The sequence below is a fragment of the Nothobranchius furzeri genome, chromosome 6, assembly GCF_043380555.1.
Source record: "Nothobranchius furzeri strain GRZ-AD chromosome 6, NfurGRZ-RIMD1, whole genome shotgun sequence".
NCBI lineage: Eukaryota > Metazoa > Chordata > Actinopteri > Cyprinodontiformes > Nothobranchiidae > Nothobranchius > Nothobranchius furzeri.
In genome coordinates this window covers 65,088,949-65,316,551 of record NC_091746.1, presented here as the reverse complement: position 1 = coordinate 65,316,551, position 227,603 = coordinate 65,088,949, and the positions used below count along the sequence as shown (strand labels likewise).

Below are 227,603 nucleotides of genomic sequence, written 5' to 3'. Positions count from 1 at the left end.
CAAAACAATGTTAAAGAAATGTCTATGTTGTGTTATTGCCACCTGCTGGCAGAGCTGAGTATTGCGCTTTGGGCAGACGATCTTTTAAAGCACACAGACAAAAAAACTCAAGCTGGAAAACAAACCAAAGGCAAAATAAAAAGTGAATAAAGCAATAAATGGGCATTATGAACTGCACTTACTCTTGAATGTTTGGTAGAAATGAACACACCATGTGCTTGTGTTTATTCTGAGTATTAAAAGGGAAATAATTTAAAGAGCAAGTCACCCCAAATCAACTTTTTTTGCTGATATATATAAATGAGCGTCTAATCGTGCTGTTGACACGTGTAGTCAATAATTTGGCGCTTTAGTGCGTCTTTGTTGAAATTTCCAATCCAATTTTATTTATAAAGCGCATTCACAAGGCATTACAACCAAACAAGGCGCTGTACACTAAAAATGTTGGTAAATTAAACCGGCGTTATACAAACATGTCGAACACAGATAAAAGATAAAAAGGAAATACAACAAAATTCCCAAAAATAACAGCTAAAAATCAATAAGACACAGGGTGAATAAAATAGGAAAAAACATTTTACAAAGAACCTCAATAATACGGAAGTCGATAATTGTGGAGTCCATTTTTAAACAGTGCAGATGTCAGTGAGGTCCATAATTATGTTGTATAAGCTAGGTTGAAGTAGTGAGTTTTCAGGCGTGATTTAAAAATGCTAGCTGTTGGTGCTTGCCTCACTAGCAGTGGTAACGCGTTCCACAGCTTCGGTGCACAGACAGAGAAAGCCCTCTCTCCACGGCTTTTTGGAACATTTAGGAGGAGCTTATCTTCAGACCTGAGAGCACGCGGCAGGTTGTAGTAATGGACAAGTTCACACAGATATGGAGGAGCTTGATGGTTCAAGGATTTGTAAGTGAGAAGCATAATTTTGAAGTTTATCCTGAACTGCACGGGCAACCAGTGGAGAGATTTCAGAATTGGAGAAATGTGTTGTCTTCTGTCAGCTCCAGTCAGCAACCTAGCTGCTGAATTCTGGACCAGCTGAAGTCTAGAAAGAGCTGCTTTACTGATGCCGTATAAGCAGGAGTTTGAGTAATCCAGCCTTGAGGTGATAAAAGTGTGGACCACCGATTTACCACCAGGATTTACCACCAGGATTGGATTGGATTGGATCTTTGTTGAAATTTAAATATTCTGCCTATATCTGTCTGTTGCACCCTCTGTAGGTAAAAACTACGCTACCCGGCCTGGGCCGACCCGGTACAGATGGGAATGGCCCATAAGATGTATACTATGACATCAGCTAGTACCATATGATGTCACAATGTTGTGAGCCTGTGTGTACTTGTTAGCGGTTCTGCCTTCTCGGTCTGCCAGCCAACTGCATTTGTTGCATTTTTCAAACAGGAAGTTGGAGTGGAGTAAGACTCTGGTAAGGGGTTACTTGCTCTTTAGATGGTTGTTTCTGAGTTGTAGTCGTTTTTGAACTGGTAAGTAGAAGATACGTATGCACATCGCCCCTTCAAGAATTTGTTTCACCATTTGCACTGGTACTGGATAATAAAAACTGGTCAATGAGTTAACTTTTATTATTATTATTATTATTGCCAGAGAAATTACAGTTCACATTAGAGAAATGTGACAAAGTCAAGTCATGCAAAGGGTTTAATTCCTTGCAATAAAATGTACTTACAGCAGGGGGCGCTCTAAGGTAACATTGGGCCAAATGTTGCAGGCAAAAAGTGTTTATATGTAAATGAGAACTTTAAATATCTTTCTACTGCTCAATTTGTTGAGCTGCTGTTTTAATTCTGCATAGAGACGCGTTTTAAAGGGTAACCTCCGTTCCGGGCGGCCGTGGACAGTCGGGGCCAATCGCTGACGCCGTCTGGGAGAGAGAGCGAAGCATCGTCGAGGGGCTCTGAGCGATGGTGGGAGAGCGACTTTCTGATGAGCTGCCTTTTGCGTGTAGAGGTCGCAGAGAAGAAATCTCCCCTTCTGAGCTCCTCCAGCCTCCGTGTAGCTCACTTCCACCACAGCTGCGCCTTTTTTTGTCACTGATTAAACACGGAAAGAAACATGACTGAAAACATCTGGGCGCGACAGACTTCAGAGGAAAGGCTTTCCCTCGTTCCGAGGTCGTTTTTGCCTTTTGTATTTCCTTGATAAATTCTCGTGGACATTTTGGATCTTCTTTAATGTTCCGTGATATTGTTCGGATCGGATACGGAGGATTTTTGCTCCGATTTTTTGGCTGTCCCGAGTCACTGGGAAGCTAAGACTTTGAAGTGTTTGGAAACAGCTGGAGACGTTAAGGAACTTGAGGGCTTGCGGGGGAGAAATGTGCGCACTGGGCCACCTTCGAGCAGCTCTTTAAGTGGGCAGCCTTAGCTAACGGCTAACCTAGCCAAACTCCCATTTTAACCAACAAACCGACTCTGTGATGATAGCAAATGCTTTCGTCCTGAAAACATTATTTGTATAACTTCACATTTTTCTCCACTAACTGGACATCAGTTCATGCCCCACGGAGTCGACGTGAATTGAGGTAAGTGTCTTTGTTTGCGCAAGTTCTCGCAAAATGCTAACGTTGGTGCTAGCTGCGCCGAAGCGTTCTGGTCCAACGCCGATGCTGTCCGACTTGAGTTTGACTTCTTATTTTAATCATTTTAAACTACAAAACTGTTCCGTTAAGTTCTCATAAAAATGCTGATGTTTGGTGATAATTTAGAGCTCATTTGTAGCTTAATGACACTGGGTTATGGCTTATGTATCAGCTTTTGGCTGTGTTTTTATCAGATCCACATCTGTGCTCGGCTGCTGCTTTGCTTTGTAGCTGTTTGCTGTCAGTCAGCCATCCATCCATCAGTTTCAACGCTGTGTTGAAAGCTGTCACCATGTTTAATGTCACCCACACCAACAGTCATTATTCCAATAGCTTGTAGCGAAAGTGTTTGTGGAGGGGGATTACAGTCGTCGTGCTGTACGTGTTTTTACTTTCATCACGTTACTAATCAGATTACTTAGAAAAATAGAGATTAATCGATTTTTTTATCTTGATTTTAAATGGGTCAGGCTTTCTGAGGTAAATGTTCCCCTCTTTTTGTTTCAGTCTGATGCTTTCAGATGTAAACGCTGAGAGTGTGTAGCAGATTGTGACCCACATTTGTGTGTTTTAAAAATAAAAATACCACACACCTGACTGCTGTTGAGAAGGGACGTGTAGTCAGAAGATGCAGGACCTGTCTGCGTGTGAATCAGATGATTCTTACAGACAACTTTAAACTGAAGCTTTTCATTTGATGCCTAGCTTATCAGCTTGTTAACAGATTTGGCTTCACAGACCATCCTTACTCTAATGTAAACAAAGACATGGAGCTATCAGCTGCAACTTGTTAAGGGATAAAATCTTTGACCTGATGAGTCAAACTCAGATAAAGTAGTAAGTTCCAGTGGGAAAATTAAATGTATCAAAACAGTAAATAAATTGGCAGTATTTACTCCAGATCACATTGCATGTTACTGAAGTCAATAACATTGATTGTGTTCTGTCCAGCATAATTAGATGGATTAATGTTTAGATTAGAACATTGATTTAGAAATGTTTGTACAGGCCCTTCTCAAAAAATTAGCATATTGTGATGAAGTTTGTTATTTTCTGTAATGTACTGATAAACATTAGACTTTCATATGTATTAGATTCATTACACACAACTGAAGTAGTTGAAGCCTTTTATTGTTTCTAAAATTGATGATTTTGGCATACAGCTCATGAAAACCCAAAATTCCTATCTAAAAAAAATTAGCATATCATGAAAAGGTTCTCTAAACGAGCTATTAACCTAATCATCTGAATCAACTAATTAACTCTAACACCTGCAAAAGATTCCCGAGGCTTTTAAAAACTCCCAGCCTGGTTCATTACTCAAAACCACAATCATGGGTAAGACTGCCGACCTGACTGCTGTCCAGAAGGCCATCATTGACACCCTCAAGCAAGAGGGTAAGACACAGAAAGAAATTTCTGAACGAATAGGCTGTTCCCAGAGTGCAGTATCAAGGCACCTCATTGGGAAGTCTCTGGGAAGGAAAAAGTGTGGCAGAAAATGCTGCACAACAAGAAGAGGTGACCGGACCCTGAGGAAGATTGTGGAGAAGGACCGATTTCAGATCTTGGGGGACCTGCGGAAGCAGTGGACTGAGTCTGGAGTAGAAACATCCAGAGCCACCGTGTACAGGCATGTGCAGGAAATGGAATACAGGTGCCGCATTCCCCAGGTCAAGCCACTTTTGAACCAGAAACAGCGGCAGAAGCGCCTGACCTGGGCTACAGAGAAGCAGCACTGGTCTGTTGCTCAGTGGTCCAAAGTACTATTTTCGGATGAAAGCAAATGTTACATGTCATTCGGAAATCAAGGTGCCAGAGTCTGGAGGAAGACTGGGCAGAGGGAAATGCCAAAATGCCTGAAGTCCAGTGTCAAGTTCCCACAATCAGTGATGGTCTGGGGTGTAATGTCAGCTGCTGGTGTTGGTCCACTGTGTTTTATCAAGGGCAGGGTCAATGCAGCTAGCTACTTCATGCTTCCATCTGCTGAAAAGCTTTAAGGAGATGAAGATTTCATTTTTCAGCACCACCTGGCACCTGCTCACAGTGCCAACACCACTGGTAAATGGTTTACTGACCATGGTACTACTGTGCTCAATTGGCCTGCCAACTCTCCTGACCTGAACCCCATAGAGAATCTGCGGGATATTGTGAAGAGGAAGTTGAGAGACGCAAGACCCAACACTCTGGATGAGCTTAATGCCGCTATCGAAGCATCCTGGGCCTCCAGAACACCTCAGCAGTGCCACAGGCTGATTGCCTCCATGCCACGCCGCACTGAAGCAGTCATTTCTGCAAAAGGATTCCCGACCAAGTAGTGAGTGCATAACTGAACATAATTATGTCAAGGTTGACTTTTTTTTGTATTAAAAACACTTTTCTTTTATTGGTCGGATGAAATATGCTAATTTTTTGAGATAGGAATTTTGGGTTTTCATGAGCTGTATGCCAAAATCATCAATATTAGAAACAATAAAAGGCTTGAACTACTTCAGTTGTGTGTAATGAATCTAATATATATGAAAGTCTAATGTTTATCAGTACATTACAGAAAATAATGAACTTCATCACGATATGCTAATTTTTTGAGAAGGACCTGTAAAGGGGTTCGCAACTTGGCGTCTGTGACCCTCCAAGGAGATTTCCACAATTTAGTCTGTGCCTAGGTTGTGAGGTAACTAAGATTATATTTGTAAAAATAACATTTATAAAATATCAATCATAAGTCTGTAACAGTTTTATAACATTGTGTTTCTGTATAAAGATTGTAAAGGGTCTGGAACCACTGATTAACCGGATTTGTCTCAGTCTTAAGATCTCCACTGATCAGAACTTGTTGAGAAAATAGACTCAATCCTTTTGCAAAACAGAAACTTGGTGCATGTCCATTGAGGTACTGAAATCCAGTGTTTGTATTCATACTTCTGTTTAAGATCATCGTGTGATCATTTACAATACTCTCCTGACTAAAGAGAAGATCCACAGTAATGAAATTCCTTCTACCACACCCTTTTCTCACAGCCGTGTGTTGTGTGATCTGGAAATGGAAACAAACACTTGACAAAAGAAGCTGAGTTCATAAAAATGTGTGTGTTTACATGCAGCCAGTAACCCTTTTAAAACCCGAATATTCACAATAACCCGGTTCCGCAGGTCCGTGTAAACACCGCCAAAAACCCGGATATGCTCATAACCGGGTTTTTAAAAACCCGGTTACTACACCCGGGGTAACCCTTTTCTAACCCGAATGTTTGGTCGTGTAAACGCATATCGGGATATCCCCATCAAAGCGTGTGTTCTGTGCATGCTCTGTTCGCAAGGAATCTTGGTCTTTTGAGTAGCGAGACGTCTTGTATGTGCCAGATCACCGGAAGTAAACAAGTTGGGAGCAACATGGCGAGTCGCGGCACAGCACCACACTTTTGGAGTGACGAGGAAACCTCTGTCTTCATCGGTCTGGTGAAAAGTCTTTTGTTGACGGCCGAAAGTACAGAAACAGCGAAATATGACGCATATTGCGTCAGGACGTAGTCCACACGTCCTGACGCTACCCCAACGTCCGCATTTAAATTGGGTTATGCAAGTTAGGGGTAACTCTTTCTATTTATGCTTGTAAACAGGTTATTCTGATCAACTCAGAAACCCGAATACCGACCTTAACCCGATCATAACCGGGATATTGGCTGCATGTAAACGTAGTGAATGTTACCTGGGCCATTAAGGCTTCCCTCAAAGTAATCTTTTCTCTCTGTGTTTTCTCCCAGTGCCATACTTAAAGTTGAACTAATAAAGTGGAGCGTAATAGCTCAGCTCTGTTTTATTTTACGCTCTTCTTTGGATTTATGTGTTGGCCTTACATTTTAATACCCTTCTGAAATAGCATCTTTACTACCAGTGTGTTTCTGCTGAAGCAGAGACGTTAAAGCGGTGGGATATCAGACGTGTGGAATTTCTGGACTTTATGTTCTGCTTTGTTGTTTCAACCACTACAAGTCAAGATATGTTAGTCATGGGATATTTTCAACTTTTTGTTTTGTTTTGTTTTATTATACACCTGTCTGTGGGTAACCACTCATGTTCTCTTTAGCAAGTAAATCCAGGAACTGACCCTTGCTAGTCCAAAGAGCACACGCTCCGTGACTAAATCCTCGTGCAATATTGGTGATGATTTTAGGGTGGGGAGTGGAAAGGTCATTTATGCTGCACAGTCTAAGATAAGTCATCTAGAATGTCCCATAAAAGTGTGATAATCCATATCCTGTAATAAAACACCATCTCTTTTTATTGTTTTTAGTTTTCAGGCTTTTCCTCTGGGATGTATGAAGTTGCTGTTGAATAAAAGTTCAGTTCTATTATCTTTTAAAACAGTAAAAAGTCCAACCAACTGGTAATAATGAGAAAAGATTGACTTCCCTCATTTTAGAAGCATTAAAAGTCCTGTAAACACTGTTTTAATGTAAAAATAGCATCTTCATCAGTATCTGTTCATCGTCATCACTGGTTTCCATGCGATTAGAATCTTTTTGCACAAACATTTTCAGTGAAATGCTCTTTAGTCCAGTTGCAACTCTAAATAAGGGAGTGCAGTATGGAAAAGTGTTCTATCACTATATTATTTTTCATATCAGTCAATATTGAAATATTTAGCAACATTAAACAATTAGCTTTTTTGTCAATCTTTGCAGTCACTCTTGTCGGGGATTGTAACGTTTGATATTATGCTGCTCCAGCAGGGGGTGCTGGTTCAGGTGGTCAAAGTGACTGGCAGTATTCCCTGACTTTGTTGGACCACACGCTCAAAATGATTGGTGTTGCAGCTGCTTTGATTTTTTGTCCGACTTTAAATCGCTAAAATCTACACAGGACTGAACTGTTCCTCAGTCAGTGATTGCATTTGCTGCGTCATCCATCTTCACTTCTTTTGGAGCAAACAGTTTGTCTTTTTTTCCGGTTCCTACTTGTTACCTGAAGTAAGAGCCATACAAACATTAGCGTGTCTGGCTGCTACTGTGCTGTCTGTGTGGCTCTTGGCTAGCCACATGATTGGTTCTGGGTGGCTTTCCTTCTGTTTGGTTCTTCTGTTTTGGTAAATTGAAGGCCGACCCGTTCTCAAACGTCCTACAAGTATGTCACACTAGTTTAAGCTAACTGTTAGCATTAGCAACTTCACCACACGGCAGAAGGTCCTCCAGGCTTGTGGTAATTGTGCAGATAAAACCAATACAAGCCACCACTTAACCTTCAGTAAACTGATCAGTGCCTACTTGCGATTCCCAGTGGAGATCAACTGGTTGACATGGTTTTTATTCTACCGATGCTGAAATAAAGAGGTCATGGTGAGCAGATCTGTGCTGCTGTTTTATTGGGGGGCTGGTTTCCATGACCATTTAGACATTTCCCCCTCATGTTGGATGCTAATAACGGTGAATGCAAAACCTGTCCAAACCCATTTGGTTTTTAAAAGCTGAACCCTAATTCTTTTCACTGCTCAGAAATAAAATCAAATAATTAAACAAAGATAATCAAACAATTTATATCCGTTATAACTGTCTTCTAATACTCTGAATCAAGGGCTGACCGAGCTTTTTCTACCATGTCTCAAAAACTTTTGAATGATTTATTAAGGATCAGAAGGATACCCTCACCTTTTGATGATTTAAATTTGCTGCAAAATGCATAACTAAAAGCTGTTTTTTTACTATTTACCGTAATCACTCGTATTCTAATAACCTAACATTTTTTATTTTAGCAATTTGTCTTCTTTTTTGTGCTATTTACTTATGTTTAAACATGCTTGAGCAGTACACAGCACTGTGGTCATCTTTGTGATTGTTAAAAGTGCTTTATAAATAAAGTTTGATATTTTAGGCATATGTGGCTTTATTTTACTCTTATTAACATTGATCCTTTCAGTGGATTTAACAGAATCTCCTTGAAATCCCCACAGAAAGTCCCGAAAGAGAGAAATGTTAAGCTGTCAGGAAGCGTTTGCCCTTCTCATAAAACAAGGTGAAAACCTGCAGCAGTGGGGGGGAACCAAGATGGATGATTTGATTGCAGGCAGTGAGAGTGTTGCAAGATTACCAGATTAGTCAGTCAGCAACACACAGATGACCATTTATCATATCTAGCCATGTTCACTTGGAATTAAAGAAGAACTGAAAACATACGGGAAAGGTCGGATATTTCTGCCATCTTTTTTTTTTTGACAAAAATAATCTCCCAACTTCCTCTAGAGATTATTTATAAATGTGCACATGTGTGCTGATGATTACTTGGGGTTAGCTGACGAATACCGTAGCACAGTAGTGGCATGCTAATCAATCAGTAAGGCAGGCTGCGCAGTGAGCAGCAGCACTGGATCTGCAGCAGACTCTTCAGAGCAGGGGTTTTCTGAGCTGATATTTATTATTTATAGCAGTTCTTGAATCCAGCTGACCCAACTCTTCCCAATCCCAACACCCCTTCGGTCAGGATTAGAAATCTCCTGGAATGAGCTGATTTTAAATACACCAGTAGTTTTATAATCTTGTTTTCTTATACATCAGAATAAATTCAGATCTGTAGTTTTCCTGTTGGGCGTACTAGAAATTACAAAAAATTATTTCCGTAATAACTGGCTTAACAAACAGCATCTAATACACAATGATGGATATATATGCATATATATTGAAGAAGAGGTAGATGGAAAGGGGCCTTAAAGTGACAGTGTGTGTTTTTCCTGGTGATAGGGGACAGTAGATACCTAAATCGTTGCAAGCAAGCAGTATTATTGTGTTGGAGTAAGACCTTACCGACGGATGCCCATTAGGGTCAAAAAGCTCTGAGGAGTGCAAACTTCAGTTAAATACCAAACGCACCAGACTCCCTTTCATCACTGGCAACAAGTGAAGAGGTAAATGTGTAAAACACATGGTGTTTATGGTGGTGGTGATGTTTTAAAGTCACTGAGAAACTGCATGCATGCAGTTTGTTGTTTTGCTGCTAATACAGCAGCAGGTGCAGCTGCATATTTTTGCAATAAAAATGTTATGTTGTAATGGAATTCATGCATTAGTTTTTGTTTGCTTTGAACCCAGAGCAGACGTCACACGCTAGACGACATCAACACTGCATACTTTATTTGTTCATTTATCGTGAGTAATATCGATATCGCAATATTAAGCACTGTTATCGAATATCGCAGGTTTTCCTAATATCGTGCAGCCCTAGTTACGAAGCTGCCAATATTTTTCAATAACTGAATAATTTTATTCATTTTCAACATTTTAATGGTTATTTCCAGAAATTAAAGGTAAAAATTACACATTGTCTCTTTAAAGGTTTTGTTCACTGACAAAATGTTTACTACTTGTTCATTTTGAAATACGGTGGTCACCAAGTTGGAAAGGCATGCTGAACTTAAAATGTCCTTCAACCCTCATCGCCCGCATTAGTTGCAGAAAGGAAATAAACCAGACAATGATTGGGTCAGAAAAGCCGGACTCTTCTACGTCACAAGGAAAATTTGCATTAATGTCCTCACCCACCTTGGCCTGTGACCACAGAAAGCTTTATTGATTTTGCTTCCAGGGAACAGCAGAGCGTGGCTAGTAAAGGCTAACCATTAGCATTAGCAACTCCACAACATGGAAGAACACGTTCGGGCTTTTGATATTTATGGTGATTAAACATTTTTACTTTTATTTTACCCAACAAAGAAGAGTGAACGGAGGCGATGGAAGAGTCATGTTGCTGTTAGCCAATCAGAGGTGATACATTTGTACATCATGAACCTAAAACAACAGCTCCAGAGCATTTTTTCCTTTAAAGAGCAACTCATAAGACATTCATTCATGCTAGAGCTCAGCTAACTTCTAGAAAAAGAGTGAATGAGACATTTAAACTGGTTTTGAGTGTGAATCGGCTTATAATAAGTGTAAATCTAATCTTCACATCGTTTGACAAGCTGGTCTGTTGGGTTGAAGAACATGTTGTGCATCCAGCTTCCCCCTAATGAATGCTCCGTTCATGTGACCCACTTAGCAGAGCATCTGTCTGTGCCTCATTCAGTCTCATCAGCACTTCTGTTCATAAAGTCAGACGTGGTCTTAAATGAAGCTCAGGACATGCGCTTACACATTGTGTGAGAAAATACATGCTAGACTGATTTGTGAGATTGTTTTTTTCTTTTTTAGGAGATTATGTAATGGACGTGTGTTGGGGTTAGGGTTAGAGTTCCAGTTTTATTATATGGGGAGGGAAAAAAATTCTCAAATAAGTCCTGCAAGACATGTTCTGATGTAAATACCACTGCAGCTAAACCATCAGTCCTCTTGTAGATGCTCAGTTGTGTTTGAGAGCAGATGAGACTTTACAACAACCTCATGTGATTAATATTTTAGTTTTAAAACTGACATTAATGAATTGATGCTGCAAATTCCAGTGTGTTCTCCCTGTGGTGTGTTCTTCTAACTGAAAGCTACGGCGTCAGAATTGGGTTGTTCGCAGGACAGCTTGATTACATGTGTCTAGACTTTCAGTATTTAAAAGAAAAATCAGATTTTTGTGGAAAACTCATTATTTTGGCAGAAAAAAGTCTTCAAACATATTTGTCTTGGAAATGTTTTTGTCGTTTCTCAGAAATCTGTCTGACTTTTAATTTATTGATTAAATGCTGCTAATACATTTTAAAGGTGTCTTGGGTCATTATTCCATTAAAATGTTGAAACGTTCTGTCAAATGCACGATGGAATGGAATGGCCTTCCTGCAATGAAAATAACATCATTAAAGAGCAAGTCACCCCCTACCAGATTCTTACTCAACTCCCACTTCCGGTTTGAAAAATGCAACAAATGCTGTTGCCTAGCAGACCGAGAAGGCGGAGCTGCTAACAAATACACACACACACAGGCTCACAACAGCATTGTGACATCATAATGTACCAGTTTACATCATAGCATACCTCTTAGCCAATAGCGATGGCAGATTGAAATGAAAATACAGTGCAGAGTTTTTACCCGACAACGGCACAACACTGCCAGTTTTAGGCAGAAAATTAAAATTTTAACTAAGATGCACTGAAGTGCCAAATTATTGACGACACGTGTCTGCAGCACGATTAGACACTCGTTTATTTAGTTTATCAGCAAAAAAAAGTTTATTTGAGGGTGACTTGCTCTTTAAGAACTCTTTTCTGATTTTCATTAAACGGATGCACCTGAAGAACAGACCTGGTATTTCCTCACATTTTCCTCATTTGTTTAGCAGCTCAAAGGAACAGATTGACCGAATAATTAGCAGAGAAAACTGAATTATCCCAGTAATTAAAAATAATGATGACATTGTCACCATAGCAAACCAAATAAACAAGCGTCGTCCCTTCTTGGCTCCACTGGCGGTTCTGTTTGAGTGTAATGGAAAAGCTGCTGACGCTGATCACCAATAAATTTGAATCATTGCAACAGAGCACAAGAAATCACAACGCGTTTCTTCTGTCACCACACAAATGTTGATCTAGACTTTTCTCAGTCTTATTATTCACAATATAAAGCAGACATCTTCATCTGCAGAGCTTGTGGTAATCACTCAGATCACCTCTTCTCTCCTCCACGTTGTGTCTCAGCAGCGATGGCTGCAAATCAGAATCAAGTAGCTGCAGAGAGCGGGGAAACAAGGCAGCGCTGCTCCCAACCCCCCAATCTGAACTTGAAGCTTTTCTTGCTTTAATGCAGAGTGTGGGGGGTGGGGGTGTTTGTGAAGACTCAATATCCCAAATAGACGGGATGAGGATAAAAGACCAGACTGGAAGTGGGGCAGAAAATGAGTGTCAGTGCCGCCAAGCTGATTGGAAGCTGCTATGAATAAGTCAGAATTTCCCCCCACTTTCTCTCACTCACTCACTCACTCACTCACTCACTCACACACGCTCCATTTCTGTATTGTGCTTACTGAGGAGAGAGATGAGGGGTCCAGCCTTTTTTTATGTAGCTGGTTTGGTTTCTTTCTCTTTTTTTCTTGGATCAGCTGGGAAGACTAATGCTTCTCCTGACGAGCTCAGACAAATGATCCAGAAGAAAGCTCACACCGCGCAGCTTCTTGTTAAGGGTTTTGTTTTTAGACTAACTGGTTCACGCTCTCGGATTAATAATATCGTCTTTACTTAGGAGTATTTTTAGATCTTGTGGACCACAGAGGTTGTTTTACAGTCCCAGTCAAATATTTGCGCTAAAGGTTGACTCAGAACTGCTTTAAAGAAAAATAATTAAATGTATTTATTCAGAGTAGAAATGGAGGTATTTCATATTAGTGCATGCCATAATGGAGATTTTGGTCATGTTGAAGTGTTTTTTCTACATGAAATCCATGATTATGATTGTAGATCAGCCTCTGTTGAGAGAAATAGTTTACACCCTTCAGGATTGATGAGCTAACCGTTAGTTCAAGTGCGACCGGTGTTTGGCTGCCACAATTGTCAACATTTCAGAGGGGTTATTGATTCATGAAATGCTGTTTTATAAAGCCATCACATTCGCATCACAACATTTTTATGTGGAATTTTATGGTTTGTGAAAACTTTACACCATAATCAGTTATACATCAATTTATTATTTCTAAGACTAAATATCACCAGCAGCAGAAACGCGTAGAACTTTTATTGCATCAAGGATTAAAGTCCATCCATCCATCAATTCTCATCCGCTTATCCGGAGTCGGGTTGCGGGGTCAGTAGCCTAAGGCGAGAGGCCCAGACTTCCCTCTCCCCAGCCACTTGGGCCAGCTCCTCCGGGGTAATCCCAAGGCATTCCCTGGCCAGGTGAGAGACATAGTCCCTCCACCGTGTCCTGGGTCTACCTTTAGGTCTCCTCTCGGCTGAACATGCCTGGGAAACCTCACCAGGGAGGCGTCCAGGAGGCATCCTGACCAGATGCCCAAGCCACGTCAACTGGCTCCTCTTGATGTGGAGGAGCAGCAGATCTACTCCGAGCCCCTCCCGGATGACCAAGCTTCTCACCCTATCTCTAAGGGAGAGCCCAGCCACTCTTCGGAGAAAACTCATTTCGGCCGCTTGTATCCGCAAACTCGTTCTTTCGGTCACTACCCAAAGCTCATGATCATAGGTGATGGTAGAAACGTAGATCGACCGATAAATTGAGAGCTTCACCTTCTGACTCAGCTCTCTCTTCACCACGACAGACCGGTACAACGCCCGCATCACTGCAGATGCAGCACCAATCCGCCTATCGATCTCACGCTCCAGTTTTCCCTCACTCGTGAACAAGACCCAGAGATACTTAAACTCCTCCACTTGGGGCAGGACCTCATCCCTGACCTGGAGGAGTCCTAAATAAAATAGATTGGGATACTTTTTTTTTTTTGTTAAATTGAATTTCCTGTTTTGTTCAGCAGCTTGCCAGTGATTCCGTCTCTTTAGTTGAACGTTAGATGCCACACTTTGAGTTGATCCCTAACAAGCCCGAAGCTTAACTGTGTTTATTTGACCTAAATTTGACTAATTGGCATGCATCAGGAAACACGTTCTCTTTTTAACAGGATTAAACAGTTTTAGATTTTACAAGTTTTAAAATTAAGAAGGAGTAATAGATTTAGAAGATAAGATTCATATTTTATATTGTTTTTTAATGTAGTATTTTGAAGGTGATCATTAAAGTTTGTACCGTTTTTTCATAGTTGTGGATCCTATTCTGTATAAAAATGTTGTCAGCTTTTAAATGATCTTTAAACATGTTTTAATGTTTGTTTATTCATTTAGCGGACGCTTTTTTCCCAAAGTGGCGTACAATTGTTAACCCACAGAGCATGTTGTGATCTGTGGGGGAAACCGGAGTACCCGGAGGAGACCCACGCTGCATGGGGAGAACACGCAACTCCACGCAGAGAGGCTGCAGCTGGGTTTCGAACCTGCAACCTTCTTGCTGCGAGGCAACAGTGCTAACAACTGCGCCCCCATGCAGCCCATGCAGTTCTGGCTAAAATCTTTTCTGGGATTCTTACATCGAGTTATGTTTCTCATCTTTGCAGTCAAGATCCCTCATCCTCCAGCCACTGCACAGTTTAAACGTTATCACAAATCTAAATCTGCTCTGCAGTTTAAACAAACGTTACTTTGTTTTGCAACTTTGCGGTAATAAATGATTTGCAACCGGGCATCCACAGCTAACGGTTTGTTCTGTTGTGGAGATGTTCCAGTTTTCGCTGTAAACGTGTGACCCGATTTACCATAAAGGAAGTGACGTGTGCAAGTCCGAGTGAAGCGTCAAGAGTCCATGGGAGACTATCTGCAGACCACATGTCTTTATATTCGGCTTTCCTCTGGGCCAGTCGTTAAGCTCTTTCTGAGGCTTTTGGGTTCTCCGGTTACTCTGATTTCCTTCCTCAGACCAAAATCATGCATGTTAGCTAGGTAACTGTGGGCACTTGTAAGTTGCTCTGAAAAAAAAATCTAATAAATGAAGAAACATTTTCATACTCTGACAAAACATCATAACCCTGGATGCAGGGTGGTAGCCTTCTCTGCAAGACTTGTTGTTCCCTACAAAAGACTCAATTGCTTTATTACTTAAAGTGGTTTGTGTTGATGGTTGTAGAAATTGAAACCAAATCTTTCTTGTTAGGCTCTCCACTGTCAGCTTTGATCATGTCGAAAGAATCTATGTATCATTTGTAATTTTCCATTTTCAACAGAAACAATGTGATAATTTTTGGGGTGTTTGTTGTAGATTTAGATTCAAAAACACAAAAAAAAACCATTTTTTCTTTTCAGTTTTGGTCTCGGTTCACAATTATAACATGGAAAGAATTGCCTCTAAACCAAATTTAATATTTAATTGGTCGAGTTTACATCTACTATTGAATCAATACAATTGATGGTTTTTATCTGTGGGGGAGTTCAGCATCATTCACTTGTGAGCACTTGCACAATTATGATTATGGTTTTAGGGTTTTCCCGTTATGGTGATGGATGATGCATTACAAAGTAGGTAAAAAGTCCAGAAACGAGTGCAAATTGAGTATTACGTTAACCACAAGTGTGGGTTTAGACATCCGTCCCCCTACTGACTAAATCTGACTTATATGTAGAAAACGTCTAATCGTCATAAGTACTTTTGAACAAATCAAGAGTTCATATGCATAGACGGGGAAACTCCAACTTTCTACATTTTTCAAAAATGCATCTTTTTTTGCATCATGTGACCTCAGTCAAGATGGTTTGGTGATTTTAATCAAAACTGTTTTTATAAATCTTCAGAGCTTTTATTAAGTCATTGTACTGACACACACACACACACACACACACACACACACACACACACACACACACACACACACACAAACACAGTTGTCACTTTCCTGTTACATCACTGTCACACATGCTGTGATGATAAATGGCTTACTCTACTCAGAAGACAGTTGCAGTAGAAAAGGGAGCAGAGATGGTCGATGCTCCATTACATTCTACCATACAAGTTAAGGGAAGAAAGCTGATGTTGGTAGGCTGGCAAGCCATCCTAAATATGTGAATATATGGTCTGGCCAACCCATAGACAGAACGTAGTAAAGGGGCGGAATCTACAGTTGTCTTTCAAAGCGCTAAGACCCATCAGAGCAATGAGCAACGTGATGTATTCATCGCTACAGAAATCAGTCAGTGGGACAGTCCACCATGTACTGTTGAAGGAGAAGCAGTTAGTTTATAATTTTTCTACATAAATGACTAAAGTACCTCAATATGCTCATTTCTTAAAGAAAAGCCCCAAAATTCTACTAAGTTGATGCCAAAGCCGATTTAAACGAGTGCCATTCCTGAGCTGCTGCCATCTTTGTAGTTTTGTTCCCTCACATCTCTGATGCCAAGTCTGGACCGAAAATTGTATGAGCCAATAGTAGACTTGCTGAGGCTATAATGGAGCATTGCTTGACCAACCAAATCTTTTGCTACTGCTACAGTTTGTCTATTTCAAGGCTAGACGTTTGGCCCAGTTCCTGTCAAAGTAAAAAACAAAAAACAAATGGACCTACATGTATTATCAGTTTAATTCAAACCAATGTACAAGTCCCACACAGACATGTTTTTGTCCACTTGTTTGTGGTGTTTTGTGTGACCAACAGGATGTAATGACAGCAGGGGCATAGTTTTGACTAGAAACTCTAAGAACAGGTTTGTCTTGAGCGCTGAAACACATTGTCTTTAGTCTATTATTTATTTGTTGTACTATTACTTCATGGCCTTTTTGTTTACAGAGCTTTCATAGTTAAAAAATAACGTTTTTAACAACATTCACAAGTGAATGTTCACTGGTTTGCTGGCTTGTGTCTTAAGTTTCCCACAAGAATGTATGGGTCAGAAAACCAGTGATGCATGGATAGAAGTGTAACGGCATGCCTGAGTCTTGGTGCGGTTGTGCGCAGGTATGAGGCTAAAGGTTCAGTCTAGGTTTGGTACAACAGAAACAAGCTTTTTTAAAATGGACAATAACTCTTTTATAAACGGGGTCAGAAGATCAACCCACCCTTTCTAGGGATCAACGGCAAGGCCGGCTCAATCTGCTCACTTCTTTACTACAAAATAATTCACATTATTCTGACTTCTCGTCCAATCTGAACTGTGGACAGTGTCGAGTTGGATTTTTATTGAAAGTTCATGCAAAACAAAAACATGGACCTGAATAATCTGCCTCTTTGAGAAAATCAATCAATCAATACTTTATTAATCCCAGAGGGAAATTACAAAATAAGTCAAATTTAAGCCTTTCACCAAACTTTACTCTTACATGAGTTTCACATTTTAAACTTTACATTATGAGACAGAACTGATCACCATATAGGAAGTGTGTTTCTCCCTACTTCAGGTAACTTTGGTCAGATCTTTAACCTTCAGTGGGTTGTTCTGAAGTAGCCATTCACTCTGGTGTTTGGCGCATTCATGAGGGTCTTCCCCTGCTTCTTTTGTCATAAGCAAAATGCAGGTAAACAAAATGTGTACTTGCTTCTAGATGAAAGCAACGATCAGCTGTGACTAATGTATTCATCGTGTTTATCATGTACCAGCACCAACTGTCTGTCCTGAACTGTTGGGGTCAATAAATGCGCCGTTACCTCACTAATGGCTGCATAATGGTGGACGAGCTGTAACTTTGAGCTAACGTTCTTTCACTTGTTGGCAGTCATGTGTTTTTTCTGCTTTCAGCACATTGGTGACGTCTCCTCTATTAATCGTTTTCTCTGTGACCTCAGTTCCATCAGCTGACTGTATTTTAATGATCTTTTTACACCTAGACATCATTAAATAGTTGTATGATGATTTATTCTCAACATAGACTCTTTTAACATTTTGTGAATTGTAGCAAAGCCCTAAGTTTTACCTGTTTATGTTGACTATCGGCTTCCTCTTTCATCTGCTTTGCTTGTAGAATCACCCAAAGCCCTTGAAGTGGTGATTCTTCAGAATTATGAAATGTGTTCCTCCAGCTTACGTTTTTGACACATTAAAGAAAAGATCATCGGTAAGAGGAATCTAAACTGCTGCTTTGAGGTGAATTTTTCTGACACAAATACACCCTTTATGGACGTATTGCGATTGTTTCAGCTGATCAGTGCCAAAAGGCGTTCCAGCCATAGACGAACATTAATACAATTAAAGATGCTTTGTACTGTCTTTTACACAGTTAAGATTTATTTATTGAACCTTTATTTAACCACATAAGTCGATTGACAACTCATTCTCGTTTACAACTCTCTGGGTCAAAAGGCAGCAGCGACAGACACATAATTAGCTTTACACCAAAGAACAACAGACATGTTAACTCATTCGCTGCCAGCCGTTTTCTGATCGGTAAAGCCCTTCGCTGCCAGCGTTTCTTGACGTTTTTACTGTTTTTTTAAGAGTCACAGAACGTTGCGCGCTAGAATGATGTCAACGCCAAAACAACCAAAACAAAGCGGCGACTCCCCTCTTACATCAGGAAGAATCCGCGTGTTTCGAGCGTTATTTGTTCTTTCATAATCCGTTGTCGAATTGTGAGCGACAGAAGCTTTTCCGGTTCGCGCCTCACTTTTTTTAGAGCAGTGGCCCAAAACGATCTCCTAACACATGGATTTTCTGCTTCCTGATCACGTGATGTGTGACGTATGCGGATGAAGATCGGCTTTAGAGCTGAGATGTTTGTTCTCACGGTGCGGGGGCTCGTTCCGACGCCCACGCAGTAAAAAAATGCAAATGACGACTTTAATCGTCATTGGCAGTGAATGAATTTAAAACAAACAAGATATAAATAAGATTAAAACTGTTAGGACTTAAGACAAAAAAAGGCTGTTCGCCTTATGCGAGAACGCATTACGTGACTTAAAAAGTGGCATACAGTGATCAAAAGAAACAGATTTTTCACTGCGCTCCAAAGGACACCACAAAGCAGCATGTGTTATGGCATTGAGGGATTTCCATCCCATTTTTTGGCATTGGGAATTTAGAAACGGAACCACCTTCACTTCTGCTAGTTTTCTTTTTCTTCCGTTTTGCTTCACGGGCAGCGTGGCTACGTCTGCTGATATCATTTCTCCCTAAGATGCAACCAGTCAGCATGTGGTAACCATTGTGGCAGTCCAGTTCTGATGGTGGAAATGGGTCTGTTGTGATGCATTACATGAATGCGTGTGGTTCTTTGGGCTTAAAATATAACTGTATTGTGACAAAAGAATATAATATAATTGCAGAGTACTAGGTATAAAGTGCATCTGGAAATCATTCACAACACGTGACTTTTTCCACAATTTATTTCATCCTTATTCTGAAATGGATTTTCCTCAAATTCTACACACAACACCCACAGTGACAATAATTTTAGATTTTACAAGTATTATTTAAAATAATGAAATTGTGAAATCACATGAAACAACCTTTTTGCACGTTATTTTGTTTTTAGAAGAAATCCTATTTATTTTTATATAGAAAATCTTGTCTGTTTGCAAGCCACACTAAAACAGCAGCTGAATTTGATCTCGGATGACATCATTGGGGGAAGATGTCATCTATTTCACTTTTCTGCAGGATGGAGAGAGAGGAAAACGTGGTTGTTGTGTACATGAATGCACGGCGCTGACCTGAATATGTCTAACCTGGTTATTGAGTCTTGGCAAATTGCATCATATTCCTTTAGTTTTCCCTTGCCCACATTAACGAGCACAAACAGCTGTAGCAGACATCTGGCTCTTTTTAAATAAGTAAATACCATCATGCAGTAGGGCTGCAACAAACGATTATTTGGATAATCGATTAATCGGATGGGGTCTCGACACGATTAATCGATTAATCGGATTACATGGGGACATTTTTAAAAACTGCTAGGGAAACGTTATTTCTCTCCTTCCTTCACTTTATTTAACACAACATTATTAGAAAACAGTTCAATAGCAGAAAAACAACATGCCATCACCTAAATTGTCTTATAAGGTGTATAGACAGAGACCCTAAGCTACATCTATCTGTGACCTAAAATGCTTGGTCCAAGTTAAACAGCTTAAGGGCAATTCTCATCTGTTTTGTTTGATCTCATCTGTTGACATTTATTTTAAATGTAATTAAACATAGGCTGTGAATTAATCAAAATTGATCACTATTTCCAAAAATGACTGAAAAAATACCAAATAAAACAAAAGTAAATGAATGCCATCCTCCTTGCGATGATGCCCTGGGCAACTGCCATAAAGTCACATCAAGAAATGCTGCTGACCATTCCAATGATCCCAAATAGACTCACATTATGCCACATGAAAGCAACTGAACCCAAAAACATATTAACCAGTATATAACTGCACTCTCACACAACACGCCTGCAGCAACAGTTAGGACTCCTCCCTCCCTTTTAAAAGCGTTTTTGCTTCTGAGGACATTGTGGTTGTAAAACCACATGCTAGTAGTCTGGCCCCGGTGTGATCAACCAGTTTCTGCGGGAATGTGACGGCGGAACCAGGGCCAGATTAACACTTTGTTGTACCCTGGGCAACAATATTCAAGGGCTCCATCATCACGACCCGAGGATCACCATAATGTGGTCACATACAGAATATTTTACTGTAATATGCAGTAAATATACTCAATACTTGAATGCCTGACAACACGTAACCCGCCCAGAGTAACCTTTGACCCACCTCGTGTGGACTGACCAATGAGGAGAGGGTCTTAACTTGAGGCCCTCTCTTCATTGGTCAGTCTGCATGAGACTGACTCTCAACTGACGTTCAGTTGTAGACAGCGAAGCGTCTCTGTGCAGCGCAAAAGCCCGGGTGGACAGTTTGTTTAATATAGGGTGACCATATTTCCGTTTCCAAACAAGAGGACAGGGGATCTGTGCCTATGACGTCACACTATGGCAACGCCACACAAACCATGTTGGGACCCATTTTTTGTAAGAACTAAATTAATATCAGATTCTGCCAATTAAAGGGCTCTAAAACAATTCATATGTAAATATTTTGCACATTTAATGCAAAATCTCATTTTTATGCTTTAGTGCTGCAACAAGGTTTTATTAATAATAAATTATTTTACCTTTTGTTTTACTACAGCATCGGTAAGCTTCCTGTGCACAGATTATTAAGGATGTTTATTTCAGCTGTGAGATTCGACGATAGGATCAATGAAAAAATAAGTTGTCACACACTCCATGGAAACTTTCAGAGAATCCACAAATAGTGGCTTTCAAATGGTTTTGTTACTTTTTGCAAGTTTAGAAAAGAAGCAGATGAGACAGCATGTCTGATAATTTAGTTTTTAATCTGATAATATTAGAACATGTCAGTAATGTCTGAGGGGCTTTTATAAACACCGTATAACTAACACTCCTGGAAAGGGTATGGATTACACAGAGGCTTCTGGGGAGCCCAGTTATTGGGGGGGGGGGGGGGGGGGCATTTTGCCTTGGCCCCCAAAATGTTTTGAAACGGCCCTGGGTGTGTGACTGAGTTTTGAAGGTGATCTGAATTGTATCAGATGTATAAATATGACATGTGTATAACTTATTGTTTTATACAGGTAAAAACGTGTAGTGGAGATAAATCTGCCTACTTTTTACTTTTCAACACTGCGTCATCATGGAGTTCAGAGAAATCACATCTTTCTACTATAGTGTGCTTTTATGTGAACAAATTAGCTGAATGTAAGGCTAAAGCTAGCAGGCTCTCTGTCCTGATGGGACTCGCTGAATTTTGGGTCATCACATATTTCTTGCCATTCTGATTGATCGTTTGCCAATGAAACTTCTTGAAAAGTTGCTCTCCGGTTTCATAAACAGTTTATTTATGTCTGCTATAAACTTTGTGCTTAGTGTTGGTGTGTAGTTTGCCTGCAGCAGACCTCTTTTCCTTGGTACTCAGTAAACCACTAATGCCCCCATCACCACCACCACATGTTACATCACACTCTGAAGGGAGCCGCTTCAGTGACCAAAATAGGATCGTCTTCACTATGGACTCACATGCAATAAGAAATGAAGAAAATCCCAGACCAGTTTGAAATTTCAGTTTTAATGTCAAATTCTGCATTCCCGCCCACGTTTTCCTTATTCCATACACAGTGTTGGGGAGAATACTTTGTAAATGTATTTAGTTACAGAATACTGAATACTTGCTTTAAAATGTATTCTGTAATATATTCCACTACGTTGTTTAATCTTGGTACTGTATGAAGAATACACTTTCCCATAAAAGCAGAATTTAGGTCTTTTAAATTTCATAATATGTGTTGATAGCTACTCCCGCAGGAAAGCAGGGCATATTAATGCTAAATGTCATGTACCGACTGGGAAAAAAAAAAAATCAATTAAATTATTTTTGTTACTTTATTTATCAAACAGTCAATTGAAAATATATTTCCTTTTCTGTGAGAAAGTGCTTGAACGTTGCACAGCATTACTGTCTGCAAGAAAATGTAATCTAGACAAAACCCTTCTAAATTATTGGGACTGGCCAATCACAGCGCACTTATTTAGAAAAAAACGATGTATTTTTTTTATGTATTTTGTAGTTTTTCCATAATGGAATGGCGGACTGCCTCATTGACAGACATTCAAAGCAGTCCAATCACAGCGCTCTATATGTTTGATGGGCCAATCATAGCACTCTGTCAGCCAAATGGGGGGGACGTACCTGCAAGTTAGCAAACTAAGATGGCCGCTGCTCCCTTGTGGTTCAATCACAACGTTGTTTTGGTTTGGTGGGCCAGTCACAGCACTCTGTTGGTGGACGGGATATTACTGATATAAAGATAGCGGTGGATAGTTTGAAACGGCCTTGGCATCATTTTTAGACTATTTTTGACTTAGGGTTTTCTTTGAGTCAAGGGGAGATGGATGGAGGTACTTAAGTTTATTTTGAAAAGGATGTATTTTCATCTTTTTTGACTGAGTAAGGCGGACCGCATCGTTGACTTGACATCCGTAGCGGTGAGTACGTCTGGTTGTTTGGTATCCAATAGCATGCGGGGAAAGACCGTAGATCCCACCCCGCACTTAGAGCAGAGACTAGAAAGAGAGCCGTAGACACTGTCTGACAATTTCCTTATTTATTTATTGAATTTCTTTATTCATCTTTTGGGTGAGAAGTGAAAAACACACATATTCCAAGTATTCTCCAATGATATTACAAAAGTAACTGTATTCTAAATACCACGTTTAAAAATAGTAACTGTACCGGAATACAGTTACTCTTAATTAGTATTCTAAATACGTAACGACTGTACTAGTATTCCGGTACTCCACAACACTGTGCATACGACAGTGAGTAGGTAGGTCACAGAAACATTTTTTATTATTGTTTTGATTGAAGAGGTGCAGAAGGAAGTTTTATCACCCACACGATTCAAATTAGCTGGGCAACATCGAAGGTGCAGCATTATGCAAATATTTAGGCAAGCCAGGCCATCTGGGGACCTGTTCATCCTGTTCCTGCTCTTTGCTTTTCTGCTTGTTTTTAGGAGAGGTGACTTTAAACATGGAAATGTGCCATGAAGTGGATGCAGAAGGTCAGATGATGAAGGGAAAATGCTTTTTAGTTAAAAACTGACAGCTCTGTTGTTATTATACAACAACAGGGCTCTTTCAAGGCGCTGATTCTGATTTATACATAAAATATATATATAAAAAATAAAAAATACATAAGTTGAATAATTTAAAGCACAGTTTTACACTGCTGTCTTTTCTGCATGTAAAGTTTATTTGTTAATCATTATGTTTAAATATTTATGTTTTTAATTCAAAGTATAACTTCCCAGATGAGATAACCAATAAAAATACCACATCAACACCTCTCCCAATGTTGCACATATTTGGTTTGCTTGTCTTCTCTTTCTCATGCATCAACCATGCTTATCAAAATAATACTTGCACCAACTAGTTTCACTTTTCTTCAGAGTTGACTAATTTCTTTGGACACCACTAATACAAAAATGCACAGATTTGCAATGTTGTCTTGCTAATCCAAATTTTGTGCTTTGACGGCTGAATGTGATAACTTCTTTTTGGCTTTCTCTGCTCCAATGTCAAAACAAAGGTGTCATTTGACAGCTGTGTTGATCACCTCACAGGATACTCTCTAGTTGCACATCCAAGCAGAAAGGCTTTCAGTCTTGGTGTATCCAGGAAGTGGCTTTTAGAAAACTCAAAGGCGATGGTTGAATTTTGCATAATTCCTATTGTAGCAATGACTTATAATGTGGAAGTTACTCACCTTAATGGATATTTCCCTTTTAGTGATTGTTGACCAGTTTTTCATGTATGTTGAGGTTTTGTTCTTAACCCTTCACAGGAAAGCAAACTCTGAAAACACATTTGTTCTTTATGAAAATATCTGCCAAAATCTGAATGCCATTTTCACCCTTTCATTCATTAAAAAAAATAAATCCTGGTTTATTTCACTTCAAAACATATAAACATACTTAAAACCTGTAGAGCAAACTATTTAAATATAAGACCGATTATGTAAACATCACTCACTAGACATAAGAGAGCAGTTTCCTTCTGAATTTAATCCTTTAAGATAAAACTTCAAATCAAAGTTGTTCTCTAGGAGGTCTGTGGTATTTTTTTTACCTCAGAGTCAAGCCTGAACAAATTAGGATGATTAATTAATCAGGTTATTAATTATGATGCTCATCTCAAAGGGATTCAGAGTATTTATCTTTGGTACTCTACAATAGGCTGTTGAGTCAGAGTTGATAAAGAAATAAAATGTATCACAATGCAGCTGATTTTGGATTATATATGTTGCATCAATTCATAACAAATCTCATTTCAGGACACTTTAGAGAAAATCAAACTAGTCTAATTCAGATCCAGATCTATACGGACCTTTTTTTTTTGCAATCTAGTCCAATTACAACTCGATACAATACATTTAGATTGGAATTCAAATTGACAACCAAATATGATTTTCGAAAGCCAGCACTTTGCATCAAATCATTTCAATTTCATACCAACAAAAGCACCATGTATCGTCATATACACTGGTATTGACTGACTGAATTATTTTTTTAACATTCCTGTATCAGTTCTATTAGTAAAACATCTGCCAATGTGTGTACAAGTTGTTGTAGTGTAGGGAAATGTATATAATACTGGTAAATACAGGTTTTTGTAATAGCAACATTAATATTGTGAATTGATATAGGGCCAAAATCATCCCTAAAAATATTCTATAAAGAACTCTATTAAATTCTATAATTTTATAGAGCACATTTGTTGTTAAAGAGCAAACTGCAGGTTAAACTGTATTTTAATTTCATATAAAATTCTGAGAGGGGGAGTTATAAGCTAGTCCTGCCTGATGATCAGTGTGGCCAGTAGGTAGTTTTCAGGTAGAGAGGCTGTGTTATAGTCTGTGTGTGTTCAATAGTTTTGGATTGTGTTCATTTTGCTTAAGATATGGCGAACTCATGTGTTTGTGAAGGAGTACAAACTCCCGCGGGTTTGGACTTCGAGTCCACAGGTTTCCAAATAAGAAAATGAAAGGCACTATCTTCCATTCCTGTTGCGTTTTGTGCAGCTGAAAGCACGGTCTTCTGTGGTGTGCACTTCAGAGCGTAAGATTACAATCCCAGTGATGTGATGGGACTTCAACATGCATCCTGTCCTCCAGAGCCCCGTAGTGGAGTTTAGAAAAATACTTAGAATTTCATAGAAGCAGAAGGGGAACTTTTAAAAATTTCTAGCAGGCTGAGGAAGCTGGTTTCTTGGTCGGAACCGGCTCTGAGCCGGCGCCCCCAACATCCAAAAGAGAATGCGGAGCTTTTAAAATAAATTTAAAAAACCAATAAAGTTCTTTAAATAAACTAATAAACTAAAGATATCTTTTTAAAAGTACAATATACTAATTCAAGGTCACTTAAGTTGTGTTTTACTGTCAGCAAATGGTAGAAAAGGAAAAAAAAACATTATCCGTTTACCAACTGCTACAAGTTGAGTGTCCTAAGTTTCAGTTCCACACAATGCGAAAATCCTCATGCAGTGTTTTGTGATGCTGCTTCGAACGTGCAGTGAGGCTGGATGTGTTAAACTTTACTCTCTGTTATGAACTAAATACTGCCGCATGGTTGACATCATGGACGTAATTTTCACTTTAGAAGTGGGGGGGACATGGGGGGGGGGATCTTTACAGTATGTTCTATTGGGAAACAGGCTTCAAGACAAACGGTTGTTTTCTGCTTGGTGCTAGAGCTCAACCAGTGTCAATTTAATATAGCATAATATTGTTTTTAGATGGTAAAAAGTGCAGGCGTCAAAACTTGACTTTGGAAAAAGTGGGGGGGGGACATGCCCCCCCCCCCCTCCCCCAAAAATTACGTCCATGGCTGACATTGCTTCTTGCTACTTTGCTAGCACGCACTGTTCTTATCAAGTGGGATTTGCATGCCGGATCTGGGCACTGCTGCATAAAACTTCTGAAATGAAATTTAAATTAGAACAGAATGCTTTTATCGGAGATTTTTGATGCAGTCCAATATGATCCGATACAGTGTTTTTGGGCCGTTATTGAACTACTTCTGATATCTATATCGGAACGGGACATCCCTAGTTGTGGTCCACCATAAGTATAATTATAAACATTAAAAGTGTGTCAGCATTAAAATCCATATTTTCCTCTGATCAAGTCAACAGGACTCCCTCTGCCTGCCTGTCTGGTTTGGCTGAAACACAAATTTTTTACTTACAAAAGTGAATCCCAAAGCCCACTAGAGGGAGGTTAAGATCATATTGGACTGCATCAAAAATCTCTGATATAAGCATTCTGTTCCGATTTAAATTTAATTTCAGCAATTCTATCTAGCAGTGCCCAGATCCAGCATGTAAATCCCACTTGATCAGAACAGTGCGTGCTAGCAAAGTAGCAAGGAGCAATGTCAACCATGCGGCAGTATTTTAGTTCAGTCATTTATTAATTTATTTATTAATCAGAATCACTAACCTCTGTCTATGGTTTATTGGGTGAGATCACAGGACTGTAAGTGCTTTCAAAACATGAAACTGGCTTCACGAAGCCAAAAGTAAACCTACGACGGTGGCACAGGAGTTAAGTGCTTGCCCCGTAATTGGAAGGTTGCAGGTTCGAGCCCCGCTCAGTCTGTCGCTGTGTCCTTCGGCAAGACACTGAACCCGCGTTGCCTGCTGGTGGTGGTCGGAGGGACCGGTGGCGCCAGTGCTCCCAGCCTCGCCTCTGTCAGTGTGCCCCAGGTTAGCTGTGGCTACATCGTAGCTCATCTCCACCAGGGTGTGAATGTGTGTGTGAATGGGTGAATGACTGATTGTGTTGTAAATCACCTTGGGGGGTTCCAGGACTCTAGAAGGCACTATATCAAATACAGGCCATTTACCTTTTACCATTTTAACTCAGCAGCACTGACCTGAGCGCTTTGCCCCATGATGATCGGATGATCGCATGGTATGCCAGGCGTGCAGATCTTGGATTAAAAGTGTGACTGATTAGCCATGTTTCTATAAATTATTCACAGGATGTTTTAATCATGTCAATGTCTGCTGTTGTAAATGGAGAAACGAGCTTAACTCCTCAGAAGTGGAATCCCACTACAATTCTTCAAATAGCATTGTAACGACGGCTAATTCCACGACTCTTGAATTAGCATAGCCAAATGTAGATGTCTACTATATCCAAAACGAGAGTTGACCTAGGGACCTTTGGCCGTGTTGTCTGACCTCTTTATTCAGCCTAGCAATAACACAGCAGCAGTATTTATGAAGCCCCAAAACTGGTTCCAGAGATAAAAATCTTAAACCTTGCCAAAGTGTAACCTTTTGAAAATGATGTCATAGACCCAACTCTAACCCAACATATCACCCTTCTTTATCTTGTACTTGTACTTATTTTTGTTATTATTGTTCTTCTCCTTTTTCTTTTTTCCCTTTCTCATTCGTCTGTCTTTTTCATCCCCTTCATCTCGCCTTTTTCTCCTCCTACTTTTCTTGCCCCTTGTTCCTTTTCTTCATTCGGAGGGTTTTTGGTGTATTTTCATGGCCATTATTCAATTCAAGTTTAATTATATAGCGCCAAATCACAACAAGAGTCATCTCAAGACACTTCACATGGTAAACATTCAAGTACAGGTCAGTTCATTAAGCCAATCAGAAAAAAGTTTCCTATATAAGGAACCCAGCAAATTGCAAATTACAGCAATCCTCATACTAAGCAAGCATGTAGCGACAGTGGAGAGGAAAACTCCCTTTTAACAGGAAGAAACCTCCAGAGGATCCTGGCTCAGTATAAGCAGCTATCCACCACAACTCACTGGGGATCGAGCAGAAAGAGCGAGCACACGCGCGCACACACACACACACACACACACACACACACACACACACACACACACACACACACACACACACACACACACACACACACACACACACACACCAAGTAATGTTTCTGTGGTTACATTGTGATTTCTTAGTAAATATTCTATTTGGTGAGAGATAAACTTTATTGTATTTATCCTAGTGAATCTATAATTAAACGGGTAAACTAGTAGTAGCACATTCAATGTCAAGGAAAGGTTATGGCACCACACACACACCTGGTATAGCAGTGCTTTGTTTTTGTGTGTTTTCTGCAAATAAAGACATACCCAGACATATGTTTAGAATTGTTTTAATGTTTCAGTCAGATGTTTACAGTAGTCAATGTAAATTGTGTTTTTTATGATTGTGCTAAAAGAAAAACTGTTTTGTACCGTTTATAAAGACACTTTACAGGACTGGGTCTGTGGGGCAGAATATATCTGCTCCCTGTGGGTAAACTCATTCAGAACTGGTCTGTTCAGAGTACAAGATCAGGAAGATGCTGTAAAAAGTTCTTTGTCTGAGATCAGATTACTTACCCTCATTTCACTGCATGTTCAAAGAAAACAATCATGGTTTTGTTTCCTGCAGTCACACAAGACTACTGAGACCAGTGCTCACTGGTGAGTATGAAAGCCCGGAGAACAAAACTGGAACTTCAGGTTCCCCTTTTGCTGTATTCCCTGCTAGTGATACTGAAAACAAGTTTTGTCTTTCCACCAGTTTCAGCTGCATTTCCTTTACTTTTTGAATTCACAAATTTCCTCTTAGTTCTACCCAAGCACGTGGACAAGAATGCAATGGTTTGACTGCTAGCTGTTAAAGAAAACTAATAGGTCAGGATAAAGTAGAAGTAGTAGTTTGGGATGTATGGAATAAATAAACACAGCTTTGTGTGTTCTAGCTGGCAGACTGTTGTCTTAACCTAATATCCCGCTGCATTATTAAGGAGTTGTGTGCCTACTAATGAGCCAGCTGTAGTTCCGTGTAATGCACAGAGCAATAACTAGTTACTGTCTGACTCCTTTTGTGGAGAGACTTTCCTTCTTTGAGTTTCTTTTACATTTCATTTATTTTAACATTAACGAAAAAATAACATGTGATCCAGTCTGTTTGGGTTGGCAACATATTTTTATTTATTTATTTATTTATTTTAGATATTCAGTTGGTACAGCTCTTAAAATGCATTTTCAGTTATTGTATTACAAATTAGGGATCTTTGTTTTCAGTAGTGATGCACCAATATGAAATGTTTGGGCCAATACCGATATCCAATACTAAGATCACTTTAGTGACTGATAATCGATATTTGTCGATGCCGATAAACTGGCATTAATGATTCTAAAATCAGCAATTTTGTATAAAATGAAAATTATTCAAGCGTAATCTACATAATTATGTACACACACCACACACATATACGGTTCTGAGATGATTACATCCACCATTAACATGACTAAACAAATACACATCACCTCCCTCACCCTCTGAAACAGGCAAACAAGTGGAAACAAGATGGAAAAAATATTGTTTGTTAATATCAGCCCTATTTTATTCATCGGACCGATACCAATATGTTAAAAAATGACTAGCATCAGCCGATACCGATATTGATGCTGATATATTGTCCATCTCTAGTTTTCAGTATTAGGTTGTACCAGCTTAGTTTATTTTAATGTGTTTGAGATGACGTTGGTGATTGGATGGTGACAGTGGCACAGAAGATAAGTGCTCACCCCGTAATCGGAAGGTTGCAGGTTTGAGCCTCGCTCAGTCTGTTGCTGTTGTTGTGTCCTTGGGCAAGACACTTTACCCACCTTGCCTGCTGGTGGTTGTCGGCGGGACCAGTGGCGCCTGTGTAGGGCAGACTCACCTGTCTGTGTGCCCCGAGGCAGCTGTGGCTACAGTGTAGCTCATCGTCACCAGAGTGTGAATGTGTGTGTGAAATGGTGAATGACTGACTGTGTTGTAGTGCGCCTTGGGGGGTTCCAGGACTCTAGATGGCGCTATATCTAAAACAGACCATTTACCATTTGGATGACCTTTCTGTTTGTCAGACCCACAAAATGTCTAAAGCTTGGGCCACACTGCATTTTCAACCATCCAAGACAAATCTCTTGTCGTGAACAGAATCGTGATGAAAAACTGAACATGAGGGTCCCGTTTGACCATCCCAGTGAAAGCTTATTGAACACTTTCACAACCAAGTCCAGCCTCCAACACTCAAAACGCAGAAAGCCTACAACTCAGTCAATGAAAATACACTTAGGGAGTGACGCAAAACACAAGTGACAAGTTTTTTTGAGGACCAACAAATATCTTTTGGAAAGCCTTTATACATTGCCTCATTTTGAAATCGAATAGTTAATTTATTTTATTTTATTTATTTATTTATTTTGTCGTATTTTTTCTGGGAATGCCTAATATTGAGGGCTTATGTGCTTGGATGTTTGAATTAATCCTGAAAGATATAAAAATCTCCTGTGAAAATTTCTCACACCTCTAATCTCTTCTAAGCTTTCCGTCTGCCTGAAGTTCTGTTTGGGTGCAGGTGTCTAATAAATCAGTGCAGCCTAGCATATGCACTCAGTGAAACTCTGTCTTGTTTCACCTCAGCTTCACACATTCTGAGGAGAAACAGCTGAACTCGCCCACGCTGTGGGATGTCGGCCAGCAGGGAAAATTTAAGCATTTTGTGCCAAACCTTTCAGTACAAAGTCGCTGAAAAGCACCTAATGTGATCAAATGGCACAACTGCTGAGTAAGACAGTTTTCTTATTGGCTGGTGTTTCAAAAAGTGGTGGCACAAGCTTTTGTTTCGGAGCCTGAAGTTTCCTAAAATCTGAGCTTCTGCTGCCTTACTCATATGATGAGCCCAAACTGAAGACTTCTCATAAATTCTGATTAGTTGCCTCCTAAACTTGGAGCGTGCCAAACACAAGTTGATGTGTCCTATAGGCTGAACTGGGGAACAGCATCCATATGCAAATGAATTCAGTGTTACTATAATCTGTTTTAATGGGATTATTTAATCTGAAAATACTTTTTCTCTGCAGACTTGAAGCCACAGTAATGCCATATCTTAATCCAGTGTTTATGTGGAAATGTACTTGAATTATGGTAGATTGTGCAAACCAAAGGTTGTGTAATTTGATTTTGTATTAATGATGGTGATGATGATGTGGCATAAAAAAATCAAACAAGAAGTTTGTTTAAAGGGAAAATTAAAGCTGCAGACGGAGTTAGAGGAAAACACTCGCCGGTGCTTTGCCTCTGATTAAGGAAGTGGCTTTTTGTCTCTTCCGTCAGACGCAGGCTGTACCAAACACCCTAGAGGCTGCTGTCTTTTCTTTTATTTAGTCCTCCTCTGCTTTGTTTTTGTTGCCATAATCTCGAATGTAAATTTGCAGCCGTAGCTCAGCAATCCCATAACAGTTTGCTACAATCTGGATGAAAAGCTGTTCTGGTAAAGCTAGAGCTAGCTCGTACTAATCACATTCTGCCATATCGACCAGACTAGTCCTATAAATAACACAAGCTGCTTGACACCATCAGATGCTGCACTCGTTTCCGTTTAACCCTGACACGCTGAAAAAAAAAACTCTCATATATGCAGTTACTCTGGAAACTGCTTTGAATGTTGAGTTTGCCCAAATAGTCTTGAACTTTATTTTTCACAATAATTTAAATGACTCAGCAAGGTTTAGGGACTCTAAGATGTTGGTTAGCGAGTAATAAGTTAATAAGTGAGTTCAGCTGTGTTGTAGATGACTCTGGGGGTCTGAGAGCCAATTTCACCCTTGACTGTAGTTTCTATAGCAACAGCATTGACCCAGAAGGCTCTTGGGTTACAGGCTTGTAGAGAGGAAGTGGTTTCCTGGCTGTGTATATAAAGTGGGAATCTAACCGGCATGCCCGCTGGACTATATCATTCACTGTTGCGCTGAGGAAGCCACAAAGTTCATTGCTGGGCTGCGCAATCACATGCCCAGAACTCACATTCCCACACATTTCTGACATTTCTGAATAAATAAAGCCACCGTTGTTTTAGCTCGTACTCCATTTCTTGAGCTTCTCTGGTTTTCCCGCGGTCGGGTTAAGCACAGACTTGCCAGCATGGAGATGTTTTTTTTTTGCCTAAAGAAGTAGGCTAAGAAGGAAAATCTTTGCAGAGCTTAACGTATCTGGATTCTGTCTTGAATTTTCTTAGCTCAGAAAATCAAAGCTCCTGATGGAGCTGGGCGAGCGGAGCCAGACATCGTTCCACTAACATGTAGGTCAGTGGATAAGCCTATCTGTGTTGTAGGATGTGCAGTTCTCATTAGTGTTCCGCCTTCCACATTACCTTTGGGGTGCTGCTTCACACAGCCGGCCTCATATTTTCAGGTATCCACTTCATTTCTGTAAAAGGCTCTCATATGGAAATCTTTATTGTGGCTGAGAGTTGAAAATAACTTGGAGTTCATAAACCGTGAACAATGCGGTGGTCAGGGTTTATATTTCCATGGAAATCTGGGGTTACATGTTTTGTAACAGTTATTTTAAAACGACGAATCCTATTTTTTAAGCTCTTCATTTAAAATATTTTCCGTTCAGTATCATGAAGCATAAGAAATGAGGCTGAATGCATTTTTGTTATTGTGACGGAGTATCTAGAATAAGGCTGCACGATATTAGGAAAATCTGCAATATTCGATAACGGTGATTAATATTGCGATGACAATATTACTTGCGATAAAATAAAAACTTAACTCAGGAACAAAAATAATCAAAAACAATTAAATAAAATAATCATAAAAATGAGAAAAGCTAAAGATGTGAGGAAAGGGGAAAAGAAAATGAAGAAGAAAAGGCAATCAATGGATTCCGGGAAAAGCAGAACTAAGCTAACTCAGGTGTTTGCTAACCATCAAAATTAAGTGCCGTCCGCCTCGGGGGCGGGCATCTAACCTAAGAGAACCTATGAGAACTCACCCATTTGGCCAAATGAGTGAAGAGATCTATTTGATTTATTTAAAAAAAAATCATGCTTCTGTTTGGTTGACAGAATGCATTATGTGTACCAAACATTTGAGCTGACCATTAATTGCGATATTTATCTGTTCTTTGCAATATGCATATTGTGCATGCTGATATCGCGATAACGATATATTTACGATATATTGTACAGCCCTAATCTAGAATGACCTCTGGCTCTTGTGCCATACAGTCTAAGAATAAATGGAGGATCATCTGGTGACGAGGGGGTTGATTCCCTCACGTGCTGTGGACGTAGCTTACCAAATATGGTTAATTGAGGGCGTTTCTGTATGTGAATGACTTGAGAACGGACATGAGCACCTGGGTACACACAGGTGGAATTTATCAGATTGTTGCAAAGGAACATTGATATGAGAGGCCACCGCATGTTTCATAAACCAGGTTTTTGACTGTTCGTACTAGGGCTGAACGATTTTGGAAAACAATCTAATTGCAATTTTTTTTCTTCAATATTGCAATTGCAATTTAATTCACGATTATTTTCTCAAGGGGCTTTTTTCATTTTTCAACTAACGGAAGCAAAAAAAAAATATGTAACTTGTTCTGAATATAAACAAGTTTATGTATCTACATATTTATCTACATATCATATCAACAAGTTTATTTGTCTACATAAACACTCACAGGTAAAAACAAAATTTTGTATTTTAAGGTGCACTGCTTTGCAGCCAGGAGCACATCCATTGAAGGACCATAGGTATTGGCATCAATTGTGAAAATTGTTTTGCAGTAAAGAAGTGTGTCCCATTTATTAAAGTATTTTGGTTTTAGAGTTTTTGATGTTTTGTCCATGCAGTAGTTCAATTTCATTCATAGCTGCTAGCCAGTGGAGTTAAAGTCTCTTACAGTTTTCTAGCTTTACTAAAATATCTTTCTGTGCTTATTTGATTAATAACAGTTTTAACTTTTTATTAGACTCCAAATGTAATAATTTGGCACATTCCTAATTTGTTATTTGTAAGAATGTAATCGGCTATATTAGCATTAGCATCCCTATGGGTTTTTCAATGTATATTAGCATTGTGCTAACCACTCACTGCCAGTCAAATTGCAGCCTTTGCGATAAGAAAATCTCCTTTTGTCACATCACATTTTAATTGCATATGCAATTAATCGTTCAGCCCTAGTTCGTACACACAATCTAAATTTCATTTGTAGGAAGGAATATAGGACATTTTCTGCGAACGTTTGATAAAGGAGGGCCCAGGATTGTCGGCCCTTGTCTTACGATGATGAGGATCCATCATCTTTGGTTCTCAGCTCCCAGCCTTAACATCCACAGAAATCCTGTGAAGGCGATGAGGGAAAAGATCTGATCATCTTTAAAATGTCCTGGCACATAAAACTGAGATTAAGAGAGAGAGAGGCTCTATGCCATGAATGTAAAGCCTTCCCCTCTCTCGCTGCACACGTGACACCGTGCAGCACAAGCGGTAAAAGAGAAAAAAGTCACTTATTTGGGTTTCTGACATTCTCATCATTGGCGTCACTACAAGCATATGTATGTCAGATGTTTGTAGTCCAACTGTTCTCTGGATTCGTTTTTCCTTTTTTATTTAATCAAAAGCTCTGTTGTTGAATGACAAAGTGAAAAGGATTCCCAAAGCAAACGGCCAAAACGGCAAAATAGAAAAGCAGATGTTCTGTTTCTGTACTCAGGGAAACGGAGAAGTGATGAAAATATGATTTATTATTTAGACAGTCATTTAGAACCCATCCTCCACATTTGAACAGATTCTTCTGCAAGTTTAAACATGCTCTTATCATCTTTCATGTGCCCTTACCACTTTCCTCTTAGCCCTTTAAGCTACACCCATTTCTCATGACGGCTTCTGGTTTTCGTCTGCGATTGCTTTTCTTTTCATACCTCATGATAACCCACAACTACACCCTTTCTCTGTCGAGCCATGTTGCTCTTTCCTCTTTTCCAGTCCTCCCACTCTGCGTAACCTGCGTCATCTATTTTTTATTTATTTTTTTGTCTGGGTTAATGGAGCCAAGCTCTCTGGTGATGGACCAGATTACTCAGAGTATTTATACATGAGATGTCTGCTTTTGTGGTAATGATTGTGTGGGAGGCTGGCAGCCCCTTGGTTGTACATACCTCTCTAGTGTGGAATGTACATAAATGCATGGAGACGGAGGAACTGCTGATCGTTCCTCATTGTAGATAACTTTAGGCAGATTTTACAGGGTCTTTCTGGAAAACTGTGAAATCACATAATCAGAATAACTTGCTGCCGCGTCCCAAACACCTATATAGGGTAATTAATCACGTGTGATGTTATGATGAGTAGATTTGAGACCGACAACGAAACAGCTGGTGGAACACAATTCAACTTAGCTTCCTAGGAGTTATTGTGTAACTCAAGCAGAATTTAGGTGAAGGCCATCACAACTTCTCCAAGAATGGCTGTGAATGAAGTGATGTGCTGTGGCAGCACTCAGATTAAGTTGAGGGGGAGGAAAAGTCACATTCTCCACACACTCCAGTGAACAAAGCCTCTGTTGACCACAACTCATTCCCCACTGTGCGCTGAACTTTGTGGAAAGCTCTGTCTCAACCCCAAAGTATAACATTCATGTTTACACACATGCATGTGTGGCATGTTTACTGTAGGGAAGAAGGCTCTTGCAACTCCACCACACACCAGAACTCCTTCAGGAAATCAATGTTGTAGAGAAAACGGAGTCAGTGGTAGATTTGCGTTGCTGTTAGCCAATCAAAGGCGAGATGTCCAAATATCAGGAAATAAGACTCGGTCTTGCCGTGCGCTGCCACTTTCTCCATAGGCTAACTTCTACGTCCTCAAACAGGAGTATCTGGGCTTTTCCCCACAGTAGCACTAGCAAGGCATTCATTCCTACTAGAGACCACTCCAAATGAAATAAAAATACCGTAAGTAAAGTTGATCTTAAAGGTTGGATGATATGTCGAATAAGGATAGTCTGAACCCTTTACCCATCAGTTTCTCATGAGCAATATTTTTTATTCCTATGAAACCATCTCTCACATCAGACATCAGTTCCACATCAAATCGGCGTCTTTTTGCAACACACTTTCTATATACATCCACATATTATACGTTAGAAAACTAGGATCCCTATGATTCCAATACAACTGTAACAGTAGACACAGTAAATGCCTGGTCAAACTCTAAAATACATTATAATGTTCAACTCACTGTTCAATAACTCATACCATTGCCTGAATAGAGCCATCTTGAACAGACTGTTTTTACACCCACAAGGATCCGATTAATGTCCTCCTATAAAACAGTTGGTCTACAACAATCCTCATGTTGTAGACACTCCAACACATATTATCGCTGAAAACCTTCAAAATTTCAGGTTTATGAGTCTTAGTTATTAATATTCATGATATGTTAACACCTTCTCCCTGATTGGCTAACCACAACGTGACTCTTCTGCTGCCTTCATTCGCTCGTGTTTCTCGGGTAAAAAAGGCAACATTAATGTTTTACCTCCACAAATAAAACACGCCCATATGTGTTTTGCCATATTGTGGAGTTGCTATTGCTAATGATTAGCTTGTACTAGCAAATAGGCACTCTGCTCACTCAACACAACTTTCTGTGGTCACAAACTAAGGTGGGCGGGGCCATGAATGCTAATTTTCCTTGTGACCTAGAAGAGAATGGCTTTTCCTGACTCACTCGTTTGCCAGGCCGTTTTTTTTTTTTTTTTTTTTTTTTTTGCAGCTAAGGCAGTTGATATAGGCTGAAGAGAATGTTCATGTTCTGTGTGCATATGCAACTCAAAATGACCGATCACATTTAAAAAAGAACAAGTATTATGTAGTTTTAATAACACTTTTTGTTTGGAGTAATTTTTATGAGGTTTGGGTTAAATCTGGCAAATTTTATATGTAACTTTCTGCCCTGCTGCAGGAAAATGTGTAAAACGCATCCATGAGATTTTGCACCTGAAGTTGCACATCGGTTGGGAGTATGCTGTTAAGAAGAGCAGAAGTGAGAAGCAAATTACATATATTCACTCAGTGTTTCCTGACTTTTTGTTAAAATGAACAAGGAAACGCATACGTCTGTGGAGATGTGGGGGAAATACATAAAACCACAAATTAAAAACGCCAACTTTACAGGAAAAGTTTGACGAGAATAAGATGTGGTTCCAGCAAATAATAGAAAAAAAATCTCATAATTCAGATTTTAAACACTTATTGTAAAAATATCACCAATAAATCAGCACTTTGTGTTCTTCGATTTGCTTTGGTGCCTAATTTTTCCCGGGAACGCTTCGTTTCTGAACCTGTCACAAAGCACATCCGCCTGCAGCATTTCAGACAGAAAGAACTGGCCTGCAGAAGACATTTCAGAACATCCAACCAGGTTCAAAAGGAGCTGCTTTTACAAATGTTTGTTTATGTGGAAAAAACAGTCAGTCAGTGTTTGACTCTCACCTTTACTCTTACAGTTGTTACCAAAGCACCACATGTAACTCAACAAATTCTGTGTTTCTGAGTAACCGCATTGCAGTGAACACTCCCCACCCCCAAAAGTTTTACTCTGAGACACTCACTTCTCTAAACCTTGTATTGTTACAGGACCTATTTTCTAACGTTTCTGCCTTCAGAGTCAACAGCGGTATTAAGGGTCAAATATTGAGTTTTATTGATCTCATTAGTCTGATTCATCCGTTCACTCGTTGACGTTCTGCGGGTGACGTAACGGTACGGACTGAAACACCTCACACCTGCTTCGAGAAAAGCCCGATAAGCTCTCTGTTATAAATAGGACACAGCTGGAGGTTTTAGTGCTGTTTAGGCAGGACGCTGATGGAATATTTGTTCAGTATTTAATCAGTTGAAATAAAAGCTGAAGAGCAGCAGGCCTACTGTATTATCCTTGAACGTTGTAATGAAACGACTGTTTACAGTTGGGACGTGTGGTGAGCAGCGACAGCAGTGTTGACTGGGATAAGAGTGGTTCGCCTCATACTGCTTTACAGGAAACGTATGTTTATCAGATATCAGCCTCTCGTGAACCACGAGTCCCAGAAACCTCTCGCCCTAGGCATCCCTAAAGAAAACGAGAGTTCAAACATTCAAAAATGTGAAATGATTATTTTTTCGTCACAGCTGAGGCAAATCCATTACCGTCTTTGCTGTTAACCGTTCTCTGCTGACTGAATGCTCATACATTTGAAAGTGTCCTTTTATATTGGAACTAGACTCTTTTTGGACACTACAGATGAAGAATAACCTTGTTTTTTTTAGTAGTTATGGATCAGAAGTAAAGATGAGAATGGTGGGGGTGAGATCTGAATTAGAAGAGTATTTTATGGTTTTTGGACTCATACTTCTTGTTGCTCATCCTCCACTCCTCTTGGTGTTCCCTGTAGTCCCTGAGGATGTCAAAGCGGAGCTTGTTTGTGCGGCTAGTGCCGTGTCGCTGCCTGCGGGGTGAGGAGGAGGCGGTGACATCGCTGGACTACTCCCACTGCAGCCTGGAGACTGTTCCTAAGGAGATCTTTAGCTTTGAGAAGACCCTGCAGGAACTTTACCTCGATGCCAACCAGATCGAGGAGCTGCCTAAAGTAAGACATGCAGATGTTTCATGTCATGCTGGTTTCCCTTTTAGTTTTCATACGTGTATCCATTAATACTGTCAGTAGAAAACGTTTCTACCCTTGGGAATGATTCCCCTTGAAGGCATTTAGTAAAACGGCTACCGTCAGACCGCTGCTGGAGCTTCTGAGCATAGTTTTTGTTTATTTACTCACACTGACCTTTGCACACTTGATCACTTATTGTAAATGATAAGTCAACCTTAATAATTATAGATGAACTTGTTTGTTTCCTCCTCTTCCAGCAACTGTTTAACTGCCAGTTACTCAACCGGCTGAGCATGCCAGATAATGACCTAACGGTGTTGCCAGCAGCGATCGCCAACCTCGTCAACCTCAGAGAGCTTGATGTCAGCAAAAACAGTAAGCAAATTAATGGATCATTTATACTGTGCACCTCTATTTCCTTTGGAATAATGGCTGATGTTGAACGTTGCAGTTTATTTTGAGCAACAGGTTAAATCAGTCTCAGAACCAGGTGAACTCGGCACCAGCTACGCTTCAGTGACCTGTGTGAAAACAGGTCTTGGCTTCCTGAAACTGTGTCTGACATTTATTGATAAGAGGAACAAATTTTCCAAGAAAAGATTTACCCAACACTTGTGTTTGGGTTACATCACGGAGGTTATTGGATAAAAATCCAAAGCAGGTTTAGCAAATCTCACGTCACAACTCTTTGTGAGTCAGAGCCGCTGATAGTAGCTGCACAAGTCCAGACGAGCAGTTTCAGAGACTTTCTCTCAACGATGCAGCAATTAAATATCAGCGGGTTCCACTCCGATTCAGAGGTTTCCACTTAAAGCTGAAGCTCCCTGCCTTTCTGATCATCTTTCTGAATAAAACATTGGTTGAACGTTGTTTATGCTTTACGTGTCATGCTTATTCTGAGTGCACAGCTCCTTGTGCTAAGAGCTGTGGACTCCGAAGCAAAACAAAAATAAAACTCGAGACCTAATCAAGTTTGTTTCCTTGTATTTGAAACTTCAGGAAGATTTAGTTAGGTCTGCGTGCCGGAACAATTGGTAGCAATGTTTCCTCACAATGGTAAGGTTGCAAGTTTGAATCCTGGCTGCAGCCTTAATGTGTGGAGTTGGCCTATTCTCCTTATGCATGCATGAGTTTCCCCTACAGACCTAAAACATGCTTGTTGGATTAACTTGAGGCTCTAAATTGTCCCTGGGTAGCATTGGGTACAGAATTCGATACTGTTTAAGGTACCGACCGAATTCCATAGTACCGACTGAGCACCGATTCACGTCATTTGAAACGATGCCTTGTTTCGGTACCCGTCCTTCATAACGAGAACTTGCCTAGACAGCTGCGCATGAGCAAGAGCGTTATGTTGTCGGTCGCTGCGAGCCAGTTGTAAACAGAGCAGCATGGTAGAAAGAACGCACGCTAACTGGGTGATGATGAAACCAGTGACAACGATCTAAGTGAGACATCCTCATCTTAATCTGCTCCGGTAGGTAAATAAAATGTTTAAGATAACGTTAGCTTGATATGTTCGCTTCCGTTCCGCTAATGGTGCGTTCGGTTTCTCCTTGGAACTCCGAATTTCCGCCTAGAAGAACATGAACGCGCTCTAAAGTTTGGCTTCACTTTACTAAATGCGACGGGTGATTGGGTCAAGATGAAACCAGCGACAACGATCTAAGTGTGATGCATCATCGTTTTAATCTGCTCCAGCAGTTAAATAAACTGTTTAAGATAACGTTAGCTTGATATGTTAGCTTCCATTGCCACCATTGTTATCAGCTAATGGTGTATTCGCTTTCTCCTCGGAAATTCTAACTTCCCAGTAGGAAAAATCAAAGAAAAAAGACGGCAAAAGGAATGAAGATACACAGTAAATTTAGTTCACAGTAAAGATGTTTGCTTCCGTTTAATTATCAGCTTATAAAACTACAAGGACGATGTTAAAATACAGTTGTATGTTATTAATCGTGATATTTATCAAATATGGTTATATATTGAGAAAATATATATATTTAATTATAAAAGATAATTAAAATATGAAACACTCAAAAGTACCTAAAATTGGTACCGTTAAGTACCGATATCGATTCCTAGGTACCGGGAATTAGTACCGAATCGATTCAAATGTCAAAGGTACCCATCCCTATCTCTGGGTGTGAGTGGGTTTCCCTGTGATGGACTGGAGACCTGTCCAGGCCAGGGTGTCCCCCTGCCTTTTGCCTGATGACGTCTGGATTTGTTTTTTCTCCTTTTAGTCCCGGGGAGAGTTTCTCCCTGTGAGGTATAAAATGGTACTTTTGGTTTCTAAGTGGCTGATGGGACCTTTGCTGTTCTCCCAGGTATCCAGGAGTTTCCAGAAAACATCAAGAACTGCAAAGTCCTGACTGTTGTGGAAGCCAGCGTGAATCCCATATCCAAGTGAGTGCGCCGCTCCCTCTTACACGAGGGCTTCTGAGCACATTTTAATTAAAAGTCACACATGGAATCTTACTTTGCCAAGTTTCGAATTTTGGATCAGTTTTTAAGAGGCTTTGTGTGATCGAATGCTCATCTTCTGTGTTTTAGACTCCCAGAGGGCTTCACACAGCTCTTAAATCTGACGCAGCTCTACGTGAACGATGCCTTCCTGGAGTTCTTACCAGCCACCTTCGGCAGGTCAGTTTTTTCTCTGACGGTTGTTTACTGGATGTAGCGGAACATGCTTTGTTTGACTGGACATCAGTGATTTTCTAATTAGATTGTAGTAGTTATCCGTAAAGAACTAAAAATGAACACAAAACCTTTGTTTGCTTTCGGCGTTTCCCATCAGAGGTCGCCTCAACGAATCGCCCTGCTCCGTCTAACCCTATCCTCTACGAGGGTCTGCATCCAAGCCTGTTTTTCCCCTCAGCCCACTGGACCAAACTTTGTTTAGAGCTACAGCTGTCAAACCTTTTGAAAATGTGTATAGAACAGCAACCAGCCCCTAAGCAGCAGAGGAGTAGAGCAAATAAAGAAACTGGAGTTGTTTCTCGATTTTACTCACTAATAAAAAGATCTTGGCTTAGATACTCATGTACCTGTGAATCATCACTGCTGTAAAGTGCTGGAAAATCTTCAAAAATCGCATTGAAACTACAGATGGGCGATATAGCCTAAAATCTATATTGCGATATAATTTGAAAAATGCGCGGTAACTGTATATATTAGAGGTGTGAATCTTCACTTGTCTCCCGATTCGATTACGATTATTGGGTCAACGATTCAATTCGATTCGATATCCCGATGCATCCCGATTATTTTATATTGATTTGTTTTCATCGATAAATAGAAGGTGTCAGATAATTGCTTTTTTATTTTTTTTTATCAAAAACCGTAAGTGACACAACCTGCCATCCCTCAAAAGCTCTCCATTCCCAACAGGTTAGGACAAAACATTTTAAACATTTAAGATTTAACAAAGTAAAACAATCTTTTTCCTCGTTCAACAACCACGCCTCAGGCTGAGAAAAACACGCTTTGCAAAAACTCACAAAATCTAAAAAAGTACTGAAAACCTTCAGGACACATAATGTAATAATAAAATACATAATGGGTTCATATATGAGTGTTTAATGTCTCTGAGCAGCTCTACAGTCCAATATTTATGCCGCAGTTGAAGGGTGTCAGAAATAACACCAAATGAAATGTTTGACTTAATTTCATTTGAACCCAGTGGTTCATTTCTGAAATGTTGGAGAATGAATCAAGTTCTGTTTGATGCAGAAAACAATAAAACATAAAACGAATTCTAAACTTCCAATAATATTTAAGATGTGTGTTTTATTCTTTCTGATAATAACACCAGCAGAAGGCTGTGGGCTGGATTAGGATTAAATTACCCAGCTGATGGATCTCCTTCACTAACCAGCTAACTACAAACCTTTCCACCAACCTGTCCTGTGGGACCCTCACCATGTAACCCTCATGTCCATGCTGTCTCTGGAGGAGCAGATAGGAGACAAGTCTCCTGTAACCTAAAATGGACCAAAGCTTCCTCCCAGTTTCTCTTTAAGCTGAATTTAACATCAGTTTATCATCATGAAACAAAAGAATAAAATGGAACAAGAACTTCTATCTTCTATTTCTCTCTCCTTTTAATTTCTCCGTGTCCCTAAATAAGAGCCAGATGATTACGCTGCAGCCACCGTCATTGACCCCGCCCCCTCCCCAAGACCGGATCTCCCTACATTACAACAAGCAGTCTGACTGAGCGCTTCCAGGAGAAATAATAATTAAATTATGAAAAAAACGCGTGTTTGGAGCATCGGTTTGGAGGAGCGTCCTCCGATCGTCTCTCTTGTGTGAGCAGACAGTCTCTCTCTCTCTCTCTCTCTCTCTCTCTCTCAGTCGCTGATCGAGCGAGTGGAGCGCGCCGCACGACAACCCGCTCAATTAACATAATTCACGGCCCAAATCCAACAGAACCGGTCGGGCTGATTCGGTTCCGGTTCAGTCTCAGGTTACAACTCTAGGCTCAGCCCTGCAGTACCACATTAAGGCGGAACCACTTAGTAAATGTGGAGGACGCTCACTCTGATAGATTTGGATGCAGCGCTGGTACTGCCGTTAAAAACAAAACTACATATATAATTGATTATGCCGTACTCTCCTACGATGCAGAATCGTTTATGTCCGCATCCCGATGCATCGATTATTTGATTATTTTCCTCAGCTCTAGTATATATTGCGATGTATGACTTTCTTTTGTATATATGTCAACGACTGATTCTAAACATACTCACATACCAGATACATTGCAGCAGCAGAATAAACACACTTCAAACAGTATAAAATGCCATTTTAAGAAAATTTATTGTGCAAAAATCAAAAAGCTTTACGAGTAATATTTAAGATGTGGAACAGATCTTATTCCAAAAAAATGGAACACACCATTCTTTAATAAAAATAAAATTTTGAATATTGTAGTTAAAAATACAAGTAAAAGTTAGCAAAACACAAAAGTTTTTAAAATAAAGTGAAAACCTCGTAACGTGGATCGAGTGTCTTAATCATGTCCGGAAAGCCGCTTTTCTCCACTGTAAGAAACGGCACCATGTCCTTACACAGGTACGTGGTAATGGCATTTGTAATATCAATCCACCGTTGATTATTTCTCTCATACTGAGTGCCTTTAGCAAATGCTTGTAAAATATCTGTCTGCTGGTGTGTAAGACCACCTTTTTTCTTACCGCTCGACTGATTGGGCGTTTGTGGAGGACGCAGTTTTTGGCTTTCTTCGTATTCCACAACGTGCTTCGTTTTGAGGTGGTAAAACAAATTGGATGTATTCCCTCTATTCGCTAATACTTTCTTCCGGCATACTTTGCAGATTATATTGTTCTGCTCCGCATCCGACTCCTTAAAGCCAAACCAAGTCCAAATGACCGATGTTGCACCGGTCTTCTTTACAAGAACCTCCTCCTCCTCCACCACAGGCTCCATGCTTTCAGCCTCAACAAACGCCGCTTGATGATGTGATCAACATGCGCTACCGCGATAGGCCGATATAGTCAAAATCTCTACCGTTGGCCAAATTAATATCATTTCTACCGTATACCGTTCATACCGCCCACCCCTACTTGAAACTGCTTGATAAGTGCTTGAATTGGGATTGGACAAATACGGAGGGACCTTGACTCTTTAAAATAATTCTGTCCAATCTCAAACTGTATAGAGAGGTGTGCAAATCCTTGGATTTTGTTTATGAAGGACTATCAGAGAAGCTCTAAGTTGTGTCCATTTCAGTGTTTGTTAATTTTAAATGATAATGATAAATGAGCCGAACTTGTATAGTGCCTCTCAGAGTAAGGACTCCAAAGTGCTTTAAACTACAGTGCATCATTCATCCATTCACACACACATTCACACACTGATGGTGATGAGCTACAATGTAGCCACAGCTGTCCTGGGGCGCACTGACAGAGGGGAGGCTGCCGAGCACAGGTGCCACCGGTTCCTCTGACCACCACCAGCAGGCAAGGTGGGTTAAGTGTCTTGCCCAAGGACACAACAGCAGAATTCTCTGTCCGGAGCCGGGATCGAACCTGCAACCTTCTGATTACTGGACAACCCGCTCAACCTGTTAGGTGCTGCCCCAAGTTAGCTATGACAGCCAGCATTAAGTCCAAAAGTTATTTCTAGGGATTATTTTCAGACATTAAAATTCATACAGAGATTCAGTGTTTGCTTTTGCAAACACTAACGAATAATGAGCGCACACACTCAAACACACGCACGCACACGCACACACACACACACACACACACACACACACACACACACACACACACAGTGTCCTCATCCTGTCATAGGTCAGGACTGATGTTTATGAAAGCTGGTATGTAGTTTCAGCTGCTAAGTTGACTTGTTTTGATAAAACAGGTTGGCGGTTTATACGAAAACACCGTAACATCATTCTGACTCGTTATTTTCTTTCTTGCAGGTTGACAAAGCTACAGATTCTGGAGCTAAGGGAAAACCAGTTAAAGATGCTGCCAAAGTAGGTGGATTTTCTTACATTTTGAACGCAGAGAAAGTTAATTAGGCCCGAGCAGTGAAGCTGCGAAGGCCTATTGTATCTGCTCCGTTTATTATTAGGCCCGAGCAGTGAAGCTGCGAAGGCCTATTGTATCTGCTCCGTTTATTATTAGGCCCGAGCAGCGAAGCGCTGCGAAGGCCTATTGTATCTGCTCCGTTTATTATTATTACGCTTTCTTTTTTCTTCCGCGTCTTTGGGTGGCCTTTAGGGGGTCTTAGCATATCCAAAAAGTCACCAAATTCTGGCCCAATATAGAAAGTGCGTGAAATTTACGTATTTCACTGGCGATGTGAAAGTTGATAAAAAAGTGGCTCGACAGCGCCCCCTAAAGAGTGAAAAATACCCCTCTCCATAAAGCTTAGTTTATCGTACAGTTATGAAATTTGGTATACTGGTACTACTCAACAGTCCGCACAAAAAAGCCTCTTGCAACCATGGTCAATATAAAACAGGAAGTCGGCCATTTTGGGTTGAAATGGCGATTTTTAGCCGTTTTGGCCATTTCTAGGGTCTATATTTGGTTGAACAGTTTCGTCATTTTTCGTACCATAGTCTCAAAAATAGTGTGCCATCGAACAGAAGCGATGGACGCTTCAAATGAGAAAATAAAATTGACTTTTCGTAAATACTGAAGGGGCGGGGCCAGGCCTCAAAGTTCGAGCACTCGCCAAAAAAATTCAAATTGCTATAATTTCACAAATGAAAGAATTACAGTTAAAGTAACTTTCTATGGATAATCGTCATCGCCCCCCGAAGACAAATGAATGGTCGCTGGATGATGTCACACAAGCCCCGCCCCCTCAGGACTTAAAACGTCAAGTTTTACTGGGAAATTTTCCAAAATTCGCCCTGTCGAATAATCAGCCCGAATTTGTAGCAGGTAACTGAAGAGAAGTTGGCGTTGCTTGACGTCACTTTATGGGTGTTTTCTGCAGAAGGCGGGGCTGTGGCGACGCGGCGAAGTCAGGCGTACCGCCGTGACCATACATGTGCCTCCCATGTCGTCATTTCTATAGATACAGTCACGAAACGTCTTGTGAGTGATCCTAGTCCGGCCCCCCAAAAGATCTCATGTGAACATCAAATGGGCGTGGCCTATTTTCTGAAATAGCGCCCCCTAGGTCCATTAAAACTGTCAGCCCCAAGCCATGCTTTGACTGAGGAGTACGAAATTTGGTACACTAATGTGGGGTCTCAGGACCTACAAAAAAGTCTCTTTGAGCCAAGTGCAAAGTCGCACAGGAAGTCGGCCATTTTGGTCCAATTACTCGATTTAGTGGTTTTCACACACGTTATTAGGAGAATGATGTCTCGTCGTCCTTTCCACCTATCACCTTCAAACTCCTGCTATATAATCTTAAGACATAGAGGAAAAAATTCAACCGTCGGATTTTATACAAGTATAAAGGTGTGGGCGTGGCTAAGCCTCAAACTTTGACCTTTCGCCATTACATTACTTGACTTAACAACTCCCATGTGCATGATCAGATCTATATCAAACTCCGTCTGTGTGATCATTGACCACATCTCAAGACAATGACAATGTGGACAGCTGACATCACCTATGCCCCGCCCCCTGACTACAGGAAGTCTATTTTTTAATGGTGAAATGCCCATATTTGTCCCCTCTACTTTAGTCAACATGACACTAAGGTCATGCACTGTCTTCATGATGTTGTAATGACCATTCAGATCTGATAGCTTTTCAGAAAGGGAAGGGCTTTGATGCCACGGCGAATTCTGGCGTGACGCCGTGACCTTACGTTTGACTGTAACTTCCACTAACAACCTCCGATCTGCCCGAGACTGAACATGGCAATCAACAATCATGCCCTTTATTCAACGAGGCACACACCGTTGGTGGAAGTTGTGTAATGTCACCACAGCGCCCCCTACACACCATTAAAACTGTAATAACTCCTACAGACGAGGTCGTAACTGCACCAAACTTGCTATGTGTACTCACACAATGGCACCCACCACAGTCCTGTGGTAAGTTGTTGATATTGCTTTAGCTCCGCCCCCTGACAGATATTAGGCCCTTAATAACACATGCATGATGCAATTCACACCAAACTGCACACAAATGACTGTCATCAACCTACAAACTTCTTCATGGAATAATTCTTAAATTTGGGACAGCGCCCCCTAGATACAAAAAACCTTTGTAACTTCTGCAAAAAAGTTCCAAACTACATCAAACATTGTGGGAGTCATCACACATCTGCAATCAACACATGTATGTGATCACTTGTTCAATTCACTTTAACTCCACCCACTTACAGCTTTTTGTCTCTAGATGACCCATGCAACGTTTGATTGATTCCAAATTAACAGAAAACCATCTTTGATGACCAAAGATGACCTCTATGGCATTTACTTGTAAATGGTCACAACGCCCCCTAGATGGGTTCAAACTTTATTAACTTCTAAAGTCAAAGTCAGAATGGCATTATACTTGGCTTGTGACATCACGTGACTGCACCAAACACATTGATGTGGTTGTTGATTCAAATCCCTGTAGCTCCGCCCCTTTCAGCTCACTGGCTTTAGATAACACACACAACGTCCGTTTGATGCCAAAATAACAGAAAACTGTCCTTGTCAACCAAAGCTGACCTCAATGGGATTTTTCTGTAATTGATCACAGCGCCCCCTAGATAACTTTAACTTTCGAAAACTTTAATAAATATGGGCAAAAAAGCACTAAAGTTGGTCTGTGTCATCACACCAACAGTGTGCTAAAGATAAAGTATGCCCTAGTGGTGAGACATGTAATATAATGGTAGGCTCGGAGGGGATGCTGATTCAGGGTGAGGTGTGGATGAGGTGACTGTTAGCTTTTCTTGGTGTCAGGGTGGTGGACGTTTCAGTCCGTGGACGTGCCCTGGTGCCCCGTGCTGCCGGCCAGGACGGAGCGGCGGGGAGTTGGGTTTGGAGAGCATCGGGGATGGAGCGGAGGGGGTGCGGAAGGAGGGTGAGCATCTTCGCTGCGAGGGCCGAACGACGCTGCTTGCAGCTTTAATTAGGCCCGAGCAGCGAAGCGCTGCGAAGGCCTATTGTATCTGCTCCGTTTATTATTATTACGCTTTCTTTTTTCTTCCGCGTCTTTGGGTGGCCTTTAGGGGGTCTTAGCATATCCAAAAAGTCACCAAATTCTGGCCCAATATAGAAAGTGCGTGAAATTTACGTATTTCACTGGCGATGTGAAAGTTGATAAAAAAGTGGCTCGACAGCGCCCCCTAAAGAGTGAAAAATACCCCTCTCCATAAAGCTTAGTTTATCGTACAGTTATGAAATTTGGTATACTGGTACTACTCAACAGTCCGCACAAAAAAGCCTCTTGCAACCATGGTCAATATAAAACAGGAAGTCGGCCATTTTGGGTTGAAATGGCGATTTTTAGCCGTTTTGGCCATTTCTAGGGTCTATATTTGGTTGAACAGTTTCGTCATTTTTCGTACCATAGTCTCAAAAATAGTGTGCCATCGAACAGAAGCGATGGACGCTTCAAATGAGAAAATAAAATTGACTTTTCGTAAATACTGAAGGGGCGGGGCCAGGCCTCAAAGTTCGAGCACTCGCCAAAAAAATTCAAATTGCTATAATTTCACAAATGAAAGAATTACAGTTAAAGTAACTTTCTATGGATAATCGTCATCGCCCCCCGAAGACAAATGAATGGTCGCTGGATGATGTCACACAAGCCCCGCCCCCTCAGGACTTAAAACGTCAAGTTTTACTGGGAAATTTTCCAAAATTCGCCCTGTCGAATAATCAGCCCGAATTTGTAGCAGGTAACTGAAGAGAAGTTGGCGTTGCTTGACGTCACTTTATGGGTGTTTTCTGCAGAAGGCGGGGCTGTGGCGACGCGGCGAAGTCAGGCGTACCGCCGTGACCATACATGTGCCTCCCATGTCGTCATTTCTATAGATACAGTCACGAAACGTCTTGTGAGTGATCCTAGTCCGGCCCCCCAAAAGATCTCATGTGAACATCAAATGGGCGTGGCCTATTTTCTGAAATAGCGCCCCCTAGGTCCATTAAAACTGTCAGCCCCAAGCCATGCTTTGACTGAGGAGTACGAAATTTGGTACACTAATGTGGGGTCTCAGGACCTACAAAAAAGTCTCTTTGAGCCAAGTGCAAAGTCGCACAGGAAGTCGGCCATTTTGGTCCAATTACTCGATTTAGTGGTTTTCACACACGTTATTAGGAGAATGATGTCTCGTCGTCCTTTCCACCTATCACCTTCAAACTCCTGCTATATAATCTTAAGACATAGAGGAAAAAATTCAACCGTCGGATTTTATACAAGTATAAAGGTGTGGGCGTGGCTAAGCCTCAAACTTTGACCTTTCGCCATTACATTACTTGACTTAACAACTCCCATGTGCATGATCAGATCTATATCAAACTCCGTCTGTGTGATCATTGACCACATCTCAAGACAATGACAATGTGGACAGCTGACATCACCTATGCCCCGCCCCCTGACTACAGGAAGTCTATTTTTTAATGGTGAAATGCCCATATTTGTCCCCTCTACTTTAGTCAACATGACACTAAGGTCATGCACTGTCTTCATGATGTTGTAATGACCATTCAGATCTGATAGCTTTTCAGAAAGGGAAGGGCTTTGATGCCACGGCGAATTCTGGCGTGACGCCGTGACCTTACGTTTGACTGTAACTTCCACTAACAACCTCCGATCTGCCCGAGACTGAACATGGCAATCAACAATCATGCCCTTTATTCAACGAGGCACACACCGTTGGTGAAAGTTGTGTAATGTCACCACAGCGCCCCCTACACACCATTAAAACTGTAATAACTCCTACAGACGAGGTCGTAACTGCACCAAACTTGCTATGTGTACTCACACAATGGCACCCACCACAGTCCTGTGGTAAGTTGTTGATATTGCTTTAGCTCCGCCCCCTGACAGATATTAGGCCCTTAATAACACATGCATGATGCAATTCACACCAAACTGCACACAAATGACTGTCATCAACCTACAAACTTCTTCATGGAATAATTCTTAAATTTGGGACAGCGCCCCCTAGATACAAAAAACCTTTGTAACTTCTGCAAAAAAGTTCCAAACTACATCAAACATTGTGGGAGTCATCACACATCTGCAATCAACACATGTATGTGATCACTTGTTCAATTCACTTTAACTCCACCCACTTACAGCTTTTTGTCTCTAGATGACCCATGCAACGTTTGATTGATTCCAAATTAACAGAAAACCATCTTTGATGACCAAAGATGACCTCTATGGCATTTACTTGTAAATGGTCACAACGCCCCCTAGATGGGTTCAAACTTTATTAACTTCTAAAGTCAAAGTCAGAATGGCATTATACTTGGCTTGTGACATCACGTGACTGCACCAAACACATTGATGTGGTTGTTGATTCAAATCCCTGTAGCTCCGCCCCTTTCAGCTCACTGGCTTTAGATAACACACACAACGTCCGTTTGATGCCAAAATAACAGAAAACTGTCCTTGTCAACCAAAGCTGACCTCAATGGGATTTTTCTGTAATTGATCACAGCGCCCCCTAGATAACTTTAACTTTCGAAAACTTTAATAAATATGGGCAAAAAAGCACTAAAGTTGGTCTGTGTCATCACACCAACAGTGTGCTAAAGATAAAGTATGCCCTAGTGGTGAGACATGTAATATAATGGTAGGCTCGGAGGGGATGCTGATTCAGGGTGAGGTGTGGATGAGGTGACTGTTAGCTTTTCTTGGTGTCAGGGTGGTGGACGTTTCAGTCCGTGGACGTGCCCTGGTGCCCCGTGCTGCCGGCCAGGACGGAGCGGCGGGGAGTTGGGTTTGGAGAGCATCGGGGATGGAGCGGAGGGGGTGCGGAAGGAGGGTGAGCATCTTCGCTGCGAGGGCCGAACGACGCTGCTTGCAGCTTTAATTACGCTTTCTTTCTTTCTTTTTTCTTCCGCGTCTTTGACTGGCCTTTAGGGGGTCTTAGCATATCCAAAAAGTCACCAAATTCTGGCCCAATATTGAAAGTGCGTGAAATTTACGTATTTCACTGGCAATGTGAAAGTTCATAAAAGAATGGCTGAACAGCGCCCCCTAGAAAGTGAAAAATACCCCTCTCCATAAAGCTTAGTTTATCGTACAGTTATGAAATTTGGTACACTTGTAGAACTCAACAATACGCACAGAAAAGCCTCTTGCATCCATGGTCAATATCAAACAGGAAGTCGGCCATTTTGGACTAAAGTGGCCATTTTGACCCTGTTTCGGCCATTTCTTGGGTCTATATTTGGTTGAACAGTTTGGTCATTTTTCGCACGATCGTCTCAAAAATAGTGTGCGATCGAACAGAAGCGACGGACGATTAAAATGAGACAATAAAATTGACTTTTCGTAAATACTGAAGGGGCGGGACCAGGCCTCAAAGTTCGAGCACTCGCCAAAAAAATTCAAATTGCTATAATTTCATAAATGAAAGAATTACAGTTAAAGTAACTTTCTATGGACAATCATCATCGCCCCCCGAAGACAAATGAATGGTCAATTGATGATGTCACATAAGCCCCGCCCCTTCAGGACTTAAAAGGTCAAGTTTTACTGGGAAATTTTCCAAAATTTGCCCTTTCAAATAATCATCCCAAATTTGTATCAGGTAACTGAAGACAAGTTGGGGTTGCTTGGCGTCACTTTATGGGAGTTTTCTGCAGAAGGCGGGGCTGTGGCGGCGCGGCGAACTCAGGCGTACCACTTAGGCCTTACGTTTGCCTCCCATTTCGTCATTTCTAGAGATATCGCCACGAAACTTCTTGTGAGTGATGCTAGTCCGGCCCCCCAAAAAATCTGATGTGACATTCCGGTGGGCGTGGTCTATTTGTTGAAATAGCGCCCCCTAGGACCATTAAAACTGACAGCCCCAAGCCATGCTTTGACTGAGGATTACGAAATGTGGTACACTAATGTGGTGTCTCAGGACCTACAAAAAAGTCTCTTGGAGCCAAGTGCAAAGTCGCACAGGAAGTCGGCCATTTTGGTCCAAGTGCGTGATTTAGTGGTTTTCGCACACGTTGTTTGGAGAGTGATGCTCCGTCGCCCTTTTCACCAATCGCCTTCACACTTCTGCTATATACTCTTAAGACATAGATGAAAAAATTCAACCGTCGGAATTTAAATAAGTATAAAGGTGTGGGCGTGGCTAAGCCTCAAACTCTGACTTGTCGCCACGCCACTCTTTTTTTCACAGTTCCCTATTGGACTCCTTTTATCCAATCACCACCAAACAGTGGCAAATAGCAGCAGACAAGTTGAGGTCACTAGGTCTATAGTACTGGCAGGTTTCGAATAAAGGCGGGGCTTTGGGAGCATGGCGAAATTCGCCATCACGCCATGGAAATACGTTTGTCTCTCATTTCTTCAATCATTGTGACATTGCCACACAATTTCTGATGAGTGATCCTACTCTGACCCCTAATATAATTGGACAGCTGAAGTTTGTGGGCGTGGCCTATTTTCCAAAACAGTGCCCCCTAGGACCATTAAAACAGTCAGCCCCAAGCCATGCTTTGACTGAGGATCACAAAATTTGGCACACTAATGTAGTGTCTCAGGACCTACAAAAAAGTCTCTTGGAGCCAAGCGCAATGTCGCACAGGAGGTCGGCCATTTTGGTGCAATTACTCAATTAAGTGGTTTTCGCACACGTTATAAGGAGAATGATATCTCCTCGCCCTTTCCACCGATCACCTTCAAACTCCTGCTATATACTCTTAAGACATAGAGGAAAAAATTCAACCGTCGGATTTTAAATAAGTATAAAGGTATGGGCGTGGCTAAGCCTCAAACTTTGACCAGTCGCCATTACTTTATTTGACTTAATAACTCCCATGTGCATGATCAGATCAATTTCATACTTTGTCTGTGTGATCACTGACCACATCTGAAGACAGTGACAATGTGGACAGCTGACATCACCTAAGCCCCGCCCCCTGACTAAAGGAAGTCTATTGTTTTATGGTGAACTGCCCATATTTGTCCCCTCTAATTTAGTCAAGATGACACTAAGGTCATGCACTGTCTTCATGATGTTGTAATGACCATTCAGATCTGATAGCTTTTCAGAAAGTGAGGGGCTTTGATGCCATGGCGATTTCTGGCGTGACGCTGTGACCTTACGTTTGACTGTAACTTCCACAAACAGCCTCCGATTTGCCCGAGACTGAACATCACATCACCAGTGTGGTAAAGATAGAGTATCTCCTAGGGGTGAGACATGTAATGGTGGGCTCAGAAGGGATGCTGAGTCAGGGTGAGGTGTGGACGAGGAGGCCTTTCACGGTTTCCGGTGTTGGGGTGGCTGACTTTCTGTTCCGACAGGCATGCCCTGATGCCCTCGGCTGCCGGCCAGGATGGAGAAGCGCGGAGCCGGGTTTGGAGAGCGTCGGGGATGGAGCGGAGGGGGTGCTGAAGGAGGGCGAGCAGCTTCGCTGCGAGGGCCGAACGACGCTGCTTGCAGCTTTAATTTTTTTTCTTTCTTTCTTTCTTTCTTTCTTTTTTTTTCTTCCGCGTCTTTGGATGGCCTTTAGGGGGTCTTAGCATATCCAAAAAGTCACCAAATTCTGGCCCAATATAGAAAGTGCGTGAAATTTACGTATTTCACTGGCAACGTGAAAGTTGGTAAAAAAATGTTTCAACAGCGCCACCTGGAAAATTAAAAATACCCCTCCGCTTTGACCTTTTTTCATAGTAGAGTGATGAAATTTGGTACACTTGTAGAACTCAACAATACGCACAGAAAAGCCTCTTGCACCCATGGTCAATATCAAACAGGAAGTCGGCCATTTTGGACTAAAGTGGCCATTTTGACCCCGTTTTGGCCATTTCTAGGGTCTATATTTGGTTGAACAGTTTGGTCATTTTTCGCACGATCGTCTCAAAAATAGTGTGCGATCGAACAGAAGCGATGGACGATTAAAATGAGACAATAAAATTGACTTTTCGTAAATACTGAAGGGGCGGGACCAGGCCTCAAAGTTCGAGCACTCGCCAAAAAAATTCAAATTGCTATAGATTCATAAATGAAAGAATTACGGTTAAAGAAGTGTTCTATGGACAATCGTCGTCGCCCTCCGAAGACAAATGTATGGTCGATTGATGATGTCACATAAGCCCCGCCCCCTCAGGACTTAAAAGGTCAAGTTTTACTGGGAAATTTTCCAAAATTCGCCCTTTCCAATAATCACCCCAAATTTGTAGCGGGTAACTGAAGACTAGTTGGGGTTGCTTGGCGTCACCTTATGGGAGTTTTCTCCAGAAGGCGGGGCTGTGGCGGTGCGGCGAAGTCAGGCGTACCGCTTAGGCCTTACGTTTGCCTCCCATTTCGTCATTTCTAGAGATATCGCCACGAAACTTCTTGTGAGTGATCCTAGTCTGGCCCCCCAAAAGATCTGATGTGAAATTCTGGTAAGCATGGTCTATTTTCTGAAATAGCGCCCTCTAGGACCATTAAAACTGACAGCCCCAAGCCATGCTTTGACTGAGGTTCATAAAATTTGGCACACTAATGTAGTGTATCAGGACCTACAAAAAAGTCTCTGGGAGCCAAGCGCAATGTCGCACAGGAGGTCGGCCATTTTGGTCCAAGTACTCAATTTAGTGGTTTTCGCACACGTTATTAGGAGAATGATATCTCCTCGCCCTTTCCACCGATCACCTTCAAACTTCTGCTATATACTCTTAAGACATAGAGGAAAAAATTCAACCGTCAGATTTTAAATAAGTATAAAGGTGTGGGCGTGGCTAAGCCTCAAACTTTGACCTGTCGCCACGCCACACTTTTTCACAGCTCCCTATTGGACTCCTTTTAACCAATCACCAGCAATCACTGGCAAATAGCAGCGGACAAGTTGAGGTCACTTGGTTTATAGTACTGGCAGGTTTCGAATAAAGGCGGGTCTTTGGGAGCATGGCGAAATTCACCATCACGCCATGGAAATACGTTTGTCTCTCATTTCTTCAATCATTGTGACATCACCACACAATTTCTGATGAGTGATCTTACTCTGACCCCTAATAGAATTGGACAGCTGAAGTTTGTGGGCGTGGCCTATTTTCTGAAATAGCGCCCCCTAGGACCATTAAAACTATCAGCCCCAAGCCATGCTTTGACTGAGGATCACGAAATTTGGCACACTAATATAGTGTCTCAGGACCTACAAAAAAGTCTCTTGGAGCCAAGTACAATGTCGCACAGGAGGTCGGCCATTTTGGTCCAAGTACTCGATTTAGTGGTTTTCGCACACGTTATTAGGAGAATGATGTCTCGTCGTCCTTTCCACCGATCACCTTCAAACTCCTGCTATATACTCTTAACACATAGAGGAAAAAATTCAACCGTCGGATTTTAAATAAGTATAAAGGTGTGGGCGTGTCTAAGCCTCAAACTTTTACCAGTCGCCATTACATTACTTGACTTAATAACTCCCATGTGCATGATCAGATCAATTTCAAACTTTGTCTGTGTGATCACTGACCACATCTGAAGACAGTGACAATGTGGACAGCTGACATCACCTAAGCCCCGCCCCCTGACTACAGGAAGTCTACTGTTTTATGGTGAAATGCCCATATTTGTCCCCTCTAATTTAGTCAACATGACACTAAGGTCATGCACTGTCTTCATAATGTTGTAATGACCATTCAGATCTGATAGCTTTTCAGAAAGGGAGGGGCTTTGATGCCATGGCGATTTCTGGCGTGACGATGTGACCTTACGTTTGACTGTAACTTCCACAAACAGCCTCCGATTTGCCCGAGACTGAACATCACATCACCAGTGTGGTAAAGATAGAGTATCTCCTAGTGGTGAGACGTGTAATGGTGGGCTCAGAGGGGATGCTGAGTCAGGGTGAGGTGTGGACGAGGAGGCCATTCACGGTTTCTGGTGTCGGGGTGGTTGACTTTCTGTTCCGCCAGACTTGCCCTGGTGCCCCTGGCTGCCGGCCAGGACATAGAAGCGCGGAGCTGGGTTTGGAGAGCATCTGGGATGGAGAGGAGGGGGCGCGGACGGAGGACGAGCAGCTTCGCTGCGAGGGCCGAACGACGCTGCTTGCAGCTTTAATTTAAAATTGGGTTTATTGTTGAAACAAGACACAAGACGACTCAGTAATGTTTATATAAAAATCCAACCTCTAGAGAATGAATCTCTAGAGTTATGGACTCGACACGGGAGGCAACATCGCCTCTCCTCCATTCATTTTCGGTGAGTCATGTGCGACAAGGTGATAATCGCGATTCTCCCTCATGCTTAGCATCACGCAAAAAACGGGCATGTGAAATGTTGTGCTCGTGCAAGTTTCGTGCATAGGCGAGCCAGCGACGCAATCCCATAAAGTTGAGAAAAGTTCAAATTTTCATTGCTGGCACTCAGACAAGGACCAATCAATAATAATAATAATAATACATTTTATTTAAAAGCGCCTTTCAGGACACCCAAGGTCACTTTACAGAAAACACGTGATAAAATACAATAAAACAATAATAAAACCCAAACAAGAAAAAACAAAGAGAGAAACAGTTCAATAAAATCAGAGGTTGTAGGCAGATTTAAACATATGTGTTTTGAGTTTTGATTGGAAAAGGGTACAACTGTCGATGTTCCTGATGTCGGGGGGAAGTGAGTTCCAGAGACGGGGAGCAGAGCGGCTGAAAGCTCTGCTCCCCATGGTAGCGAGACGGGCAGAAGGAACCGCAAGATGGATGGAAGAAGATGATCTGAGTGAACGGGACGGGGTGTGAATACTTATAAGGTCTGAGATATATGGAGGAGAGAGGTTGTGGATTGCTTTGAAGGTATGGAGGAGAATTTTGAAGATGGACCTGAATTTAACTGGGAGCCAGTGAAGCTGCTGGAGAACCGGGGTGATGTGGTGAAAGGAAGGGGTTCTGGTGATAATACGGGCTGCTGAATTCTGGACCATTTGCAGTTTATGAAGGAGTTTGTTGGGGAGACCATAAAGAAGTGGATTGCAATAGTCGATACGGGAGGTGACGAGGCTGTGGACGAGAATGGCGGCAGTGTGATGGGTCAGTGAGGGACGGAGACGGTTTATGGAACGTAGATGGAAGTATGCTGACCGAATTATGTTATTAATGTGAGCTTGAAAAGAAAGTGAGCTGTCAAGAATGACACCTAGACTCTTGACGTGAGGGGAGGGGGAGACTATGGCGCTGTCAATTGTTAAAGAAAAGCTGTCAGATGTTGAGAGGGTGGAGTTAGTGCCAACTAGAAGAAGTTCAGTTTTATTGCCGTTGAGTTTGAGGAAATTAGAGGTGACACCAATCAGCGGAGGTTTCATTAACTGATCAATGAGCGGACAGAACGCTTCTCAGTACATCCCTGGGAAAAGACACTTATTGTTGCCAGAATTAATACATCAAGTAAGTTTATCTAGTGCATTAGCAAACCTGAATACAAGACATTCGTGTATTTAACTAAACTGCTTTAATCACCCAAAGTTCCCGCCAATCTGACGGCCAATCCAAACAACAGAAGACTTTATATTCGCCCAGGAATAGAGCGCGCCGCTGGCTTTTGCTGCTGCCGTGTGTCAGCTTATCAAAGCAAAAACAATTTTCGCTGATCGCGGTCGTTTGTCGCCTGCCATGTGGGTTGATGTTCTGCCCTAAAGGTTGCCCTCGGCTTGGAGGATGTTAGGTGTTTCAGCCAGTCATTTCACCATTATTAACTATTTTGTTTTTCCTGGTTGTGTGGAGAGACGGGTCAAACACCCCCACACAACCAGGTCTACATCTACGGGGGCCTGTAGTGGCCAAAACACCAAACCACCAACACCAAAATGTAAAATATAAGAAATAATTTATTAAATGATTAAAAATATATTTAAAATGAGCAAAAATAGACAATTGTGATTAAAAAATGTAAAGAAAGAGAGAGAGTGAATAGGAAATAGAGAAATCAGTGGATCCTGAGGAAGGTGGAAAAGGTGGGGAGAGCAGAACAAGGAGAGGGTAATGAACATCACACCAGAACCAGCCTGAACAAGTGAGTTTTCAGCTGCTTTTAAAGGAGACCACTGAGTCCACTGATCTCAGGCTCGGGGGGGAGAGAGTTCCAGAGTCTGGAGGCCACAGCAGCAAATGATCTGTCACCTTTGACCTTTAGCCTGGTGCCGCACAACCAGTAGGCTTTGGTCACTGGACCTTAGGGACCTGCTGGGGGTGTGGGGGCTGAGAAGATCACCAATGCATGATGGTGCTTGTCCATGTAAGGCCCTATAGACTGGAACACCATGTTTTCCTTACGCTGCGTGACCCACGTGAGCGTGATCCTCTGCCTCGTGGATTTGTTTACCTCATGTATTTTGGAAAGTTGACTGGAATCCTGGTGAATGACATCCTAGAGACCACCCCTAGTTTCCACCTATGGAATGTAGATTATTTTTCAGGAATTATAAAAGTATTATAAACAAACATATAGCTTTGACTCTTAACTGATTTTTTAAATAAAAACTTTATGGGAAGAATAATGTCGGGATACAAATTTTTCGGAATTTCAACTAAAATGTACGGAGATATAATTCTGGTGGACTGTGGCCAGCCCTACGGTGTTACTGTAGGAGTCGTCCTTGTGTTATGAACTTCCTGTTACCTTCCTCTCACACCCTTTGATGAATCGCTGCTTGTCCTCCTTCCTGCCTCCCTTTTTATTCCCACACCTCTGACTGGCGAATTGCGTATTAAATTCCCCTGTGTTACATAAAGACCTCCTGTCCTCGGCCGCTTGCTGTGACAGGTTTTATAATCCGCACAGCAGTGAGGATTATTTCACCTTTTTCGCAGGAAGACTGAAAAGGCTCCAGGTGTTTTTCACAGAAGTTGCTTCTCTCTTTTAGTTCTTTTTCTTTCTTTTCTATTTTCACGCTCCACTTGCCGTATCACTTCATGTCCTTCCCACTTTTCCTTGAGTGTTCCGTCCCCGTGACCGAGTTTCCTTTTGTCATCCCACCGTCACAGCGGTGCGTCTTCTCACCGTGTTTATGTGACTGAGGCCAGACCTGTTGAAAACTGGAGGCCTGATGATGAAAAGGACTGATGATCTGGACCGTTGCCAGAGCAACGCATAAGCATTTCACCGATGTAAACAAATGTGCCGCGCACAAAAGAGGCACCGCAGAATTCCTTTCAGGGCTTCCGTATAGAAATGTGTCCCCTTTCTCCGGCGGTTTCCCACTGCGTCCACACACACACACACACACACACACACACACACACACACACACACACACACTGGATTTGAAACAGTCCTGCCGTGCTCATCACAACTTGGGGTCACAAGTTTTTGTGTTTTATTTTTTTTCCCCACCCCTCCAGTGACCTCACTTTGTGTCTGAGCCATGCAGCTTATTCTGTCTCTGGTGTTCCTGCCAGCTTCGATGTAAGGACGTGATAAGCTGCTTAATGCTCCGTTTCGTAGTCATGAATCACTCCAAATAGGTTTAAATGACTTCTATAATTTGTGGATATATGTTTGACATTCTGCTTTATGAGACGCGTTAAAACAAAACACGATTCCACAGCGACGGGCCTCAGGAACGCTTTGACTCAACTATTTGTAGCTTGAAAGTTACGAGCTCAGAGCTGATTTGATTTTAAATTTGACATGAAAACAGTAAATAAGTAAATACTTTCCTCTGCTTCCTAGATCGACTGATTCACGTTTTTTCTTCTCGATTTGAGAAAAATTATTATTATTTTTTGTTCATAATTATCAAGAAAAGTATGCATTGGAACAGTCTTGATTTTATTATCAGCTTGGTTTTCAGCACAGCGGGGGGAATGCGAGGCTGTGACCTGAATGTGTAGAGAATATTCCGGAGCGAGGCTTGGGGGCTAGCTAGCATACATTTTCCATTATTTAAAGTGTAATTCTGTCATCACGCCTGAGCTTTTAAAGCTATTTTCTTTGTTAACCTAAAATTAGTCAGTGATGAGAGGAAAGAGAACCTGATGACTGTCTAAAAATTGGTTAAAATACCCATTAAAACGGACCGAAGTTTCTGTTGGCTTGTTTTTGGAAGCAGATGGTCCACGTCACTTTTATTTGTGTTGAATAACTAGAGCGTAAGTTGTCATTTTCTTCTGGTTTGAGAGATTTCCAAGAAGTCCTTAGAGGAATATTTTGTTATTTCTAATGTGGTAATGGATTGATGAGCTAACGGCTAGTTTGAGTGCAATCAGGACTAAAGTGAGTTGGTGCCGTTTAGGCTAGCATTGTTACGTAAACATTGATAACACCAGTTTTGCTTTATGCTGTTAGTGGAAAAACTGCTGCCAGTCGAACCCCTGGATGCCCTTTACTGCTGCTGATATTAATGTTTGTACATAAAGCTGAGCGATAAAACAATGGCGGTATATAACTCAAAATAAGTTTTGCTTGATAGACATATGACAACAGGTTGATGTAAACCTTCGATTTAAGGAATAGACGGCAAGCCAATCAAGTGTTGCTCCTCGCTGGACCGATCATGTGGCACAGTAGCAGCCTGATGTGCGAACGGCTAATGTCTGTGCAGCTGTAGTCTCTTTCTTCAGGTGACTGGTAGGAAAATTAGTTCCCCAAATGGGGAAAAAAGAAGATGTTGTGAACGTGTCCAGCCTGTCACACAGAGGGTATAAAGTACTGAAAGTATATTTTCTATGTGAGCACGGATAATCTTTATTGTTTAGATTTTTTTCTTTGAAAGCTGCTTAAATTTGCACTTAGGATATAAACCTTTGTTTTTATTTTTTATTGATTATCCTTTAAAAGGAACAATTTAAAATGAGCAGAGATTTTGAGAATTTATATATCCATACCTGTTTTTGTTTATTTTTGAATATTTCTATTTTCGTTCTGTTCTCTCAAAATACTTGAAGATTTTAGCATTTTGCATGTTCTGCTTTTGAAAACGTGTCTTTAAAATGAAAATAACTTTCTGATACCTTCAAATGTCACTTAGAAGTACCAGAGAACAATGAAGACGAACAAAAATGGTGATTTGTTTTGTGTTGTGATACATATCAATATCAACTGATATGAAAAATGTTAGTTTTGAACCTGAACCGTCATTTCCTGAAGGCTGTAAACTCTAAACCGCGCAGCCTTATAGGAAGCTAACAAGTATAAAAATAGATGAAAGTAGGAAGTTCTTAACAGAAATAAGCTTCAAAATGACCAAAATTAAAGTTTGCATTAAACACTGTTAGACGCGGCTGTAATTTCTACAGTAATTTACCACATATCTTACAGTACTAAACTGTAAAACAATTTCTACAGTTAGTAACTGTAATTTGCATTGCACCATGGGAGTTTGAAGTCACGTGGTAATTAGTTTACAGTTTGCTACTGTAGTTTATGAAAATACAGTAAGGTACTATAAACTGAAAGTTACTTCAATATTTTTACTGTAATTTATCAGTACGAAGCTGTAAAGTTATTTACGTCACCTGACAAGGAACGATTGCATCAGCCGAGTTACCAGATTTACAATTTAGTACTGTAAAATTACAGTTATTATAAAATTACAGTAAGTAGCTGTTATTAACGGTCATTTTTGCATTTAATGATTTAGTTTGTTAAATCCTTCAAGACGGAGAACCGCCACTTTTTCGAAAAGAGCAGTCATTGTAACCACAGTTCACCGGCACACGAGCAAGTGTGGGACATACACGGGGAAGACTACCGGCAGCGCTTATAATTTCTCCAGCGAAAAGACCAAGTTCCACCAAGTACCGACTATCCAAGGTAAACTTTTCATTTAAGCATTTCAATGTGCTATCTTTTTAGTGGAGTTTTGCTGCGGGTCAGTGTGTTAGCTTTTATTATTTCAGAGCTTTATTTCAAAGAGAACGGGACTTTGCGGATTTTTCTCATCGCTTTTTTTCTTAGTTTTTTCTTCACACGAAAGTAAAAGCTGACATTGTCTAAAACAATTTGGGGTCTTAACGTTTGACTCTGTGTAGCGTAGAAACAATTCGAAAAAAATAAAGAAATAACTCGGATGAGCTTGGGCACAACGCCACACTAACCGGAGTTTTTTTTTTCCTTCACATAACTGAAGTCTTATCTATATTTTTAGTAATTGTTTGAGGACTTCAACTATGTTTAGGTGTAAAGTTTGTAGCCATGGCAGTGAAAGTTACAAAAGCTTTTTTGTTCATGCAAAAAGTCACAGAAATCTGGCTAACCACCGGTTTTCATGTGGCATAGAAACATGTTCTGCCATTTTTAGAACATTTTCTGCATTAAAGTCACACACACACAGGAATCATACACCTACAGAGTCACAAAAAATCCAGAATTATCAGCCAGGTGGCATTCATGAATGTAGTGTTCAAGGATGTGATTTTGCAGCAGATAATATTTCCTTGCTGTGCATTCATTTAAGAGTACACATACGTAATGGCAAAAAAATCACTTGTCCATTTGAGGGTTGCTCAAAATATTTCAGAGTGAGGTCATCTTTTGCCACACACATCTCAAGAAAACACAGGCAACAATTTGTTCCAAAGCCAGAAGAACCAAAGAATGCAGATGTACAAACTTACGATGAACACACCCAGGTCCATCATGATGATATTTTGTCTCCTCTTGAAAGTCATGAAAACAACTCAGAGTCTAACCCTGACACATTTCTAAAGAACTTAGCACTATTTTACTTAAAACTACAAGCCAAACTTCTTTTACCAGCAACAACAGTACAGTGCATAGTTCAGGAATTTCAACAAATCCACTCCACCGGAATGAGCCACGTAATTAAAAAAGTGGAGGAGAAGCTGGAACAGAATAACTTAAATGAAACTGAAATACAGAATATTGTTAAAGAACTTGAACAAGAGGATCTATTGACAATTTACAATGATGGTATCTTGAGATCAGACAGAACTAGGAAAACATTTTTCAAAGAAAAGTTTGACTATGTTGCTCCAACCCAGTTATACTTGGGAACAGATTCTGGTGGAAAAGAACGTTTTTGCCAGTATGTACCAGTAAAAGAGACACTTGCTGCCTTGTTTAGGCAATCAACAGTAAAGGAGCAGTTTGCTCAATCTAACCAATTGGTACATGATGAAATGGTTTTAAATGATGTAAGTGATGGCCAAAACTTCAAACAAAATAGCATTTTACAAGGATTGTCACCATCTGTTTCAGTCATTCTGTACATGGATGCATTTGAAGTGACTAATCCCTTAGGTTCTGGCAAAAAAAAACACAAAATCATGGCCATGTACATGACACTAGGAGAAATACTACCACATAATCGATCCACCGTTGACCCTGCACAGCTCGTCTTACTTTGCAGAGAACAGGATTTTAAGGCTTTTGGACAAGAAAAAATATTTTCCCACCTCATAACAGACCTAAAAGACTTGGAGCTTTCAGGTTTTCAGGTGGAAGATGGAGCCAACGTCAAGGCATCATTGATTGCCATATGTGGTGATAATCTTGGTTCCCACTCTATTGGTGGATTCACTGAAAATTTTAGCAGTAGCACACACTTTTGTAGGTACTGCATGATTGACAGAGAAACATTTGTAAAATCACCACTTCTGTTTGGCCCACAAAGAACACCTGCAAACTACAATGATAGTGTTCGACAACTGAATTATGACAAACAAATAGTTAATGGAATCAAATTTGATTCCAGTTTCAACTCGCTAGCAACATTTCATGTCTGCTTGGGTCTTCCTCCATGTCTTGGGCATGACCTTTTTGAGGGAATAGTGGCAGATGATTTAGCTCTTTATATTAAGCATCTGATAAAATTTGAAAAACATTTCACTTATGACCAGATAAATCAGGCAATCGCACAGACAAAACTTTTTGGCAGTGACTCGCACAACAAACCATGTGAGATTAAGGAAAATGCTAAAAGGCTTAGTGGTTCAGCAGCACAGAACTGGTGTTTCTTACGGCTGTTACCAGTTTATGTGGGTAAGTCGATAAAAAATCCCCTTGGAAGTGAGGTTTGGCAATTGTGTCTAAAACTAAGGAGAATAGTTGAGTTTATCTGTGCTCCAAAAGTTCATCAGAACGAGATTGCATATCTAAAAGTTTTGCTAGAAGAATATATCTACTTACGTAGCACCATGTTTCCTGATCAGTCTCTCAAACCAAAGCATCATTATGTGTTGCATTATCCAAGTCTCATTCTCAAGTTTGGACCCTTGATACGGTTGTGGACACTGAGGTTTGAGAGTAAACACTCCTACTTCAAAGAGTGTGCCAGAAAAATGCACAACTTTTTACACTTAAGTAAAACACTAGCAGAGAGACATCAGCTCCTACAGTCTTATTTAGGTTGTGGGCAGTTATTCCCACCTCTCATTCAGATTGCCGGTGAGGCAAACGGCATTGATGAACACTCATACAACAAAGACATACAGATGATTTTAAAGGAAGCTGATATTGATAAAGGAAAAACCTCTGAAGTTTCAGCTGTGTTTTATAAAGGAACCAAATATACCAAAGGTCTTGTTGTTCCTCTTGATCACACAGGTGACACTCTAGTCTTTGGAAAAATATCCTTGATACTGACTGATGATAAACAGGTCCACTTTGTTGTTTTGGTACATCACTCAGTGCTATTAATAGATCTTGGAGTTTATCATTTATATAACCCAGACCATAAATATGCATACGTTAATGCAGATAGGCTACAAGACTTTTATCCAATGCCAGTTTATCATATCATGAACCTCCCTGTTGTTTCCTTGCATCACTCAGTGTGTTCTTTTCCCTAGATATGGAGGTCGAGTGCATTGATGAAATTCAGCGAGTGCTGCCTGAATTGGACCATGAAAGACTACTGGCCATTACTGAACACCTCTCTTCTGTGGTTGGAGTCACAAAGAAAGAGGATCTTGCCTTTCTTGAGAAGGCTGACTTTCAGGAATATTTGACACCAATCCAGTGCCGTAAATTACTTCAGGCCTTCAAACAAAGAGGTAAAAAAAAACATGTTCACCAAATCTTAACACAACATATTCATTTATTCTAAGATTAGTAGTCTCTATCATTTTAAACTACTGTCCTTGGTTACTCTACAATGATAAAAGTTTTATAAGTTGAATGAGCACTCTGAAATTGTTTGTGAAATCCTCCCTGTAACAATGCCATAAACACAGTGCCAGTATTTAAGTTATGTAAGGTTGTATGTAAAGTGTTAATACTGTAAATAATTTAGATGTGCAAAAAAAAACTTTTATTATGTTTATTATCTTCAAAGAACTGAAAGACAAAGTGGACACTGAAGTCAGCTCTGTGCCAAGTGGAAACGTGATTCCTACCTCATCTTTGGATATACAGAGAGAAAATGGACAGTCATGTTTCACACCTCTTCAGACACAATCATATAATCCTGGATCCACTCTTTTAAAAACACAAAATTCTTGGATCAGCCAGTTCCAAATTCCATGGGAAAAGATGCCTGCTTCACTGTCCCAGACCATGTTAAGAGGCCAAAGAGCCAGCCCAGCAGACAGGAGAGCAATGGTGCGGACTGTAGTGTCCACTATGCAGCAGCATTGTTCAAACCCCAACAGAGCTGCCTGCACTGAAATAGCAAAAACTATTGTTGCCAAATATCCTTTGACTTTTGCAGACATGAATGAAGAAGGTGAACAGATTGGAATAGGGTACTATTCTCTCATTAACCAGCTGAAGACAAGAGTTGAACATGTCAACCGGAACAATACGAGTGACAGAATACGAAGACCAAGGACAACACAGTCCAGCAATGCTGACGCTACAATCAAAACGTCTCGATGCAAACTGGACAGCTATGGCTGCGTGAACTGGCAACCAAGATGTCTCCCGGATGGAGAGACGGCAGATTCTTTGGAGGAGAGAAGAAAACAAATGGCTGCCACATTTCAGTCTGTTGGCCCTAGAGCTGCTGACTCACCAGATATAGACTTTTCAATGGATTTGACTTACATTTATCAACGCCACATGATTAATACTTGCCCTCCTCCAAGTGTCTGTGAGATTGAAGAGCAATGGCCATTTCTCTTTACAAAAAGAGGACTCTGCAACCACTTCAAAATCCTCACAGGGATTGACATTAGTGATCGCCTTGGAGAGGCTCTTCAGACCAAGGGGAAGAAAATCGTGCATTTTTTCCGGAGCCACAGTCACAATAAAGATACTCAGCACATTCTTCAGGATTTGGACAGAAACACAACAATGCAGCGAAGCTGTCATGGTATAGCAGCGATGCTACTTCTGATGAAATGCTTTGGCGAAAAGGAGGAGTCCATCTTCATTTTGGTTGATGTAAGTTGGCAAATAGTCAAAGGAACAATGTGACGCATGTTTGCTGTGTGTAATTATCATGTTTTATGTTTAACATGTTAGACAACTTCAACAAAGGCATCCATCGAGAGGGAGAGGGCATTACCTCCATCACCGAGACTGCTAATGCTTGGTAAGGGAAGATATAAAAATTAGAGGTCGAACAATATTGGTTTTTCTATTGCCAATACCAATGCCAACATGTAGGAGACACGGTCAACCGATGGCCAATTTGTACTGCCAATTTTTTTGGACCAATTTTCATGGCCGATATCCAGACATGTTCCACTTTATTTTCATGCTAAAATGTCACTAATAACAGCAGTTGATGCCCAGATATTCTTAAGCTGAATCAGTTTTTGAACTCTGAATGTAAAGGTAGAATATGTAACATTTTAATAAAAAGTTATATTTAAAAAAAATTTATATATATATATAGATACCACGGGGTGTTTAGAGGTGTGCAGAATGAATGTACAGTTTCTTTCCTTTGGAAGTTATATTTAAAAAAATAATAACCAAAATTTTATTTTGATGGGCACGACACATCTACCAGCTGCTAGAGGGCTCCGTTGCTGTAAAATATTTTTTTAAAGTGTTCGTTCGGCACAGCGAGGCTATGTTAAATGGTGAACTCGACAAGTCAAGCAGCTGATTCTTAGCCCAGAATCAGCTAGAAAATTTGTTCTATTGTTGCGATACCACTTGTAAACACTAGATGTTCCATATTCAACCTTTCAATAACTGTTAAATCACAACTTTGTGCACTGCTAGTGTTAAAGTCCAGCCAGACAGGAAGGAGCTGGCAGTGTTAAAAAAATTGTAATGTTTCATGATATTTAAATTCTTTTCAAACTATGATTATGGTTAGTGGAAGTGCACAAATATAGGCTATATATATCTAAATCTCACATACTTTACATCATTTTAACATATAAAAACAACAATAAATTCTGCAGGTCAGTCATCTTATTTTGCATTTAGCGAAACACTGTTGTTGCAAAGATTGGTATGTTCGATTTTGAAGTGTATATGTTTTGTCTCATAGGAACCACATACCTTGAGGCAACCAAGTGGATGGTGAGCATCGAGGGAAAGGTGGCCTACATTTTAGATGAGGACCTGGGTTTTGCAGATGCACTTTCTGTGTTGATGGCAAGCTTCTATGCTTTCAATGTGGAATACCAGGAGCCTGCATGTGCAACACTGGAGTTCATTCAACGGTAGGAATCTTTTTATTTTTTATTTTAAAGGCACTGAGAAATCACAAAAGCCAGTAATATATCATACATGCATATTGAGTGTGTGTGTGTGTGTGTTGGGGGGGGGGGGGGGGGGGTGTCTTCAGTCAGGTCTAAGTCGCTCTTTCTAAGAATAAATTTTCAGAGAAAGGAGGTGGATTAATCTTGTTCATAAACTATCTTTGTTGTAGCTTGTTACATCATCATTTGGATCACAGTCATGGAGACAGCATGCCCAAAAACTGTCAGGATGCTGCAGAACGCTGCTCACAGCACGTATAGCTGTTGTTTCAAGGTTGCAACTTAATGTTTGTCAAATCAAGCAAAATCACCACTGACCATGCTGAAAAAAACAGCATAAACCAGCATTGCTGGTTACCAGTATATGTTGCATGGTATGCTTGTCATGGAATGATAGACCAGCATCCCATCCTGGACCAGCATGCTAGACTAGCATATAATGCTGGTTCACCAGCTAAACCAGCACCAAAACAACATATGCTGGGAACATCTATGCTGGTCTGATTTTAGTTCTCAGATTTTTTACATCTTCTGAGTTCGCAGGGATGTAATATATTGTAATCCTTTAGCAAATTAACAGAAATAGTGGAATCATACCCCGATTTTGTTAAATCACTCTTCCAGACTGCATTTATCTTAACTAAAATTGCACTTAATATTTTTGTTGTTGTTTTTCTTTCTCATCTTTATGCAGATTCTTCTTGAGAATCAATCCTGAAGATGGGAGCAAATGCACAGCACGGACTGGAGTTAGTCGCAAGACCGGACAGTTGGTCAAAAGAAAATCAGCCACCATGAACCCCAGAGTGCTGTCCTTCCTTCGCCAGCTAACAGAGTTTGAGTGGAAGAACATGGAATAGGTGAGATACGTATTTTTAGGGTATGGTTGATATACATAAACAGTGTTGGGCAAGTTACTTCAAAACTGTAATGCATTATTTATTATTGTTACCCTCATTTTAAAGTAATTCATTACATTACAATATCACAGATTTTAAAATGTAAGGCATTACACTACTTTTGCATTACTTAGAACCGTTTCAGTTCGGTCCACTAGCGTATCGTTTTGGTCAATTTTTTCTGCTAAAATATTTTGTTTTTATTTGCGTTATTTGCAGCGGATAAAAATTCCTCAGTGAGTTTCTGCACAGACGCTGAATTGAGTGATGCATCAGGGTTTCCGCTATGTGTATTTTGTCTTGGCGCGCCGCCATGCCGTCAGAAGGATAAAAAAGAAATTAAAACAATGTACCATCAGAATACATTTTTTGGATATACATTAAAACAATGTAAATACGAGACATATACAGTCTGTATTTGTGCATGTGTACTAACTATAATCAGCTGTAAATCATTATCAATTTGTTCAATCAATTTCCCTCTGGGATTAATCAATTTCCCTCTGGGATTAATAAAGTATTTTTGAATTGAATTGAATTGAATCATCACTAATATAACAAATAAAGGCTGAAATATTTGGAATAAGTCTGTCTCATATATTAGTTTCCCCTTTGAATTGAAGAGTTTACACCAAATTCTAAGTTTTCAAGTTTCACCTGTACATTCTTTGTCCTTTTTAGGACCACTGGGGCATCAGACGAGGGGACAACATTCTGGCCAGGTTCTTCACCCATCAGAATCAGTAAAAAAAACAAGCATTATTTCATTCTGTTCTTGAAAACTACAGTTTTGCAGGTTTTGTATGTTTCCTGATGCAGCATATGCTCATAGATTGCACTATCCATTGCACTGTTATTACTTAGTTTATTAATTCATTTATTAATTTGTTATTGTAATATTTTTCAATGCAGATTTCTAACAGCAAATGTTGCACTGTTACATTGTAAACAAATGTTTTTGTATTGTGAAAAGCAATGTATTCTACTCTTTCAATTGCTGATCCATTGAAATTTTTTCTGTTAAATCAGTGAGGAAAAACATTTTGTAAACAGCCCAATTGCTCCCCTGTTCTGGTAGTATTTTGTTTTCTTTAGCTTACCATAAACAATGTAAGTGAATGTTAATGGCTAGCATTTAGTGTAATAAATATTAACAGCAAATTAAAATAATAACACAAAGGAATAATAGGAGCCTGTTTAGACCTCGTGCTACATCACAACACAGCATCGCTGTAAGTCGATGTTAAAAGGCACAGTAACATGTTGCAGTGACCATAAAGCTCCCAGTTTGCTGTCTTAAAGTTTACTCTTATAACATTAACAACATTTCACCCTGTGAATTATGAGAACAATGAGTTTTGGGCTGCAGTGTCATTATCTTATGCCTTTCTGCGCTAGCCGACAGCACAACTATAAATAGACTCCTGTAATCCCTTTGTGTTCTTTATTATTGTCAGTTGAAGTCATTATGATTATTGAGGTCTCCAAGAAAAATTAGGATTATTATCGAGTAATATGACTTTTTTCACAGTAAATGCTAGCTGTTAATATTCACTTACATTGTGTATGCTAAGCTAAAGCTAACACTGCCAGAAATGGATGACTGAGCTGGTTACAAAAGATTTTCCCCTACTGATCTAACTCTGGGGAATACAACAAAAGACTACAGTTCATTTATGGGTGGAATATCCTTTCAAAGAAACTTTGTTCGTGTACTGAACAATTACTCGTGTTACTGTTTACAAACTATAAACTAATCAATACACTATATGTCTTATAATAGTAATACTTCAAAGTTAATGAGTAAAAGTTAGTTTGCCTGTTTCTGATGTTCTATAAGCTGTAAAATGTTTTATTTTTTCCAGTAATGATTTGAGGTGAATTTCTAATATTTTGAATGAGATTTTTTTCTACATAAGATCACCTCTCATGTTTTTTACGTTTGAGGTGTTCGAAATAAAGAATCCTATGTTTTGTAAGAGAAGTTTGTTTTGATTTAATATAGTTGTTTAAGTCAATTTAGGAAAACTTTAAGATCATTCATTAAACTTTAAAATTATTTTATTACAATTTTAATTATAATTAAACAGTCTACAAGTATGAACAAAAAATGGTACAACACTGTACTGTAAGAAACATTTTTTTACAGTAGTGGTCCTACCTCATTTTAATTTATACAGTACCATAACTGTTATTTTACGGTTCTATTACTGTTATTTTACAGTATGGTCTCAGTTACTGTAAAACTAAAATACAGTACCAATACTGGTACTGTATTTTAGTTTTACAGTAACTGAGACCATACTGTAAAATAACAGTAATAGAACTGTAAAATACAAATGCAGTACCACTACTGTAATTTCAATTTACAGTACCTAACTGGCAACACTGTTTCCAGTAAGATACTGTAAATGGAAATTACAGTACCTTACTGGCAACAGTGTTGCCAGTAAGGTACTGTAAAAAACCCAATGAAATGTCTAACAGTGAACCTGCCTGATGTCACATGAGTGGTTTTTAGTCTGGACTTTCCTGTGTGTCAACAGCAGCATGCAGAAGCTCACACAGCTGGAGAGGCTGGACCTGGGGAGTAATGAGTTTGTTGAAGTGGTGAGTATCAGACGGGCGGTCGATGCCCAGAGCGCACCTCCTCTCCTCCTCTCTGAGAACTGTTGGAGCACACGTGCAGAAACCTGATGTTTATTATACATTTCTATCCTTGTATACCTCTGACTCATCATCACCTTTCTGCGCCTGCAGCCTGAGGTGTTGGAGCACCTGACTGGACTCAAGGAGTTGTGGATGGACGGGAACAAACTTTCGTTTCTGCCTGGGGTATGGTTTACTACCACGATCCATTTCCATCTAAATAAACGGCGGATGTTTAGTTTTAGAAAACACTGTTTCTACATAAATGGTGTGTGTGTGTGTATTTAGAATGTATTGTGTTTGGTTTCCTTTACTGAATTGGGCTCCCAGCTTGCTGTAACTGGGTCACAGCGTTGGCTCTCCTGGCAGCATTTCAACAGCATCAGCTGTAATCACAGACCGGCCTTTTATTAGCAGTGGAGCAAATAAACCCAAACCGTCTGCCGTAGCTCGTCTCCTTCATTTGGTTTTAAAATGCTACGTGGAAAAAAACATTTCTGATGGTGGTGTTTTGTGACTTTATGGTTGCTCGTGTCTGTCCAGATGCTGGGGACACTCAAACAGCTGGTCTACCTGGATGTGTCAAAGAACAACCTGGACATGATTGATGAAAAGATCTCCGACTGTGAGAATCTGCAGGACCTCCTGCTCTCAAACAACGCTCTGACTCAGCTGCCCGGCTCCATCGGTGAGCATCACACTTTTCACATTCGTCTTACCCCGGCTTTCCACAGGAGCCATCAGCAGCACGTTACTGCAGCAGCACGTCATAGCTGCTGATAGGAACCGCTGTGGTCAACAGAACCTTTTCCACTGGAGCCGTCAGCAGCGCGAGTCGGCCGCGTCTCAGGAGCAGCATGTCGCGGCCTTTAGGCGCCGGTTCTATTTTCTACGCGAGACGCCTCTGAAACGGGTCAAGTTCGACATTTTGGGGAAGGAAAGACAGGAAATCGGACGCGGAAATGGAGAGAAGCTCCCGAGATTTTCAGAATAAAGAAACGTACTGCCTTCCGGTTGCTTTACTTTTAAAAAAAGGTTACTAACTGTGCGGCCCCGTGAGAAGTTATCACCTAGCTAGCGGTCTCCTTTGTTTTTCAGGTCCGTATTGGCGATTATAAAACGGACAGAACATAAAACACAACCCTTTTGGAGCCGTGTTGTAATTTTCTCCTGCTTGTTGTTGCGTTTACTGACGAAGTCACTCGTGTGACTTCGTGCTCGGTCGGTGACAGCTGCTCCCCTGCTGCCTCGCGTCTCGTGGGAAGGGCCAAGCAGCAGCTTACGCGAAAAAGATGTGCTGCTGCAGTAACGTGCTGCTGACGGCTCCTGTGGAAAGCCGGGGTTACTGAGGAACATCTGTTACCAAACTCATCTGTGTTCGCTTCGAGCTGCTGTGTGTTTTCAGGTGGCTAATGTTCAAAACCTTCTCTTAAAGCCATTGCTGTTTTTTTTTTTTACTTGCTAATAAGTTTTTATTTCTAACTAATGAGTTTAAAATCTATCCGTATCGTTTTTCCCACGTCCAGAGAATCCAACACTGGTTTATATTTAGTCTTAAAAAGTGTTAAGTTATGTTTGACATAAATAAAATGGTCACTTTGATCTTGTAGTAGTCTGGTTTCCACTGATGAATCATCTCTAATCTGAGCAGATGTTCACCAGGTTTGTTCTGTAGAAGCCAAACATGATTAATCACGTGAGTGAAAAGCTGGCAGCTGATCAACTCTTTCCAACTTTCTTCATCATCTTTATTCTTCCATATTCGCAATGTGATGACAAACATGCCAGTGTGTAGATCTGTTGGTCAGCGATCTATCGCAGGGGTCCTCAAACGTTCAGGGGTAAACGTTTTCCACGGATCCCGTTATCTGTTGTAGCCTGGGTCACCTTTAGCAAACGGTTGAGACTTACACACATCAGAAAAATACTGAAGTGTTTTGTTGCTTTGTGATGTGAAGCCATTTAAACCTGATTAATCATTGCTCATTTTGCTGCATTTTAAGACACATGGCACATTTTGGGATTTCGTTGTCCTTCTAGGTAAAGTCAGACCTGTGAAAGCTGGTTTTGTATGATTTGATGATGTGAGTCAATGTGTGAATTTTACTTATTAGCCTAGCCCTAGGAGATGCATAAGCTGTGTCTTCAGGCCTCACCACGTGTGTTTCACAAATACATACAGTGGTGTGAAAAACTATTTGCCCCCTTCCTGATCTCTTATTTTGTTGCATGTTTGTCACACAAAATGTTTCTGATCATCAAACACATTTAACCGTTAGTCAAAGATAACACAAGTAAACACAAAATGCAGTTTGAAATGATGGTTTTTATTATTTAGGGAGAGAACAAAATCCAAACCTACATTGCCCTGTGTGAAAAAGGAATTGCCCCCTGAACCTAATAACTGGTTGGGCCTCCCTTAGCAGCAATAACTGCAATCAAGCGTTTGCGATAACTTGCTACGAGTCTTTTACAGCGCTCTGGAGGAATTTTGGCCCACTCATCTTTGCAGAATTGTTGTAATTCAGCTTTATTTGAGGGGTTTCTAGCATGAACCGCCTTTTTAAGGTCATGCCATAGCATCTCAATAGGATTCAGGTCAGGACTTTGACTAGGCCACTCCAAAGTCTTCATTTTGTTGTTCTTCAGCCATTCAGAGGTGGATTTGCTGGTGTGTTTTGGGTCATTGTCCTGCTGCAGCACCCAAGGTCGCTTCAGCTTTAGTTGACGAACAGATGGTCGGACATTCTCCTTCAGGATGTTTTGGTAGACAATAGAATTCATGGTTCCATTTATCACAGCAAGCCTTCCCGTTCCTGAAGCAGCAAAACAACCCCAGACCATCACACTACCACCACCATATTTTACTGTTGGTATGATGTACTTTGTCTGAAATGCTGTTACTTCTACGCCAGATGTAACGGGACGTTTGCCTTCCAAAAAGTTCAACTTTTGTCTCATCAGTCCACAAGATACTTTCCCACAAGTCTTGGCAATCATTGAGATGTTTCTTAGCTAAACTGAGTCGAGCCCTGATGTTCTTTTGGTTTGCGTCTTGGAAATCTGCCATGCAGGCCATTTTTGTCCAGTCTCTTTCTTATGGTGGAGTCGTGAACACTGACCTTAATTGAGGCAAGTGAGGCCTGCAGTTCTTTAGAAGTTGTCCTGGGGTCTTTTGTGACCTCTCGGATGAGTTGTCTCTGTGCTCTTGGGGTAATTTTGGTCGGCCTGCCACTCCTGGGAAGGTTCACCACTTTTCCATGTTGTTGCCATTTGTAGATAATGGCTCTCACTGTGGTTCGCTGGAGTCCCAAAGCTTTAGAAATGGCTTTATAACCTTTACCAGACTGATAGATCTCAGTTCTCATTTGTTCTTGAATTTCTTTGGATCTTGGCATGATGTCTAGCTTTTGAGGTGCTTTTGGTCTACTTCTCTGTGTCAGGCAGCTCATATTTAAGTGATTTCTTGACTTTTACCCATTTATGACTAGACTATTTAGTAAAATTTGTGCTGGAAATGTATCTTCAGCAATTGTTTTTCAACTTTATTTTGATTTCTGGAAATCATCTGGAGGCCCCCTTTGTCGCTCTGGGTGACCTTAAGTGGGGACCCCTCGACCCCAACTTTGGAAACCGCACATCGATGGGATGCACTGAATGTACCTGAAGAAAATCAGCTAAACAAAATAAATCTAGAAGGAGGATTTTAGAGTAAAATGTTAAACAATATTACATCATCATTACGTTAATACCAACCCATCATTTTTGGATTATCTCACATTGTATTAAAAGCCTGACTGCACCAAATGAATTAAAAAAAATGTAAAAAGGTCAGATTTTCATAGTTTTATTTTGTTTTTTTAGCTATGTGAACATCGGAGAAAAACGATTCAAGATTTATTTTATGTGCTTATTCAGAAGTTAAAACAAGGATAATAAAATCAGCTGAGTTGCCGCTCATTGTGGTCGATATGAGGACCGATTACTAGTCGGCGTTTTACTGTATCGATGTCGGTTCTAATGAACCTAATTAGCTGCTCTAGTGGACCCTTCTCTTTAGTGGTTAAACGGTAATAACTGATCAATACCAGCCTGGGCAGCTGTTGTTGTTGTCCTCTCTAATCCGGTCTCCTGGTTTTCCGGTTTCTAGGCTCCTTAAAGAAACTGAGCACGCTGAAAGTGGATGAAAACCAGCTGATGTATTTACCAGACTCCATTGGAGGGTGAGTGTTGGAGCTTCTAAACTCCTAAAAATCTGTGGATTGTCGTGCGTTTGTCATTACGCATCCGCTGGTCAAAGAAATAAAAGGTCTGTGGATTAATCCTGTGAGGTATGATGAGATGATTCCCAGATTCAGGACTGAGACTAAACCTTTTTCTCAGGCTGATCATGTGCACAGCAGGCAGGTAAATCCAGCTGCTTCAAGTCACAGATTACCATCCATCCATCCATCGTGATTTTTATTTCTGTTGTAATTTTCACCCATGAGAGAAAAAAACTGCAGAGTGGTGCTTTTGTTTCCAAACAGCATCAGTTATCACTTATGTCACAGCATACATCTCCTTCTGAACTTTGGCTTAGATTATGCGACAAAGCCTATGATTTAGCTTAATCCCATGCAATGATTTTAGCCGAAGTGAGCTCTTTTTTTCTCTTTTATTTTTAGCTGATTATTATTTTTATGTTTTATGTGGTTTGTGGGAGTTGAACCCTGTTCTCTGAAATCGCAGGACAAAGTAATTCTCCTGTAATTTATCTAGTTTATTCCCATTTTACCTGTTAGTCCCTCTCCAGCCGGGATTAAGACCCCGCTGAGCTCCTCACCACCGTTAAGATTTATGCTTGATTGCATCAAATGGTGAAAACCTCCTTCAGTGTGACGGGAATCATGATGCTGCTACACTTACAGTATTCCTTCTCATTTCTGCATCCCTAAAATAACTTTTTGTGACTTCACGATGATCTAGTCACCCATGACTGCTTGTGTGTATTAGTTTTTATTAGAGTGAGCATTATTAAAGGGATATTTTGCAACCTTTTCTTATTTTAAAATCCTTTTCTCGAGCCAGTACGTGCTAAAATATGATCCTTTACAGGGTTAATGGAAGGCCACCCAGCCACCCTGTGGCCTGAATATTCCACTTGCATCGTCAGACTACTGGTCCACTCTGTTGGGACTTTTAGCTGACATACCTGGCACTGCACTCTGGTTCCAGAACGTTTCCTGCATGTTTTAGATTGTGAACACAGCTGATTTGTTTAATTTAGTGATGAATCACACCTGTAGACACTAATGAAGGCTGGGAGATGCTTCAGCTGTTAGATTAAGGTGTATAAAAGACAAGCACACAGCAAGGAGATGGGTTTTGGCTTCGGTTCTACAAACGGACACTAGGGGATGCCATAAACAAGCAAAACATCCTAGTTTCTGTTTATTCATCGTGTTCGCTGTGTTTTTTAGTGTGTAATTGTAAAAAGAGAAGGTTGATTGTTTGACTCTTTCAGACTGACGTCAATCGAAGAGCTGGACTTCAGCTTCAATGAAATCGAAGCCTTGCCGTCCTCCATCGGTCAGTGCACCGGCATTCGTACTTTTGCTGCAGATCACAACTTCCTCACCCAGCTTCCCCCGGAGGTGAGCCTGTATATCAGCGTTTGTCAGTCTACTCGGCCGTTGCTGCATCTCGTGACTCAACAGTCCTCCGTGTGTTTCCCTCACAGCTGGGTAAGTGGAAGAATGCCACCGTGCTGTTTCTGCATTCCAACAAGCTGGAGACTCTGCCTGAGGAGATGGGAGACATGCAGAGGCTGAAAGTTATCAATCTGAGCAACAACAAGTGAGTCGGGCCTCACTGGGGTTAAAGGGCACCTTAGATACTAAAAAACAATTAATGCAAGGATGACGTTTAGAAAGTTTAAAGATATTTTCACTACATGACTAATCAGCAGATTGGATAACCTGAGATGTTTTACAGTAGCTGTTCTCAAAGCCCCTCTAGGAGCTTTGCCAGTGATGCTTGACTGTATAAACTATTAAAAGGGGTTAGTGAGCAGGTTGGAAGAATCTGAAGTTTAATTATAAAATCCAGATTAAAAGATTACATCCTGACAAGAAATGTAATATTTTGGTTTGAAAAGTCGAAGCCTGCTTTGCCAGCATCAGAAATGCCAGATGTGCTAAAGCATTTAGTCCACAGCAGCGAAGGGCTGAACGAGAAACCGAATACCCGATTTTGGGGTCAGAAATGGCAATTTCAATTCAATTCATGATTGTCTTCACAAAAAGCTTCAGTGGAATATTCACAATGTACAATAAAATTTATAGAGATGACAGGAAATGACATCATACCATTGCACCATTAACTCATTCACTGCCAGCCGTTTCCTGAGCAGAAAAGCCGTTCGCTGCCAGCGTTTTTCAGCGTTTGTTGTTTTTTTTAAGAGTGACAGAACGTTGCACGCTAGGATGATGTCAAAGCCAAAACTCACAAAACAAAGCAAAGACTCACCTCTTACATCAGGAAGAATCAGCACGTTTCGAGCTTTATCCGTTCTTTCATAATCCATTGTAGAATTGTGATCGGCAGAAGCTTTTCCGGTTCGCGCCTCACTTTTTTTACAGCAGCGACCCAAAACGATCTCCTAACACGTGGATTTTCTGCTTCCTGATCACGTGGCATGTGACGTACGCGGATGAAGATCGGCTTTAGAGCTGAGATGTTTGTTCTTACGGTGCGGGGGCTCGTTCCGATGCCCACACAGTAAACACCTGTCGTTGGCAGTGAATGAGTTAAAAGCTATTACTCTAATGCAAGGAGGAAGTCCAAAGCTACGATTTGGACATTTTTCTGGTTCTCCTGAATGTTTATTCCCACAAAAACACTCCCAACAACAAACACCTACACTTTTTACCAGTGGTTTGTTTTGAACGAGCAGAAGTTGTGCTGTCAAGTCTGATTAGTTATTACGATCAATTCCTTTCTGCTGTTAAAGCAAACGGGCGAATCAGCCTCTTGGTTCCTTCCTCTCACACACACAAGGTGGTGAGTGGAGCAGAGAGCAGCAAACATAAGTAATATCGGGCGTTGCAGCTCCACAAAAGCAAAACACCTAGAAAAACAACTAAAATGGCAAAACCAGTCGGCTGATGCTTCTTGCTGCTCCCACCGTAACGTTAACACCAGGGGAAAACCTGGAATGTTTAATATAGTTGATACCAGATCCTGGATCACTCGGCAGAGGTTTATTCTGACCAGGTTTTGCGAAATCCCAATTTCACTTATTTTTAGTAAAGAATAATTTACCTCTCACAATGAGAAAACATAATGGTGGTAATGGAATATTTTCTGTTGCAGGTTGAAGAATCTTCCTTACAGTTTCACCAAACTCAATGAGATGACTGCAATGTGGCTGTCTGAAAACCAGGTAAGACCTTAACCTGCTGCAGGAACAACTTCTGCAGTTATCTAAGAGGCTAAGCTACAAAGTTAAGCTGAGGCTAAAGTAGCTCACAGAGAAACATCTGGAATACACGGAAGCACTTCCAGGACATTTGATCGAAACGTGTCGAGCGGCCGTGCAGGTCAATGGTGGCGACGCCCAAAACTCTCCGTTTTAAAGGGACCCGAGTCATTGCCAAAAAATGAGATCATTATCTGCAACCTTTGAGGAACACCTTTAAACGTGTGTGTGTGTGTGTGTGTGTGTGTGTGTGTGTGTGTGTGTGTGTGTGTGTGTGTGTGTGTGTGTGTGTGTGTGTGTGTGTGTGTGTGTGTGTGTGTGTGTGTGTGTGTGTGTGTGTGTGTGTGTGTGTGTGTGTGTGTGTGTGTGTGTGTGTGTGTGTGTGTGTGTGTGTGTGTGTGTGTGTGTGCGCAATAAGCATGCAGCAGTTAGCTAAATAAAAATAAGAACAAACATCTTCCACTACTCTAGCTAAAGCGTCCGTCTATTATTGGAGAAGGTTGGTTTTGGTCAGCTCATTTTATAAAAGAACAAGTCAAATCTTGCAGAAGAGCTCAAACACGGATCTGATGATGTTGCAGGAAGCTGAAGGACTCGACTGAAGTCTTGGCTTTCTGTGACCCTATAAATATTTCCACATTACTGTCAGACTCTTACAACATCTTTGAATCGATTATTAAAGCTAATTCCTGTTCCAGCTTCACTTTTCCGTGACTCTGTTCAACTGTCTTGATGAATTGTCCCTGAGATGCTGCAGCTATTTCTAAATGCTGTGAAGAAAAAAAGTAGCATTTCTACTTACATTTATGAGACGTAAAGACACTTTTAGTTTAAATGTATAAATGATTAATTATGCTCATTATTTCCATGAATGTGCTGTGGTCCCGAGTGTGAATTAATGTCTTATGAGTCGTTCTCTGTGTGGAATAAAATCTCTCGCGCTCCTGTTTCAGGAAGCTCTTCGTTCGCTCATTCTTGGGTAAAAAAAATGCAACTTTTATGTTTTATCTCTACAAATAACACAAGCCTGAATGAGATGTGCCGTGTTGTGGAGTTGCTAATGCTAATGGTTAGCTTCTATTAGCCAAGAAGCACTCTGCTGTCTCTTGGCTGTTTAATCCACACCGTCTTTCGCCTGCCACAATCCATGGTGGATGACACAGACGGGTCTGTCTTTTTCTGACACGAGTGTTAAGCACATACTGGACAGCATTAGGACTAATCAGAGCGACCAATGATGTGACGCATTCATCGCTACGCAAATCGGTCAACGGGGAAGTTTGCCACTCACCGTCATAGAAGAAAAAGCAAGTTAAAATCCCATAGTCATCAACACACACTGGTGAAATGACATCTCTGCATTTCACCCATCCCTGTGGTGAGCTGTGGCTGTGCTCAGGAACCATTTGGCCATTTTTGTTTTAGCTTTTTTCTCTGCAGCTCTGATTCAAAGCCCGCCTAACATTTGTCTACAAACATTGAGCGCTGTGATTGGCTCATCTCTCAAATTGTTTGGTCCAATGGACCTGCTGAGGCCACAAAGGAGGATGGCTAGACCAACCTGGTCTAAGTTTGTCTGGCCTAGAGTGACGGCACATGATGCAATAGACCCTTTTACTACCTACGTCATCAAAAGTTGCGCGTGCAGCCTGGCAACGAGAGTGAAGGCTTCCTCATTCACACTCGATACTAAAACAGCGTTTTAAACCCTTTGTTTTGAAGTTCTGAGCACATAAAAATGTCGGGTTGTTGCGTGTATGGATGCCAGAATCGCTTCTCTTTAAGCAGTGGACTGAAACTTTACAGAATTCCGAAGGGAGCACATCCATTTCAACAAAATCGGAGGCGTCTGTGGCTGCAGGCCATCAAAAGGGTAACTGCAGCCTTTTCTGTTTTTCCCATCCTAACACAAAGCTCAACTTTGAATAAAATTGCTGCTGCGTGGCTGCAGCATGACCCAAGTCTGGAACATCAAAATGACAGAATTAAACAAATTTATACGCTTTATTTCATGCTTCAAATTAACATTTCATTCTAATTCATCTGTATTTTCCCACTGCATATTAGTGTAAACTGTATTTCTCTAAAATTAACACGATTGTACTCTGAGCACGCTAAAAAAAGAAACCTATGCTATACTCACCCTGCCATGCAGGTACAGTTGGCTGTGAAGACGTAGTTCTCTGGTTTGTTTACTATGACCCAAGCCTCGTACATAGCAGTCTTGTGTCCTTGTCTTTGGCTAGGAAGGACTTCTGCCTTCAAGATGCAAAACTCAGAGTCTATGTGGTGATATTTTACTTTCTGTACGTGGCCACAGACAACATAGTTGTATGCTTCTAACGATTTGTATGCCCCTAGCTTCTCACGTGTGTACTTACTGGGCCTCTCCACTAAAAACGTATATATATCGGGCCACTGGATATCTGGCCACGCACCTACATCTTCCACCCATTCCGTAATGCCACAGGGATCCGGGAGTCTGTTGCCATTCGTTAAAGTGACTTTAATAATATAACGTTCAAGATTTGCCGGTGATAACCCCGCAGCGTAGCTTGGTAAAGCCTGACACAACGCCATTCTCTGTTGCCAAGCTGCGCACGCATTCTCGCTGACGTCATATTGTTTACAAACAGTAAAAGGGTCTATAAACCGTTTGATGGAAGGCGTGGATATCTCATCTCTGGAAATGTGTTTACAAATTAGATCTGAGTGATTCCTGTGGGACTGAAGCTTCGTCGTTCATCTCTTCCCTCTCACCTCACCTACCTTAGTGATGGGGTGTTAAAACACCCCATCACTAAGTTCATAAATGAAGAACTGTTGCTTTTTCAGCAGCATCCTCTCGTGTCTCCCACAGTCCAAGCCGCTGATCCCACTCCAGAAAGAGGAGGATCCAGAGACTTCCAAGGTGGTTCTAACCAACTACATGTTCCCTCAGCAGACCAGGGCCGAGGACTGTGAGTTCACTACGAGACTTGTTTTCTCTTCTACATTTGTTCGTGTTTTGACTGATTAAGGATCACTTATGTTGAAGGCTGCAGCATCAGCATCACCGAGCGAATTAATTCAGGTTTCAGTTAAAAGGACTTGGTTTTGGTGTTTTAAAGCTTTTCCAGGACTGAAGTTACCACGTTTGTTAGCACAAGCTTATAGGTGACCTACAAGAATCCCTAACTGCATCTTTAATGAGAGACTTTGTCACCCGAAGCTGCAGAAGAAACCCAAGTCTCCATCTTGTTGTCAGGCTCCCAGCTGTTACTTTGCTTTGGGTTTCCATTACACCGGCCGGTTTGCACTGATCCTGTTGCACCTGAGCTCTGCAGTAATTAGGTTCAGGATCTGAATGTTTGAGCTCAAGAACGAGTCTGTCACACCACCACTGAAGCTATTATCTGTGAAGAAATCTGCTCAACTTCCTGTCAACAATGTCCTCTTATTATTATTCTTGTTTTTAACAATTGTAGCATTTATTTTTCATGCTGCATGGCTTTGGGTTTTTGTTTTCAAACTTGCTGCAATGAAGAGATGATCCCAATATCCTCCATAGGTTTGTTTTCTGGTAGCAAGAGCGAAGCTGAGATGAGAAATCGGATCTTGTGCAGAAGTGCGTAAATGTTGCTAAATGGAGGCTTTTAACACAGGAAACCACACGCTGTCTCTAAAGGATACGAGACACCTGAGAGAGCCTGTTTGTGCACGCCAGGGTCACACCATAACTGATGATTTTGGAAGCCCTTTCTTAATAACGGCGGCCTTGCAGCTTGGTTATTTTATTTATTAGCTTTGCTGTATTTTCTCCTCCAGGTTCTGTCAAGGCTTTTAAATTTTCTCTAACCTGTTTATCGCCACCTGGTGGCCAATGTGAGGCTGAAAGAAACTGAATGCCTAGTTTTTGGATGGTCTGGAACTGTAATGAGTTCAACAATGGGTTATATTATTGTCTGGTTTTAGTCATTCCTCGCTCCGACTCTGAAAGTTTCAATCCAGCTCTTTGGGAGGAGCAGCGGAAGCAGCGAGCTCAGGTGGCCTTCGATTGTGACGAGGACAAGGATGAGAGGGAAACGCCCCCAAAGGTCAGTGACGCACATGTTACCGTTTGTGTTGTATGTTAAATGTCGCCCTAATAATGAGGTCAAACAGAAGGAGAGAATTAAATTTAAGAAGATGGATTGGTTACAGAATGACAGAAGAAAGTCAAAATAATTGGCGTGATGTACAGATTATGTTCAATATTAAAATAAATGTAAAAATAGCTGAAACAAGGCAGATGAATGTATTTAGGTAAGAATACAAGCAGCAGCGCTAACAGACTACAAGCATTGAGTTTTAAATCCAGGAAGGTTTTTCTTTTATTAAACCGATAACTCAAACAAAAGGATTACCGGGGATGTGTTTTAGCTTCTCAAAAAGGAAGTGGGTGCAACGCTGATGGTGTACTCCCAGTCTGTCTCCAGAGTAACTCGTTGTTTAGTCACGGCTGAAAAGAAACAGAAAGTTGCTTCACAGGTTGAGCAGGTTGAAGGGTGTGTGGGGTAATGCCGGGGGGGGGTTGTTGATGGTCATACAAATGGGTCTTAAGTTACTAATTGTTTACCAGCACAAATGGAACTCCCTCCCTCCCCCATAATGCATTTGTAGCAAGATATCGTCACACCAGTTAGAGTGACTACAGCTCAGACCGGCTCAGCAGCAGCTCTTTCCTCTAAACAGTCCCAGTACCGCGGACGTCTGTTTCCCAGCTTTTAACCAACAAAATTACAATAGAAGAGACATCAAATATTAATGTTTTTACTATACAGATGTCGATTTAAAACTAGATAACTCAATTCTATATTTTTATGTCTATTATTTTACATAAAATAGAATAAAAACATTTTACTGGGAAGGACCCTAAATTTGGGCTATTAAAGTAGAAATCTGGAGTTTTTCCTCCAATGGTGGAAAGATGTATTACACCTTAAGCCGTTCAACCCCCTTCCATATTTAGAAACACCTCTTACATGAACACTTCTAGTTGGCCTTCTAAATATTTACACTTTGTATTGTGAGCCCAAGGACCGAAAACCCATAGATGACAAGCGAACTTGTGGTCTAGTCAGTGAGTTGCTGGTAGATGAACGGAGAGTGCGCGATGAGGTATAAGGTAGAAGAATGTTTGTTAGGTAGAGGGGTGCACGTTTATTTAGAGCTTTTAATGTTAAGAGAATTTTAAATTGGATATGAGAATCAACTGAGAGCCAATGCAACTCAGGGTGAACCGGTGCATTATGTTGAGAAAGCGGAGTCTTGGTGATAACAAGTCGCTGAGTTTTTCACCAGCTGTAGTTTATGCAGGAGTTTCTGAGAGATACCAGAAAGAGAGAGCTGCAGTAGTCAAGACGGGATGTGGCTAATGCATTAACTAAATTTTGGCATCGGTCTGAGTAAGAAATGGTCGTAGCCGACTGATAATGCGCAGTTGCTAAACAAACAACAGTTTTGACGTGAGCTGTGAAGTCAAATTACTATCCAAGATGACACCCAGACTTTTAACCTGTGAAGGAGATGGGATGTTATTGTCAAATAGAAAAGAGGGGAAAACTGAGTTAGTAATCTATAGATTTAGTTCCGACAAGAAGAATATCTGTCTTGTTGCTATTTAGTTTTAAAATATTATGAGAAAACCAGGTTTTTATCTCATTCAGATAGTTGGCCGGTGAAGTAATGGACAGACATTTGGGGAGGAAGATAGATATAGCTGGATGTCATCAGCATAACAGTGGAAAGTGATGTTATGTTATGATTCCTAAGAATATCCCCAAGAGGGAGAATGTAAATAATAAACAGAGGGCCCAGGACAGAGCCTTGTGGGACCCCGCTGGAGACAGATGTGGAGCGTGAGTTAGGCGACTTAATTTTAACAAAGTGCGAACGGTCCGATAAATATGAGGTGAACAAAGATGAAGCGACACCGCGGACTCCTATAAAAAGACGCTGTAGAAGAATTAAATGAGAAATGGTATGGAATGCAGCTCATAAATCAAGAAGAATTAATAAACTAATTATTATATTTTCACCATTCCAGTTTCAGCGCTATGATTTCTCTCCTGATTGCAGCTTTAAAAGGAAGCAGAAACTTCTCCAGTCAGAAGTAGAGATGTAGTTGTTGGCCCCAAATCAAGGTGATGTCACTGTAGTGTCTGTAAAATGTTTATATAATGAGTCAGACCTATTCATAAGAAAACTAAAGCTGTCGGTAAGGTGTTTGGGGAAAAGGCTGGAAGATCTAGTTGTGGCAGGTTTATGACCCAGATGGGGTCCTGACTTTGGCTCTGGACCGAATTCTGTTTGTTCAGTAAGGCCACAGGTTTGTACTCAGAAGCACATTTAACGGTGATGGAGGAAGCAGAAGTCTAGTCATCCAGGCAGCAGATTTCTGAGCGTTGTTCTTTTCCAGGAGGGAAACCTGAAACGTTACCCAACCCCTTACCCGGACGAGCTGAAGAACATGGTGAAGACGGCTCAGTCGGTGGCTAACAGGCTCAAGGACGATGAAACGAGCGACGAGTCAGGAAAAGAGTCCAAACCCGAGAGGAACCACATTGGAGTGCAGGATGTTGGACTTAAGGTCAGCTTTAGCTAAAGGAAATACAGATTCTTGTCTTTGTTTGCTTTTTTTAAGGTATGAAAATGAGCCGTCTTTTAAAACGGTCCTTGCTGCACACGGATGGAATCGGCTTCTGTATGACCTCAAAAGTGCCCCAACTCTAGTAGCTTTTAAATCCAAATTTAAATGTTTCAATCAGCCTTTGAATGAATGTTTCTTATTGCTCACCCTTTAGCTTTTTTTTTATTTTTAAATTGAATTTTCTGTCATGTTGGTTTTAATGTTCCAGCTTTTTTTTTTTTTTGCTTATGGAAAGCACATTGAGTTGTCTCTGTGTATGAAATGTGCTGTATAAGTAAAGCTGCCATGCCCTGGTCTGTTTTTGTTCAGGTGATAGAGGCTCCCTTTCCCAACGGCGTGCCGTCTGGCATCGAGCCTCCGGTGTCCTCCAACACAGGTGCCCAGACTCACTCTGTAGCTGCATCAAAAGACACCTCTGAGTCTTTCAGCTCTCAGAAAATTCCACTCAGATCTTCAGAAGCTTCCATGATGAACCACGAGGACACTCTAGAGGTTGTCAGAAGTGAACTTCTAATTTCTCATACAAGGAAAACCGATTTTTAATTCTAAGATTCTCTTAAGAATATCAACTTTTTAGCAAGAATACTGTCTGGTTTTCAGGACCCCGAGGAGCTCTCAGATGAAGAGGAGATGAAGATAGCAGAGATGAGGCCACCTCTTATTGAGATCTCTATCAATCAGCCTAAAGTAGTGACTTTAAGTAAGGATAAAAAAGGTAACGTTCCATCTTAAGGGATTGTCCTGAGAGATTTTATGTAAGAAACAAGTGGAAGTCTTGATTTTGTGAATTTAACCGGAATGTTTCTCACTGCCAGATGATGGGAAGGATGCTGACTCTTTGCTGGATGACACGGTTGCTAACAGCAACCAGAACAACAGTAACTGTTCATCACCGTCGCGCATGTCCGACTCTGTGTCTCTGACCACCGACAGCAGTCAGGACAACTCTTTGTGCACACCTGAGAGAGAGGCCAAGATTCCTTTCCTTCCCAAAAGCCGGTTAGTAGAATTCTTCTCAACATCAGAAGTGGAGCAGAAATCCATTGACTGGGTTTTAAAATGTCTCCTTGTTGTAAATCATCTGTTTCCAGGCAGGAGGACGAGAACATGAACCAGCCTAAAGACACCAGCCCCCTCCTCCATAATGGTAACGGCTCTGAAACGTCTCTCCAGGCCCTTTTGAAAAGCCAGCAGACGCCTCCGGACTACGACCTGTCCATGGAAGCCAAGCTGGCTTTCATCGAGAAAGGCCTGAACAACGGGATGGGGGACCCCTACACCAAGTGGGACCAGATCAACATGAATGTGACCAAGCTGCCCGCTTATAACGCAGTTCAGGTGGACGGCACTCGGGAGGGTTTAAACACCAAGCAGGGTCACGGCAACGACAACACTGATCACTTCCAGAATGGGAATCAGCAGGAAGGCGTGGGAGAAGAGCCGTCAGCTGTGTACGCTGCTTCGCCAGGCATGAGCGGCAGCAGCGACATGTCTCTGTCTCGCAGCACCGAGGAGCTGTCTCCAGAAAAAAGGTCTCATCCGTCACAGGTCACGAAAGCTCACAGCGTTGGCAACATGGAGACGGGGGGCATGAAGCTGTACTCGTTTGACGGGGATGATGATTCTTACGAAGCGGCGTCAAAGACTAGAATGACGGGGGCTGGACCGGGCCCAGGTGCTCAGGGTCAGATCATCGTTAGATGCAAGTCAGCAGGTCAGCTACTCAGTGAGCAGAACCTCCTGGTCTACCCGGGATCCTTTACCTCCTCCTCAGAGTTGCCGTCTTCCTCTAAGCCCGGTGCAGGCACAAGCAGATATCCAGCCTCCACCGGCGTGGGAGGACCCCCCCCTCAGTACAACATCCAGTACACAAGCGGCAGTGCCGTGCCTAAAGATGCCCTCTGGGCCCAGAGGACCGGCGCTCCACCAGAGCACCAAGGCTACCTCCTTCCTCATCCACACTCCCTCGCCAACACCAACTACTCCAACCGTAATCAGGCGCCTCCTTATCCTCTGCAGCCCCAGCCAAGGGCTGCTGCCATGCCTCCCAAAACGGACTGGGCCATGGAGAGACTTCATTCCACAGGCGGGCAAACAAGAAGTAGCACTCTGCAGCGGCAAAGCAGCAGCTCCTCCTCGGTGACCACGAGCGACACACGGCGCATCCAGTTACCTGAGGGGGAGTACATGACATACCGGGACATTCACACGCTTGCCAGGGGGCCGCTGGCGATGAGCCAGGCTGCACAGAGGCCCCTCTCTGCTCGCACTTACAGCATCGACGTGCCTGGAGCTTCCAGGCCTGTCGGAACCAGGCCACAGCCCCATGAGCTTCCAGAACGGACCATGTCTGTCAGTGATTTCAACTACCAGCACAGCAGCCCCGGCAAGCGGCCCAATGCAAGGTTCAAGTCTGAGCACTCTCTTCTGGACGGGCCAGGACCTGTACCGGGAGGGGGCGGGTCTGGGAGGGTGCCGGCTGACTGGAGAGACCAGGTGTTGCGGCACATCGAGGCCAAGAAAATGGAAAAGGTAAAAGATAAAAACATCAGTTTGATAAAAATGTTCTGATGTTTACCAGATGCTTTCTTAAACCCGAGTCAGGGTCGTTGTGCTGGCTTGTGTTACAACCTTTCAAAAGGGACTGTGGAAGTGTGGCCGTTTAAAACCCAACAAACCGGACTTCCAGCATCATTTGTCCAAAAATGAAAGTGTTTTTGAATCACACATAAAATAAAGCCTTTAATTTTTTTATATTGTCTCTAATCAAAAATATAAAAAACTTAATTTAATTTTAATATTTCATTCACGTGGACAGGTGATGGTTAACGGACTCGAGCTGCATTTTTGCCTCCTGCAGACAGAACGTTGGTTACATATTGTAACCCCAGATTCCATGAGTCTAGTCGCAGCCCTTAAGCTAGCTGCTATTGGAGGGATGATCTCAGCATCAGCCAATCATGAAGATCTTAAATGTACGCCCACCAATGGTGGGCACCCCTTGTGGGCGCTCCACTGTTCGCCTCCAATGGCTCTTGATCGTAACAGAACCAGTGGGGCCATTGGCATAAGGGCTGCGACTAGACTCATAGAATCTGGGGTTACAATACGTAACCAACGTTCTGTTTCGTCTAGTCTTAGCCCTTAAGCTAGCTGCTTTTGGAATAATGCGCAGCTGGATGGGTTTACCTCACACTGGTTAGCTCATCCAATGAACACACCCAACATGTCTCCTTTTAGCGAGGGTCGCTCAGCCTCAGCCCAGGGCTTAAAAGGCTGAGGCAGCCAGAGAGAAGAGTGGGGCCCCCACTAAAATATCATCCACAAGAGGATGATATTCATTCAAGTAGGGCTGATGTGGTGCCATAATGCTTTCACTCAGCCTGCTGAGGTTCAAGCACTGAACGAGTGATGGAACCTGAAGACACATCTCGTAAATAATAACGAGTAAAGGAACATGGGGAAGCCCATGAAGCAGCCTGACAAATGTCTTCCATCGACACACCACTGTGGAGCGCCATAGAAGAGGAAATCCCTCTGGCTGAGTGAGCCCTGAGTGTCTCAGGAGGATCCCGCCCTGATGATGTGTAAGCGAGTGAAATGGCGTCACATAGCCAGTGTGAAAGACGCTGGGTCGACAGCGCTTGCCCAAGGGAAGAGTCTTTGTAGTGCACAAACAGGCTTTGTGAGCGGCAAATCCCTGAAGTGCGTGATACATATCGTGCGAGCACGCGCACCGGGCAGAGAAGGTGGGAAGCCGCCTCCTCATCAGAATTATGGGGAGGAGGAAAAAGTCCAGCCAATGAAACTGACCTGGATTTGAAGGAAGTATTAACGTTTTTGGGCACAAAGGCCGGGTTGGGGCATAAAACAGCAGACTCGCCATCTTCCCGGATCCTGAGGCATGCGGGAGCCACTGAGAGGGCAGTTAGGTCGCTCGCTGTCTTGACTGATGCCAGCGCTAGCAGCATGGCAGTTTTGAGTGACAGGAACTTGCGTGAGACCTGGTCCAAGGGTTCAAATGGGGCTTCAGATAAGCCGCGCAGAACCACCGTTAGGTCCCACTGGGGAAATAGCGGGCGTGACACAGGTCTGTTCCTTCTGACACCTTTTAGAAAACGTTTTGTGAGGGGATGATTGAAAACAGATCTATCTCCAAAACCCTGATGACAGGATGAGATAGCTGCAGCATATGTCTTAATAGTGCTGAATGCGAGGCCCCTGTCCATCAGTATCTGCAGAAACGATAAGACATTCGCCAGCTGGAAGGAGAGCACTTGAACATTCCGCTCTGTGCACCATTTTTGGAAAGCTGCCCATTTAGCAGCATTAGATGCGACGGTAGAAGGCGCCCGCGCACTCTGAATCGTGGCGACCACATCATGCGGCAGCCCAGAAGCCTCTAAGCGTGACCGCTCAGCGGCCAGACCCACAGCCGTTGGCCTATTTCTGGAGGATGTTTGATTTTCCCATCCGCCTGGAGAAGGGCATCCGCCCTCCACAGGAGCCTCCACGGAGAGCCAGACACTAGCGCTTGCAGGTCCGGAAACCATGAGATGCGACGGTAGAAGGCGCCCGCGCACTCTGAATCGTGGCGACCGCATCATGCGGCAGCCCAGAAGCCTCTAAGCGTGACCGCTCAGCGGCCAGACCCACAGCCGTTGGCCTATTTCTGGAGGATGTTTGATTATCCCATCCGCCTGGAGAAGGGCGTCCGCCCTCCACAGGAGCCTCCACGGAGAGCCAGACACTAGCGCTTGCAGGTCCGGAAACCATGACGCGGACAAGCATCTGGGAGCTACCAGAATTACCGAGAGCTGTTCTGACCGAACTCGGTCCAGGAGACGGGGAATCAGTGGGACTGACGGAAACGCATACAGGAGCGTTTGAGGCCAGGGCTGGTGCGAGAAGGCGTCCGCTCCAAGCGGGGGATGGTCCCGGGGACTCAGGGAAAACCACAGGCGACACTGTGCGTTTTCGCGAGCTGCGAACAGATCCACAGAGGGTTCCCCGAACCTCATCCAGATCTGTGATATCAGTGCGGGATGCAGACGCCAGTCGGAGTCGCGGCGTCCCCCTCTCGACAGGATGTCCGCTGCTACATTCCGGACCCCCGAAATGTAGGTGGCTTTGATGGACAGCAGGTGGACTTGTTCCCAACACAGTAAATCTGTGGCTACACGCAATAGTGGGAGGGATCGAACTCCCCCTTGGCGATTTATGTAGGCTGCCGCCACCTGGTTGTCTGTGTGAACTTCGACATGACGGCTCTCGAGAAGGGCAGCGAAGTGTCTGATCACATTCCTCACTGTCATAAGCTCCAACACATTTATGTGCTCGTGCGTGTGGGAGGGCCAGCGATCTGCCACCGTATGGGACAAGCACGTGCCCCCCCCATCCCAACAGTGACGCATCCGTAAACACAGATACGTGTGACGTAGGATGTCCGATGGGGACCCCGTGTGAGAGGATGCAGGGATTCCCCCAGTGAGCGAGGTCCCCGCCCACTGAAGGGAGAAACCTCAACATACGTTTCTTCTGACTTATCGGGTGTACCCGGAGGCAGATGAACCAACGCTGCAGGCGCCTCGTGTGCAGTAAACCTAGCGGCACCACAGCATGAGCTGCAGCCATCATGCCCAGAAGTTTCATGACTAACAGGGCTCTCACGATCTTGCGGGGTTGCACTCGGGAGATCACCGTGGTGAGATCTGCCACTCTCGCCGGAGACAAACGTGCTCTCAGTAGAGAGGCGTTCAGCTCCACCCGAGAAACACAATCAACTGGGATGGAAGGATGGAGCTCTTCTCCCAGTTTATGGAAAACCCCAGGGTTGACAGATGCTCTATTAACTTCCTGGTTTGCTCTGACGCCTCGTCCTTGGACCGGGCGCATATGAGCAGATCGTCCAGGTAAAATAAAACCCTCATTCCCGCCGTGCGCAGTGGCTGCAGCGCGGTCTCCAGACATTTGGAGAAGGTGCGTGGGGCTAGCGAGTAGCCGAAAGGGAGACGATTGAACTGGTATTGAACTCCCTTGAATGAGAAGCACAGGAACTTCCGGTGCTTGGGAATTACTGGGATGTGGAAGTATGCGTCTTTCAGGTCTATTGACGTGAACCAGTCCCCGGAGTGCACGTATTCCAGGACTTGCCTCATTGTTAACATGCGGAAATGCATCACTGATATGGAGCAGTTGAACAGGGAAAGGGCGAGAATTGGCCTCATTCCTCCCGACTTCTTCGGTACTACGAAGTAGCGGGAGTAGAAGCCTGAGAGCTCTCGTCCGCGAGGGACTTGGGAAATTGTGTCCTTGGACAGAAGTTCCCGCAGCTCTAGCTCCAGGGCCTGAGATTGTACCTGTGACGTGAACGTCGTCTCCACGATCCCGTTGAAGGGAGGGGGAGCGGACTGAAGTGTGTGACCGTAATGAATGGTGTCCAATATCCATTTGATCATGAGGCGCCATTCTTGCGCGCGTTCCGACAGCGGACGCGTGTTCGAGGTCACGTGAACGACGTCTGAGGACTGGGTTCATGCCCTTACCGCCGTCGCTCGCACCAGAGAACTGGGAGTGACCCATGTAGGGCTGTGCTCGAAAGGGCGAGTGTGAACAGCTGGAAGAGGCTGATCCGCACCGCGGAGCGTGGAGTCCAAGGATGAAGGACGAGTGGGAGCCGGGCCCATGCACGTGGACGACAAAGTGCCAGCGGATGGAGCCGCGCACCGTGTCGCTGCGCATGGTCACGACAGCGCCATGACATCCCGTCACACCCAGTGTTGTGGGGGAAGCGGGATGAGTTGTGCCTGGCCGGAGGCTGGGGCCGGTGCGCAAATGGAGCGCACCTTTACAGCTGGCCGTGTAATATGGCGGACTGCGCGAACATGCAGATGTGTCGCAGTGCTTGGTGTGGGGAACATGTGTGAGGATTCGGCAGAGGGTTCTGCAGAGGACTGTAGGATTGTGCTCTCAATGTGACATTTTTTTGGGTTTTATTTCAAAACCCTAATCATTCACAGAGTTAACATTACAGTCATAAGCACATAAGCACACACATTCCTCCCAACGAGTCCTTTTCGTGGTTGTTTTTGGCGAGGTTCCTGCGCCTGTGACTGCCAAGACGGCGTCTGCTGGCTCTTTCGGAACCGTCGGCCGCCAACTCCCTGGTCCCGCTTCGGCTCCACCTCAGCGGGAGGCCGGCTCCACGGGGTGGGTGGTGCAGCTGGGCGCCTGAAGTTTCCGTGCCGTTCGTCCCATCCTCTGGAGGAACGGCCAGAGTGTGAGGCTGACCGAGGGTGGACCAGGTCTCGCACCGTGGCTGACAGTTCAGCTGCCTTCAGAGTCCTCTCGATGACGCTCGTAAGATGGGGACCAAACAGAACGTCAGAGGTGATGGGGCCTTCCAGCATCTCCTTGTGCAGGTGATCAGGAATGGAGGGCAGGGCCTTGAGCCGCAAGGCCCGCTGGATAAGGGTCTGCCAGGCAGCAATGCGAGCAGAACCGGTGAGTACAGCAGCGAACAGATTGAGAATGGCACCAGCAGTTTTGGTAATGATGGTTTTTGACTCGTCAGGAACATCAAGCTCTTCCACCATTTTGGACACGCCAAAGGCAAGAAGGGCGATGTTATTTCCTGCAGCGCCGGTCTGGAAGGCGCACTGGTGTGCATGATCGGTCAGCCGCGTCAGCAGATGGTCATGCTTAGAAGCGGGAACTGCTCGCGGGCCAGCGAGGTGGTTCTTGGCACCACACAGCGAGGCCAAGTTCGGCTCCAGTGGGGGAATGGATGGCCAGCCCAGGTCGGAGAAGCCTTCGACCGTGGTAATGGGCGTATATGTGGAAATTGGCGCCTTAAGCCTAGCAGGCTCGGAGAAGGCGGCGGTCCAGCAGCTCATGGCAGCGGGGAAACGCGGCCAGACGGGGTCTGGACAGCGCGTCTGTGTTGACCCGAAAATTCCTGCCAAATCATCTGCCTCAGGCGGAGCCGGTTCTGGAACGGCTAGCCCCTTGCGGACCGCGGCCGCGGAGATGATGGCGAGCAGCTCCTGGAGCAGTGCTCTAACTGCTGGCAGGGAGGAGCTAGAAGCCTCTGGGGCAGGAAGACCCGCTGAGCGAGGCTTGTCGACCTCCGTGTTGTACAGGAGGGAAAGAGGGCTATGGCAGCCAGCCTCGTCGTACTCCTCACGAGGCACGTCGACCTTTGTGTTGTACAGGAGGGAAAAAGGGCTATGGCAGCCAGCCTCATCGTACTCCTCACGAGGCCCGTCGACCTCCGTGTTGTACAGGAGGGAAAAAGGGCTATGGCAGCCAGCCTCGTCGTACTCCTCACTGTCGATGACATCGTCCAGTCGGTAGGAGCCAGCCGGCTCCTGGCTGACGTTGAAGAACTGTAAGACCTTGTCCAGCGAGTATGTGTTAGCCACCAGAAATTCCTCAACGGCGGCGGGGGTGATGTACTCGACCCGGCGGATCTTTTCAGCCACGGGCAGAGCAGCACAAAACAGGCACGAGGCCTGGGGGGTCAAGGCCAGGCCAGCGTGATGAGCCCCGAGACAGACCTCACATTTGACGTGCAGGTCGCCGCTGGAGATGGAGCCCGTCTGGCAGGCCAGGCAGGTCCTGGCGTCACTGGACATGGCTGGTGAGTTGAATGTTGTTTTTAGATAATTTGCTCTTTAAAGAAAGCTCTTAAGCTTGGCTTGAAGAGATAACGGAGGCAAACAGTGGAGTTGCTCCACTTATATACCCACAAGGGGTGCCCACCATTGGTGGGCGTACATTTAAGCTCGTCATGATTGGCTGATGCTGAGATCATCCTTCCAATAGCAGCTAGCTTAAGGGCTAAGACTAGACGAAATAGAACTTTGAGTAACAGAGTCATTTACTTGCACCAGGTTTATTGAGCCTTAAAGCTGTAACAACAAATCTGCCAAAACGCACACTTTTCCCCCCAGACATGAAAAAAATGTTTTAAGCTAACTTGCTGTTGCAGCTTTTTGAATGGAGTTAACACAGACCTGACAATCCTCTTGTTAGGGAAACACTCTCAGCTTTTGAAATGATCACATATGATACACGTGTGATGTTTTCACCCACAAGCAACGTCACTCATTAAGCTTTTCACTGAAGTAAAACCCAACTTTTGCTCTAATGAGCTGGAATGGAGACACGGGCGATTGGATCCGTGCATTCTGTCCGGTTTACACTTTCTGCTGGGGATGAACTGCACCAGCACCACCATGTTGTATTTCTGATCCTAGACTAACATAGAAAATGTGAAAAAGTAAGACCAATATAGTTTGATTTTGTTAATTTTTTCCCAATTCAGAAAAAGTCACTTTTAAAATTTTGGGTTTTTAATTGAAAATGGAAAGATTGAATAACACACATTTTTTACATCTACAAATACAAACATTTTAAAACCAGGACAATAAAGAACATCTACCTGCTAAAATGTCCTCTCCAGAAAGCGTATTTATACAGTGGGGCAAAAAAGTATTTAGTCAGCCACCGATTGTGCAAGTTATTCCACTTAAAATGATGACAGAGGTCAGTAATTTACATCATAGGTGCACTTCAACTGTGAGACAGAATGTGAAAAAAAAATCCATGAATTCACATGGCAGGATTTTTAAAGAAATTATTTGTAAATCAGGGTGGAAAATAAGTATTTGGTCAATAACAAAAAATCAACTCAATACTTTGTAACATAACCTTTGTTGGCAATAACAGAGGTCAAACGATTACTATAGGTCTTTACCAGGTTTGCACACACAGTAGCTGGTATTTTGGCCCATTCCTCCATGCAGATCTTCTCGAGAGCAGTGATGTTTTGGGGCTGTCGCCGAGCAACACGGACTTTCAACTCCCTCCACAGATTTTCTATGGGGTTGAGGTCTGGAGACTGGCTAGGCCACTCCCGGACTTTCAAATGCTTCTTACGGAGCCACTCCTTTGTTGCCCGGGCGGTGTGTTTGGGATCATTGTCGTGTTGGAAGACCCAGCCACGTTTCATCTTCAAAGCTCTCACTGATGGAAGGAGGTTTTGGCTCAGAATCTCACGATACATGGCCCCATTCATTCTGTCCTTAACACGGATCAGTCGTCCTGTCCCCTTAGCAGAAAAACAGCCCCAAAGCATGATGTTCCCACCCCCATGCTTCACAGTAGGTATGGTGTTCTTGGGATGCAACTCAGTATTCTTCCTCCTCCAAACACGACGAGTTGAGTTTATACCAAAAAGTTCTACTTTGGTTTCATCTGACCACATGACATTCTCCCAATCCTCTGCTGTATCATCCATGTGCTCTCTGGCAAACTTCAGACGGGCCTGGACATGCACTGGCTTCAGCAGCGAAACACATCTGGCACTGCAGGATTTGATTCCCTGCCGTTGTAGTGTGTTACTGATGGTGACCTTTGTTACTGTGGTCCCAGCTCTCTGCAGGTCCCCCCGTGTGGTTCTGGGATTCTTGCTCACCGTTCTCATGATCATTTTGACCCCACGGGATGAGATCTTGCGCGGAGCCCCAGATCGAGGGAGATTATCAGTGGTCTTGTATGTCTTCCATTTTCTGATAATTGCTCCCACAGTTTATTTTTTCACACCAAGCTGCTTGCCTATTGTAGATTCACTCTTCCCAGTCTGGTGCAGGTCTACAATTCTTTTCCTGGTGTCTTTCGAAAGCTCATTGGTCTTGGCCATTGTGGAGTTTGGAGTCTGACTGTTTGAGCCTGTGGACAGGTGTCTTTTATACAGATAATGAGTTCAAACAGGTGCCATTAATACAGGTAACGAGTGGAGGACAGAAAAGCTTCTTAAAGAAGACGTTACAGGTCTGTGAGAGCCAGAGATTTTCCTTGTTTGAAGTGACCAAATACTTATTTTCCACCCTGATTTACAAATAAATTCTTTAAAAATCCTGCCATGTGAATTCATGGATTTTTTTTTCACATTCTGGCTCTCACAGTTGAAGTGTACCTATGATGTAAATTACTGACCTCTGTCATCATTTTAAGTGGGAGAACTTGCACAATCGGTGGCTGACTAAATACTTTTTTGCCCCACTGTATTTGTGTGTAATGTAAAAATAAAGGGTTTTCTGATTGATTTGTTGAGCTGTCCCGTTACTAAATGTATTATTTTAGTCCACTAACCGTTGTGTGTATAGAGCTCCTCTGATTCACTGCATGTTGGGTCAGTATTTGCGCAAATGCTTTGTTTGTGTCTTTTTATGTCTGTCACTCATTTGGTGGGTTGCATGGCCACCTCTGACATGTCGGCCATGTCGTCAGAATGCGCTCTCTCGCTCCTATCATTTCAATACTTCCCCACTGGGCTGGTCCCACTACGGCAGCTGTAAGGATATGCATGCCAGCCAAGGGGCCCTGGGGTTTAGTGGCAGGGACGGACGGCCCTACGGAGCCCTGAGCTTCTGCGTGAGTACTGTGAAACCGTAGTTAGCTGCTGCAGCCCCTACTGAACCAGGGTTTCCTGACAGTTTCACATCACTTTGAAACTAAGAACAGATGTCTGTTTCCTTGTTTCTCCCCCGACACTGAGAAGTGATTAAACCCACAAGAGCTGTCTGTAACTTGTGCTTTTATAGAGAAATGAGTTTCTCAACACTTGATTTCCCATCACTAAAGAATGTTTTGTCCTTGATTTCAGTGTAAAACTACACTGAGATGTTTAGAAGGAGCTGTTTACCTTCAGTGGTTCAATCACAGAAAGAATCCAGCTGGAAACAAAGTTTTCTAAAACTTCTAACGCTTTTTTATTTTTTTTTTATTTTTTTTATTTTCTGTCCATTGGCAGAAGATCACGGGCCTCATTTATTAAACGTTGCGTGGAATCCTTACTAAAACTATTCAGGCTCAGCAAAACTTTACTTTCATAAAGTAATTTTCCGACCTATACAACACTGCTTACACACAGCAGCACACGATTCCTGCCTTATAAATCAAACCCATTCTAGAAATGTGCTCAGGTGTTTTTGGATGTCACCCCGCCTCCTGCCTACCCATTTCCTTCCATGGTCATGGCAAAGCACTTACTTTGCACAAAACCAAGCTGGTTGATGTCTAGAAAACACAATTTCACTTGGATTAAGACCAAGGTTATTTTGGGTGAAGTAGAGGCACAGAAAAGAAGACTTTTATTTTGGGGTAAAAATCAAATAAACAGAAGGCCGTGTGGTGGCACAGCATTGTTGCAGCAGTGGATGAGAGATCTGTGACTCATCTGTTGTGGAGCTGCACAAGTGTCACTGCAGCATTTATATGTCAGAGTCTAATAATACATGAATCTACAGCGATACATTGATCATATGGTCAACATAGATAGATCGATCATGTGACCAGCATCGATACATCAAATATATGGTCAACACTGATTAAATGGACAACATCAATTAGATCAGTGGTTCCTAACCTGGGGGTCCCGACCCCCACAAGGGGGCGTCAAAGCCTCTCAGTGGGTCGCCAGGACCTCTCCACTTTACGGGGTTAAAACTTCATTTATTACTTTTTATAGCCTACATTTTGCTCACAATTTTTTTCATGAGTGAAAAGTTTACTGGTATTAAGACAGGAAATAATTAGTACAGAAAAAGTAACACACTTTTAAGAACATTTTGCTCAGCTCACTGTTTTATTTTCAAGTGTCAAAAGTTCATTAAAGATAGGACTGGTTGATTAATCACAGCGTTTACAGTAAATAATCTAGTATAAACAGTAATATACACATTTAAGTACATTTTGCTCAGTGTATTTTTTATGTGTCAAACGTTTATTGAAAGGAATGATTGATTTATCAGTGTTTACAAGAAACAATGTGTTCAGAAAAGTAATACAAACTGGCAAGCACATTATGCTCTGTTTGGTTTTGTTAATGACTTTGTTCTGTACTGGAGCCTACTATTATTGTTATCTATTGAATCAAAGCATATTAAAATGTGCTTGAACAATTTTATCATTTCTTAATACTGTTTGTACTGGAAGAGAGAATGGGAGGGGGCCTTCAAAAATTTTACTGGTAAAAATGGGGTCCCTTGGGAAAAAGGTTGGGAAGCACTGAATTAGATAATCAGTTACCAGCTCAGTGGCCTAGTGGTGGTGTGTCCCCCAGGGACCGGGAGATCGGGTCATACCAGAGGCTTTAAAAATGGGACCCAGTGCCTTCCTGTTTGACACTCCTCTTTAAGGAGTTGGATTGGGGGGTTAATCCACCCAATAGTTCCTGAACACAGCCACTGCTTTAGCTTACCACTCACCACGGGGATGGGTCAAATGGGGAGATGATTTTCCCCAGTTTGTGGTGATTAAGGGGACTTTAACTTTATATTAGGGATTCACCGATATGAAGTTTTTGGGACGACATCGATATCCGATGTTAATATCACTGTTAAGGTCGATAACCGATATTTGCCGATAACAGTTAACGCTTCAGAAATCAGCTAATTTTGTAAAGACTGAAATTGTGCAAGTTGAATTTTTGAATGTTTTGCTATTTTTCTATAAAGTGGAATTTGCAATCTGTTATTTACACACACACATTTATGCTTCTGAGATGATTACCATCACTGTCACGGGACTAAACAATTACACATCATCACCCCCTTACCCTCTGAAACAGATATACAAACGGAAACAAGATGGAAAGAAATACTGGTTGTTAATATCGGCCCATTTTTTCGTATCGGACCGATACCAGTATGTTAAAAAATCACTAATATTGGCCGATATTGATACTGAAGCCGATATATCATGCATCCCTACTTTATATCGTCGACCATGGTTTGGTCAAATATACGATCATCAATCCAAAATACAAAAATCGGTAGAATAGCGTTATGAAACTAACTTTTATTTTGTGAACTGACTCATGCAGGAACAGGTGGAAAATGACAACAATCCAGTACTCTTCACATCACCAAACATGGTGAATGAGGAAGCTAGTGGCGTCATGGCGAGCTGTAAGAAACAATGAAGAAATCTTCTCTCCCATGGGACATTGTTGTTTTCAATATCTTAATATTGTTTTACATCTACTGGTGGATCATAAATCAAATCAAAACAATCAGAAATAGCGTGTGTGTGCAGCGGTCTACAAGTCTGAAAAGGTGGCTTAAATTCACCATCTTACTGGTGGCGCTGCCAAATTTCCTGTCTCCCAAAATGTGCGTGTGCCAAGTTCAGAGTTTGCATAAAGTTATGAACGTTTTCCCGTCAAGTTTTTTATAAGTCAGTGTGGATAAGCAAGCTTTATAAATGAGGCACCAGATCTAGAACCATGTGACCAAACAGCCCTTCTAAAGCTCTTAACCATCATAACCAATTTCCTCCTGTTCTTCACCATCTCACCCCTCTGTTCCTCCTGTGATTGTGATGGATCTCTGAAATATTCTGCTTCCTCTCTTAACTGCATGCTCAAAGCACATTTTGCTCGTTCATCATCGTCCGATCCCCTCAGACTTCCTCCATAACCTCTGAGTTTGTGTGTTGGTGAAAGGTAAGTTTTATGTGTGTGTCTGAATGATGTATACGTGGTTATTAGACACAAACCTGTCTGTGCTCTGTGTACCGTCCTCCTTGATTATTTTATTTCCAGCGAGTCATTTAGATTTACCTGCTGCTATGTGCCTCAGTGAAACCAAAGTGCTGCTTGTTTTTCCTCTAGAATCAGATATTCATCTCGTTTGTCCTCTGATGAACCAGTAATCTGTCCAGTATGTTGGTTGAACTGCTGATGGAGGACTATAATAACCTCAGTTTCCCTTTCAGGATGATGTTTTTGTTCCCCAAGGGCCACCCAGCTACACCATGGACCCCCACAGAAAAGTAATTAATGCAAATTTTTATTAGATTGAATTAAAATAAGAATAAAAAAACATTTTGTTGAATGTTTTGTTTTTTCTTCATTAGGTGCCTTTGATGAATGGTCAGATGGGTCCTTCTGTTCGTCCTCAGATGAGCCAGGCGTCTATGGCTCGCCACCCTTCCAGAGAGCAGCTCATCGACTATCTGATGCTCAAAGTCTCCCAGCAGCCCGTCGGGCCTCCTCGCCCTCCTCAGAAAGAGGTGAGGCATTGGGAGGTCTGGAGGGGAGAATCCACCCCAACGCAGGCTGCAGCTTCCTGTTTAATGTGCATGAGGCTCGGTCATCTCCGACGAACATCACAGCTGTATAAATGAATATCTGACATCCTTACCCTTTTTAGTTGGATTTTTAAAACCCCAGTTCCATGTTGATTTAACCATAATAATTTGTGGCTGTCTGTTTTAAAACTCTCGCATCAGCAGGGTTCAGCCTCCAATTAAGTGTTTTCATGCACTTTATTTATATAGCACGTTTAAAATACAGTGTGAGAGCTGACCAAAGTGCTGCACCGGCACGTTCATTCAAAACAAAATAAACCAATGAAAGTAAAACTATCGATGCAAAGATCACCTATGCAGCATGTTTCAATTCAATTCAAGTTTATTTGTATAGCGCCAAATTATGACAAGAGTTGTCTCAAGGCACTTAACATAATCATTCCGATACAGGTCAGTTCATTAAGCCAATCAGTAAAATGTTTCCTATATAAGGAACCCAGCAAATTGCATTGAGTCACTATTGTCAGAGTCTTTACAGCAATCCTCATACTAAGCAAGCATGCAGTGACAGTGGAGAGGAAAACGTTAAGTTATGCACACAATTATTGTTCCCTGAAGGAGAGGAACGAGGTACAACATATATAGTATGGGATATCACGCCCTTGCGTGGTCTGACTGAAGACACGTGTAATCACGTCTTTAGGCCACATGACGTAGGGGGCAGGGTCCATTCAATTCAAAGATACTTTATTAATCCCAGAGGGAAATTACAGAGTTTCAGTACACGCAATTCTGAGATCAGACATACATACAGGCATAGACACATGACAAGAATTGATGACTGTGGTCATTCGCAACCCGAGTCCCGCTACCTTAATAGAGATCAGAGGGGTTTACATGAGGATTGGGTCAGGTGGAGGGGGAAAAAAGCACTTCAGAGTTACCCTCCACAGGGAGGGCAGCTTTGCTATGCAAAAAACACCGCAGACAGAAATGCAACAGACTTAAGACATTATTCAACATAAGTGTCCACAAGGTGGGGAGGTAGGGTTTGGGGACTCTCCAAACATCAGTGCATGCAGCCGCGATAAGCAGCGCTCATCACTTCCGTTTGGACGGGGGGGGAGATCGTTGGGTTTAGAGAGCACAGTGACTTCTGGAACGATTCAACGGCCTTCACCGGTCGCAGTCCTGCCCAGGCTGGGATAGGGAAACAGAGTTGCCATGGCGACGGCAGCATTCCACATTTCTTCTGAGGGGGAGTAATTGCTTCAGCCTCACAGGCTCAAGGGCACCAGATTCAGATAAGAACTTGTTTTGGGGCCAGACAGATAATTTCTGCTCTGTCTTAAAGTTCCGTTGGTCCTCAACCCCTCTCAATCCAATAATGGCGTAGTTAATCAATCCCAATCCGTGCTGACCCGTCAACTCTCTCCTTGATCGAATCCACCTTCTGTGCCAGAGCCTGAATCTCAGCCAAAGTTCCAAGCTTACGACTCATCTCGACAATTATACGAGTCTGTGCGTTCACAGCGCGATGTAATGAGCTCCGGGAAAGAGCCAATATTCCTCGACAGCTCATAAATTTTCCGGTAAGCCAGATAACCACTCAGGCCAAAAAGCAGGAAACCTGACACCAACACAACGAATATCCAGACGTCTTCAGAATCCTCTACAGACAGTTGGGAGAGGCAGATCAGGTTCCACTGTTTCCAGAGTCCATGATATACCCAACTGGCTCTGTCCCATAGGGTCACCCGGGAGCCCCTTCTCCCATTCTCATCGCTGAAAAAATCTTGACAATCGCATTGAGAGACCAACTGACCAGGTCCATTTTTAATAATTTCCAGTTTCCAGGAAAAATGCAGAAGCGCCGTCTACCCAATGATAGACAAAGAGCCTTGGGATAAGATAGGGAGGAGAAGAGGCAAAAAGTGTCTGTACTCTCCAAGAGCCAGAAGAAGAACAAATATAAATTATAAATACCCCTACTCACACGTCATGCTCCAGTTCGATGACCGCTCTTCACTGAGCCCAGCTGCATGGCGGGGCAACAAAGATGTTGTACCTCGTTCCTCTCCTTCATGGAACAGCAGTTATATGCATAACCTAACGTTCCCTTTCAGTCGATTCACTCTGTACAACACATATAGTATGGGACATATATACACGCCCCGCAGAGCAGTCATCAGAAAATCAGGCCCAAAAGGCGATGCTTTAGTGTGAGCCTTGTGATCCAGCAGACAAAACGGAGTGAGCCAGCGACAGTGCAGTCACATCCAAACGGTAAAACTGAGTAAACGTGTGCGGTGAAGACCCAACTGGCAGCAGCTCAGATGTCGCCCACTGGGGCTCCTCTGAAAAGGGCCCAGGATGCAGCTGCACCTCTGGTCGAATGAGCTCTCACTCCCTGAGGTAAATGGAGACCCTTGCTGACATAAGCAAGAGAAATAGCCTCCACCACCCAATGGGAGAGTCTTTGTCTGGACAGAGCTTTACCTCTGGCTGGATTGGCTAAACACATAAGCTGCTGATCACATAACCGCATACTCTGAGTACGGTTAATGTAGATATGTAAAGCGCGCACTGGGCACACAAATTGAAGCCTACTTTGTTCCTCTGAAGCAAAAGGAGGCAGATGAAAACTAGCCAGCTCAATGATCATGGACCTGTAACTAGATGGAAGCACTTTTGGGAGATGAGAAGCATTAGATTTAGATTAGATTAGATTTCAGATTTATTGGCCAAGTAAAAGTACATTTACAAGGAATTTGTCTTCGGTAGATGTTCGCTTTCTAAAACAGACAACAACCACAATAAATGAGAATAAAAATACCTAAAAACACATAACATGTATACCCACACACATGTTCATTTACACACACACACATATATACATACCCACGCGCACACACACACACACACACACACACACACACACATATCCATAAGCATACTGAATAAGTATTAAAAACTATAATAAAAAGATGGTAAAAGAATCTACAGATTCAGGAGAGAAATGGCTGAAGGAAAGAAACTTCTTGTGTCTGGTAGTTTTTGTGTACAGTGATCTATAGCATCTGCCAGATGGGAGGAGATGGAAGAGAGTAGATGCAGGATGTGTGGCATCTTGGACAATATTCAGTGCCTTTTTCCTGGTCCTGCTGATGTACAGTTCCTGGACAGAGGGCAGCTGGGCACCAATAATTTTTCCTGCTGTTTTAATAATACGCTGTAGTCTGCATTTGTCCATTTTTGTGGCTGACCCAAACCAGACAGTGATGGATGAGCAAAGTATGGATTCGACTGCAGCAGTATAGAAGATGATCAGCAGCTCTTGTGATAGGCCGTACTTCCTTAGTTGCCGTAAGAAATACATCCTCTGCTGAGCCTTTTTGAGGATGGAGTTGATGTTTGTTTCCCACTTCAGATCCCTGGAAATGATAGTTCCCAAGAACTTGAATGAGTCCACCATTGACACTGGGCTGTTGGATATTGTGAGGGGGGGCAGCACCGTGGGAAGCTTCCTAAAATCCACGACCATCCCCACAGTCTTAAGGGTGTTAAGCTCAAGATTGTGCTGACTACACCAGACCACCAGCCTCTCAGCTTCTCGTTAAGCAGACTCATCACCATCCCGGATGAGCCCAATGACAGTGGTGTCATCTGCAAATTTCAGGATTTTAACAGCCGTGTCTTTAGAGGTGCATTAGGTCCTAATGTGACCTTAGAGCCCCCAGCAGAGAATTGCACACATGACAGGTGCACTGAAAGTGCATGCAGGTAGCCGACACGTTTGGCAGACGCCAGTGCAAGAAGCAGAGCCGTTGTGTGTAAGATTTTTATATCAACCGACTCAAGTGGTTCAAACGTTGCGTCACACAGAGCATCCAGCACAGCTCTTAGGTCTGCGGACCCCTTTCAGGAAACGAATCGCTAAGGGGTGTGCACCTGGTGTCACTCCATCAATGCCAACATGGCAAGCAGAAATGGCAGCCAAGTAAACCTTGGTTGTGGAGAAAGATAGACCCCCCTCCACCAGTCCCTGTAAGAACGTTAATACGTCTACGATGGGGCACTGGAATGGAGCAATATTCCTGTTCAGACACCGCTTCTCAAAAGCTCTCTTTTTTAAAATATATAAGCTTCTAGTAGATGGTGCCCTAGCGCACTGAATAGTCTCAACCACAGCCAAAGGGAGACCCCTGGCTAATAAGCTGGACCTCTCATCAGGTAGACATGCAACATCCACAACTCTGGGCATGGATGAAGTATCTCTCCCTGCGCCCGCGACAGGAGATCGGGACAGTGAGGGAGTTCCCGGGGCTCCTCCACCAGCAAGCTGATTATCTCTGCACACCATGACTTTGCAGGCCAGCGAGGGGCCACCAGAATTAAGGTCAGGCTGTGTTCGCGTACCCTCTCCAGTATTGGAGGAATCATCTCCACCGGAGGAAATGCATACAGAAGCACTTTGGGCCACTGGTGAGATGGCGCGTCCACCCCCAGTGGAGCATTCTGATCGTCTATTGAAAAGAACAGAGGGCAGTGGGTGTTGTCTTTAGATGCAATCGCACAATCCTGTTACCTCAGCAAAGCAAAAAGCAGCTTGAAGGACCCCCCACCCCCACCCTGGCCGTGCCTGGTTTCAGCTGTTACCATCAGGCAGGCACTTCTAGACTAGAGGACAGCTTTTGTCCAGCAGCCATAACTCTTAATACAAACCTGTAGCAAAAAACAGCTGCAGTTACCGATCTAGAAGCCAATGAATGCTTTCTGGCGGTAGTATTTATTACTAGAACTTTTCATTCTTGGAGAATTTCGATGTTGAACGTTTGTCGCCAATGAATGCATCCTTTATAGCAGTGTCGTAAAATTATTATTGAAACTTTGATTTTCTTAGATTTTTACATTTTAAATGTGTGATGATGACTAAACGCACCACGCGGGGGGAGCAGTGCTCCCAGTTTTGCTGTAAGCCGAGCTCCGCTCACAATTAAGACTTGTTTCATCTTTCTGTCACATCTGTGTCACTCAGCCCTTCACTTCATATTTTTACTCCTAATGTAGGGTGGTTATGTAATTAAGTGTGTGTGAGTGTGAAACTACGGCTAATTAAAGTGAGTGGGTGTGTTTCAGATCCATGTGACGGTAGAGAAGAATCCAGAGCTAGGTTTCAGCATATCGGGAGGAGTTGGGGGCCGGGGAAACCCCTTCCGCCCCGATGATAATGTAACATTGATTTAGTATTATTTTTCTTTTACGAACATTACCATTAAAGATCATTTAATGGAAACCACTGATTATATCGTCCTTTGTTGTGTGACTTGCAGGGTATATTTGTGACGAGGGTTCAGCAAGAAGGACCAGCATCCAAGATTCTTCAGCCTGGAGATAAAATAATTCAGGTCTGACGTGTTTGTGATCAGCATCTGCCTAATTTGCAACAGCTGCTTCGAGTTATTCATTTTTTATTTTCTGTTTGCAGGCAAACGGCTACAGCTTTGTGAATATTGATCATGCTTATGCAGTCTCTCTGCTGAAGACATTTCCAGCCACTGTGGATTTAATTATCATAAGAGAAGTGCAGGCGTAGGCTCTGCTGGACGAGTGAGCACATGAAAGGAGAACAAAGATGGATGTAAACCCATATTTTTGTACTGATCTGCAGACACCTTTTCGGACTATTTATAGCTTGGCTCTTCAGAGGTCTGCGTCACCTCGATGAAACGGGGAAACCACTGAATGTAGTGGATCTCATGTGAAGCAGCAGCAAACACGTGCAAGTACATGTCGTCAAAGGCCATCACTGTGGTATATATCTATTTTTATACGAAGAACCTAAAAATGTGCTTTGATGAGAATACTGTGGTCTCTGTAAAGACTTTTTAATTCTTTTCGTTTTCAACTGAACCACTGATCAACAGTAAGGTTTTTGCTAATGGACATAAAGGTGGCCACTAGGGGGCAGGGCGCCCTCACTTCCTCCTTTGTCATCCAGTTTGCTTCTTCATTTTGGGATTTTTTATTTAATTTTTTTATTATTCAAATAATTTTTTTCTCTGCTGCCGGGCAACTTTATCAGCCGAACTGCGGTACGTGTTTCTCATTGGGGAGGTGAATGTCGATCAGGGCGGTGTTTGGTTTGGTTTTTATCACGAGGAAATCATCTAGTGCTGCTTCCATCAACCTGTGAAGATCCACCGGCTCACAACGCCCAAGTCCAGCTGCAATGCAGTCGGGAAATGTATCACGGCTTCTCAGACGGCGACGAAATGCATTCGGCATGTTACAAGGCAGGAAAGTCGAACGGAAATTTGTATATTTCTGAAAAATGAGTCAGTTTTTTTACCAAGTAAAACTGAGAGCAATAAGCCAATAATTTTCAGCAGAACTCCAGATAAAAAAACGCTCATTTAAAAATAAAACCTTTTATCTGTTGTAAGAAGAAAAAAGTGGTGGTTGTGCTGTTGAACCAAAGTAAGCATTAAAAATCAAACCTGCGGCAAAAACAGAGAATCCAAGGAAAGTCGTTTGTATAATCCATCTGTGTGATTTTGAATGGTTGTCAGCATCTAGTGTTTTTAACAGAAAACCACTGGTTGCCTTTGTACGTTTAAGTTGTTTTCTTTGTTTATCCATCGCTGGTGCAGTCCGTTTTACTTTTCCCTTCAGTGCACAGAGAACAAAGGTGGGAGACACAAATTGTCAAGTGCCATAAGACCTTGAACTATTTGAACAGAGCGGGGGAGGACATTTGGACCCCAGAATCAGAGCAATACTCACATTCACCACCGTTTCAGTACATTTGCAGCGTTACGGCTTCAGAGCAATACTTAAAGCCTTTATTCTCAGTTACAGAACATCCTTTTTAAAACTGAATCCAGTCTTTTAGTACTTGATGATTTTACATGGTTTTATATTGAGAAACGAATCATTTTTTGTAATTAAATAGCACAGGAGTAAATATGTATGCTATGTATGTTTAAAAAAGCCACTCAGCATTGTGTAAAAGTGAATATTTTATTGCTTTGCGTGGGACGTTTTACTGTCTCTTGTGTAGAGTACTGGATCTGTCGCTGTTCATAGGTGTTCAGTCGTTTTATACTTGTGTGTGTGTGTGTGTGTGTGTGTGTGTGTGTGTGTGTGTGTGTGTGTGTGTGTGTGTGTGTGTGTGTGTGTGTGTGTGTGTGTGTGTGTGTGTGTGTGTGTGTGTGTGTGTGTGTGTGTGTGTGTGTGTGTGTGTGTGTGGGAGGGGGAGGGGGAGGGGGGCCCAGTGGAAGAGGCATTCTCCAGACATTTGAAGATTTTTATTTTACTCTGACTGCTGCAGCAATGGGACGTGTTTCCAGAATTAGTGGAAATGAAAGAAGTCACAAAAACATGGTTCCTGAAATTCCAGCTATTTGACCTTTTTTTTTTGCCGTAATTTTACAGTTTTATGGTTTTAACAAAAGGTGTTAATTCCACTTGTCGGCAGCCTATTCATTTCTGTTTAGAAGAAAATGACGCCCTGTGCTTTCCCTAAATCACGTGTTGTATTCTACGCAGATGAAATGATTGTTTTTACTTTTAAATGTGATTCATTTTGACTTAAAGAGGGAGATAAATTATGGGGATTATCGTCACTTTATAATCTTGGCAAAAGTATAGAAAATGTCAATCTAGGGAGATTAAAAAAGCTGTTTTCACAATTTCTTTTGTGTTTAAGTTCCCACAATGTTTATATTTATTAAGCAGACTTTTGAGGATTTCAGACCTAACTAATCAATTTGTAAATAGTTTTAAATGAAAACTTTGAGAAGAGGTAACAGCATTTGTGACTCACGATTGTAAAACCAGCAATAAATGAAAATACAGAGGCACCCGTTTAAATGTATAGTTACGTCTAAGGTTTCTCCGGAAACGGTCACAGTGCATCAATGGTTGACGAACATTGATCCAACATTCCAGATTTTGTACATAATCACCTGTTTCAGATGTCACCTGTGGGAAATAAACTCATGCTGTTTAACAGTGATCTCTTTTTGGTTTTTCTGTTCCTTAATTTGGATTTGAAGGATGTTTTTTTAACAATTGTTTAACAAAACTGATTTATCTGAATTACTTTGATATGCAAGAAAAGTTGAATCTTTGAAAAGCTGAGCAAGAGGCTGATGGGGACTCGAGTCTCATTTAAAAATCCCTCAGCAACTTGAGACTCGACTTTTACCTGCCCCTGATAGACTAGTCTCTTGAAAACCTGAAACTTGAGGTGGTGTTTAAAAACCATGTCAAGACCTGGTCTTTGCATTAGGGATGCAACGATACCACTTTTTTCCAAACCGATACGCTACCGATAATTGGATCTGAGTACTCGCCGATACCGATTACCAATACCGATACTTCCACCACACAACAAAATGCAATGATTTGGAATACAGATTTTATTTTCTTCTCTGTTTTCAACAGGAAAAGACTGAGGTAGATAAAAAGTAAAATATATGACTGGAAATCATCACAAAACTAAAATGTTAAGTGAACAGAGAAGACAAGTTACAGTGAAGCCATTTTCAAGCTACTGCATTGGTATCGGTTCCTGGTATCTAACTTTTACAGACACAGATACTGGTATTGGTATCAGTATCGGCACTGATACCAATAACAGTATCGTATCGGTGCATCCCTACTTTGCATAGAGAGACTTGACCTGGACTTAATGTGTCTCTTTAACACTCGATATTTGATTTCTGCTTAGAAAATATTGAGTCACATGACTTCAAAGGCTTGCCTCTCAGACACTTGGGACTTGAGACTTGGAGACTTGAAGCTCGACATAATCTTCAAAAATCCAAGATTTAGACTTGAGAATTTACATCATTTTTTTCTGTCAAAGACTTGAAAAGTTTGACTTGGAGTTGTGTTAAAAAAAAACCTTGAAGGCCCTCAAACATTTAAGACTGACTTTACATAGAAAGACTTGACTGGGACTTGTTCCTTAAAGGCTTTAAACTTGATTAGACCTGAGACTTGAGGGGTCAGGCTGGGTGGGGTGGGGGTGGGGGACAAACATTGCTGTTTAGTATTTTTCCTATTTGTGTCGAGCTTATTTTTTGATCATTTTAAGCCAACTTCTTATCTTTTAAATCATCTAAACGTAACGTACCAAAAGGGTCAATGTTCACCTCCATATTGACCAACATAACCTTTCATCTACAGAAATAAATCCACTTTCTATTTGGCCTTCAAATCCAGAAGGTTCTGCTTGGTGCTTGTTTACATACAATAAGAAAACATTTCAAACAAACACTCAGTCCCAAGGTCTGATGCAGGAACCTGGCTGCTGCATTCCTCACAATACATCCCAGAATGCAACACGTGTGATCCCAAGCCCTATAGGAGAACTTTGAAAAAGAAAAAGCCCACCACAACTCCATACATATTGTACCTGGTATATATGGTATTAAGGGCCCACACTTTTGTTTGCTCTAGGCCCCCAAACTCCTAAGTCTGTCACTGGTTATGCCCACTGTTTCGGATGACTTTGTCATTTTTATGTATTTGGCTTCCAAATAATTAATTCTACCCTAAAAATAATTAACCACTGATGTTTAATTTGTAGTTTTAATCTTTTTTTGTACCAGTAAAAGCGACGTAGTGTTAAATTGTACCTTTAGAGGCGCTAGAGTGCCTCCAACTGGTTATCGGACACTGCTTACAAACAAGAGAAAGAGTGAGTCCTACGGCTCCGCCCTCTGCCGAAAAGGATAACAGAAATACATTTAGCATAAATATAACATTTAGGAATTATCAACACAGGTATTGGATTCTAAAATGAGTGGAATACCAGGTACTGCCGTTGTACAGGTCACCAATTTGTCCTCGGCTGTGAGCAGCGAGCAGATGCGGACTCTGTTCGGCTTCCTGGGAGACATCGAGGAGCTTCGTCTCTACCCCCCGGAGTAAGAGCTGTATTCCCCGCTGAGGGTCCTTAAGAAACACCGTGGCTCTGCGGCCTTGTCGATAGTTTCCCGAACGTAAATATGAGAAAGTCTTGCCTCGAACAGATATTAAACCTACATTTTCTCTCCCTTTGTTTCCTCCCTCACAGCAACGCCTCTCTGTCTTTCTCGTCCAAAGTGTGTTACATAAAGTACCGAGACCCTTCAAGTGTTGGTGTGGCGCAGCATCTCACCAACACTGTTTTTGTTGACAGAGCTCTGATTGTAGTGCCATGTGCAGAAGGTGAGTGCAGTCCCTCTGGTCTAAAGATGTAAAAATGTACCAAATGACTTCCTGTGGACGGCTTACCTGGATGTTTTTGTTTGGGGGATTTTTGCACCTAAAATCGGTTAGCAGCTAGAGGTCGACGGGGTTTACACGGTTAGCAGACAGTTACTCAGATTTTTAAGCTTTTTTTTTTATTATATAACTGGCATCAGCTGGACTTGTTTTCTGCAGAAAAATCTTGATTCTAGATTTTTATGACCATCCATGTGTTTAAAAATAACCACAAACAATTTGGCTTTACTGTAAATTACACATTCGCTCGGTTTTTGGTTACAATTAAATGTTTCAGATGAGCAAAAACAACCTGAGAAAATGCTAAATCAAGTTTTTAAATAAGGATTTAATTTATTCAGGGAAATAAAAGTATTCATACATACCTGGTTCAGTTTGTGAAAAGGAGTTGCAATCATGTTAGTGAGAGTGCTACATCTTTGTGGAGGGATTTTCTCCCACTATTAACATTTATAGTAAGTAGTTATTACTTTTCAAATATAATAACTTACATGCTAATTCAACCATAGTAACATCACACAATTCATTTATTTGTTAGAAAAACAAGTAGGCAGAAGTAGAAACTTATTTAGCCCTACCTCTGAGATGCAACTTATCCAATTCTAATCAGAACAAACAAAACACAAACATTTATTTTGACTAAAAAAAGAGTTAAAATATATTCCTTACTAGGAAAAACTGGGTTTTTTTTTCTGTAAAAATGAAACTGAGAAAACCAGCAAAGTTTATTTCAGCTAAAACATAATAAATGTCCCTATTAGAAACTTTTTATTTTTCAATAACAAAAACAAAAAAGGAAAATGCCGCAGAACCAACAAAACACCATCATTTCTTCACACTAAAGGGGAAAAAATGCAAAATAATCCAATTTTGAAGTAAAGACTTTTTTGTTGCATAAACGGTTTGTTGAAGGTCAAAGGTCAGACTTGCTCCTTCGGGGTTTTCAGGTAGAGAGCAAACTTTATGGTTCCATTAATTACAGCAAGTGGTCTGGATCCTAAATCGGCCACCACCATGGTTGAGGTGCAGACTGAACAGAAAACGTCTTCCTAGAATGCTCACAGAGATGTTTTCTGAGGGAATATGCGACGGATCATCAGATTCTTTTTGGTCAACTGAGGTTTTCGAGGTTTTCTCATTGAAACACACTTATGACCTGAAATAAGCATTTTGTGTTCAGTCACTTAGGTTTTTGCTCATCTGTGACATTTATATGTGACAAAAAGCAAAAGAAGAAGAAATCTTTTCAACGTTGGCGGTCGACCTCTAACTTCAGCCGAGTAATTTTTTTTTTACACGTATTTAGCACAGGCGGTGGGGTTTTTAAGGTCAACCATGTTTTCAAAGCACCCAGCCATGGTTTCTGTTGGTGAGACAAGATGGATGTCATTGAGTTTAAATGTAGAAAGATGATTCTTGATGGAGCGCAGCCTCAATTATCACAGGACTGTCAGGGTGGAGTAGCTAGGAAGTCAAAGATGTTGTGACTTAAAAACAAACCCATTACTGTACAGTTCAGTCAGTCCTTTCTCTCTCTTTCTCATCCTCTCATTTATTGGTGCTCACCTTCTTCAAACCTCCCTCTCCTTGTGTACACTGGCATTGATATCACCTCTAACCTGATGCATTGTGTCCACGTGACTTGGTGCTGGATGGCTACTGAGTTTATTAATTTGGTTTTGTATGTTTTTTTTCTGTGTGATTATGTGTGCATATCAGATGGCTAGACTGGCCCAGCTGTTACACTACACTAGCCTGAGTCAGGCATTGTTTTCCAAGCCACTATCCGCGATCGGGTCATCGCAGCCTTCAAGGGGGAATGTGACCCGGAGAATAGCCCGCTGAACCTTCCAAGATGGACACCTTGTCTCTTTATTTGTTTATTTTCGTTTTATTTTACCTTTTGGTTTGTTTCCTCTCATACTATCCCATGTTGTCCACTTTCTACTGTCTCTATCTAGAACCTGCAGGTTTGCTTATCTCTAGCGTTGTGTTTTATATTTGTTATTTTTGTTTGTTATTTTGATTATTGTCCAACCCCTACCCCCCTCTCTCTTTCTTGCTACAGCTGCGGCTTGTGTGTGGTTGGGTTCTGTCCAGGTTGCTACGGCATACCGGTGGGATGTGTGTCACACAAGCGATGCTAGGAGGATCGCTAGCTGTTTCGTTCCCTTGTCTCCTGCACCGGTTGACGTAGTGAAGGGCTTGTCTAGGTGTTAAAATGACCCAAAATAATGATGCACATCATCTTTTGACACATCCAAGCACTTGTTTTTGACTTTTAAACTGTAGCCAAGGGCAACATTTAGGACTTTTACCTCACATTGCTTCAGTAACACGGATCGCACCATTTGCTCATCCTAACATATGCATTACTGATTTGCTTTCATAATGCTTTATTTTTGAAAGATGGTTCCTTGCGTCTTTTTTTTTTTGTGCTGAAGAAATGAAAATCCTGTGCTAAGTCCCTCCAGCTGTACTCAAATTTGTTGTTGTTTTGTCTTCTTCTGCAGAAAAGAAGAAGATTATAACCCGCAACGGAAATGAGCAAAAATCCTAATTGGTTGTTTTTATTATAGCTAAGTTTTTTTTTAGCTAACATTTCCAAAGTTCTTAAAATTGTTGTTCTTTTCTGTATCTGATGTTCTGTGTGCTATTAGTGATGCAGCCATTGGGGTTGTCTTGTGTTGCACACCTTTCCAACACTGCGAAAACGATCGCCCCACGGAAAAGCGCCCATGCTTGATATCGTATGGTTCATGCCCAATATGTTTCCAGTCCAGGTGACCCATAACATCAAAGTGTTGACTCATTCTCTGCATTGTGTCTTTCTTTTTAACCTATGAAAAGAAAACAACAGAAACATTTTTCTTTTGCTTCTTGAAAAAAAAAAGTTAAGATTCTTAGTAGTAATAAATATTTGAATGTGGAGAATAACTGAGTAAATCCATGTTAGGATGCCGTGAGTAGCCAGTAGATGACTAGTAGGCTGTATGGGGAGGTGTATGCTCTCTTTCTCTCTAGAATACAGTGGGCTAATTGTGCAGACAGAGAAGAGCGCCTCCTTTTCCTTCGCTGATATCCGTTTTGTCCTTCAGGGAAGATTCCAGAAGAAGCCAAGGCTCTGTCGCTGCTGGCCCCCGTCGCCCCAGTACCCAGTCTGATTCCTGGTGGAGGGCTGCTGCCAATCCCCACTCCGGCTTCGATACCAAGTGTGAGTTATCGTCTTGTCTTAATGGGTGTCTTTGTGCTGTTAATCCAACGCAGCCTCTGTGTGTCCTCTCCACCTACAGCTGAACCTCCCTTTAGTGAATCGGATCGCTGCCGGCTTTGATGCCTCGCCGTCGGTGCTCTCGCAGCCTCCCCTCGTCGGAAATGTTGATCCGTCAAAAATCAATGAGATCAGAAGGACGGTTTATGTCGGCAACTTGAACTCACAGGTAATCTAGTTTAAATTATTAGAGTGATTTTTGGTTTTTGTGACTTTTTACTGTCGTCAGCTTTATTTATATAGCGCTTTACAACAGCATGAAAGCTGACCAAAGTGCTTAACAAGCCAAAACAAATACAATAAAAACGAGCAATTTGCTAAAATGCTAGAATAAATTATGATAAAAGTCTCTGAATAAATGAAATAGGACTGCAACTAACGACTTTTAATAGTCGACTAGTCACAGACTATTGAAACGATTAATCGTCTAATCGGGTTATTATTAAAGGGGCATTATGGAAGTTTGACAGCCAAAACATGTATAGAAATAATAAATGTCTTCTTCATACATTCTCCTGCAATGCCGTGGTCCTGTAGAATGAGCCCTGGCACTTTTACTGTGATTGCCTGTTTTTCTGTAAAATCACAGAAATAGAGAGATGCTCGGATCGAGCGGGCTGCTTCATGCGCGTTCACGCTCAGGCATAGCCCGTAGCATTTGCTATCCGTAGCTTTAGCAGCAGAGAGATAGGTAAGTGCTACTTTGTCGCTGTTCCTAACACCTAGTGACAAACCTAGCTACATTTCTGAGGACCCTTAGCTACTTTCTGCAGAACTTTCTTCTAGATATTTCCTGCAAATTAGCAACAAAATAGCCATTTTCGCTCCGTTTCAGCTGTCATCAAGGATATAAAAGTTACAGAAACGAAGGACGTCACTGGCGCTTTAGCTCACCTAGTAAGATGTCGGACTTTCGTGCTGAAGACCCGGGTTCGATTCTGGATGTGAACATAGTTTATTTAGAGTTTCTTTTTACATTAATGGTATTTTTTTTACAGTAAGATGCCCAAATTTTTATTTGAGACTCGCCGAACGGCATTGAATTCACAGATAAAAAAGATGTGGGTTCAACTTTCATTTTGGAACAATTTTTCAAGCAAGGGAAGGGAATGATCTGAGCATGCAGGAGGACTGACCCATCTTAAACCTTTGTCGGCTGTGCTGAAGAGAAAGGTACAGAACCAAATTATTTCAGTTCAGTTCAGTTCACTTTATTTCAAACATATACATTCACCAACATTTCATAAAAATCATTCCACGCAATTGTTTGAAAAGGAGTAGGGAGAAGTGTATACTTATTTAGCCCTACCCCCTCAGGTTTACATCCTCATCATCAAAATGTAAACAACAAAACAGTTACATTTAATTATTTAATTAATTAGCTGCGTGCTCTCCCCTCCTGTGTCCTCCAGGCCACACACACACACACACAGGACTGTCTCAGCTGTTATTTTCGTTACGGAGTGTGCACGTACAGCATGCACGCCTCGTGCACGAGCCTACTATTGAAGCTGCCGTTACGTTTTTGGCCTGAGGGGGCAATCGCGAGCATAAAAATTCAAAACTCCGTAAGTCCCTTTAAATTTTTCTTAAATTTAGCATGAGATTGCTTTAATTGTGTGAAAAATGATAATAAACACAAAACGATGCATACTTCAATGGAAAACGCATATTTTATTGAACTTTGCTGCTGATAGGCCAATTCATACTAAAAGTAAATAAAAACGCTGTCTAACACCAATTAGGCACAGTGCTCAGTCAGTATAGACATAAATGCATAAATAAAATTAAAATACTTTTGTCAGGCACAGTCAGGCAAAACATTAAATCTCTTTTTTTAAAAGCGAAAATATGTTTAAAAAAATGTACAACATACATCCAAAACAAAACGTATTGGCTTTGGTGTTATTTAAATCTTACCGAGGTGAGTCAGACTTGTTTCATTCAACTGTCCGACGTGCTTTCTCGTTAAGTGTTCATGCATCAGCGACGTGCTGCCGTGATACGCGAGGACTGCTTTGCTAATAATGCAGGTCATCTTTTTATTCGCCGAATCCAGGCTAGAATGCTCCCAAACTGTAGATGTCTTGGTACGCGTGGCTGCTGTGTTGGACGCCGCCATTTCTGTTAGTTGGCGCTCAACAGAGAAGCTATTGCGCATGTGCGACTCTCGGCAGAGATTGTAATGAAGTGAGATGCCTCACTCGGTCGGAAAAAACACGTCTGGTGACAACGTCGACAATGAAGTTCATTTGTCGATATTTGTCGACAACATCGATCCCACGCCTCCGCTGGGGTCGGGCCGGACCCCATTAGACATCAGCATAGTGTTCTAAAGCAATGGTTTCCATTGGTGATGGAAACAGACCAGTTATGCTCCAAGAGCCGAAACACACACACCCTTATGTGTTTTGGTCTACATCGGATCTTCAGCGTCTCAAAGGTACTAGTGGGGCGATGTGTTTAGCGGGTTTCTTAAATACCAATCAGTTATTTAGAAAAGGAAATTTCCAGTCACATTTTTGTTTCATGAAATCCTCAAAGGAGTTTAAAAAAAGCAGCTAGCCATAATCATCTGAATAAAATCTGTGTGTGTATTCCGTGTTTAAAAGAAGAGCAGAACCAGAGGTTGGCTGGCTCTCCTTCCCTTTAATCCCTTCCTGCAGCTCGGATTATCTCGACACGTTGAAATTCTTTTCTTTTCTGTTACAGTAGGACGTTGTGTTAGCACGTTTGAAATGTTAGATTTGTCTTGTTTTAGACAAAATAAGGCGTCTAAAACGGAGGCTTCTGTGCCACGCTTGAGACTCAGATCTGACTACGTTGAAGCCAGAGATCATCGTCATACACGGCAGATCATTCAGATACACATACAACATCCTCATTCAGGTCGACGGAGAGAATCAAAGCCTCTCAATCTGGGCCTGAAGACCTTTTTAAACCATTTCCTTCCGTTTCCCCATCAGACGACCACAGCAGAGCAGCTGATGGAGTTCTTCAAGCAGGTGGGAGATGTGAAGTTTGTGCGAATGGCCGGAGACGAGAACCAACCCACTCGTTTCGCCTTCGTCGAGTTTGTTGAGCAGGAGTCCGTCGCCAGGGCCCTGACCCTGAATGGAGTCATGTTTGGAGACAGACCCCTGAAGTATGTCCCGGGACGGGTTTGACTCTTCAGTCTAGCAGCTGGTTTTTAAACATTTAAGTTAAATGTTGTTCTGGTTTCTTACACAGCGTGATGTTATTGGGTTGTATATTGAATGCAGGATTATAATACTGTTGGGTGTCTTTCAGGGTTAATCATTCCAATAATGCTATTGTAAAACCCCCCGAGCTGACGCCCCAGGCTGCTGCGAAGGAGCTAGAGAGTGTGATGAAGAGGGTGAGGGAAGCCCAGTGCACCATCGCTGCTGCTATAGAGCCAGGTAGGCCCTCTGGATCTGCTGCACCCACGGCTGGATGCTTATATCTCCATCTTTTAATAGTTGGAAGCAGGGGGGCTGCCAGAGATTTTGGGCCCCATGAAAAAATATCAAGTTGGGCCCCCTGGGGGCTCGTCCACAGCTGGAGCTGGGGTTCCACCATCCCAGACTCGAAGGGAGAAAAAAATATAATATATATAACTTATATTAGTGTTTCAGTTTAGCTTAATTATGTAGGTCTACATGCATTCTTACTTATTTACATATCATTTTCACCAGCTGTCTCTCATTAAACAGTGAATTTCCTTCAACAGAATTAGCAAAATCACTGCTGGAAAAAGGAAATGCACGTGCTGAAAGGTGTTAATCTCATTTTCCCTTAAAATGTGTTTATTTATTCTAAAATTTTATTTGATGATAAAATTCAAATGTGGATATCTAATTAAATTTCCATATTGTGTCAAAGCTTTACATAACTACAATCAAATTAATTAGTCAAAATAAAGCAGGGACCTCTGAATAAATATACATTTCATAAAGACTAAAAGATTGTTTAATGTCTTAAATTAGAAAAAAATACTGCAAAGTACTTGTGATTTTTAAACTCAATTTTTTTTATTCAACTTTGACACTTTTTTGGGCCCCTGACAGCTGTGGGCCCTTAGAGTCTTCCTAATCTTTCACCGCTTTACGGCGCCCCTGGTTGGAAGACTCCGACAAGACACATTTGGTGTTATTGCTTCCCTTAGAATGAAGGCAATAAAAACCGCTGCCACCTAGTGGTTGGCGTGTGAGTTGCACCACAATAATGTTTGCATGTAGATTTGCAACAAAACCTGATGCACAGATGTTAAATATTGATTTAGTGTACTCTTATTTTGTTATGTCACTATGAAGTACTACATATGATATGTATCTCAATAGTTTTCTTTTTGTGAAGTATTTACAAAATAGCTACGTGTCTCAAATGTCACAAAGTCACTTATATTTATAATATATTCATAATCTTAGTAAAATAGTTAAAATTCTTTATGCTACGTCTGGGGGTGGGCCCTGTCATACTAGTCATAATAATACAGTAAAACCTTCTTTTTACCGGGAAAAAGAAAATCCAGGTGAGCTAATTTCGTGAGGGATTACGCTCACGTGGGTCATGCAGCGTATATAATCTGAGATGACAAACACTGCGGGAATCTCACTGTATTCACTCTTAGTGAGTCAGGAAAGACTATTTTGGCCACTACTGGCCCCCGTACCGTGCGCCTGCCTCTCCACACAAACAGGAAAAACAAAAATCAGTCAGTTGTGGCTAAAAGGCTCGATGAAATTACCAAAAAAAGAAAAACCCAAAGGTAAATACACATTTTAGGGCAGGACTCTTAACATTTTTGATTACATAGAACAACTTTTCTGGACGTTTTGTCAGTTTCCTGGGCAAAAACATAACATTTCTTATAAATTGGAGATATTGTTTAGTTCTAGCAGTACCAATGGAGTTCTAATCACATGACTAGAAAAGATCCTATCCTGAGACGACTCTTGATGCTTTGACAGAAACAAAGAAGCGTTCCTCCAGTCGGTCTCGGAGGTCACGGCGGTCTCGCTCCCGTTCACACTCCAAACCCCGCAGGAAGAGGTCTCGTTCCAAGCACAGGTGCGTTCACAGGTGATTCTCTTTTTGTTGTGATGGCGTTGTTGTCCAGTCAGTCAGCTTCTTCGCTCCTTTTGAAGCAGATCGTCACAGCGTCTGTGGCCAGGGCTCGCCTCCCACAGCTCCAGAATTGGCCACAGAAGGAGATCTCGCTCCAAAGACAGAAGACACGCCCTGAGTCGCTCCAGGTGAGTTCACGGATTTCTCAGTGTTTGGCATCCGCTCCAGTTACTCGTTAAAAATAAAATAAAACCATGTGATCATCCCGTTGTTCCTGCGTCTGACACTAGGGGTCGCCAGGTTTCTCTGCTAGGAAGTGATAGTTTATTAAATCCAAAAACAAAACAATTTCAGATTGTTTAAAGTCATTTAAAATGTCTGCATAAAAAAGAGGATTTAAGTCAAGTTTTTCGTCATCAGGGGCCACAAGAGGAGGAGTCTGTCCCGAAGCCCCCGAAGGAAACCCAGGTCACCGTCTCCAAAACGGTCAGCTCTCCACATCAACTGTTTTCACGCTTGTCTTTTATGTTTTGAGCAACTGAACTCGTATTTTTAAAGCAAATATTTGTTGCTTGGTGTTGATTTGTTTCTTATGTCAACTTTTAGAGAAAGAAAAGAGAAAAGGAGAGAGCGGAGCCGGGACAGGAAGGAACGTTCCACGTCCAGGAAGAGGAGCCGCAGAGATGAAGACAAGATGAGCAAATCCAAGTCAGCAAAGGTAACAGAGCTCGTTCTTGTAGACTTAAAAAGGACGTAATCAGGTTCCGAATAGAGTCAAAGGTTAAGTAAATTTTAACGGTGAATGTGCATGTTGACCATGGGGTAAGGTAGCATCAATAAAACAGATGCTAACAGGTGCTTTTTTATGTCATCATGACAAATAATGGAAATTTTTCTGATAAAACACTGATGATTTCATCCGTTGATTGTTTGAAGAGGTGTGCATTGGGAATGTTTGCCTGGCATTTCCGCTGATGGACTTTCATCCAGACCTATCCACCTCTTGCCTAGGTCCCATGAGCCTTTGCGTAAAATATGTGACTGACCTCCGGTCTGGTGTTTGTTTACACGGAGACCATAGACAGATGATGCGATCTGTTCGCACTAATCCACTTTTTATGGTCTTTTTAGTAACATGAACTATGTGGGAACACCAGCTGTCACAGCTGAATCAGACAATCCCTCTGCCTACTGCAGTAGAGGGGTGAGGATGGCAAAAGCTAACGTACAGTGGTACTTTAGCTACTTTCTTAAAGGTAGTGGCCAGACTCAGCATTACAATTGTAGAAATGCAGTATAACTACACTTTACCATCTATATCACTTATGTCAGACTCAAGGCCCGCGGGCCAGATGCGGCCCGCGGAGCATTTTTATGTGGCCCGTGAGATAAATATCAAAAATATATTAAAACTGGCCTGCTGGCCGATTTTACCGCAAAGACTTCAACTCCCATGATGCTTTGCGGCGTCAGCGCGGAGCCGACGCGCCCCCTCCTTTGTGTTTTTTCCAGCGCCTGCTGCCGGTGTCTGCAGCTCCGCTGTCTCGGACAAACTACACTCCTCTCACTCGGCGCCGAGTTCACTCAGCTGTTTTCTGACGTTGAAGCCCAGAAATGGAGATTCTAGCCGCTCAGTAATGTGTTCACGACTTAAAGAGAACGTTTTCAAACTAACTTCCAGACAGAGCTGATATAACCCCAGCGAGCAGCGACACGCTCAAACCAGCACGACTCTGTGGCTGCTGCCGGTGTGTTTCCTCCCCGACACACACCAACGTGGTCAAGCTGCTCAGACATGTTCATCAGCACAAACCTATGTGAGCACCTGTTGTCATCTAATGTTGTCGTTATTATGATGAAGATGAACAAAACAACAGGAGTCTCCTCCTCAGCTCAGATCAACCCCATGATGCATGTATCTGGCTGGAACAGGTGAGCATCACAGTAAACCAGTGGAGCAAACTGAGCTTTAAATATGTTGGTTTTATGCTCTTTTTCTGCTCCAAAATATGAAAGTTAACAGGTGAGATGTTGCATTTTCATTTAAGATAAAATGATATTTTTATTTTGTTGTTGGCCCGTGAGAAAAGATTTAACCTACAGTAAACAGGAAGTGGAAAGGCTGCAGATAGATGAATAGAATAGAAAATCTCTTTATTGTTCCCAGTGGGGAAAGCTAGACGTCACAGCAGCGATGACACTTATTACAGGAGAAAACAAGGAGAATAAAAAATAAGAAAAATAAATAAACAAGAAAACATAAATCCTGAATAGATTTAAAAAAAAATGCTGATTATACCACAAGTAATGAATACCACTGATGCCTTTTATTTGTAACTGACTTGCTCGTGTGTAATTTGGTTATTCCACATTCAGTGTTAATGCAGAAATAAGTTTGTTTCCAAATTTAAAGGTTCAAAATTGCATATATGTTGATAAAGAAAATGTGCAAATTTGCCGTCACTTTTTCAAAAATATTAAGTTTGGCCCTCGACTCCGTCCCAGAGTTTCATTTCGGCCCCGTGTGAGTTTGAGTTTGACACCCCTGATCTATATGAAAATGAACTGGGTTCAGTTTTTCATTTTGTTAAGGAATTTAATCATAAATCATTACAGAAAATCTAAATTCTCTCCTCCAGGCAGTGAAGAACTGTGTTTACTCACACACGTCATACCAGGTAGCTGCTGTTGCTAGCATGGTAAATCACTGTATTTTGTTTACCATCGTGCTCCTAATTAAAACAGAAAATTGCGTTTACAGCTGCAGCTAAAGGTCTGAGCCATATGTCCGTGTCCTACATGTATTTTAACTAACACAGGTTTGATCTAAAATAATAACCTACATCTATAAATCCATCTAGAACCGCACCGGTACTTCTGGACTCCAGCAGGCGAGTCCCGTTAGCATGACTGCCGCAGCACTAACCGTGTAAGCTCCGGTAAAGAACAAGTAATTTGTGAAAGCTACGACACACACACACACACACACACACACACACACACACACACACACACACACACACACACACACACACACACACACACACACACACACACACACACACACACACACACATACACACACACACACACACACACACACACACAGATATAATCTAAAAGATGATCCCCATTTTTCAACAATAGATCCTCCAATAGGACCGGTAGAACCTCCGTGTCACCCTGGATTAGAAAACAACAATCCGAGCTAGCGAGTTAGCATCAGGAAGATTTATTCTGGTAAGCAATCGGTTAAATATTTTCTGATGTTATATCAATAAATACACACAGCGGTAGAGCTGGCAACACGTTATTATACTCATCTGTAGATTACTGAACTGTATTGGGACAATATGATGGAGCTAATCAGCTGAGAACTCAACTGAAAGCTACCGGTGGAGCACAGACATGAAATATTTAACAAACTGTACCAATTTTGGTTCCGAAGATGAACAGAATCCTCCCCGGTGTCCTAATCGGGCCGCGGGTTTTCGGAGTGAAACGGTCCAAAGCATGTCTGCACCTCCGGTTCTGATATCCAGCTGCAGGGCACGGAGTTCGGTTGAACTTCTCCGGTAATCCAGTATCCGTTCTCGTCGCCGTATCCCAGAGGAAAAACAAATCTGACCGACTAGCAGAGGCTTCAGAAGCTACATCTGACTGATGACACATTGTTCTCTGCTATAACGCTAACGCAGAAACACCGGAGTCAGGCGTTGTTTACTACAGCTGTTTCAGCAGAGCACCTTGCGAAACGTCACCAGCTGCCCAGGGCTTAGACCGGAAGTTAGTTTCTGTTTTTCCCGTGCCAGTAAAAAAACATCAGATTTTCTTCAAATTCCAGCTGCGAAAATCCAGAAATCTTACTCATCTGAGGTTTTAATACACATTTACACGTGCTGTTCAGAGGAATTTTGCCTCTGGCCAATATCTCTTAACTATGTCGCGTCCAGGGGGCAAAGGAATGGACGATGTTAAAAGCTCTGAGGCTCAGTAGTACCGTATCGTAACAAGGTTGGTCGTGTCTTGTTAAAAGCAGACGTAGAGCCGAGTCAAGGCCTTGAATCCCTCATCATCAAGCCTGGGTTTCAGCTTCTACATCAGGTCAAATACAAACAGCAGGTTTACGACGGGTTTAATGATCATTTTCAACGCATTGATCGTGTATAATGCAAAAAGTTGAGAATGCAGGTCCTCTTGCTCTTATGAACAGCCAAAGTAGAACACATGTTCCAAACATCGCTCTTGTAGCCACGAATGTAACTGTCTCTGGTTGATGGTGCAGCCACGAACAGCACAACCTGCTCCAAAGCTCGTGAGTACATTTTACGGGGATGTTCAAATAAACTTCTGCTAGCAACAGAACCTCACCATGCAAGCCAATGGCTATGCGCTACTTCTGGTATCTCACCGGATGATGCTCGCATCATAATTTCTTCATGAGCCGGCCCAGGAATAAGGTGGATGTGGTGTAACTGTAGATCTGTAGTAGATCTAAAGCAGCTGTAGGGGCAGATGTACTCAGGATGTTTTACTCAGGTAGATCCTTCTGGCACTGGTCCAACACTAACTGGCTACATCTGATACTCCAGGCTGTTATTGTTTACTTATCTTGTTTTAAGAAGTGTTCGTGTAAGTTAGCCGGTGTAACTTCATCAGATTGCCCTCTTCAAGGGCGGGGGGGTGGGGGGGTGGGGTGGGGTGGGGATCTACCTGACTTGCTGTTTGCCAATTTCACAGTTTTTGTTCTCTTAACCTCTTCAGCTAAGAAAAACGTTCTTTTTGTGGTAAATGTTTGCTTCAGCTCGTACATGGAACCACACACCCAACCTAGATTTGGTTTACTCGTGAGATCCACGCGGTTCAGAAAGAGCGCAGCTCCTTTCATCTTTATCACTCTCCATCTTTTGGATTGATATGAATCTAAACTTGTGTGACAAATGAACAAATGTCCTCAAAAAACACTCTGAATGTGCAAAGCTCTACTTGTCGATGTAGCTCTGGCAGCTTTGTCACGTAATTCACTTCACAGCTTTTTGATGTGTAAAAGTATTTTTTTTTCTTTTTAAGAAGCAGAAAGAAACATGTCAGATTTTATTATGCTCACAATCCTGTAGCACAATTAGCTACTTTTTCATTTAAAAGAATAATTTATTAACTCTTTTTTACTCAAATTTACATAAAAATGTTTAGATTAAATCAAAGCTGTCCTCACTTGTTCTCCATTACAGCTAAAGATTAAAAACACCAGATTTCCATCAGCACAACTCCTTTAACCACCGATATCGGTGCCATGACATAAACAGAGTTAACAAACCACAACTCCAGTTGTGATGGAAAGTTATTTAGATCGTGTTTTTGTGTCAGTCTTGTCGACATTTTTCTTCTCAACACCCAAAGTATCTTCCCAACACTTGGTGAAGCCTCGTAACATTTGACTTTTTAACACTTAGAAGGTTCCTCAATGCTTGGTGAAACTTCTCAACTCTTGAATCAGTGTTCTCTAAGAATGGATTGGCTCACAGACAATTACATTAAGAAACAATGCTGTGGTAGCTAACTTTAGCCTGTCTATGATGTTAGAACTGCTAATGTGTTACTAACATCAGAGACACCTTTTCAAAGCTGGTCTGATACTCCCCGCCCTTTTACTTCACATTATTCAGCTTGTTGTTTCACATTTTAAGATATGCTAAATATTAAATGGCCTGTATTTGATTTAACACCTTCTAGGATTCTACAACCCCCCAAGGTGCTTTACAACATAACCAGTCATTCACACACTAGGAGGAGGGTATCTTTATTGCCATTTGGACACACATACTTGGTCTGAGTATGTAGTAATTCTTCTGCAGAAGCATGGAAACATAAATCTGCCAATGCATAAAACCAATCAGTTGTTAGCTTGGCAGCCACCCGATATATAGTCTGGCCACGACCCATAGACGGAGCTCAGTTGTGGGGTGGGATCCACGGTTGTCTATCAAACTGTCTGCATACTATTAAGCTTAGTTTATGCTTGACGCATTCACTTTCCACTTGGTGATGCAGCTCGCGGATGGAATGCGCTTCACAACTCGCAGCGTTTATGATTCGTGCGGCTTGTCTCTGCGGTGAGCCAATATTCTCCCAAACTGTAGGGGGCAGCATGGAGCTCTACGGCATGCATCCAACACTACACCATAGTAGAAGTAGAAATTACTGTTTACAACATGGCATTTCAGCATTTTTAACAGCGTCCTCGTCTTTTCCGACAGTGCGAGCTATTTCTCTCCAAGAATTATTAACAACATGTTGATCACGATGATCTTTGAGAGTTGAATCATACAAATGTCTGTATTTACCAACCTCTGCCATACTAGTGCTTGCCGGTCCGCCATGTTTTTCCGCGTCCAACCGTCCGCGTGGTTAGAAATTTTCCTAGGTGCACGTTGCGGAAATTTTGGGCCGTGCGGAGACGCGGTGGAGGGGCGTGGTTGTTAAAATGACGCAATTTCGCCGCGCGGAGCCGTGCGGACCTCGCGGACGCGTCAAGCATAAACCAACCTTTAGACAACAAAAGTGACATACTCACCACTATGGATGTCAGTCATTGGGGCAGTTCGCCACACACTGCCAAAGAAGACGCAAACACATCCGTTTTCAAAATAAAGGACTAAAGTACCTCTATCTGCTCTTGACTCAAAGAAAATCCCAAGTCTAAATAGTCCAAAGTTGATGCCAAAGCTGTTTCAAATGAGCTGCTGCCATCTTTGTTGTTTTGCTCCACTGCAGCAACATCCCAACCCACAAACCAATAGGGCACTGCGATTGGCCGGACACAAAGCTGGTCGGGCCTGCTGAAGCTCCAGTGGATCGTGACTAGACCGACCTTCAGAGCAAATCATTTTGCTTCTACTACGGTCTGTCTAGGTTTCTAGGCTAATCAATAGTATGAACAGCAATAACATTCATGTTGGAATAATATGAAACTGTAGCATTTGTATCAGTATAGGACCCAAAAATTCCTGTCATCATGCCTACGCATTAACAAAATGCGGTTGGTAGAGCTCACATTTTTCTACACGTAGATGATTAAAAATAAGAAGATAAAAACCTTGAAGATCTAACAACAGTTGTCGGGGATCCTAGCATTTATAATTAACATGTATTCCAGGTGTAATGATGTAAGGTTGGTACTAGACGACGTGTAGATGCTACACTGCTCTTGAGTTGGCACGTATCACACTGGTAATGACGTAGATTCGGAGTTTATTACAGAAACTTATTGTGTTTCGGCACCACATAGCCATTTAAGTTGTTTCAAAGTTCAACTCACAGTTTATGGCATGAAACATTCTACTTCACAGGTACAAACATCTTCCATTAACTCTTACACTGTTTTTACTTTTTTGTTGCTATGGCAAAAGTATCCCGTCTGGTTCAAGCATGGTGGGTAGAACCTATAATCTGAACGCAAATGGGTTTTTAAGGTGGTTGGTAACGGTTGGGTTAACTGGTTGTATATTTTAGACGCGTTTAGGCGATTTTCTACCACCTTCATTAACGAGCACCTGAGCATTTTCATCCCCACTCGTCTCTTCTTTGTTTTCCAGCTCAACAACACCAAAGTAGAAAAGGTGGAGTATGAAAGCAACAGAGAAGGCTCGGTCACACCAAGTGAGGACATGATGTCATCAACGTGCACCCAGCATAACGGCAGCTACAAGAGTCACCGTGAGGAGGACGGACATTTGCAAGCGAATAGAAACAAGTGAGCCTTTAATGTCGCCATAGAAACGAACGCGGCTCCATCAAGGTGTCCCGGCACCCGGCCGTGTTCGTATTGATTCACAAACGCTCACAGCAAATCCTTTTTCACATCACAGCCTCATCAAACTCACTCAGATCTTTGTAACCGAGCTGGTTTTCCTGCCTGAAGAACCACGGTAGCGCCGTGTTTCAGGGAGCGTGTTTAATTCGAGCTCACAGAATCACCCCGATGCCAACGCTTGTTTCAAAGCCGTTGTATTAGCTTATAAAACACTGTCGAGAGCCTGCGGCAGCATCCTCCACCAGTTTGTTCTTGGCTTTGAGAATCAAATCCGTGTTTTGAAGCTGCTGAAACGTGGGAGCTTACAGTTCTGAGCCAACTGCAGAGTTTCCAGGACTCGTTCGTGTCTCAAACAAACGTCGGCCGGAATCTGGGATGGGGGAAAAAAAACTCTGTGAGTTTAAAGTTGGTTTTAACTGTGACTTTGTCTCTGACTGTAACCCTTTGTAGATAAAAGCATTTAATGCCTTTTAGACTGGCAGTGTTATCTTCCACCGCGTATGTCATTTCCTTCATATTAAAGCAGCAATCAGCCTTACGGTTGGTGGAAGACTGTCCTCTCCTTCATTTAGGTAAAGTATGATTCACAAATATTTAATCGGGGACACAAATGAATGCTGTTTGATGCACTTAGGATAGAACATTAGATTATCTAGTGTGGAAACGTTTATATTTACAATTACTAGAAACTGCGGCGGTTCTTCAGGAATACAGAGGTTTTATTTAGATGTTGTTTGGCTTCCATATTAGTCCCAAGTCTCCTCTTTTAGCATTTCATTTATGTTTGCAGCCCTAACCCTGTGCGTTTGTCAGTGTACCTTAAACTGCTTTAAGGAATAGTGTAAGCTAGATATCATTACTTTAGTTTGTCAGCCAGAGACCTGATGAAGAACATCAACGTTATTTAACCCCAGAAAGCTGGAAATTCCTTCTGTTTGTTGCCTTTTGAGGTGAAGCGGCTCGTCCTGTGAAGTAAAACGTTTTTGTTTTTAACAGTAAAAGTAAGATTCACACATGAGTCAACATTAGCAGAAAGATAAGAACGTGACAGCCGTTTGACGCAGGAGGAATTGTTTTTTTTAACTATCTGCATAAGTGTTGCAATAAAAAAGTTTTCTGATTGTTAGCTTTTCTCTCACCATCAGTGTGTTTTTAATACGTGTGAACTAATGGACATCAGCAGCAGTTAGAAGGCCCCGTTGTCGTGTTTACTGACATGTTTAACCCTCCTTTCAACCCTTCAGTTAATGATTACAGAGAAATACTGGGAAAAGATGAGATGCAAGCTCTCCTCTTAAGGTGTTTTACAGACCTGGAGGCGTTGATGCTCTACAATGTTTTTGTCCGTGTTCCAGATTTTCTCTTAAGCTTAATTCAAACGTTAGACAGCACACCGAAAGGTCGACACTGAAGGCAACGTTTTGGATCTCTTTGGCTTGAGAAGATTTCTGCAAAATGCTTATTTGGCCTTTGGGGGAAGTTTCCACTCTGTGTTTCACTGGAGCCAGAGCTGGCTTCTCCTGCTGACAGCTGGACCAGTTCAAAGAATTCCCAACAGACAGAATCAAGAAGTCGGAAAACCAACTATGTAACAACAGGTGGTTGAAACCGGACATTGGGTTTAGACTTTAAGATTGTTTTTGGGACTCGCACTTGGCCTGTCGAACCTAGTGACTTGACTCAACCTGGGCTAAACCTATGTGACTCGTACTTGCACTTGGATTCTCACACTAAGGACTCGAGAGATGGTTATTTAAAAAAAAAATACTTCCAATTCTTAGAGTAACATGATTCTGCTACAGCTTTTGTGGATTTTAATCATCAGTCAGATAATTAAAACAAACCAGAACTAGAGGTTGACCGATATTGGTTTTCTATTGCCGATACCGATATGTGGAGGTCACGGTCAGCTAAAGGCAGATATCTAGACATTTTTCACCTCATTTACCTGCTAAAATGTCACTAATAACATCAGCTAATGCACAAAAGTTCTGACGCCGACTCTGCTTTTCAACACTGAATTTAACTAACTGCCCAGTGTTAAAATCTGTATCTAACTAAAGTTAATCAAACAAATAAATTAACTGAGTTAACTATTAACTATTCAAATCTGGTAAAAGAAAAAATGGTTGAAAATAAATGTTTAGAGTACTTATTGTGTAGTTGTTATTCAGGAACGTAAATATGGACCGTTTCTCTAAACACGAGTAAGCTGTTGCGTTCTGTGTACTTGACAAGTATGTTCTTGGCAAGAACACCAGAAAGTTCGTTTTGCCGAGTATGGGAAGATGAGGACGGCATTTGGAACAACCGTATACATACACAGCAAATTTTATAGGTTACACACAATTATTTACAATAACTGACAGATTTATATTTCATTTTTTAGTCTTTCTGATATAAAACTACATCTGACGTTCAGAGTATAATGGTTTGTGACGCAATGCATTGTGGGATACTTTGCTGTCCCAAGTCTGCAGAAGGATGCATCCTCGATACAACGAGCAGAACAGGAACACATCCAGGAAATTTGAGCAGAAGAAACTTGCTTTATAACGTCGCGTTCGTGCAGGCAGCAGGCTGCGTCTTTGCTCACATGCTGCTGCTGCACGGCGCGGCATGTAGTAATGGAGTGTTCCATCAGGGGGTGCTCTAGACTACTCAGACCGGACAGAGAGAGCCGGGTTTGTGGGTACAACTAAAATAAAAGCTCACTAACTGTCAGTTTTGAGATAACGACAGAAAAACACATTAATTTCGGAAGATGTGCACAAACAATGTCTCAAATCAGCTCAAGTTACGCAAGGCAGCCATTTTAAACACGCGTACGTGTCATTTAACAAGTATATTCTGGTCCTTGGGATTGGAAGAGTACTTGGGCTAAAGCTGATGATGTTTATCAAGTACACAAGTACAGACAAGTACACATATTGAGAAACGGCCATTCATTTAAATTCAAATCAGTGTAACCAGGCTGCCCAGGGACGTGCCTGACTTTAAATCAGCTTTACTAAGGAGATGCTGATATATTAAAAGATGGTATATTTGGGCCTACTGATATCAGTCTACTACTAATCAGAACACTGATGCCTTCACTATCATGTTTCAAATGAAACTACCTGAAAAACCCTTTTCTAAACAGAATCACCAGCTAACGTTTAAGCATCCAGTCGTATGTAACTCCTGTTCTTGGCAGTATTTGACATACGTAAAGACCTGATTGGATGATCATTAAAGAATGTTTACAGACACTGGCATTTATAAAACAGACTGGTAATAAAGTAGACATCTGTTTGCAGAAATAACCAGACAAACTAAGTGTAGCTAAACTATCGCCCTACTCTGTGATCCTCTTGTGAACCTTTTTGGCAGAAAAGAAAACACTTTTGTGTGCTATTGAGAGAACTTTTGGCATTTTGACTCATGGAAAGTGTCCTTTATTTATCTCTGTACGCATTTTCCAACATCAACCAGCAACTGAGGTGTTCCACAGATCCTGTGTTGTTGCTGTAGACCTACTCTAACGAAGGCTTTTCTCATTTAGCCGACGTGTGTGTGTGTTTGTGTGTGTGTACATGTCTAAAAGATCAAAGGTCAAATAAGCACAGAGGGTCAGGAAGTGCCTGTACTAGGATTGTACAGGAAACTAATAAAATATAGATGTTGAACAGATGAAACGGAGATCTTCTTTTTAAGGATTGGGAGTTTTCTTTGGTAAAATAAAGTTAAATTAAGTGTTTAAGAAATTTCTCCCGTTTTTTTGTGTAATTTCCAACATTGCTGTTTTTACGAGTGTAGATGTGCAAAACGGTGAACAGATTCAGTAAAAGCTACATTTTACTTTTTGTTTCCTCTTCAGATTCAATTTTAATGGCTGCTGTTCTTTTCTTTTATTGTATTTTTAAATAATCAAACTGATGATTATAACTGCAGCCAGAACTGACCGAAGTAGTCCTAGAATCCATCATGTGTGTGAATTTGTTTGATGGTTCTGCATCAAGGGAACTGGAGGCTTGGTACCGAGTTTGTAACGGTTTGGTGACGTTTTTAAAATATTTGGATGTATGTACAGAATATTGAGAATTTAAATGATATCTGTCTGTAAAAGCTCTCAATAAAGGAACTTTTCACTCAGTAACTACGTTTATCTTCTGGCTGTTTATTTCAAACCCTTTTAAGTAGAAACTGAGGTTATTTACTTAAAATAGTTTTTTTCTGACGTCAGATCTCAGCTGATGTGTTTTATAAATACATTTCCCCTCATTGATAGTCAACTGCTTATTTACAGGGAAGCCAAGAGCATTGTTGGTAGTAACGCATAGCAAAAGTAATGAGTTACATATTCCTCCTTCAGTAACTGAGTAATAAAGCACATTATTTTAAACAAATGTGGCAATTCATTTGTCCGTAACACTTCGTTAAAAAATCGTCTTCCTCCGCTTTTCCGGGTCGCGGGGTCAGCATCCCAACTAGGGAGCTCCAGACCGTCCTCTCCCCAGCCACCTCCACCAGCTCCTCCGGCAGGACCCCAAGGCGTTCCCGGACCAGATTGGAGATGTAACCTGTCCAACGTGTCCTGGGTCGACCCGGGGGCCTCCTGCCGGCAGAACATGCCCGAAACACCTCCCCAGGGAGGCGTCCAGGAGGCATCCTGACCAGATGCCCAAACCACCTCAACTGACTCCTTTCGATCCGGAGGAGCAGCGGTTCTACTCCGAGTCCCTCCCGAATGTCCGAGCTCCTCACCCTATCTCTAAGGCTAAGCTCGTCCACCCTACAGAGGAAACTCATTTCGGCTGCTTGTATCCGCGATCTCGTTCTTTCGGTCATTACCCAAAGCTCATGACCATAGGTGAGGATTGGGACGTAGATCGACCGGTAAATCGAGAGCCTGGCTGTCTGGCTCAGCTCCCTCTTCACCACGACAGATCGGCTCAGCGTCCGCATCACTGCAGACGCCGAACCAATCCGCCTGTCGATCTCCCGATCCCTCCTACCCTCACTCGTGAACAAGACCCCGAGATACTTAAACTCCTCCACTTGAGGTAGGACCTCTCTCAGTAACACTTATAGAAACATTTCAAATAATACAGTGGTCCAAATTTTTGTGTTTATTGGGGCTTCTGTAGCCAGCTGGTGAGCGGTGCCTGTTATGGTTAAGCAGTTAAAGGTGGGGTCAGAGATGGAGCATTTTTTTGCCATATTGCCTGAAATGCTCTTCTTCTTTTACTTTACTTACTTACATACTGATGGCAAGCAATAAATGAAATGGTTTGGTAAAAAACTGAAAACCTTTAATCAACTAAAATAGACAAGGTGTAATTTTTACCAATAATCTCTGGAGATATCCATCAAAATGTTGAAAATGAATGAAATGATGCTCAGTTGCTGAAAAGTATTTGCTGCTTTGTAACATATGACCACAAAAAATGGGTCTAAGATACATGGGAGCGGGTCCAAGTCTCTGGTTAAAGAGCAAGTCACCCCCAAATCAACTTTTTTTTCTGATAAACTATATAAATGTGTGTATAATTGTGCTGCAGACACGTGTAGTCAGTAGTTTTGCACTTTAGTGCATTTTAGTTAAAATTGGAATCTTCTGCCTAAAACTGTCAGTGTTGTGCCGTTGTCAGGTAAAAACTAAACTGCAGTTGAATTTAAATCTGCCATCGCTACTGGCTAAGAGGTACCCTAGAACGTTAACTGGTACCATATGATGTCACAATGTCATTGTGAGCCTGTGTGTGTGTGTGTGTGTGTGTGTGTGTGTGTGTGTGTGTGTGTGTGTGTTAGCGGCTCTGCCCTCTCGGTCTGCTAGACAACAGCATTTGGTGCATTTTTCAAACAGGAAGTGGGAGTGGAGTAATACTCTGGTAGGGGGTGACTTGCTCTTTAAGACGTAGAGTAAGTCATGTTTTCCTTTACGGGAGCCCGTGAGGACAAAATGCATTTACTGATTTGTAACAAGCGGTTACTAAACTTTGCCATTCATAAACATTGTTTTACACATTTACCTCTTCACTTGTTGCCAGTGGTGAAAGGGATTTTGCTGGAGGTTGCACTCACAAGGACGTTTGACCTTAATGGCCATCCGTTGGTAAGGTCTTACTCAAAAACAAAAATAGCACTTGCTTTCAATAATCCAGGTAGGTACTTCCCCCTAACGCCAGGGAAAACGCACATTGTGATTTTATTGTATAATCCTGGAAAACCCTCTTCCAATTGTTGTGAACCCTTGAATCATGATCCATCCATCCAACTGCCCTTTGACCGTCTCTTACCCCCTCCAGCACGAATCCTACCATCACAGCTTGGAGCAGCTGAACAGGAAGTGAAGCCCAAGCTGGGCTAGCTATATTAGTTAGCATGCTAAATAGTTTAATTTGCTAATGAGAGTGTGAAATGCATCTCGAGTTAAGAATATTTAACCTTTTTACAATATTGTTTCTCAAAGAACTTTTACACAATAATTTTTGGAGTTTCACCGGTGTCATGATGTTGTCTTTATAAGACCTTTTGGTCTTCCTAACTTCTGCCCGACTTAAACTAAACTAAACCATAATTCCTTTCCAAAGTTTTCTTTGGGTTTTGGCTTATTTTTCAGCCATTTTCAGTCCTTTTTTAAGCCTTGGCTTAAAAGGTGCCCTAACTCAAATGAACACGTTTCCTGTGCATACCGGGCCGCTCAAGAAAGAAAACTTTCATTCATGTATTTAGGTATTTTGTCACCCACAGGATGCGAGTAGCTGCCCAAGTGTTCTTGGGCGAGGGCTGTTGGGGAAACCAAAGACACAGATAAGAAAAATTCTGCTTGAATCAAGGATATCATTGTGGGGAAACTGCCAAATATGGTCAAACAGGATGTTTTCTTCATTGTCACGTCTCAAAAACAAAATGATGTGAATGATTATTGGATTTCCCTATGAAGTCATCTAGTGATTTCATATTCTGCTCTAATGAGTGATTGAATACAGAGCCTCATACAAAACCTGCTTGGTTTGCTCTCCATACCTGGACCGCTTCATTCTCTGACCGAGTCCCTTACGTAGTGATTCTGGAGGGTTGTCCTCACCAGTCCATCTTTGTCATAAAACAGTAACCATGTGTTCACTGTCTGATGGTGGACTAGTGCTGAACTGTCTTACATAGTCACGCCTCATAGACTTCAGCGCAGTCGAGTCCTCTGGCTTGTCCTCGATGGCTACAGTGACCGTTGAATTTGCCACCCCATCCTGGGGCATTAGCTGCTGGAACATCTCCATTGTTGTATAATCACTTGCAAAGTCCAAAGGTAACCCATGGACTTGTGTCCGGTGTGTGTCCAATAATGCTTCTGCCGTATCCTCGGGTAGGTTATCTCCAGCTGCGCTCTCTGTGTCCGTCTGGATCCAGTTGCAAGCTATTTCTGGGGATTCCTGGACGTCCTCTTCAGTCTTGAGAAGTGGCAGCGTCATTGGTAAAGTTCCAGCAAGACTGACGTCTTCCCTTTCAAGTATGTGAAGACTTTTGGTGTCCAACTCTTCCACTATTAGAGTTGCACAAGCTTCTAAGAGTTCCTGAGTACAGAAAGTGGACAGTTTGCGGACATTTCCTCTCAGGCTTTTTACTGAAAGAGAAAGACACTCACCAGCTGACCGTGCCCGTCTATTTTCTGCACTGCAATGCTGTTTCCAAGGTTGGGCATGCTGGGCCACAAGATGACTTTAGCCCTGGCCAGAGAAGGAGAAGACGTTGTCGACTTGTATGAAGTAGCATGGTGATTCAAAAATATCACTTCACAAAATCTTTGTATGTTTGTTCCACCTCTTTAGTAATGGAGTCCCAAATATCAGCACGGTTGCAACAACGGAGAGGGCTATGATTAATCCAGTCTGATAAAAATGTCCTGTGAAGAAAACAATAATGCTAAATGTCAATCAATTGGTGGCTTTATGGCAGAAATTCACATCTTTTAAAGTGACGTAAATCTAAAAAACAACAAGTAATTTCTGAGTGAATTTGCAAGCTAACAGCTAGTTTCAATCAGGCTAAAATCAAAGACAATCGCTGTTGTCTTCAGACAAGTCCAGTCTAAAAAATCATGAATTTTGGCAAACATGACTTTATATTATGTACACATTTGTTTACATCTATGGTTACTTTTAGCCAAAACTAGCAGCTAGCTAGCATAGCACTTTTATTTTTGCATGTAAAATTTTAGACTTTCTAGTGGAATAACGGAGAGTGGTTAATTTGTAAATGGCCTGCATTTGATATAGAGTCCTGGAACCCCCTAAGGTGCTTTACAACACAATCAGTCATTCACCCCTTTTTTTACACACATTCACACCCTGTTGGTGATGCGCTACGATGTAGCCACAGCTGCCCTGGGGCGCACTGACAGAGACGAGTCTGCTGTACACAGGTGCCACCGGTCCCTCCGAACACCACCAGCAGGCAAGGTAGGTTAAGTGTCTTGCCCAAAGACACAACAGCAGCGGCAGTACTTAACTCCTGTGCCACCGTTGCCCCATTTGTGGTTAAACAAACAACAAATCGCACAAGTGGCTATAAAACTTTGGGACTGAAGTTGTCTTAAAAACAGCAACAATCCACCCGGGTCTTGGTACTGTTAGTCGTTAGCTTCTCAATCTCGTCATTCAGAGGGGCTAGCTAGCCTATCTATGACAGGTATTGTTCAAAGCTCTCCTCAGAGACAATTCAAAAGATGTGAATTGTCCATTTAAATGGGCAGCAGTAGCTACGGATGTAGAGCAGTTTACCCAGCAATCAGAAGGTTGCAGGTTCGATTCCGGCACTGGCCAGAGAAGGCTGCTGTTGTGTCGATGGGCACGACACTTAACCCACCTTGCCTGATGGTGATGGTCAGATGGAATGGAAACGCCGGTGCTCAGCAGGCCTTGCCTCCGTCAGTGCACTCCAGGGCAGCTGTGGCTACAATGTAGCTCATCACCACCAATGTGTGGATGACTGATTGTGTTGTGAAGCGTCTTGGGGGGTTGTAGAACCCTAAGAAGGCACTAGACGAACACAGGCCGTATACCGTAAGTGTTTAAAAAGACTAACCGTTGGGATTTGTTTTAAAGACACTTTCAGCACTCCGTACTCCTGCTCCTGCAGAGGTGAAAGCAGAAATCTGGACCTGATACGTTCTTCCATTTCTGAGGTTCCCTAGTTCATGCCTGTTAATCCACGGAGCCACTGTGATGTCTGTGAAGAAAGGATGAACACGTTGCTGCAGATTTTGCGACTTCTTACAGTTGTGATGTGTGTGTTCAACACATCCCATCAGGCAAGGCTTTACAAGGCTGCCGTCCAATCCTGGTCCTCGAGAACCCCAAACCAACATGTTTGGATTCAACACACCTGACTTTGTCCAGCTCATAGTAACTTTTCCCATTCAGAATAATCAGATTACATTTGAGAAGATATTCGCAGAAGCACTAAAACCTCCACAAACATCACTTGCTTGATTTTGTCAGATGAAAATTGATTTGGTTTCATACTGTTCTCTGTTCTCATCCCCTTCTGGTGATGCTCGGAGTAGTGGATCGTGTAACCCAGCAGGAACCCTCTGATCTGCTCTTCTGGGATGGACGACCACTGCACCACCACTGATTTAACCGTCTTGTTATGAAAGCTGATGTCAGCCGGCGCGCCCACTGGAGCTACGGGCACATGGAGATGATTAAAAACAACCAAATCGTGGATTTGTTGTCTGGATTAATGAGTCACTCGACTTACATCCTTGGAGGAAGTAAAAGTGCGTGGTCCCGTAGGTGCTCTCGCTGTCGTTGATGGCCTTCATGTTGCAGGTGTCCTTGTCTGGCCGCAGGTGAAGGGTGAGGCTGTATTTCTTGTAAGGCTCCAGTTGTTCTGCATATTGCAAGAAAGCGACACCTTCATCGTAGAGAACAGCATCTCCATAACTCAAAAGTGTTTTCTGCTGGTTATTACGCTCACCGGTTGTTGGTCTCTTAAAACGGGATAGAGTGATTACATGTAAATGTGGTGTGAAAATCACTGTTTTCAACATGCTTTTGCTCAACTCATTTGTGCGTAAAGCAACACCATATGTGTTGTGAGGCGGCGCAGCTTTTAGCTTTTGTGTTGCAGCCTGCAGGCTTTCTGCGTTGCGTTAGCATGTTCCCCTCATGCATGTGTGCATTTTCTCCAGGTACTCTGTGGCTTTCTTTCCACAGATTATAAACTGCGTCCTTTAAAAGTTGCTTTGGGTAAAAGCATCTGCCAAACAGATAACCTGGAGCATGCAGAGAAAACCCATGCATGCGTGCATTGGGAGAACATGCAGACTCCATGCGGATAAGGTGTTGAATCTGCAACCTTCTTGCTTCAAAGCAATAGTCCTACCCACTGAAGAAGAAGAAGAAAGTATCATTTCTATAGCACCTCTCAAGATAAAAATCACGAGGCGCTTCACAAAAACAAAAAAAATGTAAAAATACAAAAAAGAACCTAGAAAATGGTCAAAAATATATCCAAAATGAGCAAAAATAGAAAATTGTGATGTAAAAAATGTGAAGAAAGAGAGAGTGAATAGGAAAGAGGGAAATCAGTGGATCCTGAGGAAGATGGGATAGGTGGGGGGGTGGGGGCAGAACAAGGAGACAGTGAAGGAAGGTCATACAAAAGCCAGCTTGAACAAGTGAGTCTTCAGCTGCTTTTTTAAAGGAGACCACTGAGTCCACTGATCTCAGGCTCAGGGCGAGAGGTCCAGAGTCTGGGGGCCACAGCAGCAAATGATCTGTCACCTTTGGTCTTTAGCCTGGTGCGCTGCACAACCAGTGTGTCACCATGCAGTCCTGCCCTGTCCAAATACCTCATTTGACCTTTTCTGAGAATGTTTGAGATTATTCTTTGTGAATCTCTATGCCTTCTAGTGGTGGACTGGCCATCGGGAGGACCAGGACATTTTCCACCAATTACTGGAGCAATTTCCTAATGTTGTGATTTCTCACACATATGGACTGGAGCTGACAGAAGACAGCACATCACACCCATTCTGAAAGCACTGCATTGGTGGCCTGTTCAGTTCAGGGTCAACTTCAAAATCCTACTACTTGCATTCAAATGTTAAAGCAGTCAGGCCCCTCCCTATCTAAGTGAACTCCTCCATTTCTACCACCCTTCTCGTGCTCTTAGGTCTGCAGATAAACTCCTCCTCGCCGTCCCTAAGGTGTTTAAGGACTCGTGGGGAAAGGGCTTTTTGTTTCCATGCCCCAAAATTTTGGAATTCCACCCCTTCTGGTTAGACGAGCACCCTCACTTCCCATCTCTAAATCGAGGCTGAAAACGCGTTACTTCTCCATGGCCTTCGCTTCTTAGCATCAACAATTTGTCATACCTCCTTCCACTGTGGTTTTCCCATCTTAAATCTGTGGTTTGACTACAGTTAATAATTTTTTATTGGTTTTTTTTTTGGTACCGTTCTTTGTTGTATCATTCTTTAATAATGGGGTGACGGCGGCACAGGAGTTAAGTGCTCGCCCCGCAATCGGAAGGTTGCAGGTTCGAGACCCGCTCAGTCTGTCGCTGTCGTTGTGTCCTTGGGCAAGACACTTAACCCACGCTGCCTGCTGGTGGTGGTCGGAGGGACCGGTGGCGCCTGTGCTCGGCAGCCTCGCCTCTGTCAGTGTGCCCCAGGGCAGCTGTGGCTACATTGTAGTTCATCCCCACCAGTGTGTGAATGTGTGTGTGAATGGGTGAATGACTGATTGTGTTGTAAAGCGCCTTGGGGGGTTCCAGGACTCTAGAAGGCGCTATATCAAATACAGGCCATTTACCATTTACCATTTTTACCATTTAATTGATTTTATGACTCAACTATTTCATGCTTTTGTTGTTTTACTTTGCGCAGCACTTTGGTTGGTTGTAATGCCATGTTGAGAGCGCTTCTATAAATAAAACGGTGTGGTATCTAGCAATAAAACGCTTCTGATTCTGATTCTTGGTGTTTATGAGGATTTACCTGTTAAAGAAGAAAAGTTCTTGTGGTTTTCAGTCTTCTCATAAAAGGACCGGTACTGAACAGGATGGCCCTTTTTGCTCCACTCCACCATGTAGCAAACATACTTTTTAACGATCTCTTCTCTCCAGTAGACGGTAAAAGAGGTGTTGCTGTGAACTGTGACATTCACCTCCCAGTCTTCTACATCTGTTAAGAGTCGCATCATTTAACTTCATCACATTTCCGAGGCTTCACCCTCCCACTGTCTTTATGGGTGACCCCAAGAGGAAAGTTGGCCATTGAGCAGGATTGATGGTTCATCCCTTGAGGTCCATGGTGACAGGGGTGAGGTGGTGCTCACCCCTCACCCCTGTCACACGGACCCAAGGGATGAACAGTCAACCCTGCTCAGTGGTCAACTTTCCTCTTGGGTTCACACCCATTAGGACAGTAGAAGGGTTAAAATTGATCTCTGTCACTGATTGGAATAAAAAGACACCACATGAGCTCGTACCGTTAAAGTACTCCCGTTGTGGAATAACGTGGCTCAGAGGGGGAGAGACGCTGGCGTTGTTTACTGCGCTGATGTTGAGCTGATAAGCTGAATAGGAGAGAATCAGCGTGATCTCAGGCTGGAGGATTTTAATCCGCTGAAGTGGTGCCTCTCCTGAGGCCTTCCAGACAGTCACAACATAGACGTCACACAGCTCCTCAGCAGGAAACTGCCAGACAGAATGACTTCAACATCACAGCAGAAAACCTTTTTATTCAGTCATTTAAAAAAAAAGGGGGGGGGGGGGGTAAACAGACCTTCCAGGTGAGGAAGATCAGTCTGCGTCCTGGTTTGTCAGCGATGTCTGTGTCTTTGAAGCTGTTGATGACGGGTTGGGTTGTGAGTTCTGAAAGGAGACTTTAGAATCACAAAAATGTAACCAGGTGTTTCCACTCATTCCTCTTTTCAAGCAAAATGAAGGATTAATCTGCTTACGTTCAGATAAACGCAGACGTACAAGCACTCACCCGACGGGACAGGGAACTCTTCACTCCACGGACACTGGACGCATTTATCATTGGTGACGCATCGTATCTGCATGACGTAGACCAACGACGAGTTGAAACTTTCTCTGAGTCTGCTTCCGTGGTGATAGTTTAGATGTGACTGTGAACAGAGCAGATCATCCACGAGTGAAGGGCTGGAAACCAAACCAACATTTCTTATTTCCTTTAAATTCACCAGGAGGAAGGCAATAAGGAACTTCGGTTAATCTTTCAGATCAATTTGATTAACTTCTACTTCCTGAAACAGGAGCGCCAGAGCGTTTTCCTATGGAAATCAACTCACAAGGCATTGACTTATACTAGAAATCATTGCAAACGCATAGAAAAAATGGCGGCGCTTTCACATCTGGATCGTCATGGACTCACCCTGATAAGGCATGTTGTGGTATAATCTGGGTAGATGGTGTGTTTTCTGTGCTCAACTAACCAATTTTCCAGACCTCCTTCCTCTGTGGTCTGTTTCAGGCTGAACTGACCCAATGCCAACTGATTGGCCAGCTGAGATTAACGCCTACTTAGTGGGAGCCTCCGATTGGCGGGTAGAATCAGCCAGGAAGGTCTTCCCGCATGCGTGATTCATTTTTAAGCCTGAGTCATGCTTCTGGGTCTGCATCAGTGCGGAGACACGCAACGCCATTATCCGTCCTTGCGGGCCTGCTGGAGAGCTCCGCAAGGACGGACGGAGTCGAGCTCTCTTTTCCAAACATCCGTCCGTCGAGATGGACAACGCAAGCTTGTGATTGGTCAGGGCACCGCTGTCGTCCACACCGCCGCCATTGCGCCCTCAAAAACATAGAGAGAGCCGAGGATAACTAGTGGCAGACACGGAGAAGCTTGAAGAATACCTCGCGAAAAAACTCTAAAAACATGAGCGTTTAATTCCCCCGTGATTGGAGGAGTGAAAAGATGCGCAGCAAGCGTTTTATTTGTGGACGGAAATGACAGGAAACGTGGGTTTAGAGGTGGCGAGCGCATGAAGAGGTGGAGGAGGATGAGAGACAAATTTGTTCGTGTTAAAAGTCTCTTATATACAAAATACACAATCTAAACACACTATCTTGGACCAGATACATGACAGGATGCCACAGAACAGCGCTACGCCCTCTGTTGTCCTGCCGGGCAATTGCTTTGCAACACTCCCCAGGAGACGGAGAAGTATGAGAGCAAAACATCTCCGTCCGTGCGTGCGTATCTGTCCCTTTTGGAGCTGACGGAGAAGCATGACTCAGGCTTTACTCTGTATGCTGGGGAGTAAACATCTCTGACTGCAGCGAGGACAAACTGCTGTGAAGAGCACACAGCAGTCTCAGTAACCCTCTTTAGAAGATGCACCATGCAGGCAAATCAGCGTAATACTGCCGCTACGATGTGTCTTATGAACTCACCGTGGCGGCATGGTGTTGCGGGACTTGTGAATGCTTTATTACGCTTTGGCACAGCGGAGGGTGGTATCATGATCACGTATGGAATTACTGCCGATCTCCGGGCGGCAAAACTATATTGACAATAAACGTAAACAGCAAGTTTCGCTTTTGTTAACAGAACCAGCTGAGATGATAAACTGGAGCGATGCAGTGCTCCAGGAGCTTCTCTCAGTTAGAGCTGTAGCTCAGATCACCAGTTCACACAGGAAATGTGGCGTGCAGCCGCCTTTAGGAGCGATTTGTCAAAAAAACGTAAATAAAAAGTAAGTTGTGACCAAGATAAATGAAAGTCCGCGGCAGCGCCCCATACCCCCTTTTTACCGCCATCGCGTAATCTTTTGTAAAAAAAAGGACACAATTGCACTACTTCACCGCCACAGTCTGACCACTTATGGACAACCCAAGGCTGCCTGATGCCGGCTCAGCGTTGCGTGAAACTGGCAGCATTGTCTTGTAAAAAAGGCAAGTGGTGGGAGCGAGCAGGAAGCCTTACCAGAGTCTTCAAAAGCAACAATGCTCACAGCCGCCTTTGTTTACTAAATTAACCCCTTAGAATTCCAGCATCCCGCCCATTGGACAAAACCCCATTGCGTTCATAAAACCTGGAAATTTAAGGGGTTAAGGAGGACACCACGGACTTCTCTGCCTGTCTTTTTCCCGCCCACCTGATCGGAGATTTCCACATTCCCAAGAAGGATATGTGAACATATTCGAAATCCGGCTTCAGCCTTTCTGCGTGGAGTTGCATGTTCTTCCCATGCATGCATGGGTTTCCTCCGGGTTCTCCGGTTTTCCCCACAGATCACAACATGCCCTATAGGTTTACAATTGCTTTGGATAAAAGCGTCAGCCAAATAAATAAACATGAAATTAAAACGCCATTAGTAAACTTGGTATTTGATCCTCGGTCTTCTTTACACGTGATTTTTTTCCTCTTGTTTTAAAATGTACCATATGTGTCTTAATCTTTCACTAAAACCAAGTATTCCAGTGTCAGCAGGTTGGTTCCTGACCTCAGTCCAACCGGGATCAGCAGGCTGTTTATATCTTGCTGTGAAATTTTTGATGAACTTTTTGTCTCTCGGTTGCCAGCTCACGTTCACGTCCAGTTTTCCAGCGATGCGACGGAAGGAAACCTTGTCAGGAGGCCCACAGCGCACTGAAAGAGTTGCATTCAAAGAACGATCCTTAAATTTACAATGTGTTGGGAATTCATTTCAAAAGGAGTAAGGAATTCTCTTCTGGACTTACACAGGCTGTCAGGTGAACCTCTGAAAACTGCTTTTGTGCAATCGGCTGTGTTTGGGTTTTCAAAAATCTCCACTGTCATGTTCAAACCCCGATAGATTGGAATGCTTTGATGTAATCTGGTGATATTGCGAAGTTGATGGCAGTATCTTCTGTACAGAAACAACAAAAAACATGAAAACGACAATTTGAAGGAGCAAACTGCAGATCTAAACCGTGAGCTGCCTACTGCTGCAGGATTTTCGTGCTCTGCTGTTGTACGACGAGTGTGTAAGTGTTTCCCGATGCGCGTCGTCCGGATTCCCACGTGCAGTTTTTCTCATTTATTTTACTGGAATGCCCAAAGCAGTCCAGCTGACGGACTCCACCTGTAAACGCAGAAACAATCCAGTTCCAGGCTTCAGCATGAACAGATGGATGATATTCAGTGTTTTTTTCACCTGGATGAATGCCACAGTGACGAAATTCTGCAGAAATGTTCGAGGACCTGCAGCTGACTGGAACACAATGTGGTGGTTACAAAGGTTCACAAACAGGAGGAGAATCAGCGATTGAACGCCTCCTTACTCATGATGGGAAATAACTTCACAAACAGTGGTGGCTTGAACACTGCTGCTAACCACTTAAACTTTCTCCCTCTCCTGATGATAACATTTTACTCTCTTTGACATTAAATGTGCTACTACTAGTTTATCAGTTTAATTATAGATTCACTAGGATAAATACAATAAAGTTTATCTCTCACCAAATAGAATATTTACTAAGAAATCACAATGTACCCACAGAAACACTACTTGGTATACAATATATGTTGTGTGTGTGTGTGTGTGTGTGTGTGTGTGTGTGTGTGCGTGTGCGTGTGTGTGTCTGCTCTGTCTTCTCGATCCCCAGTGAGTCGTGGAGGATGGCTGCTTACACTGAGCCAGGATCCTCCGGAGGTTTCTTCCTTTTAAAAGGGAGTTTTCCTCTCCACAGTCGCTACATGCTTGCTTAGTATGAGGATTGCTGTAAAGTCACTGACACTAGACAGTGACTTGATGCGATTTGTTGGGTTCCTTACACAGGAAACTTTTTACTGATTGGCTTAATGAACTGGGGCCTCATTTATCAAGCTTGCTCATGCACATAACGGGGTCGGAAAACTGCGTAAGCAACTTTCCACGCAAACTTTGGGATTTATGAAAGAAAACTTAGTGGAAAAATGTGCGCAACTTTAAGTTGACTAAGGACCTGGCTTACGCCCATGTTGGACATGGAGAGCACCTGCAGTGCTGCTGCTGAGAAGGATACAATTATGAAATCCAGCAGCATTATCACTTGTACCGCTTCGTTTTCACACAGAACAAGACCCCCCTCCACACACACACACACACACACACACACACACACACACACACACACACACACACACTTACACTCACATGCGCGCACACACACACACACGCCTCACCCACAGATACCTCAATTTCTGCTTCTGTGAAATTGCACTTCCTTGATCTAAGGTCGCCATGCCATTGGCGGAACGCTGCAACAGCCGGCTTATGTATATGCATGAGATCCACAAGGCAATTTGCATTGACTATTTATGGCAGTAAGTGGGCGTGGTGAGGGCGGGATGTGACTAAGGCCTAGTCCACACGTAGCCGGGTTTGTTTAAAAACGAATATCCACCCCTCCAAAAACTTGCATTCACACCACCTCGTTTTAAAAAAAACTCTGTCCACACGTACCCGGATAAATACGTTGTTAAGGACATGCCAGACCTGTAGGCGGCAGTACTTCCCCGTTCTTAACCTCGTCCTTTGTCTGTGGTCTTCCGCAAGGAGCAGTAATTCCGCTTGCAAAAACAAACAAGCAGAAAGCACTTGGACAATTGATAAAGCGAGCGCAGCTCTGAGGGCATCCATGCTGTCGGCTAGTGTAAACACAGGTCGCACACGTGATGTCAGCATTCTTTTGTCGCGGAAAGTGACGTTGCGGACCTTAAAACTCTGGTTTTGTCCGTCCACACGCAGACACCCAAAACAGAGAAAACGCAGATCTTCACTTTGGCCGGAGTTTTTAAAAAGATCCATTTTCGTGTGAAAAAACTCCGTTTTCGTGTGGATGACAGGCCAAAACGTAGAAAAATATCTACGTTTTGGCAGATCCCCGGCTACGTGTGGACAGGGCCTAAAATGCAGCTGAGAAACATTCTTGTTAGTCTCTGATTGATGAAGCGGAGATTAGGGCTGGGCGATATGGCAAAAATAGAATATCACGATTTTTCCAATATTTTATCACGATTTCGATTTTATCACGATTTTTTTTATCCATGAATAGCATAACTTCAATTGCGTATTAAAGAAGAGAAACATTGAATAAATAAACATTTATTCATATTAGGGATAATCAGCACAGTGCTAACACACTTATATTTTAAACTCACACCAGAGATGATAAAAGCCCTGAGAGAAACAATTACAAAAATCAGTTTTTCTCGTTTTTCAAGTAACTTAACATAAATTAAAATCGTAAACATATTTAAAGTGCAAACATGTCAATTGCAAACGTATTGTGCAAACATTAACTTGTTCAAAATACTATGTAGCTCCCAGTTGCTCATGTAGTGGATAGTTAAGCTCAAATACGGCTCTGATGTGCGGCTGGACCAGAGATCGCTTGTGGTAGCAAATAACTGCGCATTCTGAATATTTTCTGCAACAAGTCTCTAAATAAAGTAAAATTTTCCAGTGCAGATTGGAGACAACCCATAGAAGCACTGATTTGATCTCATTTCAGAGAAAAATAGCACATGTCAGATGCACCTAATAAATAAAATTACTAACAAACTCAGGAATCTTTCTTTGCTTCCCTGTTCTGGTGCTGAAAATGTCACTAATGCGGATCAAAGGAGATACACAGATGAATGCACCTCTTATTATTTGGAAACTACATTTACTGCAGCTGGCAGAGGCAGAGATTGTTTCTATTGATACACGGAGTTTACAGAATCATTTTAAATGTTAATAGGGGAAGACTGCAAGAGGGAGCGGTAAAATAGAGGGGGTCCCTAACAAAAACAAGAAACTTTACGAGTCTGATGAAACCCGCTGGTTTTCCATCAGGCAGTCACGGGGCTGCTCCATCGACCCAGTGACCGAGCTCAGTCCGGTACCGGCTCGGCAGAGGGTGAACGAGCCGAGGCGACGTCGTGCTCTGCTTAAGAAGCGGTGTTATTTTCCTGCTTCAGAAGAAGCGTCCAACGTGTTTTTACGCTTTCTCCGAGACATGTCACGTCACTAAGTTGTTAGCGCCGCGCGCTAAGGAAACCCTGCGTTCCTCTTCGGAACGAAAACCTTGTTGTCGCTCAGCCGCGGCGAAGCCATGTTTGTTCACACACAGGTGAAGGTGAAAACAAGCGGGGCACTAATATATTACTATGACTCACTCTGATTGGTTAAGGGTCAAACAAAGGCGTGTCATTCGCCTGGGGTAAGTTCCCTTTTCATTCAGAGGCAGAAATTCAACAGCAGAGCTGTGAACCGTGATAAAACGGTCTCTCAAAAATGACAGACCGTCAGATGTGTAGATCGTAAAACGGTCTAAAATCGTCATATCGCCCAGCCCTAGCGGAGATTGCGTGCAGCTGTGCGTGCTCCATGTTTGATAGATCACAAACCTACTTAGCGTAAGTACTTTTTTTTTGCTGAGTTTAAGTACGGTTTTAGTAAGGATTCTACGCAACGTTTGATGAATGAGACCCCTGGCCTGTATTGGAATGTTTACTATTTGAAGTGCCTTGAGACGACTCTCTTCGTGACTTGGCGCTATAGAAATAAACTTGAATTGAATTGAAATTGAATTTATTATAGGAAGAAATCATGAGAGATCAGATCCTACCTTGATTAGGAGAGATGGGAGTGAAGAAGATGAGCATCAAACCTTCAGTGGGAAAAAAACAATCAGATCTGACAAAAATAAAGAAAAACTGTCTGCAAATAAGCAAGAGAGCCCGTTTCCTCCTGGAGAATCAGAATGTTTAGTCTGAAAGTGTCTTACCAAGGATCAGACCTCCAAACCAGCTGTGTTTGGGGTCCATCATGAGAACCACCTGAACTCAACTCGCTGCCAGCGTCTGTCAGAGACTGAAACCACGATGGTGGCTTTGGGGAAATCTCACACCTTTGACCTGCTGCCATTCACAGCCATGATGCACTCGGCGACTGCTCTCAGCAGACTGAACAAGAAGGAACTCAGCAGCGAGGTTTTGCGATGAGCGTGGCAGGGCGGAGACGGCTTTCAACAGCAAGGAAACATGTTTGTACTTCTTCTTTCCCAAAATAGAAACTTTTCAACATGAAAAGGAAAGACGCGCCTCTGCACAGACAGACGAAATGACTCGTGAGGTTCCTGTTCACATGACTAGAATGAATGGATCTGTGCTGAAGGTTGTCTTCTAGCGCACCTGGAAGGCTCGTCGCGCTTTATTGTGAGAACAGAAACCGCACTTCTCAGAGGCTCTTTCTTCTGCTTTCAAAGAACTCAAACAGCAAAATGCTCATTTCTGATGAGAAAACACAAATTCAGCCAGTTTTAGGAAGTTATCCATCATTTTCAGTCCAAGTCAGTGGGAGCTGCTGCTGTGGCTGTCTGAGACACGTTTCTGAGAAGAAAAGAGCTGATAGGAAGAGAACAGAAATGTGTGTTTTGTTGTGACACAGGTCTTTAAAGTAAAGGAATCAATTGTTATTCAAAGTCAAAATGATAAGAATAATGTTTTATTTAAACAGTCTGGCTGGGCAGCCCTTAAAAAATATGTGTGTGTGTGTGTGTGTGTGTGTGTGTGTGTGTGTGTGTGTGTGTGTGTGTGTGTGTGTGTGTGTGTGTGTGTGTGTGTGTGTGTGTGTGTGTGTGTGTGTGTGTGTGTGTGTGTGTACTTGTTTAACTATCCTACATAGGACTGGCATATTCACTAATCATCTGAAGACTGATGGGCTGCATTAAGACCAAAACCTGGTCCTAATACAGTGTTTTAGACTTAGGGGTGAGGTTTAGGGGTAAGGGTTACGGTTAGGTTTGGGTGATTGGTATCGATGGGTTCCCCCTGACGCCAAACCAAAGGTGTGTACTCTCACTCGAGATCAGGTCCAATCTTCAGCGTCTAGTTTCTGGTTTTTATGGGAAGTGTATCTGTGAGTGGTTGTTCCGAGAGGCCGTCGGCAGTCAACCTATTGAGATGAGATGTGCTGTGCACTTAGTTATGTCTCAGTGAAGTCCAGATCTTACTGGAGTGTGTTGTTTTGTGCTGTGCATAGTAGGAGAGGGAGATATTTGAGGTGTGTGTGGGTGCAAGGAGATATAAGGATATCTCGGTGGGCGCAGGTGCCCCGCTAGAACGCATCCCAACAGAGATGTTCTGTATTTGGTGTAATGAGACATAGTTGTGTCTCAGTGAGTGTAGTTGCCTAGTGTAGATGCATCCAAACAGTGTTTTGGTGTCTTGTGTAGAGTTCTTGGTATGCAAGAATGGGGAGAGAGAGAGAGAGAGAGAGAGAGAGAGAGAGAGAGAGAGAGAGAGAGAGAGAGAGAGAGAGAGAGAGAGAGAGAGAGAGAGAGAGAGAGAGAGAGAGAGAGAGAGAGAGAGAGAGAGAGAGAGAGAGAGAGAGAGAGAGAGAGAGAGAGAGAGAGAGAGAGAGAGAGAGAGAGAGAGAGAGAGAGAGAGAGAGAGAGAGAGAGAGAGAGAGAGAGAGAGAGAGAGAGAGAGAGAGAGAGAGAGAGAGAGAGAGAGAGAGAGAGAGAGAGAGAGAGAGAGAGAGAGAGAGAGAGAGAGAGAGAGAGAGAGAGAGAGAGAGAGAGAGAGAGAGAGACCTTTCATGCCTGTGATGTCTCGGGCTCTATGGTCAGGTTAATGGGATTGGTTCAGGTCTGAAGGTCTTCGGTTTAAATCCAGAGCTTTTGGCCTTAAAGTTAAAGGATCAAGATACATAGACAAGGTAACAAAATAACCATAACACCTAGAAAAAGGAAACACCGTAAAAGTGAAGTCAGTCATAGATTGGTAGGTAGGGGTTTGATTATCTGTTTGAGTCTAAAGGTTGGTTTATGCTTGACGCGTCCGCGAGGTCCGCACGGCTCCACGCGGAAAAGTTGTGTCATTTTGCATCATTTCAACAACCACGCCCCTCCACCGCGTCTCCGCACGGCTCAGAATTTCCGCAACGCGCACCTCGGAAAATTTCTAACCACGCAGACGGACGGACGCGGAAAAACATGGCGGACCGGCAAGAACTAGTATGGCAGAGGTTCGTAAATACAGACATTTGTATGATTCAGCTCTCAAAGATCACCGTGATCAACATGTTGTTAATAATTCTTGGGGAGAAATAGCTCGCACTGTCGGAAAAGACGAGAACGTTGTTAAAAATGCTCAAATGCCATGTTGTAAACAGTCATTTCTACTTCTATTATGGTGTAGTGTTGGATGCATGCCGTAGAGCTCCATGCTGCCCCGGTCAGTGTGGGAGAATATTGGCTCACCGCAGAGACAAGCCGCATGAACCATAAACACTGTGAGTTGTGAAGCGCGTTCCAGCCGCGAGACGCATCACCGCGCGGAAAGTGAATGCGTCAAGCATAAACCAAGCTTCAGTCCTAGATTACTTGCACTATTAGTACCAGATCAGAAGATATTTTCCGGCACTACTGTGTATCTAAAGCTAACCAGAATTTCAGGATTAATCATCTGTGGCGTCAACTGGGTCAACGAGCGTTTCGGCCAGTTAACCACCAGACGCTCTCGCCAGTGGGGACCCCCCGGGGTGATGAAATCCCAGGGTTAGTTCTGTAGCCAATCAGGAGGTGATTTAGGTCATTTAGTTTTTTATTCTAACATAACGTGGCAGTGCTAAACTATTTAACTCGCCAGTTGTCAAGGTTTTGTGTTGATTATTAAATTCATTTGTTAATGATTTAGTTTGGTTTTGGGAGGAGGCGTAAATCCTATCTCTCTTTGACACGGAACCAAGTAGGAATAGCCTTGACTTGGTTCAATTGAGAGATTAAATAACTTAAACTCTAGGGTTCCCAATGGTTACTTGGTGTTGGTGTATGTAGGCCAGTCTTCACCTTCAAGATCTGTGGTGTGGGGTCCAGATGTAAGATGTGATTTGAGTTTTTGTTAGTTAAGTTTAGGAATACACCGGTTAGGGTTAGGGTTGGGGTTAGGGTTAGGGTTGGGATCAGGGTCAGGGTTAGGGTTAGGATTAGGCACAAATGCAGTTACTAAAATGAATGAAAGTCAGTACAAAGTCCTAATATGGATAGAAAAGCTAACTTGTAACTGTTGAAAGGTAATAAACTTTTAGTCTCTATAAAAATATTGATTTTTTTTAAACAATCAAGCAAATAAACACGTGAAAAAATGTTCTGCGTGCTATTGGAGTTTTCCAGTTAAAATCCGATAAAGGTGCCATATTAGAGAGAAAACTTTGTCTGAGGTGTTTCACATTACCTGTGAGACTTTTGACTCAAATCAGACATTTTAAAATGTCATCATGTTCACCACTCTATGAAGTCACAGAGGGCTGCACTGCTCCTCCACCGCCGGCTGAACTCTGACCCAACAGATGTGGCAAGAGGCCGCCGGAAAATTGTTGATGTATTTGTTTTCTTTTTTTTTTTTACCGTAGCAGTGTTTGTCTATCACCTTCTTAGGGTTCTAAAACCCTCCCAAGGTGCTTCACAACACAATCAATCATTCACCCATTCACACACTGGTGATGATGAGCTACGATGTAGCCAGCAGCGAGACTGCAGCCACCGGTCTCTCAGGTCACCACCAGCAGGCGAGGAGGGTGAAGTGTCTTGCCCAAGGACACTACAGCAGCAGTGTCACGGATGAGAAGGTGAGGGGCATCTAGTAATGCCTAAACTCATGTCAGAAGTAATTAAAAAAACGAAATAAATAAAATGATGATGAAAGAATTTTAATTTCTCGGAAGGTAAAACAAGGAAAAAGGATAAGACAGCTGCTCTATCCACCCAAGCAAGAGTTATGGCGCTGCAAGTTTATCATGAGGCCCCAATCAAGAAGACCTGCTGTCCAGTACAGACTAGGAAGTGTTTGGGTGCGGGTTTCAGGGGAGGAAGTGTGCAGCCAAGCAGCCGGTAGGGAGGAGGAAGGCCACAAGTGCTTTCGCCATCTCACTACTGTTCATGTTCTGACTTCAAAGTCTGTCAGCCCTCTTGACGCCCCGAGCAACCTCGTGCCCTGCCTGTCGCCCTGCGGCGCCTCTGCCTTAGACTCAGGGGTGGGTCTAGAATAGTTTCTGGTGGGGGTCCCAGGCGGTACAAACAGTTAAAGTTGGACAACTGGCAAGAATAAACCAACCACGTATTGTAACGTTTATTTAACTCCCTTTAAACAAATGAAATGAAACGGGGCAATAGGCTAAATACATTTATACTTGTGCCTACTTCTTTTTCAAACAGAAGAAACAATAGTGTAACGTAATTATGATGAAAGTGAAAAATGAATGACTGCTACGGCTACCTGCACTTCATTAGAGTGTGTGGAGTTTATTAGAACACAAACAGTAAGTGATGGTTGGTTTGAACTGATAGCAAAGATCATGAGTTCAAAGTCTCTCAGCAGGTGGGGGGGGGGGGGGGATTTTCATTCTGGTTTTGTGTCATCGTGTGGTTCTGGTTTTAGCCTTTTGCTTCCACAGGTTTTGTGTAGGACTTTGTTACATTAAAGGTTATCTGCTTTGTTTTCAAACAGACAAGGCAGCTTTATTTATGAAGCACATTTCCTACACAACGCTCCCTCAGTGTGCAGCAAGAACAGCACAAACATTACAAAACAAACACCAAAATGGACAATGGAATTACATATATTTACATATAAAACACCGAAGACTACAACTAGAAAACTAACAGAATTTCATTGAGGCACTGAGTAGAGAAGTTAAAGTGACCAGCCCAGAATTACATTGATTGAATTAAAGGTGTTAAGTGGGGGAGTATGTAGGAAAAGCAGAATGAATGATGGAGAGAAAAGATGGGGGATACGGGAGAAAAACAGGATGAGCAACATATGTTAGACCAGGGATTCCCTAAGTGTGGTGCGCACACCCCTGGGGGTGCGCGAGCTGCTGCTAGGGGGTGCGCGAGGTGAAAAGTGTAATGGCTGCGGAGCTCAGAGAAGTCTGTCACATGTCACCATTAGCGTAGCCAGAAACTCATTTGTAGGTGGGCCTAAGAAAAAGTAAGTGGGCCCAATAAATGTAATTGAAAACAAGTATATTTTGCGTGCATGTGTGTGTGTGTGTGTGTGTGTGTCCTCCGCATGTGCCCTAGCTTCATAATAATAATGCGCTCAGAGCTTCAGCACTCCAGCCTGCGCACGCTGTCAACAGCAAGATATGTTCCGTATTTGATCATGTTTAACGGTGTTGGAGGAATCTGAAGGTGGTGAGTCATTCTGGCAGATTGTAATTAACACCTGTCTCATGCAGGTGTTCTGACATTGTAAACCTCACACACAGAACATTGTGGATGTAACAAAATAAATCAAGAAATGATTCCCATCTGAGCATTTTAGCATTATTATATTAATATATTAGCACACTGACTGTGGGACAGCATTCTAAACGTGTCAGGCTATTAACAGCGCACTGAAGATCTGAAGTTCAGAGTGCGTCTGTCAGAGGTCAGACGCGTTCCAGCGGAACCACGGCTCACGAGTGCACATGTGAGCACATCTGGGCTGGGCAGAAGTAATTTTACAACATTGGTTTGAATAGCGCCAATAACGAGATGTGGTGACAGGAGCGGCTCATGGAGCTGTGCCACACACACACACACACACACACACACACACACACACACACACACACACACACACACACACACAGATTCAATAAGCACACGCTGCGCGGCGTTGCGGTGCGCCGCGCCGCGCCGTCAGACTGAAGGCAGAAATGAGCGCTGCCTCCTCCGTGATAAAAAACTTTTAAGAGGTTTTATAACATTTTTCATTCAAGGTCAAATTAAGGTCTATTTTGGGATGACGTATTAAAATCCGAGTCCGCTCCAGCCAGTGACTCCTCATGAACTTGACTACAACTCATGTTACTGCAGCATTTGTTATTCCAGTCCGCGTGGCAGCGGATCGCAGATTCAGCCACACCATAAAACAGCAATAAGTCGGTCTGAAGCAAAAGTGAACCTCGTGGCTTTAGCTTTTCCATCTTTTCCCCTATAGACATTTGATTACGCACAAGTAGGTGACCAGCTCAGGTTTACGCAGAGCAGAAGGAAGGAGAAAGCTCTGGTTAAATGTTCCTGCTTTAAGAAAACCGTTAAATTGCATTGTTTATGTGCTACCTGGGCACTCCAAATATTGAAAAGGAAATTGTAATGGTATTAAATGTTTATTAATTACTATTTCAAAAATACATAATACATAAACATAAAAATGAAAGTGATGGGTAAAAAGGTCGATCATATTTTTTTTAACCCTGTCTGTCGAGTGTCTGTTTAGCTTGACGTCTGATATATATATATAATATATATATATCATATATCATATATATCATATATATATATATATATATATATATATATATATATATATATATATATATATATATATATATATATATATATATACTGTGCTGTGGTTTATCGTCCACCTGGTCCAAACGGTTCTTTCCTTCAGGAGTTTAGTGACTTTCTATCCTCCACTGTGAAGCTGTCCAGACTGGTGATTGTTGGTGACTTTAACATCCACGTTGATGATCCCTCAGATCACTTTGCCATGACTTTCTCCAGCCTTATGGACTCCTTCGGCTTTACCCAGCATGTTTCTGGCCCCACACACACCAGGGGGCACACTCTGGACCTTGTTTTTACCCTGAGTCTAAATGCTGACAGTGTTTGTCCTGACGACATTTATATTTCAGATCACCATTGCATTTTCTTTAACTTGTCAGTTTCTGCGTCCCCACCTCTGGCTTGCCGTATGGTTAGTTCTCGTTTTCTTAATGAGAGCACAGCTAGCAATTTTTCTGCTGCTTTTGATCCACGCTGTACTTCTGATAACGACCCAGATTCCTTAACTTCTCAGTTTAACTAGCACTGCCTCTCCATTCTGGACAACATCTGTCCTGTCACAACCAGATCAGTTCTTGTAGTGAACCCTACTCCCTGGTTTAATGACAGCCTTCGCAGCCTGAAGCGCCAATGCAGAAAAATTGAGCGTTTGTGGAAGAAAACCCATCTCCACGTCCATCTGCTGCACCTAAAGGATCTTCTGACATCCTTTAACTCTGCAGTCAGGGACGCCAGGGTTTCCTATTTCTCCAACCTGGTGTCCCAGAGCAAAGGTGCTGTTTAACACTATCAGCAGCATCATCTCTCCTGCCACTCCTACAGCCCCATCCACTCTGTTGCAGACTGTGAGAACTTTCTGTCTTTCTTTGTGGACAAAGTCAATAAGGTTAGATCTAGCATCTTTCCTTCAGCCTTATCGCTGCCTCTCCCGACTCCAACCAGGCCCATCATCCTAGATAGCTTTGCTCTTGTTTCTTTGCCTGAGTTAACCAAACTAGTTAACTCTATGAAGACCTCTGCATGCCCCCTCGACATCTTACCCTCATCTTTGTTTAAAAGTGCTTTTCAGTCCATCGGTCCCAGCGTGCCCTCTATTATTAATGCTTCTCTGGTCAGGTCCCTGCTTGCTTTAAGAACGCTGTAATCCACCCGCTACATCTCCTTTAAGCCCCATGAGATGTCTAAGCTGCAGCTGTTACACACCTGCTTAGACTCTATCAAAACCTGGATGGCTGGGAGCTTTCTACAGCTGAATGAAGATAAGACTGAGATCCTCATCTGTGCCCCAGACAAGCTGGTTCCCAAAGTCAGAGACTCTCTTGGTCAGCTTGCTTCCCACACCAAACCTTCTGTCAGGAATCTTGGCGTGACCTTTAACCCAGCTCTCACCCTGGATTCTCATGTTAGTTCTCTTGTTCGCTCTTCCTTCTTCCATCTCAGGAACATTGCTAAGCTGAGTCCCATTCTGTCCCGCTCTGAACCTGAGACAGTTCTCCACACCTTCATCTCCTCACACTTAGACTACTGTAACTCTCTTTTCACGTGTCTGAGCAAATCCTCCCTGAACCATCTACAGGTGGTTCAGAATGCCTGTGATCGGCTTCTGACCAAGTCCTCCAAACACACCCACATCACCCCGCTTCTCCTCCAGCTTCACTGGCTGCCAGTCAACTTCAGGGTTCATTTCAAGATCCTGGTTCTGGTCTATAGGGCCTTACATGGACAAGCACCATCTTACATTGGTGATCTTCTTAGTCCCTACACCCCCAGCAGGTCCCTGAGGTCCAGTGATCAAAGCCTACTGGTTGTGCAGCACCAGGCTAAAGACCAAAGGTGACAGATCATTTGCTGCTGTGGCCCCCAGACTCTGGACCTCTCTCCCCCTGAGCCTGAGATCAGTGGACTCAGTGGTCTCCTTCAAAAAGCAGCTGAAGACTCAGTTGTTCAAGCTGGCTTTTGTATGACCTTATTCAACCCCTCTCTCTTTATTCTGCTCCCCCCACCTATTCCACCTTCCTCAGGATCCACTGATTTCCCTCTTTCCTATTCACTCTCTCTCTCTTTCTTAACATTTTTTCTTTCAAATCCCAATTGCCTATTTTTGCTCATTTTAAATATATTTTTAAACATTTTCTAAATGCTTTTTCATATTTAAAATTTTTTTTTGTTTTTGTGAAGCGCCTCATGATTTTTATCTTGAGAGGTGCTATAGAAACGATATTGTCTTCTTCTTCTTCTTCTTCTTCTTCTTCTGGTCCACGCAATCACCTCTTCCTGCTCACCTGGTTTCAGAGCTATATATTCACCAGCCAGCCACCAGTTCCCTGCCAGATTATTGAACGCTTTTTGCCAGTAGATTCTCCAGCAATCTTAACCCTGCCGGAACCAAAGATCCTGGTCTCACATCTGAACCTGAACCTCATTCTACCCACGTGCCTGCTCCCTGACTGGATTATCTCATAGCTTCTGATCTTCTGGACCCCTGACCTCGGATCTGCTTCACGGACTCTGCCTCTGGATTAACCCTCCTGCTTTTGTCTCTGATCTCCCCGGCTCTGACCCTTGCCTCATTCTGATCAAGCCTCTGCCTGCTTCCTACAGTCTGGGTAATAACAGTCGAGCCCTGACTCCAGCAAAAATGAATTTGTTCAAATTGCCTTGCTGTGTTTGGTGTTTTCACGGGTCTCCGAGTCTGTTCAGCTCATAAGCATTCCTCTGCTCAGAGTAATGAAAAAATAAAAATATATAATACGCAGAAATGAAAACTGAAATTTTGAAAATTATTAGGGATCATCGCATCATCAAGTATTTATTAGGAATTATCACAAGATATTCACCAAACATGAAAACATCTGAAAATATGTATGTGATCCTTCTTATGTTAGTGCTGAGTATTGAGTGCTGCTGCTATGATGAGTTGGTTGTGATTAAATGATTAGAGTTTGTGAGAGCTGGAGCGGTAGAGGGATACAGATCTCATCTGTTTGTACTCCAGCGTCCTTAAATCTTGCAGTGTCTGTAGCACTCATGTACCGTAGATATCCTGCACAGACTGAAGAAAACACAGGGCTGAACAACAACACAGATTTGTATTTTTTTTTCTCAGAAGACCGTTCACGCAGACAAACAATGTGCATTTAAACAATAGCTTGAGAAAAAAAAACATTGTTTCTTCTTCTCTCTAGTAAAATAAAATGCAGGTTGAAAAGCAGAAGAAACCAACTGGAAACCAACCCAAAGATCTGAGTGTGAGTCGAGAAACCAGAGAGTATACAGGAAGAAGTGATGCTGAAGGAGAGCAACTGGGTTGAGTAATGAGTTGAAGGAGGCTGACATTTGACAATCAGATGATCGTTCTTGTAGTTATGATTGATTTCTGGAGGCTTGCTAGCTACAGATTACTAGCAGCTAGCACACTTGGGGTTGCTGAGCCAGGAGGCCCTAGCCCAGAACGCCATAGGTGCTTCCAACGCGGGCCAGCCAGCAGTCAGGCCACTCCGGCCTGCAAGGGTCAACTCTGACGAACCCTAGAGGGGAGGAGTAAACAATGAGGAGTAAACAGTGGATGAAGAAGACTCCCTTAGTCACAATATCTGGGGGGTCGAGTAGTAGAGAGCCCCCTGCAAGCTGGAACTGGCCATCTGAGGCAGCAGGCAACCTAACCTAATGTGCTGGAGGACACACTGACCACTTTCTACACTCGACTACTTTCTTCTACAATCTGGTCTTTAACTGCATTATTTCCTGCAATTTCAGCTGTTAACTTTATTTTCTCTCTAAGTGTTTTTCTCCCCAGAAGAAGCTACAATGGTGTTCTGCTGAGCTGTGGTGGCCTCATGGAGGGGGCCATCAGCTTGAACACTGTTGATAACCATTTGAACATTCTCCCTCTCCTGATAATATCATCTTACTTTCTTTGACATTAAATGTGCTACTACTAGTTTACTCGGTTAATTATAGATCCACTAGTATAAATACAGTAAAGTTTATCTCTCATCAAATAGAATATTTACTAAGAAATCACAATGTAACCATAGACACATTACTTGGTGTGTGTGTGTGTGTGTGTGTGTGCGCGCACGTGCGTGCGTGCGTGCGTGTGTGTGTGTGTGTGTACACTGAGCCGGGATCCTCTGGAGGTTTCTTCTTGTTAAAAGGGAGTTTTCCTCTCCACTGTTGCTACATGCTTGCTTAGTATGAGGATTGCTGTAAAGACTCTGACGCTAGTCAGTGACTCGATGCAATTTGCTGGGTTCCTTATATAGGAAACTTTTACTGATTGGCTTAATGAACTGACCTGTATTGGAATGTTTACCATGTGAAGTGCCTTGAGACGACTCTTGTCGTGATTAGGCGCTATATAAATAAACTTGAATTGAAGATGTCCGGCATCTCAAGCCAACAGCCAATAGAACAGGCTGGGGCCTTCAGACCATATCTCAAGAACAAGGATATACCAGTAACTGGCCCCAACAGCCCCATAGCATTAGACCCACCCAGGGCAGAGGCCAGGAGCAATGACTGTGGCACCTAGTTCATTTCTGGAGACTCACTAGCAGCTCCTGGCATAAGAAGACGTAGATATCATCTTCTGGGATTATTAAAAAGGCACCTAATTTCAAGTTCCTTCCAGTCTGCGCGTGTGAATAATGGAAAATGCCTTGGGTGCCTTAAAGATGTGTTATACCATTACTATTATTAGGCTCATTTGTACTTATACCCATCCCTCTCCAACAGGTTAAGAAGACAAATGTTCTCCAGGATTCAGTTCAATGCGCCCTGTTAAATGCCTGCTCCATCTCAAACAAATCCTTTATTTTAAATGAGCTGTTCACCAGAGAAAAGTTGGACTATTTATTTTTTACGTAGACGTGGCAGCAAGATGGATATTTTGTACATTTCAATGAAATATGTCCACCACACTGCTCTGCGTTTACCACACCACGCCCGACACGTCATGGTGGAGGTCTTGCTGTGGTCTTTAAGGACAAACATATCTGTAATCTGGTGGAAAATGGCCCTTTTACAACTTTTGAATGTCAGGTCATCAAAGCAGGGTTACAAAATGTATTTCACTGTATTTTAATCTACCGACCTCCCGGTCCAGCTGGCCCTTTTCTCCCTGAATTAGCAGATTTTCTATCATCAATGATCAATCTAGAAAAAGTTTTAATCCTTGGTGATTTTAATTTACACATTAATGATCCTAATTGTGGCACAGCAGTGAAGTTCATGTCTATTATGGAGTCTTTTAACTTAGAGTGGCACGTTTCAGGCCCCACACACAAAATGGGCCACAGTCTAGATCTTGTTTTCTCTTTGGGACAAAAAATCAATCATTTACATGAAGAGGTTCATTTGAGTGACCACAGCTGCGTTTTCTTTAAGGTCCTATCTGATGTTGAATCTGTCCCTCACAATCTAAAATCAAAGAGACGTATCATTAATCAGTCAGCAGTGGATGGATTTTCTCGATTAGACAGCAGCTCAGTTCAGGGTGATTATCCCAGCTTGTTCATCCAGTCATTGGATAAACAATGCTGTTTACTGCTCTTAGATAAAGTAGCTCCTGTTAAGCAGTTACCTTTTCTAGCAAGAGAAAAAGTCCCTGGATTAATCAAAACATTTACAGTCTCAGAAGGACATGCCGCAGAGCCGAGAGACGCTGGAAGTCAACTAGATTAGAAAGTCACAGGCTGCACTTTAAAGAAATGATAACATCTCTGAATGAGACGGTGAAAACTTCCAGGGCCACTTACTTTGCTCAGCTGATTGCTGTAAACAAAAATAACTCAAAGTCCTGTTTGACACCATAAACCAAATTGTTTCACCTCACATCCCTCTTATGCCAGTTTACTCAAGGTCTGACTTAAACAACTTTCTAGCATTCTTTGAGAATAAAATCAGAAATATCAGGGCAAGCTGTTTTAAGAAATATCTCCAAACTGTGAAGGTTGGTGTCAAAACATGAACTTGAAATGGTTCTCCATGCCTTTATCTCCTCCCGTCTAGATTACTGTAACACACTTTTCACATGTTTTAACAAAAAAGCCCTTGACTGCCTTCAGTTGGTCCAGAACTCTGCAGTGAGGCTCCTAACTGGAGCAAACAGAAGAGCACACATCACTCCTATTCTGATGTCTCTGCACTGGTTACCTGTTAACTTTAGAGTTCATTTTAGAATCCTAATTGTAACTTTCAATGCTCTACATGGCCAAGCTCCTCCCTATATTACTGAACTATTAAAGCTTTATGCTCCAACCCGCTCCCTCAGGTCCACCCACCAGAACCTTAGAAGTTCCAAAGACCAGACACAAAAGTCGAGGTGATTGCTCCTTCCAGACTGTCGCACCTCGACTCTGGAATGATCTTCCTTTATCCTTACACAGCATTGACAGTCTGGACACTTTTAACAAACAGCTAAAGACCCTTTTATTTAAAGCTGCTTTTAACTAAACCTTTTATTTTCTTATCTTTAACTCAAATTTTTAATCTTTCATCTGTTTATGAAAATTTATAATTTTATGACTATTTTTTCTGATATTAATCTAATTCTGTTTTGAGAGCATTTTGATTTTATGACTTTGTTTTATTTTGTTTTGATCTGTGTGAAGCACTTTGTGATTCTATGTCTGTGATAAGTGCGACATAAATAAAATTTACTTACTTATATCTGATTTATCGGTCTGTACTTAACTTTCTGAAATAAAATCTTCTGATCGGTGAGTCTCTGTTTCTCTAAAGCATCACATCCGTTTTAAAGGTGATCACTGAAAGAGGATTTGATGATCATTAATCCTAAATAACAAAAATTTACCAAAGTTTCTTGATTTTACTTGGTGAAAATATTTTTTCTCTGCCCATTTCCTTTTTCAGTCATTGGTCAAAGTTCATTTGTTTTTCATGAAAGGAGGATAAACCCAAAAGCAGTTTGTACTTCTGCAGCTTGTTCCTGTTTCTCTTCTGTGCACTACACACACAGGAAGTTCACTTCACAGCCCGCTGACTGGAGCTTAACCCGCTCAGGCTCAAAATAAGTTTTGATAAAAGGACGAACAACTAAGTCCTTCAGGGTTACTTCTGAGTTTAAAAAATGCTCATGAAATACGTATGTGGAGTAGGTAGGTAGGTTTTAACTGTTGCAAATCTGCAACGCCTGCCTCCTGAGGGTTAAAGGATCAGAAAAACGTTTTATTATCATCTCAGTCTTTACACTGTACTTAAGCAGGGACACAGTCTAATTTAATGAAATGTAAATTATGATGTTTTTAATCTGTTGGTGGAATGAAGTTGACAAACAGCTGACGACAAAATAAAAATTCTTTAAAAAAAAAGCTCTGAAATCAATGAAAAAAATAAATCTTTAAAATTAGAAAACTGTTTAAAGATCTACCCACCGGAAGTTAATTTCCTCTAAATGAATAAGTACCTGCCTACTCATGTTTTTCTCAAATGTAAATTTCCCCACCATAACGCTTATCTTTCTCCACCATCAGCCGTGTGCTGTAAGTGACTCGAGCCAGAGTTGAAGTTTCATGGGTGTGTGTGTATGTGTGTGTGTTTCTTTTTTTTTCTTTGCTTTGATGAGACTCCGTTCAGGTACTTTTATAGATTGACTTTGAAGATCCCACCGGTGACTACACGTGGTTTTATAAGTCGCCTCCACAGGCTGGCATGTGTGTGTGATTCATAAACTGTTTGTGTTACTTTTTAAAAAATGCATCAGGATCATTTCCAGTAGATTGACATTTCATCATCACAAGCAGGCTGCCATTTTTAAATGACGGAACATTTACGTAAAAAAAAAAAGAGATCACAACCAACTTTATGGTTTCTGGTCAAGGTTGGCTGGCACTGTTTTCTCCCCATGTCCTGTCTGGCTGTAAAGCAATCAGAATCGATGTCTGAGTGCGGAATAAAAATATTGGAAATATTTTGGGTTGTTTTAAATCCCAATGGATATGGAGACAGAAATGAAGGAGAAAGGGAGGAGAGGAACAAAATAGTTCACAACAATAAACAATAAAGGTTGTAGAAGAATCAGCTTCTAGACCTGCAGAAAAAGAAGAAAAAAAGGGACACAAAAAACCCACATTCAAAATATCACTGTGCCAACCACATGAGGATATGTGTCAAAAAAAGCCCAAGTCCATTCTTTTTAGAGCACCATGTGAGCATCTGTGTGCATACACGTGCATGTGTATGTAAGGTTTTTCTATAGGAGTGTTCAATAATGAGTATGAGCAGAGGGAGGCTGCTACTGGAGAAGCCCGAATCCCCCTCCTGAGAGGTGCTGAGGAAGACTTTTAATGACATTCTGTGGACTTATGTTTATGTTTATTTTAATATATTTATCAGACTATTTTGTCCAAAGTGACTTACAAGTGATAATGAAGCCAGCAGGTTGCTCTTGAGGCTAACAACAAACACTAATCAGTCACTCCTAGGTGGCAGTGAGGCAGCATAATGAATCATAGAGGGAAGTGAACAAGAGGTGGACAGTAGAGTGGGGCCAGGTGCAGGTAAAGTCCTAGTTTAGAAGATGCTCTCTGGAGAACTGGGCATTTCAGGAGTTTCTTGAAAATCGACAAGGACACCCATGTTCTGGTAGTGTTTGGTAATTCATTCCACATCTGTGGAACGACACATGAAAAAAGTCTAGATTGTCCTGAGCGTGGTGTAGACACTGCTAGCCAATGGTCCTTTGATGACCGAAGCGGCCGAGCCACAATGGGAGCCATACCATCCAGGACTTGTATGGTACTGTTGGCAATCTGAATTTGATGCGTGCATGTAACATTCTCACAGTGCAGGCTGAAAGACAGTTAGAAGGGCATTGCAGTAGTCGAGGCGGGAGATTACAGTAGATTGCACCAGGAGCTGGGTGGCATATTGTGTTAGGTATGGTCTGATTTTTCGTATGTTATACAGTGCAAAACAGAATGAATGAGCAACAGAGGCAACATGATCTTTAAAGGTCAGCTGGCCATCAATCACAACACCCAAATGTTGAACTATCTTTAAAGGAGCCAAAGATAGGGAATAACTTTGGATTGAGATATTATACCGTATGGATGGTTACACTGGGATGAAAAGTAATTCAGTTTTTGAGAGGTTGAGTTGGAGATGATGAGATTTCATCCATCTTGATATGTCAGAGAAACAGTCCGAGATTCATGCAGAGACTGTGTGGTCGTCCAACGGGAATGGCAGAAATGATAGAGCTGGGTGTTGTTGGCATAGCAGTGGTAGGAGAAGCCATGTGATTGAATTATTTTACCCAGTGAGGTGGTATTATGGCAAAAAAGAAGAGCTCCTAGGACAGAGCCCTGGGGGACTCCTGTGGCAAGATGGTGAACAGCAGAAGATTGTCTGAGCCAAAATACATTTAATGATAGTCCTGTCAGGTACGATTCAAATCAGGAGTGTGCTTTCCCTGTGATGTCCATGCTAGAGAGTATGGACAAAAGGAAGCCATGGTTGACAGTGTCAAATGCAGCCGATGAGTCAAGCAGGATGAGTACCGAGGATTTGGTATTCGCTCTAGCTTCTTTTAAGGCTTATGCTACAGCTAACAGAGCTGTTTCAGTGGAGGGGACTTCCTGATAATAAAGAATTACAGTAATCAAATATTGATGTAATAAATGCATGAACTAGGTTTTCTGCATCACTCCTGGAAAGGAAGCTTCTAATCTTAGCAATATTCTGAAGGTGGAAGAAGGAAATCCTACAAACTTTTTTGTAACAAAATTAAATCTATCAGACAGGTAGGATTTAAACCAGCCTAGTGCTGTTCCTTTGATCCCTACAACATGTTCAAGCCTTTCTAAAAGAACATTGTGATCAGCTGTGCCAAAAGCAGCACTGAGATCTAACAAGACTAGAACAGACACAAGGTTTTTATCTGAGGCCATGAGAATATCATTTGTAACTTCCACTAATGCAGTTTCAGTGCTGTGATACTCTCTAAAACCGGACTGAAATTCCTCAAACAGATCATTAGTGTTTAGATGCTCACATAGGTGCTGGTACTCTGATTCGAAGCATCATGTCCAGGTGTGTGACCTGCAGAAGGTTTCATGGAGCTGCAGGACAGCAGCGGATGGCTGAGTTGCCCGAAAGCAGAGTAACCCCTGAGAACCCCCCATTTAACTTTGTTGGAGTGGACTATTTTGGTCCATTTGAAGTGAAGCGTGGGAGAAGTCTTGTGAAGCGGTATGGTGTTACTTTTACTTGTTTGGCAATTAGAGCAGTACATATTGAGGTTGCCTCATCTCTTGACACTGACTCTTTCATTAACGCCTTACGACGTTTCATTGCAAGACGAGGTCAGGTACAAGAATTGCGTTCGGACAATGGGACTAACTTTGTGGGTGCAGAGCGCGAGCTGAGACGAGCTATGGAAAAGTGGAATCAGCAAAAGATCTCTGATGCTCTGTCCTTGAAGGGAGTGAAATGGATCTTCAATCCCCAACTGGATCGCATCACGGCGGAGCATGGGAGCGGTTGATTCGTTCTGTCAGAAAGGTCCTTAATTCCACTCTCCAAACACAGCATTTGGACGAGGAAGGGCTCCAAACTGCTCTTTGTGAAGTGGAGTCAATCCTCAACAGTAGAACCATTATGCTGGAATCCACTGATCCAAATGATTTGGAAGCCTTAACACCAAATCATCTCCTTCTTCTCAAGTCCAACCCGTCTTTACCACCTGGTCTGTTCTGGAGGGACGATCTCTACGTACGTAAACGATGGAGGCAAGTTCAATATATATCTGACCTGTTTTGGAAAAGATGGACTAAGGAATACTTGCCACAACTTCAGCGGCGCCAGAAATGGGGAAGGATTAAACGTAACTTTATTCCTGGAGATGTGGTCCTCATAGTGGATGATTCTGCACCTCGTGGTTCCTGGATCATTGGGAGGGTCACCGGCGCTGTACCAGATGAAAAGGGGCTTGTGCGTCAGGTCTGGATTAAGACCCCAACCAGCCATGTGTGCAGACCCGTTACAAAGATATGCCTTCTTCAGGAGACCTCTGACCCATGACGGTGACTTTTTTGACACGATGTGACATGGCTAACTTTGAATTGATTTCGTTGTTATGAGACGTACGTCACAGACTGACTATATTTAGGCTAAGTGCTGGTAACCTCTGGCCTATGACTGACTGACCGTGTGCAGACAGAAGAAAAGAAGAGAAGAAATGAGAAAACAACTTTGCTGGACTTTTGAGTATGATATGTGGTCTCACTGGGTGTCTGTGATGTGATGTAGCGTGTGAGTTATGGTGTCAGATGAGTAATTATTACTGTGAGAATGTAATAATTAGGGGCCGGAATGTTGTGGATAGGCGTTGCCTTGGGTCACGTGGTGTCAGTAATAGTAATAGTGATTGCTATCACCTGTTCAGGCGAGGGAATGGGAGAGTGAGTGGCTGATGGTGGAAGTCAACTTTTTTGCTGACCGCTCAAGCTTGGAATGTTTCTTTTATTTATCACTATTTTCAATGGATTTTAAGGCTTTGATAACAAATAGAGTTTTTTAACCTGGAACTTTGACTTACGAGTGGAACAAGCGGGCACGTCAACATTATTCCCCTATTCAGCTGCTCGGCGACTCAAAGGCTTGACAGTCGCCAATAGCCGTGTTTAGCAATTATGTTTCCCAGTGGCAGAATATAAATAGAAAAGAGGAGTGGACCTAGAATGGAGCCCTGGGGATCTCCCCAGGGGAGTGGGACAAAAGGAGAAGAGCAATCGCCTATTTGAATGCTGAAACTCCTGTCAGACAGATAGGAGTGAAACCAATTTAACGCAGTCCCTGTGACTCCAACAAAAGATTTCAGCCTAGTTAACAGAATGTTATGGTCAACTGTATCGAATGTCGCTGATAGGTCTAGCAGTAGTAACAGAACAAACGAACCAGCATCAGTTTCTGTCAGAATGTCATTTAACACACGAATATGTGCAGACTTGGTGCTATGATTTGGCCTAAAAGCAGACTGAAAATGGTCAAGTAGTGAATGTTCCAGTAAATGATGTGAGAGTTGAGCATGTACCACTTTTTCAATAACCTTAGATAAAAAAAAGGACGTTTGGAGATTGGACGGAAACTTGCATGATCATTTTGATCCAGGCCAGGATTTTTCAACAGCGGTTGGACAACCGCCTTCTTAAAGGATTCTGGAAACACTCCCGATGACAAATTGTAATTTAAAATACTCAAAATAAAAGGACCCACTACTGGCAGAGCCCCTAGTAGCAGCATTGAGGGGAGCGCATCCAGTGGGGAGCCTGAGGGTTTCATGGACTTGATTAATTTATCCAGATCTTGAAGGGAGACAGGATCAAAATCAAAGAATGGAGGAGAACAGAGTGATTCTTTCTGGGTAACAGGTCCCAACAGATTTTGTCTAATAGAACTGATTTTTTCCAGGAAAAAATTCTGAAAATCAGTGCAAAGTGCTATGGGACTGGTCGATGAAATAGGCGTTCAAAAAAGCCATTTTATTCCCAGTCGATCGGACATTCATGAGAGCAACCCTGAGGAGTGAAGCGGACGTCTTGGTGCCGGGTTTGGAGCGCATGCCAGAGCCGATCACCTTGGGATAGCTAAGTTTAGCTAAGTTAGCCCCACTAATTCGCCGCCGCCGAAAGCCACCGTCCATGTGGTCACTCTCGGGGATCTTCCGACAGAGGGTTTGAATGGACTCCGCCTGCCAGTGACAGAGTTGAGGATCCGGTTGCAGAGGAATGATAGATATCAAAGATGAGGACCCTGGTGACAGCCTTTGCTTCGCTCGGCGTCCCCCCCCCACCTGCCGCGTCGGCGACGCCTCTTTCGGAACCATACTGGACGCGGGGCGGATAGCAGAAATGCTGGGACCGTAGCAAACAGCAAGCCAAAAGATCTTCCAAACTTACGACTGTGGAACTGAAGTGATCCGAGTGTCTGCCGGAGATCGACGAGGGTAAGTCGGTCATATGAGATGACAGTAGTAGTAAGTAGTAAGAGTAGTAGTAATAGTAGTTTGTAAACACAATAAGAAGCAAAAACAGGAGCGGCAGACAAGCAGCCAGTCCTTCATTTTTTTTTTTTCCGACATAGGGCATCTCTGGCGTTTTCCCAGAGCTCCTTCCTCGGTTCACCGCTAAATAAGAAAACAATGTCCTCCACAGACTTCAAAGCTGTTAGAGTGTGTGTGTCTTTGTGTCCTGAGAGAAAAGGGAATGAAAGCACACCTTTGCAAAGAGGATCAGTTTGGCAGCTGTACTGAAAAGAAATTTTGGATTATTCTTATTCTCCTCATTTAGCAATGAAACATATGCAGTTCTAGCTTCTCAAAGCTTTTTTTTTTATAAAGCACAAGACTATTTTTCCAGGATAAGTAGGACTCCTAATGGTGTGTAGAGCGCCATGTTCTCTCCAATTTTGTTTTAAAGTTCGAAAATGAGAATTAAACCAGGGAGCCAACTTCATGTACTTAATTACCTTCTATTCAAAAGGGGCAACATCATCTAATGCCACACGTAAAGAAGAAGTAACATTATGAACAAGACCATCAATTTGTGAAGGACTAGAGATGAAAATATTGCCCTCTGCTACGTTCCTCTGAGATGCTGAGGACAGAAAAGATGGAACAGTTTATTTAAAAGATATAACAGCGTTGTCAGATGGAGACCGACTATAGTGAAGTTTACTTTCATGTCTCGAGAACTCAGTTATAAAAAAAACTCAAAGGTTATCAGAAAGTGATCTGAGAGGACTCGATTATGTGGAAAGATCGTTATTTCCTCACACTCTATGCCATAAGTGAGCACAAGGTCTAAAGTATGATGGCAGGAGTGGGTGGAGCTATGTATTCTTTGGGTAAAACCAATTGAGTCTAAGATATTACTAAAGGCTACATTGAGGCTATCATTTTCAATGTCCACATGTATATTAAAATCCCCCACTACAATGACCTCATCAGTATTTAGCACCAAATCAGATAAAAAAAAATTAGAGATCCACAATCTGATCCACAAACTCAGAGTAAGGGCCTGGTGGACAATATAAAACTACAAACAAGAGTGGTTTTACAGTTTTGCAATCTGGATTAGGAAAACTAAGAATCAGACGTTCAAAAGAACTGTAACTATTAATTGGTGAGGGATTGATTAATATGTCTGATGACGATTTAAATAATTAGAAGGAGTCGACTCGTTTAAACTAACATAGTCCTCCTGCTGCAGCCAGGATTCTGTGTGAGAGAGCAAAGAAATCTAATTATCACTAATCATCTCATTAATTAACAAAACATTTGTAAAAATAGATTTAATGTCCAATAAGCCACATTTAATTGTTCTAGTTTTCTGTTCAGTCGAATTTGTTCGAATTTTTATGAGATTTTCACGATTTTCTCGATCTAAGCCTGATTTTTATTCCTTTTGATTTTTTCAAAATGTGCATAAAGTTTTCCTAGCAAAGAGGGGGAAAAACGATTAGTACCTTCCTTTAAAATGTGCTATTTTTGATTTATACTGTCCTCTTGTGGATGATTGAAGTATTGCTGGTAGAAAATGTCAATTTTTCATGTAATCAACTGTTGGTGCAGGCTGCACACCTCTGCTATATGACATTAAAAACGTTTTTATGTAATGATGGATTGCAAGAGCATTTCTGTAGATTATTTACTATAATTGAAAACTTGTGACTGGGCAAATTACATTAAGCCTAACAGACAAGGCTCAGGGAACTGTCAGTTTCTGGCAGCTGCCCCTGTGTGTATGACCCGGTCCTCTCCAGCAGATGAATCCTCTTCTAAACGTATCAAAACATTTTAACGACCTCTGAGAAAAGGAGTCAGACCTTGTCAGTTAGGTTTAGCTCATGTTTGAAACAACAAACATTGCAAATAACAAATATGTGATCTAATCCTGCTGACTGACTGACGGCCTGTGTGGACTTTAACCCATCTTCAGAGACATAGGTGTGTGTCACTCATCACCCTCATCCTGTGCAGCATGGAGATGAGACTGAATAAACGGTAATGTCTATATTGGCTGTATACAAATGTGTAAGCATGCCCTCTAGTGGTCAGTCTGTTCCTTATTCTGTCCTACTCTGATGGGATCAAACTGTTAACAGTACGGAAAAACTGGGGAAACATTTTTAAGGAGCTAAATCCCAAACCGCTTCAGTATGTGAGACGTGTGTAAATAAACACATCTTCTCCAATGAGGAAATAAAAAAACATCACCTCATGCAAACAGCAGCATGCGTGTTCAGAGCAGGACTGGATGATGCATCAGAACTGAACTGATATTTCCTTTGTGATCCTGGTTCCTGGTTTCAGTTTTCATGCCGTTATGGGCATCCACTCCTGAAAGACTGATTTGCTTTACCAGAGCAAGCTAACAATGCAGCTACATGCAAAAATCATCCGTGAAATCTCCAGATAAACCAGACCAGCTACACAAAATACTGCAGACTCCTAACACCCACTCTGTTATTGTTTCAAATCAGAAGAAGCTACTGAGCTCCAGCCCTGGCAACTGATGCGATCTGCAGTAAAGTAAAACATTCACAAGAGTTTTCTAATTTTTTAATGATATTTCTTGAACTTTCTTGTTGAAATGCCATATTTGTTTTGTTTAAAAGGTAAAGGTAAATTGCCGTGTTCTTCAAATGAGCCAGAACAGTTGGGGAGAGGATTGGTGCACAGAGCATCCTGCTACTCCATGTGTTTACTACATCCATACAGCATAGATTAATGATGAAACTGAGCTCGACAGACCTTCACACTGAGATCTGAAAACGTGATTTGCATCAATAAAATGATGCTTACAAGTGATTGCATCAAAACATAGCTTACTCCTATAGACAGATTACTCAAGAGGTGAATTTAGTGTTAATAATTTAGGAGTGTGTTGCTGCATGTCAGTGCTATACAAATACAAGTGTAACCACTGATGCTTATGTGTAAATGTAAGAAAATACAGTAAAGTGAATTACTAAAATCTGAAAAGAACGAGATCACGGATACAAACGGCTGAAATGAGTTTTCTCCACAGGGTGGGCTCTCTCTTGGAGATAGGGTGAGAAGCTCGGTCATCTAGAAGGGGCTTGGAGTAGACCCGATGCTCCTCCACGTCGAGAGGAGCCAGTTGAGGTGGCTCGGGCATCTGGACAGGATGCCTCCCGGACGCCTCCCTGGTGATGTTTTCTGGGCACGTCCAACTGGAAGGAGACTTAAAGGAAGACCCAGGACACACTGGAGGGACTATGTCTCTCGTCTGGCCAGGGAACGCCTCGGGATTGCCCCAGAGGAGCTGGCCCAAATGGATGGAAGGATTTACTAGAGTGTGTGTGTCCCTGTGATGGACTGGAGACTTGGCCAGGATGTCCTCCACCTCTTGCTTGATGAATGCCGATAGACACCAGCTCCCTGCGACTGAGGAACAAGCAGTGCAGAAAAGAAGTTCCAGGTTACTCCATGTGATTTTTTAAATGAAATTAAACATTTTCAGGAGCAGAGAGAAGTAAAGTATAGTTTACATACACGTTTGACAGATTACCATGAGACACTTCAATAGGGTAGGCTATTAACAAATATATGGTAACAATGACAACAATAAGAACAAGAAACAAATATTACATTGCAAATAAACAGTTAAATTATTTGGCATTGCCACTTCCGTTTGATTATTGAATAGGATAAAAGTATACATGTGAATATTTCAGAGTGGGATATTAATCTTTCACAATCATAGATTAGCTCTAAAATGTTTTACATAGCTGTTAGTTGAAATTTGATCTAATTGGTTAAAAATAAGATTCTCTCATCAATAGAAACAGGTCTTTTCCTGATTTATTCATATTCAGTTAGTTTACGATACTTTAACAGATATTCTATTCTATTCTAAAAAGGGCAGAAATGCCTCATGATTGTAATGCTTGCAGACTCTTGATCTAGATAATACAAAATGTTTTATGGGATAAAATAAAACTCTTTTATCTTGTTTGTTAAAGGATTTGAAAGAGAAACCCCAGCATTTTGATGCGTGCGTGCGTGTGTGTGTGTGGGTGTGTGTATGTGTGTTGGAGCTGGTGTAGCCTAGAGATAAAGTGAAAGAGAAAGATAAAGAAATTTGCAGGCAGAAGTAAAGTAATTATTAAATAAATAAGAAAACTGAAGTAAAGTATCTAAAGTTGTCGCTTGTTGCAATAATAACAATTTAAACGGCTTGTTTTGAAGTTCAGCCAAGGGCCTTGATTTAAAAGGTTTGCTGTGGTCTGATTGGTCCACTCTCACACGTTGTGGGCGGGGCTTGTTTGGGGGCTGCTGCTGCAGTGAAAGATATGAGGGGAAGAGGCGGATAGAGTCACTCGAACTGGGAAGTTTGGAGCGTCGAAATCCAACAGGAGCTCGCCGGTAACAGCAGCGGGGAGCCCGGTCGCGTGCTCCCTGCGGTCGTTGGCTCATTTCCTACCCGAGAATTCCCGAGTGTCGGCGTCGTGACTGAAAACCAGCCGAAAAGTGGAGTCCAGAATGAGCCAGCAGCAGCAGGTGCGCCGACGGACAGGTTAATTAAAAGCCTCGCAGGGCTGGTTTTTGGCGGCGCGCGGGTTTGTTTTTATTGACATCATGGAGCAGCAACAGTTTTCGCCCTCCTCGTCTTCGAGTTCGCGCACCATCTCCGAGCAGGACGACACGTCGGCTGCAGAAAACTTGAACTCTGGTGGAAACGGAGCGGAGGAGTGCGGAAAACATGAAGAGGAGACGCAAGGAAAAGACGGAGAAGAAGATGAAGATGACTATATGGTAAACACAGAATACACGAACACGTTTAAAACATCTGGGTGTGACTAAAACTCTAATTATGTTTAAATGTGTCATTTTAAAGCTCACAAAAGTCCTAATTAGGCTCTGATGTCAGAATATTTGGAAGCTGCAACTCAGCTGAGCTCATGTTGCAGATGTGAAGAAGTCCAACTATAATCCATGATGTGTGCTCCTCTGACTTCATCCACTCATGATGCTCATCCTGAAAAATCAAAACGGCCTTTGTCACTAAAACTTGTACATTTCTGTGGAGGTCTAATTCCAACAAACAGGCTATTACCAGGTCTATGAAACGTAGAAACCACCTTGTCAGCTTTACCTGGCATTTATTATTGTGTGTTTAAAACAGCCAAACAGCATAAAGTTGATCCTGCTCTCAACATTTAATCACATTTTATTATTGCGATTTTAGATTAAGGTGGATTTTGAGGTTTTGTATTTGAGAAAAAACAACTAAACCAGTTAATTTTTAGCATAAGGTTTAGTTTTCTTGGTCAAAGGCATCTTAAACATGGTTTTGATCGTTTTGAGATGCATTTCTGTGACAAAAATGTGAACAATCACCTGTTTCAGACAGCTCTCTGAAATGAGATAATTGTTCCCATGTCAATAAATCTGATAATAGAAAATCAAAAGGTGCGTAAGTTGGAAACATTCAAGTCTCTTTAAAGCGCAAGTCACCCCTCAAATCAACGTATTTTTTCCTGATGAATTATATAAATGCGTGTCTAATCGTGCTGCAGACACGTGTAGTCAATAGTTTTGCACTTTAGTGCATTTTAGTTAAAATTAAAAATTTCTGCCTGAAACTGCCAGTGTTGTGCCGTTGTCAGGTAAAAACTCTTCACTGCATTTGAATTTAAATCTGTCACCGCTATTGGCTAAGAGGTATGCTATGATGTAAACTGGTACATTATGATGTCACAATGTCGTGAGTGTGTGTATTTGTTAGTGGCTCCACCCTCTTGGTCTGCTAGGCAACAGCATTTGTTGCATTTTTCAAACAGGAAGTGGGAGTGGAGCACGCGTCTTGTAAGGGGTGACTTGCTCTTTAAGAAGCTGTACCACCTTGAGTCGTAAAATTTGAGAGGGTGCTCGCTGCAGAACTACAAAGGTGGAGCTGCACCAGAGTCAGCCCCGCCCATTCACGCAAACTCAGCCTAGCCCACTGACTTCCGTTTTTGTTTTTCAACTTTATCGCAAACTAACCTGACTCTCATGAATTATGGCTGTTACTAGTTTACAGTCGTTAATGCTATGTTCTGTGCTCCAATTAAACAAGATAAATATAACTTGCTACATGACAAAGTCTGAATATATCCCGAAATGAAAAGGTTTCTTTTAGCGAATATCTGCCCACAGCTGCTCCAACAAAAGTCCTGTACAACAACATTTGACATTATTATGTGAGTTTTGGTAGTCCAGTGGCAAGATTGTTTGACTTAAGTTTTGCTTTCCCCTCAGCTGATGCTGGTTCGGTTCTCGGTGGGGTCGGCAACAATCTATTTTGCCAGCTGAAACATTTAATGTGTTCATATTTTAGTTGTAATGTTCATTTTCAGCAAAATATTTATGTCTCTACAAGTTCTTTGAATTTGGTCGTTCCTAAACAGCATTTTAGTTGAAACTCTGCTCACAAATGGACTCACACTGGCTAAATAAACGAATGAATAAATAAAAAAACAATTAGTCATTATATGTTAAACGGCATACCAATAAATTGTTGTAAACATAGTACTGGCAAGTGTAGCTAGAAATGAGGAAAAGGGGTTATAGAATATTTACACTACTGGGAGGCGAACCTGCGCAAAACTGCATGTCAACCTGACACCATAACCACTACACCACCACATCTTATAATACTTGTGTGGCGTTGCATGTTATTGTGCCATCCAGTGTGTCTTTGTAGACGGGATGTATGATTTTTCTGGCGGTGTCTCAGTAGAAGTCATTTCAGAAATAATTTGTCAGAAAATTCACAGAATATCCAGATTTGAGAACCAAGACCAGACCCGCTTCGGGGGAGGAGACCAAATTGAAGCTGAGATGGGAAGAAAATGCATGAATGAGGCCAACAATGGCTTTGGCGTGTTTCGTATGAGGAAATGACAATATAACATGATTAAAAGTTCCAAAAGTTAGATTTTTAATTATATGGAACCTTTACAAAAACTGTTCAATTCACTTCTCAACTCCGTCCCCAATCCTGCATTTTTTAGCTATAACACCCTCTTTGGTTCCAGAATGCTATAAAGTCTGACAACTGGAAGGTATTGGACTTACTCTGATAGAATGGGCGGGGCTGATTCTGGAATGGGTGGGGCTGACTCTGGTGCAGCTCCACCTTCTGGTGCAGCTCCGCCTTTGTGGTTCTGCAGCGAGCACCATTTGTAAAATTTGACTCAACATAATACACATGACAGCCCCATCTAGTGGCAACTTTTGTTTCTGCGCATACCTGTAGTTATCGTCAATTTATCGTTATCAAGATGAAATGTATCGTGATATTGATTTAAGGCCATATCGCCCAGCTCTACTCTGTTCTGTCAATGATACGAGCCTGTGATTGGTGAGTTAAACATTATTTAGAATTTCTGAGTGGTTTATAAAAGTGTTTATGTGGCTACAGTTAGTAGTATCCTTGTTTGTCGTATTTCTTTGGAATCCCAAGAATCCTAGCTTTCTAGTGAGGTAGAATGTGTGTGTGAGTGTGTGTGTATATAATAATAATAATAATAATAATAATAATGCATTGAACTTATATAGAGCTTTTCTAAACACCTAAAGACACTTTCACACACTCACATTCACACACTGCTAGTGATGGTAAGCTACTTGTAGCCACAGCCAATAATTAAGCAAAAAAGACACTGATTTGACCTGAAGTATGTAATGTCCCATCTGAAAGGCAATTGGCGTAAACAAATGATGAAGGTCTCGTCATCGATGGTCAGTAAATTGTCCAAACGCACAACCTTAATCTCCACATTTTGAAATATGTGAACGGTCTCTTTAATGTTTGAATTTTGGGTAGGTCAGTTATTTGGTGAGAGAATTTCCCCAAAGATCTAGGTGCACATTTTAAAAGGAAAGATCGATGTGGTGTTTGTTCAGGAAACAGAAGGAGGAAAAAAAAGAGGAAGGCAGAATTACGGCCTCAGGTCTTTGAGTTGACTAACTCGGATGCTTCCACAGACTGGTCCGACTGGCTGTAATTTTCTCAGTATGCTCAGATGGGTGTGTTTGTGGTTTTCACACATTTGGCTGACCTGGAAACCTTTTCAAAGTCTTGATGCAGGGCTGTAGGTGTGTCTCAATGTATCCCTCATTGTTATGTTTTTTTTTGTACAAATGTAGAGGAAGTAAAATTGCGTAAGTGTTTTACAGCTGTTGTTGCCCAGATCCGTATGGATGTGTGTCTGAAGGCTGTGTATGTAACAGAAAGTGCTGAGAAGGGGGTGTTTACATGCCCAACAGACTTGCTCACACACACACACCAACAGCCCTGAGACGATACCCTGGGGGTGGTGTCATGTTTATTAGCCGTAAAGCTGGGATATAAAATGCAATGAGCAATTGAGGCTGCCAATGAAATTAAGTACTCAAGTATTTAATTTTGTCTTCTATTTTGGTTTCAGCATTTCTCGTAATCAAAACCACATGTACTGAGTTTGACCCTTAGCTATGTCCTTTCACCTTGTGCCCTTTCATGTACATTTCAACCCGGTGACCCCTTTCGTGTCGACCCCAGAAGACGAGATGTAATCTGACTCCACATACAGAACTAAACTGGTATCAATGGCCAAAAACGTTGCAAACCAGGTTGGTGCTGGGTTAAATAAGAGACCCTGACCTTTTGACTTGTGTCTTGCATTCAACAAGTTAAAGAAGGAAAGTCTCTGAGAGCACATGACATCACTGCGCCCCCCCCCCCCCATGCTGACCAGCTCAGTTACTGCTCTTTTTCCAGAGATGGCACTACAGAGGGTTCCAAGCATCCAGACCAAGAATATCAGTGAGTTCATCTAAGTTTTCTCCATGATATTAGATGATTTCTCCAACTTTTTTCTATGCATAATCTTCATTATGCAGCCAAAATGCAAGATGGATAACATACTTGTTGGATTTAAAACCAGATTTTGGAACGGCAGATGCGAATTGTCTGTTAATTGTCGATAAATAATAAAAATCAGTTTAACCCTGACCCTGCTACTCATTGTTGAAAAATTAAAGTCTTGCTAGCACCGCTGTTTAAAGGTCTCGATCTCTGATAAATCATGTAATACTTGTTGTTTTTGAATTGTGATTGATCACTCTGAGTTCCATTGACAGACTGAACCTGAAAATTCCCTTCAATCCCTGTTGCCTGCATTAAGGGACATGCATAAGGAAACAAAATAATTGTTTTCTTGGCTCGCAACAGCTGAGGGTCGAATTCATTGTGCAACCAAGAGAGAACAGAGCATGGCCCAATCTCAATACTCACACTGCACCCTGCGGTCTTCAGCAAAGTGCACTTGGAGAACGTGCGCAGTAGAATTCGAGTGTATAGTACACAAGTGTGCAAATAATTGCAGAATTGAGACGGGGAGCATCGTGTCATCGATTGCAACACATGCCGGGATGCTGTTCGCTGTGAAACTTTTTTCAAAAGCCTTTATTCATAACTTTCAAGCAAACAACAAAGCAGTTATTTGAAATAAATTTAACTTCATTGCTGTTTTGTCTAAAACATTCAGAGCATCAACTAATCATGCTAAAATGAACTAATTTCATTAGAAAATACATATTTTTAGAAAAGGAACTTGAGCCATTTCTCCTGCAGCAATGACTTGTGGGTAATACCCTTATCCGAGGTCCGCATCGCTGCGGACTTGGGTGAAGGGCAGATTAAGGGTGCAATGGGGGGCGTGGTCAACTTCCGTTTTTGAGAATCGGTACAATACGCACTCATACCCCTGGCTGGGAATGCGCAGTTGAAGGGCGCAAGGATGCAAGTGCGAGATTGGGCCCATGTCTTGGCTAGTAGAAGCTAACCGTTAGCAACTCCACAACATGGCTGACCATGTTCTGAATTGTTATTTGTGGAGATGAAGCAATTTTTACCCAAGAAGGAAGAGCTAACTGGAAAGGGACGCACAAATTAGGATACAAATTTTATTTCATAAATGAATCATTAACCAGCGAAGAGACTAAAACCGGTGAAATAATCTCTCATTTGTGTTTTTGTCCAAAACTAACTCAGTTATTTTATGACAGTAGCTGATAATGGTTGACAACACACACCGTGATGTAAGAAATTTGGAAGATCCTGCATTACATCATGATTAAACTTAACCAAAACAAATATCACTCCATAATTTCTCCAAACAGAATGCTCTTGGTTAAAACTTGGGTTTTGGTGACGTGAAGTGCTTCTGTGAATGTTAAACCTGTTCGTTTTTATTGTGACAAACCAGAGCTCCTTTTTCCTAACTCTGCCAGGGTTTCTGTTTCGATAAAGCATGCAGATGTTTATGCAGCAGTCCCAAGGAGGATTATCTTCAGCACACAGTGAGCACCAACATAAACTGAGTGCCTTCCTCAGTAGAGGGCTAGGTGCGTTGTGAACTGTCCATGCCAGCTTCCTTTAAGAAAACAGGACCTCTTGTTGGGGAGCAAAAGAAATCCAAAGCTGATATACAGGTCCTTCTAAAAAACTTAGCATATTGTGATAAAGTTCATTATTTTCTGTAATGTACTGATAAACATTAGACTTTCATATATATTAGATTCATTACACACTACTGAAGTAGTTCAAGCCTTTTATTGTTTCTAATATTGATGACTTTAGCATTCAGCTCATGAAAACCCAAAATTCCTGTCTAAAAAAATTAGCATATTTCATCCCACCAATAAAAGAAAAGTGTTTTTAATGCAAAAAAAAAGTCAACCTTCAAATAATTGTTATAATTATGCACTCAATACTTGGTGGGGAATCCTTTTGCAGAAATGACTGCTTCAGTGCAGAGTAGCATGGAGGCAATCAGCCTGTGGCACTGCTGAGGTGTTATGGAGACCCAGGATGATTCGATAGCGGCCTTAAGCTCATCCAGAGTGTTGGGTCTTGCGTCTCTCAACTTTCTCTTCAGTTTCCCGCAGATTCTCTATGGGGTTCAGGTCAGGAGAGTTGGCAGGCCAATTGGGCAGAGTAGTACCATGGTCAGTAAACCATTTACCAGTGGTTTTGGCACTGTGAGCAGGTGCCAGGTGGTGCTGAAAAATGAAATCTTCATCGCTATAAAGCTTTTCAGCAGATGGAAGCATGAAGATCTCAAATCTCCTGATAGCTAGCTGCATTGACCCTGCCCTTGATAAAACACAGTGGACCAACACCAGCAGCTGACATGGCACCCCAGACCATCACTGACTGTGGGTACTTGACACTGGACTTCAGGCATTTTGGCATTTCCCTCTGCCCAGTCTTCTAGTTCAAAAGTGGCTTGACCTGGGGAATGTGGCACCTGTAGCCCATTTCCTGCACACGCCTGTACACGGTGGCTCTGGATGTTTCTACTCCAGACTCAGTCCACTGCTTCCGCAGGTCCCCCAAGGTCTGGAATCGGTCCTTCTCCACAATCTTCCTCGGGGTTCGGTCACCTCTTCTCGTTGTGCAGCGTTTTGTGCCACACTATTTCCTTCCCACATACTGTAATGAATCTAATATATATGAAAGTCTAATGTTTATCAGTACATTACAGAAAATAATGAACTTTATCACAATATGCTAATTATTTGAGAAGGACCTGTAATTGATGACATTCTGGAAACGATGTGAAATGATGGGGCAGATCTGAAAATTCTCCACTGGAGTTTAGGACAGAAATGGCTAATTTCACTGGATTGTTCAGCAGTCTGACCCGTAACTTTTGTTTCATTGTTCTTGGTCTCTCATTAGTTTTGCTTTCACAGCAGGAAGCTGCTTTTCAGTCGTTTCCAGGAGTGGACACAAAACGTTTATCATCTTAGAGCCTAACCCCAGATATTGATGCACTTGAATCTAATAAGCGACGTCTGAATCTGGCTTGAACCACAAAGTGTCGGAGTAAATGCAAACTCGACTTGAGTTAATGTGGTTTTAATAGTCCAAAGAATGTCCCTCTCTGTTTGCAAATCTTATTTTGGACCTTATTATATTCTCCATATTTTTGTTCTTTTCTTACAGTTTTAGTAAAAAATTGTTTTTTACTTGACGATGGGAGTATTTACATTGGATCATGCATTGGATAGTGTCATCAGCAAGGAGGAACTGTGTAAGAATAGAACAAAAACTGGATAATAAAGATAAACACAGAATGAACGTATAAAGGATATAATGTCATTTCCTCACGAAAAACCAGTTTTGGCTCTAAATTTTTTCCAATTTCAGCTTCAAATCCACTCCTGGCCCGCTAAGCTATTAGACACCTGGATAGGGTTGCTGCTGCGCCACAATGGCCCACTTCCCCATCCAGGTAGTGTCAAATCTAGATCCCTCCACTCCTGGACTGTAATTACTAACATTCTGTCTCTCTGTGTAGCTAGAACTGTTAAATCTACACAGTTGTGAAGAAGTGATTTCTTTCTTATCTAATCAACCTCTTAATAATGCGTATAACCCAAAAATTGTCTTTGAGACACAAGAGTCCTGTCCAGTCTTCCTTCAGAAGAGTTAAATCATCAGGAATGTTTGGATTTCATCTCTAGGAGTCATAATGGGACCATGACTTAAGAGACTGCTTGTTAAACCACCTCTAGTACCGAAGTGAGTTTTCAGATGGATTACTTCTTCAAATTGCAACTGTTCAAATTTAAATCCACCTGATGGAAAGACTGGAACAGTTAATTGCTTGCAGTTTATGGTTAGCTACTCCAAGAATGGTTTAAAAATGTTCAGAGCCAAGTATTTTTACTTGCAAAAATGGTTTTAAGTAAAAACACAAATGTTTTGTCTCCTAACAAATGTTCTGCATTGGGTCAAACGTGGTAGGAAAAGTTTGGGATTGGGGAAAGAAGAGAATTTGGCAAGAAATATTTTTTTAACTGGCCTCTGTTCAGCTTTACTGGCTCTGAATCTCTAGCACTGATTTGACCTCTTTAACTCAATAAATGTGTCACTCAGCACGCAGCAGCTTTAGAAGGATGGGGTCAACCCAGTGCTGGTCCACTAGATGATGTTGTCTCGTTTACAGCAACATTGCTCAGATAAAAAACAAATATTTATAAAACAAATCAATGTCACACAGCTGTGTGGGGAGGAACTAGATTTTCCTGTGTAGTGGCGTTATTCTTGCAGTGAGTCATGAACTTTTTCAAACTAACGTCCCGAAACTCTAATCTCTGTAAACAGAAAAAAGCTGGAGGCTAGAAATGTTTTTGAATCAGTCCCGAGAGTCTAGCCGAAACACCTCCATTCAAACTACCTCTCGTAGAGAGTCCTGGTTCGGTGAGCTAAGCTGAGATTTATTCAAGCCAGGTTTTTCCTGAAGAACTTGAACAAGCAGCAATAAACACGTTTCTATTTTGAGATTAACAGTAACCACAAAACTCGCAAGACGTAAATTAACTTGGTGGAGAAAGTAGATGTAGAAAATTCGAAGTAAGATGAAGGGGGTTTGCATTTCTGCAGGACCGTTTGCATAAAGAGAGGCAGAAACCAAACCCAGTACAGCATCTTTAGCATGCCTTTAAGTTTATCTGTGCAAACAATTTCTCATCAAGCTCTTTCAGACTGCTCCTGTCATGAGAACTGGTCTTTGTCATTGGCGACTAACATGCCCCCCAGCCCTAGACGAAGCAAGAAAGCTGCTATATCTGACAGGTCTGTTTCCACCAGGCGTGTCTTGGATGTGTCCTAGAGGTGTAGTGTCGTGCAGCGCCACTAAATGTACACGTCGGGTTTATTTGGTATTCGCTACACTTCCAGAACACTCTACGTTCAGATTAATGGGCCTAACGATAAATCAAACGCAATCAGTGCAAGGCATCTGGAAAATAAAAAAATATATAAGACGTTCTGATTTCCTATTGCATAACTACTTAAAGGGATGCTGTGCAACTTTTTCATATTTTTAAATTATTGTCTTGAGTGAGCTTGTGGTAAAATGACCCTTTACAGGGTTAAGAAATGTCAGACTGCTATTGCTCCCTGTGACCAGAATACTGCACTTGCAACTTCAGACTGGCAGGCCGCCACCTGTGCACTTAGAAAAACTTGAGCTGACATACCTGGCACTGCATTCTTCTTCCAACATGTTTCCTGCGTGTTTTAGATCATGGGGTACTAGCAGCAGCTGACAAGGTGTGAATCTTCACTTGTCATTCGATTACGATCATTGGGTCAACGATTCAATTTGATTCGATATCCCGATGCATTACGATTATTTCATATTGATTTGTTTTCATTGATAGATGGAAGATATCAGATAATTGCTTTTTATTTATTTTATTTTTTTTTTATCAAAAATGTAATTGACACAACCTGCCATCCCTCAAAAGCTCTCCATTCCTAACAGGTTAGGACAAAACATTTTAAACATTTAAGATTTAACAAAGTAAAACAATCTTTTTCCTCGTTCAGCACCACGTCTCAGGCTGAGAAAAACGTGCGTTGCAAAAACTCACAAAATCTAAAAAAGTACTGAAAACTTACAGGACACATAATGTAATAATAAAATACATAATGGGTTCGTATCTGAGCAGCTTTAGAGTCCAATATGTATGCCACAGTTCAAGGGTGTCAGAAATAACACCAAATGAAATGTTTGACTTAGTTTGTTATTTTATTTGAACCCAGTGGTTCATTTCTGAAATGTTGGAGAATGAATCAAGTTCTGTTTGATGCAGAAAATAATAAAACATAAAACAAATTCTAAACTTCCAATAATATTTATGATGTGTTTTATTCTTTCTGATAATAACACCAGCAGAAGGCTGTGGGCTGGATTAGGATTAAATTACCCATCTGATGGATCTCCTTCACTAACCACTAACCTGTTCTGTGTCACCCTCACCATGTAACCCTCATGTCCATGCTGTCTCTGGAGGAGCAGATGGGAAACAAGAGCTCCTGTAGCCTAAAATGTACCAAAGTGTCTTCCCAGTTTTTTTTAATTGAATTTAACATCAGTTTATCTTCATGAAACAAAAGAATAAAGTGGAACAAAAACTTTTATCTTCTACACTCAACAAAAATATAAATGCAACACCTTTGTTTCTGCTCCGATTTTTCATGAGATGGACTTAAAGATCTAAAATTCATTCCAGATACACAATATTACCATTTCTCTCAAACATTGTTCACAAATCAGTCTAAATGTGTGATAGTGAGCACTTCTGCTTTGCTGAGATAATACATCCCACCTCACAGGTGTGCCACATCAAGATGCTGATCCGACATCATGAGTAGTGCACAGGTGTACCTTATACTGCCCACAATAAAAGGCCTCCCTGGAATGTGCAGTTTTGTCTCACAGCAAAATGCCACAGATGCCACAAGCATTGAGGGAGCATGCAATTGGCATGCTGACAGCAGGAATGTCAACCAGATCTGTTGCTCGTGTATTGAATGTTCATTTCTCCACCATAAGCCATCTCCAAAGGCGTTTCAGAGAATATGGCAGTACATCCAACCGGCCTCACAACCGCAGACGACGTGTAACCACACCAGCCCAGGACCTCCACATCCAGCAGGTTCACCTCCAAGATCGTCTGAGACCAGCCACTCAGACAGCTGCTGAAACAATTGGTTTGCATAACCAAACAATTTCTGCACAAACTGTCTGAAACCATCTCAGGGAAGCTCAACTGCATGCTCGTCGTCCTCATCGGGGTCTTGACCTGACTCCAGCTTGTCGCCGTAACAGACTTGAGTGGGCAAATGCTCACATTCGATGGTGTCTGGCACATTGGAGAGGTGTTCTCTTCACGGATGAATCTCTGTTTACATTGTTCAGGGCAGATGGCAGGCAGCGTGTGTGGCATTGATGTTTCAGCAAGATAATGCATGGCCCCATGTTGCAAGGATCTGTACACAATTCTTGGAAGCTGAAAATGTCCCAGTTCTTGCATGGCCAGCATACTCACCGAACATGTCACCTGTTGAGCATGCTTGGGATGTGCTTGACCGGCGTATACAACAGCGTGTACCAGTTCCCAATAATATCGATCAACTTCGCACAGCCATTGAAGAGGAGTGGACCACATTCCACAGGCCACAATTGACAATCTGATAAACTCTATGCGAAGATGTGTTGCACTGCATGAGGCAAATGGTGGTCACACCAGATACTGACCAGTTCTGAGTCCCAAGACCCCCCAATAAAGCAAAAAAACTGCACATTCCAGGGTGGCCTTTTATTGTGGGCAGTATAAGGTACACCTGTGCACTACTCATGATGTCAGATCAGCATCTTGATGTGGCACACCTGTGAGGTGGGATGGATTATCTCAGCAAAGCAGAAGTGCTCACTATCACACCTTTAGACTTATTTGTGAACAATGTTTGAGAGAAATGGTAATCTTGTGTATCTGGAATGAATTCTAGATCTTTAAGTCCATCTCATGAAAAATTGGAGCAGAAACAAAGGTGTTGCGTTTATATTTTTGTTGAGTGTATTTCTCTCTCCTTTGAACTTCTCCGTGTCCCTAAATAAAAGACGGATGATTACGCTCCAGCCGCCGTTAGGGCGGTCGCGGTTGAGGAATTCCCCCTGCGGTGATTCAGGGTGGCTTAATATTGCGGTATGCGATATTATTGCAGCACTTTTTTTTTATTGCAGTTAGGGCTGCTCAATTAATCGAATTTTAATCACGATTACGATCTGAGTTTTGAACAATTATAAAAAACAAAACAAGCCGATTATTTGCTCCTCCCGCTTGCGCTGCCCTGAGTTGCAAATGAAGCGCACCTCCACAGTGTTGCCAACTTAGCGACTTTGACGCTATTTCTAGCAGCTTTTCAGACCCCCTTCTTGACTTTTTAATCCTAAAAGTACCTAGCGAACACCTGAGAAGCATCTCTGGTAACCCTTAGCTACTTTCTGGATAACTGTCGTCGACATTTCCTGCAGGTTAGCTAAACACTCCGCCTGCTCTCTGGACCGTTCTTCACAACATTAGGAAAGGGAATGATGTAGTGATGTGTCAGTCGCTAAAGAAACAGCTCTCAGAGCCGGCTCCCTGTTGGATTAACCAGAGTGAGTGACACACACCGCACCTGCGGATTCCTGAGCCGCTAAAAACGGCTAAATGTGCGTGTGCCGCGTGCTAAACACACGTGCAGCTTGCCCCGATTGCTGTGAGACCGGGTTGGTGGGTGGGGGGTGCAGCTGTGGTTGGGACAATTACTACATTAACTGATGGACTTGTAAATAAATAGTTTATAAATAAGGTAGAAATAAGTTCCTCACGCTGATAAATAATAACTAATCTCTCTGAGGACACGGTGCTAGTGCACGCTCCTACAGCACCATGACACGACTCAATAAATGTTATGCAACATTTTGTAAACATCAATTTATTTGCATTTATTTGTTATAAATGCCACTGTATAATTCTTGCTGTCAGTATTTGCAAGATATTGGTATTTGGGTCTGTACTGGTTAGACTTAAATGAGTTAAACCAAGGTCATAGCCCTTGGGTCATAGACTGAGCTATAAGTATATTGGTCTTTTTATACTGGGAATCAGGAGTTATTTTAGTGATCATCTTGTTTCTTATTTTTGTCCTGATTGTGCCCTGAGCAGTTTTATGACTGAATAAAAACAAATAAAATCTACATAAATTGAAAAATCGTCTTAAATAATCGAGATCTCAATTTCAGTCACCATAATCGTGATTATTATTTTTGCCATAATCGAGCAGCCCTAATTGCAGTACTATCTAAACATAATGCTTACACATTTAAAAAAGGTTAAAAATTGCTGTGCCTTCTTTTATAACACTACTGAATGCAGATCAAAGGGCAGTAACATCACAGATCGCAGTAACGTTTGTTTCTCCGACAGTCGGAGTCCGACTGAACTTAAAAACAAAAAAATTCAGGAGGTTAAACTTTTAAATGCAAATTTGGCTGCAGCATCTAACAAATAAGAAACAAGTCCCTATTTTGTTTAGTTGTTTAAAATCAAGCATAAAAAATTACATGTAACGGGCGCGGGGCACTATCATTTCACTTTCACGCACACGAATGACGGTATTTTATAGCTCGGTCACGTCCTTGTTACCCACAAGGAAAACCAGCATGTTAACCATATACGGTTTGAGAGAGGATCTGAGAGGGGTGGCAACATTTCCAGCAACACTGAAAACCCTCTCGGATGGTGCGCTCGTTGCACTAACGCACACGTACCTGCGTGCGACAGGCGAGCAAAGGGAATCTCTCCCGGGTTGTTGCTCCACCAGGGTGGATGCATTCCTCCTGCAGGTAGCGAGTGAGCTCCAGCTCAGCTCAAACTCTCTTCGGGACGGTTGCAGAAGCAGTGCTTGTCCGGGACTTCAGGAGGTCTCCGAGCGTTTATTATTTTTTTGCCACTGGTGGCAGCTCTGTCTTGGCCAAGGACTCTGGCTGCGCAGCAGCTGACGTACTGAAAACCAAAGTGCTCCCAAAGGAGCGAAGTAACGTTTTGTTTTGATACCAGTGCAGCCATCCTTCTCAACATGCATCATTGAGTTGAACCAAGTTCAGTAATCGCGCTGGCCCATGATGCAGCGCGGTGGGCTTCTTCATATCGCGATATTTCATTTCTGCGGTTACCGTGACAGCCCTAGCCGCCATCACTGGAACCCCCCCCCCCCCCCCCCCCCCCCCAAGACCGGATCTTCCAACATCACAACACACTGTCTGAGTGCTTCCAGGAGAAATAACAATGAACTTATGAAAATCTCTCTCTTGCTCTCTCTCTCTCTGTGTGTGTGTGTGTGTGTGTGTGTGTTGCTGATCGAGCGCGCAGCGCGACAACCCGCTCAATTAACATAATTCACGGCCCAAATCCAACAGAACCTTGGCTTGGCTCCCTTCTCATCACAACACACTGATTCAGCGCTTTCATCACTCCAGATGCTACCTCGATCCTCTCACCTGTGAACAATACCCCCACACCTAAACTCATCCCCATTCAAGGTTACACTTTTTTTATTTTTATTTTTTTAACATTCCTTCTCAACCTGACAAACAAGGGTCCTTATTTGCCAGACTAGTTTATTCTGTGAACACCTGCTCCCTGAATGTGGAAGGTCAGCCGTTACATCGGCCCTTGCTTGTGTATCAACATTTGATTCTGTTTGATAATATTTAACTCGGTGTGCCATGGCTCAAACTGTTAAATAAGCAGCCGTCTGTTTAAGCGGGCGGGATGATCAGAGGAACATCTCGTCTCGGTGTTCACGTTGAGACTAAGAAGATTAACACAATCTGGTTAAGACACTTAACTCCTACGGTGGCCCGTCTGTTCACGAACCCTTGTTGATGTTTGACTCTTCTCCCCTTTGTGGGCGTAACTGAATCAACACAACTGGGTGTTCAGAGGGACGTTGGAGCTTAGGTTTATTGGTCTCTGAACAGAATGTCTCTTGGTTGGTATTTTAACAGCAAATAATGAATTTTCTTTCAAAAAAATCAAACTTCATGGTCATGCAGATGTCATCTGGTGTTTGTTTAGTATAGCATAAATCCCAAATGTGCATTAGGATAAAGCTGAACTGAGTTGCTCTCTGGCCTGAGAACGAGTGTAGCTGATTTAATGGGATACACACGGAAAGTCTCTGAGGACTTCAGCAGGAAAAAGGAACTTCCTTGGTGGGAAGAAGGATGCATGCATGACTTTGTTCTAATGCTGAAGAAAATAAATCTAAACATGGATAGCTGTATGAAATTGGAGAAGCTTCTGTTTACTTTCGGGATTTTCAACACAGGAAGCGACTCTAGTGAGAGCATACCACATTCACACACTCAGAACACAACCCTTTTAGTTGTTTTAAATATTTTTTTTATCATATGAAGTGATATTGTTGTTAAAGAAGCTTCACTGGATGTGGTAAACCTCGGATGCGTAGTGTTTGCAGCTGTGAGGTGTTTATTCTTGTGCTAACACCCAGATCCATGAGCTGAGAACAGGGGCCTGAGGGACTGAGAGCTGAAAACGGCAGATGCTGGGTGACCAGGTCGTCCCGGACAGTCAACCCTGAGAAAAAAGGAGATGAACTTGGTGGAGTTCATGGATGTCCTTCACAAACATGGAAACATTTCCTGAACTTCCGTCTGATAAGTATTGTTGGTAGATGCTGTGTAATATTGGATCACTTTAAAATGTGATTGGTTTTCTCTCTGGGTTGAGAAAATTAGAAAATGTTTTATCCTCATCACTGGAAAACAGTCAGGTCAGAAAAAGCCAGCCTCTTCTGTCACAGTGAAGATTTGCATTCATGGCCCCACCCACCCTGGCTTTTGACTGCAGAAGGCTGTGTTTACTTTGTGAGCAGACCATGTCTGTTGGTAGAAGCTAGCCGCTAGGGCTGCTCGATTATGGCAAAAATGATAATCACTATTATTTCGACTGAAATTGAGATCTCGATTATTTAAGGTGGTCTTTAATTAATTAATTAGTTAATTAATTTGTTAATTAATTTTATTTATTTATTCGGTCATAACATTGCACAGGGCACAATTAGAGGAAAAAAAAATGAAAAGAGAAAAACTGTTTGATCACAAACACAATTCCTCATTACTACTATAAAAGAGTCAATACACCTGCTCATAATTTGTGACCAAAAGCGTGTAGGTTCGTTTGTTTTCTTCCACCTGTCCGGGTCGTGGGGTTAGCTTCTCAAGTAGGCCATCCCAAACAGCCCTCTCCCCGGCCACCTCCACCTCCTCTGGCAGGACCCCAAGGCGTTTCCGGACCAGATTGGAGATGTACATTCTCCGACATGTCCTGGGTCGACCCGGGGGCCTCCTGGTAGCAGGGCATGCTCGAAACATCACTCCAGGAATAATGTCCAGGCGGCGTCCTGGCTCAATACCCAAACCACCACAGCTGGCTCCTCTCGATGCAGAGGAGCAGCAGCTCTACTCCCGAGTCCTTCCTGAATGTCCCAAGCTCCTCACCCTAACTATGGCCGAGCCTGGCCACCCTCTGGAAGAAACTGGATTATTTAGAAAGTAAATCTATTACATTAATCTATTTTTTACCTGTTCAAAATTACAGCAACATGAAGGCGAGGCAGGCTAATTGTCACTCATGACCAACATGTCACTAACATCTGCAGCCCAGTTAGAGAAAAAATGCAACATAGGTGTTTTTTATTTTGCTCCATCAAATTAGAAAAAGTCAACCCAATTAGTCTTAATTGGGGAAATAACAAAGCAACATCCTTCACCCGCTGTTTTTCTATGTAAATCTGGTCCGTTATTTGCATGAAGAAATGCTTTTCTGGGCAGATTTTAGGAGATCATTCAGAAGGTCTCTGTTGTTCATCACATGTAAGTAAACCGGTGTTTTGCCAAGGGCTGCGTTCCACTCCTGCAGCTGTGCACGCTGGTTGTTCTTTCCCAGAATGTTCTCCATGAATTATACCTACTACCTTTTTAAAAATGCATCATCTAGAACCCTTATAAAAATTTTGAACAACCTGAAGAAGTCTTTCAGTTGGTTGTAAGCTATAAAAAACACACGATTGCATTTTTGTTGTTGTTGTTTAGTTGCCTTAAGCCTGATTCACGCTTCTCCGTCAGCTCCGCAAGGGACAGACACGCACGGATTGACGGAGATGTTTTGCCCTCATACTTCTCCGTCTCCTGGAGAGTGTTGCAAAGCAGTTCCCCGGCAGGGCAACAGAGGGCGTAGCGCTGTTCTGTGGTATCCTGTCATGTATTCGGACCAAGATGGTGTGCTTTTATTTTGTTGTTTTGTATATAAGAGACTTTTTAACACAGACAAATTTGTCTCTCATCCTCCTCCACCTCTTCATGCGCTCGCCACCTCTAAACCCACGTTTCCTGTCATTTCCGTCCACAAATAAAACACTTGCTGCGTATCTTTTCACTCCTCCAGTCACAGGGGAATTAAACGCTCATATTTTTAGAGTTTTTTCGCGAGGTATTCTTCAAGCTTCTCCGCATCTGCCGCTAGTTATCCTCGGCTCTCTTTATGTTTTTTGAGGGCGCAATGGCGGCGGTGTAAACGACGGCGTTGCCCCGACCAATCACAAGCTTGCGTTGTCCATCTCGTTCGGATGTTTTAAAAAGTGGGCTCGACTCCGTACGTACTTGCGTGCCTGCCGGGGCCCAATGCAAGGACGGATAATGGCGTTGCGTGTCTCCGCACTGACGCAGACTGAGAAGCATGACTCGGGCTTAAGTCTTGTTTAATTAGTGTTTTGCATTTCAAGTATTTGCCGCTTTCAGTACACTCACCCCCTTATTTATTCAGTCATCCCATCTGCTTCAGTTACAACAAATGAAAATCGGTGGTGGAGCAGAAGCTGTGGAATTTGACTCAAAATGAATTTGGATAAATTTCTGTCACACAGGTAATGAATTCATTTCGGTCGGTCCGTCTGAAACAGCTGTGCCTGGTCTCGGTAATTAGAGCAGGAGCCCCTCTCATCTGCAGCGTCCTCCGTATCGAATGTTTTAAAACATCAACCAATAAATTTACTCCCAATATGATGAATGTAGTGTTCTGTCATTTGAGTTACGTTTTCATCCCGTCTGCGTTTGGAGGTGTCTGTCACAGAGAATCAAGGATTTACCATCAGAACAATTCCTTTTGGGATCCGTTTTCCAGTAGAAGTGACTCTCTTCTTGTTTCAGTTCTCAGAAGGAAGTGATGGCGAAACAATGGCAGGGAGCGCAAAACAAAAGGCCGCTCTGACTGGAAGGAGGGTTGGCTTGTCTTGATGTACGAGGTCTCTCTTCCTGTTTCACTAGAAACTTGTTCAATTTGTGTCTTGGCAACCAGTGACGAACTCCTCATAGTTGGAGCAGATTGTTTTAAAAGGTTCCTTTCATCCATCCTGGTGAAATGATAAACATCAGTTCATCACAAAGCCTCCAAAGGGAACTGATATCCTGGTGTAGGATCATGACTGATACCTTAGCAGTGCTTTGGATATTTATTCTGAAGAAGTCCTGGCTGGGAATTATGCCAGTAAGACACCGAAATGTGTTGGGAAAGTATCGGGTGTTGCACCGGAGCTGGTGTTCTTGGACAGGTTTTGTGGTTTTAAAGTATTTATTACCCAGCCTTGAGGATTGTTGTGCGTGCAGCTTTGCACGAGGAGTAAAATGTAACTTTTCTTTGTTGTGGTGTTTGTGACTTTGTTGCTGCAGCAGCTGTTTACTACTACGCAGGAGTGCTGCTCACGTGTTTTTCCAACCCTTTGAGATGTTTAGGCTTTGTTTTATCTGCTAGAGAAGTCTGAAGGTGAGCTCTGCACTGCTTTGTGTTCTGCCAGGCTTTGTCACAGTTTGCTAAAACATATTCCATCATTAATGAAGCAGTAATAACATTGAGGCGGGAGGTGCATTACTTAAAGTTGGTCCCGTACGGTCGCTCTGGCTTGTTTTCAGCTCCCTCAGAAGTCTCTGGAACATTGAGCAGATAATGAATTACATCGGAGCAGGCAGCGGGCCAGACCCAGGCAGCGTTTTCACATTAAGGTGCTTGTTGCTGAAATAAGCTACTCTAATGTATGCTTTATTAGCTTTCCAGTGTTTTATTTATGAAGAATAGTGGTCTGGAAATCAGAATCAAATGGAAAAAATGCTCTTGCGCTCCTGTTTCAGGGTGTTAAAGTTTGGAGTGGAGGGTTTTTGAGGCTTTAATTTATGAAGCTGATCCTGAAAGCTCCTCCATGAGCTGTTGATCCTGCTTCATGAAGGTGAGCACTGATGAGTAAATCCACAGGTTGTTTTCCTTTTTCTGCATCCTCTATTTAAAGATGAGGTAATGTAACAGCACATACTTAACAACATGTTGGCGTTTCCTTCTTTGCGACCTACCTCACATTCAGCTGTTTGCTGCCTGTTTTGGCAACAAACCCTTATTGCTACCGTACACGGTGACTGAGGCCGAGGGGCGAAGAGATGATGGAGGAAGGAAGGGAGGGAGGAAAGAAGGGCAGGTCAGGTTTGATGCTGCTCCCAGGAACCCTGCTGGAAATAGAGAGGAATGGTGGGTGAAAGGCCACTGGCTGCTGCCAAACTCAAATGTGTGGGCTATTTGCTGTGAACACAGAAAGTGAACTGTGACCGGCTGACTTCAGGGCTTTCAGCGTAACCAAATATGTAAAAGGCTAACACCCACTCTTGTTGCAGATGTAAAGAGACTAATATCTATGACTGGGTGAGAAATTGATTTGACTGGCTCATTAAAATTTTCCATTTATGAAGATTTAATTAAAAAAATCTGATTTAGTTCCACTCCTGGGCCTCCATCGGTTGGTCAGCCTGCATGTCTCTCATAACCTAAATAACACTGTTTGACTCGATCAGTCCACTTGAAAGTTTTTCCCACTAAAATAATGCCTTAAGGGCAGAGTAATATCTTTAGTTCCTTACAATCAAATTCTGTGTAGCAGACAGTTTAAAAGTTTGTCCGTTTTCATTTATTTCTCACCAAAGTCTACTCTAAATATTCATATTGGCTTGAATTTTTTTACTTTTACGCACATAAACTCATGCACCATCTTGAAATATCTTTGCTGTTTAGGGACATATAATTCTCCGTGTTTGGTGTTTGTGCTTTTTCATGTACATTCTCCCTCTAACATCGTGCGAGGGTGCCACCAGTCCTCTCCCTGGCAGCCTTGCTGGTTTGAGGAAATTCTGCTCCTTCCCCTTGTGTTGCTCACCGTGTTGTAACCCCATGTGATTGCTGGATTGAAAGCCGGAAGTCATTTAAAACTGTGGCAATGCGCACACGGCCGTGGGAGACGGGCGACCCGGCAGGTGCAGCAGATGTGGGAAGAGAAGACAGCTGCTGCTAATGACTGATCAAACTCGTTCTACATATATTAACAGGACACGGACAGAAGCCTCTCTAGTCTCTGAGAGAGACGCAGCAGAAACGGTAAATAAAACTTGCAGACGGTTGAAAGCTGGTGTGTGGTGTTTTCACATCGTCTTTTTGATCTGTGTGGGCTACTGTAGCAGCAATTCCTACTCTGAACTGCCTGGTGCTAAAGAGTCAATTTTTTTTTACACACTGGGGCTTTAAAGATTTTAGCAAAAATAAGTAGAAGTGATCAAATCATTCGCATCTTCACTCATGCTGCCATTAAAGGACCATGACCGGGCATTAACTTGAAGTTAAATCCTCCAGCACTGAATAGTTAGCTCGTCTGCTAGCTGTTAGCTTCCTGAACGTTCAATCCGGTTTAATGCAGCCGGTTCAGGTTTGGTTGCTGAAACATGCTGGTGTCCAATAGTTTTCAGCACCAACTCAAAACCAACATTAGAACTTAAGGATGGTGCGATCAGTTTTTTGCTCCCAATCTGAATGGTTTGATTTCTTTTGAGTATCTGCGTTTCCATGACTGCTGGCATAAGGCTCACCTGTAGAGCTGCGTCTGTAAAGTTGGGACAAGAAGACAACTAACCGATGCTGTCAGGCTCAAGAAATATTACCTCTCGCCTTTTGCTTTAACAGAGGTGGTTGATAAAAGATTCAAATGTGAAGTCTGTGACTGGAAACTTCAGACTTTCACCCTGTGCAGGTTAGATGCGTTCATTTTATTCTTTTATGAGCAGAAAGTTGTGCTGTTCAACGCAACCAAATCAACTGATAAGCCTGTCCTCTTTCACTTTCATGTCATTTTCACTGACCTGATCATTTGGTGGAAACAATCCCAGAGGAGAGAGGACGAGAAATGAAGCTTTTATGTAATAAATCTGACTTCCTCTTTGATTTACAAACAACCACGGCACGGTTGTTAGGTCCTGCATTTCTTCACGGTCAGTTCTGTTAGGAAGCATCTCGAGAAAATATTTTAAATTCTTCTGGATCTAAACCGTTTAAGTTGCAGCTTCTGGTGGTCTCCCATCATAAGCTGCTTAGGTGTTTGTTTTTGCTGGTTTGCCTGCAGGTTACATAATGACCTGCCCCATTCTTACTCCAGCAGGGTTTCTGTCCTGAAAACACCTGGATAGTTTTCCACCAGCTGTTCACATGCTTGTTGTTGTTGGCTTTATCGTCACCTTAGATTCAGTTTAAGTGGGCAGTCAACCATCATGATGACATCATCTGCTGCATTTGCTGAAAGGTTACAACTGTAACCTCCATAGACAGCAAATTTGAATGTTCTGAATTAACCCTCTCAGCGTTAAAATGAACACTTCTGGTCTTCAAGCAGCCTAAAAGAGCACACGTCACCCCTCTGTTCATTGAGCTCCACTGGCTACCGCTAGCAGCATGCATCAAATTCAAATTGCTAACACTAGCATACAAAGTCCGAGATGGTACGGCTCCCATCTACCTGAATCCTCTTGCAAAGGCTTACGTCTCGGCCCGGCCGCTCCGGTTATCACAGGATCGTCGGCTAGCAGTGCCTACACCACGCTCAGGACAATCCAGACTCTTCTCATGCATCGTTCCACAAATGTGGAATGACCTTCCAAGCACTACCAGAACTGTGGCTTCCTTTTCAATTTTCAAGAAACTCCTGAAGACCCTGCTCTTCAGAGAGCATCTTCTAAACTAGCACCTTGCCTGCACCCATCCCCCCTCTCTACTGCCCACTCCTTGTTCCCTCCTCTCCATGACTGATGTCAATGTTGTTGTTGTTATTGTTGTTGTTAGCCTCAAGGGCAAAATGCCGATTATCACTTGTAAGTCGCTTTGGACAAAAGCTAAATACATAAACATAACATAAACATAAACATCAGACTTTCTACTGGAACCACTGCTTCAGTGTTAAATCAACACTTTATAAGAGTTAACATTTTAACACCATTTTAGTGTTAATACTGAACTCTGCTGGCTTAAAATTTTAACACCAGCAGAGTTTACAAAATACACCAAATTGGTGTTAAAACTTTACATGTAAGCACTTGAGTTAAATTTTGACACCAAGACAGTGTTGGCCTAACTCTCTAAATAGTTCATTTCAATAATATGTACACTACATCCAGTGTTAATATTAAGAGTTAATTTTATATTCAAGTTATTAATCAACACCATGATTTAATGAATTGATGTAGTTTGATGTGATAGTGGAACACACAGCGGTCCCATTCTTTTGACCCGCCTCCTCACTTACGGTACAAACATGACATAACAAGCAAAACCACATTTGCAACAGTGAACAAAGTACTAAGAACAACACAACTCCCCAAAATAAACATGCAGAAACACCCCAAAATATAACAAACTAATTAAAAACATGACTACCCACAATGCACCTCGCCCACTGCAGCTCCTGCAACTCTCTGCAGCCAATTGGTCGCCACCAGTCCAACTTTTAGAATAAAAGGGTGGAGTCTACAAATGAACTCTGCAGGTGTTACAGCTGCTGTGGGAGTTCATAGATTTTTAGCAGCTTTTTGCCCAAAATGACACCTACAGAGTTGATTAGGAAATTCTTTTTTTCTAACACTCGTTTTTAACTCTCATGTCAGTGTTACATATCAACTATATAACTCGTTTTAGTGTTAAATGAACTATTCTTGGTGTTAAATTGGACCAACACCAGAAAATTAGCACTTTTGAATTTGCTGTGACTGTTGAGAATACATTAAAATATAGTTGATTTATGCAGCTGGATCTAAACAGTCAGAGCTTTGACATTTCATTTTTGAAATCACACGGTCCCCTAAATGTTTTCTGAAAGATGAAAGCACATTGCTTCATACCACACACGCTTCCTGTTTCCACTGCTCTTGAATCGACAGCAGCAGAGTTTGAAAAGCAGATGGCCTCCTATAGCAGCTCAGATACCCTCCATTGTCGAGTAAAAATTTTTAGGCACTTCAGAGAAACGTTTTGTCTGATTTGTAAAATGCAAACACTACAGACTGTGGACAGTAAAGGCTTTTGGGTGAATTCTGAACTCGTTAAGCACAGATGGAATCAGCCCGATGACCTCAATTGTGCCCAAACCACTTTTTTAATCAACACTGAAAACTTTCATGTTCTGCCTTTTACTGACCGCTTCTCTACTGTAACTGCTCAGGCGTGGACCTTTGTTCTTATTTTTAAATCTGATTTTATTTGTGTATTCTAACATTGAGCTTAAAATGGACAACTTTATGTTGTCCCAGTTTTTGGTTCACCTGGAAAGCACAATGACTATTTATAAATAAAGCAGAAAACGGAGTCAGACCACACGCTTTAGTTTTCTGTCTTGTGCAGTTGATTTAAGCAAAACTGTTATCCTGACTCTTCATCTCTATCTCTGCAGTGTTTATTTCCAAAATATCAGGCGGTCTTTGTAGTTCTATTGGCTAAGCCAATCGTGGTTTAATAAACAAGTCGGAGTGCTTCTCTGTACTTCTGTTTTTCTCTTAACTGAAAGTCGGAACAAAGTTCAAGATTTTTTTAAACGGCTAAAACGTTTTTGTCATTTCTTTTCAGTCTAAGTCTCAGTTCCTTTTAGGGAACTTCTTATGTTTTTGACACCACAACTTAATCACTGCTAACACGACACTAAGACCAATTTCACCTTGGTATTTCAATGAGAAGACTGGTCTTTGCATGTGGAAAAGACAAAGACCTGTGATATAACCACAGCTTTACCTCTTAGAGCAGTGGTATCCTACCCAGAGTCCTTGAGGGCCACTTTTCTGCATATTTCTCTGCTCCAACACACTTCACACTAATCAGTGGGTGATTTAAAGACTTCTGCATAACTTTAGGACATGCTGCAAATTAGGGTTGTCACGGTATGAAAATTTAACCTCACGGTTATTGTAACCAAAATTATCACGGTTTTTGTGGTATTATCGTGGTATTTTTTAAACGGTGTTGCATATGTTCAGAAAGCATTGATAGTCCTGCTCTATACAAACTGAAATAGTTTTGAAAAGGTTTAACAGTGTTTATTCAACCTAAAATAACACAAAGCCTTAGCAAAAGTGCAACTTTTCACAAGTAAAGGAACAAATAGCTTCTTTTTCTGGAACATGTTACAGTAGTCAGTGCAGGTTTAAATTATACAAATCCAAACATTCAAAACATAAACAATATGTAAACAAATCAAAGAAACACCACTTGTTTTCTCATATACTTGTTTTCTTCAATATCAAAATGAAAATCTAAAACTCCAGTCCACACATGACTTGAGCACTGTACAAGTCAACCTTAAAAAATATGTATTTAAAATAAATAGCCACTTTAAACAAATTACTAAAATAACTACTACACTATGTAATCAAATCCAAATGTTCAAGTATAAATGGCATTGAATAAGTAAACAAATCAATGACAAGGAACTAATTGTATATTTCTCTTCATCATCAACAAATAAGATGCTTCATCCAGCAACAGGGTGTCCGTGACACGGTTTAAATGCTGGCAGAGGACGCTGCGGCTGCAGTATATAGTGACTCGTTGCATTCTCCCTCAACCAAAAGTCCTCACGTCATGCATTTAAGCTAAAATGCTAATGTTAACTTACCTTGCACTGGCTGTAGAGACGTGGGTGATCGTCACGCAGATGTGCCATTAGATTCGAAGCGTTGCTGCCTTTTGCAGACACTTGTTTCCTGCACGTTCTGCAAACGGGATAGCCGTCTTCTATTAACTGTCCCTCAGTATTTTTCAGAAATCCAAAATATGCCCATACTTCCGATTTAGTCTTCTTTTAGGGCTGATGGATGTCCTGGGCGCTGCCGTCTCCTCCTTCGGCCATTATTTCAGCTTCAAAGTTTTGGTTGCAAACTAAAAAGTGCGTGTGCGCGGGAACTTCAGCAGAAGCGACGGTGGCTGGTAAGGGTCACCACGCCTAAACCGCGGCCACGGTAAACCCACCGAGATAATTTAGTTTATTAAAAACTGGACGGTTATTTTTATTGTCAACTTTTTTACCGGGGTTTACCGCTATACCGGTTACCGTGACAACCCTACTGCAAATGTTATTCATGAATAAAAATTTTCTCCGTGACAAACAAGACATTGGCTTTTTCAGACCTGTTTTTTCCATCTATTCCGAATGCAGTCCATGAGGTTTGACGGCTATTTTTCATCATCAACATGCAGATGCAACTCAGTGATCAGGTGTTACTGTTTCTCAGTGAACAAGGCCATTAAAGATGTGCAGAACTTGGAAGTAAAGGTGTGTAAGGCAAGAATGTGTACAAATGAAATCTGTTCCTACAGATGCCAATAAATCTGAGTAGAAAATGATATTGGTTTCAACGCAAACATTTGAGAAAGCCTTTGTTGTCCTCTCTGTGTTAGTTCTGAGTTAGTATTTCCGCTGCAGTTGCTACAGAGGTTTGGCTGCATTTGTTAGCAGTTCTTGGATCATGAATCATCCCAAGGGAAGTCAGAGGGCATTTCCTTCCACACACTCCTCTTTGCTGTGTGTATCATTGTATTCCCAGGGAGGGCCTCTTCCTCAGCACTGGCCTTTGTTATGTTGTCTGAGCTTCAAGGTGTCCTCTAGGAGTACAATGGGCTGATAATAGACAGTGGCCGATGTGTAAACTGTCATATTCCTGTTGATATTGTTTGTTACTTCTCTATCACAATGAGTCTTTAATGTTTTGATTCTGCGGTAGTACAGCCTCTGAGGCCGTTGCATAACCAACACACTTCATGTTTCTTGGACTGAGAGGAGATTCCTATCCATGTATTTAGGGCTGCACGATGGAGCCATTGCTAGCACTGTTGCCTCACAGCAAGAAGGTTGCAGGTTGAAAACTTAGCTGTAGTATTTCTGTGTGGTGTTGACATGTTCTCCTCATGCATACCTGGGTTTTCTGCAGGTACTCTGGTTTTCTGAATCGCCAAGGCATGTTCCAATTTTTCTTGTTCTACCGAGGCATCTGTTCTCCGTTTGTTAGCCGTTTAGCTAGCTGAGCAAGGACACATAGGAGGTGTCTTGTAGCCTGGCCGTGGTCAAAAATTTCCCAGAATACACCGCGGTATTTTCAAAAAGATGGCGGATCAGAAGCCGGCAGCTACTTCGGGGGCAAATTTCATGTTAAAATTTAAGTCAGCTAATTGTAGCTATTGGGTTGATATCTGAAATGTGTGTGTTTTTTATTTTTAAATCCAGTTGCAGCTTTGGTGGCTAGCAGGTAGTAACTCGCTTACATATTTAATTTAACAAATATACACACAATAAAAAAAGTGAGTCTCGTTATATATTTATATAGAAACATATACGTATAAAATATAACATTATCTCCTCTGTCATGTGACGTTAAGTGACCGCCGCAAGTCTGTTCCATTTAACCGCTTTCTTTTGTAGGAAGGACAGTGTCCTCGTAAGCAAGGCGCCTGGCATTACAAGACACCACCTTGTGAGGCCAGGCACCTTGACATTGAGAAACACCCATAGTCTTACTCTAGCAGGACGGGCTTACTTCACGAACATACTCACTGAAATGCATATGTCACTAAAAGCCAGGTACATACTCAAAAACAACAATGAAGATAAACTAGCACCACTTCTTTTATTAGACTTTGAATCGAACTCAAGCGGATGTTCCACCTGTTCTTGGGTGTAAACTCCATTGTTGCTAATGCTACTCTGGCATTGTAATGTCTTCATTAGTTTTGTGCATCACTCCTATGGCGTGTTTGCGTTGGTCTATTGCAAACTGGAGTCGAAGGTTTTTTGACACAGTGTGAAGACTGTTGGGGACTGAATTTGGTTGTGAGAGTGTCACAGGGCTGGTCACAGTGGATGGCCACAGACCTGCAGATCACCCTCATGTTCAGTTTTTTGTCACGACTCTGTTCACAACATTTAACTAGGAGGGCTGAAAAATGCAATGTGGTGCCAACTTTAAAGTTTTGTAAGTAACGATTAAAAAGAAACTGTTCAAAGTTCTCTGGTTTGTTACTATAGACTTTAGTGCTTTTATTCCTCATTCTTGTATGTCAATGTCAACTTTATTTATAAAGCACATTTCCAACAATCAGAGACTGCACAAAGTGCTGTACACAGACAAGCAGTAAAAATAAAATGATAAAACACTGAGAGCCTTCCAGTAGACCCTAAAATTAACGATAAAATCAGTTAAACGCAAGGGTAAAAAGGTGGGTTTTTAAGAGACTTAAAAGCAGAAAGGCTGTTAGCAGACCTAATCTGTAGGGGAAGGCTGTTCCAGAGCTTGGGAGCAGCCACAGAAAAGGCGGTCGCCTCTGGACTTCAGCCTAGACTTGGGAACAGATAAAAGATGTAGAGGGGATGATCTGAGGTTTCGTTTGGGGACGTGAGTGTTTATGAGTTCCGACAGCTAAGGAGGGGCTAAATTGTGTTGTGCCTTAAAACAGATCAGTAGCATTTTAAATTGAATCCTATAAGTGATTGGGAGCCAGTGAAGAGCTTGTAAGACTGGTGTTATGTGATCCCTGCGCCTCCTACCTGTCAGCAAGCTCGCTGCCGCATGGATGCCCCGGATGCCAACATCATGCTCTAGGCGGGATAAAAGGATCTGATGATCCACCGTATCAAAGGCCGCCATTAGGTCTAAAAGGATCAATACAGCTGATTGACCGGAATCGATGGTTAAAAATATATCGTTAAATATTCATAAAAGAGCAGTCTCCGTACTGTGGTATTGTTTAAAACCTGATTGAAACTTCTCTAAAATACCATAATGGTTGAGATAGTCCTGCAGCAGCCTGTAGACAATTTTCTCCAAAGGAAAGGAAAAGGAGCTTGGAGATAGGCCTGTAGTTGGAGAGCACCATGGAATCGAGATTAGGTTTATTTAAGAGCGGCTGAATAACGGCACGTTTAAAGTCGGCAGGGACATGACCAGCAGATAAGCAAGTATTTATAAGTAATATAATGGGCTCAATTGTGGAAAAAACATTTTTTAAAAGTGATGGGTGGATACTATCCAGTGGGCTGCTGGAAGGTCTTGACTGGTGAACCACCTTTCAGAGGTCAGAAAGAGACAACAGCTCAAACTGGTAAAAAGCAGTTGAGCAAGGTTGTGAAGAGGCCGTGTCCACCAGAGAGGAAGGGGAAGATAATCTTAGAGAGGTGATCTTATCTGTGAAGACATTCTTCAACTTTTCACAGAACAGATCAGAAAACTTTAGGCAAGAAGAGACACCAGGAGAGATGAGACTATTCAATACACCAGATAAGACCTGAGGCCTATGGGAGTTATTTACAATAAGCATAGAAAGGTACTGTGTCTTTGCATATGCATAAAATAATTCTTGTAGAATCCAACCTGCTACATAGCGATGGTGAAAATAAAGACACCCTTTTTACATTTTCTGTAATATTCATAATAATCATTGAATGCCCCAACATTAGACTCTAGGTCAGGTGTCACAAACGCCAGTCCTCGAGGGCTACCATCCTGCTAGTTTTCTGTGTTTCCTGCTCCACCACACCTGAACGGAGTAATTTAATCCTCTCCTTACCACGTATAACTTTGCACAGGCCTGGTAATTATTCATTTTAATCAGATGTGTAGGAGCTAGGGCTGGGCAATAAATCGAAAATGCATTGTCATCAAAATTTCTGATCCTTATGTCAATAAATTTTATAATAAAAAAATGAAAAGATGTGTGTAGGTTGGCAACGTTCATGCCACTTTAAGAGGCTGTACCATGTGACTTAACGTAATACGTGACAACTCAATCTAGAGGACAACTTTTGTTTCTGCGCATACCTGTAGTTATCGTCCATTTATCGTTATCGAGGTGAAATCCTCAGTATATCGTGATATTGATTTTAGGCCATATCGCCCAGCCCTAATAGGAGCAAAGTAATGGCAAACGTGTGCAGGATGTTGGTCCTTGACGACTGGAGTTGGTGACCCCTGCTAGGTATTCAGAGTTCATTGTTGACTTCATCACGAGGCCCATGTCATCAGCCCTCCACCTCCGTGCTTTTCTCTTTAAGGTCATTGTGCTAAAAAGCTCTTTATTGTTCTCCCCACTCAGAAATAAAGTGATGCACTGTGTTAAAACATAACTTCTGGTACCAGACATCCTTCCAGAAGTCTTGTGATTTGTCCTGCTGTCTAACAAACCTAAACTTTCAACAGAATTTCTAATAAATCTTTTTTGTGTAGTTATGAACTTCAACACCAATGGTAACAGAGTTTTACCTTTTTATTTTCTTTTTCTGCAGTTGGAAAACATCCTCTACCCACCGTCTGTATACCTCAGGAAGTTGAGCAACCCAGAGCTCACGCATGGATTAAGTCCTGCTCTCAAATTAAAACTGCATCTCAGCGAAGACGTAAAACATCTTCGTCGAAGGAGCCTTGGTGGTGGCCTCACAGGTGAGTTTCCTTTGAGAACTAGTTAAATGTTAAACTACAGTTTAGAGTTGATGTGTAATGAAGCAACTTCCTTCTTAAGCCTGATTTATGCTTCTCCGTCTGCGTCAGTGCGGAGACACGCAGCGTCCTTGCGTAGGGCTCCGGCAGGCACGCAAGTACGTACGGAGTCGAGCCCACTTTTTTAAACATCCGTCGAACGAGACTGATTACGCTAGCTTGTGATTGGTCAGGACGCCGCTGTTGTTTACAGCGCCGCCATTGCAAAGAGCCGAGTTTAACTAGCGGCAGACACGGAGAAGCTTCAAGAATGCCTCGCGAAAAAACTCTAAAACTATGAACGTTTCATCCTCCCGTGACTGGAGGAGTGAAAAGATGCACAGCAAGAGTTTTATTTGTGGACGGAAATGATAGGAAACGTAGGTTTAGAGGTGGGGAGCGCATGAATAGATGGAGGAGAATGAGAGACTAATATGTCCGTGTTAAAAGTCTCTTATATACACAAAAACACAATATAAACACACGATCTTGGACCGATACATGATAGGATACCACAGCACAGCGCTACGCCCTCTGTTGTCCTGCCGAGCAATTGCTTTGCAACACTCTCCAGGAGACGGAGAAGTAAAAGAGCAAAATGCTTCCGTCAATCCGTGCGTGTCTGTCCCTTGCGGAGCTGACGGAGAAGCATAAACCAGGCTTTAGTGTCTGCTAGTGTGCTGATAGCCTGACCAGCCAGCCCCATGCTTCCTTATGGGAAGCACTGGATCTGGCAACTCCTTTCTCATTGGCCTAGTGGTAGAGTGTCCGCCCTGAGACTGGGAGATCAGGGGTTCGATTCCTGGTCGGGTCATACCAAAGACTGAAAAAATGGGACCCAATGCCTCCCTGCTTGACACTCAGCATTAAGGGGTTGGATTGGGGGGTTAAACCACTAAATAGTTCCCGAGCGCGGCTTGTCTGCAGCTCACCGCTCCCCCGGGGGATGGGTCAAACGCGGAGAATAAATTTCGCACATATACCTGTGTGTGTGACAACTAATGGGACTTTAACTTTAAATAACCCCACCGCTGAGAATTCAAACCGAGTCAATAGCGCTGAGCAGCATACGTCACACACAGCAACGCTCAGTTCTCATTAACAACGAAGTCCGAAGCCATGTTCGCTGTGCCTCTTTCCTCTGTTCTAAATGACTTGAATGTCTTTAAAACCCCAACAAGTAGAAGCGCTAAAAGCCTTCTTTTAAAGAAAGATGTTTGCGCCGTCGCCGGATGCCATTTTTGACTACAGCTACAAAACTACAGCGTCACACGGCACAGTCGGCATTTCTGCCTTTTTTCTGACTGGTTATTTTTGAGCTATCTAGTCCCGCCCCTCACGTGCCTCTCTGCCTGTGAGTAACCGGACTAGTTCTCTGTGTACAATTAAACCGAGGACGAGTCTGGCAGGCCAGGCTAGTTTCCTGAAAAGGTTTGCAACATTTATTTATCAAATTCACATTCAAAAAACATGCTGATATAAAAGTGTGTGTGTGTGTGTGTGTGTGTGTATATATATTGCATTATACAACTATGTTTATGTTGGATTCTTCTAAATGAAATAATGCTACCAGTCATGACCATTTGGTGCTTCTTTTCAATAAACATATCTATAAATAAAGATTTTTGTATAAATGTTACATAAATGCACAAAAGGACTTACTGAGGCAGAGAAAAGGCTGCAGGCTGCCATTTAAAGACTTTTTGTGCAACATCAGTGGATCATTTAAGATTTTATCTTTTTCATAGTCTAAAACACATTTTCGGCATTCAAGAACGCTTCAGGTTTTTTTTATTTGTCTTTGCTAGGTAGTGAAAGAAAAACGCAATATTTGAATCTGGTTAGGGTTGGGCATCGAGCATCGATTGGAACCGGGACCAACTGTTAGTTTTTCCCGAAATCCTTCAAAGATTTTTATTTCGATTCCTAGCATGCCGACCAGAAGAGGAATCTTAGCTGAAAACAGCTGGACGTTTCTGGATTTGTTGGAGACATTTAGCCTCTCATCCCAGAGGCTGCTTCTATACTTTGGTTGTGGTCAGAAACAAACACACTGGTTGTGCTGCAAGTCTTTTTCTTTTTTTCTCTAAAACACGTTGTTGTCTAAATGAAGGTGATGTTATTGTTCATAGAATTAAACTTCCATTCTAAAATTAAGATTATTTCATCAAGTAGGACCTGTGGTTAGCTAGCTCATGTGAAACATGTCGTGTCTTGAAAGAATCAATCGGGAATCGATGGGAACCGGAATCGAAACGAGTAATCGGAATCGTTCAAAGTCAAACGATGCCCAACCCAACAATTGAACTGTAATATTTTGGTGAATGGAGGCTGAATGAACCCTTAAGCCAGTTTCTCACGGAGCTGCTGCTGTTGGCTAACATGAGAAACATGCAAGGAACTAATAACTCATCAGTTTCTTGATGCTCACGTTGTCTTTGCTTTTTTGGGGACATGTAGTACTTAACATAACATACTTCACATTCACTTCATACTTCAACAACCTTCCCATTGATAACATAACATTTAGCCCCAAAGCCTACCCTTCTCACCCCTTCTCCAGTTTTCACCCTTCAGCCTGTTGTATTGTTAATCCAAAAGTAGTATCTTAAGGTCAAGTCCATCCAAAAGTCTGTGGTATTTGAAATGCATTGTTGATCCTTGCTGCCGATTGCTGCATATAGGCAATTTCCATATATACAAACCAGTGCTGAGCCACGGGTAAAACCCTGTGATGGACACAAGGAAACTGAGCACCCTTGATAATGTTTTGAGACATTTTGGGAACTCCTTCTTGAGTACTGTTCCCAGTTTGTCACCACCAGCCTGGTGAGAGACTGGCTTTAGAGCTTATCTGTTGAGATGGTGCTGCATTAGCCTAACCTAGAAGTCTACACAAAGAGTAGCTGAAGCAAAAAGGTTTTGCTCTGCAGGTCGGTCTAGCCACACTCCATTGTAGCCTCAGCAGGTCTACCATTGGTCCGGTCAGTTTAGTGTTATGCTAATCACACCGCTTTATTGATTTGGTGGGTGGGATGATGCGGCAGAGCGAAATAACTAAAATGACACCAGAACATGTCAGCTAAGGTAAAAACATGCTTCTCTTGAAGAATAAAGAATTTTGATGGAAGACACAGAACGAACTTGGCGAAGACGAAACTATAATGGTGGTGGCTTGTTTGAAACATCAACTTTGGACTACTTAGACTAGGTGCTTTACTTTATACTATACTACGGTATGGTGGACTGCCCTGATGACTGACACCCGTAGCGGTCATGTTGTTTGGTGTCCAATAGCACATCAATTTGAAGGATAGTCCTTGATTCTGCCCCATAACAGAGATCTTCTATGGAATGTGGCCAGAATATATCCTAAATATATTCACATATTTCAGATTGGCTTGCCAGGCTAGCGTTAGCCCACTTTTGAAAACTTTTTATGTCTCTAAGTTCAGGGTCATGCACCTTTTGTGAAGCTGAGAGCTACTTCATGGATAGTGAGCCGTACGAAGGGTTACTAGGTTGATATAATATTGACCATTGAACTAGAAAAGATCAGAGTTAAATTGTGTATAATAAACATTATGTTTTTAAAGAAAAGTGGAGTTTTTTAATCTATATAAATGCATTTGTGATTAATATAACCACATATAATTTATTGTGCCATTTGGAGAAAAGTCCTGTCCTGGGAGCACCATAGTGCCCACGAGCAAAGCATGAAAAGCGGTTTCTTTGTGTCTATGCCTCAAGAAATAAAGACTAGGACAGTCGAGTCTTTATTTAGTAAAAACAAACCGTTAACTTTCACAACATTTATATAGACGCTTTTGTGCCTTTAGTGCCTGGAGGAACGAGTGTTCCATGTTTTATTTTTAAACGAAGTAACCGTGACAACACCATTTATTTTTCTTTATCTCTGGACAAAAAAAGAAACTTATATGGTCTGGTTTGACATGGATGTGCGCCTGACTGGAAAGGATAATAAACTGATTCTAGGTTTCATGTTTCACATGTTTACTTCAGTGCCAGTGCATTTAGCTGACGTTACAAACTGACCTCACAAGCATCTGCTAAATAAACCTCTCCTCCCGAGTCCCGACACACACCTTTCTAAACATGTTGACCTGTCTGTAGCTGCTTCCTTTCTGCCCATTTGTGATGAACTCTGGTGAGGAAAGACATTAGCTGGTAAGGAAGGAAACTCCTCACTTTTCCCTTCTCATCCTGTTGGGTCTTCCTTTAACCCTCCAGCAGGTCCCTGTGAAAATCGGGGTAATCCAACACAGCAGGCAGAAATGTTTTCTGACTAAGCTAAGGGAAACGAAGTGAACCAAACGCTTTTCAGAAAGATGCTGCATGTTGTTGTGACTTTAGAGGAGTAAAGGGTATTTAAAGTAAATCTGTTTCATTGATGGAAAATCACCGTTTCAGGGTTGCTTGGTTTTTCTCATCCTGCCAGTGTAAACCTACATTTAGGACTTGTTTCATTTCAAGTGGAGAAAACATTAATGCTTTGCTTCTTAATGGCTGCCAGCAGGCTTCTGAGGCTTGTCGTGACATCTCCAAAAGACAAAAGTTGCTTCAGGCCAAATGAACTGGAGACGTTCAGAAGACGTCCTCCTCCTACCCCTGTGTTGTTACTAAAGCAACACCCGGAATCGTTTCATTTTAACCTTCAGAACAAACAGAGCAAAATAAATCATTAAAATTTGAGGAACAAGTTCAACCTTAAAAACTATTAGTTAGTTTGATGAAGTAATGTTGTACTTTTTAAATATCTCTGTGTTCTGAGGCATTTCTCATCAGAGGAACTGATGGAAACTGTTGGTGACATCTAGCTGTGAGAAGCAAAAGTGGAAACAACATTCTTGCATAAAACTGCTGTGACTGAAGCGTGTAAGTGCATGCATGTGCCTAGCTTCACCTGAGTGTTCACACTGTGGTTATGCAATATTAAAGTTTTCAGTTATCCTTTAATGAGCTTTCAACCCCGTGGCCTAATTTAACTCTTTGACATCAGGAAGCGTCAGCTTAACACGCCTAACAAGAGTGGACAGCTGGGATTTTCTCGTGTTAGCTGAGCGCCCTTTGACCTCCACCTTATTCCGTGAACTTGGTGTGTGTGTGTGTGTGTGTGTGTGTGTGTGGGTGGGGGGTGGGGGGTGGGGTGTATCAGAGTGTGTTTCGTTAGGATTTATTGCCATAGGGCAAAGGTTGTTGACAAATGCAGTGGGTTCAGGGTTTTTCCATGCATGAAGGTTCACGTTGATGCAGTTTCATCTTGTTTCTGTTGATAATAGTCTAATATATGCAGAGGTCGTTGTAGGTGGATTTTGTGAGTTTGTCGAGTGAAATATTAACACAAGACATGAGAAAAATCCACTTTCTGCTCCTGGAATTTGGTTTTTCCATAAAATAATGGTAGGTTAATGTATTTAAAGGAAAGCACTCATCCTGCTGTTTTGCAGGTAAATACCTGGCTCTGCCCCTGATCCTCCAGCAGACACAGAGCGTGCATCAACCATCCTCCGAAACCTCCAACCTGGTTCGGATGCGAGCTCTGAACCTGGGAAAGTCGGACCCCTCGCTCGCCTCCAGCGCCGTAAGTGATTTCTTCTGCCTGAGCCGTCTGTGACCTTCTGTGCTCTGTTCTCAGGCAGTTGGTTAAAACATTCAACTTTGCTCCAGAAGTAATAGAATAATTCATGTAATGTGTTTTATTTTGAACCACTAACTTTTTGAGCTAACACACTCAGACCTAAAATATTGTTGATTAATATATTAAAGAAAAATTAAAACAAACAAAAAAAATGAAGTTTTCCCTTAACCCTCTAATCCCCTTCGTTTATTGAGGTGTCCTCATAGGTCTTTAAAAAGCATCATACTTTCAGCCATTTCACCACAAATCATTTATTTATAAGAACGATAATAATAACATAATCAAGATGAATGAATCTGCATTCATAGATTTTCATTTTCTTTTTTACATGGAAACAAGATGAGAACTTTTAAGGATATATTTTACATTAAATGTGAGCGTATGAGCTTGAAATAAGTTTTCCACGAGTACAAAGTGAAATGCGTTTGATGTGTTCCTGAAAACAAACATCATCTCGGGCACCACATTCAAATACGACCAATTCAGTTCAGTTAAAGGATACATGATAAAAAAGTTTTTATAAGAAAAGCAGCAGATTACATTTATTCTTCACACCAGCGCCATCCCTTTGTTCTGATCAAACTCAGCTGCTTCTACAGACGCAGTGATGATGTTCCGATAATTTCATACAGTTGCTGACTCGGTAAAGTCTGTCACCAGAAACCGTGAACCTAGAAGCATTACAATCTGTTTTGCCACACTTCAGTTTAGTGCATTGCCACTGACTTGTCACTTGATGAATCACTGGTAAGTTTTGTTAATGGCTCTCATCCGTCACCGCTGCATGCTGATAAAAGCTCTCAGTTGTAAAAATGTGCTTCATAAATGCCCGTTTTCATGGAACATGGCTGCCGTTTGTCAAGGGTAACTTACTGCTTCCAGATGAACTATTTTATTACTGTTAGGATTCCCTACGCAAATATAACACTTAAAGGTAACGATGTCCGAGTGATTTTTCCTGGAAAGGGGAAGACAAATGACCTGTGTGTGTGCGCGCGTGCGTGTGCGTGCGTGTGCATGTGTTTTCTAATATCTCCCTGGTAGACGGTACACTGTTATGTCTGAGGAGTGAGTTGTAATCAAAAGCTGGGGGCTAATCTAATGATGTGAAGCTGAGTTGTCCCATGTGCGTGCTCTGTATCGCTTAGACAAAAGGTTAATTTAATAAAGTGTGTGTGTGTGTGTGTGTGTGTGTGTGTGTGTGTCCTGAACTGGAATAGTTGAGCTGGTTTATGACATCATTTCAACTTTAAACAAATATGTGGAAGATGCTGTTGTGAAGTGGATTGTGAATTATTGTAGCACTGAATCCATTTTAACTGCAAAGGTTTCCTTTTTTGGTTGTGTAACTGTTTTGCCTAAGAGAAAATCAAGTAAGTCAGGTCCGAACCCAGACACTTGGGGGCGCTGGCGCGTTTTCACTGTTTTGGAACAGAAGCAGTTGAGTGAGTCTGTGTGTGTTTTCACACACAGATGAATCTCATTGTAGCGTCCTGCGTGAATGATTACATCATTCCTTGTAATATAATTGTCTTCCAGCTCAAGCGTTGATTCAATTTTACAGCTTGACAACCTGAGAGAATCCTCAACAACATCATTGACTTTGCCTGAATTGTAAGATTTGCTTCATTGTGATCCTTGACCAATCGTCTTAGACAAAGATTAATCTGACAACCCTCACAGGAAGGTCAGAGCTCATGAGATAAGGATGCCCCGGGAGAAGAGATGTGACACTGCCTTTCTTCACACAGGAAAGACTAATCCACGAGGAAAATAAATTCTATCAAACACACAACCAGAACATTTAGTTCATGATAAACGTCTGTCCACTTTGTCCGTGTTGGTTATTTAACATGAAGAGCAGCTGAGGTCCCCTAAGTTATTAGATCACAATATGTGAGTCGGACATCTTCTGTCAAGTGCCTTGAGATGACCCTTGTCGTTATTTTACGCCATTGAAATAAAATGAATTATATCAAATTAATTAATTAATCCCAATCTGGTTTATTGTGTTGAGGTTTGAGGCAACACGTACAAAAGTTCACTCTTGCTTCTGTCAGTATAGCAAAAAACTGTGGTGATGATTAGCCACGGTAGGTTTCGGCGGTTTGTATAATTTTTCCCACCGCCAATATCGCGTCATACCCGTGTCACAACCCGTGCACGCGCATTGGGTCCACAGCGCGCGTGTGAACGGGACTCGCGCGCGTGTGAACGGGACTCGCGCGCGTGTGAACGGGACTCGCGAGCGAAAATATACATGGCGAGAGGTCATTTGTGCACAGAGAGGGAGCAAACTGTGTCTGTGAGCGCACAAGGATGTGCACAAGTGACAAACCTGCGTGCGCGCGTTGTCAACGAGCACACGGCAGAGGAAAACGTGCGCGCGCGGCAGCCTCTGTGCGCGCTCGGCAGCCTCTCTGCGCGCTTGGTTTCTGACTCCTGCTCGCTCGGCTGTAAGGGCTTTTGGCACTCTGGAGGCGTGGCCTGTGGCAGATCTTGTCTGTCCTCTGATTGGTTAGTTCACCCCGCACTTTACCCTCTATCTATATAAAAAAGTCTGATGTTCAGTAGTTGCTGGCATAGCTCAGCTGGGAGAGCGGGTGACTCTTGCCCCAGAGGATCCAGGTTCGAGTCCGGGCAAGGAGAATGTAGTAGACATCATGTTAATTTTTCTTAATTTCAGGTATTTTACAGTTGTGACCGTTCAACTGTCATTAAACGTCCGAATGTTTGCTGGGCAGTGTTTTAAAAAGTGCACATAAGCTAGATGGTTTTAACCATATAAAATTACATTTTTTGTGATACTGGAAAAATACATACTGAAATAAAACTACTGATTGAAAACTTAATGACTGTGATTGTACAATATATGACTCACTAATACACTGCAAACTCCCTTAGAGTGGGGCTTCCAGAGAGAGAGAGAGAGAGAGAGAAAAGTTCTTGCCTCATTAATGAATTGTTTATTTTTTTCAGTATTTAATTGACAAATTATCCTTTCAAATAATTAATTGATGAGTTACATAATTGTCCATTTCATAAAGAAACTGCATATCAAGCTTTCATTCAGATGACCTTCAACAGTGCTGCACCCTGCTGAGGGACATCCGAGTAAAACCTTGAGATGGCCATTTTCTGTTCACTAACTTGCTTTAGTAAATCCTTACTTTTGTTAAATAAATCAGTTGTTGAACCCCCACTCCTCTGTTTGGTCTCCTTTCTTATTACAGCCCACCACTTCCAGTCTGGGTTGTAACAATCTGCAGACAGATTTCTGAGTATCTCCTCCTTTACACAGATCCTCACTGAGCCATGTACTGTGAACAAATAGTTTCTCCATGATATTATCCAGCAAGGTCCCGTTTTTGTCAAAACAAGGGTGAGGTAATGAAAAAATAGAAATATTTCATTAAATTAACATTTAAATTATTTATATGCATCATTAAAATAAAAAAAAACATGTTTTGAAATATATAAACAATTCATTAATGAGGCAAGAACTTCTCTCTCTCTCTCTCTCTCTCTCTCTCTCTCTCTTTCTCTCTCTCTTTCTCTCTCTCTCTCTTTCTCTCTTTCTCTCTTTCTCTCTCTCTCTCTCTTGCTCTCGCTCTCACTCTCGCTCTCTCTCTCTCTCTCTCTCTTTCTCTCTCTTTCTCTCTCTTTCTCTCTTTCTCTCTTTCTCTCTTTCTCTCTCTCTCTCTCTCTCTCTCTCTCTCTCTCTCGAAGCCCCACTCTAAGGGAGTTTGCAGTGTATTAGTGAGTCATATATTGTACAATCACAGTCATTAAGTTTTCAATCAGTAGTTTTATTTCAGTATGTATTTTTCCAGTATCACAAAAAATGTAATTTTATATGGTTAAAACCATCTAGCTTATGTGCACTTTTTAAAACACTGCCCAGCAAACATTCGGACGTTTAATGACAGTTGAACGGTCACAACTGTAAAATACCTGAAATTAAGAAAAATTAACATGATGTCTACTACATTCTCCTTGCCCGGACTCGAACCTGGATCCTCTGGGGCGAGAGTCACCCGCTCTCCCAGCTGAGCTATGCCAGCAACTACTGAACATCAGACTTTTTTATATAGATAGAGGGTAAAGTGCGGGGTGAACTAACCAATCAGAGGACAGACAAGATCTGCCACAGGCCACGCCTCCAGAGTGCCAAAAGCCCTTACAGCCGAGCGAGCAGGAGTCAGAAACCAAGCGCGCAGAGAGGCTGCCGAGCGCGCACAGAGGCTGCCGCGCGCGCACGTTTTCCTCTGCCGTGTGCTCGTTGACAACGCGCGCATGCAGGTTTGTCACTTGTGCACATCCTTGTGCGCTCACAGACACAGTTTGCTCCCTCTCTGTGCACAAATGACCTCTCGCCATGTATATTTTCGCTCGCGAGTCCCGTTCACACGCGCGCGAGTCCCGTTCACACGCGCGCTGCCATGTATATTTGCGCTCGTGAGTCCCGTTCACACGCGCGCTGTGGACCCAATGCGCGTGCACGGGTTGTGGCACGCTTTAAACGCCATACGCCAACCGTTGGTCCAATAGATGGCGATGGGCGATTAATTCGTGACATCATCATGCACGGACTGATTTGCGAACACAGCTGTCCAAACACAGATGCATTATTTTATAGAAGGGCAGCACATATGTTTACTGGAAGAGAAATTTAGATTTTTCTTTTTGTTTAATGTTGTATTTGTAGTTTTTTTTTTTTCTGAACAAAGGCCACTGGGTTTCTCTATTTTATGAGTTTGAGTAGGAAACGGAAGGCATCGCTGCTGCTGAGGAGGTCACATGATCCATATATCCCTGTCACTTTCATTTTTAAAATAATAATCATTTAATACTGTTATATTTCATTCATTTTTTATTAATATTTAGTCCAAACAAGCTGATTAGAGTGCCCCAGTAACAAATAATTAATGCAATTAAATGATTTCACTCAAGTTGGGAACATTTTGCCTGCTGCAGCCCAAACGCACCTTCCTTCTGCTCAGCGTAAACATGAACTGATCACCTGCTTGTGCATAATCTAATGTCTCTAGGGAGCTTGCTCAAGAGGTTATGAAGTTCTGGATTTCTGTCTCGGACAGACTCACGGATGATGTTCTGGATGAATCTGTCAGCAGCTAGAGACTGGGAAAGTGTGACATAATGCTCAGATGATGGAGATCTTTTCTTGATTGTTACTTCTGCGATGTTGTCTGTGCGTGACGTAAAATGTCCGTCATTAACCAACTCACGGGCAAACAAACACGCCACCTCTTGTAAAAACAACCGTAATGGCTCAGCCCATCTTCGATGGTTGAATAATTCGCCCCATCGTCCAACCCTATTCATCCACAATACAGGGTTTAGAGAACCGATCTATTGTCTGTTATTGGCTGAGGTTTATAGATGAGTGCGAGATGACCATTTTATTTATTTTTAATCTCCACAACATATTTACCAGTAAACCAGTGAATTTTGCAGCAAGTGTACGATGATGGCCAATTCAGAGAAGAATGGTGAGTTCTAGAAGGAGCATATACCAGATGTCAGAGTGGTAAATAACATCAAGCTTATGGAGCAAATGTTTGGATGCTGATCTCTGAATGACCTCACCATAATCAAACATTGGTCATTTGCACCAATGTTTTCCTTACAGATGAAATGAAAGAACCCATTCTGTAAATAAATCTGATTCTTGATTTAATCTTGGCCTCTAAACTGTTGTTTGGAAAAATTCAGTATTTTCTACCAAAATTCTCAAGTATTTATATTCAGTGACCTTTTCCAAAGGTGTTCATCCATGGTGTAGAAATCTGGTGATCTACAAAGTAAAGTACCCACTTTTACTAAATCACGTGACTGTAGTTTTAGATGCGTTTAACTGAAAATGCTAACTGTTTCTGCATGGAGATGAATACATAAATCTATAACATAATTAGCTATGTTGTAAATATAGATTGAGAAGAGGGTAGGACCTAGTATCAACCCTTGTGGAACACCATTGATAACTGGAAGAGGCTGAAACTTCACTCACTGGCATAATAGGGTGTGTTTAAAAGTCACATAAAAATAATTTCTTGTGATTTTAGTTACACACAGTTGAAAAGTACATAATTGTGAAAAGCTATTAATTTAAATGTCCGCTGATGTAATACGGTTGCTGTTCAGATCCGTTTGGGTAAAAGCTGATTGGTCGGTGTGTTTCCACATCTTAATGGTATGACCGGAGCCAGCAGCAGTGACACCTTTGGGGGGTTTCTAAAGCCACTGTGTCATCCTGTCTTCAGAATGAGCTTAGAGGAGACTGTGAGTGAATCATAAAAGACAGACGCTTTGGCTGCTCGTCACCGAATGGATAGTGCCATTATCTTTGTTTTCCTTTCAGAGTTTTAAGCTCCAGTCAGAAAATGAGGATTAATGTGAGGTTTTAGAAGTTTTGGCTGGAATAATTGACATGCTTTCATGAAAAAAAATTCTAAGTGTGTCTTAACAAGTAAAGATGCCTCAAATTAAAATGACAGTGTGTCATCTGTCATATGGGTTATGAGGAAATGGCAGCAAGGGAGTGATGATGACAGAGGGGCGAGCTGCCTGGAAACGGGCTATTTGAATGACATAGTGTATTTTTAATTTGACCATTTATTATAATACAAAATTATATTGTTATAAAATATAATGTATAATTGCAGGACACTAGCGTACCTTATAAACATTTAATGATGCTAAAAGATAATATAAAATGTTTATAAAATATTCTAGAATTCTAAATGAATATTTAAAGGGACCATAAGGAAGTTTGACAGCCAAAACATGTATAGAAATAATACATTTCTTCTTCATACATTCTCCTGAAATGCGCTGGTCCTGTAGAATGAGCACTGGCATTTTTACTGTGATTGCCTGTTTTTCTGTAAAATCACAGAAAGAGAGCTGCTTGGGTCAAGCAGGCTGCTTCATGCGCGTTCACGCTCAGGCATAGCCCGTAGCATTTGCTATCCGTAGCTTTAGCAGCAGAGAGAGAGGTAGTGCCAACTCAGCGACTTTGTCGCTGTTCCTAACGCCTAGTGACAAACCTAGCTACATTTCTGAGGACCCTTAGCTACTTTCTGTAGAACTTTCTGCTAGATATTTTCTGTAAATTAGCAACAAAATAGCCATTTTTGCTCCGAACCGTTCTTTGGTTTGACGTTGTTACAGCTGTCGTCAAGGATATAAATGTTACAGATGCATCAAACATTACTGGTGCTTTAGGTCACCTATTAAGATGGCTGACTCTCATGCAGAAGTCCTGGGTTCGATTCTAGATGCGAACATAGTTTATTTGGAGTTTCTTTTTTACATTAATGGTATTTTTTTACAGTAAGATGCCCAAATTTTTATGAGACTCGCCGAACGGCATTGAATTCACAGATAAAAAAGATGTGGGTTCAACTTTCATTTTGGAACAATTTTTCAAGCAAGGGAAGGGAATGATCTGAGCATGCAGGAGGACTGACCCATCTTAAACCTTTGTCGGCTGTGCTGAAGAGAAAGGTACAGAACCAAATTATTTAATTAATTAGCTGTGCATTCTCCCGTCCTATGTCCTCCGGGCCACACACACACACACACACACACACACACTGCACGTTCGGCCGGCCGACGAGAAAGTGCAGCTGCAGAGAGAGGCATATTATTTTATTAATTTGCTGTGTTTTTCTGTCATCCGGGCCACACACACACACGGGACTGTCTCAGCTGTTATTTTCGTTAAGGAGTGTGCACGTACAGCATGTGCGCCTCGTGCACGAGCCTACTATTGAAGCTGCCGTTACGCTTTTGGCCTGAGGGGGCAATCACGAGCATAAAAATTCAAAAGTCCGAAAAGTCCCTTTAAAGAAACGTAAAAATAACCACGGTTAGTTAACCAGTTTAAGTTCAACAAAACATAATATTTTGCAAAATAAGCCAATGTTCACTCAACATATGAATAAAAACAAATGTTTCATGTAAAGATGAAACAAAAACATTCTTTTACCAGAACTTATCTTTAAATCTTTTTATAGTTGCCAACATCATAAAAATGTTTTTATCAAAGCCTACATTAGTTGTCAGTGAAAACGAGCCAATCAGTAAACAGAAAAGTTAGTCTGACCATCCAATAAATTCCTCCAAGGCCTTTTCATTTTGTTTAGGGTCGGACTGCTGGAAAAGTTCTGGTTTGCTTTCATTCTGGTGCCGTTATGTTCATGAATAATAATAATAAATGAGAATAATTAGTTTTCACCCAGTTAACAAATTAATAGCTTTTTTGTGTTAATGTCCCTCTACTGTAAATGTTCAATTAGGCAATTCAACATCATCAAAGAAAGGGAAAATGGTGACAGAAAAGTGATTTTTCTGTTAATTTATTTTTCTTTAGCTTTCTAAAACGGGGTAGAATGAAAATATTAAGTGTGACAGTTGTTGCCTTACGGGGACAATTTAAAATTTTATCCAGATAAACTCTTTATGTTTGATAAAGCAATAATTTAAGCACAGGTAACCTAAAAGCTAACCAAAGACGAGGAATTTTCAGTTCTTCAGTTTTGTTTTCGTTCCTGTCATCTTGTCTGCAGGGTTTTTGCAGGTTTAACCTTCAGTCACCCTTTTTGTCTCACTGGTCTCCTGTTATTGCCTCCTTTTCCTGCTTGGTGCCCCCGGCTGTGCACGGCTCCTTCACTAGCGTGGTACATCCCTCTTGACCGTGATGCTCTTTGGCAGAAAATCAATAATTCACTCCTGGCATGATATGAAGATAAGATTGTCATAATCCTGATGCCGTGCCTTTACAGACTCATTCTCTTTGGTAATTGTCAGTCAGTGATGTCCTTCGCTGATATCATGGTTCCTGAAATAGTTAGTTGTTGCTAGAAAAAGGAACACACACACACACACACACACACACACACACACACACACACACACACACACACACACACACACACACACACACACACACACACACACGTATCCTCATCCACACGTTGCCTTTTGACATAGTCAAGAAAATGCAAAAGATAACTTCTTGTTGCTTGTAAGTTATACTTTTGGAGTTTTCCCATATTTGTTTTCTACTGAAGCAAAACATCTGATGGATTTTTATCAGATTCCATCAAAACGTTGTGGAGTTGCTGATGCTACCAGTTAACTTATGCTCTCTCCAGCTAAATATCGCTTCAAATCAAAATAGAAAATCCAGACATGGAGAGTGATTGAAGTTATTGGTTCTTCCTGGTTACCATCTTTTTTTCTCTGAGGTTTAAAGAATTGCCTTTTCCTCCAGGAGGTTGCAGGTTTTATCATGGTTGGTTATTTGCACCTCTTTGACTTCGGACAGATTTAGTTTTGCTCTGCTTTGTATGGCGGAAATTGACTCTTTCTCACGTTAACGTTCTCCTCAGAGGTCATATCTCTGACCATCTGCAGCTCACCTCTTTGGTCTGATAAGCTCTGGCGGAGCAGAGGGTGTGGGTCACTCCATCAGCTCTCTCTGCATGTGTTCAGTGCCAGCTTTAGGTTTTTCCTTCAAAGGCTGTGGAAACGACCTCAGCTGGCAGGAGGAAATGAGTCACAGACTAGCTCTCAGACGTTTCCCAGAGGCTCGTCTCTTCCTCTGCTCTACGGCCACCAGCTTGAACCGCCCCAAAACTGCCTTAAATAGACTATTTTGCATCCAGTTTAACTAAAAAAACACATTTGGATTTCTCTGTTTTTAAACTGAGCATCTGACATATGGTGTGAAAAACTATTTGCCCCTTCCTGATTTCTTATTCTTTTGCATGTTTGTCACACAAAATGTTTCTGATCATCAAACACATTTAACCGTTAGTCAAAGATAACACAAGTAAACACAAAATGCAGTTTTGAAATGATGGTTTTTATTATTTAGGGAGAGAACAAAATCCAAACCTGCATTGCCCTGTGTGAAAAAGTAATTGCCCCCGTTGTTAAAAAATGACCCAACTGTGGTGTTTCACACCTGAGTTCAGCTTCTGTAGCCACCCCCAAGCCTGATTAATGCCACACCTGTTTCAATCAAGAAATCACTTAAATATGAGCTGCCTGACACAGAAGTGGACCAAAAGCACCTCAAAAGCTAGACATCATGCCAAGATCCAAAGAAATTCAAGAGCAAATGAGAACTGAGATCTATCAGTCTGGTAAAGGTTATGAAGCCATTTCTAAAGCTTTGGGACTCCAGCGAACCACAGTGAGAGCCATTATCCACAAATGGCAACAACATGGAACAGTAGTGAACCTTCCCAGGAGTGGGAGGCCGACCAAAATTACCCCAATGGTGCAGAGACGACTCATCCGAGAGGTCACAAAAGACCCCAGGACAACCAAGAACTGCAGGCCTCACTTGCCTCAGTTAAGGTCAGTGTTCACGACTCCACCATAAGAGACTGGACAAAAAATGCCTGCATGGCAGATTTCCAAGACGCAAACCACAGTGAAGCAAAAATAACATCAGGGCTCATCTCAATTTTGCTAAGAAACATCTCAATGATTGCCAAGACTTTTGGGAAAGTATCTTGTGGACTGATGAGACAAAAGTTGAACTTTTTGGAAGGCAAACGTCCCGTTACATCTGGCGTAGAAGTAACAGCATTTCAGACAAAGTACATCATACCAACAGTAAAATATGGTGGTGGTAGTGTGATGGTCTGGGGTTGTTTTGCTGCTTCAGGAACTGGAAGGCTTGCTGTGATAAATGGAACCATGAATTCAACTGTCTACCAAAACATCCTGAAGGAGAATATCCGGCTATCTGTTAGTCAACTAAAGCTGAAGCCATCTTGGGTGCTGCAGCAGGACAATGACCCAAAACACACCAGCAAATCCACCTCTGGATGACGGAAGAACAACAAAATGAAGACTTTGGAGTGGCCTAGTCAAAGTCCTGACCTGAATCCTATTGAGATGCTATGGCATGACCTTAAAAAGGCGGTTCATACTAGAAACCCCTCAAATAAAGCTGAATTACAACAATTCTGCAAAGATGAGTGGGCCAAAATTCCTCCAGAGTGCTGTAAAAGACTCGTAGCAAGTTATCGCAAATGCTTGATTGCAGTTATTGCTGCTAAGGGAGGCCCAACCAGTTATTGTGGGGCAGCAGTAGCTCAACAGGTTGAGCGGGTTGTCCAGTAATCAAAAGGTTGCAGGTTCGATCCCAGGTCCGGTCAGAGAATTCTGCTGTTGTGTCCTTGGGCAAGACACTTAACAGCCCCTTGCCTGCTGGTGGTGGTCGGAGGGACCGGTGGCGCCTGTACTCAGTAGCCTCGCCTCTGCCAGTGCGCCCCAGGGCAGCTGTGGCTACATCGTAGCTCATCACCATCAGTGTGTGAATGGATGAATGATACACTGTAGTGTAAAGCGCTTTGGAGTCCTTACTCTGAGAGGCTCTATACAAGTGCGGGTCATTTATCATTTATTAGGTTCAGGGGCAATTCCTTTTTCACACAGGGCAATGTAGGTTTGGATTTTGTTCTCTCCCTAAATAATAAAAATCATCATTTCAAAACTGCATTTTGTGTTTACTTGTGTTATCTTTGACTAATGGTTAAATGTGTTTGATCAGAAACATTTTGTGTGACAAACATGCAACAAAATAAGAGATCAGGAAGGGGGCAAATAGTTTTTCACACCTCTGTATTATTAGTTTTCATTTTAAACAAATTTTTTATTATTGGCTAATGCTTAATGGTGGCCATTTCTAATTGCATGGGGCACTATGGGGGATGGACTTACGTTATATGACAGTAAAGGCTAAGATGATCACTTTTACAGATTTCTAAAAAATCATAATATTCCTGAAAGGGGAAAACTGGTTTTTAGCTTCAAGCCATAAAAGTGTCTGCAGAAGATCATCCAGCAGGAAGTTGGCTTGTCTGCACAGATCACAGGGTTTGTGTCACTGTGTCTTCTAACAGGTGTCTTAATGCAACAAATCAGCCTTATCAACTTGTTCACTGCCAGCCGTTTCCTGATCAGAAAAGCCCTTTTCTGCCAGCGTTTTTCAACGTTTTCACCTTTTTTTTTTAGGAGTCACAGAACGTTGTGCTCAATGATGATGTAGATGCCAAAACTACCAAAACAAAGAGTAGCCTCGCCTCTTAAATCAAGAAGAATCCGTGTTTCGAGCGTTATCCTTTCTTTCATAATCCGTTGTCGAATCGTGATCAGCAGAAGCTTTTCCAGTTGGTGCCTCACTTTTTTTTTTACAGCAGCGGCCCAAAAAGATCTTCTAACACATGGATTTTCTGCTCTCTGGTCACGTGACGAGTGACGTACACGGATGAAGATCGGCTTTAGAGCTGGGATGTTTGCTCTCACAGTGCGGGGGCTCGTTCCAACGTCCACACAGTAAAAAAATGCTAATGAGTGAATGAGTTAACACTTTTAAACAACAATCACTGCTTGTGAACACTCTTTATTGGTTGAACACCGTTATACACGACAAGAATCTAAAACTGTATGGATAATGTTCATAAACTGAGTTTCAAAACATTTTTTTAATGAAAGATTGTGAAATAAGTTCTGCTGTGTTGTGATCTGCATTTACTATTGCGCCAGCGGTAAAAAGCAAACAGCAGGATGATGCATCACCTCAGGTTATTCTACTGATACAGATTTAGTTTAAGTTTCATTTTACATGAAATGTAATGGCCCAGTGTGTAAATAAATGTGACACTTGAGCATCAGCTGTTCAGAGTGGGTACTGCAGCTGTAGCCAACACGTTTCAAAAGGTAACGTCATCGACTTCCAGCCGTCAATCCAGCGATCAGGTCCGTTTGTTTAAGGTGTGTTTTCTAACTTTAATCTAAATTTGTGTTTGGTAATAAAAACGGTTTGTTTAGCTATGTTGTTGATACTTATGCTTGCTGTGTTTCATGGCTAATAACAACTAGCAAATGCCAAACGCAGAGCATTATATGTCCCTAAACAGCTACCGTATTTCAAAATGGCATATGACAATAGTCGACCAATCAATGCATCTGAAAATGAAAACTTCAAGCTAATAGGAATACTTAAAATAAATGTTGATGAGAAATATTAATGAAAAAAGGACAAGTTTGTGAATAGGATACATTTGGAGAAGACGAAGAAACAATCATTTATATGAGTGCCTCTCAGGGTAAAAATCACGAGGAGCATCACAAGAACAAAAAAAATATATATTAAAAAGTAATAGAAATAAAAGATTGTGATTAAATCGTGTAAGGAAAGGGAAAGAAAATGAATAAGAGATGTCTTCAGTGGATCCTGGAAAAGGCTCTTTGTCTGAATGCATAACACAAGGTGGAAGTTCTTTAATTGTCCCTTTCAGCAGCTGGTGGGCTGAGCAGTGGCTTGAGACCAAGCTGCTGAACATAACAGGATCCGTTAATTCCCTCAGGTAATCTGTGAGGCATTGTTAAAACTGAAAACCACTGCAATCCCTGTCCTCTAAGGTCTTAAGGGGTTTATTCAAAAACGGACCTGAGCTTTTTACTCTGAACTCCGTTATCGGCGCGCCAATACAAACGACTGTCGCCGCAGCGACGCGACTCGATCAGCTCGCACTTATGCTGGGTCAAGAACGAGGGACGTTGGTGTAGCGGTTCCATGTTTACCATGCACCAACTCTAGTTCCTGCTATCTTTGTCTGAGGGGAGGGGAAAAAGCATTGGATTGGAAAAGGGAAGGAGCCCACTTAATATTCACAGAGCAGCAGCACAGTGAATGGAATTGAGAGGCTGAAATAGGAGGAGGGGGTAAAGAAACAGAGACTGAAACAGAATGTGAAATTGCAAGATGGGACCGGCACCAGGGCACGTCGGAACAACTTATTTTACAAATGCTAATAACTCCTGATGGCGTGGGGACGCCGAGTTAGTGCGAAGACCTGTGGTGTCTCCAAACTCATCTCTGTGGGGCTGCAGCGCATGAAATTGTTGGAAATTGATACCGGATGTGCAGTTGTGTTCATAACAGGCTGTGGATTTTGGTGTGTTGGGTTTTGTGGAATAAGGGAAGAATGTCCTGCAGATCCACATTTGTCTTTGAGGAAGTTGAACTGCAGACTTAACTGCTTTTTCCTGGTGTTCTAGGATTTTTCTTATGATTTTCTGCCCTTTTTTTTGCCTTTAATGCATTCTCTAATGTCAGCTGTCGTGTTGCTGTCACGGGCCTAACCTCCAGGTGTGTGTTTCACGGCGTTTGTGCCGCTGCAGTGAGCCGAGTCCGAGGTGCTGCACACAGGTTGCCAGATTACTTCCACAGCTTGGAGCAGAACAATGCTGCGAAGGATATCCTCCTGTTTTCATGGTCATCAGTGTGCCCAGAAAGCGTGGGCTGCTCGCAGAATTGAGTCTCTGGGTTCCCACTTGTCCCACCTTCACCGTCACCCACTCTCCCCCCCTCCCCCCCCCCCCCCCTCTTTTCCACGCCAAATTGGAGCTGCCTGTCTTCTCTCTTGTTTTCCTCCCTCTCTCTCTCGGTCGCTCTCTTTCCGCCCCCCTGAAGTTAGACAGGAGAGGAACAAGAGGAGGTGTCACCTGACTGCCCCGCTCCAATCAGATAACTTCTGATGGAAGTGTTTAGCAGCTGCTAAGCCCCAGGGAGGAAGGGAAGGAGGGAGGGAGTGGGAGACTGGAGCGAGGCTGCACAGCATGGCTATGCACCGGTAGGACGACGAGTCCGGTCTCCGCACCATGGACGAGTCCAGCATTCTGAGGAGACGCGGGCTGCAGGTAAGAGACGAACCCTGCCGCCTTCATGTGGAGCTGCGTGGCTTGTGAGGATTCTGCAGTGGTTGCTCTTTTTAGCAGCGCTCAGTTGGGACTTGGTGTGTTAACACTTGGTGGTACAGTAACGTGTGTGTGTGTGTGTGTGTGTGTGTGTGTGTCTTGCATATGAGAATCTCCAGTAAGAATTGGATATATTTGCTTTTCACTTTAGATGAATTTTAAATGAAAGTGGCTTCAAATGACCCTTAAACATCAAATCAGCAACTGTCATCTTCTGCCCGGTGAACAGGTGCGCCGGTTCATGCACGTAGGATTCATCACCCACCAGCTCTTTCTGGTGGGGGTTATTGACTTTTTATGATAATTAAGTTGAGTCTGAGGCTTCTGCCCTTCTGTCAGGAGGCATGATTGAGATGTAAGCTGAATTTAAGACGGCGCTCATAAATGATTTACTAAACTAAATCACTGCTGTCACAACACGCTGTATAAATGAAAGTGTGAAGGGAGGACGGCGTGTCCTAATATACAGAATCGCTTCTGTTTTACAGCACGGCGTGTTTTTAATCCTAGGCCTTCAGGACATTAATCACCATGTCCAAACTGCAGGAGCTGCTGTAATCGAGCACAAATTGGACTTGATTTATAATTATGCTTTCTCTGGCTGGTTCGCATAATTGATAAACATGTTTAATAGGAAACCTGTTTAAAATTCATTCCAAACACACACGTGTGTGTTTGGAATCACAAACTCTTTGATCCACTTTTATTCTGCACGGCGACTGAAGAATTATATTAATGAAGCCATTTTTTTAACGACAGAGGTGTTTGTTTTCTTGCTGTTTGCTAATTTAGGAATCAAGGTTTTGGTTGTTGAGAACCACCTCCATGTTCCTAAATTTAAAAGTAAAAGAAATTGTAATTTTTTAAAAAGAAAATGTTGACGTTTAATTTATGCTTTTTGAATTTTGTGACGTGCTGAACGTGTTTCTCAAGAGAAAGCAGCACCAATTCTCCTAAATGCATTCGTCAAATTGTTCTGAGGAGTAATTTTGTTCACAGTTGCCCCGATCTCCTCTTTTCGTCCTCCTCTCGCCTCCTTCCACACAAGACTTCTCCCTGTTTCTGCGCACGCTTCAGTTACACCAAAAACAAGGAGCGCTCCTGTGGCTCGGCAGCTGTCACGCTCCGACTCGCACATTCAGACGGGTAACATGGAAGTCCGTTTGTCAGGCAGATGAATGCAGTGACTTCTGCTGCAGTTTGTCCCTCGTCCTCAGAGCAGGAGACAATGACATCACTTATTTATGATGAGACAACTGAACTGTTACTGTACAGATGGAGCAGGTGGCTCTGAAAAAACAAAGTGTTCATTGGAGGGTTTGACAGTTGAAACCATAGAGCAGCTGCTGGTTTCATATGGTTTCATAAAAAGTCTATTTTTGATTAACTTTTCTATCATTTCCATTCACAGCATCTTTAAAATGTTTTCAGGTTTGGCAAACCGTTAGAATGGTTTCTAACGAGAGATTTAACTGCTTATATTCAGAGGTCACAGTCAGCCCTTGGCCTATTTGTGCTGCAAATCTTTGGGCTGATTTTCATGGCCGAAATGTTTTCCACCTTATTTGTAAGATAAAGTGTCAGTAATAACAGTGGATGCATCACATTTATGAACTCAAACCACAGAGTTCAACCAAAACATCAACTTTTTGCACAATAATAATAAAAAACAAACAAAAAAATGTAATCAAACAAATCAGTTAACTGACCCAAGTAGCTGGGGAGAGGGAAGTCTGGGCGTCTCGGCTTAGGCTGCTGCCCCCCACGACCTGACTCTGGATAAGCGGCTAAAAATGGATGGATGTTTTCCAGAATTGTAAATAAAGATTTAATTATAATAAATGCAAATTTAGATAAATCTAACTAAAAATTGTTAAATCAAAATACCGTAAATCCTCTAATACAGGCCGGTATTCAATTAAAGGCCGGGTCTCCAATTTTGGCCAGTGTCTGAGTCAGCGGAGGTGAATAATGGCCGGTCTCTTATTGTGGCCGGGTGGAATGTGGTAACAAGCAAGTATGAGCGTCCCAGCGGCAGGGTTATAGTCCCCAAATCAACCAGCAGGAGGCAGTAGAGGTTCACGCAGACCTTTATTAGGCTTTTTCTTAAACGCTTTGTAACGCTACAGACACGATCCTCTATCACGCTCCTACCACACAGAGTCACGGTGTCAGTTAACCATGCTAATTCAACCCACTCCACAGAACACACATCACCTTCCCTGTGGCTTACATAACACACAACACGCAAATCAACACATAGGAACTAGCAGAACGATAGGAAACACATATAACACAATACCCAGAATGCACCTGGCTTACAACCCCAGCCAGGTCATTACACTATCAAGTTCAAAGTGAACGTGCTGATTATGCTGCAGAACACTCTGGGGAGCAGCAGTAGGGGTTGTATGAACTAGTCAACTTCACTATAGTGACTTTTTATGCCTGTCGTCGACTAGTCGCTGTCACGCGATAATGACCGGCAAGATGCAGCCCTCGGAAAAGACAGCAGCCTGCTGTCAGCAGATGACAAGCTCCTGCGCTCGGGGGGTGGGGCAACGCGCTGCGCCTGACCGTAGGTACTGACACGCGATCGTTCATGTCGGTTCATTTCCTTTAATGTTTTCTGTCTTTTATTTGCGCCTGATGTGTATCGCTGCTGTGGAGCGGGGCGCTTCATCTTGTCCTCCGACACACAGATCACTGATGCGGCCGCCAAGAAGGGAGCGCTCCGCTGTTTTCGCGGTCGGTAGATCTGCCTCCTGAGCACGGTCACAGTAACAATCAGGTGTCGCCACCTCAAAAACTAATTTAACACGCGATCGTTCATGTCAGTTCATTTCCTTTAATGTTTTCTGTCTTTTATTTGCGCCTGATGCGTTTCGCTGCTGTGGAGCGGGGCGCTGCGCGCATCACCTTGTCCTCCGACGCACTGATCTTTGATACGGCCGCCAAACAGCGAGCGCTCCGCTGTTTTTCCGGTCGGTAGATCTTTTAGAACTGCAGTTCAAAGGTAACTCATGAGGTGAATATATATGAACCCAGGTAGCAGTTTTTCTTTAGGATTGAGAGGAGATGCAGGAAGATGATAAACAGGCAGGACAGAAAAATAGTCAAATAAAAACAAGTTAGTTTTTGTACCTGCTGTTGCAACAAACAGACACCATTCAAGGTAATCAGAAGTGAGGAACAGACAATGAAATAATTATTTTAATGTTTAGAGCAGCAGGAACTCCGAGAGGCTGCAGGCGCATCAGTGAGTTTGCGGCCGCTGTGCAGGGGGAGGGGGGAGAGGGCTGAAGCAGGGGGAGGGGGGAGGGCTGAAGCAGAAACTACCGTTGTTAAAAGAAATGTGTTTAACTTTGAAAATGTGGGCGCAATTTTAATTGTCAAAAACTCCAGCAAACCATTAGTTCATTTTGCTCAAATAGAAATAGAGGCCTGCCTCTAATACTGGCCCTCCTTCCAATAAAGGCCTGGAGCTTGATGAGCTTGAGTGAAATACAGGCCCGGGCCTGTATTAGAGGATTTACGGTAGTAAAATAAAGACTAAATACAAAATGTGCTAAAAACATAGTAGCAAAGTCTGCTTTAAAAAAATTTTTTTTCTACTAATAATTCTTAATATCTTCATCTAAACTAAATGAAGTTTAGTGCCCTTAGCAGCATCATCATAGCAACAAATCCCTCACCTCTGAGACTTCCTGTCAGGACATCCAAGAACGTAAAGACTGTAAAGACCAGGTTCACTTGTTTTTTTCCCAACACATCTGCAGTGCTCTCTAGTATTAATGAATGCCGTAAGAGCCAATCTCTGTGGAGGAAAAGCTCTGGCGCGCCTGTTTCAGGATCTAGAAGTGATAAAACAACAAAGCAAAGCTTATAATAATAACCGGTTTTGTTGTTACTCGGCACTCTCACTCTGTTGGTTACATTTGTTTTAAAGGAGCAATAAGTAAGAATTCTACAGTGAAATAATAACAAAACCGTCTAATGTCTCCTTCATGTTGGGTGGAAAGTTTTATTGGAACAGATTTCATTCTCAACCACCTGGGGATTTGTCAGTTTTTCTCCTTTAAAATAGCCGAAGAGGAACGTTTTCTTTAAAAATCTGTTCTGCCTCCATACTTCCTGTTTCCAGAGCCAATCATATTTGAGCCTGCAGAGTTGCCCGGTGCTGCTGCACCGATATTTGAAATTTGACACCAGTGGCGGAAAGACCCCAAGCTAGCAAAAAGGAGTGACCAGAAGGCTATTTCTTGTATCCTTAAGAGGCTACATCATCCTTTTATTTGACACTAGTGGGGCAGTAGTAGCTCAGGAGGTAGAGCGGATTGTCCAGTAATTGGAAGGTTGTAGGTTCAATCCTGGCTCCCGCGCTGCTGTTGTGTCTTTTGGCAAGACACTTAACCCACCTTCCCTGTTGGTCGGCGAAACCGGTGGCAGCTGTTGCTTCATTGTATCTCATCACCACCAGAGTGTGAATGTGTGTTACTATTTATTATTGGGTGAAACAGGTTAGAGGCTAACGTTGAACTAACAATGCTAACAATGAATTATCAACAGTTGACTCTAAAAATATCTCGAGCTAATTTTCAGTTACCACCAACCGAATATTACAGTAAAATGTATGACCCGTCATCTAGACTTCTGGAGCCGAGCCGTAGCTGCAACAGTTGCTCAGTGGGGACTCGTTTGTTTTGTCTAGTCCTGCAGTACCTACATTTGACCACAGGAAGTCATTCTTTCTTCATGTACCTTTAAGGATCTCCTTAGTTGACCTTCACTTTGTTTCACTCCATATTTAATGTTTTGTTGCATCTGTTCCCACGAGGGTTTGTTAATCAGCTCGCCTGCACAGAATATTTAGCATCTAAATGTATTTGAATGATGCCAAAAACAGCTTTCCATGTCTTTAGTTTTAATTTGGTGCTGCTGATCTGCTGTGTTTAAACACTCATCTAACGCTGCTACATAAAAGGTAGATATTCAAATTAGTGCTGCAACACTGAGTCTCCAAAGAGCCATTTGTGTGAAGTTGTCAGACAGACGGAACATGCTTTTAGACTAGAAACTGCACCGACAGCGCTGTGCAAAAGTTTTAGGCAGGTGTGAAAAATGCTGTAAACCAAGAATGCTTTCAGAAATGGAAGTGTTTATTTTCATCAATCAACAAAGGCAATGAATGTGACCACCCTAGGCCTCAAAAACAGCAACAGCTTCTAGCCACAATTGAACACAGGTGTTGAAAGTGGGCTGGTAGGTTGTTCCGGAAGAACTAAGCACAGATCTTCTGCGGGTGTAGGCTTCTCACATCCTTCTGTCTCTTCATTTAACCCCAGACACACTCCATGATGATGAGATCAGGGCTCTGTGGGGGCCAGACCATCTCTTCCAGGCTCTTAAGGACTTTGGTTGGGTGTGTGTGTGTGTGTGTGTGTGGGGGGGGGGGGGGGGGGGGTGTCACTCAGTTTGCATTTTGTTAACTGCTTAACTTAATCATAATTTATATTTCTGAAAACATTCTTTGTTGACTAGAGTTTTCCACACTTGCCTAAAACTGTGTTTAAAAAATGGCCTTCTTCTAAAACTTCCTCACATTACTGTAGCAGGATCCTAAAAGGGTTATTTGTTCTTGTTGAACAACAAAATTATCAAAATCACCAAAGAAACGCACAAATGAATAAGGCCTACATCTTTTTACTTTATAGATAAAAACAACTTTTTTTTAATTTGCTGCTGAAGTGCCCTTAAGCCTTCTCAGCCATGCCATTACAGCTCTGTAAGTATGTAAAATATAACATCCTCACAGAGATATATTTACATTTTATGATAACTTACAAACATGGCATTGTGTGTGTGTGTGTGTGTGTGTGTGTGTGTGTGTGTGTGTGTGTGTGTGTGTGTGTGTGTGTGTGTGTGTGTGTGTGTGTGTGTGTGTGTGTGTGTATGTGAAGATGAATATGAATGATTAGATTTTTCAATAAATAGTAAATTACATAAAAATTATATTTGTTTTTTGTAAAATTTACACAAATTGCAGAAATTTCTGACTAATGAATC

At 42.2% G+C, this 227,603-nt stretch overlaps 6 protein-coding genes and 1 long non-coding RNA gene across 21 annotated transcripts in view; 5 read left to right on the top strand and 2 right to left on the bottom strand.

The window, feature by feature from the left end:
* The first annotated feature begins 2,317 nt into the window (after positions 1–2,317).
* erbin (erbb2 interacting protein) lies at positions 2,318–106,839 on the top strand. Of its 3 annotated transcripts, XM_054744551.2 has the most exons (26): positions 2,318–2,546; positions 38,862–39,056; positions 39,332–39,449; positions 41,405–41,483; positions 41,631–41,720; positions 45,529–45,585; positions 71,694–71,757; positions 71,908–71,982; positions 72,340–72,484; positions 75,947–76,019; positions 77,303–77,432; positions 77,519–77,634; positions 79,153–79,222; positions 82,119–82,218; positions 83,213–83,334; positions 85,698–85,868; positions 86,238–86,420; positions 86,529–86,643; positions 86,744–86,927; positions 87,020–88,460; positions 97,224–97,367; positions 100,713–100,769; positions 100,854–101,009; positions 106,167–106,259; positions 106,361–106,435; positions 106,516–106,839. In XM_054744551.2, exons 2-26 carry the CDS (start codon positions 38,871–38,873, stop codon positions 106,621–106,623), a joined length of 4,152 nt encoding a protein of 1,383 aa, XP_054600526.1. In that variant the 5' UTR covers positions 2,318–2,546; positions 38,862–38,870; the 3' UTR covers positions 106,624–106,839. The 3 variants fall into 3 exon arrangements, with proteins under 3 accessions (XP_054600526.1, XP_070408548.1, XP_054600528.1); XM_070552447.1 differs by lacking the exon at positions 97,224–97,367 and having other exon boundaries at positions 71,697–71,757; XM_054744553.2 differs by lacking the exon at positions 97,224–97,367.
* Positions 61,272–69,995, top strand: LOC139070446 (uncharacterized). The gene is made up of 8 exons (XM_070552699.1): positions 61,272–61,321; positions 62,281–62,435; positions 65,435–65,638; positions 65,920–66,968; positions 67,050–67,119; positions 68,035–68,209; positions 68,943–69,108; positions 69,829–69,995. Exons 1-7 carry the CDS (start codon positions 61,272–61,274, stop codon positions 69,106–69,108), a joined length of 1,869 nt encoding a protein of 622 aa, XP_070408800.1. The 3' UTR covers positions 69,829–69,995.
* A 3,794-nt stretch (positions 106,840–110,633) lies between the features above and the next one.
* srek1 (splicing regulatory glutamine/lysine-rich protein 1) lies at positions 110,634–127,632 on the top strand. 6 transcript variants are annotated; one of them, XM_054744561.2, is made up of 12 exons: positions 113,387–113,521; positions 113,822–113,871; positions 113,969–114,091; positions 114,407–114,522; positions 114,602–114,748; positions 117,546–117,724; positions 117,871–118,001; positions 119,553–119,652; positions 119,730–119,837; positions 120,070–120,135; positions 120,256–120,367; positions 127,245–127,632. In XM_054744561.2, exons 3-12 carry the CDS (start codon positions 114,061–114,063, stop codon positions 127,404–127,406), a joined length of 1,152 nt encoding a protein of 383 aa, XP_054600536.2. In that variant the 5' UTR covers positions 113,387–113,521; positions 113,822–113,871; positions 113,969–114,060; the 3' UTR covers positions 127,407–127,632. The 6 variants fall into 6 exon arrangements, with proteins under 6 accessions (XP_054600530.2, XP_054600529.2, XP_070408550.1 ...); XM_054744555.2 differs by lacking the exons at positions 113,387–113,521; positions 113,822–113,871; positions 113,969–114,091 and adding exons at positions 110,634–110,968; positions 111,118–111,251 and having other exon boundaries at positions 119,733–119,837; XM_054744554.2 differs by lacking the exons at positions 113,387–113,521; positions 113,822–113,871; positions 113,969–114,091 and adding exons at positions 110,634–110,968; positions 111,118–111,251.
* Positions 113,050–113,521, top strand: LOC139070355 (uncharacterized). Its single transcript, XR_011520892.1, has 2 exons — positions 113,050–113,278; positions 113,377–113,521. It is a non-coding gene; the product is annotated as an uncharacterized lncRNA (long non-coding RNA).
* Positions 127,633–134,404: 6,772 nt separating the features above from the next.
* On the bottom strand, positions 134,405–147,371 carry LOC129164449 (interleukin-31 receptor subunit alpha). The gene is made up of 16 exons (XM_070552448.1): positions 147,203–147,371; positions 147,044–147,085; positions 143,602–143,658; positions 143,391–143,529; positions 143,165–143,313; positions 142,927–143,072; positions 140,451–140,589; positions 140,241–140,329; positions 139,945–140,152; positions 139,452–139,637; positions 137,207–137,338; positions 136,969–137,130; positions 136,529–136,672; positions 135,266–135,347; positions 135,090–135,171; positions 134,405–135,018 (listed from the first exon to the last, which is right to left on the bottom strand). The coding sequence occupies exons 1-16, from the start codon at positions 147,243–147,245 to the stop codon at positions 134,548–134,550; spliced, it is 2,271 nt and encodes a 756-aa protein (XP_070408549.1). The 5' UTR covers positions 147,246–147,371; the 3' UTR covers positions 134,405–134,547.
* Positions 147,372–171,159: 23,788 nt separating this feature from the next.
* The window catches only part of mast4 (microtubule associated serine/threonine kinase family member 4), a 143,746-nt gene continuing 87,302 nt past the window's right edge, over positions 171,160–227,603 (top strand). For 6 of the 8 annotated variants that reach the window (XM_070552446.1, XM_070552445.1, XM_070552444.1 and 3 more), the window contains exons 1-3: positions 171,160–171,566; positions 200,878–201,031; positions 206,536–206,669. In XM_070552446.1, the coding sequence (XP_070408547.1) occupies positions 171,390–171,566; positions 200,878–201,031; positions 206,536–206,669 (465 nt within the window). In that variant the 5' untranslated portion in view covers positions 171,160–171,389. Of the gene's footprint in view, positions 171,567–200,877; positions 201,032–206,535; positions 206,670–221,343; positions 221,481–227,603 lie in introns of those variants that run through there. The other 2 variants (XM_054744549.2, XM_054744547.2) reach the window with 1 other exon arrangement.
* LOC139070353 (uncharacterized) overlaps positions 182,057–227,603 on the bottom strand; it is a 275,750-nt gene continuing 230,203 nt past the window's right edge. The window contains exon 2 of the mRNA XM_070552450.1: positions 182,057–182,840. Within this exon, the coding sequence (XP_070408551.1) occupies positions 182,145–182,840 (696 nt within the window). The 3' untranslated portion in view covers positions 182,057–182,144. The remainder of the gene's footprint in view (positions 182,841–227,603) is intronic.

Coding starts and splice junctions, on each gene's coding strand:
- erbin (XM_054744551.2), top strand. CDS start 38,871: ATGTCAAAGCGGAGCTTGTTTGTGCGGCTAGTGCCGTGTCGCTGCCTG. Junction 72,485..75,946: donor TCAGCTGCCCGGCTCCATCG/GTGAGCATCACA, acceptor TCCGGTTTCTAG/GCTCCTTAAAGAAACTGAGC. Junction 88,461..97,223: donor AGGCCAAGAAAATGGAAAAG/GTAAAAGATAAA, acceptor CCATGTCGTCAG/AATGCGCTCTCTCGCTCCTA.
- srek1 (XM_054744554.2), top strand. CDS start 110,841: ATGAGTGGAATACCAGGTACTGCCGTTGTACAGGTCACCAATTTGTCC. Junction 119,838..120,069: donor CACGCCCTGAGTCGCTCCAG/GTGAGTTCACGG, acceptor TTTCGTCATCAG/GGGCCACAAGAGGAGGAGTC. Junction 120,136..120,255: donor AGGTCACCGTCTCCAAAACG/GTCAGCTCTCCA, acceptor GTCAACTTTTAG/AGAAAGAAAAGAGAAAAGGA.
- LOC129164449 (XM_070552448.1), bottom strand. CDS start 147,245: ATGATGGACCCCAAACACAGCTGGTTTGGAGGTCTGATCCTTG. Junction 139,638..139,944: donor ACAACGGGAGTACTTTAACG/GTACGAGCTCAT, acceptor GACTCTTAACAG/ATGTAGAAGACTGGGAGGTG. Junction 135,348..136,528: donor CTTTAAAACAAATCCCAACG/GTTAGTCTTTTT, acceptor TTTTCTTCACAG/GACATTTTTATCAGACTGGA.
- LOC139070446 (XM_070552699.1), top strand. CDS start 61,272: ATGGGGAAAAAAGAAGATGTTGTGAACGTGTCCAGCCTGTCACACAGA. Junction 65,639..65,919: donor TCAGGCCTTCAAACAAAGAG/GTAAAAAAAAAC, acceptor TTATCTTCAAAG/AACTGAAAGACAAAGTGGAC. Junction 68,210..68,942: donor ACACTGGAGTTCATTCAACG/GTAGGAATCTTT, acceptor ATCTTTATGCAG/ATTCTTCTTGAGAATCAATC.